At 38.0% G+C, this 274166-nt stretch overlaps 8 protein-coding genes and 1 long non-coding RNA gene across 18 annotated transcripts; 4 read left to right on the forward strand and 5 right to left on the reverse strand.

Annotated features, from left to right (window-relative positions):
* Nucleotides 1-1604: 1604 nt before the first annotated feature.
* LOC113116522 (LIM domain-containing protein 1-like) lies at nt 1605-37873 on the reverse strand. Of its 3 annotated transcripts, none has more exons than XM_026284733.1 (9): nt 37723-37873; nt 35316-36414; nt 27146-27247; nt 13136-13203; nt 12602-12664; nt 7570-7700; nt 5987-6038; nt 3457-3525; nt 1605-3301 (listed from the first exon to the last, which is right to left on the reverse strand). In XM_026284733.1, the coding sequence occupies exons 2-9, from the start codon at nt 36391-36393 to the stop codon at nt 3158-3160; spliced, it is 1707 nt and encodes a 568-aa protein (XP_026140518.1). In that variant the 5' UTR covers nt 36394-36414; nt 37723-37873; the 3' UTR covers nt 1605-3157. The 3 variants fall into 3 exon arrangements, with proteins under 3 accessions (XP_026140518.1, XP_026140517.1, XP_026140516.1); XM_026284732.1 differs by lacking the exon at nt 37723-37873 and adding an exon at nt 36536-37075; XM_026284731.1 differs by lacking the exon at nt 37723-37873 and having other exon boundaries at nt 35316-37074.
* Nucleotides 37874-108271: 70398 nt separating this feature from the next.
* LOC113116855 (transmembrane protein 158-like) lies at nt 108272-110318 on the forward strand. The gene has a single exon (XM_026285178.1). It carries the CDS (start codon nt 108807-108809, stop codon nt 109467-109469), a length of 663 nt encoding a protein of 220 aa, XP_026140963.1. The 5' UTR covers nt 108272-108806; the 3' UTR covers nt 109470-110318.
* Nucleotides 110319-112803: 2485 nt separating this feature from the next.
* LOC113116524 (CUB domain-containing protein 1-like) lies at nt 112804-125346 on the forward strand. 2 transcript variants are annotated; one of them, XM_026284734.1, is made up of 9 exons: nt 112804-112992; nt 113621-113827; nt 119154-119480; nt 119561-119923; nt 121415-121609; nt 122445-122822; nt 122937-123290; nt 123389-123470; nt 124426-125346. In XM_026284734.1, exons 1-9 carry the CDS (start codon nt 112920-112922, stop codon nt 124607-124609), a joined length of 2163 nt encoding a protein of 720 aa, XP_026140519.1. In that variant the 5' UTR covers nt 112804-112919; the 3' UTR covers nt 124610-125346. The 2 variants fall into 2 exon arrangements, with proteins under 2 accessions (XP_026140519.1, XP_026140520.1); XM_026284735.1 differs by lacking the exon at nt 113621-113827.
* A 2652-nt stretch (nt 125347-127998) lies between these two features.
* On the reverse strand, nt 127999-140470 carry fez2a (fasciculation and elongation protein zeta 2a). Of its 4 annotated transcripts, none has more exons than XR_003294032.1 (9): nt 140078-140470; nt 138325-138433; nt 138127-138243; nt 136723-137163; nt 134633-134713; nt 134157-134232; nt 134008-134073; nt 130057-130186; nt 127999-128221 (listed from the first exon to the last, which is right to left on the reverse strand). XR_003294032.1 is itself a non-coding variant. In XM_026284737.1 (9 exons), the coding sequence occupies exons 1-9, from the start codon at nt 140437-140439 to the stop codon at nt 130170-130172; spliced, it is 1194 nt and encodes a 397-aa protein (XP_026140522.1). In that variant the 5' UTR covers nt 140440-140465; the 3' UTR covers nt 127999-130169. The 4 variants fall into 4 exon arrangements, 3 of the variants coding, with proteins under 3 accessions (XP_026140522.1, XP_026140521.1, XP_026140523.1); XM_026284737.1 differs by having other exon boundaries at nt 127999-130186; nt 136723-136973; nt 137049-137163; nt 140078-140465; XM_026284736.1 differs by having other exon boundaries at nt 127999-130186.
* A 1511-nt stretch (nt 140471-141981) lies between these two features.
* On the forward strand, nt 141982-145552 carry LOC113116526 (protein cornichon homolog 4-like). The gene is made up of 5 exons (XM_026284739.1): nt 141982-142117; nt 142311-142379; nt 143155-143267; nt 143341-143481; nt 143613-145552. Exons 1-5 carry the CDS (start codon nt 142049-142051, stop codon nt 143638-143640), a joined length of 420 nt encoding a protein of 139 aa, XP_026140524.1. The 5' UTR covers nt 141982-142048; the 3' UTR covers nt 143641-145552.
* A 2927-nt stretch (nt 145553-148479) lies between these two features.
* LOC113116528 (WD repeat-containing protein 26-like) lies at nt 148480-163862 on the reverse strand. 2 transcript variants are annotated; one of them, XM_026284742.1, is made up of 15 exons: nt 162848-163862; nt 161381-161480; nt 160736-160792; nt 160516-160652; nt 158789-158886; nt 157207-157212; nt 156842-156998; nt 156258-156396; nt 154828-154968; nt 154636-154755; nt 153750-153895; nt 153597-153675; nt 152217-152346; nt 151948-152142; nt 148480-150436 (listed from the first exon to the last, which is right to left on the reverse strand). In XM_026284742.1, the coding sequence occupies exons 1-15, from the start codon at nt 163087-163089 to the stop codon at nt 150414-150416; spliced, it is 1770 nt and encodes a 589-aa protein (XP_026140527.1). In that variant the 5' UTR covers nt 163090-163862; the 3' UTR covers nt 148480-150413. The 2 variants fall into 2 exon arrangements, with proteins under 2 accessions (XP_026140527.1, XP_026140528.1); XM_026284743.1 differs by lacking the exon at nt 157207-157212 and having other exon boundaries at nt 162848-163858.
* Nucleotides 163863-164953: 1091 nt separating this feature from the next.
* LOC113116527 (adenylate cyclase type 3-like) lies at nt 164954-194249 on the reverse strand. 2 transcript variants are annotated; one of them, XM_026284741.1, is made up of 20 exons: nt 189861-194249; nt 186884-187033; nt 180241-180371; nt 180049-180160; nt 176728-176855; nt 176445-176603; nt 175105-175270; nt 174900-175016; nt 173190-173332; nt 172822-172983; nt 171818-171905; nt 171018-171134; nt 169740-170008; nt 169180-169261; nt 168716-168874; nt 168498-168644; nt 168281-168397; nt 167475-167601; nt 167268-167392; nt 164954-166867 (listed from the first exon to the last, which is right to left on the reverse strand). In XM_026284741.1, the coding sequence occupies exons 1-20, from the start codon at nt 190533-190535 to the stop codon at nt 166685-166687; spliced, it is 3357 nt and encodes a 1118-aa protein (XP_026140526.1). In that variant the 5' UTR covers nt 190536-194249; the 3' UTR covers nt 164954-166684. The 2 variants fall into 2 exon arrangements, with proteins under 2 accessions (XP_026140526.1, XP_026140525.1); XM_026284740.1 differs by having other exon boundaries at nt 174900-175019; nt 189861-194246.
* Nucleotides 194250-196537: 2288 nt separating this feature from the next.
* On the forward strand, nt 196538-202791 carry LOC113116529 (prolactin regulatory element-binding protein-like). Its single transcript, XM_026284744.1, has 9 exons — nt 196538-196699; nt 197768-197963; nt 198044-198282; nt 198357-198437; nt 198552-198679; nt 200141-200314; nt 200426-200498; nt 200682-200841; nt 202295-202791. The coding sequence occupies exons 1-9, from the start codon at nt 196565-196567 to the stop codon at nt 202387-202389; spliced, it is 1281 nt and encodes a 426-aa protein (XP_026140529.1). The 5' UTR covers nt 196538-196564; the 3' UTR covers nt 202390-202791.
* On the reverse strand, nt 200784-236175 carry LOC113116531 (uncharacterized). 2 transcript variants are annotated; one of them, XR_003294033.1, is made up of 3 exons: nt 235988-236175; nt 234729-235013; nt 200784-200885 (listed from the first exon to the last, which is right to left on the reverse strand). It is a non-coding gene; the product is annotated as an uncharacterized LOC113116531 (long non-coding RNA). The 2 variants fall into 2 exon arrangements; XR_003294034.1 differs by lacking the exon at nt 200784-200885 and adding an exon at nt 234179-234551.
* Between the last annotated feature and the right edge of the window lie 37991 nt (nt 236176-274166).

Here is a 274166-nt window from a genome sequence, read left to right on the forward strand (position 1 = left end):
AGTATAGGGTCCAATTCACACTAATAACTAGTTGCTTATTAGCATGTCTATTATTAACATATTGGCTGTTTATTAGTGCTTATAAAGTACATATAATGCATAACATGCATAATCCAACCCAAAACCCTAAACTTAACAACTACCTTATAAACTATTAATTAGCAGCAAATAAGGAGTTAATTGAGGCAAAAGTCATAGTTAATGGTTAGCTAATAGCAGTGATGGGAATAACGGCGTTATAAATAACGGCGTTACTAACGGCATTACTTTTTCCAGTAACGAGTAATCTAATTGATTACTCTTCTCATCTTAATAACGCCGTTACCGTTACTGCCAAAAAATGCGGCGCGTTACTATAACTGATGATGAAGCTGTTTTTTTTTTTTTCATCAGACCAACTAGATCTCTGAGCGAGAGGCAAATACTTTTTTTTACTGTTCTTCCTTGGTTAGTGGGCAGAGCACGAGACAAGCGCATAAATGCTGACGATTGGCTGAGGTAGTGTAAAATTTCATTGTAAGCCAATCAGAGGTAGAGTTGGGCGGGTTTTCGAAAGCACGCATAGTAGTGATGGGAATTCGGCTCTTTTGACTCAGCTCACTGAAAAGAGCCGGCTCTTTGGCTCACAAACGGCTCTTTAAATGACTTTGACTATAATATTTCAATTTTTATTACATAATTATTTAATTTCTATAGGCTAAATTTGAAAAAATAGAGTTGGCTCTTCAGATATGCGAGCCAGCTCCCGAAGTTCAACTAAAAAAGCCGGCTCTTAGAGTCGGCTCATTCGCGAATCGCGAACGACTCATCAAAAGCTCATTCGCGAACGAGTCGATCCATCATCACTAACGCTCATTCGCGAACGACCCATCATCGGACAGGACAGGACACACAACGAACAACAAGCCAGTCAGTCAACGAGAGACAGGTATGGCGACGAGCCCAAGTAATCCAAAAGTAGCCTTCTCTAAATAGAAGTATATACATTACTTTTTCCTTCAAGAAATTAAAGAAACAATAAAAGGAAATATCAAAAGTTCCCAAAAATCTATCGTGTTATTTGCATTGATCCACTATATTAACATAATATCTACATACATGCCATTTGATTGGAGGCTAGTCTCACTTTGTCCCACAGCAACTTTTTTTTTTAGATGTGTGTACAATGTTTCATGTTTCTGTTAATAATGTATTGTATTAAGTGTCCATTTCATTATAATATTCAGATTTATCATAAATAATTGAACATGCACATGTATTTTAAGTTCCTTTAAAGAGGGGTAGAGGTGGGGTCACGTTTGAGCATTTAAAATTTAATTTTACTTGAAAGTAACGCAATAGTTACTTTCTTAAGTAACTAGTTACTTTAAAAATTTGTAACTGAGTTACTAATTTAGTTACTTTTTGGAAGAAGTAACTAGTGTCTGTAACTAATTACTTTTTAAAAGTAACTTGCCCAACACTGGTTAATAGTGAGAATTGGACCCTAAAATAAAGTGTGACAGACCTTTTGAGTTCAGTTCCTGGCATTTATAATTTTGTTCAGTGTAAATGAAGAAAAAAAAGTTGTATTTTTTAAATAATCAGCATAACACAAAATCAAATAAGTGCATCACATCATACTTTTTAATAGGAGTAGATGGATAAATAAGTAACACTGAGGGAGATCTGAGAACTTAAGGCACTGTACACAATCAACAGCTTAATCGTGAAAACCAAAGAAACAACAGGCACATAAATGAGTTTCTAATTAAAGGCTTTCCATTCCAGTGGTGACTTTTAAACAATATATAGGTGAGCTAAACTGGAGTTACATTTGTCTGGTCAAATTGCAATCTGGTGTTCTTTGAAACTAAATTGGGAACATATTTAATTTACCTGAATTTCTCAACAATAGCTTTAATGACCAGATACACCAAACATGGCAAACAACTCAACATTGTATAACAAATCTTAACTGAACAAAATGTACAAACAATGAAGGTCATTAACAGAGGTCTCGAAGTCTGAAATAACAGCCTTAAATTGAGAGTAATTGGTGTCAAATCTTCCAATCAGTGAAGACGTGGGTTTGACCTGCCATCTGTAACACAGCTGTAGTGAACTGCTGAATTCTGTCCAAGTGCAATAGTGTTATAAAAGCATTTCAAAGATATACAGAATAACAGTTCATCAACCTCTTCTATGACTTCTAAGCTGGGCCCACAATTAACACCAAGCACCAAATTATATTATATATAAACAATATTCCATTGTTTCAATGCACCTGATTGAATGGCTGAATAATAAAACTCACACATTTATAAAGTGAATAAGCTTCAGTTATAATAAGGCCAGTTTGATTTCAAATGACAGACTGTCACTGTTGTTAAGTCAATTCAACTGATGTGATCACTCAGAAAATATGTGTTCGTACACATTCACAAGTATCCGCATTAGCTTTAGGAATAAACAGTTGATGTTCATGTTTGTCCATTAAATTGAAATGGAATCACAAAATTTTGGACACAAAATTAAAAGCTTACTACCTAATGTTCATGCAACTGGGGGCTTATTATAATAAATATACATTCATAAATAGGCATGTCTATTTCATTGGTCTATTAAAAGGTGCACTTAGTCATTTTTTCCTCATTCCTTCTTATTTAACACTCTCTCTCGTGTAATAAATCGTGGATGATTGTGTATTTAGGCAATGGCATCAGTAACCAAAGCTTTTTGATGATCTCCACTGCTTGGGGTCATTGTAAGTCTACTGACCAGCACAACAGAATCAAAACAGTTACTGAGCACACTTTCAATTAAAGAAAGGTGTAGGTGCCATTCGAGAAATTCAGATGAAGTTTTGTAATAATATTCGTAATGGTTGCCTTATCTGTAGCAACATTTTGCTTACGCCAATGGTTTATTGTTTACAGCATTTATATTATACAAGAAAAGTTAAACTATGTTCTGTTTAAATCCAATCTAATAACATATTAATAAATGCAAAGAAAAGAAAACAGTACGGTAAATAATTCAGACATAATACATATTTAATAATGTGTCTCACACAGTTTGTGATCTCAAGCTAAGCTGTGACTTTTGGTGAGGGGATATCTGAGCATCTTTGGCAAACGTTGAAGTCTCTGAACACCCACTAGGGGGAGGCAGATGTTTAAAACTGACTGTGGTAGCTGTTAGCTGTAGACAGCGGGGCGGCAGGGTCCATGTGTTTGAGGTGACACCCGTGACACAGCAGGTGTCCGTCCAGAGGATAGCAGCGGTGACCCTCCTCGTCATTCAGCTCCATATGACAGTCCTGCGGGAAGAGATTCACACTCACATCACACTCAATTCATTCTCCACTGTTAGATGTGTGCAGATCTTTGTTAATAACACATGTTGAGGAAAGCAGGGTTTCTTTACTTGCACTAACCATTGAGAATGACATTAAATCAGCACAGGTGAACTCACCTCACAGTGATAACATTGCACGTGGTAGTCCTTGTCCATGGAAACCACTCGAATGGTTTCATCTGACCCCTAAGAGAGTAAACAACCAGAGAGATGACGACACATCTCATCACAACACACTCAATGATGCAGCATGAGCGCTTCGAAAGCGATCTCTACTCCAATAATTAAACAGAAACATGACTATTATTAACTAATTCATTAACAACTAATAAAAATTTTCTCAATTGTGTTAATGTCAGACTGGAGTTAAGAAGTTAAACATACAGTATATATATTGAAAATATTTACATATAGATTTATTATTTATTATTTAGATTTATATTCTTATATTTTATTTTATATATAAATACATATTTAAACAACATAACATCTTAAATATATAAATGCATGCGTTTGTATTTATACACACACACACACACACACACACACACAATAAACAGGTGTGCACGTATGTTTTCCAGCCTGGTTCTCATAAGAGAACCTGCAGATTTGGTCTGGTCCTCACACTAAACATATTGTAACCCATTAAATACAACTATAATTTTTTTTATTAATCGTAGTAATACTATTGTTGCACTTTTTAAATAAAATAATAAACAAAATAAAGTGTGATACTATTATATTTTAAAATAAAAAGGAAGTATTCAATTTAACTTTTTTTTTTTTTTAAGATGAATTTCATCATTTTCAAATTCAAAATCAGCTGGCTGTTATTTTGGCGGGTTCTTGGCAAGTAAGCATATGCTCTTCTGGGTTTAGGGCTACCGACGGAAGCGCATCCAGTGATTGAAATGTCACAGTTTTGCATTGTGTTTTAAAATTGGCAGCAGCTAGCCTATATTTATGAATTCAGTTTGAATAGAAATCTTACAGTATTACAGTTTATGATCTAAAATGTTAATTGTGCATTAACAGCTGTCAACCATGTCGGTATGCAAATGCACTGTCAGAACTTATTTACACAGTGCATTTTTTTATTTTGGTCGTGCATGCGGACCTGCGGACCACTTATGTGCAACCCTTATAATAAATATATACAGTATACACATATATATTTAAAGAAAACCTTTCATTTTGGATCTGATTGATCGTGATTAAAAGTTTGATAGCACTAATATAAATACACATGCTAAATGTCCCTAAATCCGTTCAGATGAAGAACCTAATTCACGCTCAAACTAAAGTATCCAGCTACTGGTACTGAATACCGTGTTCAGTTTTCTCCAAAACAGGTAAATGTGTTAAATGTCACCATGGCAATGTATTATTACAAAGGTGAGTACATATTATGATATATCATGCGCTGTGGTAAAAGTGTTCTGAGATCATCATATAGTACCGTACAGTATTGTGAACCATGCAAAGGGAAGTCTTCCTCAATCAGTAACCTGCTCCTGTAATCATCATTTGTGTGAATAGAAAAAAGGCTGTTGGTGTTTTACTGCCTCAAGTGCTCATTTTAGCTGGAATCTGCAATGATTTTAATCTGTATGTACATTTTATTTTATTAATGCTTTTAAAGGAATAGCTGAACCAGAAATCTTTGTCACTGTAAACTGTGATTTTATGAACTGTTGTATTACTATTAACTGTTGTTTTAGCATTGGAAAGTCATGTCATTTGAACTATGAACTATGTTTTTTTTCTTTTCTGGGAATCACGATGTTTCGGCTGTGAACGGTGTTAATGTCTCACTCGGCCCTGTAGAGTTTCTCATAAGAGGCTCTGTGCAGGTGCATGATAACTGAGCTCTGGCTGTTGCTGGTGTTGGAGAGACGCATGCCTCGCGGGTCATCTCTAATTATAGATGGGGGGGGGGTGTGCTTTAACAAATGACACATGCCCAAATTTAGCAGTAATCAGTGCTAACTGAATTACTCACAGTATCGGGCCTAAAGAAGGTTTAAATGTTCTGGAATGACGTAGATGTTCTGCATAGTTTAAGTATGGAGGGCTCCAAACAAAACAATCTAAGGAGCCATTGGCTCCTATTAGAAAAAATCGTCTTCATTTTTTTACGTGCCACAAAATAAATGTGTTTTATTTTATTATTAATTGTACATTTTAACATATCAATCACACTGTCATGTGTCATCTCAGCATACAATATTCTTATCCCAGGTAAAGCTGTCAGCTGTGTGGATATTGGCAATATTGTTAACAAGTCTGATTTATAATAATTAATAATATGTAGTTTGTTCAAACTGTGCACAAAATAACTGCTGCTTTTTCTCACTTTCACTTCACACATCTCCATCATTTCTCTCTCTTGCTGCTCATCTGAGCTGTGTTTATCAGTCAGGTGTGTGTCAGCACCGCTGCGTGGCAGAGATGAGGACAGTTTGAAACTATTTTGATTTGACTATTTTTGACACGTGGATCTAATACAGAGGAAGCTGATTCTATGACGGACTGAGAATACAGCGGCAGGGTTTCACTGGTTACCTTTAACAGTCAAATGAGATTTGTTTGTGTGTGAAGAGAGTTTACGGAGTACAGGCTGAATCGGTCCTGATATGCATCTTACCTCAGACGGCAGGATCGCCTGATTACATGCGGCACATTTAGGAGCAAGAACTCTGAAGAAGAGAAGACAACAAATAAATCATATCAGCATGACTCTTTATCCAGAGTACAAGACTGTGACATAGTTGCATACATATAAAATGTCTTCAGGCATCTTTTCTAAGAACTAACAATTTTTGCAATTAATTTTAACCAACAAGTGACTTGGTTGGTTGTTTTTTGTTTTTACATAAAATAGAGAATCCTCTTAAAGTTATTTTAAAGAATACAATGTTGTTGGTTAAGTGAATAATTCAATGACTCTCTCATAAATAATTTCTTTTTTTCATAACTTATTTAAGTGCTATTTTTCCATTTGATTTGATATTTTGTTATGACAATCAGACATGTATAAGTACGCCCAAATATTGTTTTGGTTTTGGGCCACTGCATGACTTGGAGGTGAAAGGCAGATTGAGAAGAGTGAGATAGAGGTACTGGACTAGACTGCAGATCTGCTGGCTCTTCGATTAGACCGTGAACAGCTCGATCCCAGAAGGACTGAGTGGAAAAGCACCGTTTGATTTCATCTCCATATGGTCACCACCTGACTGAATGTCTGAGGTTTTGGAACAACAGCAATCATCTCTCAGTTCACTGCTCACGGCAAAGGATGCATGAGAAGAATGTGCAGTTCAGCAAAGCACACACACATTCACCCTCAAGACCAATAAAACTCACAATAAAATGTCATTACATCAAGCTACTGCTAGGAAAACGCCTGTGGAAGAAATTATGGAGAATAGTGCACATCAAAAAGCACAGATCTACCATCAACTGAAGGAAATATATAGCTCACTTTATGCATCTGGAGTATGCTTTGCCAGCCAAAATTCACCATAAAATAAAAACTGACATTTTTTTAAATGGAATGCAGTATTTATCACACCTGACTGGTCATCCTTTTTACAATTTTGATCAATTTAAAGTTCAAAAGCAGTGTTAAAAAAGGAAATCCCATCATGACACAAACTTAACTAAACAGGGGAGTACCTGGACTAGTTGCAACACTTTATACTCAAATCAGTATTTCCCAGGGTAGAGTAATCAGGAAAGACAGCTTCAGTAGACACAGATCTAAAAGTCTTGGCTTCTTGATATAAAGTAACAACAGATATGAACTATTTGCTCTTGTCCTCAGTGCAGAGTTCAATCATTCAGTAAATGTTTTCCACCTTGAGTACATAGCTGGCACTTGCCTGCCTGTGTAGTTTATGGTGTTCACTTTTAAAGTTATTACAAAAATATGATATCTGAAAGTGATAATCAAGTTAATGCCATTTAGATTATTGAAAACACACAAGGCAACTGGAAAATCTCAAGTGACACTGCAAAATAAACCATACGGCATGTCAATGTGAGTTTGCAAAGAGACAATGTACTGCAAAAAAAAACAATGCTTGTGGTCTGCACATAAAAACAAACACACAGCACAACCAGTGCAGTTTTATGTACTTAAGTCTTCTGGACACAAAAAGAAGTCTTAACAAACCACCAATGAAGAACTGTGATTGGCTGTGGGCCTGCAGCTCCTCACAAACTCACCTGTGATAGTCCTTCACGCAGTAGATCTTGTTGTCGGTGTCAACAGTGAAAGGCACTCCATCCAGACTCTCGTTACAGATGGCGCAGCGGAAGCAGCCTGGGTGGTAAGACTTTCCCAGCGCCTGCAGGATCTGAGAATGAACACCATGTTCACATGCTGCCAAACAACAGCGACACATTTGTGTGTGTGTGTGTTCCTCCTCTCTTGACAGTACGACTCTATGAGAGGAGATGGGCTTCCATGTGCGAGAAAACATCCTTCTATTTCGTTATTATAAGTAATATTTATTTACAGTAAATTAATGATTTGGTACAATTCACTTGCTGTGTACCAGTGTTATCTATCTTATTATGACTGATATAGTTCCCTTTCAAGGGAACTTCGAACTGCATCCAGAACCAGGGGTCGCTATGGGGAAGACCTCGTTGTGACCCGTGTCTGACGAATAAATTGAAAAAACAACAACTTGTTGGCCGGCTACAGCCTCTGACGTCACTACCGGCGCGACAACAAACAGGCACCGAGAGAACACGTCATTCTCTTCTTGTCTCCACTCACTGTTCTGTTTGAAGCACGCATCTAAAGTGAAAAAAGTGAAGTGAAGTGACATTCAGCCAAGTATGGTGACCCATACTCAGAATTTGTGCTCTGCATTTAACCCATCCGAAATGCACACACACAGAGCAGTGAACACACAAACACACACTGTGAACACACACACCCGGAGCAGTGGGCAGCCATTTATGCTGCGGCGCCCGGGGAGCAGTTGGGGGTTCGATGCCTTGCTCAAGGGCACCTAAGTCGTGGTATTGAAGGTGGAGAGAGAACTGTACATGCACTCCCCCCACCCACAATTCCGTCCGGCCCGAGACTAGAACTCACAACCCTTCGATTGGGAGTCCAACCCTCTAACCATTAGGCCACCACTTCCCCTAAAGAACTGGTAAGGGCGATCTTTCTCTGTATATCATGGCGACTGCTAGCAAGCGTTTAGACAATGTGTGCATCCGTGTCAGTGTTATTTGACACCCGATGACACACGCAATATTTGCGTCATTTGTTTAGATGAAAAGCACGCACGTGATGTTTTTGAGGAGGCAATCTGCATGCATTGTGAGCGTTTTTTCAAGGATAAAAAGCTCTGCTCTCGTTCGTCTCTTTTCCATCGTCTCTCTTACATCTCTCTTTCATCGGGAGATACTCAGGTTTAGCCTTCTGAACTTATTGGTATTTCTATTGAAATGGTGGTCGAGAAGTTCAGGGAAACGAATGCGCGCTCTGCTGCTTTCAGATCCTTCGTTCCACGAAGGTCCAGGTCCGAGCCCGAACAACATAGGGGTCCTGGCCTGTCTTGATCTGAGGATCAAAGACGGGCACAGAAGGCTAATGTCGCGACTCGCACTCCTCCCCCACCTGCGGGCAGGGGTAAGAGGAATCGTGGGTCATGAGGAAATAAGCAGAACATAAGGGATGTTATCCAGACAAGGCAGCGTTCTTGTCCAAATCAGAGTGATACCAAGGAATTTTTAACTTCTGCTTTTAATCTTCGCTTCCAAATTCCCCTGTAACCACCAGCTCTCCACCTGATCGAGGTTAGGTGGAAACCTCTCGTATAAGAGTCTCCTATGCTGGACCTATAATGATTTTGGCTGGTTTTATGTTCATAGCAACCACCTGACTGATGGTCTGGACTGAAAGGAGACGCCCCTTGAGCGGGGCTCCAGCGCAGGAGGGTGGGTGAGTATGTAACCCTCTCTGTATATACTTGTGTATTAAATTGCTGGTGGTTATGTGTCTACTAATAAACTCTGTGAGTTTCCAGTGCTCAATTACAGTGTTTACTAAACACTCGCCAGCACCAGCCATCCAGCTTCATGTTCCGGTATTAGGCGGCTGAGATCACAGGCTTCTGCGGGAGACTCTTTGATCATCAGGCCTGGCACAGCACTGCAGGGAATTTTTATGGATGTCCGGCCAGATCACCCTGAGGGGTCTCCTGGCCGCTTAGTGCTGCTGTCGCATCTAGCGGGAAGTGAAGGTGACAGTTACAGAAGTCTTCCTGTATATGCTGCCTCTGGTGATGCTCCCCTCGCCTGAGGTTTGTAAAATTTAGCTTGCCTCTCCCATGCGATTCAGTGCCTCTGCGATGCTTAGGAACCTTTAGGTACACACGCTTAACTTTATGTACTTTCTCAAAACCACATGGTGTTCACTGGCACGTGAACACTTTGTGCACTTTCTAAAATCCACGTAAGTGGTAAGTGTGCACGCAAGACTCTGTGCACTTTCTGAAATCATGTACGGTAAGGGTTACCCCACTCCGCCTCGTCCCGTTCTTGAGATGATTAGACCTTGGTTCCTTGGGCTCCATTCAGCCAGTGTGTTTGTGTTTATACACTTCAAGCATCGCTTCCCTCAACATGACGGGCTATATGGGTGATTCTCGTTTTAGTTTAGTTTTTTTTTAAAAGGGTCGCCTATGAGCATGCTACTCTGAGCTCAGAGATCTCCTCTCATCTGAAACTGAGTTCTCTGTTTTTCCCAGAGAAGAGTGCTCCAGTATTGTTTCCATAGATCAAGTTGATGACTCTCAATCATACTGTTTTTCATCTATGGGCTGCTCTATCAGAGTGCCCCGAGAGCCCCTCAGAACAGTATTTGAAAATCCATGCTATGGTAAGTGGTAAGTTCATGCCCTTTCTTGAGTTGGTAAAAGCCCCATTCATCTTGGGTGCCACTCCACCTATGTATCCTCGGATATCCATCTAAACAGGGTGTGCTACTAGAGAACTGTTGAGACAGCTCCTTCAGCAAGCTTATGCGTAAGCTAGCGGTAGCCCCTGTGTGACAGGCAAGACTTGGTAGAAAATGCTAGATTCTTAGCCGCATCCCTTTAAAGGAATGTTTCCTAATTCCAAGCCTTCAGCTCTACCCTGGGCCAAGGCCCTAACAATTAAGTTGGGTATGTAGCTTAGGCCTTTGGCTGTAAGGGGTACTGTCAAAGACAGCCGTCTAAAAGTCCCGGGGGCAACTCCCACAGAAATGGTAGAGTTGGTATTTAGTGCTCGCCGTGATTCTGGCCTGCAATCTCCTCAGCATGGCGGCGTGGGTATACTGTTCCCCACAGCGACCCTTAGAGGACGCAGTTCGAAGTTCCCTTGAAAGGGAACGTCTCGGGTTACAAATGTAACCATGGTTACCAACGAGAGACTGCGTCCTCTAGCTCCCTGCCATGCTTCGGACGCAAGCTTGAGACGAAGAAGTGAATGACGTGTTCTCCCGGTGCCTGTTTATAGTCACGCCGGTAGTGACATCAGAGGCTGTAGCCGGCCAACAAGTTGGTGTTTTTTCAATGTATGCTTCAGACACTGGTCACGACGAGGTGTTCCCCATAGCGACCCCTAGAGGACGCAGTGTCTCGTTCCCTACTTATATATAAAATATATTTTCACTTTAATTTTAGTTCAAGTTTTAGTATTGTTGTGTTTTTTATATATATATATATATATATATATATATATATATATATATATATATATATATATATATATATAAGTGTATTTGTATGTATTTATTAGTTTTAGTTATTTTAGTACTCCCAAACAAAAATTATAAGTGTTGCCCTGGCCACTAGCTGAAATTAAATACATATTGATTGATCGATTGAAAATATGCCTATACAGTTTTTATTAATTTTATTTAAATTTAAGTTTTATCCGCTGCTTTTTGCGGATGATGTTGTCGTGTTGGCATCCTCAGACCAGGACCTTCAGTGTGCATTGGGACGGTTTGCAGCCGAGTGTGAATCGGCTGGGATGAGAATCAGCACCTCCAAGTCCGAGGCCATGGTTCTCAGTCGGAAAAGGGTGGATTGCCCACTTCAGGTTGGTGGAGAGTTCCTGCCTCAAGTGGAGGAGTTCAGGTATCTTGGAGTCTTGTTCACGAGTGAGGGAAGGATGGAACGTGAGATTGACAGACGGATCGGTGCAGCTTCTGCAGTAATGCGGTCGCTGTACCGGTCTGTCGTGGTGAAGAAGGAGCTGAGCTGTAAGGCAAAGCTCTCGATTTACCGGTCAATCTACGTTCCTACTCTCACCTATGGTCATGAGCTGTGGGTCATGACCGAAAGGACAAGATCCCGGATACAGGCGGCCGAAATGAGCTTTCTCCGTCGGGTGGCTGGGCGCTCCCTTAGAGATAGGGTGAGAAGCTCGGTCACTCGGGAGGAGCTCAGAGTAGAGCCGTTGCTCCTCCACATCGAGAGGAGCCAGCTGAGGTGGCTCGGGCATCTATTTCGGATGCCTCCTGGACGCCTTCCCAGGGAGGTGTTCCAGGCACGTCTCACCGGGAGGAGGCCCCGGGGAAGACCTAGGACACGCTGGAGGGACTATGTCTCCCGGCTGGCCTGGGAACGCCTCGGGGTCCCCCCGGAAGAGCTGGAGGAAGTGGCTAGGGAGAGGGAAGTCTGGGCGTCTCTGCTTAGACTGTTGCCCCCGCGACCCGGCCCCGGATAAGCGGAAGATGATGGATGGATGGATGGATTAAGTTTTAGTTATTTTTACTTCAACAACTTTAAGTTCAAGCTGAAATACACTGTTTTTTAAATATTTAATTTAATTTAAAATTGATTTTAAGCCTTTTTTATGGTTTTAGTTTCAGTTAACGACAATAAACCTTTTGCATGTAAACATGTTTTAAATTGTATGTGTTTAAAAAAATACCTGCATGCAATTACATCTTAAAACTTACCATACCACAAAATCAGTCCCTAATCTTAACCTCCATAGCAGTAAATGTGTTTTGCAATACAGCATAAACACAGTAAGTACATCGTACCTTACAACTAATTTTTTTACACAAACTTTAAATCACCTAAAACATAGTTAGTCTACCACATTTTGCCAAATCTATGTTAAGATCACTGTATATTTGTAAATGAAACCCAACAAGTTGATTCAAGCTCTGTGGTGTGATATTCTCAGTCATGTGATATTGTGACTAATGCAGGGTGTGGAGGTCCATCAGACTCACCATGTCCATGATTAAATGTCCACATACATTGCATTTATCGGCAGACTGCTGGAACCCAGAGTACTATTAAAGACAAGAGTGAAGAAGAGGTGAGCTCTTCAACATTTATTGAAGAGGAAGTACTTACAGTACACTACGGCTCCATTTGCAGATTAATAAACAAATTAACTAAGCAAATCCATGACATTATGTAGAAACTCAGATTTTCTTGCTTCCACTCATGAGTCAAGTGAGTTTTACTCAAATCACTATGGTAATTATCAATTTCCTTTTGCATAAAAATGAAAAAAGAAGCCAAAATAAAAACATCTGGACCCCACAGGTCTTCTTTTAAACAATTAAGCCAAGTTGAGCTAAGGTGAGCTCAAAGTGAACTCATAACCAGGTTCATGTTTTGAAACCTGAAACTTCATGATGTCTTTAAAGACATGCTTTAGATAAGATGACACATTTTTCTGACATAACTCTGAGCTATGACTGTAAGACATGTTGAGACATGAAAACCAGATCAAAGAAGAGGGGAAGTCAGCGTACCAGGAAGTCCTCTTCACAAAAGACTTTCCCACAGACGTAGTAAAAGGCTTTCCCTCTCAGCTTTCGACCTGCACAAAACACACAACAAAGACACTTACCATCAATTCAGCAACATTATGGGACATTGATAATTAAAAAAGCAAAACGTTGTTGTTTTTTTTAGTTCGTTTCAGTAATTGTATTGTTTAATTTAATTGTTTTGTCTATATGGAGAGTTCATTTGCAAAAACGGATAACTCCAAAATAAATTTTCAAAAATCACAGTAATCTCAATTAAACAGCAGTTGGGTTATTTTGATTAGGTAAAAATACAGCTAACTAGCATCAATAAAACAATAAAAACATACTATAATGTTTATATTATAACATAATATTAAAACAATAAAAAAACATGCTTTTTGAAAATGTAAAAAAAAAAAAAACAGATTTATACTTTTTGAAAGTAAAATCAATACATTTTATACTTTTATTTTAGTTTCTTTATTTTAGTATATCAAGTTAAACCACATTCAAAAAAATATATACTTTTTATTTATTTTATTTTAGTTAATGTTAATTTTATGGTTTAAAGTGAACAAATTTTAGTTAACTCCTATATTCCTGGGTAGTGAGATTTTCTTTAATCTTTTTAGTACCTTTTTCCAATAAAAGGACACGAGGCTATCCCATGACCTTCCACCTTCCTCCAAGAAATACCTAATGATAAAATTTAATCTTATACATGTTTAAAAGTTTGAAAATAAATCAGAGACTAAACTCAAAGCACATGAGGGAAAGGTTTATTTAATCCAATGAACACACAGTAAACACATTAAGAACGTGTCAGCACTTTACAAAATGTGCAGTTCAGACAATTTCCAGCCCATGGTGAGGACTTCCTGTCCCAATCCGGACTGTTTTTGGCTTTTTACCTCGACAGACAGACAGACAAACCCTCCCCATTCAGACAGACCCCGTCCCACAGGAAAGGGGAACATTCCACACATTTTCTGCAGAGGGGGGTTCAGGCCGATGTAGTTAACCCTTACAAGCCAAAGCTCAATGAAAGCCTTCATGCTGTTGTCGTCCAGACTCAGTGGAGCACAGTCAACCTAAACACACTTCCCAGGGCCAGTGAGTCTGCTGGCAACAGGAGTGTTTACTTTAATGCTCAAACCATCACTGCACAGCTGGATTAGTCAAATGATGCTTGGTGGAAACGGTTTGTGTGCTGAGACACACGAGTGCACAACTGTTACAAGTCTCTTCTGCTCAGCAAGGATGCATTTATATAATAAAAAAAAATCATTCACAGTCGTATTGTGAAATATTAATTTAAAATATATGTTTTCTGTTTGAAAACAAGTCACTAATTTTATCCGTTAAAACTCATCCTTCATCATCAAAATAACATTTTTAAACATTTTTGGAAATGGAAATTATTTCTTTAGGTCCTCAAATGGCTTGAATGTAACTTTACAAACTTCACCTCATTAAGTACACGCCATTAATTAATATGCTAATTTGTCCCTGCCTCTATCCGTTCACACCACCAGTTAACTGAAGTAGTGAACATTACACAGGATTAATTCATCTAGGGATGTAACAATTAATGGCGAGCTGGTTGAAAATCGATTCAAATATCTGACGATTCAAATCCAATTCCAACTGAGATTCCAAACAAATTGCGATACAACTGCAGTAGGAGTTTATATAAATGTATCTCTGAGGTGATCTGATTGTCTTTAGAAAAGTTTAAATGGTGTTTTCATTTCATCTTTACGAGACAGAGATAGAAACAACGTTTAAAATAAAAGTGACATATCATGAAAACCTGACTTTTTATATTGTGTTTTCACAAGCGACAACGGTGCACTAGTTCAGACAAAAGTTGAAGCAAAGCATGCTAACAGTTCTGTCTTTGGCTGCACAGACGACCACAGAACACTGTTTAGAGTCCCAGCCTCAGAGACTAGAGAGCAGTAGATTTATTGATTTATTTACTGTGTATTACATTGCTGCTACACAGATCTAATCTAAACATGCAATTTCTTTCCCAGCTGTTTACGTTCACAGACATAACCGCCTGTTTTTGTAACTCATGTGTTTTTAACAGCAGCTCATATGCATTTAAAGAGACATGCATGAAAACATCAGTGGTTCTGCTTCTACTCAAAATAGGTATTTTCAAAATGATACAATAAATGATCAGTATTTTGAGCCGAGACTTTACAGACACATCCTGGAGACACCTGAGGCTTATATTAAATCTTGTAAAAAGGCATAATAGGGAATAATGTGTGTCATTTAAATGTTAAAACAGAGGTCTTTAAAATCTAATGTATTTATATGAAGGCCATTACTCCAGCTTTCAATGTCACATGATGCTTCAGAAATCATCCTAATATGCTGATTTGATGCTCAAGAAACATATCTGATTATTAGCAATGTTGAAAACTATGTTTTTAGGATTTTTTCTTATACCCAACACCAACAATTACATTATTAAGACTGGTTAGCGTGGAAGTCTGCAATAGACAATCGGCAGTATGTGAGAAAATGACAAGAAATTCTTCTGGGTTAAAAGCTCACAGACAAAAATCAGTCTGTTGCCAGGAAACAGATGTTAGTCCCAGGGAATGCTGAGAGATGTGGACCAAAGGACTGAGTTCATCTTTCTCCAGAGAGATGAGAGTAAATACAGAGACTTTTCACACGCTCACTACAGATGAGAGGATGTCTGAGGCTTACGGAGGAGTCAAAAACCAGCAAGCACACAACACCCCCCCCCCCCCCCCCCAAAAAAAAGCTACAATAAAAACTAGTGCAGTCAAACGATTAATAGCGATTAATTGCACATTTATTTTAATTTTGATGTTTATAACTGCCAACTAAGGATAATCTCAAATACTCAAATTTGAATATTGTGAAAAGGTTCAATATTGAAGACACCTGGTGCCACACTCTAATCAGTTAATTAACTTAAAACACGTGCAAAGGCCTTCAAATAGTCTCTCAGTCTAGTTCTGTAGGCTACACAATCATGGGGAAGACTGCTGACTTGACAGTTGTCCAAAAGACAATCATTGACACCTTGCACAAGGAGGGCAAGAAACAAAAGGTCATTGCAAAAGAGGCTGGCTGTTCACAGAGCTCTGTGTCCAAGCACATTATTAGAGAGGCGAAGGGAAGGAAAAGATGTGGTAGAAAGTGTACAAACAATAGGGATAACCGCAACCTTGAGAGGATTGTGAAACAAAACCCATTCAAAAATGTGGGGGAGATTCACAAAGAGTGGACTGCAGCTGGAGTCAGTGCTTCAAGAACCACTACACACAGACGTATGCAAGACATGGGTTTCAGCTTCACATTCCTTGTGTCAAGCCACTCTTGAACAACAGACGGCGTCAGAAGCGTCTCGCTTCAAAAAGGACTGGACTGCTGCTGAGTGGTCCACAGTTATGTTTTCTGATGAAAGTAAATTTTTCATTTCCTTTGGAAATCAGGGTCCCAGAGTCCAGAGGAAGAGAGGAAAGGCACACAGTCCACGTTGCTTGAGGTCCAGTGTAAAGTATCCACAGTTAGTTATAGTTTGCTGTGCCATGTCATCTGCTGGTCTTGGTCTACTGTGTTTTCTGAGGTCCAAGGTCAACACAGCCGTATACCAGGAAGTTATAGAGCACTTCATGCTTCCTGCTGCTGACCAACTTTATGGAGATGCAGATTTCATTTTCCAACAGGACTTGGCACCTCCACATAGTGCCAAGGCTACCAGTCCCTGGTTTAAGGACCATGGTATCCCTGTTCTTAATTGGCCAGCAAACTCGCCTGACCTTAACCCCATAGAAAATCTATTGGGTATTGTGAAGAGGAAGATGCGATATGCCAGACCCAACAATGCAGAAGAGCTGAAGGCCACTATCAGAGCAACCTGGGCTCTCATAACACCTGAGCAGTGCCACAGACTGATCGACTCCATGCCACGCCGCATTGCTGCAGTAATTCAGGCAAGAGGAGCCCCAACTAAGTATTGAGTGATGTACATACTCATACTTTTTTTTTTAGATTTCTAAAAATCTTTTCTTTGTATTGGTCTTAATCAGGGACGTGCACAGGGGGGTTGCTCAGGTTGCCCGGGCAACTGCCCATATGCCCTTCTCGACTCACGTTGCCCTTCCGAGGTGGAAAAAAATAAATAAAAAAAATCGTACAATGGATGCAGAATTTCACGTAGGCCTAGATAAAATAAATAAATAAAAATCGCAAAGCCTCTTTCACTTCCATATTCGGGCACCCTTCCGAAAGTGAAAGTCGGTAGGGGAAGGGCAAACTCTCTTTACGTGGCTGCAGCGCTGCACGCGACCGGCACCTGAGCTGAGCCTGCATGAGCGGCCCTAGAAGGAGATTGTCGCGGTTGTCGGGTGAGACGACTCAACGTTGTCGGAAAAGTAATAGTAAGGTTATAATCGTAAACGAAAACGAACGAAAAAACGAAAACTAGTTGGGAAAAAACATTGTGTTAACTGAAATAAAAACGGCATTACAAAAAAAAAAAAAAACGATAACTAACCAAAACTGTAATGTGTGTTTGGCAAAACTAACTAAAATAAAATAAAATTATAGATTAAATGTCCTTAGTTTTCGTCTTTGTCAATGTCTTTCATAGAGCAAACGTTCAGCTGCATTTCATTTCCCTGCGTCTCTCACTCACGCGTCTCTCTCACATAACGTTACTCGCGTGCGCACAGCCCTCCCCTCCGTGCACACCGCGTCTCCATGAGAACGAGTGTTGGAAGCAAGTTCGCGAAAGGTTGGTATCTCGTGAAAACCATTACACAATCACACATTAAAAAGTGGTATAAAAATATTTTTAATTCTGAATATAATTTTGTCAGTGTGTTAATGTCGACCCGAGAAGCGATTGCTACTTTAGAAAGTTAACTAGACGCAAGTTTGAGGTAAAATGCACTTGGGTTGTCGATGTCAAAACACTATTTAAGCTGTGATTCAAGTAAGGAATAATTGACGACGGGCCGTTTAATTATTAGAAAAATAATGCACACCTGAGGTGGTGATTCGGTCACGACTCGAAGCAGAGTCAATTATTCCGCTTATACCACGGTTACCACACCTCAAGACATCGATCAGATGATATATTTAAAGGGATTCGTTCGGTTTTTGTACTTAATCGCTATTGTTGGGTAGGACTATTTCTTCCGCATCTCATCCAACGCTTCTTTTGCTGGTTTCACAATGTCATTTTAAAGCTGGTAATGGAGGCTTGAGCCGTTGATAGTATTATAATGCAGTTATTAATGAAGTTATTAGAAAGAGAGCGAGAGAGACAGACACACACACACACACACACACAGAGAGAAAGAGAGAGAGAGAGAGAGAGCTTGTGTGAATTAGACTGCAGCAGCGTCTCTAAACAGCGCTGTAGTACCTCGCTAGTGAGAAATGTGTACTTTTGGAAAATCGTCTGTCATGTTTTTGTTTTTGTTAGTCCTGTAATTTCCGTTATTACAGTTTTACTATGCGAAGTGATATGGAACTGTAATGCGGTCAAGATAGCTGCCTGGAACTACGTTCGCCATGCTTTTCCCAGAAAATAATGTCACGCCTCAGAACGTTCGTCAGCCAATCAGATTCAAGCATTCAACGGCCCTGTAGTATAAATATTAAATAATGTTATGCCATTTTTTTACTCTTACACTGAATGTTTGCTCCTTCATTCCAGATGAGTAGGCTATTGTATAGGGTAAATTTAGTATAGGGTGTGAAAATTGTACAGCTGTGGAATTTGTATAGGGTGTGAATTCTGTATAGAAAATTATTGCTTGACTAAAGTAAAGCCGTCTCTCTCTTTGTCACCCATGCACACTCACTCATGCACACACCCACGGCACACACACACACTAAAAAAATTATGCTGTATTTAAAGTTTTCTTTTTATTTGTTATTTGTCATGTTCTTTTCTCAGATTAAGCTCCCTGACAATCTCCCTGACAATCTTGTCTTGTTGTAGGGATTTTCATGACTCAAGTCATGTTTTTCTATGTTATTATTAGTAGTAGTTAAGGTGATTGAGTGCTGTATTTCAGTGTTTTACTTTGTGTATATATATTTTAATAAAGACCTTGTTATTCTCAGTCCTTCATATAGCCTGTGAGGTTTTTTTTGGGGGGGGGGGGGGGGGGGGTGCCCTTTTTTTAGGTCAGAGCAACTGCCCCTCAAAATTCCTGTGCACGTCCCTGGTCTTAATTTATATTCTAATTTTCTGAGATACAGAATTTGTCAATTATAATCATCAAAATTAACAGAAATAAACATTTGAAATATATCGCTCTGTATGTAATGAAGGAACATAATATACAAGTTTCACTTTTTGAATGGAATTAGTGAAATAAATAAACTTTTAGATGATATCCTAATTTTATATATATATATATATATATATATATATATATATATATATATATATATATATATATATATATATATATGTTTGCATATAAATGCAAAAAATATTAGCATTTATTTACAGGTGTATAATATATATATATATATATATATATATATATATATATATATATATATATATATACACACATACATACATACATACATACATACATACACACACCTGTAAATAAATGCAAATATTTTCAAAATATATACTGTATGTGTGTGTATTTTTATATAAATAATAAATGTACACCGTACACAGATATATAATGTAAATAAAAACTTTTATTTTTGATGCAATTATTTGTTTGACAGCACTAATTAAAAACATCTAATAAATCTGATGTCTTTAAACAGTAGTTTACATGGTAGTTAATGTGTTCAAACTATGTTATACTTACAGATTCACTGAACTAGATTTTTAAACGATGGCAGCTAATGAATAAGTGCTTTTGGGAATTGAGAGGAATGTGATGACAGATTTATGACTGTACAGAGAAACTGCTGTAAACTTTATTCTCCAGTTTAACTTCAGCTTTATTCTGCAGAGACAAAAACAGGATTTCTAAGAAATGATCCATTCTTAATCCAAAGTCCCCTCAGAAAGAAAATAAAAGCCCTCCCACGTGTCTTCCTCATGGGAGGACACCAGACTAATAAATTGCCATATTTTACTGAAAGTGAAGCATATGGATCATTTTGGACTTCAAGAGCTTTAGCTAAATGCTTCTCAATTATATTCACCAAATGTAGACTGGAATTCAGCCGTCTGATTTATAATGTAATTCAGCCAACCACTTCTGTTTAATTTGGTACATACCACATTATGTTTGCTTTAAGCAAATTATCTCTTTAAGAACATTACGTGAGAAATAGTGTAATTACATTCTTTAAAACATTTCCCTTCAAATTCAATTTAAATGAAAAATGACTTTATAAATTCTTTATAAATTCTTTATGAGTTCTTTATGAGAAATGGCTGATCTTAAATGTTCTCAAGGATGTTTAAACTAGAAAAAAACTTGTAAATGATCTCCGTGATCTGTTCTTTCAAAAGACATTTTGAAAAAAATGAAATGTTTTTGTGTTTGTGTCTATACAATGAAAATCTATGGAGTCCAATATTGTCTGGACCTCAACATTCTATTAATAAATCTTCTTTAATGTTTTGGCAATGACACGAGAATGAACAATAGATGACAGAATAGATGGCAGCTAACTCTTAAAGACAAACTAATTCAATTAATTGTTCAGTAGGGTTTGTGACTAGTCTACTTCAACGCTCTGCCGTGACACTTTTTAGCCTCACGATGACTAGTCGCTGGTCCTATAGAAGACTCATTTATACTCCGTTTCCAAACAGTTAAAATGACAAATAAATGCATACTCTGAAAGCGCTCGACTAGACGTGTGATTATATTACTGGATGCTCAAAATTGAATGGGAGGATGCACGTTTTAAACAGTAAGTTAATCACTATTCTGATAAAAACGAACGGTTATAGGAGAAATAGCTATGTGGGTAGTACGGTGTCATATGCCATAGCTGTACACAAGGTGTTTTTTGAGTCTCAACTCCAGGTTCAGGCTTACTTGTTAATTAATGATCTCATCACCGACTATATTTAGTCATTTAGCAGAGTAGTCGATGTTGACACAACTTTCATCACATAAAAGTTGACTTTAAAAAAATCTGAAGTTGTTCAGGACCTTTTGTTCACAGATGAACAAAGATGCCATTGCTTTGTTATTTTGTTATCTAACGCATTGCCGTTTTTAAGGCCACTCTACCTATAAATACATTGGAGGATACAGGATTACCAAGCTGCCATACCATCCAATTTCATCTGAAAAACCTCAGTACAGCACTTAAATGTCAGGCAATCCCTGGTGGGTCTGATACGGAGCGCATTTGGACTGGGTCACGAACAAAGCTGCCCTCCTAACAGCTCCAGAACAATGATCTACTGTCCCTTCACACAAACCACTGTTGGCGTCTCCGCCTTCACAGAGAAGCCACAAAACCAAATTGAGTTCAAGGCGGCAAATCATGAGTTTGGGAGTGGTAGTCAGTGACTTTTGGGTTACTCTCTATGAGCTTGTGTTCAGTAAAGTCATACAAAGACTCATCTGATGTTCAAAGCAGAGAGTTTGAAATGTAAAATACTTCAGGAGCATGTCTTACCTTGCACTAGTTAGTGCAGCAGACTATGCCATTTCCTGCACAACCTTCTGAAGTCCATGAAGTGGGTTTAGAAAGAAGCCATAAATCAAAGCATTTCTACTCGGCCTGTTGAGGTTTTAAGTATTATGGGAGCTTTGCAATGTTTTCCTTCACACTTTGCCTTATATGGGCCGTTTGTGTGGTCTATGATGCTATTTCTAAGTCTCTCTGCTTGACGAAGCCCTCTGATCTAAACACAGCAAGAATTCTTCTGTAGGATACAACTGAGAGATCAGTTTGAGCAGAGAGGATTGATCCAGCTCAATCTGTTTATTTTTTTTTAATTTGGAATAAATTATATTAAGCAACTGGAGTGACATGCCAAAACTAGGACACTGTAGTTGAGCTCACTGACAGTTTGAGTTGTGGACTTACATCACTGAAGACATCTATACTAGGGATGTACATCTCCATAACTGAGGGCAATGTGATACGCATATCGACGCATTGTCAAAGATACATATGAAGGAGCTACTGACGCAATGCAATATGATTCACCGCTATTATAATGCTATGTGACTCAATGCAATAGAGAGAAAAAATATGATGCTGTGCAATTCAATGTGGTACAGATAGTTGGCTTTTATTTCTTTGGTTTAGGCTATATAATCTATATGTGACTCTCAGGACAGCACAGATGATGAGATAATGTGCTGTAGAATCAAACATTTACAGTCTTCAGTATCTGATGGCTAAAACTATTCTGAAACATGCATAAAGTATACATATTTGAATTTTTCCAAAATGAAGTAGGAACATTAGCCCAAGTTTATTTTTCACTAGCTAGGACCACACCACAAACAAGCTATGAAACTGTTAGTTGAACAGAGTGTTGGGGAAGAGTAGAAAGAGGATTAATGGGTCAAGGAAATGGGATGATGGTCAGGTTGATCAGGGCATCTAGAATTGATGGCTCAGAGAGACTCAGGGTCGGGGTACCATCTCTATCATATTTTTAGGCCAGACAATTAGGACCCCCGATACAACTTGAAAGAAAGAGAATGTGGGATAAGGTTGGCTGAATGGATGAGAAAAAATAGTGAAGGGTGGGTTCCAGAGAAAGAACCAAACAGTACAGTGGTGGCCCGATATATGGAGGTTTCGGGAAGGTGATCGTTTGGGGCGTGCCCCTGCTCCTGAACATCTGTTAACTCCCATGTATTGCATATTTTTTGCTTCAAATAAATTTGTTTAGGATTGGCATTTATATTAAATTAATTTATGTTTGTTTTACACCTACAGTTTTGGAGAATTGAGGAGAAACAGAATGTTATTGAAAATTGAAGTAGTTGGAATGACAGCTTTAAAGGGACAGATTAGTTTCACTGTATAAGTTTCATGATTCAAATTAATTAGACATGCTTTTTGACTCCTAAAATTTCATTTGAACAGAATGTAATGAAACCCAGCATAATAATTATAATATTTAAAACTGAAAAAAAAAAAAAACAGAATTTGGAATTTGGTAAAAAAATTAAACAGATTTATTAAACAGTCTGTGTCCTTTATATTTTCAGATGTGCTCGTATCAAACTACTGTATGTCCATATAAAAGGTATTGCCTCATGTCGAATCGCTTATAAAGAAAATTATCAATATATATTGTACAAACTTGATATACCACCCAGCCCTAAGATCTGCTGGACATAGATGCCAACACAGTAATGAAAAAGGATTGAGGCCAATTACTTTATTTATGCTGAAAACATGGTGAATCCACACATCGGTCACATGAGCAATGGGGGGGTTCAAACAAAAGGTGCCATCTTCTAAGCTGTGTTTATTAGATCTAGATTGAAATACTTGGCAATAAAAGCTGAAATGTTGATCACGTCTCATAGTCAAACCTAAATATTTTCAGTCTACCTCAAAATAAAGGAACTGGCCTCACTGTTCCAACAATTTTTGAGGGGAGTGTAGTTTTTAGTTTTGTTTCACATATTTGTTTAAGCGTCTCAGCCCATCATGCTCTGACAGACTCTAGGCTACTCACGTGGTTTAATGTGTCTGAGATTCTTCCTGAATGCACAACTTATATTTCACAGGTATATTCTCCATCTGTAAATGTTAGCAAGCCATGGAAATGTTTCAATTTTTTCTCTAAGAAGTGCATGAGCTTTCTATTTTGAGATTCTACTCTCAACTTCACAGACTTCAGTGAACGAGCACCAAACTGACAGAGCTCAATTAAATACAAGCTCAACAATTCTGACTAAAATAACATTTTGCTGAATTATTTGTAGTTAGACAATAAATGTGACGTAGAGTTTTAAATCTACAAGTATATCTATTTTTGACTGTAATGGGGTAATCAAAATACCCTAACACATCTCTGTGCTTTTGTTCTCATTTATTTTCATTTTTAGTTTAGTGAATTTAACTTCCGCTTTATAAACCTTACTTTTGTTTTTAGATTGCAATTAGGGATGCACGATATTGGATTTTGGCCGATATTCGATATGCCGATATTTTCAAAATAATTTTGCCCGATGCCGATACTGATATATATACAAATTTTTCGCCTGATATATTTAAACTTAAATTTTACTGAAGAGAAATCCATGTACCTCTTCTGTACTGATTCTACCATAAACTTATTATTTTACAAATGTAGACAGACATTCACACCTGAAAAACAGGTCTTGGTGCTGCTCAGGATGACGGCTCTTAAGATGTGTAATCATATTTGTAGTGTTGAAAGACTGTTGTTTTACGCCTTCTCGCATCACTTGTGCTTTACAAAGATTGCAAATAGCAACTTTGTTATCTGTTTGACAGATCTCGAAATGCCTCCACACAGCTGACATGTTGTAAGTTTAAGTTTTTGGCGCTCAAGCTACGTTCATGGTCGTCGCGCGTGCACACGCCCCCCTATTTGTTTGGATCATCGGCAGAAATATTCATGTCAGCCGATGCCGATGATGGTCATTTTAAGCTTTTATCGGCCGATACCGATGTTGTGCCGATATTATCGTGCATCCCTTATTGAAATGTTCGAATGAAATGTGATTTTAACCTTTTTTGCACATAATATAAAGGCTTACATGGTTACATTCACTTTATTTGTTTTCATAAGTCTTTAATATGTATTTTGTTGGACAACATTGGGTGGTAAGTGAAATATTAAATAAGTTTTTTTTTTTTTTTTTTTTACAGGAATTTTTGCCCATATCGCCCAGCCCTAGAGGGACTGTGCACTTGCAATGCATTGGCCAAGCATTCATGTTTTCATTTACGTACTGCACTCTGACCCTGGAGATCAAACACCTGTTTGTCTCGTTCTCTCTCTGGCTCCAGCTGACCAAACACATCAGACATTCCTCCATCTGCTCATCACTCCCATCTCTCCCCGCACTCCTCTCCAGCGGGCAACCACGCTCTCCTGCACAACTACACACTGTGCATTCTCACTATCTTTAGTCTTGTAATCTGTGTAAACAGGTGGAGGTACACGCAGACATGTTTACTGCGCTCATAACAAGTCTCTGGACACAGATCGACAACTAAAGAGCCGTTGCGGAAAGCGACGCTGTGGGTCAGAACCAGTCATGCAGAGGAGAAACTCAGGAATGCTCATTTTCCTTCAAATAGCTGCCAGTCCCAGGGGCCGGAGCGGAGCTAAATAAAGTGTGAGGAAACAAGACTGGATGAAAGCATGGAATAAAGGTTTATCTGAACTTCACCACAGTGCATGAGCTCGGTTTAGTTTAGTTCAGTCAGACTCGGTGCTGTTTCCTGTTAGCCTATATGCTCCAAACATACACATATATGCCCGAACCATAAGCTAAATCATTAACAAAACACAGACAAACTGAGATGAATCCTGACATCCAACACAGACCAGACCTACAGCTTCAAATATGACCGTCAAATATAAATCTGGGAACATACAAATCAGCAAACAAAACAGGGACAAAAGATTCCATCAGAACAGCTGCAACATGTATATGAAATTATAAATCAGTTATTTTGAATTGTAATAATATTTCACAATATTACTGGTTAATGTATTTTTGATCAAATAAATGAAATATATTTTTTTCCCTGACACTGTGAACAGCACAAACCACATGGACTCTTATCTTTAGGATTCTGTTTTGGGCCACTTCCTAAATCCTAAACTCAGGTCAGATGATTTGCAGTGCGACCGCAGTATGAACGGTCATATCAGCGTTCATGCGATATTTACATCACACTAGATGGACATTCATCATAATTGAGTGCTGACAGGAGTCACTCTAAAGATTTTATATACTGGTATTAGTGTTGTCAAAATACCCGGTACTTTGGTACCAAGGCTGTACTAAAAAAATTTAAATGTGACGGTACCAGGTTTCTTTAAGTACCGATGGTACCGAGTACACGGTCAACCCTGTTCTTGACGCATACAGCGCTATGATTTATGCTCAGCAAAAAACGCAAAATCCAGTCATGAAAATGAAATGTACATTTTAATATGGACAGCCACGGAATTTGTCAAAGTTAGCATTAATTAATCAAATCTCCATATGGACCAGTATCTGTAAATGTTAAGCCACAAAAGATGGTTGAAATCTGAATCCTGCATGTTCTGTGCGTTTCTGTGTAAATGAATGGATGGTTTGTTTACTACACAGACAGAAGCGCATAAGGCTCGCAGTAATTTCATGTTCATTTTTACATAAAGGCATTGTGCTAGAAATATTACTATTATTTAGTAGAATGTATGTGATACTCCTACTGTTGAAATTTTTAAAGAAATTAATCACACAATATTTATTCCATGTTTAAATTTTAATAGCAAATCCCCTTTATCAAAAAAAAAAAGGGTAAAATTTCATAAATTAAAAGACAAATTAAATTTGGGTGAAACTTTTTTACTGTTTTTCATAATTATATTACTTGTAGAAAAAAATAATTGTAAATAAGTATAAAGAATGGCTTTGGTTTTATTTTTAGTGATAAAAAGTATTTTTTGTTTTTAAAATTAGAATATTTTTGTGTTTTGCTTTGGTACTGAAATTGGTACCGAGAACCGTGGATTTTCACTGGTATCGTACCAAATACTGAAATTTTGGTACCGTGACAACACTAACTGGTATGATCGCTCAGTGAATATGACAGACAGCTGTGGATGTAGTCAGTGGAGAGATAAAGAGGTGTTGAACTTATGAGTATTGCAGTGACAGCTCTATATAATATTTAAATATTTAAAAACTTTGCTCTGTGTCTTCTTATCTTTGCTCATGAATCCACTGAAGCTTCTAAATGAATGGATAAATGATTACTGCAGCAGGCCCTGTGTTTACTTCCGTGTGACAGCACGCTTATATCTTGAGTGAGTTTATATGACACACTTACTGCAAGCGCTGCAGGTGAAGCAGCTGTCGTGGTACAGGCTGCCCATGGCCTGACACGCCTGACTCGCTCCATACACTGCCTTGCTGCACTTCACACAGCTGCCTGCAAAAGAGCAAGAAAACAAACCACGTCACACTTTCAATTCCATTCTATATACTGCAGGTAAGAAGAACTTAATGGAAGAGTGTGTTAGAGGAAAGGCACCGCTGGCGAGGAGTCTGAGCGTCAGTGCAGAGGTCAGCTGAGTTATGAGACTAACCACAATAATGTTTGTTCTGACGGGAGACTCAGTGTGAAGCACTGGATCTTGATATTGGAGATATGTAATTACAAATAGAGGTATTAGAATTACGTTCAACTGAAATGTTGTATTACTTATCTAGACCACAGCTCTGCACATTTGATTCACTCTCAAACAAGCTTCATGAGGTGCATCCCGGGATCAGGGTTACCAAGTCTGCAAAACAAAACTAGCCCAATGGCCAATCAAAATGCGTGGATGAGTCTTAACTTTTAGAAAGAATATCTCTTTGGGTTTGAGACTTTAATCTTTGTGACTTTACAGATCTCACGAATGCACACCACATATACACATATATATATATATATTAGTAACACTCCAAAGTTAAAGGAAAACTTGAAATTGCATCATTTGACTCCTTTATAATAAAATACAATAATTGAAATGCAATGCATGAAAACATCAATTTTAAATGCCATACTAGAACAGAAAATATAGCTTGTTTCTCTTATTCCGTTGCTGCCCCCCAAGAGTGTAATACTATACTTCTGATAGTTCACACACACACACAAACCTGCCCCCTCCTCCTCAGACTTGATGCAAGTGCAGGTTGCCAGACTGTGACACCAACAGGAACGAGTGCACTTGACAATGAATGAAATAAAATGTGTTTTCGAACAACTGGATACCCAGCGTGCTGAAATAAAACTGAGTGAACTGGCTGTGGACGGGTTTCACAAACCAAAACAACAACAACAGACATTCCGGCCACAAACACACATTTTCAAAAGAGAATATCTGCAAACATAATATGGTATTTTTATGCTTTAGTACAGAGGCCCCCAACCATCGGGTTGCGACCAACTACCAGGCCGTGGAAGAACTGCTACCGGGTCGCAAGAACGCTTTGGGAAAAAATGTGTACAGATACGACACTCTGTTATTTATTGCGTGTTAGTGATTGTTCTTATTATTCAGTAATTTTGTTGTATGCAAATGATATGGAGTAGCAATTTGATGATTTCATGTTAAAAAAGTAGATGAAAGATCTTTTCTGCTCTGATCTGTCACATATTAGGGGTTAAACAAATCACAGTATGTAGGGACGAGACCCTGTACTGTTCGGCATGCACATGATTCACAGATTACTTTACACGTTCAAGCTATTTTAAACCACAAAATGAAGAAACGAAAGAGCGCTCAATTTGATACTCGCGCGCTGTTCTCACACACAATCAAAGTCTGCCCAACAGAACATACGGAGACGTGTTTCAGACAGCGCGGAAATACAGAGATGCATATATTTACAGCTTATGTCATAAACGCTCCACAGCCATGTCATTGTGCTTCACATATTTTTTTCCATGCTCATCCCAAACAAATGTCAGATGGGACTCAAAAAAATTAAAATAAAACAACTATAACCACTATATGAACCACTATAAAACTATATAATAGCCTTATTATATAATAGCCATATATATTAGGATATATCCACCCAATCCACCCAAAATTTTCCAAAAGTAACCGGTCCGTGATGTAAAAAAAGTTGGAGACCCCTGCTTTAGTAGTCAAAAACTTTCATTCCGCTCCTTTAAGAGAACATTACATTAAGATTAGCTTAAGATAACTACAGCTCAAGTGAAATCACAAGACTGTCTGTGAGGAAGGTGAGCTGGGAGCACAAGAGACTCTCTGTCCATCTCTGTTGGTTCAGGCTGGTCTACGTGGCATACGCAAGGAGAACACTTCAGTAATCATGAGCTGAGATAACAGCGTTAAACAGACAGGGGTCTGCTCTTAGCCAGCGCTGGCCTCACACAAAAGAGCCTCTGTTTCATCTGGTATTCAGCAAACATCATGCTAACAAGTTCTGCCCACTCAGCAAAGCCTGGTCCAAACGTGCCAAGCTCAGTCAGACTTTCAGCACAAACACAATCAGATCCACATCTGCTTTACAAAAAGCCTTTTCATTGAAACAGGATTCAATTAAACACCATGTTGTAGCACTTTTAAACTAAATCTGGATTCAAAACAAAAATATTTTTTATGTGAGAAATTATTTGGGTCAGAACGACATGTGGACATTATGATTTCCGTCAATGCATCACATGCTGGGAATCCGTGAGTCATCACAAACATATCGCACCCAACAATCAAAATTGTAAGAAATCTTTAACTGGGAGCCAATGAGTTGTGGTTTCCTTCTTATGTCATGTTTCAGACTCCATAGAGCAGATACTAATGGCTAGCATTGCAGTGCCACTTTCCAGCACACATGCACGCTGTTGTAAGCTGTTTGTTTATGAAACTAAACAATGTAGATTTATGTTGTGGTTATGCTCCAAGATGGCATAAACAACATTTTCAAATATCTAAAGTTCATTTCCGATTACATTCGGCACTAGGCACAGAAATGCATGTTCAGCAGCACTATTCACAGCAGAAAATAGGCTGTTTACTCTGCATTAGAATACAGATGTCAGTCTCACAGTTGCGTTTATACAACATTTGGTTTTTACAAGCATGAAAACTGCATAACAGAACCGATATCTTAAAATTTTCTGGAGTGAGGACTCCTTTTTCCAAAAGCAACTAAGTTTGCAAATTCTGTCATTACCAAGTTCAATGGAACTTACCACCATAGTTAACTAATGTTGCTTTTGGGAAACACACCCCAGGGTTATTATAGAAACTAAACTAAACATCATTAACTCGATGTACTGACAAAAATAAATATAAGTATTTAAAGAAACATAAGTAATAAAAATATCAAACACAACAAAATTACTAAAACTTTAAAATTAAAACAGAAAAAAAGAAAATACAAAAAAAAAAAAAAAATTAATAAAAAAAAACACTGTAATAATATCATTCATTACACATTTAACCCAAATTTACACTATTTGAATAAAACATAAAAAGGTAAATGGCAGAAGTTATGGTTATTTACAAGTTTGCCAAAGGATTATTCAGAGCAAATCAGAAAATAATCAATAGATCTATAAGGAGAGAAATGTTAGATTAATGGACAAACTAGAGAAAAGGAATCAATAGATTTATCAATTAAAATAGGTTAGTTGCAGCCTTAGAATCAATACAAGCTTACTTGACCAAATATGAGCTGCAGATTTCCCAAACTGTTAGATCAAAATGATTTTCTGTGGTAATCGAGCACGTTCCAGATGCTGTCAATATAGCGGTGAAGATGCACTGAACCTGAACAAATCATGGACAAATCATGTGGAGTGAATTTCTAACAAGCATCGCTGTCTGCTAAATTAACACATTATCACACATGACACATGCAGGAAAGTGTGCTTATATTCACACTGGACTCTTTTCAACTTCTCTCAGAGAACATACATCTTGCACATAGATCTACATCGACTCAAAATAACCATTACCAGTAAATGTAGCCCCTTGAGAGCTGAAGAGACCACTCAGTAGATTCCCATCAGCACCAGTGCTATTTATTTACAGCATCGACAATAAAAGAATCTGTTTTTGCTATTTATCAGCCCACGTGTGCTTATTAATACATTCATGTGAGTACAGCCAGGGCCCTAAATTTATACCTACCAAATGCCACACAAGTAGAAACTAGCTTTGGCAAATAGGTAAAGCCATTTCTTCCCAGCTGTCTACTTTATCAGGAACAGACACATAATGCATAGTCTAACTGAACTGGTTGTGGCACACCAACAGTCACAACTATGCAAGGAGAAAACAGAAATAATAATCCTGCGATAGAGGGAAAAAACATAAATTATGCAAAATACAATTATATTAAATTAATAAATAACTCCATATTTAGTTTAATAATAGGAAAAATTATATCCTGCCCATTTAATTATTGCACAATGATTATCTTGCATTTCAGCTCTCTAAATGATTGATGTCATTTCTAAAATGGGTAAACTAGCCAAACTGTTATGGTGAACATTTGGACACTTGTTTGACTAGTAAAATTATTGTGCAAGCCCACATTTATTTAACTGTATAGTAATATTTAACAGTTGATTGCATACTCTAATAACAGCCCATTTTAAAATAACTAAAACGTGATTCATTTAGTTATTAATTACTGTTGTGTAATGTTATTTGTGTAAACAATTTCCAGCATTTCACTTATAAAAGTGTGAGTATTTAACATGCATTCACATTAACGCACGTGCAGCAGGGAAAGGGACTGATCCCTTCGTCAGCTCAGAGATGTGGATTCATACAGCAATTCATTTGTCACATGGATTTGGCCTCTGTCAAAAATGTCCAAATAGTGCTCAAGAAATTACAGCAGGTATATTTTCCCAGTTCATCCGCCATTGGGATGTAGGCCAAACAGTTAATTCAGAGTACAGCCATTCACAAGAGCAGGACATGAACTCAAAAGCTAAGGGACAGGAAGCCAAGAATCCTAGACGACAATTAAGATAAAGCCATCTAGTCGACAGGCAGATTAAGGAATCCTTCATCAAAAGAGCGCAGGGCACAAAGCATGAAAGTCTGCTGTTGGTATGTCTGTGTGCACAAGGCGGGATCCCTCTCTCCCTCCCTCCAGCCAGACTCACATCTCACCCACTGTCTCTTGCAAAACAAAACACAGCAGCAGGGAGAGGCCAAGCATAACCCACTCCAGAGTCCAGACGGGGGGGACGCCAACCATTTGGATGTCAGCAGAGGCAAGCTCACCATTGGGCTTCACTAAAGAGTCTGGTCATTTATTACCTTCTCTTTGTCCTCGTGTAGCTACTTTGTAAAAATGTCGACATTCCTTGACATCTCGGCGGTGCAGCAGCTGTCAGACGGAGACTATAAACACCAGCATGGCTTTACTGAGCCATTCACTGCCAGCTCAGCATCCAGAACGCATCAAGAGGACACAGGTGGATGTCAAAACATCCGTCAGTACCTAAACTGGGTCTTCCCTAATGAATGTAAACACAATCGTTTGGTCATCAATGTGTTTTTCAATAGCACATAAATTAGGGGTAATCCTCAGATAGATTCCTTAATAATATGGATTTGAGTAATAATTTTAGTATTTTCACATTTCTGTGTCTTTCAGCTTATGTTATCATAGTTGGGTAAATTCTTAGTGAATGGCATCTACAACAAGCAGCATTTATAGTGTTCCCATTTAATCTAATAGCAAAAGAACGAAAGAAAAAAAAAAAACATTTCTATGACTTTTCCCAAAAATTATCTACAGTGGTTAGATGATGTCAAATTTGCCATTCACTCTCAGCTGTTGTTCTAGAAACAAAAAAAAAAAAAAAAAAATATATATATATATATATATATATATATATATATATATATATATATATATATACACATGCTAGATTTACAATGTTGTAGGTTACACAACTCCCATTAATACATAGCCAGAATATGTTTACTTACCATGTTTGTGTATGCTGTATATTTATTATCTATATATAAATACATATGTACTGTATATATTTTTAACAAATATTTTCATGTTTTTGTATACAAACACTTAATATAATTATATAAACACTATATAATTTATAATTTATTTTTCCATATATACATATACGCACACACACACATATAAACATACACAGAACACAAACATATAGTATGTAAACAAACTTATTTTGAATCGATTTATCATGTTTAAACGTTTTGCAGCCCTATTATTGTCCAAAAGTGACTTGTTGTGGCCTGAATGATATTTGACGTTTTCAAGGCTTAAAAAAGAATACTGCGTGGGGCTGACGATGAAAGCAATGTACTTTATTCACCCACTCCTCAGTATATGAAAAATCCTTGATTTGTTCAGTTCATGCAAGGCCAAAGAAAGCATTTGTCACTCAATCAATGTTGATAATCAGAGAGTATGAATCAGAGAGAGAGAGAGAGAGAGAGAGAGAGAGAGAGAGAGAGTATGAATCAGAGAGAGAGAGAGTGAGAGTGACTGTCAAGTACAGTACAAAGTACAGCACAATGGTCACGAGGATATGAGCTGCGCGGCAAACACTCCATGTGCTTCGCGGCTTCGTTTAGTTAAATTTAAAACCAGCTATTTCCTAGTGACCACAACATACAGTCCATGTAAACAACAAATGTCCAGAGACATGCTTAGAGGAAACTATGCGTCTGTGTAGGCTCGGGCACAAGCATGCTAATGTTTGTGTCTATATTGCATGTCTGTATCTCTTCTGCAATCACAGTAACATATACTAAAGATTCTTGACACACACTACAAGCTCTATGCTTTTCCAGCAGGAAATTCCTTTAGCAAGACTGAATGATTTACAAAAGCTCAATGGAAACAGCAAGTGCAGCTAGGGACTGCTAGACCATCACGCTTTATATCTGAGAACTATTCTCAGTGCACTTTTTCCAAATGGCAGTAAAAACTATAATCCATTCAGTTATGGGTCAACTGATTACCGGTACCTTAGATATTTTTTTCCACCCTTCTACTATATACAAGTGTGAATATTAAGACAAGGAAAACCATAAAACTTTGTTCAGTGCATCATCAGAGACTACACTTTCAAAAACACTGAGGAAACTGAAGACAAGCACATAAGATGCACTTGTCAGCTTCCTCTGTTAGCCATTAAAGCTAAAGCTAGGAACATAGGCTCATTAATAGGTTCCAAATTATATTCAGCTCCTTCTTAAGTGACTTTTTGTAATGTGTTGTCTCTCACACAGAGACCACCCACGATTTCTTTACGTATTTTAGAAGTCCACTTAGTAGTCACAGTGTTACACTTGTTTATGGACCTCACTCAGGATAGATGGCATATTTAATTTAAAGCTGTGAATAATCACAGTACAGACCATTGGATGGGTTGTGCTTGTGTACCTTGGTGTTGATCGTTCAGACAAAATATGAAAATATGGCTTTCCAACAAAAAAAATTATAACTGTGAAAACGGACCAACTTAAAACTGTAAAGACACTGGCTGAAATGTACTCTTTTTGCATCATGGTAAAGGAATGGTTCACACACAAATGAAAATTCTTCCGTCATTCCAAACCTCTAAGACATACTTTCTTCTGCGAAACGCAAAAGAAAATATTTTGAAGAATGTTGGAAACCAAACAACTTTTGATCCCATTGACTTCCAAAAGATCTCTCTAAATATTCTCTTTTATGTTCCACAGAAGAAAGACACTCGTACAGTAAAGACATGAGGTTGAGTAAATGACAGCATATTCATTTTTGGGTGAACCTCCCCTTTAAATATGCCATCTTCCCTGAGCTTCAGAAGTATATACCTGCACTTCAACCATAAATCCTTTTAGTCTTAAGTAAACTGAAACTAAATTTAACACTGAGCATGAACGATGTTAAAATACCTTGAGCGTTTGGTTTGTAATATCGTCTGCCAGAGACAATTGTTCGGTCTTGTGTAGAGACAAAAGTGAATGAATTAGTTTTGCAGGCCCACTGCCCACAGAGCGAATAATAATGGGGATGGTGATGTTGGTTTAGGCTTGTTTCATACACAGCAGGCACCATGCAACAGGAGGAAACTTTCCTTAGTGTAAGAAATATCCATTAGCTTGAATAGACTCCCACAGATCAGAGTCTAGCTCAATGAAAAGAGGTAACAGCAAAGTCTGCCGTTGGCAACTAAAATGTAATAAAATTAATTATCAACAGATTAGAAAAAGGCAGGTCGAGGAATAGCTTCTGGAGAGGAAAAAGCACCAGTAACAGGGATCTAGGCTACATCATTAATTCACACACTTGCATACAACTGAATGTACGGCTCATTGTGGCAAGATCCACACACACACAAACACACACACACATATAGAGTGAAGGTCAAGTAGAAACAGGCAGAGGGTTTTTCAATCAGCAAGCTGCTAAACAAAATTGCAGATGTGAAAAAGATAAATATAAAAACAGCAAACTGGCAGTGACCACGTTGTGCTTACCAAAGTACTCAGCCTTTGGCTGGGCGTCCATCTCCTTTTCCAGGCGTTCAGTTAGAGCTTCTAATTTTATTTCAGCCGCAGATGGCCCCTGATCCGTCTGTACATGGAGGGTCTGGCATGGCAGCTTGAGCGCCCGAGAAGGGCTGGAAGACTCATCATGGGGCGACTCAACAGGGGTAGAAGCGGGCACTGTCAGGTTACCGGGTGCAGGGCTCTTGGGTTGGGATGGCTCACCTTGCTTCCCTCCATGAGACAATGGAAATTGTGTCACCTGGGTAGGGGAGGGGGTGCCAATATTATGAGCTCCCCCATTTTGATATGTCGGTCCACTGGCAGGCCTCTGGGCAGAGCTTAGTTGGTGCTGTACAGGGCTAACCTGTTGCGGCTGGTGATATGCATCCCTGTATGTTCCTGTGGGCGACTGAGAGGGAGACTTCCCTGTTTGAGGGAATCCCTGAGACACTGGAGAATAATTCTGACCTGCTCCAGGTGAGCTGGAAGAGGAGGAACTGTTGGAGAAAGGAGATGATGGTGTCTGAGACGGGTAAACACTTCTTGATGCCCATGTGCCAGGGGGGCTGGTAGAGGGTGCCGATCGGGCTGGAACTGGTATTGGGTTAACAGCATTCCCAGTCTCATTAATGTCATATACCCTGTTGCTGGATCCATCAGGTAAGCTGGCAAAATTATGCTTTTGTCCTTCATAAGATATGTATGGACTCACACTGGCAGTGCCAACCATTGGTCCAGACATGATGGGTGGTTTGGCTGCTGCTTCACCACCCTGTCTATAACTATTGATGGGTGGTCTGTCTTTGGTGTAAAATGTGTTATCTGACACTTTCGAGTGACTTCCATTGATTCTTGCCGCCAGACTGTTTCTTGCCATCTCCTCTTGCTGCTTCTGCATGTGTATTTTGGTCATCTTTGAAGCGAAGACTTTTCTGGTTTCTTCAAAATCCGGGTTGTTTCCCGCATCTCTCTTCACGCGAAATAAGCCGTCCTTCGATGCTTCATACATGTTCAAGTCCTCGATGAATTTACTCGCCTCAAGTCCCAAATCGTCGTATTTATCCATGTTTGCAACTAGAAGCAAGAACTGAAACACCCAGAAAGAAATTTTTTAACGACTTCTGTCAAAGGAGGATCTCCAGCGGTAAATTTAGACAAACCATTGAAGACGGAAAACTGATGGGGAACAGCTGTCCAAACTCATTCACCTGTGAAAAGCCACCAGTAAGATCAGTCAAAACTGCTGAAGCCAAGTGAAGGGTTTAGGTTTCCACAGCAAACATCACACGACACAGATTAAATCCACTAAAATAGCCGACCCGCCAAAATAAATAAGTGACCAAGCGTCACGGGAAAGCTATTTCGACGAAAAACCTCTCGGCATTTTCTTAACCTGTAGATAAAACTAACTGTAGACAACGACAAAAAGAAGGAAAATCCTCAATGAAACGAACTAACAGCTGACTGAAAAGAAACGTACACGCGCAGAACTGCTCTTGTAACTTTCGGAGGCAGCTCTCGGTTTAAATCGACTGAAACTCGACCTAAACTCTAACATCTAACGAATTCTACAACACAATGGACGAGAGCAAGTTTAAACGGCTGCTTTAGTGAACTCTTCTCCTCACTGAGAGAAACTGAGCGACTCCCGCCGAGTCCCGCGGTGAATGAAGGAGCGCGCGACCAGCGCTGCAGTTCACGAGCGCGCCCACAGGAGAACAGAGTCCGCGTGCAGGTTATTAACACGGATCCACTCTAAATAATCAAGATCAGTGTTTTGGGGTTTGTTTGGAGAAGTTTTGAGCTGTTTAGAGAGCTTGTAGCCTACTTGAAAGAGACATGTAAAGACTCTGCTGTCGTGCGGTTGCGTTGTAACTTTACATGATTAAAGTAGTCTACACTGAAGAGAATTTTCTCACCACAAGACATGTGGAAATAATAAAACATTGCATTTTAATTATAGTGAATTTGACATCTAACGTTTAATTTGATACGGTTAGCCTACTTGAGGAGTCAACTTGGTCTGTTGGACTGGAGCAAAACCCCAGTGTTATAATAAAAGAATGAAACTGAGCCTTTAGGCTATGAATTAATAGATTAGATTAAAAAAATGCATAGGCTAGATGAAAGGTTTTCATTTAATTAGGGAATTTACTGGTTCAAGTTCAGTCCCTAAAATTCATGTTTCAGAATTTTCCAATATGCTTCAAAAATGGCAAAAAAGCACATTCACTATTATATAATACTTTAAGTCATTCATCTCTATGTGCTGAACAAACCAAAATGTATGTTATTCACAGACAATATTTCCTCTGAAGTCTTTCAAAGCATAACACAATGCATAATATTAAATGTGCCACACAACTATTAGCCTATAAACACAACATATAGGTACATGTTTGATGGTTACTGTGGAGATCACTGCGGCATGCTGATCATCCTCACTCAGGTCCCATCTGAAGACATTTCAGAGAGTTCCAGTAGCCAAACCAAACCATGATGTTGTGTAGAGGAAAGTGAAGTGAGGGATAACACAACTCATGTGATCAACTCCACAAGCCAAACATTCCTACACGGCAACATTATCTGCAGCATGAAGAGGGACAGAAATGCTTTCCTCTACAAGCACACACCTCACATGTCCAGTAACATTAGTCCCATAAAGTATGTGGACACTTAAAAAATGTTTTTCATTAGCGACAAATAAAAGCAAGTGTATTATTTCCCTTGTGCACTTCTCATTTGGGAGTCACACTAATGATCTTCATGGCCAAAAGTGACCGGACACCTGACATGTAACTTTTTTCTTCTTCAGTTAAATTAATCTAATATATTTTTGTTCTTTTATTTTTTATTTTATATTCTGAAATAATTTTATGGTACTAATTAATATGTATGCATAATTCTGAAAAAAAAAATTCATTGAAAAATAAATGAAAATATATATATATATTATAGCACTTCCTGGTGAGAGTAAAAAAACAAAACCTGTAATTTCATGGTGTGACCACTATTCAGATTGTATACATAGGCTTGTGAATGCCCTAGTTGTTTTTATACATAATTGCTGACTTTTATTAGGTTGTGGATTTAAATGTATATTAAAGCATTCTCAAAGACTACTTTTTGTCAAGGTTTATATTTTTTGTTGTTGTAAATGGTGATTTGAAGCGTAGGTTTCTGTATTATTATTACTTAATTCAAACATGAACACAGAAAGCATTTTGTTAAACAAAGTATTAAAATTCTCTCTCTCTCTCTCTCTCTCTCTCTCTCTCTATGCAGTATATACACACATGTATATGTTTATAGCCATACCAATTCATTTGAGGATGCATAATTATGTTTAAGTGTGTGTGAGTGGATGTATCTCTTTTACACTCTTGATGTTTTAGAGCAGTGGTCGATAACAGGCGGCCCGTGGACCAAAACTGGACTGCCAGCACTAATATCTGGCCCACGCCTGCAGTCAGATTATTTTGATAGCGGCTGGTTCTGAAATAGATCTGTCATGACAGTAACAGTTACTCACAATCAAAGTATGTGAGCGGAGCGCGGAGTGGAGGGGTTGTGATTTTGACTGGAGCGTATAGCAGATTTCTCATAGCAGACTCTTTCGGACACCGCCACAGAAATTTTGCTTTTTGTTAATGACTGTCCTCCTACAGGATTTAACAGCCCTCTACCAGTTATAAAAAACACTGTAACACTCTGTCACAGGCAATTCTAGTTGCATTTGTCATCAATTAATTTCTTAAATTATACTTTGACTATATTCTGGTCTGTCATCTAGTGGCAATTGTTTGTTTTTTTGGGCCAAATGCCAAACTTCCTTGCTGTCCACTTTTAACTGCATTGTACTATTGATTTTATTTTACATAGTTGCAGTTCTACAGTCATACCAGTTCATAGGTGTGTGTGTGTGATAGGGAGAAAGATATTTGGTGTGTTGATTTTGCACTCTAGATGTTTTAGATTTTTTTTTTCTGCGCTGTGGAGGATTTGTAGATTGTACACACAAACATTTTTTGTATTTTCATTTTCCCATTCATTTCCTATGGTCGGACATTTTTGACCGAAGACTATGAGTGTGCCTTATTTTTTTTATTTTAATTTTTTTTGTACATCCACTCAGCTTTTTCGAATCATGCCCTCAATTCTTTTTTTTCTTTTTTTTCTACCAATCTGTTGAAGCTACGATTTTTTAAAATTCAAAATGTAAAATTCTCCAGTCTGAAGTGACCGATGACTGCACAAGGTTAAAACCTCTTCTTCGTTTTATGACTTTTCATTAACTGCTGTGGCACTGATTTTTAGTCAGTTACCTGCATGTTTTCAGGTGTTGTTCGTCATGTATGAACATGTGCAAATGTTTCACACCTTACTTCACTTTGAGACTTGTTTTATCAACCCAGATTTTTGAGAAAGGTTTTTTAAATGCTCTTTTGCTATCTTTCTTGAAACAAAATTCCACTTCGTTAGATGCAACAACATTCAGACATTCATAAACGTCACCAAATGTGTCCAAATAATTTTTGGGGCCACTAGAGCTGCTGAAGAGTTGTGCCAAATACTAAGGGATAAGGATTTGACTGAATTTTAATTTCTGGGTGAAATGGTCTAGAGCATCTCTTTAACCTTAAAGGGGGGGTGAAATGCTCGTTTCCACTCAATATCCTGTTAATCTTGAGTACCTATAGAGTAGTACTGCATCCTTCATAACTCCAAAAAGTCTTTAGTTTTATTATATTCATAAGAGAAAGATAGTCTGTACCGATTTTTCCCGGAAAAACACGAGCGCCTAGAGGCGAGACGAGTGGGCGGAGCTAAAGAATCACGAGCGCCAGTAGGCTTTTGCGTTGAGAGCATGTGGAAACTGTGACATTACCGTGAGGGAAAAACCATCATCCAAAACAAACCATGGCTAACTGTCAGATTCAGCCGTATATTTATGATCCAGAATCAGATCCCGAGGCTGAAACTGAACGAGAGCAGCAGCAGCAACGACTCGCTCCGAGCGGGGCTCGAACCCGGGTCTCCGGCATGGGAGGGGACGCACTAACAAGGAGGCAGAGATATTTGAAACAGTTTTACTCACCGCCTGCGGTTCCAACACACGATCGTGACCCTTTTTCATTGGGATTGCATTATCCTTAAGAAATAAACGATGTGCAAATCCGGCGTCAAACTGGGCCTTGTTTGTAAAACAAGCATCTTCGAAATGCAGGGAACAAACAAAAACACTTGCACATCTCCGTTGATGCTCTGTAAAAATAAACTCCATCCACTGGTCCCTTAATGCTGTTTTTTTTTTTTTTTTGGTAATCTGTGCAGGGTTGTCTTGCCCTGGCAACCAAAAACACACTCCGTTTGTGACTTTTCGCGACGCTCTCTCTCTGATCAGTGAATCGCTCTGATCAGTGAAATGTCTGTGCTGCTCAGCCTCGCCACACGGGAGCGCGCGCTCTTCCGGCAAAAATTCCCTTAGGACCCATATAAGGAAATTCCGCTCCATCTAACGTCACAGAGCCATACTCGAAAAAAACTTTCCGAAACTTGTGACAAACCGGAAGGAGTATTTTGGGAACAAAAATACTCCTACAAACGTACAACTTAATTTTTGAAACTGTCCATGTTTAGCATGGAAATCAACTCTTTAACAGTGTAAAAAACTCAGTATGCATGAAATAGCATTTCACCCCCCCTTTAAGTATTCAAAATAGTTAAAGTGCTGCTTGCTTTAGCAAACGCAACTAATAAATGAATATAAAAGAATATAACAGACCACTAATGTGAATGCAGTAGCACAATACGAAAAGACACAATGCACAGGAAATGAATACTCTAAAAATATCAAGTCACATGTCATCTGGGACAAGAAAAAAAATCCCTTCCTCCCTTTAAAGCCAGCACATTTGAGGAATGTGGGACTTCTGGGAAATTATTCTACAGTGTTTTATTAGTGAGTCACTTCTATAAGGCCATAAGGGACAGCAGAGGGGATCGATTTCAGACTGAATTATGTGTGGTTACTGAGTAACAGGGCAAAAAAAGTTTCCAAACAACAGAGGTACTGTCAGCGACTGTCCCAGGACATCAATACCCTAAAGGCATGACACTTCATTGACATGAAAAGCTTCCTTTATGCCCGTTCCCAACTTGTTGTCCACTCAAGTACTGAAAAACATACTCGCTGATGTATTTGGAGAAGGTCAGACACCCAGCACATGAAGCAACACAGTCCAAACCCATTTTGTCAGCGTGTGTTGTGTCATGGGGTTGGGCTGCCGAGCCAAATTACTCTGGTGTTGAAATGTGATGACTCAAGTCTCTCCGTTCTCACTTCCAAAGGGAATGATGATGGGCTTTCCTGAAGCTGTCATAAACTCTTATAAAAGAGAGATCTATTCATTACCTTTCAGATAATTCTTCTATGGTTTCACATGATGTGACCTGAAAATTCACTAAAATGTTATCTTCCACAGAACAAAGAAAGAAATTCAGATCTGCCTTCATCCATTCAACAACTGCTACACAGAATCAAGTCCATGTCCGTTTTATAAACTACTTGTCATATGCAAGTCAAAGTTTGGGGAAATAAACTAATCTGATGTGACTTCAGTTAGCAACTTTAATGTGCATGTGCATTATATGAAATGGCTTGAAAAACACTTTATGATGCCATATTATGCTTTTATCCGAAGATCCAGTACAAACTAGCATGTTTATTACTGCAGCGTAAACTGGTAAAAGCGCTTGCACACAATCAAACACATTGATGCACAGAAATGTGTATATATGTAAATAAGTACGTTGGAAGTCATTCTTATTGGTTAATATGTAGATGCACAGAGTTGCATCAACAATTTCTCAAATGTAAATTGTTACATTGTTTTCTACCTCAACCTAAAAAATGTGAAAGTTGTACTGTATTTATGATTTATCTGTGACATTAACTAGCAATTTCCGAGTGAAAATTATTCCAAAGTAAATCCTATGCCATTTTTTTTTCTCGTGTAAAAAGCAGCATCCCCATTGAATCATTTGGTTGACAGTGTTTGACGCTGTGTGATCTTCAGTGTGTACGTGCTCTCACACCACAGCCAGGATGTTAAAAACTAAAGACTCCGTACAGGACCGTGAGTCAGCTGCAGTAATTGAGTGTTTGACGAGACGCTGGTTATGAGACCCAGCAGGAATCCCACTGTTGTCTGAAAGCACAGCATGACCTCCACATCTCCATTTCAGGCAGAGCAGAGGTGTTGTAATGTCAGGCTAAAACTGGGCATTCAGAAATAGCTCTCAACTTTGGCCTGGAGTCTGAGGTGAAGAGGGCCGAGTACAACAAATGTACCTCATCCACTGAAAATCACCTAAAATCCTCTTAGCAACTAAGAGCAAAGCCGTTTTCATTTTCAACTCAAAAAGAACATCTTGTAAAACTGTACACAATGTCCTTCTTTGCTTCCTTTTCAAAAATCCTCAACCTTTTTTCCTTTCTGATATGAGAACTCATGTCAGTCGTCCAGCAGGAAGCTGATGAGGGTCGTTCTGGGCGAGAGGATGACATGCTCAGAGAGCAGACGGGTGTCCAGAGGTCTCCTGAACCTTCTGTGTGTCCTGAGCCCCTTCACGAGGTACTGATACACTCCCACACGCCTCATCACTGATCTGAGGACAAGACAGAGGGAACACTGAGGACATCTGAAAGATTAGAAACTGAAGACAATCAATTAAACAAGTGGTTTTACATTTTGTTATTTTGACTGTCCATCAGATAAAACTCATATTGTGGGAAGTTGAGAGTTGTTTTCTTACTGGTTTTCCTCTTGATCAGCAGCAGTTTTAGTTTTCAAAACTGGCATACTGTGTGTTAAAGTGCTTATGCCGTATCCTGGCATGACTAAACAAAACCTTTGTGGGTGGCTACCTTGCTTCTGCATCTGCTGTTAGCTTTGTGTGAAACTAAAGCTGCTGCATCTGCTTCTCAGTGTGTCTGTGGTGAAATGAAACGCACCCAGACAGCTGGACTGCATCATGGGAGAAAATCGTCCCTGTTATTATGACTCCCAGAGTAGATCAGCCACCCGCACAAAGCAGGGGATTCCCTAAAATACTAGCAGGCTGATGCCAGCCTGAGGCCCGGCAGGGAGCGGGTGCAGCAAAGCCTTCTGGGTAGTACTATTTCAACTGTGTATGCAGTAACATCTCCATTTAGAGATTAATTTCCTGATTTTATTAATCTTTGTAACTGTTATGGTAGCTATGTCTTTATCTCATGTTGCTAGTTGTCAGTTCTGGTAACCAATATCTGGCAACAGTAGATTGTTGCACGTTGTTCTGCTTGGTTGAGATTTCAGAAAATGCTAAAAGAACATTCATAAAATTGTCTGAATGCAGAACCAGCCAATGAGAACATATTTCAATAATGTCAAGCTATAGCAATAGAGCAAATACATGAAAGCTCTTATGGATCTGCTTGACATTCTATCCCACTAAACTCTCTCTCTTTTATTTTTATTTTAGTTAAATCTTGCAATTATGAAATTTTTCTCAAAATTGCTGGTTTATCTCATAATTCAGACATTTGTTTTCTTGAAACTCTCAACTTATGTCTTACAATTCCGACTTTATTGGACGGAAAGCACACATTCATGGTTAATATTCCCCCAAAATTATTATATTATATTATATTATATTATATTATATTATATTATATTATATTATATTATATTATATTAAATTATATTATATTATATTATATTATATTATATATTCACAGAATTGTGAGATGTTTCCTCAAAATTGTATGAGAATTAAACACTTAGAAAAGTATGTGAGATGCAATCTCAGAATTCATGACATAAACGGCTTCAATAGCTAGCAACATAATACTTTTATGTGCTTCATACAATATAAGCTCAATAATTTTTTTAGTATACAGACATATAAAAACAATTAACTCATTTTATCTATACTTCACAATCCATTTCCCATCTGTCATACCTGTATATATATCTTTAATGAATTCTGGGATTGTCTTCTCCATGAAGAATGCAATTTTGTACGTGATGCTGTTTTGGTTTTCGGACAAAACGAGACTTTAGAAGGTAGCATAAGTGTACTAATTTACACCAATGACAGATGCATGAGGGCAAGTAGAGACACACATTTGCCCAAGTCCTCAAAAGACAGTCATGCAAAGAAGATTTCAGCCCCAGATGGTTCAAGTCTGTAATAATCGTTCACTCGTCAAGCCAAATTCAGAGGCCAATCCCTTCACACACATGCACAAATTACAGACCGACTGCACTGAAATACAGGCTTTTAAGTTGGAGGTAAACACTTTCCCTTTGCCACTTTCCCAGAGAGCATCCTGTGCTGAATATTCTGCATACAAACATCCTGATGACAAGAAAATATCACAAAAATACTGAGATACCGATTCGTTTTGAGAGCAGATTTTAGCTGAAACCCTGTTCTTTGGTGATTCATACAATGCAAGTCAATGCCTGCTGTCACTTTGAGAGTCAAAAAGCATATCAGGCAACACAAAATGAATACCCATCGCACCTGATGATTTATTGAGGTCTAATGAAGCGGAACAATCAGTCTGTGCAAGAAAATGAACATTCATTATGAGGATGTTTTACATGAGACATGTACAACATCCACATTTCATGTCATTATTGGCTGTTTTATTTAATTGTGTATACATGATGTTACTGTATGATATCATAACTGGTGAATCTGTTATTTGAATCAGTTCATTGAAACTACATCAAAACTGTCCAAAAGAACCAGTTTCTGGAAAATAATCCCATTGCTCTGTTTATCTGAGGCTCTGGATTACAGGTAATATTGTTGTAAATTATGCTCAGTTTCTTGCACAGACTGATTGTTTCACTTCATAAGACCTCGATATATCAACAGGAGAGATGGGAATTACGTAATTTGTGTTGCCTGTGATGCTTTTTTTAACTCTTAAAGTGATGGTAGCCATTGCATTTTATGAATCATCCAGAATCACCCCTTACGAAAGGAAAATATATTTACCAATTTATTTCTTTAAATATATTGTGATATATTGTAATATATTATTTTCCCTTTTTATTTTCTAATATATTATATATTCGATTACATTGAATAACATATTGATGATACATATATAATATATTGCAAAATATACAAATGATTGCCGCTTTCAATATATTGCAATATATTGGAAAAAAATAAATATTAAATCCCATATATAAGAATATATGCCTAATATATTACATGATACAGTATTTTCCAATATACTGCAATATATTTTTGTTTCATAAGGGACAGCTTCAGCTAAAAAAAGGAAAAAAGTAGCCTATATCTTGAAGGGCTTGAGGCTTTAACCAAAAAAAAAACAAAAAAAAAACAGACATAAAACAAATTCTGATGGCTTGTATAGTAAATCAATGCAATCTTTAAAATAGTGTAGCAGACACTTATAGTATATAATGATATAAATACCAGTTATGACTCTACATCTTCCAATAATGTCTTAGTGATATGATGATATTTAAATGTTTAGTTTTATTGATCAAAATATATAATATAATGAAATACAATGATGATTGAGAGATGAACAAATACACATTCCTCAAAAGCCTGATGATCATATTTGGGACTCACATTTGAACATGATCTTTCCTAAAAACCTATGCATGGATAATCAAGTAAAGCTAAAAGTTGCTTCATCCCAGTAAGAGTTCATCTTAAAATATTACTAACAATATAAAAGTTATTATGTTTAATTCGATACAATTCAGTAAAGATTTCACAGCAAAAAAACACACGGGAACCACATTCTAAAGGTGGATATTTGCACAGTTTTGCTAAAAGGCCTCAATCAAATAACAGAAGATGTAGCAGATTGTGTGCAACAGGTTTTACAGCAAAGTTATGATCATATACAGGCTTTAAAAGTATGATAAAGTATGCTTTATAGAGTTAAAGATCCACAAGTGTCACCAAACTGAATAGCAAAAGCAAGACAGAGAAGGATCCAGCACATAGACTGGCGTGCGATGGTCAATACCACAAATACAGAAACCTGTGTCTGACCTCAACATGGCCTTCAGGAAGGATGTACACTTCCGCTTGTCCTTAGCGTGTGTTTGTGTGTGTGCATAAGTACAGAAGGAAGGAATAGTTCACCTAAAAAATGAGATGAGTTCTGACATGATTTACTATTATGTGTGTTATTAAAGTACTAAATATTGTAGAAACGTAATTTTCTGTAAAGGAGATATACAAATAAACTTGAATTGAATTGAATTGATGTTTATGTTGTTCCATACTGATATATATATATAAAATGTCTGTGGAACATTAAGGTCCTCTTTATCCATGAGAACACACACACACACAAACAAAGTTCAGCATGGTCAGCATCAGTCAATGTTTTCAGAGCATGTGGGCATGTTCATTTTCCTAACAGGACAAACACATTGTGTGTGTGTGTGTGTGTGTGTGTGTGTGTGTGTGTGTGTGTGTGTGTGACAATAGCGGGATGTGATGGAATGGACAACAATGGAGTTTCCTTTTTTCCCCCTCACCACTACTATTTCCACGACTTTTCACCCAGCTCACAATTATTCACTTTTTTTTTCTACTAGCATCATACTATTAATTTTGAATTTTCATCAGAATGCATTAATCCACACTATTCAGAGCTGGGAATCTCCAATTAATTATTATTCTTAAACTGAATTTGATGATGCAAAACGAATCCTGAATTAACAAATCACCCATAAATGTTAAAATACATGTAAAGACATATGTCTAATCTTCTGTGAAAATGCATTCTATAAATCGTTCTATAAATATGTAAGCTTTTGATATTTTTTATTAAAAAACAATAAGTAAGCCCGGCCCAGGTCACAAAAAGTAATGCGAAAGTATCGCAATGCATTACATTCAATAAAAGTAACAGTAAAAGTAATGTAATTAGTTACTTTTTTATAGAGTAATGCAATACTGTATAATGCATTAATTTCAAAAGTAACATTCCCCAAAACTGAAATTCAAGATTAAATACTTTTAAAATATTACAATGTTTTTGTTGTCTGTGTTGAATTTCAGTTCGTTACATACAATTCATCTTCCTGTGAAGCAGGACCATCAAACTATACAAATTAAACTGAAAGGAAACCACTTTTTAAATGGCATGACCATCGAAATCAATAAATGTTAAGGTACGTGAATATGTTGAATATGTAAAAAACACCATCAGTGTTGGGGAAAGTAAAGATAGTGATATTATCTTACTGCATAAAGTAAATAATTGTGCGACTTAATTATTTTTTATGGAAAGTAATGCATTAATTTATTTTGCATCACCTGGGCTGGGCTTGCTTATTTGTTTTTTAATAACAAAAAAAAACCCAAAAGTTATATTTTTGGCAGCTGGTTAATTTCAAACTGAAGGAAGTTTCTCAGCCTCTCAACCTCATTCTCGATTTCTCTCAACACAATACAGAAGAGATGTCAACGTAACCTGCATTAATTAAAAAACTAACTCAGATTTTGTGTTGCATGTATTGCATTACTTTACTATTTACTTGGAAAAAGTCATCTGATTATGTAACTCGCGTTACTTGCAAAGATTTACCCCCAACACTGATCATGGACCCTTCACAGGGTGAAATATAAATGACAGCACAGATCTTCACCAGGAACACAAACAATAGCTGCAGTGTGGAGTAAAGGACAGTACAGGGAACAGTGAGGGGGGTTTGTGTGCAGTGTGTGTGATACGTGCAGCACTTCATGCTTCTATATCTGAGGGTGTAACACACTTTTTCGGGATTAGATAAACTGTTAAATGTACTTGTTTCCCTGAAGGTTAGTATCCACCCATCAGACCTGCTTCATTTAATGATCCAGAAACACCATGCAACTGCTCCAGTATGTAAGTCTTTATTAAAGTGCCCCTACTATGGATAATGAAAGGATCATATTTAGGTTTTGGGAGTCCACAACAGGTTGACATGCATGCAAGGTCAAAAAACACTTTATTTTTATTATAATATGCATTTATTTTTACCTTACTTGCTCAAGACTGCCAAAGATTAGTTTAACAGTTCATTTTTCCAAACTCCTCCTTTGCATGACCCTAATCTGTTGTGATTGGTCCGTCTGGTCTCATTTTCATTACATCATGTCTGTAACTCCTGATAAAGCAGTGTTTGTGAGCACAGTGCTGCTTTGTTTACAGCCGTTACCGGGGAAACAGCTATTACTACTGCTCAAAAAAGTGCCACCTTGTGGCAAAGAATAAATTAGCATTTTAATTCAGACCAAAGCAAAAAGACCAACAAGTGGGCGAGTAATATGCTAATGTTTCATGTTGATGTCAACAGGAAATGGCTTTGGATTCGTTTAAAAAATGACTCATTTAAATGATTCGGAGTCGACTCTTTCTTTATATTATTAATAAAAGCAATTCAGAACAACTTCAATTTCAGCTTAAAAATGATGGTGCTTCGCGATACCACAGAAGAACCTTTTTTTTTATCTAAATGGTTTCATAAAGAACCTTTAACATCTTTCTGTTTCACAAAAGGTTCTTTGTGTAGAAAGAAGGTTCTTCAGATTATAAAAAGTTTAAAGAACCTTTGGTTCTTCTATGGCATTGCTGGGAAGAAACTTTTAAAGGGTTACTCCACCCAAAAAGAACATTTTGTCAATAATCAATAATCACTCGTTCCGAACCCGTAAAAGCTTTGTTCGTCTTCAGAACACAATTTAAGATATTTTGGATGAAAACAGGGAGGCTCGTGTCTGTCCCATAGATTACCAAGAAAATTACTCTGTCAAGGTCCAGGAAAGTATGAAAGACATCGTCAGAATAGTCCATCTGCCATCAGTGGTTCAACCGTACCGCTATGAAGTGACGAGAATACTGTTTGTACACAAATAAAACAAAGATAATGACTTTATTAAACAAAGACGAACAAAGCTTGTACAGGTTTAGAACGACATGGAGGTAAGAGATTAATGACAACATTTTCATTTTGGGATGGTGTGTCCCTTTAAGCACCTTTATTTTTAAGAGTTTACTGAATGAATACAAAAGTAAAGTTTTACCAAGCAAGTCTTTTTATGCCACTTTCCTTTTTCTAGCTTTATAGTGTCCACCCACAGTTAACAGCTTTGGGAAAATGAGGTGTAAATTATGACAGCATTTTCATATTTTGACACACTAAGGTGTGGAACCTGATATGGTAAGAGAGCAGAAAACACAATAAAACATTCAGAAAGTTCAATCAATCATTTGGATTTACAAGCGCATTCTTCTTGATGGTTGTTGATGACTTACTGAGAGTGTGTTGGTCAGGCCCATGAGCCGAGAGATGGCCACATTAAACAGGAAGTTCTTTGTGAAGTGACCTTTGACCTGTCAACAGAATACCATGGCTTAACTTCTATCAGCACAATATCAGATATCAGTTTCCTTCAAATATACACTTAAGCTAAAAGAAAATATACTTTAATTAATCAAGGATGCATTAACTTGATCAAAAGTGACAATAAAAGACATTTATAATGTTACAAAAGATTTCCATTTCAAATAAATGCTCTTCTTTTGAGCTCTCTGTTCATCCAAAAAATCCTACAGTATGAAAAATCATGACCCCAAACATAAAAAAAACCACTTTATGTGCTATTTTCCTGCTTTGTAAGCATGTTAGCACACCAAACTAAATTCTGAGCATCAAGCCTCTGTCATGTTGTGACGTGTTGCTGTCTGTGTAGAGCATTTCAGTTCACTCACTTCAGATGTTGCCTATGAAGGGAGCATACAGCAGGGCAACTCACTAGGTTTCAGAGCTTGAATGTCCCAAGGTTCCTCATCACTCCCTGACATGAATAAAGGCATGAGGGTGGAGGTTTATTTACTGATGCTGTGAACACATGATCTCTGCTGCTGGAGGCTAGATCACCGTTTCCCCGGGAAAGCTAAGATCAGGCAGACTCCACATCAGAACAACAGCTATCCTCCCGAGGCCCTGACCGAAGGAAGGACACAGCTGATGACAGAGCTAGGCTTTTCCCGGCAGGAGATCAAAGATTGTGAGGCTCAGCGGCTCTGGATTGGATCAAGTACAGCCCAGGCTCTTTTAAACCAGTGCAAAATCAATCCAAGCCCTAGAGAGCCTATTTATACAGGCTAAATATACACATTCCACATGTAAGACCATTTTCCCATTGCATGCAGCCATTTGTGCAAGAAATAAAGCAGTAAAAACTGTAATATTGTGAAATCGTATTACTGTTTTCTATGTCAAAATAAAATATCGGTGCTTTTAAAATTAATTACAAGCCAAACACATAAAAAAAAACTAAGAACCTCTACCAGAAAGGAACATGTATGCATGTGTGCTGCAGTGACCCCCACTGGTCAAGGAGTGAAACACATGACCATTTCCTGAATACTGGTTAAAGAGATCATATTAAACATAGTTTAATATTTCTGTCATTATATGTGACCCTGGACTACAAAGCCAGTCATAAGGGTCATTTTCATTTTAGATTTATACATCAGAAAATTCAAGCAGAATAAGCGTGCTTTCCATTGATGTATGGTTTATTAGAAGGACAATATTTGGTCGACATACAACTATTTGAAAATCTGGAATCTGAGGGTGCAAAAAAATCTAAATACTGAGAAAATCACCTTTATAGTTGTCCAAATGAAGTTCTTAGCAATGCAAATTACATAATAAAAAATAAAATAAAAAATCATGGTTGGAGGCTTTAGTAAATCTTAGTTGATATGTGTTGCCAGCTACATTTACTGGTACAACACTGGTATATTTAACAGTACTCAAATGTTTAGTTTGTACCCCAGTGCTCATTTATGCTACAAATGTGCATTTTGAGCACAGCAGCCCCATAGAAGCGATGAGAATGCACTTCTAAAACACATATAATGATCACTGTCATCTCTGGCTTCACCTGTGATGCTGTTGTTCTTGTTCTCTTATCTTCCTGGCCTCCGGTCGAAGGATGGATACGAGCCTGCCATCTCATACGTTGTTGTTCATTAGTTGAAGAATAAGATGCACACAACAAAATCTGGATTTTAGGTCCATTTTTTATGAACATATACTTAAAGTCAATGCAGGTCCTTTAACTGCTCTTATATAGTATATAGACTCAATATAGTATTAGTAAATATATTAAAATGGTTTAAAATATGAGAAAACAACCATAAACAGCTAAAAATCAAGAATTATTTTTTTATTATCATATTTTTTTCTCAAGAACAAGGGTTCCTACAATCTTGGAAAACCTAGATATATACACATACATTTTTTAAAGTGTGATTTATAGAACTGAAAAATCATGGAAATAAGTACAATTTAAAAAATAATAATACAAATTTAAAAGTAAACAAATATTTCATGTCACCCATTGAATGCACTGAATGCACTTATGTCAATGATGTAAATATATCACATGGATTTCATCCCTCTAGGATTTATCTGACTACTTTAAAATGGTCCACACCTGCTAGTGACATAATTTTATCATTATTATTATTATTATTATTTAATACTTTTATTCAGCAATGATGCAATAAATTGACATTTATAAGACATTTATAATGTCACCAAAGATTTATAAATGCTGTTATTTCGAACTTGAATCCTTAAAAACAAAATGTATCACAGCTGTTTTCAACATTGATTGCAAATCAAGGCTTTCTGTAGGATCATGTGACTCTGAAAACAGGAGAAATGATTCAGCTTTGGTCACAGAAATGATCAAATCATTGTTTTAATTGTAATAATATTTCACATTTTTACTATATTTTTGATTAAATAAATTGAGCCTTGGAAGAGACTTCTTGTTGTATGTAATGTTGTATGTTAGGGAGCAGCTGTGAAAGACCAGGTTTACACCGGTATTAAGTGCTGACCAGCAGTGTTTGGGTCACTCAAGATGTTAAGAGGGTCTTTGGGGCGAGGATCTTGTGTGTTTGAATCCTCAGGAAGAGACAGAAGCAGCTGTGTTTACTGTAATAAGCATCTCTCCTCTACACTGTGTACACACAGAAGCATTATGAACCCATCATTGCTAAGATCACAGAAATTACAGACGATTTTGGAGCCAATTCAGATGCTCATGTGAGTCTGTTTACCTTGTTGCCTGGCAACAACAACAAAAAAGACTATTTTGGCTCCAGTATCCACAGAAAGTGACTCGGGAAGTGAGTGAGGAATGTGAGAAGGGCTGCTTCACACACAAACATGGCACAAACTGTTTTGATTTTATTCTCAAGACTGGCCAAATGCAATTTACAGGAGTCAGATTGCACATATTTTCTATCAGTTTATATATAATAAGTTTATATATTTATATATATAATGCACCTAGTGCACATTATTGAGTAAAAATAGATTGTAGATTCCAATAATATTTTTCCTTTTGACCAAAGGAAGGGCTTCCATTTTTAACTATATATTTAACTTTTTATCTGAATGTAATGTGCAATTTAAGATATACGTACTCACTCCTTAACTTTCTCAGTTTAGAAAAACAGACTTTCTCATGTTGTTCCAACCTGTAATATATACACGTGTGTGTGTGTGTGTGTGTGTGTGTGTGTGTGTGTGTGTGTGGAAGAATATAGGAGAAATTTTGTCAAGCACCAAAAAGCACTCTTCCCATGGCTCTGATGGAGGTGTTTGATTATTAGTATTATGATATATGTCACACCTGTGTGAAACCATGCCCTGGTCTCTGCAGAAGTGGCTGAGGAAGCGTGAGTAGTACAGGTGCATGACGGCCTGCTCCTTCTCTCCGGTATAACATCCACAGACATCCAGAGAGGACACCAACACTCATACTGTATCTGTATTAAACGAGAGCGGCCACTAGGAGGCGCCCATGGATATACATTACCACTGAAACATGACTAGTGTGTGTGTGTGCGCGCGCTCGTTATTTTTTAAACACTCACAGACACAGAACACTTTAATGCTGGCGCTGCTTTATACCGAAACCACAGACACGACACTCGAATAACACGTTCACACGCTCTCTGAAGGGAGAATGTGAACCGCTCCGTAAATTTAAACAAAACAATAAGCACACTTCAACAAACTGTGATAAACAAACGCCTCATATCACACTCTACATCCACCTGCCAGCACCAAACTAACTCTTCATTCAATAGCTCTAGAAGCAATTCCAACTATTGTTCCTAACAATTTTCTTCATGGAAACTGAGTTAAAGGAACAATGCATTTACATAATATTTATATTCACTAACAGAACCCAGTTAAATAAGTGTATCCTTAGTTAATTCGTGTTTTGATTTAATATTGAAATTGTAAAAAAAAAAAAAAAAAAAAAAAAAAAAAAAAAAACAGAATTCAGCTCAAATGTCCATTTTTCGTTTAGGGATAGAGATTAAGATGTAATATTTCTAATTTTAAAACAGACACACACACACACACACACAAATGGAAATTAAATTATTTGAAAAATAAAGAGAACAACATAATGCATGCCTTGGTTTTAAAAGGCTTCATTAAGCTCTGTTGCCCTTCTTGTTAAGGCATTCACATTTAAGCATGATCCTGACCATGAATCCACTCCAGAACCTCCAGAAGAGGAGGTGTCCACTGTGGGTGGTGGCATCCACATTTGAACCCTTTGCATGCCCTGCCACGGCCACAGAGTATGTTCATGAACTCATGGTTCCCTGCTCTGCCATGGTTCTCTGCTAGGCCCTGAACCATGGCCCTGAAAACTGCAGCTGTTAAGCCCCTCCTGAAAAAGAGAAATCTTGATAACACCATTTTGAGCAATTTTAGACTTTTTATTTACTTTTTACGTTTTAAATTCATTTTGAATAAGTACATTTTTAAATCATTTCCAAAGTTTTAAAAATTGCTTGTTTTTATTTTTGTTTTATTATTTCTTCATGACTATTTTACTTTCTTTTATGTCAAGCACTTTGAATTATTTTGTAAATGTGCGATATAAATAAACTTGCCTTGCCTTGCCTAGACCTGCTCCCCCATGGTTCCCCACTCTGACGTCTCCACGCTGCTCTGGATCTTCTCTTCGGTCCAGGCCCACCTTAGCTCCATGCCCTAGTTCTGCCATTGCCCCATGTTCTGTCATGCTTCCCTTGCCCTCTTGTATTCATGCTACTGGTTCTTCTGTTCATTGCATCATGTTCTGTTTGGTTGTCCAGGCCATGTGTCTTGTTTCCCATTGGTTTGGTTTGTGGATGTCTATGAGCCTCTTTGTTTGCTGTAAGTAGCCATGTCTTTGCCTTTGTTCTTGCTTGTGTATTAATGTTGTAACCCCTCTATCAGTTAGTCTAGTCTGTTTTAGTCAAGTCTGTTCAAATCAAGACTTTGTTTGGATTATTTTTGGATCACTCTGTAAATAAACTGCACTTGGTTTCTCACTACACTCACCTTTAATGGGCTAAATCATTACAGCAGGTAGTGTAAGATGTACTTATAGATATACATGTACATATATTATACATTTACTATATCACACGGTGATAATATCATTTACATTTTTTATAATATAACAATTAATTTTCTGTGTGTAATTTGTGTAGAGGCCATTCATAGTTTTTGTTTTCCAGCAAAAATAAATAAATAAATAAACTTTTTAAATTTAAATTGTACATTTCTAAACACAATCCAACGTGTACAGTCACAGTGCTCTGGTGTTTAGTAATATTTCTATGAATTATGTTTTTTCACTCTTGATGATGGCATTTCACTTGTTGAGCTTCGATCATGATTCATTTCCAGCATTCAATGCAAATGACTTTACTTTTGTTTGTCATTTCAAGTCAGCTCCAAAGGTTCAGATCAGATGTTACATCACACAGTTATTTCAGACAAAAAATTAATAAAAACAAATTAATATATTAATATCTGTTCAAAAACCTTCATAGGCATCATTAATGCATAGACGAAGCAAACTGATCATATATTTCTATTAATGCTTCCTGTGAAGCTTCTGGAACAATGTGTTGATATTCTTGTGCTATTTTATTGTGTTTATGAAGATGTATGTGATGCATTACAGGGACAAAAGAAGTGATATCTTAAAAAGTACACACAGATAGATGGTCTTCCATACTGAGTCTCGCTCTCTCAGCATTTCTTGAAGCACCACAGACTAGAACAGTCTCCACAAACACCTGGTGGGACAGACAGAGCCGCTTTTCTTTCCTTACATCAGCAGGTTCTGAGGATCAGTGTATCTGAAAAAGTACCAGGAGAAATCCACAAAGGTGTCCATGGTGTCTGTTTCTCTCTCCGCTGGCCCTTTACACCTGACATCAACAGGAGGAAGAGTGTAAGTGCTGGACTAATAGACATGCTTCATTTCAAGAAACACTCCATGAATCTAAATGCCAGAATTCTGAACGTGTTCATACTATTTGACATATTTTAAAGTTGTTTGAATTAAAGTTCTTTAAAGTTCTTTTTTCCAACTTAATATACAAAGTAAAGCAAGTCATTCAGTCTTTTTTGACACCATTAGGGGAAGTTCACACAGAGCATGTTTTTGCATTTAAAGACAAAGGGAAGAGGATGTGCATCACATTTTTAGAACTTTATGTCATGCACAAGATACTACAAAGCCCTTGATGCAGCCACACATCAATCTAACCTGTATACTTAGAAAACAATAAAAAAATAAAATAAAAAAAAAAGATGAAAAAAGCTGTAACACTACCAAACGTTCGTTGTCACAGGAAGAAGGAGGCGGGAACCGGCAGAAATTTAAATAAAACTTTAATGATAAAATAAACACAAATAGACAGCCCCTCACGGACGACTGCTGCGCACAAAATAAAATCAAAGCCTGGTCCTCTCTCATCCTTGACTTTCATCACTCCTCCTTTTTATCCTTCTGGAGCTCCTCCGTGGGACTCGAGACCGGTGAGTGGCGCAGGTGTCGCTCATCTCCAATTACTCCACTGGCCTCGACCCATTCCCACGGCTCTCAGACCCACCCCACTCACCACAAAAGGGTTTTAAAAATGCCCTGATCTTTCTGACATCACATTTCAGGGAGTAACATCATCAATAGATGCTTGCACCAATACAAATGGTGTCAGACAAAATTATGTTTAATGAAATTTGATTTATAACAATACAGAACGAGATTGAGTGATACTACCATTCATTTAAATTATATAACCAGTGTTAATTTTCATTCTTATTATATACTTACTAGTTTTATTATTATTTTGAATAAGTTTCTGTTTTTACCCTTTTTTTTGTTAAAGCGATAGTTCACCCACAAATTAACATTCTTTCATCAATTAATAACCCTCATGCTGTTCCAAACCCTCAAGTCCTCTGTTCATCTTCTAAAAACACATTGAGATTTTAATTTAGTAGTATTTGTCATTTTAAATGTTTTCTTATCATCGTTAATTATGTGTATTTTTATTAATGTTTATTTCAGTTTTATTTTCATTTTAGTAAACAAAATACAACTAAATTAAAATGAGAAGTTCTGCTTTTGAACTTTCTATTCATCAAAGAATCCTGAAAAAAAAAAGAAAAACATATATAATATTAAAGCTGCAAGCAGCGATGAACGGGCCCTCGCACCCGGGCTCACCGCCATCGTGTGGCTTTAGTAAAAAGGTGAACGTTGAGAAATATGCATTTAATGTCCTAAATATAAGTTGAATATATCAAAGTATATCCCATATATGTGCCAATCTTCCTGTTGCCAGCAGGTGGCGCTATCATTATAATGGAATATTGGCCTTCAGATGTGTTCAGGCCAGGACTTTTATCAAACATGTGAAGTTTGGGGAAGATTGAACATTTTATGCTTGAGTTACAACAACTTCTCTTGCTGTGGCAAGACATCAAATTTTGTCATGGCGCCATGGAAACACCCTTTAACAAAAACTCAAGATCTCCAAAAGTTAACATTGCACAGGCGTTTAGATTAGACTGACCACAACATATATGTTAATCTAAAAAAAATTATAGGAGTAGTTTGTCGCAGCCTAAAACATGTCACTTCCTGTTGCCAGCAGGTGGCGCTATTACTATAACTGAATATGTGCATGTAGATCTGTTAAGGGCAGAAGTCTTAACTAACATGTGAAGTTTGGCGCAGATTGGACATTGTATGTCTGAGTTACAGCAACTTCCTTTTCATCGCAATATATCAAAATTTGTCAGGCCGCCATGGACACGTCCTTTAACGAAACCTCAAGATCATTGCAATTTAACAATGCAAAGGCCTTTAGATTACACTGACCAAGTTTGGTGAAGATCTGAATAAATCTCTAGGAGGAGTTAGTTAAAGTACAACCCCTGAAAATGGCAAAAACAACACCAATTTTGCAGAGAAAATTCTAAATAACTGACTTCCTGTTGGGATTCGGATTTCGTACCAAGAGACTTTTTTGTAGGTATTGGTGTGTTACATGTGTGTACCGATTTTTGTACATGTACGTGAAACATAGCTCGAGGCACACTCCGTTGAAAGTGCATATGCACTCCGTTGAAAGTGTATAGGTGGCGCTATCGAGCCATTTTGCCACACCCAATGGAATATTTGCCTTCATATGTGTTCAGGCCAGGACCCTTATCACACACGTGAAGTTTGGGGAAGATCGGACATTTTATGCCTGAGTTATAACATCTTTTATTCCCATGGCGAGACATCGAACTTCGTCACGGCGCCATGGACACGCCTTTTAACAAAAACTCAAGATCTTCACAACTAAACATCACACAGGTCTTTAGATTAGACTGACCACAAAAAAGACATTGATGTCATAAAATTTCTAGGGGTAGTTTGTCGCAGTGTAAAATATGTAACTTCCTGTTGCCAATAGGTGGCGCTATGACTATAACTGAATATTGGCATGTAGATCTGTTCAGGTCAAGAGTCTTATCCAACATGTGAAGTTTGGGGCAGATTGGACATTGTATGTCTGAGTTACAGCAACTTCCTTTTTCATGGCGAAACATCAAAATTTGTCAGGCCGCCATGGACCCGCCCTTTAACGAAACCTCAAGTCCTTCGCAATTTATTATCGCAAAGGGCTTTAGATTACACTGACCAAGTTTGGTGTTGATCTGAATAAATCTCTAGCAGAAGTTCGTTAAAGTACAACCCCTGAAAATGGCAAAAACAACACCAATTTTGAAGGGAAAATTCAAAATAACCGACTTCCTGTTGGGATCCGGATTTCGTACCAAGAGACTTTTTTGTAGGTATTGGAGTGTTACATGTGTGTACCAATTTTTGTACATGTATGTGAAACATAGCTCGAGGCGCACTCCGTTGAAAGTGTATAGGTGGCGCTATAGAGCCATTCTGCCACACCTGGTGGAATATTGGCCTGAAGATCTGTTCAGGCCAGGACTCTTATAACACATGTGAAGTTTGGGGAAGATCGGACATCTTATGCCTGAGTTATAACATCTTTTATTCGCATGGCGAGACATCGAACTTCGTCGCGGCGCCATGAACAAGCCTTTTAACGAAAACTCAAGATCTTCACAACTGGACATCGTACAGGCCTTTAGATTAGACTGACCACAAAAAAGACATTGATGTCATAAAATTTCTAGGAGTAGTTCGTTGCAGCGTAAAATATGTCACTTCCTGTTGCCAATAGGTGGCGCTATGACTATAACTGAATATGGGCATGTCAGTCTGTTCAGGTTCGGAGTCTCCTCAAACATGTGAAGTTTGGGGCAGATTGGTCATTGTATGTGTGAGTTATAGCAACTTCATTTTTCATGGCGAATCATCGAAATTCGCCAGGCCGCCACGGACACGCCCTTCAACGAAAAGTCAGGATCTTCGCAATTTAACATCGCAAAGGCCTTTAGATTAGGCATACCAAATTTGGTGTTGATTTGAAGAACTCTCTAGGAGGAGTTCGTTAAAATACAACACATGGAAATGACCAAAATTACACAAAATATGCTCATAATATTAAAAATAACCGACTTCCTGTTGGGTTTAGAATTTCGCTCCAAGAGTCTTTTTTGTAGGTATTGGTGTGTTACATATGTGTGCCAATTTTCGTGCATGTACGTGAAACATAGCTGGAAGGCTGTTGATTTTCTTGGTATAGGTGGCGCTGTCGAGCCATTTTGCCACACCCTCTTCTGAATCCTATATCAGACGAAAATTTTCACCAGGTTTGACGAGTGTGCAAAGTTTCATGACTTTTTGAGCATGTTAAAGCCCTCAAAAATGCGATTCATTCGGGAGAAGAAGAAGAAGAAGAATAATAATAATAAAAAACAAAGCAGATACAAGAGGGTCCTCGCACCTCGGTGCTCGGGCCCTAATAAGAATCAGAAACCAGAGTTGGGTATAACGTGTTACACAGTAAGCGTTACTGTATTCTAATTACTTTTTGACGGACTGATGACAGCTCACTCAGGGCGGGTCTAAGGTAAGATGGCCCTGTCAATCAACTATCGTGGGAGGGGCCTGTGCAGAACTACATCAATCTGACAGGAATCTCAGAACAGCCTGATTTGAAAAAGATGATTTTATAATAGAGATTAAATAAAACACCGGGTGGATTTTTATCATTATATATGTGTACACACACTTCCAACACAAATACTGTATGTTCAGACAACTTGTAAAGTGAATTTTGCATCCAATGACCGCTTTAATAAATCACAGGAGAATGTGAGCTAAAATGCAGACGAGTCCTACAACATATAGATGCAATTAAAGGTTGTCTATCAGATTTCAAAATGTACATATTTTACATTTTTTAGTCTAGCATTATAGTTTGGGAAAAGTTCAACAAGTGAATGTGTAAGTTTATGTAACAGTTGTAACACTATTAACATAAGTAAAAAAATAAATGAGATGAGATCGTCTGCTGGATTGAGCCGTGACTCGCATCGCATTCTTCTTCTTTTGAGGTAAATACAAGGCTTATTCATCACAGCAGTACTTTTTAAATGAAAAGTACCCAAGATTAACTTAATAAATCTTTCTTTATTTACAGAGCTGATGTGGACATTTACATATCTGCGCGTCTCAAGCCTGGTTTTGCGTGGATACATATCTTATAGCGCACGATGTGATGAACATGATCATATTATAGATGAGCTCAGACGGGGAAAGACTGTACCTTGCTCTGGTTTCATACTGATTATTATTATCAGAGAATATTTGTTTTTGATATGACTTCGCTTCATTTAATAATAGACACTTCAAAATTCTTTAGATACATTCCTCATGTGATTTCTCATTCATTTTAGTGACTTGTTTCAGGAAGATATTCGCAGAGACTGAGAATGCAGTTGGTTTTACTATACTTTTGATCAAATAAATGCAGTCCTAGTGAGCAGAGGAGTCTTTTTTTAAAAAACACTGAAACTTAGAATTTTGTACTTTGAATGGCATTGTATATAATTTACAAACCCACTATGAAAGAGTTGAAATACTGTAGCACTTAAGGCTTAGTCTCAGATTTGTACCGCTATTGTAATATATATAAACTAGACAAGACAAAACTAAAACTAGTCCATTTCTAAAGACTTTTTATGATGAATTAGAGCTACCAAAAACTACAACTGAAAATCGAGGTACAAAATAAAATGAATTTTGAACGATTTTTTCACAGTAATAACCCTGCTGTGTGTTTTCTCAGCTGGCACCAGTGAAATCCCGAACACGGTCATGTGTGTTTGTCTCTAAGTGCCAGTCTCACACCCAAAGCAAACAGCGCTTTGCATTCTGGGCCATCTGTCAGTTTACAATACAGTCACACTTACTCTAACGAGTCTCGACAGACTTCATGAGGCTAATCAACCGCATCAAAATAAACGAATTAATGGCTGAACCCCAACCTGCATGCAGCAGGAGCGGATTCCAGCCCTGCTAAAGTCAGTCTTAAAGTGTGTGTCCGGACGGCCCTCCCTCCACTCCAGTCTGAGAGAGTCCAGCCCGTCTTTAATATTCACACAATCCTGTCTATTACACCCCCGGCGGTGAGAGCCAAGCGCCCCTCGGTCGCCTAGCAACAGGGCGAAGGTGTAGCAGGTTAATTCTTTGAAAGTCAGGTGCCATCTCAGAGACGAACATCCCACATATGAGCCGTAATGAGGTGCTCAGAGAGTGTGTTTTTAATAGATATACTCTGGGAAATAAGGGCATTATTTATGCTTTTGAAAAAAAACAAACCATTTTGACTCATTATTGACGAAATGGTGGAAGTATTTGTGGCTGCACTGATAAAAGACTAAACACAGAATCTCATGAGGAAGTCGTTAGATGCACACTGACAAGAGAAAGCAGCACAGCACTGACAGATGAAGATACCATGAGGGAGAGCAGCTGTGTCCGGAAACCACAGTAAGTTCAAGTTCAAGTTCAAGTCTGCTTTATTGTCAGTTTCCACATGTACAGTACATACATACAGAGAATCGAAATTGCGTTATTCTCAGACCCCGGTTCATACAGATAACATTAACATTAAAGCCTAAAAAATAAATAGATCAAAAATAAAATGTAGATACAACTATACAATAAGGGGATGATAAAAAAAGACATATAATAAAATTAAAAATAAAGTTAAATAAAGCAGCGCAAGGCAAATGACAGATATAGTGCAAATCAATGAAGTGAACAACAGTGCAGTTAAAAGATTTTTTAGTGCAAAAAATCACTTATTAAAAATATCTTATTAAGTCTGATTAAAGTGACAAGTGACAAACAGCAGTTATTTAACTGACTGATGAGGTAGTGGAATGATGTCAGTTCCATGCCGAAGGAGGTAGTGAGCAGAACAATGCTGCACAAGTGACTAGTGCATGCCATCATATAATTAGTGGTGCCTGGGGAAGAAGAGGGGAGGGGGGGCAGGTTCGGGAGGGAGTTCAGCTTCCTGACAGCCTGGTGGATGAAGCTGTCCTTCAGTCTGCTTGTCCTGGCCTGGAGACTCTGCAGTCTCCTCCCTGATGGTAGCAGGCTGAAGAAGCTGTGTGACGGGTGAGTGGGATCCCCTGCGATGCAGAGGGCTTTGCGGGTGAGACGTGTTCCATATATGTGCTGGAGGGAGGGGAGAGAGACACCAATGATCTTCTCAGCTGCTCTCATTATGCGTTGCAGAGTCTTTCGGCAGGATGCGTTGCAGGCGCCATACCACACAGTGATGCAGCTCGACCGGAGGCTCTCGATGGTGCCTCTGTAGAAGGTGTACATGATGGGGGGTGGGGCTCTGGCTCTCCTCAGTTTGCGGAGGAAGTAGAGATGCTGTTGTGATTTCTTGGCCAGTGCTGCAGTGTTTTCAGTCCAGGAGAGGTCCTCTGTGATGTGCACACGCAGGAACTTGGTGCTGCTCGCTCTCTCCACAGTCGCACCGTTGATGGTCTCCTGAAGTCTACAACAATCTCCTTTGTCTTCTCCACGTTCAGAGACAGAAAGTTGTCACTGCACCACTTGGTCAGGCGGCTCACCTCAATCCTGTAGTTAGTCTCATCTTTGTTGCTAATGAGAACCACCACAGTCGTGTCATCTGCAAACTTAATAAAGAGGTTGGAGCTGTGTGATGGTGTGCAGTCATGGGTCAGCAGAGTGAAGCAGCGGTCTGTCATTATAGTTCACCCAGAGATGAACCTTCACTGAACATTTACTCTCAGCTCATCCAAGACATGCGTCTTCCTCAGATTTAGAGAAATGCAGCACTGCATCTCTTGCTTACCAATGGATCCTCTGCAGTGAATGGATGCCATCAGAATGAGTTTCCAAACAGCTGATAAATACATGACAATAATCCACACCACTTCAGTCCATCAGATAGCATCTTGAGAAGACAAAAGCTGCGTCCATCATTAAGACATCATTAAGGTGTTTTAACATCAAACATGTTGCTTTAAGCCAAAATCTGCAGTGAAAATCTCATCTGGTCTGAATCAGGAGAGAAATCTGCACAGATCAAGAACCATTTACAATTGAAAACAGTCCAATTCATTTCAAAACATGTGAGAGGAAACTGGAGATGGACTTTTTCACTGGAAGAAGCAATATTAAAGTGAAGTAATGTTTTGGCCAAAAGAGAAGTTTAAATGATAAAACACATTAATGGTGGATTTGTTTCTTCCAAACCGGATCATCTAATAATATTTATCAGCTGCTACTGTGGCATATAGAATTGCATTTTTCTGTTAAGAGGGAACATAGATTTTAAACCTAAAAATTTGACTTCCTGGGGTACTAACTGAACTAATTATCTTGACCTTGAACTGGGCAAACCACTCTTGTCATTTGCAATACATGCCAACATAGTGTTGCACCAGTCAGTCATTGGTTCTTAAATTATAATGTAAAGTGTATACAAAAGGCTTTGCAACTAGTTTGTAACTAATTCTTTATTTGTTTGCACCATTTGTTCTTAAGGCTCTCTGTAAAGTAATTTGTAGTTGCATAATATTACATTTTGCAACTACAATAACCAATAGCAGCCTTTGAATTCATAAGTAGTGAAGCAGCATTTATTCACATAATGTTATATCTCTTAACATGTAAATGAGTGTAAATGTCAAGATCATGATTTACATCTAAACGACTGAAGTCTGAGCTTATTAATGCATTCCAGTCAATCTGCTGTTTTGTTCAAACTGTTACTCCTGGTCAGAGGCTTCTGCTAATATTTAGCTTAGAAGTGCTTCTCAATAAATTAAAATGTCAAGGAAAAGTTCATTTATTTCAGAAATTCAACTCAGATGTGTACAAAATAAATTCATTGCACACAGACTGAAGTAGTTTAAGTCTTTGGTTCTTTTAATAGTGATGATTTTGGCTCACGTTTAACAAAAACCCACCAATTCACGATCTCAACAAATTAGAATGCGATGACATGCCTATCAGCTAATCAACTCAAAACACCTGCAAAGGTTTCCTGAGCCTTCAAAATGGTCTCTGACAATCATTGACACCCTTCACAAGGAGTGTAAGTCACAAAAATGAATTACCAATAAGCTGGCTGTTCACAGAGTGCTGTATCCAAGCATGTTAACAGAAAGTTGACGGGAACGAAAAAGTCTGGAAGAAAAAGATGCACAACCAACCGAGAGAACCGCAGCCTTATGAGGATTGTCAAGCAAAATCGATTCAAGAATTTGAGTGAACTTCACAAGGAATGGACTGAGGCTGGGGTCAAGGCATCAAGAGCCACAGATGTGTTGAGTAATTTGCTGAACCACATACAACGTCAGATGCGTCTTACCTGGGCTAAAGAGAAGAAAAACTGGACTGTTGCTTGAAGTCCAGTGTTACGTTTCCACAGTCTGTGATGATTTAGGGTGCAATGTCATCTGCTGGTGTTGGTCCATTGTGTTTTTTGAAAAACAGTCACTGCACCCGTTTACCAAGAAATTTTGGAGCACTTCATGCTTCCTTCTGCTGACCAGCTTTCTGAAGATGCTGATTTCATTTTCCAGCAGGAGTTGGCACCTGCCCACACTGCCAAAAGCACCAAAAGCTGGTTAAATGACCATGGTGTTGGTGTGCTTGACTGGCCAGCAAACTCACCAGACCTGAACCCCAGAGAGAAACTATGACGTATTGTTAAGAGGAAAATTAGAAACAAGAGACCAAACAATGCAGATGAGCTGAAGGCCACTGTCAAAGAAACCTGGGCTTCCAGACCACCTCAGCAGTGCCTCAAACGGATCACCTCCATGCCACACTGAATTGAGGCATTAAAGCAAAAGGAGCCCCTACCAAGTAATGAGTACATGTACAGTAAATGAACATAAAAATGTTTTTGTTTATTGATCTTATGAAGTATACTAATTTGTTAAGATGTTTTGTTAAATGTGAGCCAGAGTCATCACAATTAAAAGTACCAAAGACTTAAACTACTTCAGTCTGTGTGCACTGAATTTAATACATGAGTTTCACAATTTGTGTTGAATTACCATGGGTGGTAAAAGTACTCAAAAGTTATACTCAAGTAAAAGTAGATGTATCTAAATAAAAAATGACTCCAGTAAAAGTAGAAAGTCCTCCATTCAAACATCACTTGAGTAAAAGTACAGAAGTATCTGATTTAAAATATACTTAAGTACCGGAAATAAAAAGTAAATATTCAAATTAACTGTAAATATCAATAATTAAGTAGATCAGTTGTTTTGGGAGTGAAATGCAGTGTTTTAATTGAACAAATGATGAGATTAGATACTTAAGAATTTGTTAGATTTACAATCAAAAGAGACAATGAAGAACCTTATCGCAGTATAGGGATTGAACTTTCAATAGACATGTTCCATAACTTCATAGCTATATCAAACAGAAGATGTGCAAGATACAAGGTAAGACTGTTTCAGAGTATCAATGAGGAAGAACCACCTCTTTAAAGAGTTAGTTCTCCCAAAAATGAAAATTCTGTCATTCACATTTTAGGGGCTAAATATTGGTATTGTCGCTGCTGACATGAAAAACAACCACAGACTTAGCCAGACTGGTTGGCATGTACTACACAGAGCCATAATTCACTGACAATCTACACAAAAACTATTTTTTTTTCTCAATTTTGAAAGCGATTTTGTGTAGTTGTCGGTGGACTACGGCTCTGTGTAGTAACTGCCGCTCCACCTGATCCAGTTTTGCCAAGTCCGTGGTTGTTTTTCATGTCCGCTGATCGAAGAAAACCCAATCCCAATAACTTGATATTTAGCGCCTAAAATGTGAATTTTACCAAGGCAACCCTCCCAATAAACGTATATTTTAACCCCGGGAAGCAATTTTTTATCCTGGAAACGCGTTTGTGCTAGTTTTGGACTAGTTTTGTGAAGCACTGGCCAGGATTTGTTGTGAAAACCTGCCAACCCTGATCTGAACGCACGTGCTGGAGATATACTTCTAATTACAGGAGCATCTTTACCGATGAGATGAGCATGAAAATCGCATTCGATTTTTTGCACAGCCCTACTGAAATGTAATTCACCTGTGGCAGGCAAAGAAGACATTTCAGCCAATAAGAATCTCCCTTGACTTCAGTGAATTCAAACATATCCTTAAGATAAGGCCATGGGTAATCCCTTTCGGGAATCTCGGGATCATTGCGGGCAGAAAGAGCTGCACTATCACCTATTTTAGCGGTCATCTTCCACCTCGAACTACTGCTGCGTGAGCGTATGTTGGCAAAGAAGTCGCGCGTTATTTTTTTCAAAAGAAAACCAAATTTTTCATTGGTTTGTAAAATCATTGTAATAAATACTTGAAGCGGGCATGGGGAAATGTATCGGAGTAAAAAGTAAACTTCGTCTTTAATAAAGTAGTGGAGTAAGAGTGAAAGTAGATACAAATAAAACATACTCAAGTAAAGTACAGATCCCCGAAAAAAATAATTAAGTAGTAAAGTATTTTTACTTCGTTACTTACCACCACTGTGAATTACTGAAATAAATTAACCTTTTCTCGACAATCGAATTTATTGAGAAGCACCTGTATACTGTATATAGAGTTATGTAACTGAGTTGAATGGTGCAAAATTATTTAGTAATGTTTAAGTTTATTTGGCAACTTACTGGCCCTTTATACCATAACTAGGCTAAGTTGTAACTTAGGTGCAGCCAACCACAGAAAACCAAATAACATTTTGCAGAAATGTTTCCACAGGCTAATTTTTTTCAATGAGGCGAGATTGTTGTGCATTTATACAGAATTTATGTGTTAGTGTCCCACAACAAACACACAAACATATAATCAGCACCAAAATCCGTCTGTGAGATCTTTCTCTGTTTTTTATCCTCAGATTTCAATTAATCTTCTAACAGCGAAGCCTGAGACAATGTCACAGCTCAGGAAATGACTTCCTCTTTTCCTCAAGGACGAGGCAGATAAGCACCATCTCTGTCTTTATCTGGTTTCCGTGTCTTTCTCTCTCCACAGCCACTTCACTTAAAGCAGGCGATCGTTTAAAGAACTGAGGTGATTTTCTTCTTCAGTTAGAGATGATCCATCTCCTCATCAACACAGGCACAAGCAGTGTTCACCAACAAAAACTGAATGAAATACTGTCATTTTACTAGTGACTACAAAAATGACAGATTTCACAGCGATTTACTTTCAAGGATGAATTAATGGCAGTGACCAGATTGTAGTGTGCTTTAAAAAATCTGGAATAAAAAAGGGGGTTTTCTTTTGGCAAAATGTATAAATTATTGTTCACTAATAGTTCATGATACCTAATGCATAGTAATATTAATGTAAAGATTATTACAGTTAAGCGTTTTTGGGTCACAATTTATTTTAAGGTTTTTTAATTCTCTCTGTTAACAAACCATTAACTACAACTTTTGCCTCAAACTCCTAATTTGCTGTTTATTAATAGTTGTTAAGTTTAGGTATAGGGTAGGATTTTGAATAATTATGGTCATGCAGAATATTTGCTTTATAAGTAGGTCTACTAAATATTCAATATGTTAATAATAAGCAACAAGTTAATAGTGAGAACTGGTCCCTCTCTATACTAAAGTGTTACTGTGATTTTATGTGTTTTGGGTGGCATTCTCCATTACAAGAACATACATGCCTTGAAATGTAAATAGATTAAATACTTGCAGAGAAAGTTCTTTAAATCTCAAAACATCACTAAAGCTTTATTAAGTGCATCCAGATTCAAGTCCAAAACTAGATTACTACAATACTTCTGATGCAACACAGTGAAGCACCTGCTCTCATTTCTACAGCTGTTGCAGTATTTCATCAGTGGCTGAACAGACCTGTGACTCATTAACACATCATTTTAAAACACTTCTTCAAATTTATGAAGGCAGCCAAGGCCATAAAGCAGAACAAAACATATACGAGTGTGGTGCATAATACATAAAGGTTCAGAAACATAAAATCTTGATTCTGTTCTGTGCTTGTCTGTAGAAATTTAGTCATTTTGTAATTTTTTTTGCACAGTATTCATAGATTCACTGTACCATTTGTAAAACCATTAGTTTTTTTAATTAGTTAACATTAGGTTCAGCCACACATGACAGCTCGTAACGTCCGCAGTTAACAAATTAAATAAACTTCTGAATTAATGTAGTGTAATACATGCATATTAGATTTAATTGAAAATAACATGTATGTCATAAAACCAGTTGCTAGTTTTGTAACTTAAAATTGTTTACTTAAATTGTTTGTCTTGTCTTGCTTTAAAAAAAAGGAAACAATTAATATTAGCTCTTATTTTCACTTTAATCCAAATGCACATTTTGGCCTTTTTATTGCCTCTCTTTTTTGTCATTATTAACATCAGCATCAAATCATCCATCTGCCACCCTGCTTTACAGATATTGGCATCAGCCACTAAAAACCCATAATGTTTGACCTCTACTGATCCACATTTCTGTGTCTGTGTATGGAAAGTGTATATTTAACAAATGCATGAAATCAGGCAGATAAGACACATTTGTCTCTCTATTCATGTGTCTATCTGTCTATCAGCCTTCAGTGGCTCTGCCAACATTAGTTCGCTTCATGGTCAGAGAGGAGTCTATTAATACCCTTCACAGTGAGGAGGTGCTATCTGAGCGCACATCTTCACCACCTCCATGACACAGTGGTAATGATCCCTGTAGCCTCCAGGGGACAAGAGCTTCCAGAAACAAGCCACTTTAGTCTGGCTGGGTCTGAACTAGGCTCTGATGAGATGAGATCTGAGACAATGAGTTCTGGTGGAGTCAGTTGATATTTTCGCATTATTTCACATGACAGGGTGGGAGGACAAAGACTCAGATAATGGAAGAAAATGATTCCACTTATATTACAATGCCACTAGATGAAACTTTTATCAAACACTTTTGATTTTCTCAGAGTTACATTTTTTCTCAGACTTGCGTCAAAAAAACCAAACGGTCTGTCCTTTAAATCTGAGAACAAATTTCCTTTGAGGAAAAGCCTAGTGATCCATGCACATGCTCCAGACATCTCCTTGGTGCTCAGATGAGGGAAGCAGGTTCAAATTCACTGTGTTCTATGTACTGTATGTACTGTCCTTGTTCAATTCAAAACAAAACAAAAAATATAAAACCAAACAAAAAATACAAAGCAAAAAACTAAAAGAAAGGTAAATAGCTAAAAAAAAAAAAAGAAAAAAAAGAGCAAAAACTAAAAGTAGAGTAAAAACATAACAAATCAAGTCCTATATAATAGGTAAATAAAGTAATTTTCCTTTATAATCTAATTCACCCTTTGCAGGGAGTTTGCTTGAAAGGCGATCTGACCAATCATAACCAGATAGGAGAGAATAGATTAACTTGAAAAATAATGTGTATTGATGTTTTTCTGCGCTTGAAAAGATAACTTTCAGATGTACATTCATGTTTATTTGGTGCTATAACTAGTAAAGAGAAAGAGATGATCAGTTCACGTGCCGCTTGAACTGACCCTTTTTCTGTTAGTAAACATTGTGATGTTTTTTCTGTGGTCGGAGCTTAAGTGGAGGCAGAAAGATTCCCGCTTTACTACCAGGGGGGCAGGGTTTCATATTTTACTGAAGCTTCCCCAGGCGCCGCCATTGGCTAGCGGACCCCCACCTGCTGTTAGCATTCCATTGACTCCCATTCATTTTGGCGTAAACAAATGCACATGTACAGTATTTATGTGGAGCATTTTTATAGTTTGTATTTTTTTGTTTATGTATAGGTAAACATATATATATATATATATATATATATATATATATATATATATATATATATATATATATATATATATAGTATATTTATGGTCAAAATCTGTCAGTAGGTTAGTTTGTGTATAAGATTTATACTGTTTTACTTCATTGTTGTATGCCTGTATTTATGTAGCATCGTGGTCCTGTGAGGCACAACATTTCGCTCATGGCCGAGCTGGTAGCAAGGGAGGTTATCCTCCGGCTTGGTCATGGGTATTTGGAACAAACAGAAACCAGCACGTGACACATTCATTCTTTACGGTCATCTTTATAAAATATAAGCTAGTGATGCATCAAAGTTTCAGCAGTCAAAGGAACTCAATAGGGCCTTTCGCACCGCAGGAACCTTGTCATAGTACCAGATCTAATTGTGGAACTACCCACTTTTTGATATTTTCGCACCGCAGGAACTGGGTGCAATTTTAGTAGCCTACTGGACTGCCTTTTCTGAGAACCAAATTAGCTCCTACTCCGGAGCAGGGTCTAACCAGCAGGTACGGGACTAATCGTGATGTAAGTAGACATGGATTGGCCAGACGCATTAGAAAACGCCCTCACCATGATTTGAAACATGATTGTAAACATTGTGTCAACTTATTTTGCAAGTATGATGAACAGCGATAAATATACGGATGCTGAAGTGCAGGAACAGTGCAAATGTAGCACTGCCAGCTGTCATTAGAGAGTCTTATTCCTCCTTTCCACTCCTTTCCGTGACACACAACAAAAACACAGCTCCGATCACAGCGTCCTTCATCCTCCTGTTCTTTTTTGTTAACGTTGTTGAATGTCACACTCAAATGACATTGGTGTCGACCCGGCTTACGTCACGTCCTAGTACACACTGTCAGTGCGAATGCAACCCTTTAAATGGTACTGGGGAATAGTTCGCTCGAAATGTTCCCAGTACTGTAGTACTGTACATTTAGTTTTGGAAATAAAGTGGTGCGAAAGGCCCTAAACAAAATTGGATGGCTGAAACCTAACTGGTGATGTTTAATTAATGCTTCTCCTGTGGTGTTTTTTGTTTGTTTGTTCACAAGTAATATTGTTAAATGTTATTGCAATTTAAAAAAAAACTGTTTTGAATATATTTTAAAATTTAATTTATTCCTGCAAGCATAAGCCTCCCAATCTTTTGACCTATAGTGGATGCACTATTTTATATCTTCATTATATTTTTTTACGTCATTATTTAATATATGTTTGAATGAATCTGTCATGAAACAGCCACTATTTAAATGCACATATTTCAACAATAAATTGGGTGAAAACATAATTGGGAACACGACCATCCACCTGACAAACAGAGATGCAATAGATACACTGATTCTTGTAAATGGACACTCTCTGTGCTGGAAATCAAATTATGATTTTAATAAGCACAGATATCCTCCCACAACAGGAAACACAACAGACTCGAAGAAACAAAGCTGTACACAGAACACAGCCTGCAGCCACACTCTGAGTCCAACCTGATGAAATGCACATGCTCACATGCCAGCACGGAAATTCATCATTTCATAGAAAGCTCTGTGTGAGCGGTTAGCAATAAATACAACACTGAAAGAGCTGCGAAGCTTAAAAAAAAAAAAAAATCCTGTCTGCGTGTACGAGAGTATTTCACAGATGAAGCATTCAGTACCTTCGATATGTGGTTGAAAAAGCAGCCTGAGCAGTCACCAGACCAGTCGGTTTGGATACTTTTGACTCCATAGCATTCAGGGAGATCTGCCAAAGCATCCAGAAGAGGCTGCAAGACAAAATAATGAATTAATGACTACATGCATACATACAGAAATAAATCAATCAATTTAATTTATCTAAGCATCCAAAAGAGACTGCAGTATTAATAACCATTAATTAAGAAAATAAAACTTAAATACATAAATAACATTTTATGTGAATATATTTAATTTATCTAAATTAAAATTAAGTATATTAAAAATACAATAATAATAAAATAAAATAAAATCTTAGGGTTTGAATGTTTTTAAAATAAGTCATTTGTGTTCATCAAGGCTGCATTTATTGGATACATTAAAAACAGCACAACTGCGATATATTATTACAATTTAAAACGGTTCTTCTCTATTTTAATATATTTCAAATTGTAATTTATTCCTGAGATGAAAAGCTGAATTTTCAGCATCATTATCGTCAAATCTTTCGTGTGACATGATCCTTCAGAAATCATTCTGACATGCTGAATTCGTGAAACATTTCTGATTATTACCAATTTGCAAGGGTAATAAATTTGCAAATTTGCAAATTTTTCAGGACTCTTTGATCTTCATAAGAACCACATTTGAAACAAATCTTTTGTAACCCCTCAGACTATTTGTATATGTAAACATATTACTTATCTCTGGCTTACCAACTAAAATACTTCCAAACAATGCCAAAACAGGAATAGTCTCAGTAGTGGCGTTACTTAACAAATGATTAAATGGTTTTAATAAATTGGTTGAGTGAATAATTCAATGACTCAGTGACTTTCTTTACAATCCAGGAGTCTTCAGCAGTGCCCCGTCTGTGTCACTATTTGCAATAATCTCTCCCAAGCGCTCATAGTTAAGCATGAATAGGTTATTCCCTGCTGGTAGATGCTGCAATTACATTATTAAGTAGATTTTTTTTTTTTGCAAAGCTGTGTATAGCTTGCATACTTATGTCCTGAGCAACCACCTTTGAGATGAATAGAAATGCTAATGGACAACTTCAAGTATTATAGAATTTCTTGATCTCTCAATGCATATGTCATGCAACTGTTTTAGCAGAAAATGGCCATTTTACTGGCATAAAACGAGCAACTGCCTTCACATTAAAAGTGATGAGCAAAGCTTAAAGAAAACCTCGTGAACTGCTCAAAGTCTCAACACACACACACACACACACACTGAAAAAAGAAACTGTTTGGGGTGGAGGAAGAAAAGATGAGGCAGACGATGGAAAAGAGGAAGCTATGCATAATAACGAAGGTTCAGGCCAAAAGGCTCAGCTGGGCTGTCGAGCACTGAAAGGATGGGATATGAAAAGCTAACGGTTGGGGTTTGACATCTCGCTCTTCTCTGTCACTAGCCATTAGCAGTCTCACTCACAAAAGGCTCCGTTCCCTGAGCACCAAACAAATAGAAAATAATTTCAGGGCCCCAAATGTTGTCCGTTTCCTCAGCTCTGCAGTCATTAGCGACTCGGATGCACTCGCAGGAAGGAAACTTCACACAAAGAGGTGGAAGGGGGTAGAGACGCGGCCGTCTCATTTGAGAGAGCTCCAATCACAGTATTCAAATCTTCAACTCGTTTGAGCAGAGCGCTCTACAAAATGAGTTCTGAACAAGACAATGCCAGCAGTTTTTGAAATGCGTAAAGGTCATGAGTGTCATTCTTTCAGCTGAAACACTTTCTTTAAGTCTGATGTCTCGGGAGAACTATACGTGAGCCAGTAGATTGACTTCTTAGACACTTTTCAGTCTGGAGAACCTCATGTGTTTAGTAACGTGTTAGTTCACTTCTATCATTAATTGCTTTCAGACTTTCAACTGAAGTAGACAAGACTTCTTCAAAAACACTCTATAGCTGTGACCAGGGCAATAAATTAACTTTCCCATTAAAGGGGTAATATTTGCCCCCTAGAAATGATTTCTGGGAGCATTTTATCTTTTTACGGAAAGATACATTTATTATAATTAACTTAATAAATGCATTTATGGTATATTTTATGTCAAACACTTAAATTAAACAAACTCATAATATTAATACTATAGACTGTTACCAACCACATTTTATCAACAAAAGCCATCATGGTGGAACAGAGCCTGCATCTGGCATGGCATTTCTGTTTATTATAGGGCTGTCAGTTTAGCATGTGATTAATAATGTGTTAAAATGATTATGTTTACAGCACCCGGCTCCACCCAGATCTCCACCCACCTAAGTAGTCTTGTGGCTTTGTAAAATTACAGTTGAACCCCGATGTCACATGGATTATTTTAACGATGTCCATGTTTTGTATCTGAGCCTTGATCGTGGTATGACCCTTGAGGGTCAGAGAGCTCTTGAAATATCTTAATCTGTGTTCCAAAGAAGAACAAAGGTCTCACAGATTTGGAATGACATGAGGGTGAGTCTTTAATGAGGCGTTTGAGAACCACTGCATTAATCTCCCAGCATTACTCATGTAATGCTAACTGTATTGCAGTGTAAATGCATTCATACTCCTATGAACAGTAAATAAACTTAAATGCAACATATGTATCTCCTGAGAGCAGCGTTATGGCCACATTGTAGAATTAAAAGTATGTGTGCAATAAAATCTATTGAATAAAAATATTATTCACAAGTAATGTCTATATTCAATACTTTTCAAATCTAATACAATAATGACTTCATCAAACCATTTAAGAATTAGGATGAAGCTTTTTTTGCATTAGAAAATCAAGATTTCACACTGGTTATTTTAGTAGCATTAAAAACAAATGGTTATTCAAACTGAGAATAAATCACACACAGACCGAGAGTATGCCATCATTCGTCTCCGACCATGGTTGTGGCAACCCTACCAAAAGTTGGCTCATGGGAAATAAAACCTGAAAAATACTCGTCTCAAGGAACATCATAAACCAAGTTCAAACTGAAATTCAAAACCACAGATATATGGACCCAAAAAATGTTCACTGAAGATGTCCATGCAGTTTGTGCCTTGGTTTCTCACAGCCTGTGATACAGGAGAGGATCTTATCAGCCAAACAGGCCTGCCAGCATTCAGTCTGCAAACACGCTGGATCTGACTCGGACACACTGCGAGGTGTGAGAGGCAAACAGAACGCTCAAAGAGCCAAGAACAGCACAAGAGCCAAACCAAAGGCTACATTTCTCTTTTCAAACCTGCTCATGTTTAAAAAAAAAAACATGGTTCAACAAGGCTATAGAGAACATTTCTGAAACCATATAAAGAGTCTCCATGGCAACACATGGAAAAAGTGATGCAAGGTAGCAAGTGTTTGGTGATCTGTTAGGAGGCAAAACTATTTACTTAATTTTGCATGATGGGTTTCACGAAGGTTTTTTTTTATTAGCCTTCATTATATACAGAAGCAAATCTCTATGAAGCTCTCTCCTTCCACGTACTCTGTTGAAGGTACTAAGATTTTGTTTTGTAAAGAAATGAATAGATTTGTTCAACAAGGATGCATTGAATAATGTGACTGTAAAAGACATTTGAAGTGATCATTTTAAAATGCTTGGAATCAATTATATCTCTATATATTGCAATACAAAACAGCTATTTTAAACTGATACAATATTTCACAATATATTGCTGCATTTTTGTACAGAACTATTCATTTATTCAAAAATATATGTACAAATACTGTTGAAAATTATTTTCGAAGGAAAAACTAACTTTGGCTGTTTTTTTTATGTTTTTATTATTATTATTTGAAAAAACTTTTGACAACTAGATCTAAGTCATATGGTGCAACCAACATGCAGAATAACAGGAAGTGATGTCAACCCTCCTGACTCCATATCAAAGTCTCTTAAAATAGCAGATCATTTGACAAAGCAATGCTAGCTCAGGCTGTCAGATGTCATGTGGTGCAACTCCAACAGAATATAAATTATATTTATGGATTTATCATTTATGTTACTATTAGCTATATATTTAAAACAGATTTTGGAATAATGATAAAAATGTGTGCACTTGACATGACTTTTAATGGACAAGACAGTTATTCAGATATGCACGAATAAACACACACACACACACTACTGAGAAAATGAGAGTCTCTGTGATTCGCAGGAACATTTCAACACATCCGACAGCAACAGAGAGTGAATCAGCCCTGAACTGATCTAAAGCACCATCCTACACAAAACTGAACTGATCTGGAACTCGAAATAGGAAGCAACTAGACACAGATACAATAATAGTTTCTACTGACCTCTATAACGTTTGCTGTTAGCATGAAGCTAAAGACACATTGCTTGTTGGCTTGACAAAGCCTGGCCTGAAAGTATATCATTCTAAAAACTTGAAGTTAAATGGTCAAGGGTGAGCAAGTCATATACAAACAAACAATCAATCAATGAATCTCAGTCACACCACATCAGTCCCCTTTTGACCTCATTAGGAGATCCCCAAATAATCCTTTCAATCCAGTTCAGCCCATAACAAACCTTTCAGATCTGACTAAACCTCATAAGATCACTAATCAACCTCATCAGACCGCATCTTTCTAAGCATTGCTAGCATGTTTCTAACAGTTAGCATCGCTTAATTGAGGTAAGGTATTGTTAGCTTGTGGCTAGCATGATTTAGCATGTTTTAACTTATTGCTAGCATGTTTTTAGCATTCTAACATATTCCTTGTGTGTTTGTGCACACTTAGCTCATTCTTATTCTGATTCACGATGTTGTAGCATGCTGTCAGCATGTTCCTAACATTTTAGCATGTTTTAGCACATTGCTAGCATTTCTTACATGCTGCAGAAATACTTCAGCACACCCATCCATCTGTATCAAAATGATTTTATTCAAAAACGTCTCTTTATTAGTCTTAGGTAATGTTAATTTCAAAGTTTTTTATTAAAATCCACAGAATATAACATATAATTCAATGTAAAAAATTATATTAATAAATATATATATGGCAATATAATATATTATAAATTATGGTAATTTGCCGCCAGATTCTGTAAAAATTACAAAAACAATTTACAATGAGGATTTGTATTATTACTTTTATTATGAGGGGTGTTTGCATGTGAAAAGTGTTGTACAAATAAACTTGAATTGAACTGAATTATTTAACACTGCCACAAAGAAAGAACAGATTCACAGCACAGGTCTGTTTTATGAAATATCTAAATGAGTTTCTGACGAGCTTTATTGCTATTCTTCATTAGCAGAACACAACACGAAACTCCACACTCAACATTCACATTTGAACTTTAATTAAGACCACTACCTCTTTGCTTCCAACATGACTCTTTAACCGACGCCTCCGCTGATAATCAGCACACGCTCATGTACGCTCATCTTGTGAATATGATCATTTGGAAATGACTCGAGGCTATCATAAGCCTCCGAATCTTCAGCACAGACAGGCCTCCTCCGTGAGATCTTAAACTGATTTCAACTCTCAGGACTTTTAACCAGTTATTGTGTGGGTGGAAGTATAATTAAGATGGAGAGCACTCTAACCAGCAGCTCTTATTGTGAAGTAATAAATTGCAAGCATGTTAGTGTGGATTCATAATGAAGCACTGTGCTGTAACTGAGAGCATTTGATTGTCAAATCTGAATATTTCATAAGAACATGCTGTTCTGGAGTATAATGATGGCACACTGTAAACAACAACAACAACAACAACAAAACTGCAGATGTTAGAATAAAATAATAATAATAAATGGCAATAAATGGCTAGTACCCTTCCATAGACTTTTGTTTTTAATTATCATTGGATATGGCTTTAAATGAATACATAAACAAACAAATAAATACATGGAATATGCACACACATTCATTCAAATTAACTCAATGTAATTAATGAATCCAAGTAATTCTGACTAATATATGAAGTGATTTGACTGATTCGAACTCAAAACTGGATTGTGATCTCAGATTTACAAATCATTCTTCTAAATAACATAAGAGCAATATCTAGGCAAATAAATATTTTAGAACAAAGCATTCACTTTTACTTTCATCACAGATTAAAAACATTATTTTTATTTCCATGTAAATTATCCAAGAGATTATTGTATGTTTTTTCAAGAAAAACGGTTTCAGTTTTGCTGTAAATTGTCATTTTTATTTCAATGCTACTTGACGTTTATAATTATTTGTGAAATTTACTAGCCATTTCTGAGTGAAGTATGTTTCAAAATAAGTCCTACATGATGTATATTTGTACAGGAATCTTAGGAACAATACTTTTTTTCACGATAATAGGGTACTTTTAAAAATACAATACTTTTTTTCAGGTTTCTTTGATGAAAAAGAAGAGCATTTATTAAAATATAAATCTTTTCTAACATTTTTGAGAAAAAATTACAGTATTTTTTTTCTTTCTTTTTTTTTAAGAAATTGAAACTTTTATTCAGAAAGGTGTGTTAAATTAAGAGGTGATAGCAAATATTTATATTGTTAGAAAATATTTATATTTTGAATAAATGCTGTTCTTTTAAACATCACAGAAATTAATTACATTTTAAAGTATATTAAAATAGAAACCATTATCTTATATTGTAATAACATTTTGCAAGATTACAGTTTTTTACTGTATTTTTGATCAAATATATGCAGTCCTGATGAGCAGAAGAGACTTCTTTTAAAAACATTACAATTCTCACTGATCCTGGCAGTGTATGTTTTATGTTTTGAAATGTCTTTTAGTATAGAAACATTCACTTTCAGCTCATGCTTCATATGCTTTATAACTGTGAAGCCAGTTCTTCAAGAATTCTTATTTTATTTATTTATTATTATTATTATTATTATTATTATTATTTTGTGGTTCAGCAACCCTCTCCACATTGCATGGAAGAAAAAACTATTTTAGAAATCTCTGTGACTTTTCATATTTTCCATGACCTCAGGAAACTGATTTAAAATAATGGTTTGAGACATGTGTGACCTTATTGTCCTTATTCTGTTGTAACTACTATAAGAAAGTAGAGCCACAGCTGTGCTGCACTGTCTGCTGCAGTGGCCTTTGATGCTGAAACTCTTAAACTCTGTCAGTGTGTGTCTGAGTCTGAGATAAGAAAGTATCCTGATGCAGTGATGCAATTCAGCAAGGCACAGGTCAGGTCCCACATCTGCACTGCCCTACAAAGGCAAAGTGCAGTAACTATGCAAACACTGAAACTGAGAAAAATGCCTTTAAAGTTTTTACATCAGCCAGTCAAACGTGTTGTGAGCAAATTAGCAGCAATGCATTCATTTAAAGCCTTTTAGGATTAAATTTTTTATAGATAAAAACCATGACCATTGATGTGACCTTTGACCACTAAAATGCAGATACTGCACTCTGACTTTGTATGACCTTATACAACTAAAACACTATTGCAAAAGCAAAGTGCAGTATCTACAAACTAAATCAGGTAAAAAAAAAAAAAAACGAGTTAATCCAGCTTTCTTTTTGTGTTTCTTATACATGTTGATTGTTTTTAATAACTTTAATATTTTTATTGGTGTTTGCATGTTGTGAATGTAAAAATTATACCTGATAAAATTTTACCTGATTTAGTTTGTAGATACTGCACTTTGCTTTTGCAATAGTGTTTTAGTTGTATGAGCCTCAAGATCATCTTATTGCAATGCTCCTTTCACGTATCACAATGTATCTCTCACTCACCTGATCGCAGTTAAAGCAGAGCCAGATGTTCAGGAGCTCGTGTAGTTGTAAGTGTTTGGATAAGCATCGAGTGTCCCTCAGCTTCGCACCTTTTGGTGCAGTCCTCCGAGCTGCTAACATCAAACCCCGCAGGTCTACTCTCCGAATCTGCCACAACCAACAATGTGAATCCAACTTAAAGGAATAGTTCACCCTAAATCAAAACCCTCAGGCCATCCAAGATGTAAATGAATTTGTTTCTTCAAGAGATCAGATTTGGAGAAATGTAGCATTGCATCAGTGTCTCACCAATGGATGCTCTGCAGCGAATGGGTGCCGTCAGAACGAGAGTCCAAACAGCTGATAAAAACATCACAATAATCAACAATGTAGCAATGTGCATGATAGTCTCCTTTAAGGGATTATTTTCGAGTTTGTTTGTATCACCTAGTAGCACCCTAACAACCATTAAGAAAATCTTAACCTCCTAGAAACACCCTAGCAACCACCCACGACCCTTTAGTGACCAGCATGCGACCACTTAACACCAGCTAATGACTGCTCTCTCTGCAGTCAGTCCCAGCACTCACAGTTTATACATGTACCGCCTAAATAACCTCAGACTTGGAGATTTTTCGCCTTTCAGCCAAGTTTGATGAACTTCCCTCTTCCAGCTGATCACAGCCTCTAAACCAGGAAGAGTTACAGCATCCGTGACATACTGTAACTCAGAGAGATGTGACTCATGACACGCATCCAGTCGCTCATAAAGACAGACCGCGTGTGCTGAAGTGTTTAATGGAGAATGCAAATGGAGAGCGTGAACTCTCTGAAAGCATGGTCTATATTTCAGACTAATGTGAGTGGTGTCACTGTGGCCTCATCAGCGCAGATGATCACACTGATATAATAACAGCTCTGTCTGAATCACTGCTCCCTCAGCTTCTTCTTCTTCTCTCTCTCTCTCTCTTTCTTCCTTTCTTTCTTTCTCTTTTATTGAACGCCTGTTTTGCAAAGGCAGAGAGAAGAAACAGCAGATCAGAGATAAATAACAGATTAGGATTAAATGGACACTTCAGTCGAAAACACAAATATGACGTTCATGTACTGAACTATATTCCAAGCCTTCTGAAGTCACAGGAAAGCGTTCTGTGGGAAATCAAAGGAAAAGTTGCAACCATGTAATCAGCTGAAGACCACAAAGAGGGAACCCCCCCCCCCCCCCCCCCCCCCCCCACACACACACACACACACACACATTTAGTATTTTTCGGAGAAATTATAATAACAATAATATTTTAAAATAATACAATAATATTTTATTTTATTATCATTTAAATGACAATAATTAAATCAACAAAGGAATATATTACTATTTTAGCGTAAAATAAAAACAACAACCCCTATATAATACTTATAACAACCGCTATAATTATATAATAATAATAATAATAATAATAGACATATAATTTTATTTTATTATCAGTTACTTTATAACATTTAAACAAATCAAAATAAATGTATTACTATTGTTCTTAGAATAATAATAATTATTTTTTTATTATTATATTGTTATTATTACCATTATTATTGCTCTTTTCTTCCTATTATTTTTAATTGTTATACAATTTTAACAGTTTAAAATTTTTTTTACATATTATTATTGTAGTGGTAAATGAATAATAATTAATAATATTGATAATTATTATTTGTATTTTGTTATCATTAGAATTAGTAAATAAAATATATTACTATTTTACTGTAAAATAAAAAAGAAGTAATCTAGACTTCAGACCACGTTGACACTTTCATAGTGTTTTTGGTCCTTTCTGGAACTTCTTCTGCAATATTTCAAACTCCTTCTAAAACTCTGCATGTGTTTGAGTTCACACGAGTGAGTGAAGGATGACCTGTGGATGTGTGTGTGTCTTTAAGAGAGCAGCAGAGATGTGTGCAGGAGGAGATGCTGTATCCTTGGTAACCGGCTGCATCTCATTGGTTAAGTCAAGTGCTGAACATGAATAAACCAGAACAACAAGCAGCTCAGTGTCACACGACCACAAACCGTTTTATACCACATTCACTAAAATAAACAATCCTTCATTTTTAGGTGAACTATTCCTGTTATCATGAGAACAAGGTTGCTAGAAACATAACAACAGTATAAACTACTTCAAGGAACAAACAGTCTTGGTGGGAATGAGTGGCTGTTTTTAGTGAATCATAAATATTTATGAATCAGTTGGAGCAGTTATTGAAGTTCAAAAAACTTTTGAACAAAATGTAAAAAAAAAAATAATTTGCCTAAAGATCTCTTTTTCTTCTTCTTCTTTTTTGTCATTTAGTACGGCCCTTCAGAGGCTACAGAAGATATTTATATGTTTTGCCAGAAGACAATCATCATCAGAATCATCAAAAATCATAATTTTTCTTCTGGAGCATCAGTGAGGGTTTATTTAGCTTTATTAATGGTAATAACCCTATTATGTAGTCTACATAATGTAATAAAAGTGTACAATACTGAGGTATTTAATCAAATGTAGATGTGTAGATGGTTATAGCAGTAAAAAGCAGTAGAATAAAGCAACAATAGTGCAATATGTGCAATAGCTGTATAACATTTCCTCATCTGCAGCATGACTGTCCCACCCAAGAAACAGAAACAGATGACACTCATGCTGAACCAATGCCAACGTCTCCATGTTTCAACAGGTGTGTGTGTGTGTGTGTGTTTGCATGTGCGTGTGTGTGTGTGTGCGAGTGTGAGTGCGTGTGCCTGTGCGTGTGTGTGCGTGTGTGTGTGTGTGCGTGCGTGTGTGTGTGTGTGCATGTGTGTTAGTGTGCGTGTGTCGGAGCACATGCATGAGTGAACACTGTAAAAAAAAAAAATATTTGAGAGAGAGAATCACAGAGAAAAGAAGGCATTTACAGAGTTATCAGACATTAGAGTCACTCACAGCTGAAAATGCATCGTCTGTACAGTTTTTTGTTTTAACACTCAGCTCCAGACAGCTGAAAACATCTGCTAAAACAGCACAGCATTACCACATACTGCAAAAACCAGCCAGCTAAAGCTACACACACAACATTTCTTCAAACAATGCAACAATCATAAAATTAAAAACAGAAATTCAACACAACAAATTATAATAAAACTACTCCAATTTGCTTCAGCTTTAAAGTTTATCACGGAGATCACAGCGTGTCTGACATGAGACTAACTGCATGTCAGAGTTCACCAAACTCAAACTGTAGAATGCAGTGAAATCTGAAGCTTCTTTATATAAAAAATACTGACCAATACAGAATCTAAACATCACAAAATGAGACTTGGCTAAAAGTAACAATTTTTAATAAGTAGGAAACCATTTTGGTGGTTTAGCATGAATGCAATGTTAAAACATGAAGATATGCATGGTCTACGTGGCAGTTGTAAATTATGAATTATTACTAATTAATATGTTTTACAGTTAATATAATATTTGAACTGTTATCTCTCATAATATTGTTGTTGTTGTTGTTTAACTACAGTGATTTTACCATGGTACAGAGAGAGACACCACCTCTTGCTTTATTTAAACATTTTCAGTTTAGTTTCAATGTATTACATTAAATTGAACCTCAATACTGTAAAAAAGAATGTTATGGATTTAAATGGCCATGAAAGTCAACCTCAAGCAAGATTAAATTAAATTAAGTTAAATTAAATTGTCCCGTTTCCCTGTTTTTGTGTTGCATTATATAAAATAAATTATTATTGAAATTATTGAAATTAATTATATATATATATATATATATATATATATATATATATATATATATATATATATATATATATATATATAGTAATAATAATAACGTTGATATTATCAATAATATTATAATAATTATATGTAATATAAATGAATAAATAAATATATAAATTGAATACAATTTAAATAAATTAGAAGTTAAATTAGTTCAGCAAGACGATTACCCATGTAGATACCCAAACATGTACTCTAAAAGTGTATAATGACTGTACTGTACATATAACACCAGGAATATTACATAAATGTAATCCCAACATTCGTGATCAATGTATAACAACATATAATTTAGATAAAGCAGCTTGAGGGAACCTACAGTACTGTTTATGGGATCGTTCCCAATCCAACTCAAGATTCTCAGATGTCCTAAACTATGCAAACGTAATTTTCTTGAAAATGTCTATTAAACTGGGAATCCATTTTTGCAATGCACTAGAACAAAATGGCGTATGATGGAGAGGCTGAAAGAAATACAGTACATTTATAAAATGTCAAAGTTTTCATCATCTTCAACTTCTGACCACACTTTTAAAGACATCGTCACTGAAGTCCCTAAAGATTAAGTCATCCACTGACCAGAGTGAAGCAGCCAGCCCTTTTCTTTTACTAGTTCTCTAAACATGTAAGAACAAACATGTAGTTGAAGTAAATGACAACAGTGCGAGATTGATAGTCGCTCACTAAATAGGTTTGTTTTGGCCAAGCCTTCGAAACTGAACATTGTCAATTCCAATTCAATCAACAGCAGCACTTCGTCAAGCTCCATTAAATCATCACACAGTTAGTGCTGTGCTTACAACACACACCAGATGCTGCCTGTGCCTTTGAGCAGAGAGAGATTCGTCACGCAGAAGACAGAGATGGATGAGGGGATGGTTTACAGGACACGAGGGAGAGACACAGAAACAGAGAAAGACGAACAGCCAACAACAGTGAAGAGTAAACATCTACTGACTCAGGGGTGGGTGACATGTATCATCTATTATATATAATGATTGAAAGACAACACAAATGCACATTTTCATTGTCTGGTTTAATGCCCCGAAATCAACATATAAAGGGCCAATTTTATCCCTTACAAAGGTAAAAATTACCTTGAAATGAGTTTACGGGGGTAAATATAGTGGAAAGTCTATTTCTGTCATCGCTGTGAACTGACCACCAAACAGAATATGAAAAAATTAAAAGGACTATTTTGCTTTGTTACAGCATGTAACAATGCGGCCTTGCACCAAAACCAACATCAGGCCCTGGTTCCACGCCATCCTACAAGCCCAGCAGGAGGACCGTGAAAGGTTCCGGAGCTGGATCGACTGGGAGGTTCACGCCGAGGACACATGACCGCCCACGGTTCCCATTCATCTACCCCTCCACATAATGGGACCGCAGGACGACCCGGAAGTGTTCCTGGAACTTTTTGAGAAGTCAGCAGAAGCGTGCAGCTGGCCCCGTGACCACTGGCCAGTACGCCTGATCCCCCGGCTCTCGGGCGAGTCCCAGGTGGCCGCCCAACAGCTACCGGTGGCGAACCTTCTGGTCTTCGACGACCTGAAGAGCGCCATCATTCAGCGGGTTGGCCAGTCCCCAGAGCAACATCACCAGCGGTTCCGTTCACTGGACCCTGGGGAATCCGGTCGGCCCTTCGGGATGGCCCAGCAGCTCCGGGACTCCTGCCGCAAGTGGCTACTTGCTGAGGGAAGTGACGTGGAACACAAAACCGACCTCGTGGTACTGGAGCAGTTCATAGCTCGGCTTCCAAAGAAAACAGCCGAGTGGGTCCAGTGCCACCGTCCCACGTCACTGGACTCGGCCATCCATCTAGCGGAGGACCACATGGTGGCATGCCCAGGGGTCGGCGAACCCACACACTCAGTCTCTCTCTCCCCCCCGCCCCCTCTCTCTCTCTCTCGACCTGTCCCTCTCCCTAGGTCCCGTCCACCCGGCCCTCCTCGTGTCCCGCTCTCTCCACGCTAATTCTCCAATCCACTCCCCGCCATTGGGCGGTGGGAAGGTCTGGGCTGGCCTGTTGGCGTTGCGGGGACCCGGAGCATTTTGTGGACAGGTGTCCAATGATGGAGGTGGGGATGATGATCCGGGTCTCGGATGTCCCACAGGCCACCCCCGGTCAGGCAGGAGAGTACCAAATACCTGTGAGTATCAAGGGGGGTACATATCCGGCTGGTTTCGGGATGTAACCAAACCTCAATCCATCAAAGCCTGATTCAACCGGGGGTATTGGATACAAGCTGGGTGGTTAAGGTGCGGTGCGTACATGGGGATTATCCCGATGTTAGTCCCGATTATTATTCATTTCAGGGGTCAAAAGCATAATCCGATAATTCTGGGAACGAATTGGCCGGCGTTTTCTGTTTTATTGGGATCGTTATGTTCGGATGCCTCTTGGGGAAATAAGGCACGGAAGGGGACTGCGTGAGTGCAGGTAGGAGAATCTGAGCCAGGACCACTGGGTTCTGCTTCAGGGGAACCGAGCGAAGTCGGGAGACTTATTCTCTCTGAGCGTGATGACTTCCCCCTGGAGCAGTCTCAGGACGAGACATTAGAACATGCTTTTCAACAGGTCCGCTCCATCAATGGCCAGCCTTTCCAACCTGCCCACCCGCTCACCTATCCGTATTTTTCCATTTTAAGAGATCGGTTGTATCGAGTGACCCAAGACACTCGGACAAAAGCACATACAACCCAGTTGTTGATTTTGAAGAGCCGCAAGCGGCTCATTCTAATCCTATGGCAGGTCATTTGGGACAGGCAGCAACACTGAATCGCCTCATGACCCGTTTCTTTTGGCCGAGCATTCATGACAACGTGAGCAGGTGGTGCGCGTCTTCTTCAGAATGTCAGTTGGTGAATCCACTGGCCGCCCCAAAAGTGCCTTTGAGCCCCCTTCCCTCAATGCAGGTCCCCTTCGAGAGAATTGGTATGGACCTCATTGGGCCATTAGAGCGATCTGCACGGGGACATCGATTTGCATTAGTCATAGTTGACTATGCAACATGATATCCTGAAGCAGTGGCCCTCCACAACATTTTGTCCGTTTTGCGGACGCCCTGTCTCGTCTAATCTCCCGGGTGTGGGTTCCGAAAGAGATCCTCACCAATCAGGGCACGATGTTTATGTCACGTACGCTACACGAACTGTACGGATTATTGGGCATTAAATCAATTCAAACTAGCGTCTATCACCCACAGACCGAAGGCCTGGTCGAACGATTTAATCGCACACTTAAATCCGTGATCCGGAAATTCGTTAAAGAAGATGCAAAAAATTGGGATAAGTGGCTAGAGCCCTTGTTATTCGCTGTGCGAGAGGTTCCACAAGCCTCCACGGGGTTTTCCCCCTTTGAGTTTCTCTACGGACGCCAGCCTCGAGGGGTGCTGGATGTTCTGAAAGAAACTTGGGAGGAGGGGCCATCTCAGGGCCAAAAAAGAAATTCAGTATGTGCTGGACTTGAGAAGAAAACTCCACACTTTGGGGAGGCTATCAATGGAGAATTTGTTTCAAGCCCAGGACTGCCAGAGCCAGCTGTATAACAGGGGAACTAGATTGGGCAAATTTGCACCAGGAGAGAAAGTACTTGTATTACTCCCAACATCGAGCTCTAAGTTAATGGCTAAGTGGCAGGGACCGTTTGAGGTTGCACGACAAGTCGGAGATCTCGATTATGAGGTAATACGGTCTGATAGGAACGTGGCACGTCAGATCTACCACCTCAAACTCCTCAAAAAATGGAACGAGGCGGAATCAGTGATGTTGGCAATCGTGATTGGCGGAGAGGATGACCTCGGGCCAGAGGCAAATGTCAAACCACAATCCCTCGCCCTGGCCCCAGGAGGAGATCACCTCTCGCCGTCCCAACTCACTGATCTAACGAAATTACAGGTGGATTTTGCCGATGTGTTCTCGCCCCTACCGGGCCGTACCAACCTCATTCAGCACCATATCGAGACAGAGCCGGACGTGGTAGTTCGCAGCTGGCCATATCGCTTACCTGAGCACAAGAAAAAGGTAGTTCAGGCTGAATTAGGCGCAATAATCGATATGGGGGTAATAGAAGAATTCAATAGTAACTGGGCGAGCCCGATAGTTTTAGTTCTCAAAACAGATGGCTCAGTCCGGTTCTGTGTGGATTACCGCAAGGTGAATGCTGTGTCGAAGTTCGACGCGTATCCAATGCCACGTGTTGACGAGTTGCTTGATCGGCTAGGCTCAGCTTGTTTTTATTCGACATTGGACTTAACGAAGGGTTATTGGCAGATCCCCTTGTCTTTATTATCCAAAGAAAAGACAGCTTTCATGACACCGTTTGTATTACACCAATTTGTTACACTTCCATTTGGGTTGTTCGGAGCACCGGCCACCTTTCAGCGCCTCATGGATAAGGTTCTGCGCCCCCATGCTGCATATGCAGCTGTTAACCTAGATGATATCATTATTTTTAGTAATGATTGGCAGCGGCATATGCAGCATTTGAGGGCTGTCCTGAGGTCGCTGAGGGGAGAAGTGTGCGATTGTGCATGTGGAAGTAAGCTATCTGGATTTCCACTTGGGGCATGGACAGGTGCGTCCCCAAATTGAAAAGACAGCCGCGATTGCGACCTGCCCATGTCCCGAGACCAAATAGGTGGTAGGGCAGTTCTTGGGACTGGCGGGATATTATAGACGGTTTATTCCTAATTATTCGGACCTCACCAGTCCTTTGACTGACCTTACTTAAAAGGAGGTGCCAGATACGGTCCAGTGGACGGAGCCGTGTCAGCAGGCCTTTACCCGGGTAAAGGCTGCCCTGTGTGGTGGGCCGTTATTACACTCTCCTGATTTTCCTCTCCCTTTTCTGTTGCAGACGGACGCATCGGACAGGGGGCTGGGTGCAGTCCTGTCACAGGAGATAGAGGGGGAGGAACGGCCGGTGCTGTACATTAGCCGGAAGCTCTCGAAGAGAGAGGCTAAGTACAGCACCATAGAAAAAAAAAAGCCTTGTCATCAGATGGGCCATCCTCACCCTCCGCTATTATCTCCTGGGATGGGAATTCACCCTCTGTTCCGACCACGCTCCACTGCAGTGGCTCCACCGCATGAAGGATACCAACGCGCGGATCACTCATTGGTATCTGGCTCTACAGCCTTTTTCAAGGTTCAAGGTGATCCACAGGCTGGGTGTTCAGATGGCTGTGGCTGACTTCCTCTCCAGAAGTGGGGGAGGGGGGGGGGGCTGCAGGCCTGATGGCTTCCCGGCCTGAGTAGGATGGTGGGGGTATGTGGCAGGGGGTGGGGGGTGGTTTAGCGAAGTCTGCAGCGGGAGAGAGAATCAGGAGACGAACGGTAAGTGAGTGGTTTGGGCGGAAATGATCAACACCTGTCTCTTGTTTCAGTAATTGGCATGGAGAGAGTATAAAACGGCAGGAGAGACAGAAGCAGTCGAGAGAGAGACGGACTGTTGACCATCGGAAGGAGTTAACCGGAAGTGTTTGCCGTTAAAACTCTGCGAGTGTCAAAATAAAAGTCACCATTGGTGTTTGTAACAATTACTTTATTTATTTTATTAAAAACATTGTCAGCAGTCCATCTGACCCCTTGTCCTCTTCCTTTCCTCCTACGAACTCACTACATATTCAAAATGCAGCACCAAGCACTATGGTAAAATGTTTTGTGATCATAACAGTTCTCTGTGTGATATTAAGTCTTTATTAAGCAACAATTTCATAATTTGCGTGAAAAGGAACAAATGTTTTTGGTATTTTATTACCACTAGTGTTCAATTCAGCTGGACATAGGAGTGTATTGTACAGTCAAACCAAAATTATTCAGTCACCAGATATCAATTATTTTGTTTTTTTTTACTAGTGTGTGTAGGAATGGATAGTTCATTTATGTAAGTGAGGACAGCAAAATAAAACACACTCCATCAGTTTACCATCAGGATAATGATGTCCACGATGACCTTCTGTCTCCTTGTTATAAACTGACAGCTTTTCCAGAAGCATTCTCACAAATCATAACATCATTTCTTTGGTGCGGTGAGCCGCAGGCTTTAGAAAGTGCCATTTTCAAAAGGTGGGAACGCATTCTGAACATGACAAACTTAATTTGAGCTCAAATCAAGAGCATATTCACACCGTTTCCATTATTCAGATGCCTCATAATTAAAACACACATCATTCCAGCAGACCTTGACTGCCGCTTTTCCATTATGAGACGTGTTTTGGTGTGTCTGTGTGTGGGTGGCTGAATATAAAAACGAGGCAGGAGAGAGGATAAATCATCAGACTATGTGTGTGTGCTGACAGAGAGCAGTGTATTCTGATATGAGTGTTTAAAGAGGAAAATGACCCAATGGCCCTCGTCCTCTGCAAGTGGCTGATGGTGTCACTAACAGTGTGAAAGCCCTTACGTGGCCCATATGCAGCTGACCCGATGGGTGTGGGAACATGGAGAGGATGCAGAACTTCTTCCGGGGAGAAGTTTGGGTCACAGGCAAAATGGGCAAAAATAAATGGAGGTCAATGAGACCTCAAACTCTTTGGTTTCCAACATTCTTCAAAACATCTTCTCTTGTGTTCAGTTGTCCAAGGTGCTTTACAATTCAATAATAAAACTAAATACCAGTAATAAGAAAACAATATAACCCTATCTCACAATGATATCCCCTATATCCTCAAACTGTGTCCATAATATTAAGAAATTACTTGATTTTTTAGATTTGAAGAAGATAGAAAAAGCAAGACCTAACAATTGAATTAACTTGCTGTTTGGGTTTGGAACAACATGAGGGTGAGCCAATGTTCATTTATGAGTGAACCAATTTTTTTATTTTTGGTGTGGCATTGATTATCAAGAAACATAATTCTTATGGTTTTATAAACCACTTACATCAATTATTCTGATTAAACTTGTGTATAATTTGAGCAATATTGTAAAGTTGAATGTATTTCTCAAAGTATAATAAAAATAATAATAATAATATTGATAAAACTTTATTTTTAAGGAACTTTAAAGAAGTGAAATTTTTCAAGAATTGTTCCATTTTCATTTGATTACGTACAGTATTTAAGGTTTTATGCCTTTATTTGTTTACCAGCAACTTGGATAAATTTGTATGAAATCATAAATCCTGAAAAGTTCATTAAAACAGTCAACACAGCATTTCTTAGAAAATACTTTTTTTTATAGAGTACTATTATGTTAAAAATAATAATAAACTATTCAGCTGATTAGACATGATTTTTGATTATTATATTTCAATAAAACCATTTAAAAAAAAGAAAACAATATGAGAAAACAAGCATTTGAAGATGCCTGATGAAGATCGTACGATCGAAACATTGCTATTAAAGTGTTTTTTATTGTTTTACAAGTTGATAGTGTGCATGAATTTATTTTTTTCTCATATTTTGTATATATCAGTCTTTTTTACTACGCACCTATCTATGACCTACAGGTGTGCAACGCTAATTGATAAAAAAAAAAGAAAAGAAAAGAGAAACAGAACAAGGAAAAAATTATTTATTTATTTATTATTATTTAAATAAATTGCTGCTAACTTAATTAAACAATTTCAGAACACAAAAATTTATTTTAAGCAGATTTTTTTTTTTTTTTATGAAAATTTGGGGGGGGGGGGTTATCTTTAGGAGAAACAATAACTTGGTGGTAGCATGCAACGATGGAATCACTGAAATTTTTCATATCTGCTGTTCATTATAATTCTATTGATTTAACATGGTGACATGCAGTGGTACTTTTTGGTATGTTGGATGCTGAAATAATATTCAGCTCAGACTGTCCTGGTCAAATACAAGGGATCACGTCTCAATATCAGCAGGTATATCTCACCGCAGATCCCTGATATGAAGCATGCACATGAATCCTGACCTGTGAGACTCACTTAGGCTCATACATTCAGTCACGCTCTCCGTGGCAGTTTTAATGATTCATGACGGCTTTGAAGAAGCACGCCGCACTGGGCAAGCATTAATCATTGCAGGTCAAAAAGACCTGAATTATTCAGCATCTGAAAGAGACAGAGACACATTATCTCCACCAGAAGCTTTTCCCTTACTCCAGTGAATCAGTATAAACAATCGAGCTCAGTTTTCAGAGAGTCCACCTCACTAAAATCTGTTCAGAGTGCAAGAGAAGCATACTTCTTTTTTTATGATAAGCCCTTAGTGAGAACGTGTGGAAACTAACAGTGTGAGAAAACAATAGAAAGAACTGCTGAAGGAGAACAAGGCAGAAGGAGCAGGACTGCAGCACATGTCTGGGGAATGAAAGCAAAAGGTGTTAAATGTTCTCGGCTCAGGGTCAGACTATTTTTAGAAGCCATGCCATGAACACCTTCAAACGACCACAGAAATACCACAGCAGAAACCCATCTGATTTTGAGGGTGTTTGTGAAAAAAATAAAAAAATAAAATAACATTTTAAAGTACTAGTTCATTCACAAATGAAAATTTGTTGGAGGTTTATTCACGCTCTGGCCAACAAAGATGTGTGTTAGTTTGTTTCTTCATCAGATTTGGAGAAATATAGCATTATATCACCTACTCAATAATGGATGCTCTGCAGTGAATGGGTGCCGTCAGAATGAGAGCCAAACAGCACATGACAATAATCCACAGCACTCTTAAATAGTACATTTAAATATGATTCTGTTTGTTTTCATTTTTGAATAATGATTAAAATGCTTAAGATTAGTGTAAGGAACATACTTTTTATTTTTTTAATAAATTGAAACTCTTTCTTGAAAGTTGTATAAATGTTTTTTCAAAACCATATGAAATTAACATTGATAGAAGAATAGATTTCTAATAAATTAGCAAGTATTTTAAACTTTTCCTTTATCGCAGTCATCCTTTATTATTAGTTCATTAGTGACATATGAGTTGTATCTATTTTGCAACACACATAACATTACTTGAGGGGTAAAAATTAAGAAATATAGGGGAAAAAATTATTATTATTATTATTTTTCATAATATTGCAACCCTAGTACCCTGAAACGAGTCTCTGTTTTTTTTTTCATTTGAATTATATGCATTATATGCAACTGTTATATGTAAATACATGTAGCATTAAACTATCTGTTTACTGTAGCTTCTGTTCCAACTTCCCAAATAAAGATGATGAAAGTATTTTATTGGTAACAGTCTGATTGATTGGAGTCACTGGTTAAAGACAAAAACTGCCACCAACCCCACTTTACAGAAAATTATGTTTCTACAATACTACTAAATATTGTAGAAACATAATTTTCTGTAAAGTTGCTTTTTAACGATATGTATTGTAAAAAGCGCTATACAAATAAACTTAAATTGAATTGAATTGAATTTACATTAAATGAAAAGTCAACGGTTTCATACTGTTTTGCCATCTCTGATTCAATCGCCTCCTTCACCGTGTTTCACAGCATGAGCAGTTCATTCCCTCGTAAAAAGAATTTAAACACAACCTTGTACTTTTGTCTTTTCTTTTCAAATACTCAAATCAAAATTTCTAATGTTACTGATACTGAATTAAACTGTCATTTGATTCATCTCTGTGCCGGTTGTTTGGATGGATGAAATCTGATCCCCGTACATCTAGAACCGAGCTTTGAATGACTCCATTAATAAATGCAGCTACAACAACAAGCTTAAAAGCCAACAGAGACCAACCTAAAAACCTGAACAAAAAGCAGCTTCTCTGTAAGATTACCGCTTCAGAAGCCAGGCGTCTCTTTTCTCACACATACAAAGGTTTTTCTTTCAGATTCTTTGAATGAAAATCCCCTCCTCTCGGCTTTAAAAAGAGAATTTCTAATGCATTTTCACTTGCTCTTGTCCATATAAAGACACTGATAACTTCAAGAAATGTGTCGTAAAAGCGGTCCGTATGTCACCTACATTAGTGGAAGAAAATGATTTTTGTTGCTTGTTCAATTTATTTAACTAAATTAAATTGCAAAGTATTTATCATAACTTAATTGTGTTCAGTCCAGTCCTCATATGGAAAATTTGCTTTAAGAAATGTTTGTGTTAGGACTTAATGAATCATTTTAATTGCATTAACTGAAACTACATAAGCTGAAGTTTAGTTCCCAGCATGATTTGCATTTGATCTTAAAACTGGATGAGGTCAGGTTCAACATTCTTGTTTTATTTTGATATATTCATGGTTATGTTACAAAGAGGATTTTGGATCTCTTTTTATTACTCCATGAATCAGAAAATGATGTCAACAAAAAGTTTACAATGACAGCGTGGCCTGATGATGAATACCAATACATATCATTTCATGTACATCATTTTCCTTCCACTGATCTGATTGGGTTTATTGTGTTACAGAAACAGACTCAGATATATTTGTGCAGTAACTATGGCAACATGAGATGATAGTGGAAAGTGGAAATAAACCTGTCCCCTTGGAAACAAATGTTTTAACACCTACAAAATGTCTAAATTGGTCACATTAAACAAAAATAATTAATTCAATTAAATTCAAGTTTATTTGTATAGCGCTTTCTACAATACAAATCGTTGCAAAGCAACTTTACAGAAAATTACGTTTCTATAATATTTAGTAGTAGCTTATCAGTGGTGACTGCCAGTTTATGTACATATGGAAATGTATGGAAAAATCAATAAAAGATGTTATCAAACAGACGATTAACACTATTAACAGCAATTATTATATGATACACACTTGTAGCTATATTTGTTCTATATGTTGTTTCAGGGTTAGCATCATCTCTTCTCAGATGTTCTGGATCCAGACTAAAAATTGTGTAAATACTATACAAATAAGAGACATCATTAGCATATTTGATCAGATTCAACTGCAGTATAAGATTATGAGATGCATTATTTGAATGCTTGGCTGAAGAGATGAGTCTTTAATCTAGATTTAAACTGAGAGTGTGTCTGAACCCCGAACATTATGAGGAAGGGTATTCCAGAGATTGGGAGCCAAATGTGAAAAAATGATTTATATAAGATACTTAACTATCTTATATTATCATAATTAAAATAATTTAATATACTGCCGTGTTATAGTCCTACAAAAGAAAACTGAAGGTGCATGTTTTTTTTCTTTTTTCAACAAGTCAAAAAGAAGACAAGTTGTGGATGTAAATTAGGCCAAAAATCTAAAACTTTTAGCAGTGCCAGAGAAAAAAAAACCCTAGTGTCTTGCCTTAAAAAATATCAAATGGAATTCATTACTAGGGCTTTTTTTTTTTTTTTGCCATATCTGGTCTTCTTTATATTTTCTGAGTCATTTGTAGCCCAACGCCTGTTTAAAAGTTAACCTTCTTCCCAAACTAAATTTAAATCAATGTATTAATCTAGCATCAAGCAATACAACCTCTTACCACTTTAGCATGTTTGGATTTCTTTTCACAATGACCCAGTTATTAAACAGCTGCTAATCTGACGCACATGAGGCTACTGAGAAACATGCTGTATGTGTGGCTCCTTCAAAGGACAAAAGTGTTTCCGTCAGCCGCCCACCAGCTCTCACACACTCTCTCTCACACACACACACACGCTCTCCTGTTTGTGTAAGTGAAGTGAGGAGAATAAGCAGTGTCCCGTCGCTATGGTTACTCATCTTCCAGTGAGGAAGATCCACAGCGACTCATATTCAAGTAAAGTCTTACGCATTTGGATGTGTAATGCAGCCTCGCAAAGTTATTAACAACATTATCCATCAGTTTCAGTAAAAAAAAACAGTATTTCTAGCAGGAGAGGATGTCAAATATAAAGATATCACAAATGTCAAATGGTTCAGAGCTGAAGAACAGAGAACATGGATCACATTCTCCTTACACTACAAACAACGGGACCTATACAGATGTATTGCGATCCGTTCAGTGTCTTCGATATTATTTATTCATTCAGAGCTTCACTCTGGTGCCGCATTAAGACACTCATCTGACAGAGTCACGCCGCTACACGGGCGCCGCCATGTTGTTCAAATAACTCCAACTTTATTTAAACTTAAACACTTGCGCTTGATGAACGATAGAGTAGATTTCAACAGCATTTTAAAGTTCAATTATTCTATCAAAAGCACTTTGAAGACAGGTGGAAGCATTCTTCACTGGTATTTTATTCTAAACATGTCTGCTTTGTTTTTTTATTAATTAATTATTTAGCAAACGAAACAGCGTACAGACTTATTCACGCTCTTAAAGGGATAGTTCACCCAAAAATTTGTCATCTTCAATTAAAATTAAATGCATCGCAAAACGAGTGGGTATAGAAAACCTGAATTTGAACTTACTTTGTGAGTATTTAAAAAAAAGTACATTCTAGAATATGAGCAGTGTTAATGAAATTAGGACATCAGCCATTTTGTTACTGTCACGTGACCTACCAGAATTCATAAATCTTCTCAGACATGGAGTGCATTGTACACTATAGTACACAGATCTGTAGAACAATAGGTTACAGAATGAACTGAGATATGCAAAGACTATGAAAAAGTCTATGCTGTTTCATTTAGAATAGAAGATAAATGCTAAAAGCATTCATAAGAGCACTAGACAAAGTTACCATCTACAGGTGCTTGTCAATAAATTAGAATTTCGAGGAAAAGTTAATTTATTTCAGTTCTTTTAATTGGGATGATTTTGGCTGACATTTAACAAAAACCCACCAATTCTAGTGAACACATGCTGGTTCATGATACTTCATATCCTGGTTTTGATAAAGGCAGTTGCTAGCAAGTGGCTAAAAGGGACCACAGAGGTTTTCAGGATATTAGACATCCTCACAGAACAGGTAATAATCTCATCTACTATTATCACTGTAATATAGCCGTGTTATCATGCTCTTGGAAACCATTCAGACTCAAACTTTCAGGGGAAATATTTTTCAGGAAAAAAAAAGACAGAAAGATTTGTTAAAGTGATATTGAAGTCATGTAACTGTGGTGTAGTTTGTTTATGGCCTACATTTAGCTTTTAACTTCTGGCAATTGTGTATTAGGCATCATATGTCATGCAATTCAGCTATGGTTTTATCAGTGTATTTTTATTATAGTTCTTCATCTTTGGATCTGACTCTGAAGCATCAAGAGTGGCACAGTATTCTGTCGTACAGTCGCTGCCAGGCATCAACATTCAGTGCTGGATGTTTTTCCCTGTTACCTTAGCAACTCTTTCATCTCTCAATAGCACAAATTGTTTTCAGATTTGTGAAATCGGCAGCGAAGCACTGGCTCCATTTCACACCAAATGAAACAAGCAGAGCATTGACTCCTTTACTGTAAGGTCAGTGAATTTCAGGCTTCATCCCCAAAGCTTCTGTCATATGTTTTTCAAATCCGTCTTTGGTGAAACTGCACTTTAGATTTAGATTAGATTTATTTTGTTTATGTCAAATTGAAGCTTCCTGTTTCTTTCAGATCATACTACTGTAACGGCGCTAATGGAGGACAGGAGACAAATGCAAGTACGAGTAAGTTTATTAGAAGTATGATGATGATGAAAGGTCGGAGAGTAACGCAGGAACCACGGTGGCAGCACAGACTGGTGAGTTGAGACGTGGGGTGCGTTGAACGACGATGACAGCGGTGATAATCCAATAGTGGTGAGTGTATTCCAAGCGTGACGACAGGATCCGAACAGAACGGCGACAAGGCAAGGCAGGAATAACACAAACACGACATCAAACACCAGGATCTACAAACAACGATCAGACAAACAGGAAACGAAAGACAGGGTGTTACATAGTCTGTGGGAACTAGCCGCACCTGCCGCTGATCAGTGATCAGCGACCACACCCACATGAAACAATCAACATGACGTAACATGACTACAGCTGGAGACGGTGCATTCACGAACCGTGACAGTACCCCTCCTCCTAAGAACGCCTCCTGGCGTCCCCAGAATCTCTTACCTGTCGATTGTAATCATCGATAAGGGAATGATCCAGGATGTCCCTAGCAGGTACCCAACTTCTCTCCTCCGGACCGTAACCCTCCCAGTCCACCAAGTACTGAAATCCGCGTCCCCTCCTTCTAGAGTCCAGAATACGATTAACCAAATAAGTGGTCTCCCCATCTACGAGACGCGGCGGGGGAGGGACCGGGGTAGGCGGATTAATGGGAGAATAAAATACAGGCTTTATTTTGGATACATGAAAGGCGGGGTGAATTCTCCTGTACGTCGGAGGGAGTTTGAGGCGGACTGTCACCGGACTAATGATCTTGGTGACAGTAAACGGGCCGATAAATTTGGGAGCCAGTTTATTAGAAACGGAACGGAGAGGAATGTTCTTAGTAGAAAGCCACACCTTTTGACCCACGACGTATACGGGAGGCCTAGACCGGTGGCGATCGGCTTTGGCCTTGGTGCGCGCCCCCACTTGGAGTAGAGTCTCGCGGGCTCTGGTCCAAGTGCGGTGGCACCTCTGGACGAAGGCGTGAACGGAGGGGACCGCAACCTCGGATTCCATACTGGGAAAAATTGGTGGCTGGTACCCTACACTACACTCAAAAGGAGATAGGCCCGTAGCCGATACTGGTAAGGTATTGTGGGCGTACTCCACCATAGACAATTGTTGGCTCCAGGAGGAAGGATTCTTGGTGACCAAACATCGCAACACCCTTTCCAAATCTTGGTTGGCTCTCTCGGTCTGGCCATTGCTCTGGGGGTGAAACCCTGAGGACAGACTTACAGTCGCTCCTAGTAATTTACAGAATTCTCGCCAAAACTTAGACACAAATTGGGGTCCTCTGTCAGAAACCACGTCTATCGGGAGGCCATGTAAACGAAAGACGTGGTCTATGACGGTCAACGCTGTCTCCTTGGCTGAGGGCAACTTGGCCAAAGGAATAAAATGGGCGGCCTTCGAGAACCGGTCCACCACGGTTAAAACAACCGTGTTGCCCTGGGAGGGCGGGAGGGCGGTAATAAAATCTAGTGCGATATGGGACCAGGGTCTCGAAGGTACCGGCAGCGGTTGGAGTAACCCATCCGGGGACCGATTGGAAGCCTTACCAGTGGCACATACCGAGCAAGCCAAAACAAAATTGTGAATGTCGCGAGCCATAAGTGGCCACCAGAATCGTTGCTTGACTAAAAATCTAGTACGGTTAACCCCTGGATGGCAAGCCACATTAGAGCAATGTCCCCACTGGATAACGTTGGACCTTAATCCCTCCGGCACAAATAAGTTTCGGTGGGCACCCGGGCGGAGGCGTTACCCCTTCTAAGGCCGTTCTGACCTTCGATTCGATCTCCCATGTGAGAGTGGAGACCACTAATGTCTCAGGAAAAATACACTCGGGAGTGGACGGGCGTTCGGAATGGTCAAAAATACGAGACAAGGAATCGGGTTTGATATTTTTGGAACCCGGGCAGTACGAAATAGTAAAATCAAAACGTCCGAAAAAAAGTGCCTATCCAGCCTGCCTGGAGTTCAACCTTTTGGCGGTGCTAATGTACTCTAAGTTCTTGTGGTCAGTCCATACTATAAAAGGAACCCCCGATCCTTCTAACCAGTGTCGCCATTCCTCCAATGCCATCTTGACTGCCAACAATTCTCTGTTACCAATATCGTAATTACTCTCTGCAGGAGATAAACGATAAGAAAAATACGCGCAAGGGTGGACCTTGTCGTCTAAGGGAGAACGTTGGGATAACACCGCTCCTACCCCCACCTCTGACGCATCGACCTCCACCACGAACTGCCGTGTGGCGTCAGGGGTAATGAGAATTGGAGCTGAAATGAAACGGCTCTTCAGTTTCGCAAACGCAGCTTCCGCTGTGTTTGACCACCTGAAAGCAGTCCTGGCGGAGGTCAAGGCGGTCAGAGGCGCGGCTAGTTGGCTGAAATTGCGAATGAAACGCCGGTAGAAGTTAGCGAACCCCAGAAACCTCTGTAGGGCCTTACGGGAATCTGGACTTGGCCATTCTACCACAGCCCTAACCTTCTCGGGATCCATGCGTATTCCCTCAGTCGACACGATAAACCCCAAAAATGGAATAGACTGTGCATGAAACTCGCATTTCTCCGCCTTGACAAAAAGCCCATTCTCTAGCAACCTCTGAAGCACTCGCCGGACGTGCTGCACATGTTCCTGGAGAGAAGAAGAAAAAATCAATATGTCGTCCAGGTAGACATAAATGAACTGATCAATCATATCTCGCAGCACGTCGTTGACGAGTGCCTGGAAGACCCCTGGGGAGTTGGAGAGCCCGAAGGGCATGACCAAATATTCAAAGTGCCCTCTGGGGGTGTTAAACGCGGTCTTCCATTCATCCCCCTCCCTGATCCGAACCAAATGATACGCATTGCGTAAGTCCAGTTTTGTGAAAATAGACGCTCCCTGCAACCTCTCGAAGGCTGAAGACATCAACGGCAAAGGATAAGTATTCTTTACCGTGATGTTGTTCAGCTCTCGGTAATCAATACAAGGTCGCATTGATCCGTCCTTCTTTCCCACAAAAAAGAACCCCGCCCCCGCAGGAGAAGAGGAAGGGCGGATGAATTTGGAAGCTAGAGAATCAGAAATATATTTCTCCATAGCCTCCCTCTCTGGCACAGAAAGTGAATAAAGTTTGCCTTTAGGCGGAGACTTACCTGACAATAACTCTATGGCACAGTCGTAAGGACGATGCGGAGGAAGAGAAGCAGCTTGAGACTTACTGAACACTTCCTTCAGGTGGAGGTACTCAGCGGGCACGTTAGATAAATCCACCGCCTCCTCCTGTAACACAGACACAGACACAGACGGACAAGCAGACACTAAACAAGACTCATGACACCTTCGAGACCAAGAAAAGATGGAATTAGAGGACCAGTCTACTTTGGGGTTATGGAGAAGGAGCCAAGGGTGCCCGAGGACAATGGGTGCCAGGGGAGTGTCAAGGATGTGAAATGAGATAGTTTCGGAGTGGTTGCCAGAGGTGATGAGTGTGATCTCCTCAGTGCTGTGAGAGATAGTGGGGAGTTGCTGTCCAGTGAGGGCATGGACCGTGATGTGGTGCGGCAGGGCTTTGAGGGGAATGTGGAGCTTGTGTGCAAGGTGACGATCCATAAAGTTACCTTCTGCCCCAGAGTCCAGTAGTGCCTGACAGTGGTGTGTCTGTGCTGACCACCGCAGTCTTACCGGAAGGAGCGTAGATGATGGTGGTGATGAGGTCTTCTCGGCAGAGATCCCACCCGATAGTAGCCTCATGCGTACTACCGGGCTTGGCCTTTTACTGGACAGGTATGGGCTTGATGTCCGGCTCCCCCGCAGTACATGCAAAGACCCAGGGATCTCCGCCTCTCCTTCTCCTCCCGGGAAAGCCGAGCTCGCCCTACCTGCATGGGCTCGTGATCGTAGGTGGGGCTGACCACGTCTCCGCCGCTGAATCGCCCGTCCGCCGGGCCCCTGGATGGGGTGTTGAACAGCCCCCTCCTCTCCATCCGAGTGAGGCGGGCATCCACCCGTAACGCTAGATCAATGAGTCCATTAAGAGAGGGGGGCAGATCCAGGGCGTAGATCTCCCTCTGGACGCGGTCAGCCAGCCCATGCAGGAACATGTCCCACTGCGCCTCCTCGTTCCAATGGCACTCCGCCGCCAGGGTTCTGAATTCGATAGAGAAGTCTGAGACGGACCTCTCCCTCTGGCGTAACTCCGCCAGCCTCCTGGCCGCCTCCCGTCCTGCGACGGCCCGATCGAAGACCCGCCTCATCTCCTCGGAGAGCGCCAGGAACGAGTCGCAGCATGGGTCCTGGTTCTCCCACACCGCCGTCCCCCATAGTGCCGCCCTCCCAGAGAGTAAGGTGAGCACAAAGGCCACTTTCGCCTTCTCGTTGGCGAATGTCCTGGGTTGCAGGGCAAAATGCATATCACAGCGGGTTAGAAATGCTCTACAAAAGCTGGGCTCACCCGAGTATGCTTCCGGGATAGGAAGACGCGGTTCCGGCTGGGAGGTGGTCACTGGTGGTACCGGGAGAGCGGGCGGTGTGGGTGGCGCAGTGGGCGCTCGAAGAAGATGGAACTGCTGGGTGAGCTCGGACACCTGCGTCACCAAGGCTTGGACCGCGCGACCAGTGTCGTTAAGAGTCCTCTCCTGGGAGTCCATCCTCCGAACACTGGCGCTGAGAAATTCCTCCAGAGATGAAGCTTGAGTACTCGCTGCCTCCATGATGGTCTGATCGTTCTGTAACGGCGCTAATGGAGGACAGGAGACAAATGCAAGTACGAGTAAGTTTATTAGAAGTATGATGATGATGAAAGGTCGGAGAGTAACGCAGGAACCACGGTGGCAGCACAGACTGGTGAGTTGAGACGTGGGGTGCGTTGAACGACGATGACAGCGGTGATAATCCAATAGTGGTGAGTGTATTCCAAGCGTGACGACAGGATCCGAACAGAATGGCGACAAGGCAAGGCAGGAACAACACGAACACGACATCAAACACCAGGATCTACAAACAACGATCAGAAAGACAGGGTGTTACATAGTCTGTGGGAACTAGCCGCACCTGCCGCTGATCAGTGATCAGCGACCACACCCACATGAAACAATCAACATGACGTAACATGACTACAGCTGGAGACGGTGCATTCACGAACCGTGACAACTACAGACTTACACTCAAACCTTTGAGTTGTTATTTTTCACTAAAGCTACAAATACATTTTAAAAATGGCTGAAATAGGTTAAAATACAGAAAAAAAACTTTGTTATTTTCATTAGAGTAGGATCCTGATAAAATTATAATTAAAGAAAATAGTTAAATAAAAAACTAATAAAAATGACAAAATTTCACCAAAATTACAAAATACTTTTAACTGATATTAACATAAAAACTGAAAATATAGAAATAAAAACTAAATCAAAAGAAAATTACTAAAACGGAACAAAATGACAAATACTTTTAACTACAATCAACTGCAAATTAAAAGAAAAGAAACAAAAATTCACAACTAATATAAATGACAAACATATACTTTAAAAAAAAAAAAAACTGAAAAAGGATGGTAATTTTCCATGTACAATAAAATATATACATAAAAAAAACATTAAACTTTAAAATTACTAAAACTAAAATAAACAAACTGCATTGAACAAATGCATAAACTATCTGCATGAATCAGTTTTTTTTTTCTCCATGAACTCTTGTCTTATGATGGTCATAATAATTTCCTCTGCTTGTCAAAGTTTATGTCATGATCTCGAATCATAAACATGAACGTAAAGAAGGAAACAATACAAAAGCACTATAAGCTAAAACTATAGATTTATTAGTGATGTTTACTAATTAAGCCTGTATGATTAAATGATTAAAATACATCCTCTCTACTTGTTAAACCCCATATACAGCATATTGAACAATAGGTTTAATCAAAGAAGCAACACGCACACATTCTACAAATGTGGTTGGATCTGACCGTTCTGCCTCAATGTGATGAAGATCTCTTTATAATTTCCCTGATCCTATTTCCTCGTTGCTGTCTGGCATCTGTGTGATTCTCTCTCTGATGAATGATGCTCAGCGCCTCGGGCTTTGTACAGTGGAGTCAGGATCTGAGATGAAATCTTCCTCGCTTCACTTTCCTCTCCTATCTGTCCTGTTTAGTGACGGATCACCATCATCATCCTCTGCAGGATGGGTTTTACCAGTATAAAAATAGGCAAGGATGAAGGTCTACCCCTAAATTTAAATTGTAAATGAGCACTTTCCTAGATCTTCTTATCTGTCTACTCTGGTTTAACAAGTAAATCAAGTACCTGAGTGTACAGATACCAGAATAAAATATTTCTTTCATTTACTTGAGTATTTAAAGGTTAAATGAACAATGTTTTTATTTTTTATTCTAGTGAGTATTAGTCAGACTAGTCATTAGTCAACTCTAATAAGAAAGATTAGCGCAGAAATCTAATATATTCAGGTAAATTGGGACATTTTTTGGCATGGAAATGACTGGGGAAATAAGCAAACCTTCAAAATTATCATCAAAACGTACAATATCCTATGAAAACATTAATCGTGAATATATTAAAATACTGTATAAGCAGATTTAGTTCACAAGTAACTTACAGTCATGTCCTTTAAGTGGTACTTAAAGGGATAGTTACCCAAAAATGAGTTATTTCAAACCTGTATGAGTTTCTTTCTTATGTTGAACACAAAAATATATATATTTTGGAGAATGTTGGTAACCAAACAGCTGCTGGTAGCCATTTTAGTATGTTTAGTATGTTTAGTATAATCTGAAACAAAATATGAAAGAATGATGAACATGGCCCTCCTCGGTGCAGCAGGCCGGTGATGTGTGATCAGTACTCAGTGTTTCTGATGTTTTCCATCACAGTTCCTGTGGATTATCATGATGACAGCTCCTTCAGTCCCTTGTGTGCACATCAGTCTCATCTCTCTGCCCTTTCCCCTTCCTGCTTCTCATTAATTAATATTACTAATTAGCGTGATCATTTGGCTGCCTCCCAGATGTGTGAAAGAGTGGATGCACACCAGGGGATGATCACGTGTCCTGTGCGGTGTATTGTCTGCCTCAGCTTCCAGAGTCTAGCCTTTTGATTCAGCCAACACTATCATTAAAGGTCAGGCGTGTCATTTTTTCAGTGTTAAGACAATTTCTCATGTCTCATTTTGAAGTCAACATGAAATTGTGTTGGCAGCCAATTTCCATAATCGGACTTCTTTTCCAAATGAATATTCAACATGAAAAGATCTAGAGTGGGACTTGAGTCATCAGATTTAATTAGTACTGTCAATCGATTAATCGTGTTTAATCGCTTCCAAAATAAAAGTTTTTGTTTGCATAATATTTGTGTTTGTTCTGTGTATATTTATGATGCATATAAAAACACACACATGCATGTATATATTTAGCAATTATTTATATGCATTCACGTCTGTATACTTGATATTATAAATAAATATATTTAATATATAAAAATAACATTTTTCTAAAATATATACAAGCATGTGTGTGCATTTTTATATGCATAATAAACATACACAGTACACATACATATATTATGTAAAAAAAGTTTTTAGTTTTAAGTGTGCATCAGATGACAGATAGGCTAAGCGGGATTACACACATTTCCAGTTCTAAGTATGAAATCATTTGCTTTTTCTGTTAAAATAATTTATTTATATGAAATTTGCATGGTACGATGATGTACAGAAACACACACATAGTCATGCATTGCTGATGTGTTTTGAAAACAAAGTATAACAAAAATAATTTTCATGGTTTGAAGTGATACGAGCTAACCGATATTGCTAGTTTTATTATATTGTGCTTTTTTCCTCAGTTGGTCAGAACAAAAGTGGCAGACTTGTTACTTGTTCATATGAAAATTCTTATTTGGGTCATATTTCCAAAGCTAGCATGATTCCAAAGTGCGGTGTTTTTATACAGTCTATGGTCCAAACCAGTGCGGTGCCTGACGGCCACACATACTCCCTTAAAAACATTCGATTCATCTGCGCTGGAACCGTGCCGGTGCACAACACACATGATGAAAATAGTTCTGCAAATAACTGCAGTTGCAGGTTTCAAACATAGATGGCGACAAAGAGGCAAAACCTAAAGACTGCAGCTTTAATGAAACATTACAAAGGCAACACACACACACACACACACCAATAATTCAAGCACAATAAGGCCACATGTAAACGCAATTGTGACAATGGTGCTTTCACAACAACACACTAAGCATGTGGCATGTGTTTATGTCAGGGTTCATCTGTGTTGGTTTTGGATGGTTGGCACATGACCTAGTTTTCAGTTAGTTTCCTTGGCTACTCATTGTTTAATTTGCACACCTGCTCTTCATTTCATTGATTGGTGTAGTCAGCCTATTTTAAAGGAACATTTCACCCCCCAAAAAATTTATTCTAGCATTAATTACTCGCCCTCACGTCTTTCCAAACCCATAAGATCGCTGTTCATCTTCAGAATACAAATTTAAGATATGCGTGTGTATTCTTCTGCTTGTAAACAAGGCACAGCACATACGTTTTTCAGCACCTCAGCCATGCGTCGTGATACTCTCTATAATGGCACCAGCGTGACGCACAGGAGAAGAATTGTTGAATAGTATCATTAAGTTTTCTTTGCACACAAAAAAGTATTCTGGTAGCACTATAAAACTACAGCTGAACCACAGATGTCACATGGACCATTTTAAAGATGTCCTCAGTACGGTTCTGTGCCTTGATCGTGGACCTTGCTGTCAGTGCATGGTCAGAAAGTTCTGGGACTTCATCAAAAATATCACAAGTTGTGTAGATGATGAACAAAGGCCTGAATGAAGGCCTTAGGTGTTTGGACCAACATCAGGGTGAGCAATTAATTACAAAATTTTCATTTTTGGATGAGCTATCCCTTAAAGTACTGTATGAAATCTTAAACCAGTATGATAAAGTTAGTTATCTCATTTGTTTTCTTCAAGACTGGTCATAACTTTTCAGAAGTCAGACACATAAAGGTAGACTGGCCTAATTTGAATGACAAAAGTAAGACTGATAACTTCTTGGCTAACTGCTAGAAGGTTAAACTAGTTATTAACACAGTCTTAACACAGTGGATATGTGACTAGCCCCTGAAACATTTAGAGCCTAATCTATACAGGAACTTGACCTGGAAGTTCCTGTATTGACCGCAAATACTTAATAACAGTGTGTGTGTGTGTTTAAAAAAAACACAGGTTCTTCAAAATGCAGTGTTAGCCAACCCAAATATGTCTCACTCTTTTTCCTGAGAAAAGAAAAGAAATATTTAATTCTTTCATACGTTCTGCTTTGACAAAGGAGGCTTTTATCTTGTTCCCATTAGCAATTTACATTTTTATAGCATAATTAATGAACAGGAAAGTCATTTACATTTTTCCTCTGTTCACTGTCACGCTGTGTGGAGAATATATTTTATTTCAGGGGCCAGTATTTGGGAATTGGACGGCGTGTGAAGGAAAGGGAAAGGCAAGGTGAGAGGATGAATAACCCGTTCTGCTTTCAGACCCAGAGCAGGACAGACACATCAGCTGGATCTCTTTCTTCATCTGGGGCCGGTTGCATAAACCGTTTAGACTAGTCTTAATTTAGTCACCATTTATTTATTTTTTTCTGCAAGAATGGTCATATCTTTAAAACTTAGTTGTGAATGTTGTTCTTATTTGTATTGGAAAAGTAAGACTGATTAACCCTCGGTAACTGTTAGTTGGTCAAACTGGTTCTTAAGACACAGTCTTAACATGGAGGCTATGTTTATGCAACTGGCCCCAGCCGATTTGGAGAAATGTAGCATTTCATCACCTGCTTTACACTGAAATGGGTGCCGTCAGAATGAGAGTCCAAACAGCTGATAAAAACATCACAATAATCCAAATGAGTCTTGTCTATTAATTATGACTCATAAACGGTGCTGATCTGTGTATATCCCTCTCATGATTCAGACGAGACAACCTTTTCATGACAGGAATCACTATTATGCAGTATTAAAATATTAAATATGAAATTTAGCTTGATGGATTTGTTTCTTACAAGCACACAGCTTTTGTCTTCTCCAGATGTTCACTGATGGACTGGAGTGCTGTGATTATTGTGATGTTTTTATCAGCTGTTTAGACTCTCATTCTGACGGCACCCATTCACTGCAGAGCATCCATTGATGAGCAAGTGATGTAATGATACATTTCTCGAAGAGACTAATTCATCTAAATCTTAAATTGTCTAAGGGTGAGTGCATTTTTAGCAAAATTTCATTTTTGGGTGAACTATTCCTTTAAAATGAATCACATCTCGTGAACTTCACAGGGCTCATGACAGGTCCATCAATATATTAATATTTGGTTAGATGTTACCTCAGGACATAGGTGAGCCTGCCTAAAGGAAGTGCCACATTTTGTTAACTTGTTTTATTCTCAAAAAGGAGAACTAACAGCACTTTGTGTTAATTTTATGATACGATATGTTGTAACGAACATGGCATTTTGTTTTCATGTAAATGTAAACAGTAAATGGTATCAGAGAAAGAATCCCCCCAAACATATACACCACTGGGTGTTTGTTTGCGGCACGATGTATGTTATAATAGTTATAATAGCTTTTTAGTGGTTTTTAGCACTTTTTGCAAGCCTATAGCCTATAATCCGTTTTAAATGTAATACTTTGTTTTTCGGCCACACACACGTTGCAAAGTTTCGGGAATGACGTCTGCATATTTCTGCAGGATTCACTCTGGAATAGCAGTGATTTAGTGATGACCATAACAATAGATGATGTGCATTAAGACTAGAGCACCCTCACTAATTTCAGAAGCACCCTCTGTGATTATTTCATGAACCTGGATTATACGCTTTTATTGCAAAACTATATACAAAAACAAAATATAAATGCACTAAATGAAATAACTGAATAAATAAATATTTACAATTTAAGCAATTAACTAAAAAAAGTCGGTTATTATTATAAATAACTAGAGAAGGCTGACTATAATCAGCTTGCTTCCATTTAGTGAGATAAGCCGACTTCTACCTGAATTACCAGAAAAGCTAGTCTTCAGTGATGTCATATGTAAGACAATATCTGAGCGAGAACCAAGACAATTCACAAAAGAATAATGTATATTTAAAAGCACACATCAACTTTGTGAGTGAAGAAAATCTGCTTGCAAAGTGGAAAGATTCGACCTTGCGCATTACATGGATCATGTAACATTATGCGTCATATATCACGCTATAGAATCCACCTAAAGATAAGTATACATGGGGGGTTTGGGAGGGCAGTACCACCCCTGGCCACCACACATGCCCCTGCAGGAAGAATATTAATAGAAATAGTTCATTTATCTCATATTGACCTTTTGTGACCCCTCCAATAAGGGAATGTTGTCACACTATTTACATTTTCAGATACTTTCAAATAAAACGGTAAAACAATTATAAAACAAAACAACTCATGAACAGACACAAATGTAGAATATAACAAAAAATATTTCTCAAAAATATGTAATAAATATTATTATATTTAGACATTTGTAGAAGCTTGTCATTTTCATTCTTAGTTTTAATATTGTGTTCACTTATGACAAAATACAATTATGTTAGCATCGTTTTAAATTAAAATAATTTAAAAACAAATTATAATATTATAAAGTGCAAACCACTGCTACATTTTTGGACTGCAGGCGTGTGTGACAACTTGCCCCAGTATCTCCAATAAATAAAACACATCATCATCTGTGTGTGACATGATCTTCATATGCCCACATTATCACACTGTCGTATGAAGCCTCCTACCCCTTTCGACGAGGACATCATCTCATCACGCTAACAGCTGAAGCGGAGAGGTGAAGGAGCAGAAGTCTGCTTCACACACACACACACACACAGTCAGTCAGTCTGTGACACGCGGTGGCGCGCAGCCGTGCGCTCGGTCACTCGCTTCGCTCTCCGCGCGCGCAGAGGCAGCATCAGCAGCAGCATCAGCAGCACGGCACGGCACACACGCGTAACTGATGGAGCAGATAGACGACGGACTGCTCGGCAGCTGCAGCGGAATCCCGAGCGAGAGCGAGAGCAGCATGAGTCTGGAGGACCCGCGCGCTCTGCCATGCTGAGCATCTCCCTCGCGCTCCTGCTGGCTCTGACCGCTCTCGCCCGCTGCGCCCACAGCTGGAGCGACGAGGACCTGCTGCTGCCGCCCATCAACTCCTCCGGGAGACTCCTGGCCAGCCTGGAGGTGGATGTGGGCTACTCCAAGAGATCCGTGGAGGAGCCCGAAGCCTCCTCGCAGTGCAACGTGAGCGTGGAGAGGCTCCCCACCAAACTCGTGGCGCGCTGGGACAGCAACTTCGGCTTCCAGTGCGACGTGCTCATGTACACCACCAACAGCCACGGCAAGGCGTTCTTCTCCGCCGCCTTCAACCGGGCGATCTCGCCGGTCTACATCGAGCACCTGGGCGTCACGGGCGGCCAGCAGGAGTTCAGGCTGTGCGTGGGATGCGGTCTGTCCCGGTACCGGAGATTCAGACGGGGCAGGTCAGAGGGTCAGCAGACGGGCGACTCGGTGCACTTCTGCTGCGTGGACTTCGCCCTGGACGAGCTGAAGGGGGACCGGAGCTGGAGGCTCAACCGCAAGCCCATCGAGTCCACTCTGGTGGCGTGCTTCATGACTCTAGTCATCATCATATGGAGCGTCGCTGCCCTCATATGGCCAGTTCCCATTATCGCGGGATTTCTGCCCAATGGGATGGAGCAGAGACGGCAGAGGTAATGGAACAGTGCAGGATAGAGTTCACATGAGCATCTGTGCGCTAATATAGGATCCTAAACTAGGTGACTCGCCAAACATCCGTATGCTTAGTGGCACACGTGTCATGCATTTGCTTAAACCGTGTTTGAAACTGCTGTTCGAGCTGCTGAAGGATGGAGGTATTCTGTTAGATTTCATTTGTTTTTATAAATTTAATGTAATAGAAATGCATTTTTATCATGTGATATTCAGATATCATTTCAAATGTTTGTAATGTTTTTTTTTATCCTATACGATTTCTAGTGTTTATTTAAAAATAGCTACGGAGTATGTCTCAGGACGCATGCGCGCATAAACACAAGCTGGCTCCTTCAGAAACATCCCAATGGTTTTCAAATGTTTGAGGACAGATTTCTTGTGTTTGTATTTGTTTGTAATAATAATAATGATGATGATGAAACGCGATTAGACGTTTATTTGATGTGGAAAACTTGATTATAGCTTGAAAAACAACTTGACTGGCAATTTATTTGTAAAAAGTGAATACATTTGTATAAAGTTTATACTTTATAGATCTGTCATAACTGTTATTAGTATCAATAAATGCATAAAATATTCCTTTGTGAAGGTTTTGCAGCAGAAGAGTCAGACTCACTCTCTATGTTAGTATTCAACATACAAAACTCACAATAACAGTAATATAGAAGAAGGCAGCAAACATCAGGGGGCAAATGGAAGATTGCCATGGGTTTTATTAAACGCTTGAAAAGTCGTAATTTTGATGAAAAGGCATGAAACAACATTGGAATAAACAGAAACCTTGTGCATTATTTGCTGTTAGCTCCACAGATTAAATTAGAAATGTATGGAATAGAGTTTCGTGGAGTTTGCATGTTGCATTTAGGGTAATTAATCTTTTGACGAGTATGAAGTATCTTGAGATGGTGAATACCCAACTGTGCAGAAAAAATAAAAAAAAACGACCTAAAGATGAGTTTGAAAAAACAAGAAGAATACAAAAAAAAAGAGTAAGGTTGTGGAAATTAATGCACAAATACAGATGTAATTTGGTGGCACTGATTCAGATGAAAAATGACTTATTTTCTAGCAATCACCATTCCAGAGTTATTAGATAAGATGTGAAATAGCTTATTAGTAAAAAGCCTCATGTACGCTACCTTGAGTCATGAATGCAGCTTGATTGAAATGAAATGATCAGAAAAAATTAGTTTCCAATCAACCTGAATCCATGCCAAACGTCTTGAATTTAGGTATTTATGTTGATTTGTACAACTGATTTTCATAATTTTGGTTAGCAGCCCCTATTAACAGATTGTGACCTAATTTGGTGTATGGAAAGCCATCTTGACATTTGTCTATGGGTGTTATGTTTCATCAAGTTTTGGATTGCATTGAGAGAATGTGTAAAAAAGTCAAAATGGACGATGCCAGACTTCTTGATAATATTCCTTTGACAACATTCTAAATAAGACATGATCACAATGCAATAATGCCAATGGAGAGAGCATAGTTTACATACATTACATGACATAACAAATGCCCTTGGGATCGCTGCCACATCTTTAATCATAATTCAACTCTGAACTGTAAGGGTTATTGTCTTGTTGCATGCTGAATATACTCACATGAATTAAGGAAAGCTGTGCTGGAACTGACTTCTATAATGACCTTTATTTCGTGCATGACTCTCTCATAGTCCAGCTCTGCCTGAATAAATATCATCTCCACTGATCCTTCTAGAAGAGCGACATTAAGGTTTTAGACATATGTGTGCAAACAGATAAACTGATAATGTCCCACAGGACAACTGTTTAGTTTAAAGTGATGTGTTTCCAGAGCCTTTAGTTCATCTCAGTCCAGACTTAACTAAGTATGAACTAATAAGAATGAATGTTAAAAGGCATTCATTTGAGTGAATGTATGTTTTCTATCTTTCAAATGCATTTGATGTGTTCTGGTGACTTCATTCACTACCACATAGTGCCTTTTTTCTAGAAAATAGTAACAATTTTTATTATTATTATTTTTGTGGAAATCAACATTACCAAGTGTGGCCAGGGGAGTTTGTACTGGACCTAGATCATTAATGTGCACACATTTTTTCGTTTTTGTTTCCTCTTGCATGTCACAAATATTCTAAAAAAATGAGTAATTAAACACTGATTGAAACACACATATGGTCTTGATAAATGGTTACACTTGTTATACAGGACGAGCGTGCTGCAGTGTGTTTCTGGTTGGCATGCACAGACAGACTAACAGGTTTTGGCCTGTGCCCATTTGCATCTAACTAAGTGGCGGGGAAAAAGGGTCCTAAAAGGGTTTTGATGCAGCTGATGCTTTCCCGTCTGGCTTTTATTGCTAATTTCATTGCATTTAGCTGAAAATATTACAAGTGCCAACTTCTTGAATAAAAAGACACACACTAAACAGGCTGATGACTTTACCTGCTCCTAGATCCTAGATCTAAATACTGTGAGAGAGTCGATGTTTAGGTGAGAATTATAGCTCTTTGTTTATTGGTTTAATGTCAAGAAGACTAGCAAAGATGTTTCCATGTTAAGTTAACACAGTAGGGGTAGTGTTTTCATGCGTTTGTACATGCATGTTATTTTAAATGAAAAATGTACATTGTTCTGGTCTTTTCAGGATCTTTCAGTACCAGCACTTACCTGTATTAATGAATGAGGTTATAGACTAACGCACTTTGTTTAAAACACATTTTAACATTTAATTGTAACTTAGTAGGTTAGTTTTTTTTGTATACACATGATTTGGATCTACAAATACTACAGTTGAAATATGGTCACTTCAGTAATGGTTCATTTTCATAAGGGACTCTGCCAGTGACAGGCTATTGCACGCATAAAATGCAATTTTTTGTTTTTTTTTACATTGATCATGATCAATATTATCTTCCAACGTTCCATTTAAATAAATGTAATTGCACAAACCTATGTAGGCTAATTTCAATTTGCCAAACTCAGACATATGTTTTTTTTTTTGTCCTCTGATGAGCATTGTTCAGGTCTGAAGTTCCCAAAAGCGTTGCTTTCTTATGATACTTTTGGGAAACGCAGTCCTGTTAGACTGCACTTGAGTGAACGCTTTCTGTCATGAACTGGTTCTGTCTTGCAACATTTGGGTGTGTTCTGAGCAGGAAAATAGTTCTATCCTACACATGTATAACGGAGGTTATCTGTCCAATTCAATGCATTTTTTAAATAAACAAAGTCACTGGTAAATAAAACACACCTTAGTATCGATATTAATTGATTGAGTATCGATATACCGATAGCTCGGATCGATGCGCCCATCCCTGCGGCGTGGATGATTAACGTCTGTCGCAAACCGGAAGCCGCTTCTCCTGAAGAACACAGACTGATATCTGGTCGATGGCGCACTCTTACATCTTTAGCCCACTGTAAGGAGTTTTAATGTTAGAAAGTCATGCGAGTTAGGAGGATCACGTGCTTTTCACTCTTTTTCGGATGGTTCCTGTCGTCAGTCCCGGAGCTCACAGGTAACAGCCAAACCCACACATACAACACTCACCTGCACAGGTATGAGTAGATACAGATACAGCGATTCCATGTCCGGGAAACTGGGATTCATCTTCACCTCTTCTCAAACTTAAACGTAATCGAAATCGACTGGTTTTATAAATTCGAGCTGACTGTAAAGTTAGCCTACACCGTTTTTAAGGAAATGGTTCCAGTTTACTCTGATGTTTGGTCAGTGTTTTAGTCATTTCTAAATGTCTTTTCACTTTAGAAATGAATTATGTGTCCGCTAAAATACAAAAAATACAGATTCATCGCCTGAGATTAAAAAAAAAAAAAGAAAAGAAAAGAAAAAGTGACAGCAGGGTGTTGGATTTATTGATTTGTTGGATTTATGCTAGCTAATGACACATCTCACTGGATGTTTTTAAGCTAACGTTATTTTCCATACACACACAAACACAAAAACAAATTTTGGGGGGGGGGGGGGGGGGGGGGGTGCTCAAACTGCATAAATTTGTGTGCTTTTATAAACAATTGCAGGCTATAATTTTATCGAAAAGAGCTAAAGGTTACAGTGGTTAAAGTGTCTAATATATATATTCTTTATCTAGTCATTCAGTTTAACCTTACTGTGCATCGTTTCAGGTAGTGCAGAGCTCAGTATTGCTGTTGAAGTGGACACAACCATACTCATTAATAGTGCTCACACAAACACACACTGCAGAGTTTGCATCAGACAGGACACACAACAGCTGTGCCAGTCCTCTGTGCTCCTCAGAACTGACACGCTTCTGGATTTCAACTGCTCACAGCCAGAGAATGTGTTCACCGTACAGATAATCAGAGACAATGGTGAGAGGCTTTTATTCTGTATGTTTTCATTTAAACACACACACACACACACACACCCACACCCACACATACATACATATATATATATATATATATATTAGGGGTGGAACGATACATGTATTCGTACCGAACCGTCTCAAGTACAGAATCCAGAAAGGATTGCACTGTTTGATATCCGGCCGCCAGCAGAAGAACAGTGAATAGTTACACACTTGAAAACAAAGCCCACTAGACAGTGACCATGTGCTGACTCTGAATGCGTATCTCACAAACTGATGATGGAGTATACTTTAAATCCTTGTGCACTTAACTGTTTGTGAAATGAAGCTTTGTGCTCGTGTATCCTACCTCTGTTATTCAGCACAAATCCAAATATTTCATAATATTTCCATATTTGCGATGTAGCGTATCTGAATGCTAAACGATTATTTATATTGCAAATTACGGCAGCGTGTTGTGGCCAAGACATAATTACTAGTGGGAACATCATATTATGTAGTGACCACGAGATTAATTTGTTAAATCTGTGTGACCATAGCAGTCCAGAATTATCAGAGATTTATTCATTAATATTTTATTTTGAATTAAGAAATCTTTATATTATTTATAATAAAAAATATTGAATTATTAAATAATTATATAACCATATGCCTTGGCTACCGGACTGTATTATGTGCGATAGTCAGCTTTCAAATGAAGTTTATAATGAATAAATGTTACATAAAGTGCATAATATAAAATAGGCCTACAAGAAAACATTATCCATCCTACAGTACAGTCTTGGAAGTCCATTAACTGAACTTTTCCCCATAATATTTGTATATTATTATTCTTATTAGACTATTATTATAATTATTGGTTATATTTGATATTCTTTTATATTCATTTTTTGCTTTATTACGATCTCTTAATGTTCTGAATACTTTTGTAAATAATAGCCTACTGTAAATGCTGGACATGGCAATAAAGCTTGGATTTTGTTGACTGGAATTGTAGCTGGAATGCAGTTTAAATTTAACATGTATTTAATTTCATTTCGGCTTACTAATAGACAATAATTATAAATGCTATAGTGTTTTGTTGAAGAATTAATAATTCATATAGTTTTATATGTAAATGGAAACACAACATGCTCATTTATCATTTATCTGACAATTATGCCACTAAAGTTTTGACTTTTTCATGATTGTATTTATGCCCATGTGTGATGATAAATAAGTGCGTTTTAATTTAAACTGCATTCCAGCTAAATTTCCAGTCAGCATAATCAATGCTTTATTGGAATGTCCAGCATTTAGTGTTATATAATATAATAATCATTATGTAAGTATTTTCACATCTATGTGGAAATGTTTTATTAGATTTTTACTTTGGTCTGTTCAAAATAAATGAAAAGAAACCGAGCATAGTAGATTTGTTTTGTTTCCCTGTTGTGTTGAAATGGTGAACTGTGATCCCCTAAACCGATGTAAGTACCGAACCGTGACATCTGTGTACCGTTCCACACTTAATATATATATAATTGTACACAATGTGTGTAAACCCTCAGTACGCATCTGCATTAAGACAACCTATTAACACTTTGGGAGTGGGCAAAATTGACAAAATATTTTTATTTCAATCCAAATTATTGTACTGAATTGTTGATGTATTATTTTTTTTATTATATTTACATTTTATCATTTTTATTTCATGTTACTAAATTTCATGCTGCAGTCCATTTATCGACTGTTAACCACTTTTTGAGCATAGACCCGGACATTTTATATCCAACTAAAATACCCATAAATCTTTAATGCTTTGGAACACAAATGGTGTCTTTTTCAAGAAAAAAATATGCTTGGAATATTATTGCTGAAGTGAAAAATAACAAATTTATATTTTTTTAATTGTTACAAAACAATACACAAAATAGTATATTCAAATTTGATATTAAATGTATATCTTCCAAAACACATCTGTAATTAACTAGTTCTTTGGGGTCTAGTTGTGGTTCTTTGATGAGAGGCTTAATAACAGCCAATTACTTATTGACTTACAATTGACTTAGTGCAGCTTGTTACAAGACCTACACACATAAAGGGCACACTCTTGATCTTATTCTGTCCCATGGGATACTGCTGGATGATATTGAGATATGTGACCATAGTTTCTCTGATCATAGTCCTATAATCTTTAATATGCCGCTAGCACTAAATACTATTAATATTCGTATAACTGCCCTTAAGACGCAGAGTATCACTGCTGCTACCTCTGTCAATTTTTATGCAGCGTTTAAGGAATTTTCTCATTATCCTGAACTTGTCTCACCAGAATTAAGCCCGGACGAACTACTTGATAATTTTAATTCTATATGCGGTACAATTTTAAATGATGTCACTCCAATGAGAACAAAACATCAAAAGTCAATCCCTGAGCCATGGGTGAATAATACTCCTCGGACTCTGAGAAAGGCATGTAGAAGGGCCGAGAGGAAATGGAAAAAGGATAAATTACAGATGTTGTGTGAGATGCTTAAATACTCCCTTCTTAAGTATCAGAATGAGTTGGCAGTGGCCAAATCAGACTATTTTTCCTCCCTTATAGACAAGGATTACAATAATCCTAGAGTCCTTTTTAATGTTATTAATACTGTACTGAACCCTGCTGTTTCTATTTACCCGACTGAGTCAGTGGCTGTATGTGAGCGGTTTTGCCAGTTTTTCACAGGCAAGATAGCTGGAATTAGAAACAATATTCAATTGACCACTGGTGATCCTGCAGGTCAGTTAAATTACAACGGCTTGCTCAGTAAGTTTACACCTATCTCAATAACTTTTTTAAATGACACTGTGAAGCAGCTAAAACATACAGGTTCACCATTAGATACAATCCCGGCACGATTATTTAAAAGTGGGTCCGACACTTTTAAATTTTATAAACAAATGCCTTGAGTTAGGAGTTGTTCCTGAGTGTTTGAAACACGCATCAGTGCAACCCAGACTTAAGAGGCCTAACTTGGATTCCTCCGATTTATCAAATTTTCGACCTATTTCAAATCCCCCATTTGTGACCAATATATCAGATAAAGTAGTACTGTGTCAGCTTCAAACATTTTTGGTCGACAATAAAAGTGTTGATATATTTCAATCCGGTTTAGAAAATTTCATTCTACTGAAACGGCTCTGGTAAAAGTGCTCAATGACATTTTCTTAGCCACTGACTCTGGAGACTCGGTAGTGTTGGTACTTCTGGACTTAAGTGCTGCATTGACACGGTGGACCATAATGTCTTGCTGTCTCATTTAGAACACATAGTGGGCATCAGAGGTTCAGTCTTACATTGGTTTCAGTCTTATCTGACAACTGTTAACATTGGTAACTATCGATCTTCCTCTGTAAAGCTAACGTGTGGAATTCCTCAAGGCTCCACACTAGGCCCTATGTTGTTTTCTTTATACATGCTTCCTTTAGGTACTATTTTTAAGAAATATGACTTGAGTTATCATTGTTATGCAGACGACACACAAATATATTTTCCCCTTAAACATAAAAATAGTTTAGAACAGATGGCTGCTTGCCTTGAGGATGTTAAAGCATGGATGTCACTGAATTTTTTAAGTTTGAATGAGAATAAGACTGAGGTTATGGTGTTTACATCTTCCAGTGTACATGACACAACAAATGTGAATCTTGGTGCCTTGGAACCTTATGTTAAGCCATACATTAAAAACCTGGGAGTGGTACTGGACAGTGCCCTAAAAATTGATAGACAGGTTAATCAAGTTGTGAAACAAGCTTCTACCAGCTTCGAACCCTAATACAAATTAAGTCTTTCCTTTCATTCTCCAATTTTGAAAAAGTTATACATGGTTTTATTACTACAAGGCTAGATTATTGTAATTCGCTTTATTTGGGGATCATTCAGTGATCCATAAATCGCCTGCAGATAGTCCAAAATGCTGCTGCTAGAGTTTTGACAGGAGTTCATAAACGGGAATATATAACTCCTGTCCTTCAGTCACTTCACTGGCTGCCGGTGTGTCACAGAATTAATTTTAAAGTCCTGCTATTAGTTTTTAAATCATTAAATGGGTTAGCGCCTGCTTACCTTTCTGATCTACTGACACTTCACCAACCTACAAGTGCACTTTGGTCTGCGAACTTAGACCTCTTAGTGGTTCCTAGATCAAAACTTAAAAATAGAGCAGAAAGAGCATTTTCTATTGCTGCTCCAAGACTGTGGAACAATCTCCCACCTGAAATTAGAACTGCTCCCACGGTGTCCATTTTTATAGTGAGGTTAATAGGGGTGTCACGATTTCGATTTTAAATCGAAATCGATCGAAATTAAGTCACAGTCTCAAACTTCGAATAAAAAAATGGAATCGTTGATGCTGCCGCGCCCCCATGTTTTGTCTGGTTACTTGCCAAGTGGAAAAAAACACGTGTGTTGAAGTGCTGCGAGGCAACCTCCTCTAACAGCCACTCAAAAGATATCATGGCAACTGCAGATGCAGGAGACCCATCGACAGAACTCGAATCCCCTCCTCTTTCACTGAAGTCGCTGGTGTGGAAGTATTTTGGATTTATGTTGACAACGTTCGGGCTGTCAACAAAAAAACAGCAGTTTGCAAGCTGTGCTTTGTGCGTGTACCATATTCTCTGACTTGCAGCAAGACTAACATGGCAGGGCATCTCCGCAGGCACCACAAAAACATAGATTTATCTGTTAAACCAACAACTACACAAACTACTCTTCCGTCTACATTTGGAATTAAACTTCCAAGCAACTCAACTCGTGCAAATGCAATTACCCTCCATGTACAATAATTTAAAAGAGAAAGTTATTGAAGGTCTGAGCAGCGCACATTTAGTTGCCTTGACTACAGACTGCTGGACATCCAGAGCAACACAGAGCTTCATGACTGTCTCAATGTAAAAATCGAGAATCTAATCGAACCGTGACCTTAGAATCGAAAATGCAATCGAATCGAGGATTTGGAGAATCGTGACACCCCTAGAGGTTAAAGACTTTTCTATTTGATCCGTCTCATACAAATTGAATGTTGATGCAGTTGGCCTGTTTGTTATTGTCTTTTATTGTGTTACGGTGCTTATTTTAAATTTTTGCATTCTGTATAGCACATTGGTCAACGGAAGTTGTGTTTAATTGTGCTTTATAAATAAAGTGATTGATTGATTGAATTAATTTTACAACCAATGCATACTTTTACATTATTCTCCATCTAAAGTTACAAAAAAAATGATAGCTTGCAGATGTGTACTTTTTGCCATCTTAATATATCTACTGTATTCTTTCTCTGATGTGCATGTTTGCTCCACAGTGATGTATAACATTGAACCCAAAGAACACGACGCCTTTCAAAAGTTCAATCGCACCTTCATCTGGAATCTGAAGCCGCCAGATAAAAAGACCTTACACTTGAATTTCAGTAGTACTGGTTTACAGCAGATTCAGCCCACAGACAGCTGCCCAGACAAACACGTTTACATGCTCGCAGTGCAGAATGTCAGCGTTGGACGGTTTTGTTCGAATGGAACTATTAGACAAGTCGATGTGTGTAACATTGGCATATTCTCTTTGGAAGTGTCTGGAGGTCGAGCTCTGGACAAGAAGGTTATCGGTGTGTCAATGGGACCTCTCATTAACTGTAAGCAAACTTATATATTTAAGCACTAAGTGTTTAAACAAGGTCGGCATGTATGTGAAATGTTGTACTTTATTTTACAGCACTGGCTAATTTCCATGTTGTTCTCCCAGAGAGGAGTTCAACCCAGGACTTCTTTACCCCAATCGCTTTTCCTGAAGATGCAGAGACGACGTGGTGTTTTACCGTTCCCCACACATACTACACTGATGTGCACATTCTGAGCTACACTGTCCCAACATGCCTCCAACCTGAAAACATCCCTACAATGAAGTACACTTGGCAGGGGGAAGAGCCTCTGGTGAAACTGATGAATGTAAGCCAGCCGTTGGTAGAGCCTGGCAACTTTAACCTTTCTATAAAGAACTGCAAATTATCCGGGCCACAGCCTCCATCGCAAGACCTAATGGTGCACTTCCAGATCTCTGCAATCAGAAGAAGCAAGGGTATGTAACACAAGTGATTTGTTTGTATAGTCATCATATTGGGTCATTCTGTGTCAACTCAACAACAGGTCCCTGCCTGAGATTGTTTATTAATTTTGGTTGGTGGAGAAAAAAAAAAAATACTGTACATAAATGCATACGAGAAGCCAAAATACTAAATGCCATGGATGCATATTTGGGAATAATCCTCTATTTTTAAAGAGGTCAAAGTGAAGTTTTCTTATTAGACCTTGAGCTATGGGGGAGGAGGGAATTATGAAAAAATTATGAAAAAAAAATGTTAGCATTATGATTTCATTTTTACACTGATTGGTAGGTCTAATATTAAAAATCATTGTTGCATTATGTGCCCTTTGATTCCAAAGTTTGCATGCCTGTAACTCAAGAAATATGAAATGCATCTAAATATCTTTTCCTAACAAACATTTCTTTTGGTATCTTCATTTCTAAGGCCCTGTATGATTCAGTTCCAGAGATATAAGCTCTCAATGTGGCCCCATACTGATCTGAGTGCCAAAAATATTATTTTTTGCAAAGTTTGTCTGCCTGTAATTCCAGAAGTATTAAATATATCTCTGTATCCTTTTGGATTCTTGTCATAACAGACTGTATTTTTGATTTTGTACCGTTTTAAGGAACCGTATGGTTCAGACTCAGAAGTTAGGGCTCTCAGTATGGTTCCATGTGCAATTTTTATTTTATTTTACTCATTTTCAGTGGTCAAACCTTTTTTTAATTCATGTAGTTTATAGTGTAGCCAACAACAGTGTGTTCTTGAACACTGGGTCTAGAAGACTATCTCAAAGATTTTTTAGATTTGTTGCATTTGTATGCAATTGTTTTCTTGACCATTTTTTATTATTATTGATTGATTGATAACTTTATCATTTTTTATTTTCTTTGGGTACACAAGGCCTAACTTTGATTGATCCATCTGTTGTGTCATATGGGAAACCCAAGCAGGCCATGACTCATGAAGACAGGATATGAGAAGAGAGCTTGCTTTCTTTTCAGTGGATTTTGAAGAGCCTCTGGTCTCACAGGAGTTGCTTCTTAAGCTGCTTTAGTCAACCTTGCTTTTTCAGGTTTTATTTAGGGTGGGGAAGGATGAAATCTAGAGCAGCAGTCATTGAATCACCACTGATTTCAGACAGTGTTTCAACATTGAGCAGACAGTCATGACAAACATTAAATTATTGGTTATATTGTAAATGCATTTGGGGATTTTTGCTTTTAATTTCATCCCATGTTTAAATATTTTTATCATGTTGGAATAACATATTAAAGTTACAATTATAGTAAGTTTCACATTAAATTGATGCTGATTTTTATTTATGTTTATATATATATATATATATATATATATATATATATATATATATATATATATATATATATATATATATATATATATATATATATTATATTATATTATATTATATTATATTATATTTTTGTAATCTTTGTGTCTTACTCTTTCCACTGTTGCAGGGCAATGTGAAGTGGATCTGCCTGAGAAGCAAGTACTACAGATACGTGTAAAAAAAAAGGAAAAAACAACCTGTGTGTTGAAACTGGATTCGGTAATGATGGACACAATCACCATAGCTTCAGGGAACCATTTTGTCCTGAACTCATTTGACTGTCACAAGGATGATATAGAGTTGACTGTCAACCAGACCATAGGTACTCAACTCTATTATACGATGCACCACGACTTTTTGAGCTTTGAGTTTTCACTCTGTAAAATACTCTTGTTTCTCCCAGTCACCATTAGAACAGAATATTCACCAGCTAAACCTATATTTAACATAACATAACTTAAATTATTATTATTTGTGATTATACAAGCCATTTTTGGTGACAAATAAATTTAGTTTTTTGGTAGAAGTCCAATATGGCAACACACATAATGAATATTAAACAAACCCAAAGGTCTAAGAATATTGAATTTTAAGCAGGGGGTGGGGCTAAAGAGTTAAACATACAGGAACTAAAAATGGTACAGGTACTTTTTAGAGCATCCCCAATCAGTGTGTCAAATTTCACAACTTTCCTTTTAACAACAGTGGCAGAAGAAGAAGAAAATTAATGAATATAACAGGGTTAAGGCCTGTTCAAACCTACTGTAAGTAATGATTTATTAATCATTCTAATTCTATGAGAATTGGGAAAACTAATGATAATGACACAGGGGAATAATATTGTTGGAATATCTTTTGATATGAATTTTCTAGCTGCTAAAACCATAACAAATATTGACAGCCAATCAGAACCCACCCAACTTTTTAAAATGCAGAATCCAACATTTGACCAACATTTTTGAAAATAGTAGCTCAATCTTAGAATAAACCAAAACTCATTGTCTCATTGTGTGAACCCGTTATGTAGTTGTTGTTTTTTGAACGCTTTATATAGTTGTCCTAGTTATTGCTCTTGGTGTCAACAGTCCTGTACACTCCTTCTTGCCCTAATACTGAAATATTCCTCTTCAGCAAACGTCTTTGTTTTTTATCAACAGAATGTAAAGAATGGAGAGACTGTGCCTCCACTCCATTCCCTCTAACTTTCAGCTACGATCAGCAGTGTATCCCGGGAGTTTTGAAGAAGATCATCTGGCTCCTTCAAGGCCCTCAGAACAGTGCAGTGGAGCTGCAGACTCCTGCAGGAGATCTGCGTTACTGTCCGCCCAAAGACAAATGCAACAGCATCCTCCTCCTAAATGTGTCCCATGTTACCTCTGGCATCACTCTTGGGCAGTTTTGTCCAAAGGGAACCATTCAGAAAATCCAAATCCGTGAATCCATGATTGCAATATCTGCCTCCGTTATGAGTTCCAATTACTGGAATTTGGCAACTAAACCCTTCTTAACCTATTCATTTACACAGGACATATCAGGTAAATGCTTTCATTATAAATCAATAAACCGTTAGTGTACCTGCTCAGATATATTCAGTGCAAGTGACTTGATGTCAAAAATCAGTTTTTGAGTCTTTACTGTTCCTCATACAGAGCACTATATATTCACTGTTGCACCAAAAATGGATAACCCTACGGTGTTGGGGACCCCAGCCTGGCCGTCTGGCATGAAATCGTCTAGCACCGTGTCCTGGATTGTTAACCTGGAGCCTCAGTTCAAGAGCAATGTAAAGTTCAGAAATGTCAGCCAGCCCAAGTGTAAGGAGGTGCACACAAACATCGCAGTGCAGACCATTCGATCTCAAAAGACGCTGTACAGCACCAAAAAAGATGAGAAGATTAATGATCTCCTGGTTCCAGAAAGTTTTTACCTTAACATGACTAACTGCAAATCACCGACAGGAGCCTTCAGGGCGATGATGGAGATCACGCTGCAAAACAACTCAAGTGAGACCGCCTTCCCTGGCAACTTCCAATGTCCACAAAATATCCATGTAATATAGAAAAAAACTTGAATGATGATATGAAATGTATCATGTTTTCAGATGTGCTTTTGGGCATCATCCTGAGTATTGTGGGAGTTGTGTTGGTGATCATAACAGCTGTGGGGATCTGTATTTTTCTCAGGTGAGAGTTTTGCATAAACATATTTTAAATAGAACTGCAAGCAACAATTACTGAACAGGAGTTCAAGCACTTTGTAAGGCTTTTCAGTGCATGCATAAATATTGTATGTTATTTAATAAGCCTCTAATCCAAGTACTTTTCCATAAAAAATACACAATTTTACAGCTGAACAACTGCTATAGCACCAACTATTGCCTGATTCTAATAAGCATGTTTATGATCTGGTGAAATTATTAAGGTCTGAGGTTTATTCCTCTTGCTTTAATTTGAGTGAAACACTCAAGACAAGTTTGTGAAATTAGGTTTTTAAAATCTCAAATATTTAAGAGTTTGATTGGCAGCGGTGGATTTTGAGGCAAAATTGTTCAGAATGATAGTATATTTTACAAAGTATTTGTAAAATATTGCATAAACTATCATTTACACACATGTAAAATGTGTTAGTGGCCCCTGATTTCTTTTAATTTTTCACTCTTTTGGGGCCATGGTTCATTCAGGCCCATCATTCAGTTTCATTCCAACTGTCCTCTGTTAATACATCTCTAGTAGCTGTTGATTGGCTGATGTCAGGAATGGTTTTTAATTTTATCTCAATGTCCTCATAAGCAATGATAGCACCTTGGACGAAGACACTCTATGCCAACTTACAAGACAATCGGACCAACAGTTGCATAGTTGGAGCCAATTTCATAATTTATACTTTTTTTCGTTATAGTGTCACCAAATGCCTAAGCGCTTTTCGCGTAAACTCGTATTGAGATCATGCACATGTGTACCAAACTTGATGGAAATATCCATTTAAGAGTTATAGCCATTTTAGTGAAAGTGACTATACCCACTACAAACATTTTGGCATGAGGTTACAGTAAAAGTAAAAAAAAAAAAAAAAAAGTGTTTACCCTTTCGAGTATTGTATCTAAATTGATTTTTAACAAAACATCTCAATATTACACAGGAAAAAGAAGAGGAATAAGGCTCCCCCAGTATCTGTCTACAATCCCAGTGAGCATACTTTCCTTCCAGGCCTGCATGGCATCCCCAAAGCACAGGACGAGGAGGATCCTCACACTTACATTTACATAGATGAATCTCTAATATATAGCCATCTGCTTAAAGATGATAATGAAAAAGAAGAATAAGAAGAAGCCACTGCAGATGAGAGTGATTTGAAGCTGGATTATCCACCTCTGAATAACCCAGCTTTAGCTGAGAGACCAATCAGAAAAGATGAAAACCTCGTCACTGAAAGCAATGCATTGATTGACAATGAGCTCTATGTTTTAGTTCAGGGACAATCAACTACATCTGACTCCACGAAGACTTCTGAAGAGGAGGGGAAGTGAAGCCAGACCCTGTGTGTGAGGGGGAAAGTACTGTTAACTAAAGTGTATTTTTTTGTTTTTATATTTAGTATTTTACATGTAAACAGGCTGCTTGTTTTAAAGACTGTATGTCATTTTTGACATTAAAACATCTTTTTATTTATTTACACCTTAAAAAGTTATGAAATGTATTCTATCAAAAAAAGTGAAAAAATTCTCTAGGTTTGTGAATTGGCTGTGACCCAGGGGTCTTGTTGCAGACCTTAGAAAATTGTTTGGGATAGCAAAGTCTTCTAATATGCCATTGGCTTCTACCACATAAATGTAAATGGTTTCCACTACAAATACCATCACAAACATTACAAACCATCAACTTTTAACCATTAAAACCAGAAAACAAATGATTTCCTGTAAACATATTCCATTAGAATTTAGTGGTTAACAAGCTGCCAATAGAAGGTAACCAATAACCAGTAGAGCTCAACAGGGACCAGTACACTTTCCATTAAAATCAGTATAATTCCCAACATAACTATTAAAACCATTACAAAATCTGTGATGGTTTCTATATTGTGTTTTTTTTTTTTTTTTCAGCAGCGCCAAACATCTCTTTGGGGAGTTTGGTGAGCAGGTGTGAAAAACGCACCCAAACTCCCGTAACGATTGGGTGCTAAATTTCAATTTGAACTTACTTTTTGTGACCGTTAACAAATATGTTCTATATATGGGTAGCAGAGATGTGTGGTGATACCTTATTAGCAGCAGTTATGGGCTGCCCACATTGTCCACCATTTTGGAACGGTCAAAGGCAGACCAGGAACACTCGACATCAAGTTGACTGTTTCTACAGCTGTAAATGTATACAGCTATTAATATTTAGCTCTGCAATAAACTAGATGCTTACTAGTTTACCAGAGGCTTGCAGTATTGTGGCATCTTGAAAAATTATTTTTAGAAAAAAAAATAAACTCCTAACACCTGTGAGTGACCTATCCAAGATGGCGGATGTGGTATCTACTATATATGTGGTATATACTATATATATAGCTATATATGTATAGTATATATATGGTATATATATGGTATATACTATATATATAGCTATATATATAGCTATATATGATTTAAAGAAATGTAGATGTACTTCATCCACGTTGTTACTATTATGTTGCTTATTAGCGTCAGTTGCGTCGCTTCACTGCCATTCACAAATCCTCTCCCGTGGCCTTATGGGATGATAAAATGACCATTGAATGCACTCTCAAGAATATAGTATGAAGTAGTATGTCATCCAGATACTTACACCTAATGTTTTTTGAATACTACTATGAATTTGGACTTACTGTTTTTTTGCATACTTTATAGATGTGAAGTCTTCCTTTTTTTGGGATGCAACAAATATGTAAGTTTTGCCACTAGACCATGCTTATTCAAAATAACATCTAAGCCAAAGCTTGAAGACGCTGTGAAAGAGCGTTGAATCATGGGAGATGTTGTGTTCACCAACATCAATGAAGGTTGCATGGATTTGTGCAGTGCACCACTGACATGCGACACAAAGACACGGATCATTACACCGGTTTAAACTGTGTATTTCTCTTGATTTAGATGTTGGAAATATTTGTGATAATGTAAGTACACAATTCAACAAAATATTTAACATTGTTCTAGTGGTTTTGAGATATTTTAAAGCAAAAATCTTCCATATTGTACCTTTAACTGAAATTTTTGCTACACATTCTACTGAAAATGTCCAATGTCGTTCTGTAGCAGGAAGCTTAGATGATGTTGAACTGACAGACAGACGCCTTTTTCTCCCCGGCAGTCCTCGTCGTATACTTTGCAATATAAAACAATTATTTCACTTTAACCATTTTTGTAATAATTATATTTATTGTTGTCGTTTTATTCTTTGCACTGCTGTAATAATAATAATATTTGAAAATTTTACTGTTTTTATTGTGTTTGTAGTCAAACAGCTATGCTGAGCAGAAGGACTTAAAAAAATGTGTATAGAACTTAAATTTTTTCCATCCTAAAAACAAAATTCGATTGTGTTTTATAATCGTTTTAACTCTTTAAATTTAGCTGAAAAGCATATAAGTTGTTTTAATGACAGACTCCCACTGTGACAACGTCTATGGACGGTTTTTATTATTATTATTATTATTATTATTATTAAAGCAAAAAAGAATGAGAAACAGATCAACATTTTTTAAATATATATTTTAATTTTTGCTTTGAAAAAAGAAACAATGAAAGTAAGAAAACATAAACTGCCATAATTTATACATATACAAAACTTAGACACATTATTAGTCACCGTTCATTGTTAACAAAGAACAAACTAAACCTCTGAAATGACTGACAACTGATTACTCTCTGGCTAGGAGACCAATCTAAAGAATAACTCACCCAAAAAATGTCAATTTGCTGAGAATTTACTCTTACCCTCGGAATATCCAAGATGGAAACAGATCATCAATGGATCCTCTGCAGTGAATGGGTGCCTTCAGAATAGATTTGTTCACTGGAGAAAAACATATTTTGGCCAGAAGCAACAGTTTGAAGCTGAAAAACTTAACGATAGTTTTGTTTCTTAAAAACATGCAGCTTTTGTCTTCTCAAGACATTAATTATGCAAGCTTCAATCTTAAATCTTAAATCTAACCCTTCAAAGATCTGAGAAGAGATAATGCCACACAGAACCACCAAATCTTGCTACAAGTTTGATTGCGAAATATAATCATTGCTGTTAATAGTGTTCATCATTACGTCTTTAACTGAATTGTATCGTACATTTTTGCCATATGTACATCAACTTGACATGGTCACCACTGATAAACTACTACTAAATATATTGCAGAAACTTAAATTTCCTGGAAAGCTGCTTTGCAACGATTTGCATCGTGAAAAGTGCTATACAAATAAACTTGAATTATATTGAATTGAATAAACTGATGGACTGGAGTGGTGCAGATTACTTGTGGATTATTGTGATGTTTTTATCAGCTGTTTAGACTCTCATTCTGACGGCACCCATTCACTGCAGAGCATCCATTGATGAGCAAGTGATGGTCCAGATCTGTTCTGATGAAGAAACAGACTCATCTACATCTTGGATGACCTGAGTCCTGGGTGAACGATTCATTAAACAGACACACAAGCAGATTGTACATTCAAACACTGGCACGGTGACACAATCTCGCCAGCATGTACAGTAGATTTATTCATTTGTTTAAGGCTCAATGTGTCTCAAGTCATGAAGAGATGCTCCGATCCGTCGGTTTCACTCAAGTCCATGCATAGATTCAAACACACAACTGTAACAGTAAAGTCACTGGAGTAAAGCTCAGCTGGATGCGAGTGAATAGATGTTTAGTTATGTAAGGCATCATCAGCTAATTCACTCGCTGGAGGTCAATCAATCTGAGCAAAACAACACATGTTTAAAAGAACAGTAAGTGCACACATTACAGGACAACTAATCAATCCTTAGGATTGGAACAGTTATACAGCATGCTTTACATCAGCGGTTCTCAGCTGGGTTTGCTACCAGGACTGTAACCACCAAAGACAGAAATGGACAAATTGTCCCCCTATTATTGTAAATTCTTGTTTGCTGTTAGGATCAGGGATGCATCGGTTGACCGGCCATAAATCGGAACCGGACGGTTTTTGCTTAAAATGCGCAATCTGCAATCAGCTTGTTTTTGATATTTGAATAAGTTGACGCAATGTTTACACGGCATTTTAAATGATGGCGGGTGAGGGTGTTTTTGACTGGGTTTGGCCAATCAATGTCTACTTCTGTCACGGTTAGTAAAAGCTGAGCTGGTTAGACCCTGCTCCGGAGTAGGAGCTAATTTAGTTCTAGAAAAGGCAGTGCGAAAATGCCCAAAAGTGGGGAGTTCCACAATTAGTTCTGCTACTATGACAAGGTTCCTGCGGTGTGAAAAGCCCTTATGTTTCTATTGAATGCAGGCTACTTACTACGCTTTTACTACCGTTAATATCAATAGCTACAGTGAGTTATTGTTTTCAATAGCCAAAAGCCAGTTTGGCCTAATAAATACCAAATAAACATCTTATGTATACTTTCCTTCTTTCTTGTTTGTTGCCTAAAGAACAAAAAAAATCAGGTATCGGCATCGGCCAGTTTGCTTGTAAAAAGAAATCGGTGTCAGAATCAACCATTACAAATCATGATCAGTGCATCACTAGTTAGGATGACAAAAAAGTTTTAAAATGACCGTGTTGGCCAATCAAATCAAAGTTCACAGAAGCAGAGAGGTACCAAGCATTTAATATTTTAACTCTTTTACGATAGAAATGTTAAACAACAATATCCAGGGATACGAACTACTCAACTTTGTTTTTGTAAATATGGCCATTTTAAATTGAAAATATGGTTTCATTTACATGAATAATGTACTGAATGTGACGAGACGAGTACGTTGTGTTTTCAACAAATTATAGTGCATGTTAAAGCTGATAGTTAAAGCTGATTCTTTCCCAAATAGAATTCACATATTCTATTTTTTCATGCTTTATTATAAAAAATACAATTGTTCCCTCTTATTGTTCAAGGCATGGATAGAAGATCTGACACACAATATGTCAAATTATTAATATGATATGAGCAAAAGTTTCACATATAGTGTGTCTAAGTAACATTATTTGTATGCTATTTTAATTACTTTTTATTAATTTGTACTATATGAAATTATGAGAACAGGCCTGCAGATAAATATTGGGGTTGTGACCCACCAGTTGAGAACCACTGATTTAGATCATACATTAACTTTACTAAGCCACATCTCTCTCTGACGTGACTCGCGCGGCATTAGTACATTAATACGGTTCAGTCCACCTTATTTTTACTGTAGGAACAGATGCACCTGTTGAGGCTTCGGCTGTCATTCATGTCCTGCTCCTTTAGCCCTTACAGCAGTCTAGTATGCTGCTTGATATTTCAAACTGGTATTTGTTCTCATTTGATTTTATCACGCTCTGAAATACACTGTAGTGAAAGTAGTTTTACTGTTTCCTGCATGTTGTTATTCTTGTATATACTGCATGTACCTATAGCTGCTAATGAATCAGAAGTCTCACATTCACAGAAATGAGCTTTCTGAGCTGCAAAATAAGGTGGACACTTACACTGAGACAAGTCCTACAGTCCAGATCTGGATTTTTCCCCCAGTCACACAAACACTGAAAACTGCAAACTACAAAACTGCCATGAGCGGGAAAATACAGACCATCACATCAGTACAGAAGAACTGAGTCCCGCAGCTGAAGTCGAACACACATCATGCAGTGAGAAGAAGGACAAATAACTCCCTCCAGGGACGCTGCAGAGACGAGCCTCTCTCTATGTGGGGCAGAGCACTGTAAACGAGAAACCATGATCAGAATCATCAGATGAGGGTCTGCTTGTGTGTTATAGTAGAGGGAGAAACTAAAGGAGATTTTCTGAACACTGCGTTTGCCCCAATGCAACAGTTTACAGTCACCATATTAGTCAAGATCCTATAAAAAAAAAAAATCCAAAAACACTATAAAAGGTAGAGATGCTACAAGTCAAGCACACTTCTGAAAAACACACTTCACAATTCTACATTACTGGTCGAAAGTTTGGAATTATTATTGAAATAAAACGTTTTTGAAAGAAGTCTCAGCAAGGCTGCATTTATTTGATTTAAAAAAATCCAGTAAAAACCGTGAAATATTTTTGCAATTTAAAACAGATAATCCTATGTGAATATATGTTAAAATGTATAATTGATATAAATAACATTTACAATATAGTAACACAAAATATACAGTTATTTTAAATAGTAATAATACTTCACAATATTGTATTTTGATTAAAACCATAACCTTGATTAAAACCGTAACCTTGGTGAGAAGAAGAGACTTCTTATGAACAGTAGTGTATATAAAAGTCATATACATTCATATACATAATTATTTTCCTTGGACATGTGTTGGGCATCTAAAGAGAGACTAAACTGACTCACAAAGGGGTTCACTGATAACAGCGACTGTATGGGCCCGTCCACACGGATCCAGTGTTTTGGGAGAGTGAAACCGATATTTTTTTAAACCCAGAATGGTCCCAGATTGGATACATCTGAAAATGCGCCCTTGTGTTTTTGTCTGGACATCCGTATATTTTCTGAAACGATGATGTCATCAGCCCACGTCTAGCCCCTAGTCAGACACCGTTACGTCACGTAACAGCAACAAAAACATGAACAAACACTGAACGATTGTCTTTTTTTAACTAACATTAACTAACTGTTTTTATTGTATATCTGTGGCAGAATTACAGTAATGGTGGGTGATACTGCATAATTTGGTATCGATATGATACCAAATACATATAGGGTCAGTATTTCCGATACTGATACCAAAACAATACTTTTTACTTAAAAAAAAAAAAAAAACTTTGTGTAGGGTAGAGCAGTAGGTCTATGTCATTATTTCTGAGGTGAATGAATGATCAATTAGGCAATATTTTTTTATTAATGTATTGAAGTCCACAAAATTATTAGTTATTAGGCACTGTAGAATGAATTCTTTACAGCCTTTTAAAAAAATAAATAAATAAAGAATAACAAAAATCTCTCCCTTTTTCTGATTTTAAAAGCAAATAAAACTAGAAAAAAAAGTTTATTGAGACAAACTTTAAGTTGGCTTGAGAAAGCCTTACCACAAAGTTTGAAGAAGTTTAAAGAAGTAAGAAGTTTAAAGTAGTTTGAAGTTTAAAGTAGTTTAAAGTTAGATCGATAGATTAGTTGAAAGAAAGAAAGAAAGATATATTAGTAAGAAAGAATGATAGATAGATTAGTTCAAAAGAAAGAATGATAGATTAGTTTGAAAGAAAGAATGATAGATTAGTTAGAAAGAAAGATAGATTACTTAGAAAGAGATAGATAAAAGTTAAAAGAATGTTGTTAGCATGATTAGCATGTGACTAGCATGTTACTATCATGTTTCTAGCATGATTAACATGCTGTTAGCATGTTGCTAGCATGATTACCATGTTGTTAGCATGTTTCTAGCATGATTAACATGCTACTAGCATGTTGATTACATGTAGCTACCATGATTAACATGTGACTAGTATGTTGCTAGCATATTTCTAGCATGATTAGCATGTTTCTAGCATGATTAACATGTTTCTAGCATAATTTGCATGTTGTTAACATAATTAACATGTTGCTAACATGTCGCTAACATGATTAGCATGTGACAAGCATGTTGTTAACATGTTTCTAACATTATTAGCATTTTGTTAACATGTTGGTAGCATGATTAGCATGTTACTAGCATGTTTCTAGCATGATTAGCATGATTAGCATGCGACTAACATGTTGCTAGCATGATTAGCATTTGCTAGCATTTTTCTAGCATAATTAGCATTTGACTAGCATGTTTCTAGCATGATTAGCATTTTGCTAGCATGTTTCTAGCATGACAAACATGCTACTATCATGTTGTAAGCATGTCTCTAGCAATATTAGCATTCGACTAGCATGTTGCTAGCATGTTTCTAGCATGATTAGCAAGTTGCTAACATGTTTCAGCCAGGCATGACTAACATGCGACTAGCATGTTTATAACATTATTAGCATGTTGCTAGGATTATTAGATAGATAGATTTCTAGCATGAATAGCAAGTTGTTAATATGTTTCAGGCATGACTAACATGCGACTAGCATGTTGCTAGCATGTTTCTAGCATGACCATCATGTCGTTAACATGTATCTAGCATAATTAGCATTCGACTAGCATGTTTATAACATTATTAGCATGTTGCTAGGATAGATAGATAGATAGATAGATAGATAGATAGATAGATAGATAGATAGATAGATAGATAGATAGATAGATACAATGGTAGTTTAATTGAGTCTGGGGTTTCAGGGAGTTTAGATTTGAATTTTTGGCTTGTGCACTAATGGGCCACCGTAGTCTTGGCTCAATTTAAGCACTCTGCAATGTAAGTCTATGGGTTATTTTTTTATGATTTTTAATATTAATTTTTAAGAAAACTGAAAGTCAAATCAGTCTGAAAAGATATAGCACACCAAGTCAGAACAGTCTGAAAGTGACCCAAGTTTGGAGTTTGGAAAATTTTGGGTCAGAAGAATAAGAAGAAGAAGAAAAAGAAGAAGAAGAAGAAGAAGAAGAAGTTTAAATAGGATTTCAGTAAGTTGGCTTTCTCGAGCCAACTTAATAAAGTGCACACAATTATTACTGAAGAACAAACAAGATCAAATATACCTGTATAATTACATTCGCTGAGCCCCCCTTCTGTGCTATCAGCTTCGCTCACTCTGTTCGCTGCTCCACGTCATGTGTCAGTGAGTCACGTGTTGACACAACAACGAATCACAGCAGAGCAGCAGAAGGGGGAGGAGTAGCTAAGTGGGCCAGGATGTGAAACCACGTTTGCTCATGATTGTGTAGAGGTAGAAGACACGAGGAAAGTATAATGAACGTAGATGTTTAGACGTAGAGATATTTAAATTAAAATATCGATTCAAGTACAATTGTATCGATCTGATACCAATACCAGTGTTGGCATCGATACTATCGATATTTAGATTGATCCGCCCACCCCTAAATTACAGCACCACCTGCTGGTCTGGTTTGTATAAAACATCGTTTTGTGTCAGTTTTGTGGTTTCGTGTGGACACTGATATTTCTTTAAATGAGGGGGAATAAAGATTGGATAGGGAAAGCTCTGGTTCGTGTGGACGTAGTCTCAGTCACTCAGCGGTGAAGGCTATCTGTTGCTATTGTCACGGCAGGTCGACACATTATACAGCAAACACAGACACAGTGTGATCTAAATACTCATCATTACTCAGTAACGACATCTCTTACAAACCTCACAGAAACAGAAGAGAAGACGCCATGCAGACAGTGAACAGCTTAAATGTGAGCAGAGCAAAATAACTATTCTACATTAAGGGCACTTTTCATGATGATTACTTAGGGCGTCAATTAAGTGTGCAAACAATACACACGATCACTATTCATTACCAGAAATAAACAGAGCAAACAGGAGGCAGCAGAACTGTAATCTGTCAAATCTCTACATTTGAATCAAAATGTGCAAAGAAAGCACCATAAATAAGCTTAAAAACACACAGATTTCATCTCGCAATTCTGACTGTTTTGTTCCTGTTGCTACCTTTGAGGATGTAGTCTGTGAGGAGGCTTGGGACTTTCTCGTTGTCATCTCTCATGGCTTCTAAAACTGCAGGAAAGGAAATGTTAACAATGACCATGGTATAAAGTATTAACATGGTGTTCATGTTAAATAAAAGCACCGAGTCTCACTTTTGGTGAAGATCTGAAGGTCTTGGAGTGACGGCGGTCCGTCTTTTCTCTCGTAAGGGATGACTGTTGTTACGTACTGAATAAAAGCACAGATGAGAAGGGTTGAACATGACAGACAGACATGGGATCTGTCTCAAAACATCTGCACAGTCTTGGAAAAACTACTTAAAATGTACAATCTCTTTAGATAGATTTGTGCAATCACGGTAGTATTTTGTGATGCAACAACAGTGAAGATATATATCTATGTATATAATGTAAGATCTCTATTATGGCGGCCACATTACACTTGAACAGATAAATTTACATGAAATACATCTAAGTAACCAGATTGACAGAACGCCTATAATGGCCAAAAAGATCAAAAGTATCCAGCTGGCAAGGTTTCTGCAGATACTGTAATAGATGTGTCTTTTAGGAGCAGATCTGACACTCCCAGAAGAACAGAAAAGAGAAAGCGAGAGATATATAGCCACCTGTTTCTCCCCACCCACATTGCCAAAAGTGTGGCGAAAGCCATTCTGAATGACAGAAGAGATTCCCTCCACGCTGAAGCGCTACAGGCACAGAACAGAAGAGAGAGAGAAAGAACAGAGAGAAAGAGGAATGAAAGTGGATTTGGGTTGTGATGGGCATCGATCGACGTATAAACACACACACAGAGCTCATCAAATAACTAAAGCTCAAGTACGCTCAAGCGCAGTTTACCGTTTTTGATGAGCTCTGTGTATGTGTGTTGATGATAGGTTTAAATATGCAAATCAGGCACTACATATTTAAAATACACACTAATTTACATACATTTCCTGAACAGAAATCTGAACACTGGATAAAGCCAGGTTTAAAAAAATCCTCTCCCATTTTGCTGACATATTAGAGTTATGTTTTTACAGAGGGGAATTTGTAAAAGATTTGACAATTAGTTCTAAAAAGAGCTTTTCTCATTTTATTACTCTACAAATCTGAAAATACATCCAGAAAATCAACTTATTTTTTAGAAATAAAATCATGTAAATTATATATGAACAAACCCCTCTATAAAAAAACCTTCATAATCTAGATAGGAATAAAACTGTAAAATGCTAATTGATAATTTGTACAATAAGATAAACACGCCCAAGAATAGTTCACCCAAAAAATGAAAATTCTGTCATAATTTTCTCACCAAACAGATGATGGTCCCCATTCACTTCCATAATTTGAAAAAAAAAAAAAAAAAAAAAAAAAAAAAATATATATATATATATATATATATATATATATATATATATATATATATTATGGAAGTCATTGGGGACCAGAAACTGTTTCATTCTTCAAAATATCTTTAATGTTCGGAAACAAAAGAAGGAAACTCGTACAGGTTTGAAACAACTTTAGGGAGAGTAAATGATGACCAAATTTTCATTTTTTAGTGAATTATCCCTTTAAAGTGTATTTTGGATGTTTTCTACCCACTTCACTGAAAGCCGAAAATCTCAAAAGTGACCAGTGTGTGAGAAAGCAACAGGTTTGCCTTAAGAAAACAAATAAGGTAAATTTTGACCGGACTCAAGACAAAAAATAAAAATAAAAAATAAAAAAACTAGTGCGGTCAAACAATTACTTGCATCCAAAATAAAAGTTTTTGTTTTCATAATAAATGTGTGTGTGGTGTGTATATTTATTATGTATATATAAATACAGACACATACAGCATATATTTTGAAAATATTTACCTGTATATTCATATTCATATAATTTATATCATATATATAAATATATTTAATATATAAACTACATATTTTTCTTAAATATATTTACATTTATTCATTTAGCAAACGCTTTTATCCAATGCGACTTACAGATTAAAATATATACATATATAACTATTTAAATATTAGGGGTGTAACGGTACGCAAAAATCACGGTTCGGTACGTACATCAGTTTTAAAGTCACGGTTCGGTTCATTTTCGGTACAGTAAGGGAAAGAAATGCAAACATTAAACTGCAGGTTATTTATTACTTTACATTTTTTTAACAATTTGTTTACACTTTTTTAAAATACTTTTTAATAAAATAAATAATAAAATATAATGTAAATAAATAACTATGATTACAGTGCAGCATTACCAAACCCAGCTTGTAGGCCTGCTCATATTTAAAAAAGATATATATAACTTTTCCATAGTGTAAAGTGCAGCATCAACAGTTTCAGTTTTTAGACCTGCTCAGATTTCGTTATTGCGTTGGACCGATCGGAATTAAGAGCATAGGTCTGTTTAAATGCCGACGGGAGCTGCATTTGAATCACAATTGTTTTTGTCCTAGTTGTAGTGATGTTCCAAAAATATTGCATTCGGTACACACGTGCACCGTAACCGAAAGCCCTGTACCGAAACGGTCCGGTACGAATACACGTACCGTTACAACCCTAATAAATACACAGAAATGCTCAATATATTTATATGTACATAATAAACACAGTACACACACATGTATTATGTAAACAAAACCTTTTATTTTGGATGCGATGAATCGTTTGATGGCACTAGAAATAACACACTCGCGACTCGTGCTACTCACAGAAGACGGCAGTCTCTCTGATCCAGACGCGTTCTTCACTTTCCTCTTCTTTCTCAGCATCTCTCGGTGGAGCTTCTGCCGGTTCTGTACGTCTATGAGTACCGAGATGAAGCTGTTCTTCACCTCCTTCTCAAACTCCAGCTCATCTCTGACGGCCAGCTGCTGGATGAGCTCTTCTGAATACCTGCGTATGGCCGTCTCCACGTCCTCCAGCTGGACGTTCAGCTCCAGCGCAGACATCAGCCTCACTCCTGCACAGAGAGCACACCTCAGAGTCAGACACGCCCCCACGGCCCCACAGCTGACCCCCAGAGGGACGTACTCACGCTCCTCGTCCGTCCGGCTGCTGTGAGAGACGAGCGAGAGCTCTGAGTGAGGAGCCATCCGCTCTGATTCCAGCTCTGGGGAGTCCTGCATCAGCTCCTCTAGCTCCTCGATCACCTAAAGATGCATTCAGATTTGATCAAAAACACAAGGTGCGAAAATATGAGGGAAATATTATTGCAATTTAAAATAACTGTATATCACTATCATTTAAAATGTGATTTACACCTGGGACAGCAAGGCAGAATTTTCAGTATCCGTTACTCAAGTCTTTTAAATTAGTTTAATAATTGAATTTTAATTCATTTTATTTTATTTCAGGTTTTTCATATTTTTTCTGAAAACCGTTATTCTTACAGAATTATTATTATTATTTTTTTATTATGGAATAAAAACTGTAATTGTGATTTTTTTCTCTCACTATTCAGACTTTGTTTGTAGTTTACATCTCAAGACTTTAAATCCCACAATTCTGAGTTCACATCTCACCACTAAACAGACACGATTACTTTTTATTTTTATTTTTTATTCTGGCATAAAAATACAAATTGCTGAATTTTTTTAATATCTTTTTTTCTGTTTAAATTTTTCTGGATTCTATTTTAAAAATGAATTTAATTTCAGTCATCAAAAACTATCTAATTCACAAAAAGTGCACAATTTACAAGCTATTTATTAAAAATGTAACACCCTTCCAGAATTCTTTGAGGAATAGAAAATTCTAAAGAACAATTATTTGAAATCTTGTGACACATCATTAATGTTATTTAACTGTCACTTTGCATCCTTGGTAAATCAAAGTATTATTTCTAAGCATTAAAAAAGTATTCATGTTTATGTATTTTTCTTGTATTGATTGTTTGTAATATTCAACTGATGTTCATTTACCTGTTGGTTCTCAAAAGTAAATTGTCCATGAGCTATGGAAAGGCACTCTATGAATTATACTAGTTATTATTACTGTATTCTTTTAAAAAAATATCAACATTTTTAATTACAGTTCAAAAGCATTTGCTTGGCCGAAGCGGTCCCTTGTTCTGTGGTTCCTGGCTGATTGTAGAGCTCAGGTTGGGTCCTCACCTGTTCAGCAGTGAGCAGCGGTTCCTCGCTGATGCAGGACACGATGATGGAGTGTGTGTCCATCTGCTCCCTCAGCTCCTCATCATCAGACAGGTCCAGGTTCACACTCTCCATCCGCTGACGGAGCGAGACAGAGGAAGGGTTACTGCGGGCTGAGTGCTGTCTCTGGCAGGACACAGGTTTGAGACGGACACTCACCGGTCTGTCCTCAATGCTCAGCGCTGAGAGGTGAAGCGAGCGAGCTTTAGACTGACTCCAGTCCACCGGCATGACACTGCCGTAGTTATCTGTGAGAGCATTCCAGATCCTGCATGGAGGAGAGCGAGTCTATGACACAAAGAGCCAATAACCCTTCAACTGCATGCAGATATAAAATGTTTTCAGACTTATTCACTTGACTAATGTTTTACATTTGGCGAAAAAACATTTAGTGACACTTAAAGGGATACTCCATCCTAAAACGAAATATCTTCAATTGTGTTCTGAAGACGAACTGAGCTTTTACAGGTTTGGAAAGACATGGGGGTAAGCGATTAATGACAACAGTTTCATTTTAGGGTGGAGTATCCCTTTTTTTTAATGAAGTGCACAGTTCCGGTCCTTGATTCTGATTGGCCGAGGCACGTTTGAATCGGTTGTAAATTACTCTACAAGCACAAACCTTTGTTTACGTTTGCGTGTTGCTTGGCAACCACTTTGTTGCAACCTCTACTGATTCTGAGGAACTACATTGTTTGGTGGAAGAATACTGTTTTTATTAATATCATTACACTTTACTATATCTCCAATTCGTGTCTTGCCTAACAACGCCCCTAAACCATGGCTTCTTGGGGCTAGTTGTTTTAATAGGACTCAGCTGGAAGCCTGTACACTGGGGATGGTACAAATCTAAATAAAATAAAACAACTCATTTAATGCCATTCAGAAGATCTGGGCCGGCAAGGGGATAACCAATTAAAAAGAAGTCTCTCTCTCAAAATGGTTATATTGTGAAATATTATTACAGTTTAAAATAACTGTCTTTATGTGAATGTTTGTTAAAATGTGTTGGGGGTTCAATTCCCCGGGAACACATGAAAGGTAAAAATTGAGAGCCTGAATGCACTGCAAGTCGCTTAAAGCATTTGCTTAATGCATAAATTTAATTTAAAATGTAATTTATTCCTGTGAACAAAGCTGAATTTTGAGCATCATTACTCCAGTCTCCAGTGTCACGTGATCGTTTTGTGACTGACTAATATTGTGCCAGAAAAATACCATTAAAAAAATAAAAATTGAGTTTGGGTGTCACCCAGTAACCATATTTTTTTTGTATAATGCCTAAATAAAATCGCACTTCAACCTCAATTTTTGTGATATCAACTTAAAATTTGGAACTTAACTAGACCTATGGCTTTGATTTCATAACAGTTTTTTTTTATAGCAGTTCCCGAATAGTGGATACTAAAATATTTCGTAAAATATATATTGTATATAAAAATAAATAATTTTAAAACAGTACCTTTATTTTACTATAACCTTTTATACCTTTTCACACTTTGGTAATTTGAAGTAGGCCCACTTCCACGTCAGCAATAACCTGCTCATCATGTAACTTGTATAAACTTGTATAAACTGTACAGCTGTTTCAGTTCTGCTACATGGTGAATCATGCTTGTAAACACGAGACACAGTAAACAACATCCAGAGTCACGTGACCTCCGCTGATGCAGGGATCCTTCAGGGCACGCGCTGAAATAATAATGAAACTAGTCTATCCTCTGGGAACATTTTACAAGATGAACCATAATACACTATATTTGATTCCACTCCAGCGTCCTGTCCTGACTCGTGCACTCATTGCGCTGACAGAATGTCTTCAGTGGTCCACTGATGAAAATAACAACCATGATGATGATGCACATTAATGCATTGTGCGGCATTACACTGATGCATGCTGTTCTTTACTTACTCATCGCATCTCAGGCTCGTATCCTCATTTATCGGCAAAACTGGATTTATTGTGTCCGGTTTAGGGTTTACATTTTGGAAGCATAATTGTAACTTCTCGTCGAAGTGTGTGATGAGGTCCTGTGTGTAAGGGCTCGTCTCAAACGCGTGCTCGGTGACAGAAACCCCATCCAGCAGCAGCGACATCTCTTCAGCGTTCACACGAGCCCGCTCCAGATGAATCTTCCGTCCCGTTCCGCTCTTGAATTCGTTGAAATCATCCCAATCATCATCATCTCGCCGCGATGAAGGCTCCGCCATAACTGCAACTGGAGAGCTGTGCTCGGTTCCGACGAAGCCTACCACGGCGAAAACACAGCTCATTAATATTAATTAGAACATACTCGCGCTGAGTAGAAACCTTCCGAGTCCAGCAGCGCAATCTAATTAATATTCATGAAGTTCAGTCGACATATGCTTTGCAGCCAAAGTTCAACAAAACCCGCTTGAAGGTATAATAATTATAATCATTTCTCAACGGCTCTGGCAGAAACCTTCAGAGTCCATCATTGTAAACTAATTATTGTTCTAAAATTTCATGCAATGTATGTTTTGCAGTTAAACCACACACGTTTGAAGGTATAATAATAATAATAATAATAATAATAATAATAATAATAATAATATCTGGTTAAACCCGTTGAATGAACATCGCCTTGCGTAATTAATATTCATGAGCGAAGCCTTCACCATAGTAAGATTGTAGGAACCGTTGTCAAGTATTTGATTAATTGGAATATATAAATAACTGGAATATGAGTGTATGGATTGTATAATGCAATGAGACATTTTACTATATATATATATAAAAACGTGTCAAAGAAATGGCTATATTTAAAAGATAGTACTTGAACCTCAATGAAAATTAAAATATGAATGCCTAAAATTATGAAATGGTGTTTATTATACATGTTTGAATTTATCATATTTATGTGATCAAATAAATAAAGTTAAATCTTGCATTTTCTGTTTGAAAATACTAGTTTTATGTTTTAGACAGAAGTTTCCAGGGTTGAGGTTTGAAGGAATAGCGATGTCCGATTCAAGAACGAATTCTTATTTTGAGTCGAATCTTTTCAGTTCATTGGTTCACAAAAACTGACCTAAATGACTCTCGAGTCGCTTCGAATCAGACTGCGTTTTTCTCGAAGAGTTCTCTTTTTTTTCTTACCTGTTTCTTAATGAGTCGTGAACCGTTCAGGGAGAACATCTGCAGTGAAGTGAAAATAAGATATTTAAGATTAATTAACTAAAAAGATTAATAAATAAATAAAAAGCAGAAATAATAATAATAATAAAAAAACATACTGGATATATTTTGACTTGATGACATTTGTGTTTAAACACATCCAAAACAATTTAAGGCAAATTATTCCTTTGTTTGTTTATTTATTTGTTCGTCTTAATTAAATGGGCCATATGACGTTGCTAAAAATAATATTATTTGGTGTATTTGGTGTAATGCAATGTGTTGCGGTTTAAGCTCATCGTTCTGAAAAGCGAGGTGTGGTCTGATTGGCCAGCCGTCTATCCAGTGTCTTGTGATTGGCCGAATACCTCGAGCATTGTGCGGTGTCCCGAACTCCTGAAACATTGATGTCTCTTTTATTGGAGCGGTTGCTGCAATTTATAAAATAAATTAATTAAATCTTTGTGTGGGTGTGTGTGGAAACAAAAATCAGATGTAACTCCTTTTGTAATCATTAACATTTTCATAATTACGTATTTTTCTCAGTAACTGATTACAATTGCAGTTGTTTTGTAATTAAATTTCGGGATTTAGTCATATGTATATAAAATGCTCGTGAGGCAGCAGCGTGTTGTTGCAGGACTCGGTTCCTCCGGAAGATGGCGATAGTGACTCAACACGGACGTCGCAGCAGCGCGAGAAGAAACAACCGGAAGCGGCAGCGGCGAAAGCGGAAGTGCAAAAATGGAGGCGGCCGTGTTCATTTCATCCCTCGTCGACTGCTGTGCTTTAATATTTCTCTCCGTGTATTTCGTATCCTTGATAAACTATCGAGCGGAGTGAAGATGAGGTTTGTGGTGTTGCGGACAGTTGCTGGTTGTTTATCTGTCTAGCGTGTGTGTTTGACTGAAGCTGAAGTGTCTTTGATTCCTCTGTTCTGTTCTTGTTATGAATGATTAGTGTATTCCTCTGTTCTGTTCTTGTTACTTCCCTAACCCGGTCTCAGATCATCACTCTGTCTGATCTGGAGTGTGATTACATCAATGCTCGCTCCTGCTGCTCCAAACTCAACAAAGTGAGGCTTTCTTTACACTTCATTTACTCGACATCATTAACAGATATGTACACCCGGGTTCATGATCTGAAAGCACACATCTGAGTTGTTGTTGTTTTAGTTAAACATTGAACACGTTAAATGCAGCTGTGAATAAGTGAATTGGTGACTGATCATGACTCTTCACAAACAGTGTGTGTGTTTCTGGAGGACACGAGCGTCAGGTTTAGCTCAGCTCCAGGGTTTCTGTCATTAAATCAAAGGGCAACTGGGCATTCATGTCAAATTATTGCATATATACCACCAGTGTCAAGATTTTTTATATTTAAAACCAGTCTGTCCTGCTCACCAAGCCTACATATATTTGATTCAAAATACAGTAATATTGTGAAATATTTTTAATATTTAAAATAACTGTTTTCTATGTGAATATAGTTTAAATTGTAATTTATTTCTGTGAAGCTGTGCTGTATTTTCAGCATCATTCCTCCAGTCTTCTGTGTCGAATAATCTTCAGAAATCATTCTAATATGATGATTTACTGCTCAAGCAAAATCTTAATGTTTTGACTGGTAGTGTGATTATTTTTTTCAGATTAAATGACATCTAAGTGAGAGAGACAGGGAATCAGCAGGAACGTGTCTGAACATGATTTATAGTTCAGCATTGCTATTATTTGAACATTTTCAGAAACAAATCAAACATACTTTGCAGAACTAGCTTAGGATCTGCTGTCTGTATTTTCCTGTCTGAGTGTAAAAGAGCTGGTGCTTTGACCGTGTGGTCTTGTGTTCAGTGGGTCGTTCCTGAGATGATCGCTCAGGCTCTGGCCACGCTCCTGATGCTGGGCTCCATGCACTGGTTTGTGTTCCTGCTCAACCTCCCCGTGGCGTCCTGGGACGTTTACAGGTGATTCATCCCATCACACTGCGTGCATACACCCGAGGAACGCTCCAGCTAACTGTGATCTGTGTGTGAACAGATACGTGAAGGTTCCTGTGGGGAACATGGGAGTGTACGATCCCACAGAGATTCACAACAGAGGCCAGCTCAAGTCCCACATGAAGGAAGCCATGATCAAACTGGGCTTCCACCTCCTCTGCTTCTTCATCTACCTGTACAGGTAAAACTGATCTCTCAGTCTGAGTCCACACGAGCGTTTCAGTGTTCAGATGACGTGTTCAAGAGCTGCTAACAGTGTTTGTTATCGTCGCGTGTGTAAATGAGGTTTATTTTCTGTGATGTGTTTTGCAGCATGATCCTGGCTCTCATCAACGACTGACCCACAACCGTCTTCACAACACAAACTGCCAAATCATGAACTGGCCTTTACATATTGTGAATAAACTCCATGCATCCCAATCAGAAGATCAGCCCAGCTCATGTGCGGACCCCAAACCCCCAGTGCAGGCGCGTGTGTGCCCCTCACTGGGGTTTCTCAGGGCTGAAGCGTCAGTGAATCACTCCATGTCCGTTTGACCAGCAGCTGTACACTAAACACGCTCCGTTTGATTCTGAACTTAACAAATCAGAATTGCAAAAAAAAAAAAAAAAAAGTCTGATTTCTTAGAATTGTGAGAAACTGATATAATTTTATAATTCTGAATTTATATTTCATAGTTACACTTTCTGCTCAGAATCGCGAGATTGCACCAGACAATTGAGTTCGTATTGTACATTTCGAATATTGTTTTTCACGTACAGCATTGAGATAAAAAGCCTAAAATGCAAATATTCCAATTATGTAATGAAAAAATAAATACTAAACTTGCAATTGCTGAATGGCAAGAAAAAAAAAAAAAGTCTAGTTTACATCTAACAATTGACTTTTTTTTTTCTTTCCCAGAATTGCAAGATACAAAGTCTGAATTATGAGATATAAACTACGTTTGATTTTTTTTTATCCCTTGGCAGAAACAAGCCTCTATACATTCACACACCAAAACCAAAAGAAAAAATGTTTTACGTAAAGATAACGATGCCTATTTAGGACCAAACCTTTTGCTATATATCATTATTTTAATGAAAATTAAGCACATTGTCAATAATGTAAGGTCTTTTTTTTCATAATTCTTATTACACTCCATGCTTGTTTTGTTTTGAAATAGAAGTTAAATGGGTAGAACTATTACTGTGATGCACATATATTACCATTTACTTTTCTTTTTTTTTTTTTTTTTACAGCAATGAGAAACTGTTTTTTGTTGCATTGCAATAATAATGACAAATTTGAATCAAAATGTGCTTAACTGTCATCTAAACATCAATGTAAGAAACATTATTTTTGTTTTAATGAGCTGGACATGTTCTTAATAAGTTTCATGATTTTTTTTTTCCCTCATCCACTTGCATGTTTTTGTAGACTGTCTGTTTTGGAAGCGTTGTCTGTGTATGTGAACTCGTTTACAGATGAATGGCGCGTGACTCAAAGGAGCTCTAGAAGAACCAGAACAATGTGTTCATCACAGCCTCTGAATCACATCTTCCTGCTAATGACATTTCAGTGGCTTGTTTTGAGCAGATATCATTGATTTTTGTGTCTCCTGCTTTATATGTTCAAGAATGAGTCAGAGTTTTATCAGATATTTGATGATGTTAAAGTGTCTCATCCATGTAGGGGTTAATCTCACAAAACCTGGACCCTAAAATCACAAGAAATAAATGATAGTTTGTTTAAAGAAACTGAAGGGAATGTTTAGAACCATTAAGATGTTTTTTAATGAAAATTAAGCAAATTTTCTTGCAGAATTTTCATTAGTGCGTCTCCGTTTTACTCTCGGTTTCTGTTTTAGTTGTCCAGATTCATCAAATTTAAATCATAAAAAATGTATATTTGCTGTGCTGCCTCTTGATTTAAAATCAAAGCTTAATTGTCAACGAGATACTATACAAAAAATCTAAATGGTCCTTAAAAACAGGTGTAATTTTCTTTACACAATAACTTTTCTCTGATATTGAATTGTGGATTCACCAATGCTGAAGTTAATGAATGCTGGGTAAGCAGCGTCACGTGATCTTTGAGGAGTTTTATCAGTCAGTGTTCTGCGTTGAATAGCACTGTTCAACAGGTGTTCATGTCGCTTGATTTGGGAGGGTTTGGTTTGGTTTGTAAGCATGTGAGATCTGTCATCGTTTTTTAGTTCTTTTGAATATTTGGGTTTATGGGGATTATTAAATAAAAGGATTAGCATGAATAGCTTTTTTTCCACAATTCATTCATATTCAGTTCACTGCACATTATGATTCAAAATCCAGCGCTGAATGCCATTACATCATAATCTTTCTCCGTCAGCGTGAAGATAAACTCCTCACAGACTCCCAAGAAGAAGATAAAGAAGCTTCCTTCCTGTTCGCCGCAGAAGGGCCCCAGCAGCGGATTCATGGAGCTGCCAGCTCTTGCAGCTGAAAACTGTGTTTCTCTATGGCTATCCAGCAAAACTAAAAGAGTATATTTCTTGTGATGTTTATTACAAAATGCCTCACCATGAATGTGGCACATGCAGAGCACTCCTGCACTCTTCTGACGTGCATTTCCTGTTGGAGCAGAGGCTGCACGCACTGAGATGAGCTGCTCTCACTGCGAGAGCATGAGTCTCAAACAGATGGGTCTGAGTAAGCTCAGGTTAGCTCAGATCCCATAAGTCTCAATCTCCCCACAGCGAGAGGATTCCCCAGTGCTCTTTTCCCACAAAGAACAGCACCCCTCGCTAGGTCCCTTTAGGGGCACAGAGGAGGACACTGTCATTGGCAGTTTTTCATGTGGAGGATTAGATGAACTCAGAGTAAGCCAGGTGATGCCAGACCCGGTCTGGAGAGCAAACACTTATGCATCCTCACCAAGACCATCAAGGAGCTCGGCTTGGAGTGGTCATCTCTGGATGAGCCCTTCTGCAGCCTACTTGATGAATGATTCCTGCATCTGCAGCAAGCTAGAAGAAAACTGCCCCGTTCCTTCCTTAAGTCACAATGAATGTACTAGGTTGTGCCATGCCCCCTCTACTCTTCAGCATCAGCCCCCCTCACCTCTGTTGGTGGCGCTGAGGATCAGAGAAGCAGTGAGGGGAGTCAAACTCAGTTCCTGGAGGGCTGCAGTCCTGCAGAGTTTAGTCCCTAAATGACGTGATTAGCTGGATCGGATGTGCTTAATTAGGGCTGAAGTGAAATTCTGCAGAGCTGTTGCCCTCTAGGAACTGAGTTTGACACCCCTGCTCTAAGGCAATGGACAACCGGGTGGTTCTTAAGTGGCACCTCTTGCTGATTTTAATGGAGATCAAGAACACGGTCAAGAATGTTTTCCTTGACTCCACGGTCTTGGCTCAGATGTTTTTTCAAGCCTTACACCACTTCCTGCCGAACTTCAATCCGGGGCAGCGTAGCTTGCATTCTCCAATCCAAAGTAGAAAGTTTGCTGGCAAAGAGTGTCATGTAATTGGTTCTGCAAGCTCAGGGTTTTACTGCTGCTACTTCCTAGTAGAGCCCCTTTCACACTGCACGTCGGACCCGCAATATTTCCGGAACATTGCCTGGTCGCCTTCTGTGTGAAAGCAACCACGTCCCGGAATTGATTACCGAATTGAACCCGGGTCGGGGACCTAGTAACATTGCGGGGTTCGACCCGGGACGAGCGCTGTGTGAACAAAAGCCAGATCTAATTCCGTGTCGAAGTGATGACGCGCGTTATCTCGCTACTCTTTTACCGGCTGTTTTGAAGGAAGATCAACGTTCGTGATGAAAACATATGTGCAAACTGTAATGAAGCAAAGATCAGTTAGTTCCTCACTTTCCGCGCTGACGCCGAGATCGTTCGCTTGCTTCAGTGAAAGTATAACGTGCCAAGCATTGTCGACTCGTACATTACACGTCACGCCCTGATGTCACGTGTCGTTACGGGATCTTCAAGGGTTGTGTGTGAAAGCATGCACATATACCGGGTCATCACTGGAAGTGTGAAAGTGCCAAATCTAGCGACCAGGGAACAATTGCAGGAACACTTTACCCCTGTATTTGCCGGAATGGCAGTGTGAAAGGGGCTCAAGTTACATAGAGTTGTGGCCTCAGGCCCATACTTGCTCTTATTAATTAGCAGTTCAGTATGTTGTTAACCTTAAAACAAATCCTCTCACATTTCCACAGGGAATAGTTTTTTTGTCTGTGGATTTGAAAGATGCATACTAGAATATCAAGATCCCCTCATCGCAGACCATTTTTGTTATTTGTGTTAAAATCGGTGGTTCACCAGTATCCAGATTCAGTTTCATGTACACACAGTTTTCAAAGCCTGCTTCACATGCTGAAATCCCAGGTCTTGTCTCACATTCGGGATGCCACAAGTACCCACTGCTATCTCAAGGCCCTGGCCCCTTGGAAAGTCCCTCATCTGTACCCGACAGGAATGGATTTGAAGCTGGTCTCCAGGAGGACAGACAAATCCAACACAGGTTTGTGAGCTCTGTGCAAGGGTAGACCGGCAATCGGCTCGTGGTCAATCCTGGAGCAGCAGTGACGGATCAGTTGCTTGGAGATGTTGGCAGTTCTTCCAGAGCCTTTCTGCCAAACCTGAAAGGGGTACCATGTCTTGGTCTGTTTTGGACAACATGATAGTGGTAGCCTACATAAACCACCAAGGGGTCGCAGCCTCTGAACAGACTGGTGGAACACAAATTTCATTTGCTGAAGAAAGTGCATGTGCCGGGCAGACTGAACCAGGGAGTGGAGAGAGATTCTGATGAAATACATTCAGTGCCAACTTTTAATAGGCAGCTGGCTGCACGGGTTTTGGCGGGCTGCAATGCCATTTGTTCACGCAGCTGCACAAACGTGTTTCAATCAGACTTCATTACAGAGAAATGGTGTTTTCCCAAAGTGTCAGCTAAACGGAGCACTGCTCGTTCATGTTATCTCAGGGAACTGTGGTTATGTTAGTAATCGAAACAATTTCTTAATGGTTTTACTGTTAAAAGAACTAAAAACGTGAATAAAATGTTTATTTCCAGGTCTGCAATTAAGAAAATATAAAAATCTTTAAAAGCCATAAACATTCCAGTTCATCTAACAGGTTCTTATATGATGTCTACAGGATTGATGCCAAGTTTGAACAAAAACCACAAAAGTAACGGCTTACTCCGGATAGTTTAAAACCCTGAATGCTTTATTGAAAGTATGTATACTTAACACCTCTCCTACAGAACATTACATAATAGTACAATCACTTAGAATAATAACACACTGAAATGCAAAACAGATCCTCAAAACCTGCAATAAACTTAGTCATAGCCCAGAACTCCACCAGGGGCGCTACCGTTACCATCACCCCGTCTCAAGAGCACAAGAAAGTCAAACTAAGACTGAAATGAAACACAAATATTCAGAAGGAAAGTTCAATTGCATAAACCAGAACGTACAACACCACAATTCGGTGAGATCTCACATATATGTGAGGGTGTTTCTGCATGCACCTGTTTTGTCTTTTTGTTTGTGCGCGTCACTCCTCGCTAAAGGAACAGGTTTGGCTGGTCAGGGAGCAAATAACCTGTACAAGGAGTTTACCTGATGCAGGTGAGAAACGGTTAACATTTGTAAGGGAGGGTACATGGCAAGAAATACACACACATATTTATATATCTATAGATTCTTCATATTTATGTTTATGAAGAGCACATAATTACAGAATGAATCATAGTAGGCGAGTGATGACTCTCTAAATACCTAAATCCTTAGGGGTACACCTGCGTGTACTAATGTGTCATATGGTACGAAAGTACAAGAAATTCACCAATAGAAAAAAGCATTTAAGAGGCCACTTGCCAAGACATCCGTTATATGATAATACAAGGGAAAAGGTAATAAAATAAAAAAATAACCCAAAATAAAAGCCAATAAAACTAAAAAAAGCTGATGAGTAATCATATATGTCCGAAAAGCATTGAAATAAAGAACAACGTAAATAATATGTGATAATACTAGAGGAAACAAGACCAAAGAGGAGATCAAAAAAGGGCCGAACATCATGGAAACTGAACTCCGAAACATTTATGTGTCCGTTCTGACGAACTTACCGTAACAAAATCACTCGCCTCACACCGAGAGCCTGAACATTCACTGCAAAAATGACCTCATGCACGTTACGAACACCTAACGAAGGCAAAGTACGCACGCTGCAGGCCCGTATTTACACGTGGAACGTGACGTCGGCTCATTTGTGTCTCATTAGCATCTTAGCGAGCGTAGCTTAGTTAGTCTTCAACCCCGTGACCATAAAACAACCTGTTTTGTCCTGTCCTGTTATGCGTCTGTTTTCGTAAATCTTACATCTCAAGACTAAAGAATAGCAATCCATCACTTCCCGCTCTCAGAATAAAGTCTCATAAACTATGAAAAATATTGGGGTCATGATTGGACTTTTCAAAATCGAAACGAATTATCAATCAGTTAAAAAAATGCCTGTAAATTCAGTCATTTAAAATAGTCGTGAGGGAAACGAAAACAATCTCTTATATCTCTGCTGGTGAAGACACGTACGTTCAAGCATACGAGGTGGCTAAAAGAAGTTCATGCTGAAAAATAAAGATATGCTTTGTTCTCTCTCCGACACGTGCGAGAGTTTGCATTTTTTTTGTCTCCTCGCTAAGTCAATATTGTACAGAACACAAAGCAAGCCTGAGGCCTTGATTCATTCACAATAATAAATTAAAGCCGTAATAAATAACGATCTGAGCGATGTTTGTCCATTGGTGTGTGTGTGGGTGTGGCTTCAGGAGGCAGTCGTCCACTCAGGATGCAGTGTAGGGGAGGGGGAGGAGCTTGAGCCGAGGGGGCGTGTCCTCGGTGAGGCGTGTAGCGTGTGCGTTTGGTGCCGCCACACGGATGTGAAGTCAGATGATGAAGGACAGCCGCCGGCTTCATGTGTCCGCTGCGCTGCGGGTGGGGATGTGAAACCGCCAGGAGAAAACATCTGTCTGTTGTTAGATTTACTTCATTTCTCGTTCTTCATTCACAAAGTCTATAGTGTGTCTCACTGTACATTTTCCAAAGTGGACATCTGCTCCAGAGTCAACATCAACTGTCCATGCTATAGTTCTCTACAGGAGAAGACAAGCACAGATGGAGACCAAAACCACAGCAACAGTTTCATTCCTCAATCTGAAAGCCACTTGATTAACAGAAGCATGTTTAAAAGATACAGATAGGAGTTGTATATATATAAAACAAAGTCCAGATTCGACACATTTTTTACTTCGCAAATTAGCTAGTAAAAAAAAAAAAATTATATATTTTATTTATATATAAAATTGTATTCCTTATTGATATTCCATATTGGCTTTAGTTTTATGTAGTTATGAAAATTTCGAAAGTGTACAAGACATGATTTTACAAATTAAATTTATTGTTCATGTATCATTTCCTACTGAAACAGGAAGTTTAAGCAGGTGTATACGTCACAGTCACAATAATTTGCTACTTGCGAATTCCCATAAAAAAAAATATGCATACAGTTTGAGAATGCAGAGAGATCGCAGTGCCCTTAGTTTTTAGTGTGAATTTCTTGCCTAATTCTCAGATTAGAGAAGCTTTCTTTGCAGAATCATGGGTAATGTAGTTTTATCAGGTGTTCTTGCTGCTGAGTATGAATACGGTTGAAATAAGATGATATATGAAAATGCGAACAAATTTCTTCAATAAGCATCAAAGCATATTTACCATCAACTAAGAACTTGGTAGCTCAGTTGGTCTGTCTTTCTCAATTAAAAAAAGTAATTAAAAATCTGGAAAATTCAGAACTGTAATTTTACAGTTTTTTTATCAGATATCGTTGAGTTATGAATACACTAGCACATAGATGTTCAGCTCAAATCTAATTTTAATTCCACTGCACTTCAGATTGTGATGAAAACAGCCAGGTACACACTAAAAATTTATTTAACTGTATATTTTCATTTTAGTATCATGACAATCCTATTTAATATTTAATACCAGCCACATTCTTAATTTTACTAAACATTTGTGCATTTTTTTTTTATATCTATACAGTTTATAGTTTAATTAATTTAGTTTTGTTATTTTTATTTCAGTAACACTAAACAAAAATGAGAAGGGGAAATGAGAAACGTTACTGACCAGGCAACTAGCTGAAATGAAGTTAACTTTTTTTTTTTAATTAAATTTGATTTTATTTCAAGTAACAATTTATTAATTTATTTTTAAGGTTATAGTTTCAGTTAACTGTAATTACCTCATCTGTGTAGTGGACGTGTTATTTGTCCATGTGTTTATTTTGTTTTCAGGTTTACTGTTTTTAATTTTTCAATTTATTTGAATGTGTAATGTTGGAATGTGCATATTTAAGTTCAACTCGTTAAATACTATTTTATTCCATTTAGGTTTTTTTTTTGCTTTTGCTAGCTAATTTTAAATGTCCCAGTGGTACAGTAGTGCAAATATAAATCTCTTACTCATATGAGCTCATAAAAAATCATGCATAATAATAACAAAATGCTGTTTAAACTTGTTTCATAGTTTACCAGCCAAATATTTTTCAGATGGAGTTTAACAATTTGTCGTTACAACAAACGAGCAGCATGTTGACTCTTACCGGTGAGCCCCTCGGTCTCCTGCGAGTCCAGAAAGGGTGCGGGACCCCAGACCCTCAGGGTGCCGTCGTCCGAGGCGCTGGCCATCAGGCCCGGCAGCACAGGGTTCCAGCTCACACAGTTGACCGTGCGCGTGTGACCCGTCAGCTCCGCGATGGGCAGCTCGCTGCGCTTGTGCCAGATGTACACTTTGTGATCTAGAGATGAACACACAGATCAGATCTCTGCTGGATGCCTTCAGTCCGTTACACTGAGACGCAGACGTCCTTACCTTCACTGCCACTGGCGATAAAGTCTTCGTTGTAGCCGCCAAAGCAGGAGTGTATGGTGTAGAAGCCCTGAGTCACACCCTGGTACTTCCTGACTAACACCCGGTCCTGCAGGTCCCACAGATGAACTCCCTGCAGACACCAACACTCAGCGCTGAGACTAAGGCCCAATCCCAATTCTATTTTATACCCCTTCCCCTTCCTCTACCCCTCTGCCTATCCCTTCTCCTTGTCCTTTGAAACAGAGTATCAAGGGGTAAGGGAGAAAAAATATTCCCCTAAGGATTGGGACACCACTACTATGCCGTCACACGTCATCATTTGTCATCTAGCTCTTCAATACACACATATACTGGTGTGCTGGTGTGCATTAGAGCCTTTAATTATCGTTCTGTATTAATGAGCTGCTTACTGACACACACACACACACACACACACACATATCGGAAATCGCGCAGCTCACACATCCAGGAGAAAATAAACTTGTCAACGCTGCCCCACGACTTTTATTAAATACAGTTTAAATACGGAATCACTACATTATATTTTCCAGCGACGAGAGGACACAATCACGGTTTAAGTAAACTCACTCTAAAAAGAGAAATACACGCAACCTCCATTTCTCTCTCTCTCTTTCTCTCTGTCTCTCAATATTTGAGAAAATGGTTTAGCGATTTCTAATTATTGGGGGGATTAGTCAACGGCAGTTATCGCCCTGATCAGACATATGCTTAATATGAACTCACAATTGAATGTAACATAAAACAAATGATTACTTTTCGTTAAAATCTTTATTTATGCCAAAAAAAGCTTACATTTTAAATTTTTTGTTCGCTGTAGCAGCCATGTTGCCGAGATAATTCATACCCCTTCATTTGAAGTGTGGTCCCGAAATATCTTCGTTTGAAGGGCTGTCTGACCCTTCCCCTTCCCCTACCCCTCCAACCAAAAGAGAATCGTCACGTGACGTGACGTGAACGCAACGTAACGGACGGTTATGGGAAAGGGGAAGGGCTAAGGTGTAGAATTTGGATTGGGCTTATTGGATATGAGCGGCATCACCAAAAACGAATGTAATGTGGTAAAGGTTTACAATAAAGTTATTTGACTTAATAGCAGTTAAATCATTAACAATGAACAATGTTCCACACCAAGACTCATAACTATATCAACATTCCGAAAATTGCAATGAAGAGTTCTATAAGAACGTCAGAATTCTCAAGTCAGAATCATGATTAGGTGATTCCCTGAAAGCACTTTTATTCGTAGATCTTTAGAATCACACCACGATCTCAGACAGTTCATAACAAATTCATAATAATAAGTGAGGCTTCAGTGCAAAAAAGCTCCAAATTATGAAACACTCGTGTTCACACACTCACCTGAGTTGCGACATTTAACAGAGCTAATCTCCCGCTCTTTGACACGGTGAAGGACATGATCGGATGGTCCTCCTGAACTCTGTGAGAGACCACAATCAAACTCACACCAAAAGCTGTAACGAGATCTAGGAGTGAGAAACGCAGTCAACATACATGTTCCTGTCGGTCAGATCTTCAAAGTTATATCCACGGATGCGCTGGTGTGTGTCAGAGGCCAGCACTGTCCTGCCGTCACTCACACACCACAGACACTGAACACGGACGCCCTCCCAGGAGTCCAGCAGGTTTCCGTCCAGATCCTGACCGATAACATCAACACGTCACCATTTACCATCACTTAGCAATGTGTGCCTTAAACTGCACCAGAACTCTCACTGGGTCAATCTCATATTTCACTGCAAAATATACACACGCACAAGTTTGTTAAAGGTTTGGTTTGAGTAAGTTGAATAAATGGATGCATTTTGACATTTCAATTCACCAAAGAAACCTGAAAAATAAGTTATACCATGGTTTCCAGAACACTGATAATAATATTAATGTTTCTTGAGCAGCAAATCAGCATATTGGACTGGAGTAATGATGCTGAAAATTCAGCTTTGATCAGAGGAATAAATTACATTTTACATTTTACTTTTTTGTATCTTATGACCTCAAATATATGAACAGCAGTGCTTTTTTTTTGATCTATATTTAATATTTATTTTTAAATACATTTTTACATTATTTTAGTGAAAACTGAGCAACAAATTCTCTTTACTTTACTTCAATGTAAGCTGGTTTTTATAATAAAAAAAATATCAGTGTTTGTTTGATCAATAAATTAAAAAGAGATTATTTGATCTTGAAAAAAGGTAAATTGTGTAGAATTGTGCATAAAAAAAGTATATCCAGTTACTACCAAACACCAATATTCTGCCTAATGCAAAATAAAATGACTATTTTCATTCACTATGATTTCTTACTTTTTCCTTTTGATGTCAAGCTGAAATATGACCTTAATTCTACGCGAGAACTGTTGATGTACAGTAGTACTTACACACTGGTAGAACTGGCCTCTCTGACCTCCGGTAACGAAACGCTTGCCGTCTGGATTCCAGGCCACGCTGGTCAGGCTATCCTCATGGGACTGGCTCATTTTAGTTCTCAGTTCCCCTGTCTGGAGGAGCAGAGCGGCGGATTAAACACCAGACGAGCAGGTGGAAGGAACCTGAGCGGGCGAGACCCTCACCTGCACGTTCCACAGCCAGAGCTCGGAGCAGTCGTCCGGGCCGCACGCTATCAGATACGTGTCGTCGGGGCTCCAGGCCAGATAGGAAACCCCATAGGCATGACCCTCCAACGTCTTCAGCTGCTTGAGCTGGTGAGAGTCCTGCCAAAACACCTCAGACCATCAGACTCCAGTGCTGGGTGGAAACTGATTACATGTGATCTGGATTACGTAATCAGATTCCAAAATTAAGTACTTGTAATTAGATTATTAAAGCAATAAGCCCCAAGAAGCCATGGTTTACAGTAGGGATGCACGATATTGGATTTTTGCCGATATCCGATATGCCGATAACTCCTTTTTTTGGCCGATAACCGATACCAGTATATAACTATTTTTAATTATGGTTAGTTTTTAAAAATAACTTATTTGTTAGAATTAAATAAACAAAAATAAAGTTATCTTATAATGACAGTACATTGAAGATTTGAAAATAACTATAAATAAACTATATTAATCACAGTGTTATTTTTTCCCGTTTTTCAGAAATATGCAGTTAAAATTTTGTTTTATGATTTAACATTTATAGCTCATAATTTGTTTAAAAAAATTAATCTAACTGCTAGCATGTGTGAGTTAATGTATTACTCTTATCTGCATTATTTTTCATATCAGGCCGTATTTACATTTAAAGCCGTTATCGGCCGATTCTGATATTGGTCTGATAATATCGAGCATCCCTAGTTTACAGTGAATTTATGACAGCTAAGGGTGAAGCAACTTAGAACAGCTTTGAATGCGGCTCAACCAATTGAAATCAAGGACCAGAACAATCCGTTTTATAAATTACATTTTAAAGTATTCATAATCAGATTAGTTACTTTTTTACTGATTACATTATTCACACGATAGCAATAAATTAATCATAATTGATTCATTCTCCCTTATTCTTCTTTTTAAATTTTTCCTTAATATTATAAGGTAATACGTTTATATTAAGAAACACATTTGCATGTTCAGGGTTCACGTTAATCAATGGTCACATAAAATAGTTCATATTTTTAGTAAGTTTTTTATTTTGATTGTTATTCTAAAACCATTTATTTTACATTTTTATGATTTCATTAAATTAATTATCTCCCTACAGCTCCTTCACCTTGATATATTGTGATTTTTAATTGACGCGTGTTAAACAACAGTTCATGTTGTTAATAACAGCAAAAGTAACATTTTCTTTTTCTGTATAATTTTATATCAATATGGTACAATATCTTCTTTTTTAAATCAATTTGATAAATGAAAAGTAAATTTCAAAAAGTAGTCTGCTTATATTAATTCAAATGTGTAATGTAATGGATTATGTTACAGACTACAACTTTTCTCATGTACTTTGGAATCAGTACAAGTAATCTATCCAGCACTGGTTATTTCATCAGGGAAAGGTCACTCACAGGGTCCACCTGCCAAATGATGACTGTTGTGTCTTTGGACCCCGAGGCCAGTTTGGTGCCATCATTGGAGAATTTACAGAACCAGACTTCATTGCAGTGCTCTGTCAAGATCTGCTGGGTGTAGCAGGGGAACTGTTTCCTGGAGATCACAGTCAATGCTTTTTAGAGAGCCTACATCAGACTACACTGACAAATGCAATGCCACAATCTCATATATATATATATATATATATATATATATATATAGAGAGAGAGAGAGAGAGAGAGAGAGAGACTACTTCTCTGTTCCAACACAAAGTGAGCCGAGCCGTTTCAGGACTGAAATCTGAAATCTCACACTAATTTTGGTATCAGAAGACAAACAAATTTGATGTTGCTAAGTTAATTATAATAATAGCATGTTGCCTACTCAAAGAAGTAAACACAACTACCTTACTTACTATCAAAAAGCAGCAAATCAGGAGTTTATTGAGGAAAACTCTTAACCCTAATCTAAAGTGCTACCAGATATTAAAACAATACAAGCAGACTCACTAGAGCACGGAACAGAGCTGATGTCTGACCTCGTTCATATCAAGCTGTACCTGCTGCACACGTGGTCTATGAGCAGAGACACATTGTCCAGTCCGCTGTCCAGTTTGGTGTTGTGGTAGAGACAGCGGTCTCTCTGCAGCTCCACGGCCTGCCGCAGGAGCGTCTGCAGACGACGGGGCGGCAGCATCACAGACGGGGGCAGAAACGCTGTAAGAGAGACACGAGAGAGAGATGGAGCAGAGGCCACGCAGGGTTAGACTCAGTTTCATCTCAATTCAGCCAACACAGGACATCAAGTCAAAGTCACATCTCTGATTGAGACTACTCAGGTTCCTCCACCCTGATTAATTTCATCTCCTGGATTGGCTGAACTGAAACAGAACTGACCCGAACCCTAGCTGAAGAAAAGAATTACATGAAACTGTAAAAAGAGGGAAAAAAGAAGGGATGAAGAGAGGAGGGAGTGAACAGAATGAATGAAATAGTGAATCATGTTAATAATGTTTAAACAAATAATAATATTTAAATTAATTCTCAGATAGAAAAATAATTTTCCCAAAAGGCTTTGATTTCGTTGAATAAACATGAGCACTGCGCGTTTCAAAGTAAAAACGCGGCTCGGCTGTTTTTATATAAATGTATCTTTTTTTGATGTCATTTTCATTTCATCTTTTCTGTAATGAGTGATAAAGTTTGTTTACAGTCGTTACTGGGGAAACCACTAGTTCTGCCGCTCCTAAAGCGCCTCCTGCTGGCAGAGACTGAATCTGCACTTTCAATAAGCCAGTCTGCTGTTTTATATTTACATTATATACATATATATTTCTCCCAGGTGAAGTGCCACCACACAGAGTGTCATCTGTGGGAAATGCTGTATATTAATGAATTTGCTGAATAAACAAAAAAATGTTTGTCTATCAACTTGTAACTATAGTCACAAAATATAGCACAGCCTCTCATACCTAAATTCATAAATATTAAACTCACTTTTCTGAAAATACAGAAATGTCTTATTTTTTTTATAACAATTAAATGAACATTTGGGGGTGAATGATAAATCATTTCAATTAAATAATTAAGCCAATGTTGACATTTTGTGTAGAGAAGATCTTTAATAAGAACAATTATTAACTGTAAAGTTTTCAGCAAAACACTGTCAAGGACATATTTTAGCTGGTGAATAGTTTAACACTCACGTTGTGTTTCAGTCGTTTTAATTCGAAGAGGATTTTACTGATTTTATGTTTGTAATTTTTTGTATTTTTCACCTTGTTAGACTTGTGGCTTTCCCGTTCAAAAATATCTCTCATTATGATATTTTATTACCAACTACTGGATTTAGACTATTAATCAACTTCTTTTCTTTTATTAGCACAGGTTTTGTATTTCTTTTTCGAATTGATTTATGGACCTGAACATTGCCAAAACTATCCATAAATTATTATTTTTCACTCAAAAATTGCTCAGATAAAAACTAAATCCAAAACCTGTGCCAACTGAAAGAAAATAATTTTACAAAAAGATTTAGAAGCAATTTTTAAAAAGCCCAGTCTCCCTAATATCACACCCATTCATGTTAGTCTTTTATAATATCTCTTTAACTAACAGCAGTTCCTGAACGACATCCTCCTCCAGGAAGTGACATCAGCAGCACTGACCTCAGTAAGGTTCAGCAGTGAGCGTTTGGTCGAATATTTTGTTAAAATATCCAGTTTGTTCAAACTACAAAAGATAGCATCATTGACATAACACTAAAATGAACCTCAACATCCCACTTCAGCTTTTTATTTCAGTCCTGTTAGCAATCGTGTTGATGTTTTTTCCTCTGTGTAATAATCAAGATATAATAATTAATTAATAAAAAAAAGAAACATTATGGTCAAGTGTCCAAATGATCAGAGAATAGATCTAAAAGTCAATTTGCCCACTTATTGATATTTCCCCTAAATGTATTAGTTATAGCTACAGGAGTCAAGGGACAGTTCATGTGAACTCACTCTGCAGCTTGTCGAGGAGTTTGGATCGCGAGGCCGTCCCTTTGCCTTCCCACTCGGCTTTAGCTCGCAGGTCATCGGGAAGACTGCACATCAGGTACCTGCAGCAGACAGCGTGATGAACAACAGCACACACTGATCACATCAGGCTGGAGCCACACAGCTGTCAGACTCTCTTACAAGCTCTATGCTTCATGTGTGAGTCGCTTTTAACTGTGAGGGATGCACCATATTGGGTTTTTGCTGATATCCGATATGCCGATAATTTTCAACTCTTTTTGGCCGATAACCGATATATAATTATTTTACATTTTGGTTCGTTTTTAACAACAACTTATTTAGAATTAAATAAACAATAATAAAATTATTTTATAATGACAGTACATTGAAGAATTGAAAATAACAATAAACCTAAAAATCACTGCGTTTTTTCACCTTTTTTTCAGAAAGATGCAGTTGTAACCTTTACATTTTATTTTTTGATTTAACATTTGTATACGGTCTATAGCAAAAGAGTTGTACAAATACTTAAAATCTTTTAGAGCTCATAATTTCTTAAAAAAATATAAAACTAGATCAATAACTGACCTAACTGCTAGCATGTGTGAGTTAATGTATTGCTCTTATCGGCATAATTTTTCATGTCAGGCCGATGCCGATATTTATATTTAAAGCCGTTATCGGCCGATTCGGTTTATTTTTTTAATTCGTTTTTTTTTTTTTTTTTTTTTAAGGAAGCTTGTTTCCATCACTGAATAAAAAAGTGACTATCTCACTTCGCACGTCTCGCAATAGTGACTTTTCGCAATAGTGACAAGAAAACTGTCCCCTCAGAAATGAAAAATGCAACTGCGTGTTCATATCTCACAATTCTGAGAAAGGAAGTCAGAAATGCGGGATATAAAATCACAATTGGATTTTGCTTTAAGATTGGAGTGATTTTGTTGTGTCTGCATGTTTTTAAAAATGTTTATGCAAGTTTTAGTTTATTTAGTTTGATTTATTTTAGTAAATTAAATAAAAAAATGAGAAGGTTTGCTTTGACAACTAGCTGAAATAAAATCACTTTTAAAAGGTCTTTAATTTAGTCATTTGGTTTTAGTTTTTTGTTAGCAATAATTACCCTGCACTGAGGTCTAAAATCAGACCAATTTAACTTTTTCATGACCTACTCGACTCTTAAAAATTAAATCAGCATATCAGAATGATTTCTGAAGATCATGTGACACTGAAGAATGGATATGAAGCTGAAAATAAAGCCCTGCGTCACAGAAATAAAAAAATACATTCAAACTGAAAACAGTTATTTTAAATAGTAAAATTATTTCACAATTTTACAGCTTTGGCTGTATTTCAGATCACATAAATGCAGGCTTGGTGAGCAGAAGAGACTTACTGTTCAAAACTTTTGACTGGCAGTGTAGTTGTTACATGAACAGAAAATGCATAATTACCAAAACCAAACCCTACAGAAAGCACATGAGTTCATTTATATTACTCTGTACTAATTACACTGTAACAATAAGTTTTTTAGTAGAGTACACAATTCTTTGGAGGGTTCTTAAAAGCATAAAATGTATATATTTTGAACATCTGGAGCTGGCAGCTCACAGGCAGAATTTCTTTCAGCTGCTTTCTTATGACAGGATGCCTTTGAATAAGACATTCAGACAAATGAGGAAATGACTTCAATGTTCTAATGCCCCCAAAATAGTAGTGGTGTGTGATACCCGCTGAGGACGTGGATGCGTTCAGTGTTGTACTTCAGGGGCGTGAGTTCGGCTCGGAGCACCTGCAGCGCTTCCAGAATCTTCCCGTCCTCCAGATACTCCAGATACTTCTGCTGCAGGAGCAGGAACTTCATCCGCTGGACACACAGGAGAACAGCAGTCAGGACGCTCATACAGCGATGTGCAGAGGTGTGTGTGATCAGAGGTGTGTGACTCTTACCACCACAGCGCTGGGGGAGTGCATCAGTGCTTTCAGCTCGTTCAGGTCGCTCTCAGCCTGACAGAACACACACACACACATTAACTGAGCTTTCACATGTTCACAAACCCTTATCTGATGCTTGTTTGGCTCGTTGTGACCCACATGACCATTACAAACACAAAAAGAGCAAAGTTTAGAAACACACAAAGGAGTAATCCTACTAGCTATTTATGGGAATCATAAGCAGTTTAATGATTCTGGTTCCAGCTCTGATTCCTCCGAACTGTTTTAATGAGCTATTATTCACTAAATCATCCTCTAAAGCCCGTAGTTAAATTATAAAACTGTTGCCGATTAAAAAATAAAAAAAAATGTGCATCATGTATGAGAGCCAGCATGTATACTATAAAAAGATGTAATTGTTAAATAACAAGAAACAACTTGCTTAAATGCAGTGATTAAAAAGATGGATGATGAATAAAGGTTGTCATCATGACAATCAGGCGTGTTACTCAGAGATTTGTATCCGAGTAGTACATGCCCTTCTTTAAACTACTTTAGTGCTCTGGAAGTGCTATTGTAAACACATGTCAATCACTCCCTAGCATGGCCATTCATGTCAGAACATGTCGAGAGTAACAGACTGGCCACGTGAAGACTCACCTTCTCCCATTCTCCCTCCATCACATGATTCCTGAACTTGGTAGCAGCAGGATGCTCAAGTCTACAGCCCGATTCCTGCATCAACAGGTCCACCGTTTGACTGAAACATGGAAGATGTTAATAAATATTGTGACGTGAATTCATGGTCTCTTCACAGCCTCAGGATTACAGAACTGATTCAGAATGTTATACTTCTGCACACACACACACACACACACACACACACACAGTTTCAATCTCCTAGCAACAAGGCGGCAGTGTTTGATTCATGAACATAATAAATAACATATAAACTCCTGAATGTGTCATTTCCTAGAAAGGAGCACCTCTCCTCCTCAACTCACTATAAACTGTGCGGAGCATTAATTCACCTGCTTCTCTACACCTAAAGAGAACAGGACTGTTTACTAGGCAAAACATACTGCAGTAAAGCTATTTACCTTGGTTCTACCTTGTCAACAATAACAACTTAACTAGTAAACTAATAAACTAGACATGTATAAATACACATGTGCTTTTTTTTTTTTTTAAGTTATTGTTTATTGTTATTTTTGTTATTTTGAAGGTCTTGTGTACTCTGTCCGGTCCTGGCTCTTTAATTATACAGTATCTTAAATTATACTGTATGGTCTAAAACAATATTATATTATAGTGTCTGGCAATTTAGAGAAACATTAGCATGAACATACAAAAAATACCACAGCAACATCTTAACAGTCAGTATTATTACACTATTATTAAAGCAGAAAACACTGCTGACACTGTCATGAGAACACAAAAACACCACTGACATGTCAAAAACACTGCTGACACCATCGTGAAAAGACTAAAACACCACTGAAACTTATTAAAAAACACAAAAACCACTGACATGGTACAAAATCATTACTCAGTATTCTTTAAAAAAAAAAAAAATCCACTGACATGTTACAAAATATAAAAATTACGCTCACTGCTGACACTGTTATTAAAAAACCTTAAAAGCACTGATCTTGTACAAAACACTACTGACACAGCTGTGAAAACAACAACGGCAGTGACATCACAAGAACACTACTGACACCATTGTGAAAAGATGAAAACACCACTAATCTAAAATAATAATATTAATAATAATAATAATAATAATAATAATAATAATAATAATAATAATAATTCACTGACATGTTACTTAAAAAATACAAATATTACGATCACTGCTGACACTGTTATTAAAAAATAAAAAAAATAAAACCACTGACTTGGTAGAAAAACACTACTGACACCATCATAACAACACAAACACTGACACTGTTATGAAAACAGTAACAGCAGCACTGACACGTTACAAAAACCATCGTCAAAACACTAATAAATCAGAAAAACCACTGACAGCATGATGAAACACACTGACACGGTCAGAGCCGCACTGACAGCACCGTGACCGATCCGGTAATAACCCGCTGATCGCGGCGGAGCTTCACTTACTCGAGTCCCAGCCCGTGGAGATGTTGTCCGATGAGCCGGATCACGTCCTCGTCGCTCTGGGACAGTCGTTTCTTCTTCTTCGTGCTGCTGTCAGACGCAGGGCTCTCGGTGGACGGCAGTCCGTTATTCGCGGAGGACAGCAGCCCGTTGGAGTGCACCGCTCCCGCGGCGGAGGTCGAGGACTCCCCGTTCCTGCAGGACTCCTGCTCCGGCTCCTGTGCTCCGGTCCCGTTGGCCTGCATCTTATAAAGCGCGTTTACAGCGGCGGATCTGCGCGAACGCAGACTGTGATTGAGACGGATGTCCGAGCGCTGGTGGGGGGTTGGGAGAGAAGCCGCAGAGAGGCCCGTGATCCCGGCAGCAGACGCCCCGCTCTCTCCTGCTCCCTCCGCCGCCGAGCCTCGGCTTTTCTTCCGCGGGGGCGGCGAAGCTCCGCCGGTTTCCGAGTCGGAGGAGGAGGCAGCGGAGGCCAGAGTTTCCTTGCCGGCGATGTCAGAGTCGAGACGCCTCACAGGCTCGATATCAGCGCGGTTACAGACACGGAAGCCGCCGCCGCTCGCTCTTGTTATTGTTTGTCAGAGAACAGCTGCAGGTCCATTATGGACGTCGGTCGGTGCGCGATGACGTCACCGGAAGCGCCGCAACAACCTTGAACTCTCTAGAATCATAAAGCCACACTCGAGAAAACTTCTTTTCTGCAGGGATAATGTACTTCTCCAGTTGACTTACAGAAACGCTTTGTAGCCAATAATACTGTTACAGATAATGCTGGTATGACTGTTTTTACATTGAAAATAGGCCTAACAATATTTATATATAGCCTAGCACATCATCAAAAATATAAAATAATTAGGCAGTGTCTACAAAGCTATAGTAATATCATGGTAATTTTGATATGTTTTCGTGTGTTTAATAAACAGTCAATATGCTAATAATATGCATGCTAGTTAATAGTGAGAACCTGTCCTTAAAATGAAATGTTACCCTAATATTTTAATAGATTTCTTTTGTGTGTGCTTTTGAACCAGGACTTTAAAAGCTTCTTCATTTAAGATTCTGCTGAAAAAGTTGGTTTGCTGGTCTGGTTTTGGAGGAGTTTTAGGCACTTGTTCTGGGAGACCAGCAAACCAACTTTTTCTGCAGAATCTTAAATGAAGAAGCATGAAGTCCTGGTTTTAACAACTATATCAGGGGAGTAATGCAAACATTGTTAAAGAACTATTTTGTCCAAACAACTGTCAACTGTTCTCTCAATCAATTATAAATATCAGTTTTCCTCGAAACAGCAGAACTTTATATGTTGCTTTAATTATTTTGTTGATGAAAATGTTGTAATACCACATTACCAAACCTTTAATGGAAAACAGTGAGCCATTACGTTGAATAAATTCAAAAATGCTTTTTAATGAAACATTTCAAATTTAAACATTTAAAATAACCAAACTCAGACAGCATTTGGTAACAGATCATTCAAAGTGCCATTTTATTCCATATCTAAGGATAATTCAAAAATATCAAATTTTAGCAAAATCCTGCATCAAACCACAGCGATTGGCCACAATGTCATGCCCTCATAAACCATTCCAGCATCTGAAAGTCAAAATCAAACGCATTTCTGCTTACCGACAGAGAAGGTTCATGACATTGTTAATAAATGAACTGTTTATAAGACACACCGATCCAGCCTCTAGCGTCCTGTCTCTTTGTACAATACTCTTTAACTACAACTTTACATCATAATATAAAAATATGACTTGCTGGGAGAAGAGGGCTCTTTTGAAAACTGTACCGGAGAGCAGAATGCCGTAAAAGAATAAACTATTGCACATTCATCTAATCCTTGAGGAAAGACACCGTAGGGAATATATTCTGAACTAAGAAACGTTCATCCCTGCAATACTGCCCATGAATGAGACGCACAATGAACCCATTCACAGTGATACTCATACACCTCTGCTATACTTGCATCCTCAGAGTACCACAAACTGACGCACACAGTGGCATGTATTTGGCACGCGAGAAACACTAGGATGTATAAAGAGGTCCAAAAGCCTGAGACCAGCAGTGAAAGTGCTTCGGGTTTTCTTTTTAGATTTTAGTACAGTATTTTTTTTTTATTACTAATTACATTGATAGTATAATAAATGTAGTAAAACTTAATGGGGTCAAAAATTTACATCCCCCTTTAACATTTTGCTAAATGTTAAGTATTTTACCAAGATAAGAGGGATCATACAAGATGCAAGTTATTGTTTATTTAGTACTGACCTGAATAAGATATTTCACATAAAAGATGTTTAAGTAGTCCACAAGAGAAAAAAATGTTGCCTGCTGTTCTTCAGAAAAATCCTTCAAAATCCACAAATTTAGTTTTTCCAGCATTTTTGTGTATTTGAACCCTTTCCAACAATGACTGTATGATTTTGAGATCCATCTTTTCACACTGAGGACAACTGAGGGACTTATATGTTACTATTACAGAAGGCTCACTGGTGCTCCAGAAGGAAAACTCATGCATTACGAGTCGGGGGTGGAAACTTTTTGAATTTGAAGATCAGGGTAAATTTATTTTGTCTTCAGGGAAACATGTTACTATCGTCTGTAGCCTCTGAAGGGCAATACTAAATGAAAAAAAAAAAATATATATATTTTTTATTTTAATTACACTTCTCCATTTTGTTCAAAAGTTTTCAACCCCCCATTTGAATCTTCTGTAGTAAGTTACATATGAGTCCATATGAGTTGGAAAGGATTCAAATACACAAAAATGCTGGAAACCAAAGAATTTGTGGATTTTTAAAGTTTTTTTCTAAAGAACTGCAGACAATTTAACTGTTCAGGACAAACAAGGGACTCGTGAACAGTTATCACTAAACACAGAAACAGTTGTGGATCATTCGATCTAACAACACAGTGTTTAGAATCAACTTAACTTTTGAACAGGACCATTTTTATAAATTCAACTATTATTTTCTCTTTGTGGACTATATGTAAACATCTTTTATGTGAAATATCTTTTTCAGGTCAGTATTAAATAAACAACAACATGCATGTTGTACGATTGCTCTTATTTTGGTAAAATAATGAATATTTTGCAGATTCTGCAACTTTTGACCTCAACTGTTAATATTATTGTTTTTCAATGTATTTTATACATTTTAAAATCCTAGAACTGTACGGTTATTTCCAGGGTTAAAACCCATGATTTAATGTGGTCTCAGACTTTAAATACCTCATGTTTGTCCATTATTAATGGTTGGAAGTAAAAAATAAAGAAATAAAGAAAAGGTGACTATAGACTTTAGAAATGCATAAACACACACACACACACACACACACTTTCATAAGAGGCAAAGGCAGTCAGTATGCTTTCCAACAAAGGAATTTGGAGAAGCTTCTCAATGGTAAACAACATTTCAGGGTAATCTTTAAATAAGGATTAAATAATGAGATGATTTCAAATAAATGAAGAACAAAACTAGGTAATTCATCGTTTCCTTTGAGCAGCGCAGTGAGTAATATACAGTAGAGTTCATTGTATCCGGTGCGGTTTGAGTTTAAAATCAACCCGTTCATCTCTTTAGCAACTTAATAAAACCATTCAGCTTGTTTGATTTCATTCATTCATCTCTGTGCACACTTCCAAATGTATATTATATAGTACTTCTCTCATAAAAACAGAAAGTCTCTCTCAACATTTCTTCCCTCAGCCTAATAAATAGAGAAAACACATTTGAAAGTACTAATTACTGGAGCACTGTACTCGGCAGAAGAGGAACGAGGTGAGGTGTGCGCGAGCAAGAGTTTTGTGTAGGACAGTGTGTGTGCGCGTGTCGGTCAAGAGCTGTCCACCACTTGGTGCGGCAGGGTCACAAACGAGCCGTTAATGAAGGAGCCTTGTTTTTCACGTCCCTTTAGGAAGTAGGTGAGCAGCTCTCCTTTCCCCTTGACGAATATGGGTCCTCTCCTGACGAAGCGGAAGCCGTAGTCCTTCAGGATGCAGTAGCAGTCCTCCACCACCTGGGGAAGCAGAGTTTGTTTAGCTGCCACAGTTTCCTTCTGGCAACTAGTTCATTTCTGAAGATTATCATGATGAACAAAACGTGTAAGAATCATACACTCCTGTCGGTCTCTGAATTTATTTCAGGCAATAATCCAAAAGCCAATTGAAAAATCTGTCTTTTTGACGGATAAATCACAGTGAGGCTAACTTTCATTCATTACAGCGCTCTATTTCTATTGTTGAGGAAGCTACTTTGAAATAAGCTCACCTAAAGTCAAGCCAACTAGTATTTAAAAAAATAATTAAATGAGATATTACAGCTTGTAGCATTGCTACCTTTAGTAATAGAAAACCTGGTGCTAAACTGAATGTAGGGAAGCTGTTTCCAGAAGGTTTCATTGATGTGAAAGCCATCACCTGGATGTTCCCCATCACCCCTGTGGACTCCATGCGACTGGCCACATTCACAGTGTTTCCCCAGATGTCAAAATGAGGTTTACGGGCCCCGATCACACCAGCCAAAACACCCCCTTTATTCAACCCTATGGAGAAAACACACAGCCAAACATGAAGCGTTGTGAATAACTGTGTCGTTCACACACAGCCAGACGTCAGGCCACTAACCGATGCGGAGCATGAAGTTATTGAAGGACTGGTAGTTGATGTTCATCAGCGTGACTTTCATGGCCAGAGCAAAATCAGCAAGATCTGCCAAGTGCTGCCAGCGTTCCCGCTCCGAAACCTCTTCTTTCTGTTGGGAAAAATATATTTTATTACAAGCCCAATTCCAGAAAAGTTGGGTTGTTTTGTAAAACGCAATAACATCAATAATCTGTGATCTGTGATCTTTAACTTGGATTTAATTGACAAAAGTGCACAGAAAAGATTTCCAAAGTTTTCACTGACCAGCGTAAATGTATTTTGTAAATATGAACAAATTTTGATGGATGCAACACACTCCAGAAAAGTTGGGACCGAGGCAAAATAAAGTGAAAAGATTAGAGAAAATCCACGTTAAACTAATACACACAAAGAATTTAGGTCTTTCACCAAGTACCATATATAATATTGTGAAAAGATTCAGGGAAATCTCAGGAAAAACCACTGTCATTTACCACAGTCTGCTACTACATCAAGAAATGCAACTTGAATCTCTTACTGAAAGCTACACATCAGCTGATCTGACACAGTGTTAAACATGCCTCTGTGTTCCAGCCATCAAAATCAAAACTTGTCTATATTTACAAGATAAAATGAAGTTGGTCAGTGCAAACATTGGAAATTTCTTCTTTGTACTTTAGTCAGTTAAATAAAGAGAACGAACAGATAACACATACTTCTTGATTGTATGGCATTTCACAAAACGTCCCAACTTTTCTGGAATTGGGGTTGTAGATCTAGATGGACTCCTTAACATGTGCCTCCATTACCTTCATACAAGCGTAACCGTTGGTGTTGTTGTCTGGAGTGACTCCGGATGCTGCCATGTAGGTGCTGCCAATAGTCTTGATCTTGGTTATACAGCGAAACTGCGGCTCGTCTAAAAGCTAAAGAGCACAAAATCAAACAGATAACAGTATGAAGTCTTAACTTGTGGCTCCTTTATTGGCAACAGCTTGGAGAAATACTCCTATTACTAGTACTTACGCTATCAAAATCAGAAATGATTTCATTGAGGAACCTCAGACACTCGATCCCGCCGTTGTTGATGCTTTCCTCCGTATAGAAATCAGAGAAGTTTGGGATGGAGGCGAACATGACTCCGATCTCATCGTAGGACTGGCTGTAGAGTTCCTGGGACATGTGCATGGGAAAGTTAATTGAGTTTGACAGCATTTGTGAGGCTGAGCGGCTGGATTTCTCACCTCATCCCTCTTCTTGGAGCCCAGGAAATGTCGGGCGACGTGCTCCGGAAGCATATTAGTGACCAGAGCCTCGTTCCAGCGCCGCATCTCGTACACCTTCTCCTTCTGCTCATGCACTTCAATCTTCCACAGGAACAGCGTGCGTGCCAGCTTCTCCACCTGAGCCAAAAAAGAGTGAAGAATAGGCTAAAATGTAAGTCATTATTATTTAAGCTAGGCTACACAAGCTGTTCGGAAAAGAAAAAGGTGCATTGATGTCATCTGCTGCAACAAACATCACTTCCTGCATCTTCTAATTAAATGTCATTGACGTCAAACATCTAATGAGGCATTTTCAAGGAATGTTAATTGTTTAAAAGTTCTATTCACTAAAGAAAGAAAGTCATAGTGAATAATTACACAATCTCCATTTTTGAGAGAACTAAAAATAATCAGAGAGAGGGAAAGAGAGAAGTAAATCTCACATGTCGGGAGAAGTAGTAGAAGCTGACCATCATGAGGAAGATCATCACACTCATGGCGTATTTGGAGGGCACAAGATGAACTCTGTAAAAATAAAGTAATAATTTCTTGAAAAGTGCCACACAATTTCTCTATGAAAATCTAATACCTAGACATAACAGGAGAGAAGAGATGTATCCCAGTTTTATAATCCACCAGCTGAAAATCACAAGTCTGATCTGATCTTAAAGAGACAGTTCACCCAAAAATGAAAAATCTGTCATTTACTCACCCTGAAGTTTCTTTCCTGTGATGAACACACTGGTAACCCAACTGTTGGCCGTAACCATTGACATACAGGGCAAAAAATACTACGCAAGTCAATGGCTACCTCCAACCAATATTTTTTAAAGTATCTGTTTTGGTGTTCAACAGAAGAAAGAAACTCATACAGGTTTTTGGGTGAATTATCCCTTTAAATAAGTAACAACACACCTCTGCTGAACACACTGCTTGATTTGAGATGTGATTCACATACTAATGGAGTACTGCTAATCCTGGCTGTGATTAGTGCTGTACACACCTGTACTCTTTAAAGCGCGTCAGGTCGTACTGGTCAAAGATGTCCCTCCAGCTGTAGATGTTGACCACAGCTGTAGCTCCGCTGATCAGCAGCATGAGGGTGAGCTTGACCATGTGGCTGACCTGCACCAGCATGGTGGTGGCGATGAGAGCCAGTACTGCGATGTAGCTGTAGTATTTAGGATTCTCTGAGCAGCTGCTGGTGGCCGCAGTGACCGGAGTGACCGCAGTCGTCTCACCCGCGGAGGACTCTGGGGCACGACAGCTCAACTACAGAGGACACCAGAAGAAGTACAGCTCGCAAAAACTCTCTGTTTTAGATGTTCAAATCTATCATTTATTTAATATCACTGCTGTAATAAAATATTGGAGTTGAACGAGCATTCAAAAGTTTGGCTTGTTTTTGAAAGAAGTCTCTTCTGCTCACCAAGGCTGCATTTATTTGAACAAAAAATACAGTAAAATCTGTAATATTATGAAATATTATTACAATTTGATTTTACTATGTTCTAGGTGAATATATGGTAAAAAGTAATTTTTTTCTGTGACCAAAGCTGTATTTTCTGCATCATTCCTCCAGTATCACATGATCTTCAGAAATCAGAATAATAAGCTGATTTGCTGCTCAAGAAACATTTCTGATTATTATCACTGCTGAAAACACTTTTGCCCACAATTTGGTGAACCAAAAGTAAAAAAAAAACGCTTTTATTTGACATAGAAATATTTTTTTTTAATTCTAAACGTCTTTACGGTCACCTTTGATCAATTTAATGCATCCTTGCTAAATAAAATCAGCGAATCTTATTTAGTCTTAAATCCTACTCACAAACTTATGAGCTATTAAATAACTAGTAACTTTGTAAAAGTTGCACATGATGATTTACCTTTATTGTAATGCCATTTTTTGCTAGATATGTAGATATTTTCAATTATACAGAATTAGTATATTCATAAAATACATGTAAAATAAACCATTATTAATCATAAAATAAAGGTATTAATATATTTAAATAATTTAAAGAGAACTGTAAGCCTACCAAATTACTATAAATACATACATAGGCCCCAAATTACAATTAGTCTGAATATGCAACACTGTTACTTGCGTCCACATATCCTTATTTATTTAGCCATTTATTTTAAAGACAAAAATACGTAAAATAAATTGAAAGACTTCCTGAGGTTGATAATGCAATTTTTTTTTTAAGATTAAGCACATACATTTCTTGAATTAGAAAAAACATACTTTTGTTTCCTCAATTGACTTGTCTCTTACCATATCTACTATGTCGGCCGTTGTGACTATAAAGATGGCCGCCATGGCCCAAGTGTTGCGAGCCCAGCGCGTGTGATCAATCCAAGTGGAGAATGACACCAATCTCTTTGGAAATACCTTTGAAAACAAGACAAAAAAGCTCCATAAACATCCAATCCCAGCAAAAGTTGTTAACCTTGTACGCACATGACCTGCTCTGACAATGGAAAGACCACATGTACAGTGATTGTGGAAACAATTGATTTAATTCACAGCAACATGCTTTTTAAAATCAATAAATTCTTCAGTAAAGCCATATGGACTCATACGTCCTTCATCTGTTGTGTGTGTGACCGTCTCCCCTTCCAGAAACACATTATCTCCGTTCTCGCTCAATCTGTGTGTGTGTGTGCTTGAGAGGGAATCAATATCAGGAACTTTATTAGTCAATGGGGAATGTGTTGACCTAACTAATGAGGATGAGTCAAATATACTGCTGCGTGCTCCACCAGTAAATGGAAGAGCCTCGGGAAACACACTTCATTCATGTGACTGCTTCTATTAATATTATGTGAGACGTCAACAAAGATGCATCGGAAATGGAAACATTTTTCATCATGATTCCGGCGACTAATAGAAAGCATAATCGTGCATGTTCAGGAAATCTAAATACTGAGAGCTAAAACCGTCATGTTTAAGTTGACATCACACAGAAGCTGGAACCAACTTTACTACTGTATTTCTGAGTGTAACAAGACATCCGCATCAGGTACGAAAGTGGACACATGTTCTGTGTGATTGGTGTAAGAGCAGGAACTCACCCGAGGGAAGATGGCAGCCAGCGAACAGATAGTGAGAATGAGAAGCAAGACTTCACCTACGGCCAGAGTCACATAGTTTGCAACCAACCTGCACGGAGCAGAAATACACAGACAGGGGAAAGTGAACATCGGCTGTTCCTTCCACAACGCTTTTCGAACACATACTGTTTGCACAAGAAGTGATGTTAATTTGTATTAAATGTGCCTTTAAAGATGCTTTTTAGAACGCAAAAGATAACAAAAAAGACAATAAAATAATAATTTTGTCCCTTTAGGGGCTCCGTAGCTGCATACAAAAACAAACAGCGTGATCAGTGTAGTCCGATTCATGAATAAATTACTCTTTTAAACCATGTTTCAAAGCCATTTAAAGTTTAATTAATTTGGCATCCAAAATTTTATTTTGTTGTGTTGATTATTTAATCAGTTAAATAAATAGCAATAAAAAAAATCATATTAGTTTGGACCTTAGCTTTTATTCATATTTTTGTAATGTGCAAAATTAGAAGACTAGAAGCAATTATAGAATTACATATAATGATGCACTTAAGTCCTACATAAGGGAGTCAAAAAAGTAACTGAATTTAAATAAAACATTTTTTTTTACCTAAAATACATTTTAATTTAATTTTAAAGAACATAACATTCAGTTCACACTCATTTTTAAAAGTAGATTATTTCCATAGGAACTCTTTTTTTAAAGTTTGCTGAAGTGTACTTGTTTTGTCAGGAGGGTCTGCACAGGTGAATCGATATCAAATCTAAATCGGGAAACTCAATTTAATCAGGAAACCTTTACAAATCCCAGCCTTGAATGAAAGTGGATACAGTATTTAAACGCCAGAGACAAAGGGAAACGCCAAATAGCAACAGGACCTTATTTTTACCCAACAAAGAGATGCTATGCTAACAGTAAACAGATGATGAGTGGCCTCCGTTGACCGGTGGCAGCTGAAACAGGGGCTGATGGTGTTTGTGTGCTGATGTGTTAATAGTTAACTGACCTGGGGTCAATGAGAGCCTCCATGACGGCGGTGAAGAGCAGCACCACACACGAGCAGCTGAACGCCGCTCCGCTCTGCTTCTCCTTCTCCACCGAGAAGCGCGTCTCCAGCTCCGGATCAGTAAAGCGCAGGGACAGACGATTAGTGTGCTTCCCTTTCAGCCTGAAACACACACACACACACACACACACACACACACACACACAAACATTGGGAAAAAGAAGTGTGCAGCAGTACGAGCAGGTATATATTTGTATATATTTGAAATCATTATGTTTTAGTAATCACACTTGATGTGCCTATTAAGTGTCTAAAAACGAAACATTCAGTCCGTGCTTCTTTTGAAGGATATAAAGTAGAGTACGTACGCCTGTACGGTCTCTCTCTCCAGCAGAGCTTCATTGAGGAGTTTGTTGAGCTCCTGTTCGTTCTCCTGAGCGTCGATGACTCTCTCAGCCAGATCACGCAGACGCAAACGCCGCCGAGGGTTTGGAAAAGAGGGGTTCACCACCTACCACCAAACACATGCACAATCACACGCTGACTGTTCTCTTTTACCTTCTATATCCAAAAACCCCCACATAATAGTTTAAATATCTGTCACAAATTTTCAACAGATTTAACTGTGATACATTAACTATGATAACCGTGAAAAGTTCACACTCTGAAGGATATTTCAGAACAATAATAATGAAACTATTTGGTACCATCATGCTAATACATGAACAGTCAAAATTCTGTAACATAGTTTGGTTAAAATTTCTCAATGGTAGTTTAAAACAACACTTTTTTTACCCTGTCAAAAACAGCTCTTTTCAGAGCAAGCAGTTTTGTAGCATTTTCCTTTAAATGTTAATGAGCTCTGCTGACTCCGCCCCTCTCTTTTGAGCTGCTCTTTGAGGGACTGTTTACTTCAGACACATGTGTACTGTTTTATTAATTACAAATACCCACACATTGGGCACTATTTTAACGATCTATAAATGCAAAGTGTAAAGCGTACGGCGCAGGTGCCCTCAGGGCGGGTCCAAATCCACTTTTGCTATTTTAACAATGGGAACGCGGGTTGAAAAAAAGGAGTTGTCCCTATTGTCTTAAGTAATGGGTGTAACATTCAATACACCAATCTGAGTGTCATCTCCCATTCCCTTTAAGAGCGAGATGCGCTCACACCATGGCAGATCGTTATTTACATGGCAGAATTTGTTGGCAGAAAAGCTGAACGCTTCTCAAGTGAAGAAACCGATCTGCTCGTGCGCGAAGTTAAAGCGCGTAAGGACGGGACAAGCAGGAATACACCACAGCTTCCCGAGGTGAAGAATCATTATTAGTAGTAATAGGCTGAATTGCAAATAGGTAGCCTAATTCTAATACAAGCAATGACTATCCATCATTACATTTTTATATTTATGTAGCCTACACAATAATATTATTTTACACTGTAATCCTTTTGTATTTAATATTTGGCATGTTTGTGTGATGCGCATCCCTGTGTGTAATAAGCAAAGTCAAAGTGCACTGTGGACCCACCCAGAGGAGCATTTTCTACCAACGCACTCTTTAAAGAACACAAAAATATTGCGCCATTGACTTTAGACCAGGTTTGAGTTGGATGAGTTTGATGTTTTGGATGCAATTAATCATGATTAATGGTTTGACAGCAATACGTCCCCTTGGAATTATAAGGTTCTATCTGACATTTTTGTCAAAATTGAGTTATTCACATATTCTTATTCTGTGTCAACGTAGTTACATTATGTGATAGATTTTTTTTTATGTTGTGTACATTATGGGACTTTTTATTTAAAAAACAATAAGGTTCTATCTACACAGTCGAATGGAACACAATAACTTCGAAGGTCAATGTCTCAAAACTACTCAGAATGCAGACAGAACTTTATAATTCCAAAGGGGACGAATAGTGTAAAGAACTTTTGTTAATTTATGCATTTTGTCAGGGACTGAAAACCTTTGCCATTTTAATCTGTAATTAAGTAGGCGAAGTCCTGAAAGTTAACAGATTCCACTGGCTTTAGCACAGTTGCAGATGTCAGTGTGTGAGATCATGGTGTCATTACCCGTGTGTCCAGCTCCTCCGGCTCCTCCGGTGTGGTGCAGGCCGTGTGGACGCTCCCATTGCACTCCGTCGTGTTGATCAGCAACGGAGAATTCCCATTAGACGACGTCACCGACAGCTTCTGGAGGAAACCACCAGCGAGAGCGTGAGAAAGAGAGAGACACAGAGGAACCAAAGAAACCGACAGTAACAGAAATGACACTCACTACCCCGTTGATGCCGTTTTTACCCACGGGTCCCTTGGACACCACCACCAAATACGTCTCAATGCCCCTTTCCTTCAGGTACTCGCAGCGGTCTCCTCCGTTCCCCGGCTCCACATCAAACTCTCCATGCAGACACTCCAGGGTATTCTGGGAGATGTGCACTCGCCTACCAGACACACGTTTGAGTTCAAACACAGCCTGAGTGTGTTACCGCAAACACAACACTTAGACAATCCTGCTGTTTCACCGTTAACAACTACAGAACAAATCCATCAACCTTTTGATTTAGGATCCATCGCTGATCTTTTTTTGACTCACTTAAGTAGGACTTAAGTGCATCTTTATATGTAATCTAATAATTACATCTATCGTCTATTGAAATACGGTTAAAGTGAGTAACCGGAATTTTTGCTATTAGACATTTATAAAGAAGTTGTAATTAAGTGCACCTAAAATATATTAACCTTAAACATAAATAACACACTAATTATAATCAAGTTCTTTGCATGTGCTTCAGAATGATAGTCAACAACAACTACAACAAGAAAAAAAAAAAAAAAAAAAAAAAAAAAAAAAAAACGTTTTCAGTTAGGGAATGCTCTAAGACCCAGAAAATAAACATTATTATTATTATTATTATTTCAGTTTTTTCTATAATTTTTTAAGATGCATCATTTTTAAAAAGGTTGCATATTTTTCTAAATAGTTGCATCAATCGATTTTCTGGTATGCTTTACTTAAAATTAATTAATTAAAAATGTATCCTGGTATCTTGAATTTAAAAAGTCAATGTTGTTTCACAATCACTCATTAATCAGAAGATGTTAAGCACTTACAATATGGTTTTAGTTGAAAAAATATAATGACCCAAATTGTGAAAATAACATACAAATGTTGAATGCATTGTGATGAGGGTTAAGTGTGTTAAGAATTCAAGTCGTGAAAAACACACTTAAGTGGCCTTTTATTTCTTTACAGTAGATCCTAAGTTTCACTACAATTAAACAATTAAGGGTGGGTCTCATTCTAATTGAGTCTTGCTAACGATTGTGATAGATACGAGTCTAATAATTAAACATATCTCCAGAGAGTCTCATCCTTGACTGCAGCGCTCCTGCATTCAGGCGTAGTTCATTTAAGGAGGAGTGAAGTTTATATATGACCTGAACAACCAGACACATTTACACCCGTCTGAGTCACTTCTTGGATTCCTGTCTGTCTTGACTGCATCTCAGAAGGCTTTCACACTTACTATTTTCATAAATGATAGCTAGTGAACTTCCCCCAGCATTCAGAAGCAAACTAAACCCCTTATCACTGGTGAATGTGCAGGATTTTACCCTGGTATTCCTCCTGCCTCCATCTTGTTGGCCACCGTCACGTCAGTCGACCACACGTCATACTGCCAGCGCTTCTGTCCGAGTACACCGCCCAAAACCGTCCCAGAATGCACCCCGACACGCATGTCCACATCTGTCTGCGTCTTCTCTCGAACGTATCTGAAATCCAGATGAATGTGTCAGACCTCATCATACTCGAGCACGCCCAACTCCAGCTATTTAAAAATCACTGTCACTAATTCCCATTTAATTCTAGAAATAATTCCCAGCATGCATCACTCACGAAATGGCCTCAACCATGGCCAAACCCATCATGATGGAGCAGGCCGCATGGTCATCGCGGTAATCTGGAAGGCCACAAATACAGTAATAGCAGTCGCCCAGGATCTTGATCCTCAACTGGTGGTATTTCTGAAAATAGAGCATCTTAGTTAGCTTCAAACTTCACTAGAAAATAATTGAGCATCAGTTGAGAGCAACAATGTGCGTCCACCTTTCAGCCACCTGGTTTTGGATATTCCTCAAAAGGAATTGAAAAATTCTATATGAAAAAAATGATAAAGTAACCAAACCAACTGGATCCAAGAACAGCCAAAACATTACAAAGACTGAATACAAAATACAAAAAAAATTCCCGTAGCTCAATTGGTAGAGCACTGCTTTATCAAGCGCAAGGTTGGGGGTTCGATTCCCCGGGAACACATGATATAAATTAAAAAAAAAAAAAAATCAAAATCATAAAGTCACTGCTGGAAAGGGTTCAAATATGCAAAGATGCTGGAAAACTGAAGAATCTGCAGGACCTTAAAGATTTTTCTGAAGAACGCTGCTCAGTTTAACTGTTCAGAACAAACAAGGGACTCATGCACAACCATCACAAAACAGAAAAACAGTCGAGGATCATCAGGTAACAGAACACAGTATTAAGAACCAAGGGTTCCCAAACTTTTGAGGGGGTTATTTTAATAATTTCAGCATTTTTTTTTTTTGTCTTGTGGAATAAATGTTAATATCTTTTATGTACAATATCTTACTCAGGACAGTACTAAATAAAAAATAACATGCATTTAGTATGATCTCTCTTATTTTTTGAAAATTACTCATATTTTCACAGATTCTGCAAGGGGTGCCCAAACTTTCGAGCCCCACTGTATATATATATATATATATATATATATATATATATATATATATATATATATATATATATATATATATATATAATTGTTTTCTTGATTTTACAAAATCACAATGTTTTGTTGACATTTTGTGTGCATATAAATAAAAGTAGGGCTTTTATAGTTTCAAATGATGTATTAGTCTTATGTGTACGATCAAAAAAGACGAAACATTTGAAGTTCTTTTCGAGCTTCACTTTGTAGTTTATTTTGTAGGTTTGATAACTTGAAATGTAAACTTGTTGTTCCGATTCTGATGCTAGTATCGGAAATATCTCCGATACCAAAACAAATTCTGGCATCGGCGAGTACATAAACCCATATACCGATCAGATACCATTTTCTTAAACAAGACCTAGTTATGACCATAGAGTCAGTAAAAGAATATGACTGCTAGCTTTGCCTAACCGCTGCACGGTTCTTCTTCGCTGCTCAGAATGCATAGCAAACACAGGAAGTTGTGCTGTGTTGCCACAAGTAACCCCTTGTTAGAGCTTCGAAGAAGAAATGAAGACGCGTTAGCAGCACTGATCTATATATGACTGGATCTCTCATCGCGTTCTAAACTGCCAACAGAGAGTGAAACCGCTTCTATATTATAGATTAGTGGTTAGCAGTATGTCTCTGTAGTACCGGTAGTTACCGACTCCCGAGTATATTCGGTACACGCAGCTGCGTTCAGTCGCTTCCGTGTTAGTCAAAGCGCAGGGCTCCAGACAGTAGCCGAATATATACTAGTGTCTGTGAATATTAAACTGCAAAATACTATTTAAATATTACTCCTGCAAATTCTACATCTCTGTGGGTGACGGGCGCAGATGTGCGGGAGCTCGCTGTTTTGTGGTCTCTGCTGTGTGTCAATATATGAGGACACAAACGCATAAACCGTCAATTCATGAGAATTTACCGTTTCATTTGAGAAAACTTTCATATCATAAACACAGACACTCAAAGATCTTCATGACAACCCATTAAAATAAATTTTCGGTTAAACATGAGTAAATTGACAATATATTAAGCTACTGTTGTAGCCTACAGTAGTTTTAGCTATGTATCTATGTAGTAATACTAATACATCTCTGTTAAAAATAATAATTATGCCTTGATGGTTGCTTGTTTTTTACTTGTTTTTTTGTAAAGGGATTATCTGATTAATATATCATTTTGTTATATTCCTAAACTTATTTGTTGCAGTTTTTTATACAGTTATATTGTAAAACTAAAATACCTTTTTTAGTTTGTGGTGTTAGATTTTTGGCTGCATTTGAAGTTCTCTTTCGCTTAAGAAAATAAATAATATTACTGTCAAATTTATGTCAGATAATAAAAATACTGTAATGAATATAGTAGTTCACCATGTATTTATTCATGTTTTATTAAGGGATAGGTCTGAAGCTCACCATAAAATAATTCTAGCAATTTACACAGGGCTATATACGGCTGTATATACAGATACACACCCAGGTATCGGATCAGTACTCGGTGTCGGCCGATAACCTGAGCCCAGGTATCGGAATCGGTATCGGGAAGAGAAAAAGTGTATCAGAACATCTCTACTTGAAAGTAAACTAATTAGTAATCTGATTACTTTTTAAATGCAGTCATCACTAATATAATCAAATGACAATTTTAAAGAAATAATTAGTACTTTGTAGTGGATTACTTTTTTTGAGTAACTTACCCAACACTATACATGACGTAAGTATAAAAGTTACTCATCCCATTAAGCATTGTGAATTATGTAATTAAATATATATACTACTATACAATTTTATGAAAATAAAATTTACTCTATACAATTATAGATATAGATTCTAAAGTTAGGGTTGGTAAGATATTGAACTGTTTTTGAAATATGTCTCTTCTACTCGCCAAGGCTGTATTTATTTAATTAAATACAGTGATATTGCGTACATTATTACAATTTAAAGTACTTTATTTCTATTGTAGTACATGTTAAAAATAAATTATTCAAAGTTGTATTTCCATCATCATTCCTCCAGTCTTCAGTGTCACACAATCTTCAGAAATCATTCTGATATGATGGTTTACTGCTCAAGAAACATCTCTGATTATTATCAATGTTGTAAATAGTTGTGCTGATGAATATTTTTGTGGAAACCGTGATTCATTATCATATTTTTCAGGCTTCTTTGATCAATAGAAAGTTCAAGTAGAAATCTTTTGTGACATCATAAATGTCTTTCCTGTCACTTTTAATCAATTGAATGCTTCCTCTATGAATTGATTATGATCCATACACTGTAGTAAAAAATCTGATATTCTATGGTGATTTTTACTTTAAATTCCACTGTTGCACTCTACATGAATAGCTTAAGATCATTAGTCACCAAAAACCATTCCACCTTGTAAAAATGACTAAATGTGTGTTAAATAAAGCTTGCATACAGATAGCAGTAACTCACAGCTGCTAGCTTGTCGAAGCGGGCGAACAATTCGTTGAGCAGCTTCACCAGCTCATGCGCGCTACAGGACGAGGACAGCTGAGTGAAGCCCACGATGTCTGCGAACAGAATACTGCAACACAAACACAGTCAGAGTCAAACAATCGGCAAACGACGACATCAAGCTTCGCACTAGTTTACTGAAACACTGACCTGACGTTCTCGTGCCGATACATGTACATGGTGTTAAACTGCTGCATCTCTTTCTGGCTGGCTTCTTTCTTCATGTCCTGAAGCATCTCGTCTGCGATGTGCTTGGGTAAGATGGACAGCAGGAGACGCTCCTGTACGCAGAAGAACAAACCTTGATTGCACACCAATATACTATCTGCATCTGCTGAATTTATGGATATATTCACACAATTCTGCACATAAAAAAACATCTTGCATGATTGCTTTCAAAACAATCTGTTTCTGTTTACATAATGTATGAGTGTGTACTGTGTCTATATCTTATGTATAAAAACTAGGGCTGGTAAGTGATTAACATTTTTAATCTAATTAATTACATGATGTGGTGATTAATTAATTAAATTAATCGCACATCAAATCTGGAGAAATAACTCATCATTTAAAAGATCATTTAAAGTCAATGTTGTGTAAAGCATTAAACAGAGATTACAAAAAGTAGATTCAGCAAGAAATATTTTGTTTGATAGAAATGATTACATGTACTCTTTTGGACCGTGTGAGTAAACGGTGACAGAATTGTCATTTTTAGTTGGTTGAACTATAACTTTGATAATTAATTTTCTTAATTTTATTTTTATTACTATGAAAATATCAAATTATTTCTTTAATGTAAATATAATCTAAATAAAAAACTAAAACTGCCAGTAGGTGGTGGGAATGTCTTAATGATTAAGTCATCGAGTCATTTATTCGTTTCATTCGTTCAAATGGTTGATTCATTCAGGAGTGAAGTAAATGGTTCTTCATAAATAGTTGATTGAATCATTAGGCTTACTCGACTTTCACGGATCACCACCATCAGACCGATCGGTGTGTGACATCATCATCACCATCGGACCGATCAGTGTGACATCATCATCACAATCAGACCGATCAGTGTGACATCATCATCACAATCAGACCGATCAGTGTGACATCATCATCATAATCAGACCGATCAGTGTGACATCATCATCACCATCAGACCGATCAGTGTGACATCATCATCACCATCGGACCGATCAGTGTGACATCATCATCACCATCGGACCGATCAGTGTGACATCATCATCACCATCAGACCGATCAGTGTGACATCATCATCACCATCAGACCGATCAGTGTGACATCATCATCACCATCGGACCGATCAGTGTGACATCATCATCACCATCAGACCGATCAGTGTGACATCATCATCACCATCGGACCGATCAGTGTGACATCATCATCACCATCAGACCGATCAGTGTGACATCATCATCATAATCAGACCGATCAGTGTGACATCATCATCACAATCAGACCGATCAGTGTGACATCATCATCACCATCAGACCGATCAGTGTGACATCATCATCACAATCAGACCGATCAGTGTGACATCATCATCACCATCAGACCGATCAATGTGACATCATCATCACCATCAGGCCGATCGGTGTGTGACATCATCATCACCATCAGACCGATCAGTGTGACATCATCATCACAATCAGACCGATCACTGTGTGACATCATCATCACAATCAGACCGATCAGTGTGACATCATCATCACCATCAGACTGATCGGTGTGTGACATCATCATCACCATCAGACCGATCGGTGTGTGACATCATCATCACCATCAGACCGATCGGTGTGTGACATCATCATCACCATCAGACTGATCGGTGTGTGACATCAAAGAACCTCAAAAGCAGACGACTCCTTGTGCTTTTGAATCCCTTTTGCGATACTTTGATGTCAAACACCGATCGGTCTGTGTGCCACTACAAAGCCAACGGCGACTATGGCCGATGGTTAATGCGCTAAATGGTTCACCCAATTCATTCAAAACGTGGATTAATAAATGAAATGCTGCTGTGGGTTGCTCAGGGATGAACAGTTGGTTTTGGTTGGCAAAATTGAGCAAAACAGATAACACAGTGTCTAAAATAACACAATATTAACTTCTTAATAAACTGTTTTATAACATGAGTATCACATTTGCACTCGTGTGATATTTCTTAACTATGTGATGTAAATATGAGACAAAATGTCAACCGGGGCATTTTGCCCCATATCTTGAATTTTAGGGACATTTTCTAGGCTCCATCACACAGTAACACACACATACAAAATACTTTTTGAAAAGTAAAACAAAAAAACACTGAACAGAAATTAAACATTCAACAAGGACACATTAAATTGATCATAAGTGATAGGAAAGATACTTCCAATGTCACAAAATGTTTTTTTATTTCAAATAAGAGCTGTTCTTTCTCATCTTTCATCAGAGAATCCTGGAAATGATGATACTGCCTTCGTGTCCTGACTTTTCTCTAGTCTTGAGGCAGGATCATGACAGACCCGTGTTTTATGTACAAGCACATGGCCTTGTCTTTGGGCCATGTGCTTGTGTTGTCTCGTCCCCTTGCCCCGCCCCCTTGTTATCCTAGTCTTGTCGTGATTGCCTTATCTGTGCCACCTGTTGTGTCTTAATTAGTTCGCCTATTTAGATCCCCTAGTGTGCTCTGTCTTTTGTCGGTTCATTGTGATTATTCCACATTGTGATATGTGTTACTCCATGTTCCTGTGATATATTGTTACTCGGGTGTTGCCCTTGGAAGAAGACGTTGTGAGACTTGTTATTGTTTGTTTGTAGTTAGTGTTGTTGTGTTTCAAGTCTTTGTTTATCGTGTCTTGTTAAGTTATTTAGTATCTACCCTAGTCATTTTTTGCCCCCTCGTGGGTTTTGTTTTCCCCTTTTGTGTTAATAAATCCTGTGTTTGGTACATCCTGTCTGCATCTGAGTTCATCCCAACCCCTCCACATGACAGATACTGAATCAATTTCTGTTTTACTGTGTTTTTGATAAAATTAATGCAGCCTTGGTGAGAATATGAGAAATCTTCACAAACTTTGATTAGCATCTATGCTGAAAGTTTCAGTCAGCTTTTGGTATGAGCTCTCAGCTAACAGACACTGACTATCATTTACTCGCTCAAATAAATTGATAAGAAAATTAACCTCCTGGGGGAAAACGCACAAATATATGCAAATGTATTGGTCAAATATGTTCCCTGACGCATCGACAGCACTAATCATTAACTGATGCTCCAGATGGCGACCTGTTAACACAGCAGGCCCTTACAGGCCCAGACACATTTCACACATGAACACATCAAGCAGCTCCGCTCTGACCGGTGCGCCATCGACGTGATGCCACTCTGACACACACACACACACACACACACCCACTGACACTAACACACAGACACACACACACACACACCCACTGACACTAACACACACACACACACGCACACAGACACTGACACACACACACACACGCGTGAACATCAGGTCAGTGTATTCAGCCGAGAGTCTGACAGTAAAAGAAGACAAAGGTTGTGAAGGATCAAGAGGAGGGAGTCGCTAGTGTGATTACAGCTGACATCGTCTCAGGAGGTTGGTCGCCATGGTAACCTGCCGTAGCCGGATGCTCCTTGATTGGCTGGCGGACCCCGTCTCCCAGCAGCCCCTGCTCCTCCATTAGTATTCAGAGAGTTTCTCCTCATATGCTTCTTATCGGCCTCTCACACACACATGCGCACACACACACACACCTCACACACCTATTTCTCTTCTCAACTTGCAGCTAATAGTAGCCCCTCGCTCTGTAAGGGTCACACTGACTGCTGAATCTTTCACCCAGACACAAATCGACTCCTAAAGCATTTTCTGTCCTCACAAAACTGTCTCAACCAATCAAAACATCACAGATGTTTGATTGACAGTTCTCTAGGACGGGATTTTAGGCCAATAAGATTTTGAGGTGGGCGTGGCTACAGGGTATGATGTCACAGACAAACAAACCAAGCAAATGTCAAAAGCTGAATTGAATCGAGTTATTTGATTTTCATTAGTGCTGGGCAACGATTAATCACATCCAAAATAAGTTTTTGTTTATATTATATATGTGTGTGTACTGTATGTATGTATATATATATATATATATATATATATATATATATATATATATATATATATTAGGGGTGTAACGGTTCACAAAATTCACGGTTCGGTTCGATACGATTCACTGGTGTCACGGTTCGGTTCGGTACGGTTCGGTACGTTTTAGATACAGCAAAAAGAAAAATTGGCAGATAAATTTCCTTGATTTTTAAAAAATGTTTTATTTATTAAAACTAACAAAGTATGTTTTTTTTTTTTACATTGAACAATGATGGAGCTATTATTTACCCATATTCTATGGTGTTTTCTTAGCAGCATATTGTATAAACAAAAACAGCTCCTTATAAAAAATAAAAAAAATGAAAATGTCATATTGTTGTAGTAGTTATGAACACATAGAAAGATGTAACCTTTTATATGGAACTCTATAACTCTTTATATTGAGTGTGTTTTTACTCAGTTGGTTCTCTATAGGGCTTATGTTTTTTGGAACAAAGCAGGAATTACTCTCTGGCTGAAATAGGCTCGTGAAGGAATATTGTAACGGGGCTCAATTACATTAAGCATGTTCTTAAAACCTGCGTTTTCCACTACAGAGTAATGCGCTCGCTCACTCAGTACGCGCTGAAGGCTCGTTGGAAAATGACTAAAGGGTCTTTCACACAGGACGCGGTATGCGCGGTGCTGGACCCTGGGCTCAGCGTTGCCCTTCAGATACAACGCGATTTGCGCTGCACCATACCAAGAGCAAAGTAGGTGGAGTTTTCAAAACTGCCCTTGCATACGTTCTATTTATAACAGTTCTTCTATCTAATAACGTGCAGGCCTGTTAATTGTATCGTACTGCTCAGGAAATTCCGACACAGTATAGTACTAGTCCATTTTGATTTCCGTGCTTGTTTGGATGCCCCGATCGATTGGTAAAGTGCACCCAAACACGAGACCTGTTGGTTATTGGAGGATTTTCTATTTCTGGTCTTTTAAACGCATTGGCCATTTTTTAAACGAGCCTTCAGCGCGTACTGAGTGAGCAAGCGCCTGACTGAGTAGCATAACATAAACATATAAGTTGGTGCTTTTTTCTTCTTCGGGGGTGTCAGGGGCGTTGCCTGTTACGTCGTTTGGGTTATTGGGCTACCTTGTTGAATGCATATCATTATATTTCACAATTCTTTTTTCCAAATATAATTAATTAGTCCAATGAACCGTTCGGTACATAGTGCGTACCGCGTACCGAACCGAAAGCCTCGTACCGAACGGTTCAATACGAATACGCGTATCGTTACACCCCTAATATATAAGACACACACATACAGTATATATTTTGAAAATATTTACATGCATTTACATGTATGTATTTAAATGCATATAATTTATATTATACATAAAAATGTATGTATATGAGTGTATTTATATATAAACAGTACACAAACATATATTATGTACACATAAAATTTTATATTAAATGCGATTAATCGTTGACCCGCACTAATTTTCATTAAATATTGTGAAGATTCTGCGTGAGGAAATCTTTCTCCCTCACGAGAGACATTCACAGAACAGCGGTAAATGTGACCCTATTTTATACTTCGAAGTTTCACCACCATAAAATATTTTCACATGAGGGAGAAAGATTTACTTCTGCTGATTTTGCATCGGATTCAAGTCACAATTCACCGCGTTGATCAACCGAAAGCTGCTTGATGCTTCATACATACCTGCAAAACTGACAAACAACCTGCAACACTTATTCAAAATTCTTAATTCACTGACTGCATCTTAAGACCAGGAATATGCCTGCATGATTTTAATTCAATAGATATATTCTGTGTGCACTGTGTTCAGCTCAGGACCAGAGCATTATTGGAAACCAAACACGTGCCGACCACTTTCACAAACGCCATGAGAAGTGATTATCAACAAAAGAGAAACTTTAAGCGCTTCCTGGGGTTTTCTGACAAAATCAAAGTTTGCAAGTTAAGAAATTAAATATTAATATTTTACAGTTGCAATAAATTACTATTATTATCATTATTATTATTGGTAGTAGAGGTATTAGTATTTTAAAGCCAGATTTATATATAACCACAAAATTTCGGTAAAATTTTTCAGCCTTACAAACAAGTACAGCAAACATGGATTTCATTAAAAAAAAAAAAAAAATTGCAATAGATTTTTCTCCCCACAAATCGTGAAGTCCTAACCAGAAATATATATTCATAAACATTAACAAGTTTTACTTGCTACTGATAAACAGTAAAACAACAACAAAAAAAACAGTAATTTTTTAACGTAAGTTTTACACTATTGACATTATTCAGTCTTTGTTTAATTGACTGTGTTGTTATTTTCTGGCAGTTCTGATGTTTCTCATGTGTGTGTACGTACGTGTGTATTATTCAAAGGTGAAGTGTGATTTGTGAAGTGTATATGTGATTTCTGCACCACTAGTGGCATCAATCAGAACTACAGCAAAAATAATGACTAGCTTTACTAAAAAAAAAAAAAAAAAACTACCTACAGGAATAAATACCGGACACGATGACACGCTGGAATAAAACAACAGATTGCTATGAATGCTTCCAAAAATGCCACGCTCAAGTTAAAAAGCGTGTCTGGAGACCTTGCGTCTGTAGTGAAGGAGCTGATCTGGTTTCTCTCACCTGCTGCTGGCTTTGCTCCTCCAGGTTGAGCTTCACCTCCAGCGACTGCCGAGCCTCCAGAAAGGCCTTGCGGTGTTTGCGGTCGGCCATGTAATACGACATGACGCCCACAGTGATGGCACAGAAGTAGATCACAATGTTGGCCAGCAACTGCAAAACACAACCGCACCATCATGACATGACACACAAGCCTTCCTCACCTGCATCTGCGTCTTTACCACTACTGTTTATTCATGTGCAGATATAATTCAGAAAAACACTGTCAATTATCACGAATGTATGGTAATAATGGAACAACTAAGTAAATGTTATAGTATAATATTTTATAATTACTTTTTTAAATCAACACAAAAAGGCAATATAGTAAAATAACCATTATGTAAAAATGCTACATTTATTTGTAGATATATTTTAGATAAAATTATAATTATAAAAATGCAATAATAAATTTATTAACTAAATAAACACAAATACTGTAAAGAAAAAAGGCAATACAACAAATACTACCTTTATGTAAAAATGCTATGTTCATTTGCATATGCAATATAGAAAACATGATTAATCATCATGAAGAATGGTAATAAATGAATAACTGATTAATGATTTGTTTTTAAATCACCACAAAAAACAAACAAATACTGCCATCATGTATAAATATTATATGTAGCAGTGGAATACTGTTATAATTGCAAAACTAGTACATTGCTGTAATAGGTTTTTATATTAGTACAAAGAGGCACAACCAAATTACTGCCATCACATATAAATATTATTTAAATAACACAAATATATATATATATATATATATATATATATATATATATATATAGATATATACATGTATATATCTATATATATATATATATATATATATATATATGAAATATTTTGAAAACATGATTAGTTATCATGAAATACTGTAATTATTTTGATGTAATACTGTAATTAGTTATCAAGTAAAATACTGTTGTTGTTTTTGTTATTATTTAAGTTTTCATGACCACAATGCATATAGATTAATGACGAAGCAATTCTGTTTAACTGTTCTATCAACTATTCGGTTAAAAATGTCTTGAAAATCACTCGACATCAACTTGATGGCCTTTTGGTTCAGAGGTTTCGAGTAATTCTGAGTATTTGTGAAGAAGCCCTTCACACGAGCCTAAATCTATGGAATGATATAATGGTCTGCGTCTCTTGACATCTTTTGCAGCAGAAACGTCTGCGCTTTTCTTAAAATGCAATACAGAACAATTTTGTTGTCAAGTAACTAACATGCAACGTTTTCCACTCGCACAGCCATCATCTGAAAAGATCTTTCTCTTCTTTAGAAATGTGATCGATTGTACACTTTCATCAGCTGAAGATGGTTTTAAGTCATGTCTTCTTCATTGGAGCATCAGTGCACACACCGAACCTTTATTTAGATCGGAGCATCTGAGATCAGATTAAACTGTATCCAGAAAATAATTCTATTACTAATTCTGAAGTTCAGTCTGGAAAGAGTTAACAGTTAAACTTTCTGATAAGAATTTGTACAATATAAATATAACCTATTCTAATGAGCTAATTGGTTTTATTCGTTATTATGCATTAAATTTGATCAAACATGTTGTAATATAGTGACCGTTTACAATAATTTTTCATTTTTAGCGTTAACTGCATTTTAACATGAACTAACAATGAAAAAACACATTAAAGATAAATATAACAACAAATGTATTGCTCATTGTTAGTTAATGCATAAACTAATGGGAGCTTATTATAACGTGTTATCTTAATATCAATATTTTAATAGTATCAACATTAGCAGGGAGATTAATATTTTGGTTAGTTATTATATTTATATAGATGTGATTTGTGTGTGTGTGTGTGTGTGTGTGTGTGTGTGTAAAATTGGCTCAAGTCTACAAGGCTTTTTGAGATGTATTCCCATCAAAATGACTAAGACACGTACAAAATTGAATGACAAGTATCTTAACAATTTAAGATTTAAATGCCTGAGTTATATCTTAAAGAGAGTCAGATCTTCATGCAGCCTTTAAACTACAAAGCATCTGCTTGTTTGATGCTGAAAATGGTTGTCGTTGAGTCTTTCACGATCTCAGGTTTTAACACCAGTCAGACTTTGATCGGAAACCTCAGGAGGAACTGTGAGAAGATGCACCATTACAAAATGAAGCTTTTTTCAGTGACGCTAGAGGAATCGTTTTTGGTTCCTCAAGTGGTTAGTTCTTAAAAGAACCATGCTTTTCTAAATGGTTCTAAATGTTCTAAATGGTGGTAGATAGTTCTAAAAATAAAGGCTCTTTATTGGCATCGATGGTTCCATGAAGAACCTTTAACATCTGTGGAACTGTTTCATTGCATAAAGGTTGTTTTTAGTTGAAAAATGTTCTTCACACTTAGAAAATCATGTTTTTTTTTTTGTTTTGTTTTTTTTAAACAGCACTCTTAAAAATAAAGGTTCTTTATTGGCATCAATGGTTCCACAACCATCCATGGAAATCTTTCATTCCACAAAAGGTTCTTTAGATTAAATGGAAAAAAAAATATTTTATGAGCTGTTCACTAAAAAGGTTCGAAACTGTTTTTTCTATGGCATCGCTGTGAAATTCCCCTTTTGGATTGTTTATTTTTAAAAGTGTGACTACTGAAAGGTTCTTTGGGGAACCAAAAATGTTTTTGTTTTTTTTGACCTTTTGTGGATTGGAAAGGTTCTTCATGGAACCGTAGATACCAATAAAGTACATTATGAACCATCTTCACTCTTCCAAACTGCTCAAGTCAAATTTTCTTCACACAAGAACTGACTAAAAGGTTCTTTGGGGAACCAAAAGTTATTATTTTGGACCTTTTGTGAATTGGAGAGGTTCCATAGAGTTTTAAACCTGGAACATGGACCATGGAACATAATGGTTCAAATCTCTCGAGACCCATCTTTACTCCTCCAAACTGCTGGCATCATATTCCTCACCTGTCTTCCCAGAGCCGCCCCCTGGATGTCCTCCTGCTGCTGCTGGGCGATGGTGACGCCCAGGACGAGGGTGTGCACGCCGCAGGACACGGCCGTGATCAGCACTATAGGGGTCAGCCGCAGCGGCAGCGTCAGAAAGGAGGAAAAGCTAAAAAACGCCTGCCAGCCCACTGTGTCACTGGGCTGATTGAAGCGGGCGAAGTTCAGTCCTAGGTAACAGAAGTTCTGAGCCGCTATGAGCACCCACAAGGCGTAGGGCACCAGGCGGCGGGTCACACGGTCCGGGAGCAGACCGAACCGGCACAGCAGGTACAGCAGGACGTCCACCGCCAATCCCACAGACGCCACGGCCACAGACGCCAGCTTATCACCGGTGTACAGCACAGCACACATCACGATGATGTAGCAGTCGAAGAGGGCCGCGAACACCACCAGCACCAGCAGGGTCTCGTGCCGCTGCCGCCGGAAGTAGGTCTGGTACAGGTTCTCCAGAGAGTCCGGCGCGAAGGTCAGACGCATGAACCGCGGCAGACACAGACAGCAGCCGGAGCTGCGCACGGTCACCTCATGGGTGCGTCCCACCGCCTGCCCGGGGTCCGAGGGCAGGGTGACCGAACAGTCCGCCGAATACTCCGCCGAATACTCGGGCTCCGAAAAGGCCCGGTTCCGGTGCATTCTGGAGAGCTGGATTGTAAAAGATGCTATAAAAACTATGGTTGTATTCACACCGGTCTTGTTTGGTTGGACTGAATCAAACTCCAGTCTTATTAAAGGGAGATGAGAGGGTCTGTATTACTTGCTATTGGAGAAAGCGTAATGGCTAACTTGTATCACATTACAGCCTTGACGTCACTGAATGTCAGTCAAGAGTTTACAGATCCCATAGGAATGAATGAGAAGAGCTGTGAATCCCACCTGTCGCAAAAACTCAGTGACTTCTCTTAGAAAACTGCATTTTTTTCAGGGTGAAACCTAAGAATAGTTCAATCCAAAATAATTGTTGAGTGTAAAACATGTTGAAGATCAGCAGAGAGGCTGTGGGTTCATTAAATGATAAGTCGTTTGCTCTAAAAACCTGGTCGTTCAGCGTAGTGAAGCCTCTTCTACATTGACATGCATCAAAAAAAGAAACCGGCCTCTGGTTTCCTTCCCTACGTACTGCCTTAGCATCAGCCCTTATGCTTATTTGGCTAAAGGTTGCAGGCTTGCCTTCTAGAGGCTTTGCTCAAGTTCGTTTCCCCCCTTGGTGCAGCTCTTTTGGGTAAATGTGAACACAGCAATAGCACTCTGGTTCGATTCTGGATGAACCAATGAATGGATGAGCTTAGCACACGTGTGGTTTTGTGTACAGCTTCTGGTTCACTTGTAAAAAAGGTGGTGTCAAAGCGAACTGCACCAAACAAACAAAAAAATAAAAACAACAACAACAATGTTGTATTTGGTCGAGACCAACGCAAGTGAACTAGCACATTTTCCAGGTGTGAATACACCCTAACACTCCGAGCAGGTTTTAATGCATTGGAGACTGGAAAAACATTGCCTGGAAACGTGTTCACCAATGTCCAATCTTGAGATCAGATCTGAAGCGGTCAGCTGATTGTCATGCCTGGCATGTTTGGACACCGAATCAGATCTTACACGCATGTTTGTGGCATCGGCCCCCGCCAGCGCCTGCAGCACTTGGGTTGTGCTTCCGAACAAATGCCCCCAGCTAAACGCCTTTGTTTTTCTGAGATCTGCAAAGACAAGTCTCAGCAAGTCGACATGAAGGAGACAAGAAGAGCTGTTTACACATCCATCAGCCTCTCTGTTTCCAGTCTCGGGTCCAGTCTCGGTGTCCAGCAGCGCTCACGGTGGGTTTCCATGATGAACCCTCGCATGGATGAAGAACATCAGGACACAGGAAGGAAGCGAGATGTTTCGCCCCGGATCAGCATGACATCTCGTGACAAGCGAAATAAAACCCGAACGGCAGCTTAAATCGAGAAAACGGAGGCGATCGTGATCGGAGAGCGCATCTTGGCCTGAGACAGTGTGTTCACGTGCATCCTGTGCGGGATTCACGCAGGAAATACATGTTGCGCCCCGGTGCTGTTGGAAATATGGAAATGCATCTCACAATACAGCGCTAGTCTTCTGTTATGCTCATCAATTGTGCATATCCTCACACATTCGCTACTGGAAATACCAAAAGACGTGCAAATTAAGATTTCCGCAGAGGTTCAGTGATGAAAACGTGAATCTCTCTTCAGACTGTCCGTATTTCATGAAAATGCATCTGCGTTTATCCGTGTCGTATCCATAGCACGCTCCGATCTGAGGCTCCTTCGAGGATGTAAAGTGAGCCAAAGATCAAATCTCAAAATCAATCACATGAAAATCCACCGTATGCTCGATCCGAAGGCTTTTTTTCACCAAATGTCATCAATAATCACGCGACTTCCCGTTTCATGGATGAAGGGAGGTGATACTGACACAGCTTCAGTCCCGCTGTCCCGATCAACCAGACCTGACAAACCTGACTGCTCAGGGAGGCTGTGTGTATAAAGCCCACGGAGAGATCACTTTCTAAACGCAAACGAACGTGATGTCCGATTCGCGGAGGAATTTGTGTTTTGAGTCGGTTCTTACTAATGATTCGTACGAACCGATTCTTAAAGCTGTCGTGAATCATTCTGTTTGAATGGAGAAAGTTGTCTGAGTGAACCTAACATAAAGGTTACAAATGATCGCGTAAGTAACGCCAAAAGCCATTTATAATTAATAATCGAACAACATTAATAGCAGTATGTAGGAAAATGTCATATTCCCTTCATCTATTCGACTTTAGGGGAGACGCTGCTGTCGTGTTAAAAGCTAAATCTAAAGGCAAAGTAAGCTATTTATGTTTCTATAAAAACAAAAACAAAAAACAGCACGTTAAGTGCCGCGCGCGACTTTTTTTTTTTTTTAGACATATTTTCATCGTTGACTCGTTTGAATCGACTCACTAATTCGAGTGGACCGATTCGCTTAAATGAATCAGACTTCTCCACGCTATAACCGAAAATTACCAATCGTACTATGGCGAAGGATCGCCGCATGAATATTCATTCGATTGTGCTGACGTATCTTTGGAAGCGTCCAATCACGCGACCTGTTTAATATTCATGAGCTCGACCTTCTCTATAGTAGGATCATAAATCCGCGTTGATGTCACCCCCCTCACTTTCACACCCGCTTCCGTGGGCACGGATTCTGGAGCAAGGACAGGGCCAGTCTGTGTCAACAGCTAAAAATATGCAGCCCATCATATTATGAAAACATATTGGGATTCAAACTGGGTTTTCCAATGTGTTCTCAACAAAACTGTCAACACTCTCAGTGTGAACAAAACGTATTACGAATTCACTTTCAAAATAATTCAAATTTAAAGCATAAATGCACATGTTTTAGGTTCTAGAACAAGGAATGAGAAGTTAGAAAAATCACACAATCAAGTCTGTAAATGTATAATACCCAACATACACAAAAGATCAATGTATGCCTGTTTGGATAGCAGTGGACCAGCTCCAGGCATGTTTAAAAATGATTTGTTTCATTTTTATGCATAATAACATTACATAAAATAGCATGTTTTCACTACTGTTAAAACGGACACGACTGACAGCGGAGGCCTCGGCTGACATCTCCTCAGGGTCATATTGATTATTCCACTGTAACCCTTTATTGAACAAGTAATCAATAGTCAGACAGCTGACCTTTATAAAGCATAGATAGAGCACATCAACATCACATCATGCCTGACAAACACATCACATCAGCTCACACTACTCAACCATGAATGTGACATCACATTATCACCGAGCAGGCGTTTCACAGGCCTCACGTCCTGACCGTGCCGCTCACGGTAATTAATATATATTCCCAGGCTCCTGTTGCTAAGTACACAAAGAGAACCTGAGGGAGAGCAGGAGCAAGGTAATTATTAAATTCGCTCTGCCTCAGAGGTTCACAGGGGAATGATTATCTAGTACTTCATTATACATGTGCAAGTTTGGGACTTTAAAGCTTCAGGGAGAAGCAGAGTGAAGAAACTGACCTTTTAGCTCCTCGTTTAGTCATTTTCTCTTCTGCTCCTCTTCTAGTACAAGCTCTGCCCAATTCTATGCTGATATTCACTTGATACGCTGTTTTATTGAAATAGTGCAGTATTAAACTGCACAAAGGGTCCTTGGGGGGCGAACAGTGTTAATATATTAGTTTCTATCACTGTGTGCTTCTGGGTTGTTGTAAACAATGTTTCTTAAATGTTGATGTTACTCCACAATTTCCCAGAAAACACAGTTTTGTTTTTCTCTCTGAAAAGGAAAATGTCAATAAAACTCACTTTGACAAAAATGTTTTTGTGCTTTTAATGTAATAAAGGAGGTAATTTCTAAAATACTTTTAAATAGTAAATTAAAAGTATAGTGCAAAATGCATTACACCTGGTTAGATTTCATTATGTACTTTACATCTACATATTTTGCTACAAACATGTATTTTATGCATATAATTTGAATACAGATATTTTCCTCAAGTTGCTTTTCAGTTTGATAACAGCTTCGACAAGTAAGAGTCTCACCTAGAGTAAATTCTAAAGCAATAATAAATAAATTAATTAATTAATGAAATTCAATTTTATACAATTCTTATAATTTCATTCACGTTTAAGTTTTTTTTTTAAATTTTGATATTGTATTTGAATTATATTTATTATCTACTTAAAGTATTACATTTAAATAGAAATAATTTATTTTACAGGTCTGTTTATATAACCATTTCAAAATTGCACCATCTTTTAAAAAATGGCTTGGGTTGCCATCGACTGTAGAGTAGTAACAAATTTGTGCTGAATATTTTAGCCTAAATTCATATTTTGAATTAATATTAATATTCATTGTTTTATTGTTATTTAATTAAACTTATCAAATTAAAAAAAAAATATTTTGCTATTTGCATTATGCAGTCATATTGGCTTATTTTTTATAACTTTATATCATAGTTATGTTATAGTTAAGTATAAAATGCAATTGAATTAAAGTAAGTGATTACATTATGTTTCACTTTTGTGAAATATTTATGAATTTCCTTATTTAAGCATTTCAAAACTGCACCACACATTGAGCGCTTGATTAAAGTGTGTTTATGTTACATTTAATGCACAAATCCTCAAGTTTGCTCCATTCAAACTTCCAGAAAAGCGTTATTATTACGTTCATTACGGTCGCGCGTCAGACGTCGTGCACGCATGCGCGTAGGATGTGACGCTCTGCTGACGTGTATCTAGGAAACAGAGGAAGTAGATGGTGTTTCTTTGACAAATCCAGTGGAAAAACACAGTGGCATGTCCACTAAACACTGGGATAACTGGAGCAAGAGCCTGGAGCGCGTCCACAGACACAGGTGCAGTTCCTCACACATCTCGCGCCTGAGAGAGAGTTCCGGAAGCGGATGTATCAGTGCAGTGATGCTTGTATCCCTCTGTGTGAAGGAGTCTCTCTAGAGCAGGATGTAACGTTACACTGTTATAATGTGTCTGGAAAACTGAAGGGATGAAGGTGCAGTGAATGGAAACGGAAACAGAATGGATTGAGATGTGTTGTAACTGAAGTCTGTCTGTCTGTGAGATGCTATGCTGTCAGAAAGAAGTTTTTAATACAGTCTTAAAACATGGTGGCCCCAGGTTTCACAGACAGGGCTTAGATCAAGCCAGGGTTAAGCCACAGTTCAATTAGAACATTTAAGTGGCTTTTATAAACGTGCCTTCATTGGTGTGCATCTTGAGACAAATCGTTGACGCTTACATGTTCTTAAGATATGTCAGTGGAAATTTCTTTCATTTATATTACTGTTTAATCAATCATGAATGAGTTCTCACCCTCAGAACACCCCAGATGTTTTTGTGTTTGTTTCTTCATCAGGTTTCATCACTTGCTTATCAATGGATGCTCTGCAGTGAATGGGTGCCGTCAGAATGAGAGTCCAAACAGCTGATAAACACATCACAATAATCCACACCACTCCAGTCCATCAGTGAACATCTTGTAAAGTGAAAAACCGTGTTTGTAAGAAACAAATCCCTCATTTGCAAGACATTTTATATGTCTCACTTAATTCAGATGAGACAGCTTTTTACTGGAGAATGCAATATTATGGATCGACTTGCATTTCATCCGGAAGCAAAGGTTTGAAGTTCAAAATGCATTATGTATGATGGATTTGTTTATTGCAAATATTCAGCTTGTGGATTATTGTGATGTGTTTATCAGCTGTTTGGACTCTCATTCTGACGGCACCCATTCACTGCAGAGCATGATGAAACGCCCTGTACTTATTAAAATATATAAAAGAGTCATTAATAAAGGAAAAAAAAGTTATTTTTTATTTAAAAAAAGTAAAAATTTAATAAATTAAATTAAACGGGACACATTCCAGGTATGGAAATAAAATGTAAAGCGGCATTAAACTTTTATTGTTTTTAACTCTTGGAAACCACTTTTCTTCTTTGACCCAAATGCATTCATACAGAAAATTTGTACAAATTTGTGCACATTATATATACTACTACAGAAATACTAAGAGTTGTATGGAGAATAATATTGCATTTTTTTTGTTTGTTTTTTTGTCTGTAACAAGCAGTAACTTCCTTTCAGACCAGAGTCCAGAGATCACAGAGCATCATGGGTAAACGAAGAGCGCCTGAGCTGTACAGAGCCCCCTTCCCTCTCTACACTGTGAGAGTCGAGCCCCAGAGCGGCCTGATCCTCACCGCTGGAGGAGGAGGAGCGTCCAAGACCGGGATCAAGAACGGACTGGTACTGTCTCCAACAAAGATTCACAAATCACTCACATGGCCATCCACGTGAGCGACGCAGCCTGATTATATATTCACAGTTAATCAGTCAATCTAATTGCTTATTTGTAATTTATGTTCTTTAAATACTGTAGGATATATAAGGTATTATTATAAGAGCACGACATAGAAGCAGGTGCTTTATATTCCCGACTTCTCTGAATTATGTATAGCCTTCACATAATCCAATAAAAAAATTCAGTCGTTAATGATTGTCTGTTGTTTTATAGAAAAATTATATTTGTTAAGAATAATAATAAAATATTTGATTTATTTAGTCATTGTTAGATTCCATCTAATTTAACAATTAAAATGCAATTTGGAAAATATTAAACAGAAGGACCAAAATTTGGGAAAAGCTGCGCCCTCTACTGAACAGAAACGGATTTATATTTCCTTCAGCCTCAGGCGTATTCATTTAACTTTTGGTGTGAAAGTTTTTTTTTTTTTTTTTTTTTTTTTTAAGCAAACAGGCAAGCCCCGCCCATATATAAAAAATAACTCAATGCATTACTTTCCATAAAAAGTAACTAAGTCCTACAGTAATTACCGTATTTTTCGGACTATAAGTCGCACCTGAGTATAAGTCGCATCAGTCCAAAAATACGTCATGATGAGGAAAAAACATATATAAGTCGCACTGGACTATAATTCACATTTATTTAGAACCAAGAGAAAACATTACCGTTTCCAGCCGCAAGAGGGCGCTCTATGCTGCTCAGTGCTCCTGTAGTCTACACTGAAAACATAGAGCGCCCTCTGGTGGCTGTAGACGGTAATGTTTTTTCTTGGTTCTTGTCTCTTAGTTCATTTCTCTCGGTTCATGTCAAATTAATTTTGATAAATAAGTCGCACCTGACTATAAGTCGCAGGACCAGCCAAACTATGAAAAAAAGTGCGACTTATAGTCCGGAAAATACGGTAGTTACTTTTTTTTAGGGAGTAACGCAATATTGTAATGCAATTACTTTAAAAAGTGACTGTTCCCAACACTGATGACGGGATGTTTAGTGTTACCTTTTCGTTGCAGCATTTCCTGAGTCTGGATCTGGTCGGCGGTGTGCACAGCGCCACCTTGCTGCACACTCATGAAACAGACACGCGAGCCACCATGTGCATGTGTCTGGCTGGGGACATGATCGCCGCGGGACAGGACGCCAACTGCAGCCTGATGAGGTTCAGTCAGCACGCGGCCAAACAGGCGAAGAAACCCGCAGCCAAAGATGGTCAGTAGAGGATAACTGATGAATTAACGCTCCTGCAGAACCACTTTCATGCCATCTTGTCCTGTGACACCTGTCATCAGGGGCTGGAGATAAAGGTGCAGCCAGGAAGAGAGGCAGGAAAGGCCAGAACGGAGATGGAGGAGGAGGAGGAGATGTGGCGCAGATGAAGGAGGATTCTCCTCAGGTGCTGGTGGAGGATGTTGGAGCGGTGCAGGCCGACCTGAGCCCGCAGGACCCCTGTGTGAAGTGTGTGCGCTTCAGCTCTGACCTCACGCTCCTGCTGAGCGGCGGAGCCGACGGTTTCGTCCGAGTGTGGGAGGTGAGCGTCTCCCATGAGTCTGTGTAGCTTTCATCAGCACTGTCCTGGTCTCAACTCGTCTCTTCTCTCTCCAGTTCCCCTCTTTGAAAGAGAAGTTCAGCTTCAGAGCTCACAAGGACGAGCTGGAGGATATAGACATCAGTCCTGATAACAAGGTGAGTCCCGAGAAGATTTGTTCTCGTTATTAAGAACTGAGGAAAGCAAGTACACAATTAAGAACCGCCTCTCTGTTGTGAATTTTATGCTGGTTGTGTTTTTTCTTGATGTAGCACATTGTAACAGTTGGCCGTGATTTCGAGTGCAGCGTGTGGAGCGGCGATCAGCTGGCCGTGGGTTTGTGTTGGCATGAAAACATGCCTCAGATCACAGAGAAGATGTACCGCTACAAGTCATGCAGGCGAGTCGTGCACTTCCTGACAGCTGCCGCTTTTCAGAAATAGGCTAAACGTCAATTTTTTGTCCATTTTTGTCAACAGGGGTTCAGGGAGTCTGGGATCCGTAAGATTTTTGAATGTTTATTAAAGAAGTCTCTTCTGCTCTTAATCAAAAATACAGTAAAAACTGTAATATTGTGAAATATTATTACAATTTGAAATAATAATTTTCTATGTGAATACATAGTAAACTGTAATTTATTTCTGTGATGCACAGCTGTATTTTCAGCATCATTCCTCCGGTCTTCAGTGTCACATGATCTTCAGAAATCAGAATAATATGATGATCTGCAGCTCAAAAAACATTTCATACTATCAGCAATGTTGAAAACAGTTTGCTGCTTCATATTTTTGTGGAAACCATTATATATTTTGTTTTTCATTATTCTTTGATGAATAGAAAGTACAAAAGAAAAACATTTATTAAAAGTGGTAATATTTTAATTTAGAAATATATATATATATATATATATATATATATATATATATATATATATAATTAATTAAAATATACATAGTTTTAAATTAAACACCTTGTAAGAGAAAAGCTGTGTAGCATTCTTCCTCCAGTGAAAGAGTCGTCTTGTCTGTGTCTGGAGAGAAATTTGCAGAGATCAAACACTGTTTACAAGCCAAAACAGTAAAAAAACAAGACATGGCTCTATATAAATAATAATCGATTTTAGGGATGTAAAGATTCACTCGACTCATGATTCGATTCACGATTTTGATTTTTCTATTCGATACACAATATATTTAAGACAAATTATAAATTAAGTGTGTCCTTTTATTATTGTTTGGATAAAATGGTGCATGTTTCTTTGTGAAATTTAAATATACCAATATAATAATATACTAATATAGCACTTGCATATTATTGCTCTTTTGTTGGTTCTCCTCATTTAGATAAAAGCGTTTGCTAAATGACAAAATTCAAATATAATGTAAATGTAAATAAATGTAAAACAATGTGATGTAAAGATATGGGGGAGTGGCAGAGTCTTCACTTTGATAAAGAATAACTCTTTGGATTTGAGACTTAAGTCTTTGCAACTTTACAGATCTTCTTCATGCACCAAAAGCTTGTACACTCCAAAGAGAAAGGAAAAATTGAAATCGCTTCATATGAACCCTTTAATGCTGGATTTGTTTCTTGCAAACACGCAGATGTTCTCCAGATGTGAACTGATGGACTGGAGTGGTGTGGATTATTGTGATGTTTTTATCAGCTGTTTGGACTCTCATTCTGACGGCACCCATTCACTGCAGAGCATTATTATCTAACACATCTAATAGTAAAAAAAAAACATGATTGGCGTCACTATATCTGTACATAAATAATGAGACACCAAAATCAGCTGGTAATGGACCAGGAGCTGTCAGATTTGCTAATGTTGTGTCATTATGTTCTTGCTCAAAACCAGGTTTGCAAAGGTAGAGGACCAGAAAGATGCTTTAAGACTCTATACAGTCCAAATCCCCCACAAACGGGACCGCAAACCCCCTCCGTGCTACATCACCAAATGGGACGGTCGGGCTTTCCTGCCGCTGCTCACGAAGCCTTGTGGGAATGAAGTTATATCTTGTCTTGCAGTGAGGTAGATGGGGATACGTCTGCATCTCTCATGAGTTATTCATTGTTGTGGTGAATCATCCTGTGTTTGATGGTTGTGTGTGTGTGTGTGTGTGTGTGTGTTATTATTCCTCAGTGACTCTGGAACATTTCTTGGTCTTGGAACGGTGACGGGGTCCGTGGCCATCTTTATAGCGTTTTCCCTGCAGGTACAAACAGCAGAATCACTGATCAGTGACATACAGCCAAAACCTGTTCAGCTGCTTTCATAGGCTTAGCATTTTAAGGCTGAAAAATTTCAAAGTGACAAATTCTAAGGCAGCATTGATTGATTGATCACAGTAATATTGTGAAATATTGTAACTGACCGTCTCTTCTGATCGACCCTCCAGAAATTGTACTACATCCAGGAATCTCACGGCATTGTTGTCACGGACCTGACGTTCCTTCCTGACGCTCCTAAAAGTGCAGCCGTGAAGGGGAATAATGAAGTGGTCATGTTGAGTGTAGCGGTCGACAGCCGCTGTCAGGTGCATGCCGTGTCCAACCGGAGTGAGTATGATGCCTTCAGATATATGCATTCAAACCAACTTCATCTGCATACATGAAGACAACAAACTGCATGAAATGAGCCCTAATGTGGATAAAATTCATAACTTTATTTTCACTAATCACTGGGATCAATACTTGATGCCAAAAAGGACATTTCAAACTCACACACAGAAAACCAACAAACCACGTAGAGCAACATGCACTTAGTGTATATATACATATATATATATATATATATATATATATATATATAATGTATATGTAAATTTGGATATACGTCCCACTTATCCTCATAAATGAAGTCAACTCCCATAGACCAGTATATTTAAAATCACCAAAGCAATATGACAACAACTGTGTCGTAAATGTTGTTACTTTTGCTCAAATAGCGTTATAAAAAGCTTATTTCTCTGGCTAGATCAGGCAGTGTGCACAGTTCTAAGAGCACGTCTCCGAGCGTTGACTGTTTCTATAGCAACCGGGACACTTCTAACGGCAGCTGCAGGCGGCAAGGAAGTCGCCTGGAAGTTGAAGTCGGCCGCGTGCCGCCATCTTGTAGCAGAACTTCACTTGCGTTAGCATCCCATTGACTCCCATTCATTTTGGCGTCACTTTGACAGCGAATAACTTTACATCTGAGGCGTTTAAAGACTCTGTTTGTCCATTATTTATTTCTAAAGATACACGACAATGTATAAAGGGCTCCATTACCTTCTATGTTACATTATGGCCCCGTAGAAACAGTTTTTGTAAAAATAGGCTAACGATTGCGTCATAACCACTCGTCTCTCTGTCGCATTACCGTACAGACAGGAGGAGAAGCTCGCAGGCAATTAACTTAATATGGCGTACTGGCGTTACATTTTAAAATACTATACAAAATAATTAATCACAATACTTACTCCTGCTCACTCACGACAAAGAACTCCCCGCTCAAGCTCGCCGTCTCTGCAAGATTAACGATGGCAGTTTGCACGCACAGCTACTAGAAGATTTACATCTGTCAGACAGGTTGCTGACGTCGTCAAGCTTCGTTTGAGTCTGCGCGTCAGAAACGGAAGTGCTAAAAAACGCTAAAAATGGGCTTCACTTGTCTCAATTGAGTTCCAATGGGGTCGCTGTGTCCATTTCTTTTACTGTCTATGCATTTTCCCCGTTCAAATCACGTCTCGGGGATTCTGTAGTCTTTGCTATTAAGGCATAAAGATAGTAAGGTATTATGAACATTAATGTCTGCTTTGAATCAATGTTTATCGTGAAAAGACCTATGTAACTACTTTGATCTCAACTTTTAAATTCAGCTCTCAGAAATACTGGATTCTGATTGGTCAGTCAAGCCCTTGATGTTTTATATGGCATTAAATTGTGTTTTCGGACAGTTTTTTTTCATTGTAACTTGTATCTCTTGTGCGCTGTATATTGCGTCAGTAATGCGGTTCTATTTCTATCTCAGGGTCATTCCCGCTGTGGCTGGTGCTGTTCTTCTGCGGTCTGATGATGGTTGGACTGATTCTGCTCCTGCAGTCTCTCTTCCCAGGATTCATTTAGCGTATAGCCTATCCATTCTCACCATCACCTAAACATGACATTTTATATCTTAATGAGTTGGATTGATGAAATTGTTCAAATCAATTGGAAATAATAATGGAAATGGGAATGACGGTGTTTAGCATCATGTTTTTAACTGAAGTATCATCTCTGCAGTGTGATTTTGAGCTCTGAATTCTTAGGGCATGACGATGAAGATCCTGAAGCGCTCTTTCTCCTCATCACTGAGAGAAATGTTTCAGGATCGTTGGAAACACGACTGGATTTCCTCATATGGACGGCGACTGCTCCACCAGCATGAAATGCCTTTTAATGGAGAAATATATATGCAGGGAATTTCAACAGTGGATTGTTTTAAATATTTAAAACCATGTAAAAATATAAATCTAGATCTGAGCAGCATATGCTGTTGTCCAGTTATTTATGTTATGATCAGCATGTACTGTAGTTTTCTACAAACTAACTGACAGTCCTCATATGTAAGTCGCATCCCATTGTACTTGCATAATCCAAGATATTTCGGAGTAAAATCTGATGTTTAGGGAGAAAGCAGTAGGATGGGATTGAATTTAATCCATTGGAAATTGATTGGATTGTGAAGCATGGGTGTTATGTCATGCTTGGTGGATTTGTGACGTCATGCAAATGGGAAAGTGCTTCAGTAAACAGATTACAGAGGCAAACATTTCTCTGTTTTGGAAGAACAAACGATGAATCACCCGAATAGTCCAGTTTGAAGTGACTGGTGTTTTCATGCGCTCCACTAGTGGACGCCATTGCATTGTGTTTATTAAATATACAGCACTGTTCAAAGTGTGTCATTCCAGACAGACTGGATATAATAAGTTCGGAATTACGAAAGTGTATAATTAATAATTATGATATATTTAAATGCATGACATACAAGTTTCAATATAAATGACATTAAAATATATTTGAGCTTATCGTAAATGTTTACCAGTACATTCGGCAGTAACACATTAACCGTATTTAAAAGAAAATGGAAATAATTATGAAATCACATATGAAAATGTACTGAAGTCCTATTTAAATGAGTCAGTAAACACTCTGATGTTCAGCTAACTGCATTTAATGTCAATTTAAACTAGAATACACTTGAACTAAATTGCAGATAACATTCATATGAGTGTCAGAAGATATTACATTACTATATTAAAGTGTATAATTAACAAATATGATATATTTAAATGCATGACATAAATGTCATTTATATTGAAACTTGTAAGTATATTTGAGCTTATCGTAAATGTTTACCAGTACATTCGGCAGTAACACATTAACCGTGTTTAAAAGAAAATGGAAATAATTATGAAATCACACATGAAAATGTACTAAGAGTCCGTAAACACACTGACGTTCAGCTAACTGCATTTAATGTCAATTTAAACTAGAATACACTTGAACTTAATTGCAGATAACATTCAGAAGATGTTACATTAGTATATTATTTTTTGTTATTATATATTACAGATAAGTTAACAGTATGCTAAAGTGTAGATTTTCATATAGCTTTAGGACTTGAGTTCACTTAGAACAACAATTTCTGAACTTCTCATTTCTGGAGTAGTTTATGTGGAATAGAGTCGGGTTTTGTAAGTAAGACGTGATCCTGGATCTGCATCCGTGTTGATCCAGAACAACATTCCAGTCAAAGACCAGCATTTAACATTGGAAAACAAATTTAACTGAAAAAAAAGAAAACGGATGCATCTTTAATGGAGTTCTGGAGTTGGGAAGAGATGATCTTTCGATGTGATGTTGAGGGACAGGACTCCAGGGAGAGTTTGAGGAACAGAGAAACATGCGCTGGAGGAAACAGCGGGAAATTTAAATCAGCTTTTGTCCAATAACTCTTCCGTTCAGGTAAAACAACCATCCCACCACTTTTTCTCTTACAGATCATTGAGACTGTCACAGAGTTTGTCATCCTCAGTCCTTTAGGGATCTGTGAGGACTCAAACACTTGTCCGCGTTTAGTGCCGGGAACAAAGGGAGAGGGAGATTTCAATAGCTGGTTGACTTCAGAAGAAAGCTGGATATGGAGCGGAGTTAATCCAGATTCCTTTAGAACTGAATGCACCACCATTTACAGCTGGACACCATGACACTGAGAGCCTCGGACCCTTTGAACGCTGATGATATGTTTTACAGCAGTGCCTTAAATATCTCAGGGTGATTATTTTCATCTAATTACGCTCTTTTGTCTAAGTTTATATTTGTAGCTTAATGGCCTTTAAGTGAACGGCTTCCATTAGTTTGCCCTTTTAAAACTTGACAGTGGTCCACAGCAGTATTTCTCCGTCTGACACTGACTGTGTTCAAACCCTAGTGACCCGCGAGGAAGCATTTCAGCTGCTGCAGGGATTCACTAAGGGTTTTTTGGTCAGTTATTGCCCTGAATGATTTACTTTGACTTTTTTTCAATAATATTTAGCAGAGTGTTTATTTGTCATTTTTATAATGTAATTAATTATATTATTTTACAACCCACCTCCATGTATACAGGACATATGACTCTGCCACCCTGTGTTATTTTAGTGTCATTGTGATTAATATATATCTTTTAAATATATATTTTCCATTTTCATTTAAATTTTATCTAAAGCTTTAGTAATTTTTTATTTATTTATTATTTTTTAAACTATACTTTTTTATTTCAGTTTTTTTTTTGTTATTTTAGAACAAAGTTCAACTAAATTAAAATGAGAAATGTTACTTTGGCAAGCTGAGAAAGTTTCTATACATAATAATACATATAAAAATTTGTTCTAAGTAAATATATTTTATGATTTACTATAATAACTCCTCTATTTTTATTGCCTTTTATTATTAGCTTAAATTTTATTAGTAGTACTTTAGTGTTATCTAAGAATTAGGTAGCTTTTATTTTCAGTTTTCATTTCTAGTTTTTAATTTAATTTTTGTTTTAGTAATTTTATGTGCTTTTGTAATTTTATGTAAAGAAATATGTTTTTATTTCTGCTTAATTTTTAATTAACAATAACATCTTTTAATAGTTAGAGTTAGAGTAAAAACCTGCAGGTGGCGCTGTTCACCAGCGCTGTATTTTTGACCTAATCTAGATTTCTTGAGCACAGCACAACAATCTTCCCACACACTAGTGTCTCAGCTCACACTGCTGACCGATTCCACAGAAAACCAACGGCTGGCGCACAGAAAAGAGCGAAACCAGAAGCAGGGTGTGCAGAAGTGCTGAGGCATCCGTCAAACAGACAACACAATGTGGTAAACGTTTGGAGGCTTGTGTTTGTTTAGACCTTTTATAAATATCATCCTGCAAGGCCACATTGAGGGATCGAGACGCCCTCAGCAGTGGACAGGAAACACAACACCCGCCTCGCACCCACGCCCGAGCCGGCAGGAAATGAACGGCCAGACAGAGCAACGTCTCGGACGCTGCAGGAACAGACAGCATTCCTCTGTCCCTCGCTCAGCCTGTTCAGGGAGTCTGGGTTCACTTCCAACATCCCAGTCACAAAGATTTGAGTCACTAATTCATCCTCTATTTTTATCTCTTAGCTTAATGTCAGTTGATGCCACGAGATGAACAGCCTGCTGACATCCACCTGTTAAATAATAATCTCTCTAACACACTGAGGGAGTGACATCACTGACCACATGCTTCAAATAGAGATTGGTTACACTTTATTTCAAGTGTAATTATACATTTAGGTACTGTGTAATATTAATTGACTACATAGGGTTTTGCTTAGTGTTACTTGCATGAAATTACGCATAAATAATTATTATCATAGGAAGTACTTGTAGCACATGTAAAAAGGCACCTTAAAATAGTTTTAAAAGTGTTAGCTTTGATTCTCTTACATCTTTTATCAGTATTTCATGAAGCTCTATATTTACAGAGTTTTTTTTTTACAATACAAAATGTGTTAATAGTTTGTTTTACAGTATGTGCACTTATAGTGTACTTACCCCAAAGTGTACTAACATAAGGGTTTAGGTTATTACACAGTTATTATGTGCATGAAGAACAGGACTACATTTTAAAAATAATCTTCAACTCTGTAACTTTCAGATGTACAATTAAAAAAAAACCAGTTCAGTATTTTTTTTTCAGCACTGAAATACTGTGGGTCTTTAGTGTTCAACCATTGAATTATTTAACTCATGTGAATCCTGGACTTGATGTGTGGTGGTCATTTGGCCTGAAGTGGGAAAATATGCTTTAATGTTAAGCAGTAACTTTTTCAAATGAATATTTTTGGGTTCAAATGGCAATGACCCGTATATATAATGAGTTACATGTACCATCTTGCTTTTTTTTAAAGAAGGACTGGTTCGTGGCTGGTCCTCAGTACTGTAAAATCATAAATCAGAGTTGGAGAGAGTTATGGGTTAAGTGTGGGCTCTTATGATGGGATTTCAAAGGTGTGATTTAAAATATGGGAAACATGCACGTTTGCCCCATAAATACTGGGCCTCTCTGATGCCGCCCATAACATGCACAGGAAGATCAAGCATTTCAAATTAAGGAGAGAAGAATGCATTCTGCCAGATGAAAAAGGTTTCCTGGGGTCAATTTCACATAAAAATCCTCTTAAATGTAGAACAGCCAAGTAACCATGAAAGCTAATGTAAAACAGACTTAACCTGCTTCTGCTGGTGTCAGCAACACAAACAACACACACACACACGTTTGTATATTCTATCGCCCTTCACCAACCCTACACCTAACCCTAACCCTCACAGGAAACTTTGTGCATTTCTCAAAAAAAATCATTCTGTATGATTTATAAGCGTTTTGAAAAATGGGGACATGGGTTATGTCCTCATAAGTCACCCTCTCCTTATAATACCTGTGTCATACCCATGTCATTAAACACACACACACACACACACACACACACACACACACACACACACACACACACACACACACACACACACACACACACACACACACACACACACACAATATCTGACAATTCTGCTCCAAATGCCAAGTGCTTAGATGTGTATATTTTTGCACTTTATTATTTCTTTTTCTTTCTTTTTCTTTCTTTCTTCTTATGTTTGTGATTTATTAACACAGCTTATATATATATAAAAAATATATAATTTGAATTTATTTTATTTTATTTTTAGTATACTTTTATTCAATAAGAATGAAATATACATTTATAATGTCAATATAAATGTTTATATATTTTATTTTTAATATCATCATTCAATTTATTGCATTATATATGGGCGAATGTTTTAATTTAATCAAATTATAAAATGTAGTTTTGATGGCCGTTACTTGTTATGACAATACTGAACCATTGTTATTATACATAACTAAAATGAAAATCATAATAAAACCCACATAGCAGAAATAATCAAATCAAATTAATGCTAATTATAAAATACTAACTACTGTAAATAAAAAAATTCAAATGAAAACAGTAAATGTTAATTCAAAAACATTAATACAAATAAACCGCACTGAACTCAATTAAGAGAAATATGTCTAATCAGCTGAAAAAATGTTTATATAGGGAAGTCAAAAAAGTTAAAAGGTTTGCACAAAAGTATTGAGCAGCACAACTGTTTTCAGCATTATTAATAATCAGAAATGTTTCTTGAGCAGTAAATCATCATATTTTCATGATTTCTGAAGATCATGTGACACTGAAGACTTAAGTAATGATGCTGAAAATACAGCTTTGTTACCAACAAAAAATTACATTTTAAAGGGGTCATATGACATTGCTAAAAAATAACATTGTTTGGTTTTATTTGGTCTTTTCTGGAGAGGCCTAGCCGAGTCCTTCAAACCCCTTATGCCATACTGGCAGCGGTGAAGGTGTTGGAGGAGTTATGTGGAGGCGGCGGTGTCACAGAGGCTCTACTTCTACTTGTGTGCACTCACAATATCAACAAAACATTATAAACTTCAAATAAAGAAAACAAACATGATGCGCTTTCGCCGTCTCGTCTTTAACAGGAGTTCAAGAATGAACCAAAAGTCAGTGAATACATGTCTCACAGACATTATTTATATATATATCGAAAACAAATACTCTTTGATTATAATCATTATCCATAAAGATGCACTTCTCTCTAGAGGCGCATCTAATGAGGAGATGACGAGTCAGGCTCAGCAACTGCATCCTTGCGGCACTGACTCAGAAAACACTAGTTTATTAGTTAAACATTCTAATATCTCCTCACTATTTACCCCTCGTGTTGTTTCCACCAGTGTGGCAATTATTTTCATTTCTAATTGATGGATGTCTAAAATATAAAAACAATGCAAAGCCTGAAACAGGCCCGAGGCCCAGCCCAAGGGGCGTAAAAACGTTGGGATCCGTCAGGCCCAGGCTGTAATGCAGGGCTGTACCCATTGTCTGTCTGTTTTTACTGATGCTGCCTTCACACACTGCCAGAATGATCGTGAACAAGAAAGAGGGAGTTAAAATTGCATAGGAAAGCAATGTGAAGTAGTCAAGCTCATAATCACAAGTGGGACTTATAAAGTTTGTAATAACATGCGCTAGCACCATGAGTTATTTTTTAAGTGTAATTCATAAAGTGCATTTTTTCATGCACAGTACAATCAGTTTTAAAGTGTGTTCTCTGTAAAGATAACAGGCTTGTACTAATAGGGAAGTGTTTATTCGCAAAGACTCGGACCGGTTCCGCCCTCTTCCCCGGAGCAGCAGCTCATTAACATTTAAAGGGGAAGAGACGAAAATGGTGTGTTTTGGCACATACGTAAAAGTGGCAATTTTAACAAGCTATAAACATTATCCGTAAAATATTTTGAGTTAAAACTTCACATACACACACTCTGGGTACATCAGAGACTTATTATTTAACATCTTGTGAAAAGGGACATAATAGGTCCCCTTTAAAGAATAAACACTTATTTTCTACAAAAATACAATAATAAACACTATTTTCTTAAAGAATAAGATAAGGAATCACAATTGTTCCTTATTTTCCATTTCTGAAGTTAATTGACAATAATGACCTGGGCCTAATTATCTTTTAGTCATCGTTGGAGATATGAGAGCAAAAAACAGGCTCTGGCTCAGTCCCCAGGTCCCCCTCCAGGACACAGACCCACAATTGTGTCCTCTTTTGTTGGGCAAAACAAAGTATTTTTGCTCTCATGACAAAATTTCATTTAATTTCCCTCATTTATGAAAACATCCATATGTGAACTGTGGGAGAAACCTTACTGTATAAGACCTTAACAGTAGATCACAGCTGGACAGTTTTAGGAATATATGTCTGTAGGTGCGCTGTGAAGCGTGTGTGTGTGTGTGTGTGTGTGCTGGTATGAGATGGAGGCGTATATAGTCAGAGTGGCACCAGGTACAGCGCTTTATGAGAGATGGAACACATTAGAGCATTATTGCTTCAGCATGTTTGAAGCCACACATTATTTCTGTCTCACTGACTCCTATCATAAGCAGCATACACCGGATGGGTTAGAGGCTAGCGTTACATTTTGCAGATAAAACTGTAGGTTTATTTTCGTTGAATCTGTTGCGAGTGTGCCCTGCTGTGCGCATGGAAACAAGATAAACAGAGAACGACCGCTAACGAGGTTGTTGGTGGTCGTGTGTACAGTAAAATGCGATCGGCACGCTTTCATTTTGTGGTGGGCAAAACCCTGAAGAGCTTCCAAAACCAGTTTGTTTTTGACTGAGGGCTGCAGGGCATGGCATGGAAGAAAATAGCAAAAATGTGTGTCAAGAACTTTAATTGTGGGGCCCCTAATCTGGAGTGATTCAGCCGCGTCTGGGTGGCAGACAGTGACTCAGTCTTTACATGTGAACGAGAGACTCATCTCTGTCTCACCGTAAACCCTGCTTCTTCTGGACTGGCCAAGCATTTCTGGGGGACTTTATTACTATTATTTGATTATTATTTTTTGTTTGTGTCCTACTGTATATTTTAGATTGATTAGACGTATATTACTGTCACTGAAAGTTATTTATTTATTACTATTTTGATTTAACTTCTATTTTCTATTTTTTTTTAAAATCAGTTTATTTTATTTAGTTTTGCATTTTATGATTTTTTTTTATTTTTTTGTTTTGTCATTCTAGAACATCACGTTAAACTAAATGCAAATGGTAACTGTTTATTTGGCAACTGGCTATATATTGTATATTTTATTATAATATTATTTCTATAAACAAATTTCTTTAAAGGTTTTAGTTTTGGTCAACTACAATAATGCTGGTTCGATGCTGTCAAAACAATTAACACAGCCTTTAATATATATTCTATACAGCATCACTAAATGGACACAGAAAAATACACTTATGTCATGGCATTAAAGGGTTAGTTCACCCAACAATGTAAACTAGCTCATAAATTACTAACCTGCAAGTCATCCTACAGTAGGTGTATATGACTTTCTTCTTTAAAACGAATCCAGTTGGAGTTATATTAAAAATATTTTTTGATCTTTCAAGCTGTTTAATGAAACTCAGCGGGTGTTGCATTGGTTCAATCCAAAAGAAGTGAAATAAAAAGCGTCCATCCATTAAATAAAAAACAAACAAAGTGTCTCACACAGCTCCGGGGGGTGAACAAAGGCCTCCTGTAGGGAATTGATGCTTTTTTGTAAGAAACATATCCCTATTCAAAATGTAAGAATCACTTTAATTGTTCAATTACTTAAATTATTTAATTAATCAAATGCAAACCAGAAGGAAAGACTTTAAAATAGGGATGTAACGATCGATTTGATTCAGTATTTTTGAATACAGTATTCTGAAAGTGGGATCTACAGAGAACGGTCAAAGCGATGCAAATACCTGTACATATTAGTGTTGGACTCGAAGCAGCACTGAGCAGACTCATCGGTGTATGACATCACAGTATGACATCATTCAACAACTGGCCTGTGCAGCCCAAACAAAGCCAAAACTTGGATATTTTAGGCAATATAGAAATCCTGGCCAGGACGTGTCCTGGGAAAATGGCACATTTGTTCACCCTATCCTATAGGATACGGTCCCTGTTATTGGATTGCAATTGGATAAGGGGCATTCGCGTAATCTCAGTATGGCAGCTGCAGTGGATATATAGGGAGTAGGGATAAGGTGACGAGACCGGGGGTCACAATTTTGTTGTCGATTAACTTCCACTAGGTGGAATCTGCTGACAGAAGTGCTCTCTCTCACGCATGCTCCTCTTCTTCAGGTCTTATACAGTGCGGGATCAGCTCTCTGTCCTCACACAGATCAGTCCAAATGTCTATCGCTTTCATATTTGTCTCATTTTCTTATTCTGTTTCTTTTTTTTAAATATATAAATTATATATATATTGAATATTAAATATGAACAACTATAATTTTTATAAGTTGCTCCCTTTTAATTACTGTTCAAGGGATAGTTCACCCAAAAATGAAAAGTGTCATAATTTTTTCCAAATTCAATCCTTTATTCAAATTTCTCATGAGCTTAACTGATTTGGTCTAAAGAGAAAACAATTTATGACTATTTTTGTTTGAAGACTACGTATAACATTGCTACAAAAATAAATGTTGGTAACTGCAGCTTGACTAAAAATAATGACTAAAAGTTGACAAAAATGCAATGACTTTTTGTCCAACTAAAACTAAGAAAGACTCATATGACTTAAATGTGACTATTAAGCATTTTCGTCTCAAGATTAAGACTAAATAAAATGAACAAAGTCACTGGTAACCATAGATGAAACATAACCATTTAGCAAGCAGAACAGAGGGAACAGGAATTAAACACAGGAAACAAACACAAACATAGGAGTCCACAAACAACACTGTTACAGTAGCTTTACATAAGGTTTTCTTGTGGCTCCACACACAGACGAGGAAGGGAGGCAGTGAGTAAGCTGGGTGTTGCAGGGAGAAAACCCAATCCTATTTCCAGTGTAGTGCAAGGGTTTGTGGAGCTCTGACGTCAATCCAGCAGTCACCACACAGCCTACATGAAAAAGCTGCAGCATGAAGCTAAAAGTAGACAGTGTGTAAACATGATTAATGCAAGACTACCAAAAATATACAGATCCATTTGACCCCTCACTGAACTTTAGCGTTTACAACTCCACATATTAGAATATTTCAGTCATAGTTTACAGTGATCCATACTCAGTAGAAAACCGCTAATCATATTTAGCATGAGTCTGAGCCATTTTGTAAAACACAAGGGTTAAGAAATCTAAATATTGTCAATTTCCTGTCACTATATTGAAAGCTTTGAGCAGACAGAAGTTTGAGATGAAGACAAAATCCAATGGCAATCAAAACACCAAATCAGCTCCAATCAATCAATCGATCAATCAATCAATCAATCAATCAATCAATCAATCAATCAAAAATGCTTACACAATCTCAAGATGATTTGCTTATGTCTCATTGCCGGTTATGTTGAGGGGGATCTTCCTGTTTACATTTTCATATCAACGTACAAATTCATACAAAATTGCCACCTCGCCATGAGTTGTTTTCCCATGAGATCAGGTTGATTAACTTCCATCAAGTTCACATATATTAATACCTGATAAATTGCTAGACATTTTACTTTTTTTTGGTTAATACAAGTCTTTATGCTCAAGCAGTGATAAAAGTATCTTTCATGTCTGTAAATGGGTCATGGAGTCCCATGGAGGTTTTTGGAAGTGAAAACAAAAATGCGACATTTTTTCACCAAATACTTTTTATTTCAAGGGTTATATGTGTGTGTGACCACTTCTTGATTGGACAGTTATAATTATTTAATTTAAGCATAAAATGTGTTAGTGATTAAATCATTATCTGATGACTTTCTAGCAGCTCTGTTTAAATTATTTAGAGGTAAAGGTGATATGATCAGAATGTATTTTTTACCAAAATCTTTACAACAGTATAAGTAATTTTCAAATACACTAAAGAATGTAATTCTGCCTGAACTCAGTGACGATACTAACTGAGATTAAAGCCATACCCTATATTTCTCAACATTGACTGTTAATTAAATTAGTAAAAACTCACATCTTGACAACTTAAGACAACCATATATCTTTATTAATGGTTTTTGAGAAATGTTCAAAATCTTCTGTTTTAATACCTTTTTTTGCTCGCCATGTGCCTGAGCATCAGACTAATTACAGAATTTTCACTTGTGATATCCTGTCATAATTTCATGAATACTTTTGAGAATTGCTTACTTTCTATTGAACAGAAAAAAAAATTATATTGAAAAAAAAGATTAATTAAAATCTTCTAATGGGACAAAATATTATGTGGTAGACAATGCTATAAATATGACATAGCTAGATGTAAAATCCAGAGGATGGCTTGTGTCATCATTTGATATTGTCAAATTGCCCAACCCTAAAACATATGGGGCATTACAAACAGTATGACTTTCTATAAAGCCGCGTTGAAATGATGTGTATTGTGAAATAATCATACAAATACATTTGAATTGACTCGAATCTGGCTATAATATTTATAAACTTGATTTAAAATTACTAAGTTAATCACATTTGTGCAATATGTCAAGCCCTCCACCAGCAGGGGAAACAATTAACCTCAACAGTGATGTAAAAGTAGCTCAATTTCAACACTTGTTTGACATTACAAAAGTTTCATTGCCAGGCTTTTCACAAAATAATCTTTTCTCTCATTCATCCAGCAAAACAGCTTGGCTTAACCGTTTGTCTGTGCCGTGTGTGGAGAGACAGATGTGGCGTTTTCATGGGAGAACTGAAATACATGCTGTTTAATTTCATCTGATATGATACTGTTTCCGTTTTTGGCGATTACAGCATGCGAGGTCTGACCACAATAAAGCAGTGAGCAGCGTTTAGTGGTTCTGACCGAGACTCTGGTTTCCCCCTGTGTTTTGCTGTTGTCTGACCACTCAGCCATGACCCACCCCTCTGTCTCCCCGCTGGCCGTCCTGCCCAGAGCAAGGGGGCACAAACCTCGCAATTTGTCTTCCACTGGCTCGCAGTTGCACTAATGAGTCAGACTTGCGAAACCCCAAACCGTTGAGAAGGACGTCACCGCATTTGGCTCTGTTTAAGTGAGCGTGGGAGAGAGAATTTTTAGATGATGAGCTTAGTTTGGGTGCACACACACGACCAGAGGGCAGAGTGCCTGTTAAACGTGACTTCCAGGGAAAAAACAACACATTTGTAGTGCGAGCCAGAGCTCAGGTTTCTGGATGAAAACGACAGGGTGAGCGGAACAATCGTGTCCCTGCGTCTGACTCGTTTACATCCCCGTCCACCCTCTCCCGTTGCTCCCAGAAAAGTCTGGAAAGTGGGAAATATTGCCAGACAGTTGGAAAACTGATTTTGTGGGGTAACGGGATCACCATGCCACATCACAATTCAGACATGTCAAAGGATAGACACACTTCTCTTAAAGTCTTATAGAGCTGACATCACAAGCTTAGAAAGCTTGAAATATAGGATGCTGACAGGGAGAAGAGAATGAGTGATTACGCTAATGATAAAAATAAAGGGTGTGCGTTAGGAGACGCAGGCTGAGATGCCCCATTTGTAGAGACACCCAGAGACATACAGTCTGGCCCCTAATGCTCCCAATGATGAGGGAGATGTGCGGCTTGGAGCCAAAGCCATGTGTAACAGTACATTTTAGGCTGCCGGCTCCTTTCGCGCTCATGACATCACTTTCCCTGCCGCCTGCGCGCACGCTTTCGCAAATATAATAAAATTATACGTCTGGTTTATAAGGCAAACACGTTGTGATTCAGTGTGGCATGGTATTTCGAGAGACGTATGACCAGACGTTTGCTTTCGTGGGAGTTGGCACCGAAAGGTCGTCTGAGAAAATGAGGGCAGGGGTCATTTCGAGTGAAATAAATGGCTCTCTTCCCCGTCCCAGATGGTGGCTGCCGCTCACATGTGGGCAGCCTCATTATCATGAGGTGAATTACAGAAAGACATTACCAATCTCTGGCCTGTAATGAGCTTTACAGATGTGGCTCAAACTTGTGGTCCTGTTTCCCTACTGAGCACTCATTTCGAAAGCTCATTTTACCTGGTTAACATGCCCCTCGGGCTCAGGGTGGGACGGGACAGCAAGAGAAGCCCTCAACAGTGGTATGCATTGCTTTAGAGAAATATGGACTCTGGGTAATGCAGCTAGGCCATGTTGCTTTCAATATCTTATGTTCACTGACAATTTTCAGAAACAGATGATATCCATTAAATCACTTTTAAAGAATTCAAATGCAAAACTATAACAGCATCAGGCCCAAAGTATACTTCAGGTTTTATATAAACATGAGGGTCTGCTGGCCATTGGCTTACAGTAGAAAATAAAAAACGAATAGAAGGAACATCAACATAATAGCAGAGACTGCAACAACAACAGACGCCACATTGACAAGCTCCTGTGAGAGGGTTATTAGATAACAGTAACTTAAGTTTAAATCTGTACAAAGACATTTTTAGAGGTCATAACTTCTGGAGAGAAATAGAGCAGACACTGGACAAAGATTAAGCTTTCTAGAGCACATGTGTATGAGCATATGAAAGGCTACATATTCGACTGCATGAATATCCACGCACACTTAAGTCATTTAATCTCATTAGTCCTCCTGGAAAATGGGTCCAAGACAATTGGATAAATGCTAAAATCTTTAAAAAATAAATGATTATAAATATAAAACTGTTATAGGTTTCAATATTTTGGCTGCTACAGTCAACTACTTGCACTGTTCAGATCCACATCCATTAACATAAACCCTACCAAACTATTTACTGACACTGGTAGCAGTCCAGTTGGATGGTACATAGATGGACTCGCATCATCTGGGTCATAATATGTCATATTTGGTGTACTGAGAATGATAACCAAGATAATAGAATTCAACTGAGGGCAACCTGGACCCTGGATTGCAAGATCCATCTGCTTCTAGATCCAAGAGCTGCTCTTAGAGAGGGGGGCTCTGCCACATCCACACCAATCTCTCAAATGTACTGACAAAGAATGTGTCCAAATACGCATTACTGAGCATTTTAAGAACTGGCTATGGTAGATACAAAGGGTCATGGTTTGGCTGGTTATAATGGTCCAGTTGAAGGTAGATGGGATGTGGGACTGCATCAGCCAAGCAGCTGCCATTGAGATAAATGGGAATATTAGAGGAAAGCTTTCTCCAGGAATTATAAACCTCCTTGGTGGCAGCATTGGCTAGAGATCCTCATCTGAATTACTTGGTTCTGAATTAAATAATTGATCCTTTTCCCTTGTGTTTTGATTAACAATCATTGTCTAAGAACATTGCATTTTGCTACATTTGGAGTGTTTTTATATATAGATGTTTTGTAGGGTTCATAGAGATGTTAAATCTTTATAACAGTTATCTCAATTCCTGTGTAGTTTCCACTCTTTAAAAAGCTTGTATGGACATTGTTATACGTTTATAGGCACATATGGTTGGTCACACCCTTGCTATATTACATTAGTAAAGATGTCAGTAATCATCTCTCGACATATGAAATGCATTAAATGGCTTTTCACCATTTTAGAGTTAAAATGGCTAAAACAAACTGCTCCGTGTTAAGAATGTATTACATAACAGTTCAAGTTTTTATGACACTTCTATAAATAAAACAAAAACAAAAAAGAAAATTCTCTGGTAAACCCATTAGTGGTCTCATAAACAACACACCCCTGAACGCCCTGTGAATCTGGCTCGGAACGTCACAGCCCATAGAACCTGGCAAAAACGGCCTATCAAAAATCCATGACAAATACAAGAACAGTCTGTCTGTAATGCAATGCCGTGTGTCAACCATTGGATGGATTCAGACTGCTGGAATGCGATCTAGAATGTCTACAACTATTGGCCAAATCACCCGCGCTATTAGTCAGGCATTATGTGATTGGCTAAAATTGTTATACCACCAGCACTTGTGTTTTTTAACTCACTCGGAGTGACATTTCATAAATCTCCCTGCGGTGTATCCTACAGCCTAATCATTCACTGTTATTTTTTTATTATTATTATTCAAATCAAATCACATGCATTTATACAACACTATACAATATAGACGGTTTCAAAGCAGCTTCATATTAATAAGCAGAAAAATAACAGTTGAAGGGCCAGATTTACTAACAGCTTGCATCAGCACAAATCCTTTGGCGCTAAAAAACTTCTGACAGGATTTACTAAAGCCATGCAGTAAAAAATGTGATTAAACTTCGTTATTTTTTCGACTACCTTATTGCATGTGCATTTGTAGGAGTTTCCCTTTCAGTTGCAAAATTTATGGGAGAAGAGTATAATATGAATCATGCAACATGATTTATTAAAGTTTGCAGTTAATCAGTTTACTGGTATTTCCCTCATACTTAACCACCCAAGAAAAGCACATTTTGTGCTTGACATGGCTGTGATAGTTGCTAATTTGTGCTGCTCTTGGTAGACTATGTCTTTATGGAAATTAGTCTTTATATATACGCATTGTCAGCACATCAACTTTCCACTCTGAGTCATGCACAAAAATGCTCAAGTTGCATTGGGCCCCTGAACCACCAGGGGGCCCCCATTGCTCTCAAAGATGATTTAAAGACTGTTTGATTATTTGAATTTTAGTTTTGTTTTTGATTTTGGCTTCCAATGATTATAACAACACAATGTTCCATTCGGTTTCTTTCCTTTAAAGTGGAGTGCTGATACGTAACATCCGAATCAGTCAAATCTTTAGATGTGACTGTCATAATATACACCTACAGCATGAGCCATTACGTTATGACCACCTAGTCTCAGGCTCAGACGTCATGTCCATGGACCGCTGGCTGAACTTCTGATGCATGTGGCACACAAAAGTAGAAGCACTTCAGGACTTTCAAAGTCATCACTGGATTGGATAGATTATACAGGATTTCCAGGAGACTTGTATGTTGGGTTCTTTTACGTTCCACCTGGAAACAAAGATGCCGTGACGCCAAACCCTCTCACAAAAGATGTCCCTCGCAACTGTGACAACGAGCGCTTATCAGGATCAGTGAAACGCTGCATTCGCAAAAGTATGTGAAGTATTTAAAGTTTGTTGGCATAGAATCTTAAATATACATCCGAGAGTTTTTACACACTGGTCTGTTATTGTGGCGACATTTCCAGGCCCCGAAACATGATGCTGAATGAAACGAACTGTGATTGGTTGTTTGACATGTCAGTCAAATGGCCTCATGGGCAGCCTTGGACAATAAAAGCTGCAATGGATTCAACGTGAGACTAATGACGACCTAGCTAATAACTTCTAGGACCTCTTTTATCCCACGAAACAGTGGCAACGTAGTGTGGCGTTGATTTGACGAGGTTTGATGATAGGTTCCCATACATTGTGGGGCAGTGCTGATAGAGCGAACCTACTTTTCGACTGGGTGTCAGGTGAATTTTGTTGTAGCTGCTGATGATCTGTCGCATTGTGGCCCTGCAGTCACTGTGAACAATGCGCATCAGTCTCTGCTCCCTTCTGACATCAGTGAGCTGCAGGTGACACATGGCTGGATGATGATTCGTCGTTTGGCCATCCGTGCATCACTTTTGATAGGTACTCACTACAGTGACATGTGAACAACCTACAATGTTTGCCATTTCTGAGACTGAAGTTCAGAAGTAACATGCCATCACGATTGGTCATTCGTTAAACTCCGATAAATCGACCGCTATTCCAATTCTGACAACGAACACTCTCCTGACCAAAAGCCAGTCCTCAGGTTGTATATATACTGCTCTGTGAACTGCACCTGCAGCAGCTTTTGGTTGCCAAACACACATTGCTCTAGGCTGAAGGTAGTCATAATGTAATGGCTCATAAGTGTATTTTTCAGGAATTCGTGGCCTAATGTTTGGGAAGTCATGACCTAGTGGTTAAAGAGTTTGACTCCTAACCCTAAGGTTGTGGGTTCGAGTCTCGGGCCAGCATTACCATGACTGAGGTGCCCTTGAGCAAGGCACCGAAGCCCAAACTGCTCCCTGGGCGGCGCAGCATAAATGGCTGCCCACTGCTCCAGGTGCGTGTTCACAATTGTGTGTGTGTGTGTGTGTGTGTGTGTGCACTTTGGATGGGTTAAATGCCGAGCAAGAATTCTGAGTATGGGTGACCATACTTGGCTGTATGTTGTGTCACCTTCAATGTCACTTTTATATTGATACTATAAATAAAAAGGGTTAAAAGGATATTGAGCTGTGAAAGTGATGCTGTTCCCCAGGTGGCTTTTTGTGCATAAGATGCAAGATGGAGCAAAATGTGGACATGCATATGCACTAGGGTCAAATACACTCGCACAAAAAAGAACCAAAAAAAAATATAAAAACAAATACTCAAGATGTCCATATTAGTGAGTTTTCATTTAAATGGAGTTAGTTATGCCTTAATTGAACACAAACAGTTGAGAAAGTAATTGAATGCTTTTCAGAATATGAGATTTGTTCATTCAGTCTTAAAGTGACAGCAGCCAGTAAACCAAACATCTGAATAAAACGAAATAATCAGACACTGATCTTCATTGTACAACTTTAGTAACTTTAATAAGAACCAGTATATACGCTCACCTAAAGGATTATTAGGAACACCATACTAATACTGTGTTTGACCCCCCTTCGCCTTCAGAACTGCCTTAATTCTACATGGCATTGATTCAACAAGGTGCTGAAAGCATGCTTCAGAAATGTTGGCCCATATTGATAGGACAGCATCTTGCAGTTGATGGAGATTTGTGGGATGCACATCCAGGGCACGAAGCGCTCGTTCCACCACATCTCAAGGATGCTCTATTGGGTTGAGATCTGGTGACTGTGGGGGCTATTTTAGTACAGTGAACTCATTGTCATGTTCAAGAAACCAATTTGAACTGATTCAAGCTTTATCACATGGTGCATTATCCTGCTGGAGGTAGCCATCAGAGAATCGGTACATGGTGGTCATAAAAGGATGGACATGGTCAGAAACAATGCTCAGGTAGACTGTGGCATTTAAACGATGCCCAGTTGGCACTAAGGGGCCTAAAGTGTGCCAAGAAAACATCCCCCACACTTTTACACCACCACCAGCAGCCTGCACAGTAGTAACAAGGCATGATGGATCCATGTTTTCATTCTGTTTATGCCAAATTCTGACTCTACCATCTGAATGTCTCGACAGAAATCGTCAGAGACCAGGCAACATTTTCCAGTCTTCAACTGTCCAATTTTGGTGAGCTCATGCAAATTGTAGCCTCTTTTTCCTATTTGTAGTGGAGATGAGTGGTACCCGGTGGGGTCTTCTGCTGTTGTAGTGTCTGCTTGAATCAGTTGGCCCATTCTCATCTGACCTCTAGCATCAACAAGGTATTTCGCCCACAGGACTTCTACATACTGGATGTTTTTCTCTTTTCACACCATTCTTTGTAAACCCTAGAAATGGTTGTGCGTGAAAATCCCAGTAACTGACCAGGTTGTGAAATACTCAGACCGGCCCGTCTGGCACCAACAACCATGCCACGCTCAAAATTGCTTAAATCACCTTTCTTTCCCATTCTGACATTCAGTTTGGAGTTCAGGAGATTGACTTGACCAGGACCACACCCCTAAATGCACTGAAGCAACTGCCATGTGATTGGCTGATTAGATAATTGCATTAATTAAAACAGGTGTTCCTAATAATCCTTTAGGTGAGTGTATTTAATTCCTATGGAGAAGACAATGCTGTGATTTATTTTTATATTTGATCACACAGTTTCTGTATGGTAGGCTATTATTTTATTATTTTTAGTAATAATAATAATAATAATAATTCCTTACATTTACATATCGCTTTTCTAAGCACTCAAAGCGCTTTACATTGTCAGTAGGTATCGCCATATTGCGCCAGAACGCCCAACACACACCAGCTTACTGGTGAAGAGGAGATATGGGGATTGTTAGGAGACCGTGATGGTCAGAGGCCAATAGGTGAATTTGGCCAGGATGCCGAGGTTACAGCTATACTCCTTTCGAAAGACATCCTGGGATTTTCAATGACCACAGAGAGTCAGGATCTCGGTTTAACATCTCATCCGAAAGACAGTCGGATGCTTGTCGACAGTATAGTTTTTTTTTTGTTATCAGCAACTTCATAGTAGTGTCATTATTCAGTCCAGTTTAGTTCAATGTTGATTTAATTCAGTTCAATAACAGTGTAGATATTGCAAAGTTCAAATTTTGTTCTCGTCCAATAGTGTCAGTGCAGTATTACTGAACAAGACAAAGGTGCAGTTGACAAGGAGCCAAAACTCCATCAGCTGACAGTAATCAATGGAAACACAATGTGGTGAAAGTCAAGGTAGAATTACAGAGCGCACCGTTCCCATTGTGTAAATTGAGGCTATAAAAAAGCTCACCACATGACTCCACCTTACATTGGCAGCAAGATCAGACGCATATTTGTGTGGAGGTGCAAGGGGTGTGATCTTACACTGCAGTATGTTTAGCTTAAAAATGCATGATGGAAAGGGAAAATAGTGCATGTGAGCTACAGATAAACAAAAAAGGAGTGTAAAAGAAAACAAGGGGAGTTAAATTGATGGCTGTTTAGTTGAATTTGTGCACCACATCAAAGCATCACTGAATTTGCTTGTGCAGGGCTGGCATTGTACTATACCACAGACCTTAAATGGGGAAGGCCATCTATAGCATCTCTGAACACAGTGCAGGCACCGACTCATGATAGCACAGACTGTAGAAAAATATGTGTTTTGGAGGAGTGCCCACAGCTAAAGTACCTCCTTCAGTCACTAATGTAAATGTTTGGGGACTTCTACCATCTCATTGTGCCCGAAACAGACACACAGAGACACTGTCTTCCATGAATTCCATGTACTAACACCAGTGGCGTGTATTTTTTAGGTTGGTCCAGTCGATGTGCATGCTCTTAACCTTTGTTGTACACTGCACAACTTTCACAATGACAAGATGGTGACTTTGCCAATTGCTGATTAGCTGTTGTGTTTGGAAGACAGTATTTAAATGACTAGACCTGCCATTTTAAGAGTTCCACTTTTGTCTCATTCTTTGTAATTGGTCCTTTGGCCCATCTCATATATACAGTCTCTGGTGAAACTACCATAGTTTACCATTAAATTACAATTTGTCCCAAAAAATGTATATTTCGGATTGCACTGTTGCACCATTTTGTAAAGCCATCAATGACAATTGAAAAATAAAAGGAAACACTTTATTTAGTTCCTTTAGATGTAATGCATTATAGTTCTAATCCATTAATTAAGCCCTGTAATGCAACTTATAATGCATTGTATGATCAAATGAATAATTGTAACCACACTTACAATGCATTATAATACTTATCTATACATTATTACACCTTTAGAATGTATAGTGCATTAAAACACATGACAAACAAACCTTCAAATATTATAATGCACTTTAACTTTGATTACAAACCCGATTCCAAAAAAGTTGGGACACCGTACAAATTGTGAGTAAAAAAGGAATGGAATAATTTACAAATCTCATCAACTTATATTTCATTCACAATAGAATATACATAACATATCAAATGTTGAAAGTGAGACATTTTGAAATATCATGCCAAATATTGGCTCATTTTGGATTTCATGAGAGCAACACATTCCAAAAAAGTTGGGACAGGTAGCAATAAGAGGCTGGAAAAGTTAAATGTACATATAAGGAACAGCTGGAGGACCAATTTGCAACTTATTAGGTCAATTGGCAACATGATGGGTATAAAAAGAGCCTCTCAGAGTGGCAGTGTCTCTCAGAAGTCAAGATGGGCAGAGGATCACCAATTCTCCCAATACTGCCGTGAAAAATAGTGGATCAATATTAGAAAGGAGTTTCTCCGAGAAAAATTGAAAAGAGTTTGAAGTTATCATCATCTACAATGCATAATATCATCCAAAGATTCAGAGAATCTGGAACAGTCTCTGTGCGTAAGGGTCAAGGCCCGAAAACCATACTGGTGGTCCGTGATCTTCGGACCCTTAGACGACACTGCATCACATACAGGAATGCCACTGTAATGGAAATCACAACAAGGGCTCAGGGATACTTCCAGAAAACATTGTTGGTGAACACAATCCATCGTGCCATTCGCCGTTGCCGGCTAAAACTATATAGGTCAAAAAAGAAGTCATATCTAAACATGATCTAGAAGCGCAGGCGTTTTCTCTGGGCCAAGGCTTATTTAAAATGGACTGTGGCAAAGTGGAAAACTGTTCTGTGGTCAGACAAATCAAAATTTGAAGTTCTTTTTGGAAAACTGGGACTCCATGTCATCCGGACTAAAGAGGACAAGGACAACCCAAGTTGTTATCAGCGCTCCGTTCAGAAGCCTGCATCTCTGATGGTATGGGGTTGCATGAGTGTGTGTGGCATGGGCAGCTTACACATCTGGAAAGGCACCATCAATGCTGAAAGGTATATCCAAGTTCTAGAACAACATATGCTCCCATACAGATGTCGTCTCTTTCAGGGAAGACCTTGCTTTTTCCAACATGACAATGCCAGACCACATACTGCATCAATTACAACATCACGGCTGTGTAGAAGAAGGACCAGGGTACTGAAATGACCAGCCTGCAGTCCAGATCTTTCACCCATAGAAAACAATATGCGCATCATGAAGAGGAAGATGCGACAAAGAAGACCTAAGACAGTTGAGTTACTAGAAGCCTGTATTAGACAAGAATGGGACAACATTCCTATTCCTAAACTTGAGCAACTTGTCTCTTCAGTCCCCAGACGTTTGCAGACTGTTATAAAAAGAAGAGGGGATGCCACACAGTGGTAAACATGGGGTTGTCCCAACTTTTTTGAGATGTGTTGATGCCATGAAATTTAAAATCAATTTATTATTCCCTTAAAATTATACATTTTTTCAGTTTAAACATTTGATATGTCATCTATGTTGTATTCTGAATACAATATTGAAATTTGAAACTTCCACATCATTGCATTCTGTTTTTATTCACAATTTATACAGTGTCCCAACTTTTTTGGAATATATTTATAATGTATTATAATTTGTTACCAAACAAACTTCCATATAAAACTTTTTTCTTTTTCTCTGCATTCTCTTCCCTAGTGGGGGGAATTCATTTAAAGTACAGCGCTGCATAATGAAAAATGCAGTGGGGGGAGAACACTGAAACATATGCCACAGTTTTGGAACGATATCAGAATATAATACCTCACTATTAACAGTAAATCAATACTTTAGGTGACAAATAAGCAGCCTCAAAGTAAAAAGAGTTTTATTAAGAAGATCATAAGATTAATACGAGTATGAACTAATGAGTATAACATATAATATGCAGAAATTAATAGGTCATGGGAACTATTTGAATATTTCTACTACATATCATGTGTGGGGCTTCATTCTCTATTCAGATTCAACACTAAGTTCAAATGCTTCAGTCCATGACAAAAACTCAGACCTCTCATCGGATATGTGACCCCTTTAGTCAACAAATCCACTGAAAACACCACAGACACTCAAATGGATCTTAAACATCATTGAAGCATCTCAAAAAGCACCATTATTGAAACCATAATTTCAAGAGATTTGGTGATGCCTGAGTAGTTGGACAATGTTACTTTAAAAAATGAGTGTTTTACTTAATTAGTAATATTTGTTTTGTTGTATTTTAGAACTGATCGCCTCAAAATCTTTGTAAGGAGTCACTGCCGGGCACTACATTAAAAGTAATGTGTTCAGCTATTTGATCATGCTTTGAAATGTTAATAGTGTGAAATCTGAATGTGATCCATCTTTAAAATAAGCAGCAATGGGCAGTACGTGTTGTGATTGGAGAGAGGAGTGTTTACCCTGGTGCCGGACCACAGTCTCTGCAAGCAAGAGGTTTTCTCTGGCAGGAATGGCCCCACGCAGCCCAAATAAAGTGGCGGATGATTTTAAAAAAAAAAAAAAAAGAGGTTGAGTAAGTTTCTGTCACCCTGAGCGCTGCAGCTGCCTGGCCCCAAACACCGAATGAAAACATGAGCGCCCTCACAGGGTTCTGAGTCAATACTGCCTCCTTCCGCTGGCAGACGCTTGCAGCTGCTTTTGTAATCACAGGAAAACCTATCAGCAGAGATCTAGATGAACCAATAGTCACAAACGCATACAGTCACGCCTGTAAATGCACAATACTTCAGTTTTGGAGACTAAATAACTAAAGGTAGAGACTCTATTAACTGAGTCAGCAGTGTGACAGTAGCACAGCCGTTTAGCTCATCCAAGAGAACTGTTTTTCCAAGTGAGTGTAGAGAGGCATCATCAAGCATTGGGGCAATAATCAAACACACTTCAGACTGCTTTGTCTAGACTGTTGTGTTCTCAAATAGGGTTGGGAAGTCTGATTACTTTTTAGTAAGGAGTTCATTCATTCAATTCATTCAGATCATCACCAGATTTGTTTCTGGAAAACCTTGCACCATATTTTATGACTAATATGAACTATTACATATAAATATTTCATGTAGAATGTAAGTTTTTTGATTCAGCTATACATATATTTGTTGAATACAGTTTGGTGTAAGATTTCTAGTAAATTTTACAAGTGATTTCAAAGAAATGGCAACAAATTGAATTCAATTGAAATTTTGAGCTCTGTCTATCTATTGTTTCACTAAAAAATAAACTAATGTCTATGTTTTTGTGTGTGTGTATATATAGAGTCAAACCAAAATTATTCAGACACCAGAAATAATTTTTGATATCTGTTTACTAATGGGTGCAGGACACTATAGTTCATTTATATGAGTGAGGACTGTGACATATTAAACCCCCCAAAAATTGGGGACCAAAAATGATTCAGACACTTTGACCAGACCATGTCTTGTTTAAGTATTTTCTTTAGTTGCTAATGCAAACTCTTTACACACCAGACTTAACAAAATGAAGTTTTGCTTGGTAATTGGTTTATCTAAGTTGGTATTATCTAATTGTGTACTTAAATTTAACAGCTGACAGCTTTTCCACTGAACTCATTACAAACCTTTTAATCAAAGTTATCTGTCAATACAGTTTAAGAGGTCTTACTGAGTACTTGTCTTATTTTATCACCATTTTCTCAACTATAGCAAATAAACTGTGATAATGTGAGAAATGTTGAAGGTGTCTGTATAAATTGTATTTTTTGAAAAAAATATTAATGAGTCTTGGCCGGTGCGGATATAATTTTGATATTATCACGGGTGCAAGACTCTGCTGTAACGGGGGAAAATCTTTTTATAACTCATCCATTTAAATTATATTAAGCCTTAAAGTTCTGCATAATTAAGGGTGTGGCCACTTGACTGACAGATGGATTGCCACTGATGACACTGCTGTTGACCTAGGAGGGTGTGGTTTCAGCAACCAGCTCCTGCTTTTTTGTCCATTTTCGATTATCCGGGAGTGATGCTTGGTGATGCTGTGCCAAGATGGTGATGACTGGCTCTGCCCACTTTGAGCTTCAAAAATGCTCTTCAGAAAATGTATCATGTTACCAATGTATGCATGGTTCCCTGAATAGGAATCCAGACAATGCGTCCTCTAGGGGGCGCTATGGGGAATACCTAGTCGTGACCCATGTCTGAAGCATACATTGAAAAAACACCAACGAGTTGGCTGGCGACAGCCTCTGACATCTCTACCGGCGTGACTATAAATAAGCACCAGGAGAACACATCATTCACTTCTTCGTCTGAAGCTTGCATCCGAAGCATGGCAGGGAGCTAGAGGATGCAGTGTCTCGTTCCCTACTCAGGGAACCATGGTTACATTCATAACCTGAGATATTCCCTTTCAAGGGAAGTTCGAACTGTGTCCTCTAGGGGGTGCTATGGGGAACAGTCTACCCACGCTGCCATGCTGAGGGGAGAGCAGGCCAGAATCATGGAGAACACTAAGTACCAACTCTACCATTTCCATAGGAGTTGCCCCTGGGACGTTTAGTCGGCTGTCCATGACATTATCCCTTATGGCCAAAGGCCTAAGCTACATACCTACTTATCTGTTAGGGCCTCAGCTCGGGGTAGAACTGAAGCCTTGGAATCAGGAAGGATTCCTTTAAAGGGATACAGCTAAGAACCCAGTATTTATACTAGGTCTTGTCTGTCACACAGGGGCTACCGCTTGCTCTCGCATAAGCTTGCTGAAGGAGCTATCTCAACAGATCCCTAGTAGCAAGACCCTGTTTAGATAGGTCAAGTCAAGTCACCTTTATTTATATAGTGCTTTAAACAAAATACATTGCGTCAACGCAACTGAACAACATTAATTAGGAAAACAGTGTGTCAATAATGCAAAATTACAGTTAAAGACAGTTCATCATTGAATTCAGTGACGTCATCTCTGTTCAGTTTAAATAGTGTCTGTGCATTATTTGCAATCAAGTCAACGATATCGCTGTAGATGAAGTGACCCCAACTAAGCAAGCCAGAGGCAACTCTTTCTGAAATCCTGTAATGTAAGGTTACGTGCTCAGCTTCGTTCCCTTTTTGAGATGGTAAGACCTTGGTTCCTTGGGCTCCATTCAGCCAGTGTGCATTTGTTTATACACTTCAAGCATCTCTTGGCTATTCTTGGCTATCTGGGCTATTCTCGTGGTGGTTTAGCAGCACTCCTCTTTTACAGGAAGGGTTGCCTATGAGAGGGCTACTCTAAATTTCAGAGTTCTCCTCTCATATGAGACTGAGTTCTCTGTTTTTTTCCCAGAGCCTTCCAGCAGTATTTCCACAGATCAAGTTGATGACTCTCAAACATATTGTTTGAGATGCACCATTCGATCTATGAGCTGCTCGATCAGAGTGCCACGAGAGCCCCTCCTTAGAACAATATTTGAAAATCCATGTCATGGTAAGTGTGCTGGTTTCGTTTGGTCAGAGGAGAACTGGTCCCCAAACTGAGCCTGGTTTCTCCCAAGGTTTTTCCTCCATTCTGTCACCGATGGAGTTTCGGTTCCTTGCCGCTGTCGCCTCTGGCTTGCTCAGTTGGGGTCACTTCATCTACAGCGATATCGTTGACTTGATTGCAAATAAATGCACAGACACTATTTAAAATGAACAGAGATGACATCACTGAATTCAATGATGAACTATCATTTTGCATCATTGACACACTGTTTTCCTAATTAATGTTGTTCAGTTGCTTTGACGCAATTTATTTTGTATAAAGCGCTATATAAATAAAGGTGACTTGACTTGACTTGACTACGCTTTCTACATAAAATATAAATGCAAGTAAATAAATTTAGACCACTTAACTTAGTGATGGCTATCTGGATGTGAAGAGACTTTCAACCAGGATAACAATTTTTTTTTTGAATCATTAACTATTTAAACAATTTGAAATAGTAATATGACAGGTTCCAGTTACAAAGCAGTTTCCTCAAAACAAATTATTCCACATGTCTTACTGGCAATGTAAAAAAATAATCAGACTGCTGGACAACTATGTCCACGTAGACTAATGTGAGTCATCTGGTTACGTGTGCTCACAAATTCCCCAAACTCTCAGGATGACACGCGCACTGCTGTTTATGCTTTCATTATTTAAAGCAGAATATTCCCCATCTCCCAGTAAAATTCAGAAGCCCTGACACGGTGAGTTATTCACAAAACTGTAATGATATCATTGAGTCTGAAAAAGGCAGTATGACTAATCTGCACAGACACCGGTGCCATTGTGTGTGACATCATCACTGTAAGAGCAGGCTGATCTGTTGCAAGGTATTCACATCTTAATTCCAAAATTGTATACCATGTGTTGGCCGTCTCAAAGAAGGATGAGTGTTCTCTTGGCAAGTGCGGATGTTTTCCAGATAAAAACTCACATAAACACAAAAAGGAGTGAGGGAAGAAAAACAGACAGACAGACAGAACATGAGTCATTTAGTCGTGACATTACCACATATGAAATATATGTGCTATGACTAGCGAAATAGAGCGGTCTCAAGGTAGATGCGGGTAAATTTAAGTGTGACATCATCATGTAAAGAACGTCTGCTGCTTTATCTCTGACAAAGTTCCTGAGCTGTTTGCTCACACAGCATCTTTAATCACGGCTGGAAATCGACCGCACTGCTGTACTTTCACAACTACCTGCTGAATTTCAACAACTTTTTATTACTTTTATTAGTATGACCTTCTTTAGAGGAATACTTGGGGTTCTATTGTGCTATTCTTGCATAATGTGGATTATCACACACGCACACACACACACACACACACAAATTATAATAATAAAAAATTAAGAAATAAAAAGACTTTATGTATTTATTTATTTAAATGTATACAGTCTGATTTATAGTGAGGCACTTACAATGGAACTGAAGCAAATTTTTTAATGTTTATTTACTTACTGTTTCAATTAAGCATTTAGTATAACTTAGTCACCATGACAATTTAATGACATGAACCCTAAAACAACTGCAAAAAAGGTCTAAACAGCTTTACAGCTCAAATAATAGACAAGAATAAATCACAAAATTAATATAAAGAATTAAAGAATTAATGTAAATGCTTTTATACAATTAAAAACATTTGAGTTCTAATTATAATTGATTACAGAATTTATCATTATTTAATTACCTTTTATTTTATTTCTTAATTTTTTTTTAATTATGTATGTGTCAAATTGACCACACATACAGCTGTTTGAGTTGAACACGAAATGTCTTTAAAGAGTTAGTTGACCCAGAAAAACAAATTACACAAGGCTATGAAATAACTTCAGAAAACTTGTCACAGTAGACATGAAGACTATATTGTTATGATCCTTTGGAGCTTGATGACTTCTGCCCTCATTCATTTTCATAGTGCACAGTCTGTCATTGTCTCCACAGAAAAAAAGCAAGTCATACCAGTCGGAGAAAGCGGATGATGATGGTAAGCAAATAATGACACAACATTTTCGGGTTAACTATCCCTTTAAGATTTTTTCCCTTCATTTTGATTTGTTTTCATTGTTGTTCTCCACAGTAAAACAGTCATATTAGCTTGTTTATGTGGTGACCGCTAAATGCATAATGGAACCAGCTATTTTTTAGGGCTTTTTAATGTCGTCCTCAGAGTTATAAAGCCTATTCGTAAGAAACAGGAAAAGGCCAATTGGATTAGAACAATTATGATGAGCTCAGCTAAAGCTGCTTCCTAATGGCCTCATGCAGTCGAACTGCTCCTCGAGGAGAGGCCTGGTGCTCGTATAGCGAGATAAGTCAGCATGGAGCTCCGCTTACGCTAGCTTTTAAATGCCCATGAGAAAGCAGGAGGTAATACGTTTTCATCATGCTCATATACACTATGACACAGCCTGCGGGAAGTCTCACTACTTTCTGAGAGGCCCTGTGAGACCACTGACAAACAGAGGATGACAATTAAAAAAACACTGATGTCTTTGAGCTCAGGGGTGGCCTTCTTGTGCCAGCTACGACTTCATTCAGCTGCCTTGAATAAGGGAAGTCCCACACTCCCAGAAACACACCGTACAGCTCTGCTACGTCGGCACTCGACACCGTAATAGCGTGAAAATGGAAAAGCCATAATAGGAGGGCAAAGTCAGCACTGGGGGTTTGGAGTGCATGGGATCATGGGAAGAATAATTTGGGGTATGGGAACAGAATGTCTGGAATAATTAAGAGTGTGGTAGTTCAACTGTGGGTCTTTTGCACCCCCATAATTTAACATAGATATGAATGCATGAATTATGACGTGAGAAGACGCTGGTGATGTCATGTGTTTGTTAGGGTTGTGCGTGTGTCTGTATTGGGACAGAATCACAGTTGGGCAGGGCTTAAACAAGAAGCATGTCAAACTTTTGCCTCTCAGAGATGATGCACAGTGCTCCTGTAGTCTACACTGAAAGGGTTAGTTCACCCAAAAATGAAAATTATGTCATTAATAACTCACCCTTATGCTGTTCCAAACATGTAAGACCTCCTTTTATCTTTGGAACACAGTTTAAGATATTTTAAATTTAGTCCGAGAGCTCTCAGTCCCTCCATTGAAGCTGTGTATACGGTATACTGTCCATGTCCAGAAAGGTAAGAAAAACATCATCAAAGTAGTCCATGTGACATCAGAGGGTCCGTTGGAATTTTTTGAAACATCGATAATACATTTTGGTCCAAAAATAGCAAAAACGCAGACTTTATTCAGCATTGTCTTCTCTTTCATGTCTGTTGTGAGAGAGAGTTGAAATCAAAGCAGTCTGGATATCCAGTTCGCGAACAAATCATTCAGTTCACCAAATCGAACTGAATCGTTTTAAACGGTTCGCATCTCTAATACGCATTAATCCACAAATGACTTAAGCTGTTAACTTTTTTAATGTGGCTGACACTCCCTCTGAGTTCAAACAAACTAATATCGCAGAGTAATGCATGCACTCAAACAGTACACTGACTGAACTGCTGTGGAGATGAACACCGAGCCGAGCCAGATAACGAACAATAGACTGACTCATTGACGAGTGAAGAAGCGGTTGCATCGGTGTTCGGATCACCAGTAGTTCTTTCGGACAGTTCGATTCAATAAACCGGTTGAAGAAAGCGGTTCACCGGTTCTTTTGTGCTCGACGTAATGGTGTCATTTGCGATGATTGCCCTTGATTCAAGCCTTCGGTTTACCCTCACCCATAACACTAGCACAGAATCAGTTCAGAATCAATCACCAAAAGAATCAGTTCAGTTCAGTGTGTCGGTCTGCTTCACGCTGAATCACACATGCGCAGTATCATCAGCTCCTCGGTTCACGAATCGGACGCGTCTGACAGAAACGGTTCTTGACTCATGAACGAGTCAATGTTTTGTTCGTTATCTGGCTCGGCTCGGTGTTCATCTTCAGTTCTCTCCTCACAGCAGTTCAGTCAGTGTACTGTTTGAGTAAATGAATTACTCCGGGATATTGGTTTGTTTGAACTTAGAGGGAGTGTCAGCCACATTAAAAAAGTTATCAGCTTAACAGACATCTGTCATGTCTGGCAAAAAAATCAAGCCATACTCCACATTCCATACCAGATGGAGGCAGTATGCCTCAATAAAGTGAATTGGTTTACTCTAGAGTAACAAACGAGAAACGGCATAGTCTCTATGCTCCACCCCTACCTTCACAACAACCCTATAGCCATAGCCGACAAGTAATCGAAGCCTAAGAGGACGTTTTGCCTCCAGAGGAACGTTGGGTGATGTCAAGTGATTTTGAAACATCTTCAAGCTACTCCCATTCACCTTTACCAGTCAATATGTTCCTATTCGTTTTGTTCATATTACATTTTGAGTTGTATATACACATTATTTCAATTAAATTAATTTGACAGACATCATTCTGTCAACATCATTGTTCAACATCAGACAGCTGATGTTGACCAAGCTAGCGCCAACCAACGTAACCAGAGCTGCCAACTCTCAAGCCAACTCTCCTGAGACACACGCAATTGACTCTTTTCACATGCTTTCACTCCACACATCAATTTTTTTCACGCACAGAAAAACCACGAAGCAAAGAGGACACGGAGACCAACAGACTAGATAGAGCAGGTTAGTTATGATATTAAAAAATGGGTAAGTTATAGCTAACGTTAGCTAATTATCAAACGCAGCTACGGTTAGCCATCGCTAACATTAGCACGTTTATCGAACAGCCTTCGATACATTTCTATGTTATAACTTCCCGAAAACAAATACACAAACATATAAAACAAACTTCTAGCGAAATACTAACAGCATCTAACTTACCAATCCAAAAGAAATGTTGCAAGTTCGGAGTCGAACCTCATTTCTTTCAGGTCCATCAGTTGTCTCCAGCGATTAAAAGCAGTGCCGATGTTTACTCTGGTTGGCTCCTTTTCTTATCGGATTTGATTTGTGATTCCGAGCGCGGTTGTTTCCCTGTAGCGGGTGGTGGTCTCTTGCTAAGGGCTTGAGCCATCCTTCTTCTCTCTTCCCTGAACTGAAATGAAGTAGTGGGCTGGACTTTCCACATGATTGACATCAGGTTCAGGTACGCCCACAAGCTGTGCGAGTTATTCATGTATTGCAGGTTGGCTGGTGGTTATGTTGCCCGCATACCGTCTAACAAGGCCGAAACTGGTATTACAACACCTGTCGGGCCGGGGCTACTAATGCTAATGCTAATTAAGGTTGATATCTCTACAGCAGTATAACTTGACATTTTTTTTATGACATCATCTCCCTTATTTCTTCTCATTCTTTTGATGCGTGTAGGTCATGTTTTGGATATTTTTACCTCAATTTTTGCATATGGCACCTTTAAGTCATTTGTGGATTAATGCGTATTAGAGATGCGAACCGTTTAAAACGATTCAGTTTGATTTGGTGAACTGAATCATTCGTTCGCGAACCGAATATCCAGACTGCTTTGATTCGAACTCTCTCTCACACAGACACGGAAGAGAAGACAATGCTGAATAAAGTCGTCGTTTTTGCTATTTTTAGACCAAAATGTATTTTCGATGCTTCAAAATATTCTAACGGACCCTCTGATGTCACATGGAATACTTTGATGATGTTTTTCTTACCTTTCTGGACATGGACAGTATACCGTACACAGCTTCAATGGAGGGACTGAGAGCTCTCAGAATAAATCTAAAATATCTTAAACTGTGCTCCGAAGATAAAAGGAGGTCTTACATGTTTGGAACAGCATAAGGGTGAGTTATTAATGACATAATTTTCATTTTTGGGTGAACTAACCCTTGAAGACATAGAGCGCCCTCTCGCGGCTGTAGACGGTAATGTCTTCTCTTGGTTCTTGGGTCTAAATAAATGCGACTTATATATGTTTTTTTCCCCATCATGACGTATTTTTGGACTGATGCGACTTATACTCAGGTGCGACTAGTAGTCCGAAAAATACGGTAAACTTATGTACACTACAGTCTTAAATCATATATCAATCACTGCTGAACAATATTTTGTATCACATTAAAATAAAGACAAATTTAATCAGCCTATTCTACTTGTATGTGAAGTCGAAATCAACCCCAATTTTGTAGAGTTGGTGAAGGGTGAACTATAAAAACCATTATGCCTATGGAGAGTCCCCGTAAACCATGTGAGTTGACAGGTGAAGATCAGCAAACCTAGGTCTCACACATTTAACATCTTCATTGAGGAATCACAATCATTCATTCCAGACTAAGAAGAGAGAGAGAGAGAGAGAGAGAGAGAGAGAGAGAGCAAGAGAGAGAGAGAGAGAAAGAGAGAGAGCGAGAGAAAGGACTTGATTAATCACCGTCTGACTGATGAATTGAATAAAATACAGTTTGGGTTTCAAAGCCCAGGGTTAGAGCAAACACAGTGTGATTGTATTACCCTTAATATGAACTACAGATTTGGAAGTGGTACTGGAACAGAAGTTCAGGTCAGTTGTCCTTCAGAGCCGTGACCCTCAGATGGGGGGCGTGGCCAATGGGGCGATCTGGGATCCGTCAACACCTCCGTTCCCCAAACAGGCTTCTCAAGCCGGAGCCTCTGGAGCGGCACCACATGGAAAGTAAGTGCAGAGTGGAAACTGGCTGCCAAAAAGTCCAAGCTCTGCACCTCTTCCAGATTAGCATTCCTTCCATCTGACACATGTGCTGTGAAGCAGATTATCATCTAAGTGGACAAAGCACAATTTAGAGAAAGGTGGAAACCTCAAAGGCAGGGAGAGGAGGTACCTTATAACAACACCATTCTTGGAGGGTAATTGCACCATGGGAAAATGAGGCAGTTATGTGATTTGGGAAATGGTCACCGAGAGTTTGCGGAATGTAAATATTACACATCACCCTAGTTGAGACTCATTATTTCAGAAATACTTTGATTCCACAATCAGTTCTTGAACGTCTGCATTCTTCCACTGATTGGAATTCCTCTTTAAAGTCTGTTGTAATAACGATTAATGTGCGTGTTATTTTGCACTTTTTCTTATCTTTGCACAAGAATGTTTTGAGTGCATGATATGATATTGATATTACATGCGTATTATTTTGCTGATTACCAAACACTTCTGAGCACCTACTGGTAGGTTTTGTAACTGCAAGCAAAACGCATCTATGTTTATTGACAGCTATTCCAAAGTAGCTATGGAAGCACGTTTCGGTCACGGAATAAAAAATAAAAAGGTAACTGCAACTATATCTAACAATTCAGAATTTAGATCTTAATTGGGAAACTAAGAATACACACACAAAAAACGGAATTGTAAGATTCAGCTAACTTTTTTAATAATCAAACATCCATGAGTAGCTGTGTATACAGACTGAATCTTCTGCAAATGAATTATTCAATCATCCTTTTGAACCACGTCCATTCAATGAATCTGTTGGTCCAGAATGATTGGTCTACAAATTTGACTTGATGGCTTCAGTAGACTTTGAAAATGGTGCACAGATTTTCTGGAGAAAAAAAAATTCTTATGCCTTAATGGTGTTTTTTCGGCCTTGTGCTTTGCTCGTTTGCCAAAAAATAAAAAAATAAAACACATTCATATCGCTTGAGTAAACGATGACAGCATTTTCATTCAGTGAAAACTACTCCCTTTAACGACATCGAGTTTAAAAGACACTGATGTGTGTTCATTTCCTCACCTGATGTTACCCCATGAGGAGCAGACGGTGAGGAGCCGTCTTCATTACCGTCATCTATCCCTGCAGTTAAATGATATAAAGCCTGAGCAGCAGTCTGGCTCCAGCGCTGGATGAGGAGGAGCGGCGCGAGTGTGGGAGAGCTGCCACTGGACACCCTGCTCTACCACTCTCTGTACAAACAGCTGGAAGTGAGAGAGAGAGAGAGACGTGACAAAAACAGAAAAAGAAAAGGACAGAAAGTCCAGGACCAAAGTATTGGGCAGAGAACAAATATCATGTTTCATAACAAGTTTAACACTTTATGACCTCCTTTACTCCAGTGCTATTTTAGTATCACTGATGTACATTTACAGTTTTTTGTTAACAGGTTTTATGAAGCTAAGTCTTACATTTTTAAGACCTTTTAGAGACGAAGTAAAGAAAATTCAAGGAATAAACTAGAAACAACTGGTCAAAATGTCTGGGAAGCACACAAGTTGCATTACCAACACTCAAAAAATGTGAGGACACAACTTTCAAGAGATCTTGTCTTACTTTGCAGTGAAAATGTCTAAAGAGTCTTAAATCAAGATAGATTTACTTCAGAACAATAATTACTCAAAGGGACAGTTCACCCAAAAATGAAAATGTGATGTTTATCTGATGTGACTTTGTTTCTTCAGTAGAACATCAAAAACATCAGATTTTCATTTTGGGGTGTACTATACCTTTAAGGTAAGCCTTGTTTTCCGATAAAGTGTTTATGATTAAAAAAAACTCTGCTCATGGCTCTGCTCATGGGCCCAGAAAACATGAACTCAATTCAAACAGAAAAAAAAAAGTTTTCATTACCCCTTTGACATTTGTTCTTGTTTTAAGCATTATCTCATTTAATTTTGTTCAGATTCAATTTTCAGGCTCAGATTTAAGGCCTTTAACTCGTGGGACAGGTGCGTTGAAGCAGGGTTGGAGCTGAAGTCTGCAGGAAGGTAGTTCTTCAGAAGCAGAGCTGGAGAACCCTGGGCCCGTATTCATGAAAAATAAGAGTTGCTCCATGTAACAAAATTCTAAGAAAATTCTTAGAAATATGGGTGTTTCCTCTTAAAATTAATGACAGCTCCTTAGCTTCTCATTTTACCTGTGTTGTGCTTGGCTTGTTAATTACAGCTTGCAGCTATATTTATTACCGTTATTATTTTTAAAATACGTCTATAGTTTCACCGAAGGAAATATTTTTTTCCTTCACACTCCTTACTCCGTGACAAACATTTTAAGCACTTGTTGTGGGCCAGTATGCACCAGAAACTACTGTTCCTTGCTATTCTATTAACAGCAATTATTCTTGCATAATGGTAGGTCTTTTAACACGCTGGTTCTCTCTCATCAGAAGAACTCCCAAACAACTAACCTGACACCCCTCATAAACGCCATGAATGAGTGAGCCACTGTGAACAACATCAAGACCCAATTTAGCATTTCTGTATGATTCACAAAAATTGTCTTGTGTGCAAGATGTTTTCAGAGCAACTGATGCAGCACTTAATACGCTACTGAATAGAACAGGATGTTACATAAGTTTAGGAATGCAGCTGAATTTAACAAGCCTCACTGGCCGAGTCAATGGCTTCCCTTTGCCAAAACATTCTGGATATATGTTTTTTATGGTGGAATGACAGTGAGCATATATAAGTAATGCAAATAAAGCTTTGTTTAGAAACTCTTTGCCTTTGACTCTCCAACTCTTTCTCCTGTGTTGAAGCTGAGTGTGTTTAAATGTTGCTTTACTGAAGCAAAATATGGAAATCAGACACACTGGGATGTTTTTAAATGAACTGAGTGTGCAGAATCCAGCTGACTGGGCAAACTGAGAACTGCACGCACATTAATACTGTCATGTGTAGAGGATTTTTATTCTCATGATCTGCTCACTAAGGCGGCATTTATTTGACAAGAAGTGCAGTAAAAGCAGTAATATTTAAAAACATCATTACAATTTAAAATAACTGTTTTCTATTTAAGCATTCTGTAAAGTGTAATTCATTCCTGTGATGCGCAGCTGTATTTTCAGCATCATTCCTCCAGTCTTTGAGTCACATGATCTTCAGAAATCATGAAAATATACTGATTTATCGCTCAAGAAACATTTCTGATTATTATCAATGATGAAAACAGTAGTGCAGCTTCGTATTTTTGTTGAAACTGATTTTCTTTTGGGGGGGGGGGGGGGATTTTGTAACAAAAAATTCCAATACTTCCATTTTTGCCATTTCATACTTATGATGACTACTATTATTCCAGCATGTGGAAAACAGGAGTCTTTGCCCCCCTGACTGGAAGTGTGTATTCTCACCGTGCCCATTACTAATGACATTTGCAGTATCTTTGATGAATTAAGGTCTTTTAGCACTGTCGGTAAGTCATTCTCAGTGTCCAGATGGTGCATGTGGGTACTGGACTGTAGCCTCACTACATCCACAGGACTTTCAAACCTGCTAACCACTTCCTCCCAATAACCATTAATGAAGCTACTGTTCGAGCGAACCTCCAAACACATGCACAGCAGATTTCACGCCGAGCAATAATGGTGTGCAGGGAAAAAAAAAAACAGGTAGAACAGGAGTGAGAGATACCTCGCACTGCAGGAAACAAGACGGTGCCAAACAGACCGGATTCCAGCTCCAAACCACAGAGTGGAGTGGCATTCCTCCCCTCCGGTGTGATGGCTCTACCTGCCGCTTCAGCCTGACCACAGGATCTACAGCCAAACCAGACTCCATGGAACAGTCATCACAGCCTGCAGAATGTGCTCCACTGAACACTTTAAAGTGGTTAGCGCTACAGGCTCTGAAATGTGCACAATAAGTAGAGTCTTTGTGAGGTGGAGCACATGCTGGTGAATCAAGGTTTATACAGCTACATTAACTCTGATTAAGCATGTGGATGGAGATTTTTCACACTGAACGCATTAGTTCCAGCAGGTGAAGTGCACAATGTTGGAAAAGAAGAAACATAACAGTTTATTCTGAGTCAAATAAGCAGATCATTTAAAAGTAATAGTTCCGTCATTTACTCTTACCCTTAATATTATGTTCTTATGCTTTTACTTGTTTTGGAGCTTCACTAACAGTATAGGGCTGGTAAGCGATTACAATTTTTAATCTAATTAATTGCACATCAAATTTGGAGTAATTACTCTGAAAAGATAATTTAAAGCCATTGTTGGTGAAAGCATCAAACAGAGATTACAAAAAGTAGGCTCAGCAAGAAATATTTTGAATGACATCAAAGAACCTCAAGAGCAGACGACTCCTTGTGCTTTTGAATCCCTCTTGCGTTACAGTACATCGATGGCATCTTGTGACAACATGAGGGAGAGTACATGGTGATTATTGCAGGATTTTGGGAAGCAGCGGTCATTGTCCAGCATTGTGGATGTACTAAAGGGAAAGTTTCTTCAGGATCCAGGAGCGCAGTAACTCCAGTTCTTGTCGACACAACTGATGGTTGAGGTCTGGGAAGGAATGGAAAGACACGTTGAGGCCAGCTTTCTTCAACAGTGAGTTGGTCTCCTCACCCCAGCTATGGAAAACCAGCTCATCTGCTGTGTCGCGACACTAAAGCAGCTCAGGTAGAGGCCATTAGTGAGAATTTTCAGATGCAAAACAACAACAAAAAACAGAATTTCAGCTAACTGCATTTAATATAATTTTAAACCATAATACATGGTTTGCACTTACTGTAGGTGTACTCTTTCAATGCATATGATTTCTTTAATAAGTGCTCTTTTTGTTAAAGTATACTGCACTTCTTTCTGTGTCACATAACAGAGCCATGTCTGAAAAATTAATACTATAGAAATATGAAACCCTGACATTTTATGATTAAGGCTGAACTGAACTTCTTAGATGTGAAAGGCATCAACTTTATGTGCTATCAATTGTTTTGCACTCCTACAGGACAGTGACTGCTCATAGTCAGTGCATTTCTAAATGCATTTTACAGATGTGATTATTGTTAATAATGTTATACATGCAAACAGTCTGTGAAAGAATTTTTATGTCTGAAGGTTATGAAAACCTTATGGAGCAATTAAGTCAGGAGCACATTAATAAATGCACGCAATTCAAAGTGGTCTACAGTAGCCAATCTGCCCAAACTGAAATTTAAAACAAAAAAGGAAAGAGAAAAGAAAGCTGGCCTTTAGTTCCACTTCATCAACCCCGAGTCCTCTTTCATGCCTGTGCTTAATCTTACACATCTGGGCAAATCTGGGCATTACATCTGGGAAAGTGAACAAGTGCTGATCAGTCTGTCAGAGGAGCCATGTTGAGTCGGAGGATGGATGGGGTTCACATGTTCTTCAAACCTCTTATAGGGATGTTGTGACCAGGACTAATTAACAGGTCTGCTGCCTTTCCCTTCACGCACTTCTCAGAGACAAAACCAGCTCCATCCTGATATTGAACCTTACTGAGAAATCCACATGCTGTCTGGCTAAAAGATTCTGTGCATGCATGTTTGACTTTGGCTTTTCCCATTAACTACGACACCTAAAAGATTGAAAAATGCAATATATATATATGACAGCGTTTTCCATGGAAAGTTCTGGCGCTTGTCAGTCCGTCAACCTGGGAAGTGGACTCCGCGTACAGACCACTTCATTTCTCCAGCGTGCAGAGTGACTCCAATGAGTATTTATAGTTAATGACAAAATGTTATGATTTAGGAAGATAATATTTCAGCAGTCTCACAGGAACATGTGTTTTTTGAATCAGTTTCTTTGGAATCGAGTTCAGGGGCTTTTCTGTCTTCCACACAGAGCCTTTTCACACAGAGACTTTTTTTTTTGCACTCTTCACGTTTTACTTGTAACTATTTCAGGGTATTAATGTGTTATTGGCTTGTCGGTTAACCCTTCCTCGATTGTTGCCATTGGGTTTAACTCTCTGAGCAAACTGTAACCTCGTTTTAACGTCTGTCCGGTCTTCATCACACACCCTGAGGGAATTTACCTGGGTCCTGCTAAGATCTCTTTTCACTGAATGGTTTTCTGTCACTTTGGGATATATATGTGAAGCCGATAGCCTGAATATTCTGAGATAAAGCTTAGCAGCAACTCGAGAATCATCCAGAAATTCTTCTTGACCCATTCTGGCAACGAATGAAAGGAATACGAAACTTGATAAGTCTCATTCTTCATTTTACACAACGAGGGAGAGACTTATGAGCAGTGGTCTGAGACTCCGCTTAATTTGGAACAAGTGGAGTGTGAGAGTGTGTAAGATGGAGGAAAGCAATAAGGGGAGAGATAGCTGAACGGGAGGAGAGAGATAAGCCAGCAGCCATGCCAATAACCATCCTGTGTTTCGGGATTCCTGCTTGGATCTCCTCCTGGACAATGGCACTTAAATTATCACACATGGACTCTATAGACTACAAATATGGCCAATCTTGGGAAATCTTATACCTATCGAATCACACATTAGACTTAGCACCTCGTATTGGGTGTGTACGGCCTAAGGACAAAAATTATAGCAGTGAAGTGATAATCTACTCAAAACAGAGCTAAAGAAACTGCTAAATTAATTACTGCATTTAGGGAGCTGTTGAGAAATGTTTGGGAAATGTTTGGAATTACATGAATTTCTGCTTGGATTGCACCTTCACTTAAGTTATGAAGTTGTTGCAATTAAAGGGGGGGGGGGTGAAATGCTACTTCATGCATACTGAGTTTTTTACACTGTTAAAGAGTTGGATTCCCATGCTAAACATGGACAAAGTTTCAAAAATTAAGTTGTACGTTCCGGTTTGTCACAAGTTTCGGAAAGTTTTTTTGAGTATGGCTCTGTGTGACGTTAGATGGAGCGGAATTTCCTTATATGGGTCCTGAGGCACTTCTGCCGGTAGAGGGCACGCTCCCGTAGAGCAGAGCACTGAGAGCACAACAGACTTCACTGATCAGAGCGAGAGCGTTGCGAAATGTCACAAAAGAAGTGTGTTTTTGGTTGCCAGGGCAAGACAACCCTGCACAGATTACCAAAAGAGAAACAGCATTAAGGGACCAGTGGATGGAGTTTATTTTTACAGAGCATCAACGGAGTTGTGCAAGTGTTTGTGTTTGTTCCCTGCATTTCGAAGATGCTTGTTTTACAAACAAGGCCCAGTTTGACGCCGGATTTGCGTATCGTTTATTTCTTAAGGATAATGCAGTCCCAACGAAAAAGGGTCACGATCGTGTGTTGGAACCGCAGGCGGTGAGTAAAACTGCTTCAAATATCTCTGTGTTGTTAACTTAGCTATCGGCGCGTAAGCACATCAAGTAAACAACATGCAATGTTGTCATCAAACTGCACTTTCCACATGTACACCTTAAAGTAAACACATAAAGTGGAACTTAGTCATTTTCCAAAACCGCTAAGCAAATATATACAGTTTCAGTACATACCACATAGAGACGTCGTTGCTGCTGCTGCTCTCATTCAGTTTCAGCCTCGGGATCTGATTCTGGATCATAAATATACGCTGAATCTGACTGTTAGCCATGGTTTGTTTTGTATGATGATTTTTTTCCTCACGGTAATGTCACAGCTTCCAAACGCTCTCAACGCAAAAGCCTACTGGCGCTCGTGATTCTTTAGCTCCGCCCACACGTCACGCCTCCAGCCACTCGTGTTTTTCTGGGAAAAAACGGTACAGACTATCTTTCTCTTATGAATATAATAAAACTAAAGACTTTTTGGAGTTATGAAGGATGCAGTACTACTCTTTAGGTACTCAAGATTAACAGGATATTGAGTGAAAACGAGCATTTCACCCCCCCCCTTTAAGTTTTAATAAATTAAATAAAATACAAACTAGGGCTGCTCAATACTGATGATTATTTTGGTCAATATTGGAATCACGATTATTGGAAACTATCACTTTACACGACGGTCTATACTCGGGACTCATTGATGGAGAGGAAGCGTCCAGAAGAAGCAGTGAAATGTAGCGTAAATGCCTGTTCAGGTCTTCAGGTTGCAGGTCAGTTTCATCTGTACATATATGCTCAAGAGTTTAATCTTTATTAACCTAGTTGAGTATTAAACTGCAAGCACCTGTTAGACCAGGGCCAGAATGGGATGTGATCTCAGGCCACAAAATCTCACGATCATCCAGGCCACAGTGACAAGCTGTTGTACCCCAAAACATACCATTTGGCCTCGTTTTTTCAGTGTGACCTGAATGAGCGTTAAATTCCCCGGCCTGAAATGACTTCTCAGTCCGGCCCAGCATCAGATGTTAATATGTGCCAATGTTTATTTTATCACATTACTGTGCTCAATGTACGTCAATAAACAATTTACTGAAAACTTTGCTTGTTTTTGTTTGTAATGGGTTCATCTATTTTCAAAAGATCATGTCTATCCACTTTATCCACGGCATTATTTAACCAGCTTTGTGGATATCCTTTAGAACGAAAACGTTGAAATGTTGAAGAACATGTTTTACAGCATTTAAAAATGAAGTGAATGAAACCTCTCAAATGAATGATGTCTTGTTTTTTTGTACACAATTGCCTTTCGTCTCATGTTTTCTGATGATACAGATTGGGGTGAGTGTCGCAGTACAGCTGATTTCTTTTTATTTATTTATTTATGTGTAGTAATGTCAAGGGAAATTATTCAGCACAGTAGTTGATTTGCCCACTAGTCCAGTTTTGGTAGTTATTCTAAACCCTACATATTGTTAAGTCAAATAATTATGCAAGTAATACAAAACCTCATGCACAAGTTAAGCCAATTAAGCAAAAAGAAGAAAAAACCACAGAAAAGCAAAAGAACAGAAATTGAGTTGAACACAGTGCTTGAAATGTATCATGACTTATATGCCAAAAACTCTCTAATTTAATAAAACCCTTATTTCTAACTACAGGGTTATCATCAATAAGAAGTTGGCTGTAGAAAGCAGGCTATAAATGTCTACTTAAGGATATTTACAGTAGTTTTAAGCGATGTGAAACCAGGACATTTGAACAAGCTAGATCTTTTGTTATCTTTTACTTCTATTCAGGACCAGCATCCAGAACTAGTTCTCACCAAATGCCAAGTGCTGGTAAATATGACTTTAGCCAGTAAATCCAACCATTATTAGCGGCTAGCTGGCCGGTTACCATGATGCATGCTTTAAATCCTCTGCCCCTCTCCCTGTTTCTGCTACAAGAACATCAGAATATTGCATATGCTGAGATAATATATAGTATATAGTTTCATGGCTGTTTAGAAATGTTTATAGCCAGTCACTTTTCTCAGTTCACACCTATTAAAAAATTTCATTCAGGACCTACATCAAGCACTACGTTCTTGCAGAAAAATCCCTGTCTAATAAAAAGTTCCACAGCTCTGTTACACTGAACATCATTGTTTGCTCACAGAGATTTAGGAGATGTCTACAATTTACTTTAAACACATACTGGGGCCTTATCTTTCATAAACGAAGTGCCATTGCACTTGATTCTGGTGAATTTCAGCTGCTTTGAACGCTCAGACCACACATTCTGTGTCCTACATCTCACCTCCTTCCACCTTTTCTCTCACTGTGTGGGAGGGATGGACTACATTTGTGTGTAATGTGTCTCTTTCTCCCATGCTGACAATAGCTGGAGGAGATGTCTCTTTATGTCTGCCCTTTGATAGTGGATCTGACACTTTGAGACCTATCTTATATGTCAAATCCTGTAAATTGTTCACATGGGATTGATTGAGATAATGTAATAAATCTCAGCTGCTAGCGAAGAAACACATTCAAGGTCTATGACTGTTTATAGAGGATTCGATTAATGGGTTTTGATCAAATCCAGTATTGTGAGCTCAAAGATGTCAAACTATCAAAGGAAATCAGATTCCTCATGTCATGACCGCTTTTAGATTCATAAAAAAGGTCACACCTTTATCTATATTTAATTAAAGCAGATTATTATTCATATCAAGTGGCTGTTTATATTATATTAAAGGGATAGTTCACACAAAAATGAAGATGCTACAATAATTTACTCACACTCAAGTCTTTGAACACATATCAGCATGTCAACAAGAATATTGACTTTGTATGGAAAGAAAAAAAAATAAAGCAAACAAATAAACAACAACAACGAAAAAAAATGTGAATTAGTAACCATGTTGTTAATAAAAACCTACAAAACAAATACTTTCATATGGTTTCTCTCATAAAATAGACTCTTGGGTTCAATCTCCATGAATGTGTTGTTGTTGGCTGTGTTTGAAAGAGAGGCTGTGGCTGTCGCGTGTTTGACGCTTGAGGTTGTGGCATTGGTCCTTGCTCTGAGGGCTGTCATGGTTTGTTTCATTGCTCCAGGGACAGTTTGTTTGAAAAGCTTTAATTGCAATGGCTGAACTGTGTTGAACTGATCTCCAAATGGTGGCCCCTTTAGTGTTCCATCTTTTCTTTTAGCTGCTAATCCTAAACTCCAAGTCTCCATCTTCAGCTTGGCTTGGCCTACCTGGGAAATCTTGTGATTTGTTCAAAGTACTTGAAAAGCATCTTCTTGGTTTCCAGAAGGTGCTGAGTAGGCTCAAATAAATGCACTGCGTGTCCTCAACACAGCCTGCACTCGAGGCGTCTTCTTCTTCTTCTTGCATTATAGCGGGTCACAAACTTATAGGTGCATTACCGCCACCTATCTCTCTAGTGGACCATTGACACTCTATCTACAATCTCAATTAGAAGTGTCAATGGTCCACTTGAGAGATAGGTGGCGGTAATGCACCTATTAGTTTGTGACCCGCCGTGATTTGTGATTATTTTTATTGTATGTTTTAGCAGTGATTCCCATCCACTTACATTATATGACTAATAGACTGCTTGTCAGTTTGAGTTAAATATCTCAGTTTGTGTTTTACTGAAGAAACAAAGTCACCTACATCTTTAATGTCCTGGGGGTAAGCAGATAAACATCTAATTTTCATTTTTGGGTGAACTATCCCTTTAACGCAGAGGAGATTGGTAAAGCTCCAGGAGAAGGTGAAGCCTCTGATCTGTCCTTTCCAAAGGGTTTGTAGACTACTATTTTTGTTTTCTCCCAATTCATTTTTTTTTCCTGTTTGGCCTGCCCCTTCACAGACCTGACATGGAAAAGACAGCTGGAAAATGTGACATGGACACATGTGGCTGAAGAAGTCTTCATTATGGGGCATTTATCTCAGAATAAGTTGCACTAGACTTCTCTAACCTTCAACTTTCAAGAGTAAAAGCTTTACCCAGTAACATCTAGCCCCCTGTAGAGTCAGAGTATTCAGCTATCGGGAGGGAAGGCCTGGCAATAACCACTTAATCCTGGATCTATTACATATTCAGACATAGTTTATACTGGAAATGCATCTTCTGCTTTCAGTGAAGAGATAATTACACAAACCCAAGAATGAGGCTATGGTCTCTCGTGCTTTAAGACTTTTTTAATTTCTCACTAGAGACTGGATGTAGACGATAACAATAAAAGACTAAAGGCTCATGGTTGGACGGAAACATATAAACAGGTAAGCAGCTGTTTATTTGTCTTTGTGTTGTGATTGGTGGGATATTACATGAGCGTGTTTTACCTGAACTTTCATTTGAGCCTTAAGCACACTGCAGCATTGCCACAAAGAAACAGCGATATTAATGTACCGATGGCCAAAAAAGTGATAAAGAAACAGTTAAAAGCCACAAATCACCTCCAGATGTCTTTTAGATGCTGTTGTTCTTTTTGGTTGAGCAAAGACTATTTTACCACACCACATTAAAAGTAACATATTGTCACACTGCGTTATCCTTTTTCTGAAGTATTGGGTGAATGACAAGTAAGAGCGCCCAAGGAAAGAAAAATCTAGCTCAAAAAAACTACTATAAGTTACATTTTTAGAAATGTAAGGTCACACTGTAGATTAGGGACCAATTCTGACAATCAACTAATTATTAATGATGACTTTTGCCTCAATAAAGTCCTAATTTAATTAGTAATGTTGATGTGAAGTTTAGGTATGGGGTTTAAATATTGAGGGATCTAAAATATACATGCAGAATACAGCATTGATTTTTTTTAATGTTAAATAATAATCATGGATAATTTTATTAATTAAACATATCCTATAATATACTGTGTGTATTTTATATATTCATACATTCTACAGAAGACTTTTATGATATCTTGGACGTATAAGAAAGCATGTCACATCAACTAGCTTAATGCCTTTCTCTGCTTTTATCATACTGGACAGTTTAAGAGGGGAGGTACTGCTCTCTGATGGCTGTGATTTTTCATCACATTGTTTTTCTTTGAGTTTTCTTTTCATGTTGTTCTTTTTTTTGAAGCATGATCTCACTGGTTCATCCCCCGTGAGGCTCTCATGGCGCACCACTTAGTGCTCATCAGTCAGTGTTGATGAAAGACTTGCCACATTCATACTAAGCATAGCAATGACTAAAACAACTGACCATTCTGAGTCAGCCCATTCTGAGGTGATTTAAGTTTTCAGAGCGAAGAGAGGATGATGGCCTCCAGATGAGTGTTCAAGGCTCCCACTCCACAGAGATGAAGCTCGCAGGTCATCCGCTGGTCATTAGAAGTCTCTTTTCAGTTGAAGTACATTATATTATGATTTTGTATTGTGATTGTGGATATGGTGTTTTACTTGCTTGTGCTATTTGCATGGTTTCAGCACATGATTCACTGAAAGAGTTATGGAAATCAGGTAATGGAGCAAACATTGCTAAACAATATTCCACTTCATTTGATGCATGACTGCCATAATGGCTGCTGGAAAATGTATGCTTGTTTTCTGTTTATCTACTGATAATAGTGCATTTGTGTAATTATGTAAATCAGTTTTCCCGTCCGTTGTGAAAAAGAAGTGCACTCCACTGTACTCAATGTGCAATAACAACATTACATAATAACGCACATGTAAAGTACTTGATTATAACTTTAAATAGTGTGTTATTCAGTATGACATAAGGTCGATATATTTTAAATAAGTTAATGCATTTTAAATGTACTAAACTTAATGTAAATTACAAATGTGTAATATTTAAATACATCTTCTACATGTTTCAGTAGAAATTACATTAAGGTATATTTTAGTTTACCATAAATGCTTGTCAGTATACATTCAGCAGTAACACTTGAACTATATTTCGAAGTCAACAGAAGTAACTATGAAATTACATAGAAAGTTCTACTTAAATAGGTTAAACATTGTTCTAAACTATAAACAATTTAAATTTAATGGCAATTTACATGCAATAAATTGTCCAAAAACATATAAAATAAAATAAGTACTCTTTTTAATATGCTCAAGTGTACTTCTTTTTCACAAGGGGTGGCAGCTTTATTTAAACCTATTATGCACTTAACATAATTATAACTTAAAATACCAGCTAATATGAGTGCATCGCGGTCACATAAGTGCATGTTTCAAACTGAACCCAGTGTAATAATCATATTCTAGCACCTGTCTTTCATTTTGACATTTGTGATGCAGATCAAATGTTTGCATGAAACTGTGTGAGCTACACTCTTTGACCGGCGTTCTGGCGTGGCTAAAAAGCACGGTGCACTTTCATCTCTCATGTGGTCTGCAAAAGCTTGGAGCAGAGCTGGTGATATCAGGGCGGCTTTAACACTCATCTCCCCCCTGCTGACTGCTCGAACCTGTGTCCTGCTTCCACCTCAACAGCAGCATGCAATGTTGGCCGCGTATGCACAGCATTCATGGCTGCACTTCAAAGCTCCTACTGTAGCCCTGCCAGAGAGCACCACATAACTCAGCCAACATGAAAGTAAAGCCTGTCGTAAATTTTGCGAAAAATTGAAACAAACATACCGAAGCCAAACACGTTTAATAAGTAGGAGCACAATGCCATTCCTCTCTGGGTTTGTTTATTTGCTGTGCTCTGTCAGCTGTTGCAGGTTTCACTCGCTGTGTTTAACAGAATTTTCCTTATATATGCCCTGGTCATAATTCCGTAAACTTACAGCTATGACGAGATATTGGGTTTTGAGGAATGCGCAATGAGGAGCCAAGACATTTTTTTTGCCAATGTGATTTTATTTTCTAGTTTGACTTTGATGTCGGTCAGCGTTTTCTCTGTTCAATCTTTTATAGAGGAAAATTGGACGAGAGCCTGTCAGCACTAAGGTCAAATAAGAAAGAGAACTAACTGTTCTAACTAAATAACTAGTATCTAAAGATGTGTGTAATAAGAAGTCTTTACCTGTAGAGACTTCTGCCTTTCTAACTTGCATGCTGCACAACTTCTTGTCCAGGCCCTTGTCATTTCTAGGCTGGACTACTGCAGTGCTCCTCTGGCTGGACTTCCATCAAGCACAATCAAACCTCTACAAATGATTCATAATGCAGCAGCACGACTGGTCTTCAACAAACCCAAGAGAGCCCATGTTACACCTCTCTTTATCTCCTTGCACTGGCTACTGGTTGCGGCTAGCATCAAGTTCAAGACATTGATTACTATTACGAATCTACATCTGCTAGTGAGTGACACCTCATGGTACCATCACAGAGAGGCTCAAAATCACTTTCCAGAACATTCTCGTTCGCCATTCCCGGCTGGTGGATTGATCATCCCACCCCTATCCAGAATGATACATCCCTGACAATTTTCAAGCGACAGCTGACAACTCATCTCTTTTGAAACTACTTCATCATAAAAAAATAAATAAAAAAATGTTCTCTTTATTTATTCCTTCTTTTTCTACCTTGTACTCATTTGAACAATGTCTTAACCTTGGTATTACAAGCACTTCCTGTGTCTCTTTGCCTTTTTAAGAAGAATCGATTTATGTATCGCCCAGTTGTAAGTCACTTTGGATAAAAGCATCTGCAAAATGACTAAATGTAAATGTAGAAAATATCGAAATGACTTAATTTCCACATATTACATCTTATTTAAAAATTAAGAGAAAAAAGTCAAAATCGCAAAATATAAACAAAACTGTTAGAGATATAGATAAGCAGTTCTGAGTTGCGAGACAAACTCTACTTTTAAATTTTTAATTGCTAATTGCTATTTTTTTCTCTCTAAATCTGTACTTGTTTAACGCAATTCTGAGGAAAATTTTGGAACTTCAAATGAACAGAACGGGGCTAGGAATGGGGTTCAATAGCTTGTATTCTAGTCTAGCTTTCCAGTGATTCTGGCATTGTATTGCTTAGCACTGTGACAAATTGCTTATATTCCTCTATTGTTGTTCAGTTAAAAGCATGTGCTGAATGCATAAATGAAAATGAAACATCTAAAAAATTAGCATTGTCAAACTTGCATTTATGTCAGAGAGGAAATTCACACACTGCTGCTTGGAGAAATCAACTTAACAAAAACATATTAAACTATAATTCACTAAAAAAATAAATTTCTGTCATTGTTTGCTAACCTTCATGTTGTTCCACACCCATTTGTCATTATTGTTTCAGTGGAATGCACTTTGAAGAAAGCAGTTGCAATGGGAGGTGGGAAACTATGTATTCATCCACACTTCATCTCTCTCACGTTTGCTAATGTAACTCTATTTTTGGAAGATGAGGGTTAAAAAAAAGCATTACAGGAATATTTGCACGAGAGAGTCATGGACTTTAGAGTTGACTTTGGAGTGCCATGGCACTCTGGATTCGATCTTCACACTTTGTTTTCATAGACCTGCAATTAGGAATGAACAAAGTAAGAAAAACAGCAGAAATCTGATGGCTCGGTCAAGGAGAGAAGACATAAAAATGATAGAGAATAAAAAGGAAACATTTCAAAGCTTAAAATTCACAGAAAAAATCTTTGTCACTTTGTTGGGGTATATGTTAATAATAATGTGATAATTACTGTAAATATTATATTTCCCTTAAATGGCATTATGACTTCACATTCATAAGCTATTATTCAAGCTTACTGCTATTTTTACAACTCCTTGCTCCAGGTTCATGAACTGTGAGGTATGTTTTGAGATTAGCTGAAATGTAGGCAGAGCCACTTATTTTCAATGAAACTGGGTTGACTATACTGAATCATAATTGTACTGAATGTCTGAAAATATTACTTACATATTTTCTTCAATGAGTACTAAATACATAGGAAAAGTATGTTAAAGCGTACTTCTTTCTCACCAGTTTTGACTGCTCGGTGCATTAGTCAGAGCAATTTTCTGAAAGCACCACTGGGTCACAGTGTTCTTCAGGAAGTTGACCCACAAATGGTTTATTTATAGTCAACTGCTGAGATAGAGTGTTGTAGCATCAAAAATGGCATGCTTTTCTTTTAAACATCAGAATTTTTTTTCTTTGAATGGAAAATATTTTGTGTTTCACATTCAAAAATTAAGATGATTCACCCCACTCCTTGCATGAGTTCACACGCAGTCTGCGCTGCCGGTAGAGCCGCGGATGCAAGAGTCTTTGTCCTCAGCTGAAACGCTATAGTCTCCAGGAGAGGAAAGGCTGGGTGGCTCCAGATCTAATTTGCAAGGCCTATTTCTCCCCACCCTCGCGTTTGGGTCCCAGTTCATTAGATGGCTCTTCCCAGGAGTCCACCTCTACTTCCTTCATCATATCCCGACCCTGCCTTTCACCTCGCTTTGAAATTAGACACTGGAATGGTGAAGTTATTTATTATTCTCCATCCTCCCCACTCATTCTCCTCTGGAGGAAAAGGAGAGGGGGAGCGAAGAGTGAGAAGAAAAGAGGCTTTTGGTGGAAAAGGGAGTTATAGAAATCTCCTCCCCTCTCTCTCTGTCAACATGATATTCGTTCTTCCCCTCGATAAGTATCCAAGTCCAGCTACCGAACACACAGTGGCCAAATCTCGACTTGGCGGCTATGCAAAGTAAAGGCATGAAGAAAGCATAGAGACCTACTTGTTCCCACAGAAGCAGACCTTGAAGTCAGGCCTGTTTTATTTTACACAGCTGTACTCTCAACAGAGATGTCGCATATTCAGACCTCCTTGAGATCATCCAGTTTCTGGTACCACATGACTCTGAAACGCTGAGAGTTTCGAGTGTACATCAAGCCACATTTGTTTAAATCCATCTCAAGTTTCAGGGATTTCTGTGACTGACCTCCCTGAGATCTGTTATGTTTCTCCTTGCGAAAGTCTCCTGCTTCTCAAATGATTCTCCTGAGAAAAAACTCAGGGTCTTCTATAGAGTTTCCGAAGAGATTTCCAAGATAACAAAGTCTGCTATCAAAAGTCAGGGTTATGTGAATCCCATTGCTTTTATAGCTCTATAGACTTACTGGATGCCAAGAATTTTCTCCTATGTATCTATTTTTATTTCTTCTGAGGATGTTTAGGAGAATTTAATGAACTTTGAAAGGGCAATCTCTGAAGACAACAGTTTTCATCTGGATCCTAAGTCACTAAGATTGTGTGGTCTGTATTTTGTAATTGAATATGAGTTGTATGTTTTTTCAGTTGTTGATCCATCTTCTATGGTGGTAAAGCAATTATTGTGGCTTGGCACAAACTAACTCGATGACTTTGGCCGTGGTTTTCAGTAGTGACAGAGCAGCGTCTGCTGCCAACAAATGCCATACTAAAGCACATGGATCTGCTGGTAACCCAAAGCTTTGTTTCCCCTTCCTCCTGACTGGAATGAATGCTGGAGAATGAGTCTGGGAATCTGGAAGAGCATTTCAAGGATTTGCGCCCACCGAAGTGCCACAGAATCTTACACACTGAAGTTTGTCAAACCAGGCCCACTGGAAAAGTGTGATGTTTCTGCAAAATGAGATTATGTTGCTTCTTTCATGTTTTGAGACACTTTAAAAAGTGAAATGTCCACTAGTTGGCACCTTTAAAGCATTTAATTTTATTTAGAACCGATGGACATGAAACTGGCAATGTTTTATTACTTTGATTTTTGATCACATTGCAGCAATTCAGAAATGAAATGCTGAAAGGGTTAATGGTTTGTCATGCTTGAAAATAACATACTACATACTAGGGCTTGCATAGACTAGTCGAGTAGTCGAGTGATCGACTACTTCAACCACTAGTCGGTGCTGTTGACTACAATCGACTACAACTACAAGTACGACTTGAATTTTAAGATTACAATATTGCATGTAGCTGTTACTTTCTATGGCTTTATCTATATTGCATGTAAAATTAAATATGTAATGTACTAATTAGGGGTGTGCCCGAAGCCGAATACGTTATCTGGAATGACACGGATAATGGCTTCAAAACTAATAATGGACAAGAAATAATTCTGCCTGAATATTCGGCTGAGGCTGGCACAATCTGGTGTTTGCTAGATAACAGTTGAGCCAGGGGATCAGGGCAATATTATACACAGACCTCAAAAGTCGTGCAATAGAGTGTGAAGTGAATGAATGTAAACTTTATTAATGAAAAGAGTGCAAAACAAACACTGCATTGGTGTTGCCTCTCTGTGAAATCAGAGCTTTGCAAGAGTAATATCACCTATAATAATACATCATACATGTTCTATTATTTGTATATATTAAAAGGCAATGATTTAAACCTTTAGCTATTATATGATGTGAATGAATGGAATAAGAACATCGCACTCACCAATCAAACAGCTACGTTGCTCGTCTCTGTCTTTCAAAAACCAAACCAGTTCTCTCTCAAGAGCAGGCTTATAATCAACTTAGATACAGATACATTTTCTACTTGGCCTACATGTTTGCATCTTTATCTTTTGCTGGTTTGCGTTCAAAAAAAGACTCGCTTAAAGAGTTCTGTGTAATGAAAATGTGTGCATTGAATTAGTTTAGTCATGTTCAAATGATCACTAACGTTTGTCATGACATCTCTCTGCTTGCATGATAAATATATTTTTAGAAATTCGTAATTATTGTAGTTTACCACGGCATACGTTCAGTGATAACTATGAAAAAAGATAGTCATAACGGTCTTATCAAGTAACTGTATGATGTTCCAACTGGTTTTATCCGAATGAAGATACAAATAATTTTGTATTTAAAGGTGGTTACATGAAAATTTTTAATATGTAATGTCATAATTATAAAGTTTTGACAATTTACATATGTAATTGTTGCATTAGGCTAGGAATTAATTAGCATTTATTTATAAGAAGTATTTCATGTCTTTTCATCTACAGTAGCATGAACCACAAGTAGTCGAGTAACTCGAGTATTTTTTTAAATAAGAATGTTTTGATGATGCAGCCGTTCTATTTCAACTTCTTTATACACGGGTTTGAGCTGTTTCGACGAACCATGGTTTGATGGGATTTATACCAGAGTGCTTCACATCACATGCACAACCCTGCATTGCATGAGCTCTTGAGCAAACCCAATGCATAAGATTAGAAAACCCCATATAAATGAAGCTGTATAAGTGATGCGAACATTCAAAAGTATCAGTTTTCAGAAGTAGTTTCAGTGAGCCTGGGTAGGTTAATGCTCTGTTCCATTTGAAAATGACACATTAAATCTAACCAATGTTTTTAACAAATGCAAACGTGAGATTAAAATGCATTTTTTAGAGGAGCCATGCCATTTTAGCTTAGCTCCTTTTTTGTGACCTGTTTTTGACTGGACCTATATCCACGCACCCTGCATTGCAAGTGCAATGCTGTACTGCTTGTGCTACAGAGCAAGCTTACCTATATAGTGTTTTGACGTCATAATATTAGATTCTGCAAGGAACTGTGAGAAAACAAGTCTTTGTTAATCAATAATCTGCCCTGAGTTCATAATTTGTGTGAAAAGAAGTGAAAGTTGTTGGTGTTTTTTTACAGCCACATGTGGTCATTTAAGATGCAAACTAAAGCGTATTGTATTTAGAAAAAATGGCACAGGCATGTTATTCCAAAGAGGCTGGGTTGAATTTAATTATTCAACAAAGTACAGATTTGGAGAAGGATAAAGATTTGACTGTTCCAACCTCTCTGTTCAAGTCAACAAACTCATTATCCACTGAGATATCATCTAGATGTGGTAATCGATATGATAAAAGAGATTCGAGAGACCGGTTTGGGCAAAGCAGTGCAATTTGAAATCGCATGCTCATTGAAGAAAGAATGTTGTATCTGTAGTGACACTCTGAGTGGGGTAACCTACATTAAACAGCTCTCATCAAGATCGGTCTGTGGGTTTGTGCTCTCGGGTTACAGACTCACGTGTGATGTGGAGTGCTTTAACTTAAGACAGGATATTTAAGTTAAATGCCAGAATCCTTCTTCATTGGATGGGGCAAAGTGTCTTTGTGTTTTCAGGTGTTTAAGACATAGTTCATAAATAAAATGAAAAATCTGTCATCACTCACACTCATTCTGACCCTGTATTATTTTCTTTCTTCCATGAGGCTCAAAGAGAGATGTTTGGCAGAATTTCCATTTAGCTTCAGCTTTCCATACAACAAAAGTGGAAGGGGATTAAAAATGGCAAGAGGAAAAGGGCAAAAAACAGGGACTTAAAAATGTTCATCTGCCATCATATGCCAAGCTATCATATGACTTCGGTAGTCTTGGAATATAGCACATATGTCATACGGACTTTTTGCCATTCACTTTTGTTGCATGGAAATGAGCAACTTACACATGTCCCATAAGATCTCCTTTAGAGTAAAGAAAATGATACTGGTCTGGAACATCACAGAGTGAGTAAATGTTAACAAAATATACATTTTTAACCAAGAACAGTTGTGCACTGAAGATTGCTCAGAAGAGATGATGCTGTCTGGTTTTTGCCCAGTGAAATGGTAAAGCTCTTTGTGCCAGGCTTATAAACGTCTTCACTGTTTCAAGGGCGACTGGAGAGCGAAGGGGGCTTCAGGGCGAAGGGTCATAAATCTCTGTTACTGATGCGTCACTGACATATGAGATCCCTGGGGAAGTCCACTCTCATATATTCAAGCTCAAGTTCAGCACATTTCTTCATGGGGCGTAAAGTTGGGGTCAAGTGTCAAAGTGTCTGTCAAGAAGGAGGGGTCAGGGGTGTTTAACCAAGCTGGGGCAATGTCGGTTGGGCTTGAAAGTTTGTTAAAACATTCGCTCGGGATTATAGATGATGAGTGTTTTTCTTTGTTGAAATACTTTTTCCTTTCCCAGTTTAATGTACAGAAATAACTATAAGTAAACCAATGTTTTGAATGTGCCACATTGCTCTGTTTGTTTAAGCAGTGTGACACATCCGTTCGGCTTGCGTTTGTGGTGGAATTATCTGTTGATCAACCAATATAGAAGTTGGGCTGGATGTTTGGAAACATCATTATTGTTGCTGTTGAGTTTGGTGCTGCTACTGGTGCAGAAATTATGCACATCAGCTTTCACGTATGCTCTCTTAATTTAATGAAATGCATTAAAAAAGGACATTTAAAGAAGAGAAGGTACTGTGCAATTACAGGGAGAAAAACTGCAAAACGTTCACTAACAAAATTGTTTAAGAAGAGCATATGTTATCTGGAAAACACTTTGGAGAAAACTTTTGGGAACTTCTGCAACACAAAAGGATTTTGTGCTATGCATAAAAGGAAAAATGATGCTGATTTATACTGCCAAGCTTCAAAGAGTATTGTAAATGTGTCATAACATAGTCCTTATGGCTATTTATATGCACTTATATTACTTTTTTATGAAAAAGAGCAGCTTTGATACTTTGCTTAAGATCTTCTAATTTATTTCACATAAGAATTACATATGATCAGATTTTTTTTTAATCATTGACATGCTGTTGTAGTTTTTTGTTAATATTTTGAATTACATTTAATTGCTTATATTTTCATTTAAAGGTCCCGTTTTACGCGCTTTTTTGAAGCTTTGATTGTGTTTACAATGTGCAATATAACATGTGTTCATGTTTCGCGTCTAAAAAAACACAGTATTTTTCACACAGTTCACCTATCTGTATACGGCTGTTTTCACTGTCACAAAAATGGGCTGATGACTTCCTTGGCCTCTCCTTCAGAAATACGTGACGAGTTCTGATTGGGCCAGCGGTTCCTTTGTAGTGATTTGACAGCAGCTGAGCACGCGCTGCCCTCCTGGAAACGTGATTGGGCTAGAACGCACGTGCTGGAGATGTATTTATAGTCACATGAGTGTTTTTACTGAAGAGATACGCACGAAAACCGCATTTGTTTTTTTTGCACAGCCCTAACATCTAGTTAACAAAGCTAAACAGTGTTGCCCTTTGTGTAATAAGTTACAGAAACTGTTAAACGCACCAACTTAAATAATAAAATACACTTACCGGTTGTGGTCCATAAACAACGCCTTCTCCAGACAAAGAGGGAACTGCTCCATCTTTCAAGAATAATCTTTGTGCAAATCCAGCATAAACTGATTGAGATTGAGAAAGTTGTCCTCAGCAAGCTGTCCTCAGCAAAATGAGCTGCAGTTTTACATGTGCATTATAATTTTCGGGAACCGAGTTAAACATAAATTGTAACCATTAATCTCAAAGTACAGCGTTCCTGGGAAGCCCAAACAACCGAATTCACCCCCTGTTTGTGAATTCATGTGGGCGGAGGTTAGTCAAAAAAACTGTTTTAGTGATGTTAATACTGCAGGAACTAGAGGGCTGTAGTCCAAACGGGTCATTTTTTGTAGGCAAATTCTGTTAAATCAAATATCTCGCTTGGCATTGAACTTTGAGCTTTAGAATTTTACAGATATTATTTATACTCTAACAACAACATTACACACTAACTAAAGTTTAAAACATGGAATCACTAAGAAGGGGACCTTTAAATCTCTCTCTGTCTCTCTCTCTCTCTCTCTCTCTCTCTCTCTCTCTCTCTCTCTCTCTCTCTCTATATATATATATATATATATATATATATATATATATATATATTCACGTTATATATATTCAAGTTTTAGTAATATAGTTTTATTTTATGTTTTTGAAAAATAATATAATATTAAAAATAATATTAATATATAATATATGTTTTTTATGTGCTTATTGGTTTTATTTATTTATTAATTAAATAAATACTAAATAATTAAATAGTTATTTAATACTTCAACTTAAATCACATGTACAAGTTGTTTATATGTTTAAAATAGGACAGCGATGGTGCAGAGATTTGTTGTTTGTGCAGGAATATAAATATAGAATGTATTAAAAATATGTTATTGAAGTTATTGCTCATGGCGGTTAAATTAGTGGCATAGATAAAAAAGTGAGTTGTACATATTGCACTCAGCAGAAATGTCGTGCCACTACAGTCTTTATGGGAGAGGGAAATAAGGAAAGAAAGTTTACTTATCGTAAACTTACTGTGTGCAGTGAAGAAAAAAGAAAAAAGAAAAAATGAGAGACACTGATTTAATAATGGCTTAATAAAAAAATCCCACGCTACAGTAGTTCTTAAGATTACTGTACCTTCAAAAAAAAAGACACACATCAGCTACCACGATTGTCATGATGTGGATTTAGGATGAGATCAGACACAAAGAGCAAACAAATCTTGATCAGATTATTCCAGGCCTGGACCTGGACGAGGAAAAGTGATAGGTATTATAGTGTGATGAATGGTGATACTGTACTTCCCGCCTAACAAACAACATATGCTTTCACTTTACATTGGAGAGAAACAGGATTTGGCAAAGATGGGAAAAGGTTTTTGGTGGTAATGAATATTCCTGTGTGAACAAGGCACTGACTGACTTTAATTTCAGCTCCGTTATTTTCCAGCTTTTAGGAATCAGTGAATGTGTAAAAGCCATTTAGACTGTGTGGAAAAAGTGTGTGCTAAGTGAAGAAACAGGCGCTGGTGCCGTTCCAAAGTCATATAGAACATGATCCTAAATAAAGGATATGAGGGGCTCCTTCGCTCTGTGTTCTCGTGTGCTGGAGTCGGTGCACGTGCATGAGGAGGAGGATGATGATGATGTTCATGCAGGTGTGCCTCACATGTCCTGAAAAGTGAAGCTGCGGGCTCTTTGATCGCCCCCTGGTGGTTGGCTGCAGTACAGGTCATAAACCCTGCCATATTCATGTAAACTTACAATTTTCTGAAACATGGTTTATGTCATTTAAAGTATTGTTATCACGCTGATATATGTTCAGTTGTTAGTTTTTTGATAAGTTTGATTTTAGCTAGTAATTTGATGCTATAAAATGGGGCATGTCATTGGGTCTGTGGGAGTTTGATACTGCGGCTCCACCTCACGACACTACTGTTCAGACTCTGGCTCCAAACGAATCTCTACTGTTCAGACTCTGGCTCCAAACGAATCTCTACTGCGCAGACGCTGGTTCACAGACTCTGGCTCCAAACAAATCTCTACTGCGCAGACTCTGGCTCCAAACGAATCTCTACTGCACAGACTCTGGCTCCAAACTAATCTTTACTGTGCAGACTCTGGCTCCAAACTAATCTCTACTGCGCCGACTCTGGCTCCAACCGAATCTCTACTGCGCAGACTCTGGCTCCAAGCTAATCTCTACTGCGCAGACTCTGGCTCCAAACGAATCTCTACTGCGCAGACTCTGGCTCCAAGCTAATCTCTACTGCGCAGACTCTGGCTCCAAACGAATCTCTACTGCGCAGACTCTGGCTTCAAGCTAATCTCTACTGCGCAGACTCTGGCTCCAAGCTAATCTCTACTGCGCAGAGTCTGGATCCAGGCTAATCTCTACTGCGCAGACTCTGGATCCAAGCTAATCTCTACTGCGCAGACTCTGGCTCCAAGCTAATCTCTACTGCGCAGACTCTGGCTTCAAGCTAATCTCTACTGCGCAGACTCTGGCTTCAAGCTAATCTCTACTGCGCAGACTCTGGATCCAAGCTAATCTCTACTGCGCAGACTCTGGATCCAAGCTAATCTCTACTGCGCAGAGTCTGGATCCAAGCTAATCTCTACTGCGCAGACTCTGGATCCAAGCTAATCTCTACTGCGCCGACTCTGGCTCCAAACTAATCTCTACTGCACAGACTCTGGCTCCAAGCTAATCTCTACTGCGCAGACTCTGGATCCAAGCTAATCTCTACTGCGCAGACTCTGGATCCAAGCTAATCTCTACTGCGCAGAGTCTGGATCCAAGCTAATCTCTACTGCGCCGACTCTGGCTCCAAACTAATCTCTACTGCGCAGACTCTGGCTCCAAGCTAATCTCTACTGCGCAGACTCTGGATCCAAGCTAATCTCTACTGCGCAGAGTCTGGTTCACAGACTCTGGCTCCAAACGAATCTCTACTGCGCAGATGCTGGTTCACAGACTCTGGCTGCAAACTAATCACTAGACTCACCATCCACAGTATTTGTGTCTCTCTTAAGACCTTGTCTACTAACAACAATCTGATCAGCTATCAGTAACAAATCTTGTTTCGTGCACAAATTAATCTGTTCTAATGATGGACTACTAACAAAATTCTGCAAACTAAACATTTCCATAATGCATAATAAGCAGATGAACACTACAATACCTCTCCGCATGAATACACTGCCAGAAATAAAACAGTAAACTGCGACCAGCACACAGATGCAAAAGAATTCACAATTATAAAGTTATTCAAGATTTATCCCGGACGAGCCCCCGACTTTCTAATTTTAATCTAGGGTTAGAAGAGGCAAGATTGAGACCATGTGATCATTTGCCAAAAAAAAAAAAAAAAAAAAAATCTATCTAACTCAAGTCTAAAATAACTAATCCCAGAAGAATTATAGACTAATAGTGAACTTATTTATGTTTATTAAACTTACTTAGTAGACTATAGTATTTTTTTCTTTCTGTGTCTTGTATTTATGTTAAAAACTGGCCCATTTTTGTTACTTTAGATAAAATAAAATAAATAAATAACATATAATACTTATTAATATTAACTTATTTTATTATAAATAAATACATTCATGAACATTAAGTAATATAATATAGAATACTTTGAACTATGTACAAAAACACAACAAAATGACAAAAATCGAAATTAAAACAGGAAATAAAAAATAAAATGTAATAAACAAATGTATAAATAATACTAAAATAACACATCATAACAAATATCAAAGACATCAGTTAACGTGACTAAGTAAATAAAAATGTTGATATATAAACTGTGTACACATATTCTTTATAATACTATATAATACATTAGGTTAATTACAATTAATAAAGATATAGTCTTTATCCAATATAGATACAGTTGTAAAAAAAAAAAAAGTCCACCCAACTGACTACAAAAAAAGAGCGGAACACAAATGACATGTTTTGTGAAAAGATTATTCTTTTACATATAATTGGATTTTATTTGATCACAGACATTCATAGGGAAAAGTGTCCTTTTGTTCTTGCTTTCTGGGCACTTTTATTTTATTTTTTATCTATTTCTACCTGCCAATCCATTCATGAAGTCCCAATGTTCCTCAGGACGCCTGTATGCAGTGTAAACGTAGACTCGAACCGATGACCTTTTGCACAGGAAACAGTTCGAGTTGCAGTGGATTTAAAAGCAGTTCAGGAGGTCAGTATAATCAGCGTGGGACGATCAGTCCTGGAACGTCTAACTTCTACTCCAAACCCTTTGTTTTCTGCTCCTATTTTATCCTGCCCATTCTCCATTCACTGTGATAGTAATTTTCTATGCAGATAAAATGGATGTAAGAAGTGTACATATTATATTTCAGTACACTCTTTGTGTGTGTGCTTGTGCATGATATAAATTTGAACGAAAGGAATTTTGTTGCGGAAGACTGCATTTACACAGTCATGCTATTCCATAATGTGGATATGATGTGTTTTCACAGCCGCTGTGAGACACAGTAGGATATCCTGCTATATATGCATGAAGCTCAGAAATCCTTCAAACGCCTGGTTCTGCTTAACTCTTCTTCCACACTGATTTTGATTAGGTCTAGAGTCATTTCCACCAGCTCTTCTCTCTGGACTTACAGCATTGAGTCCAGGATCGTACTTTCTGTGCTGCTTTTCACATTCTGGTTTTTATTTTGATTTGCTTTTAAGGTATGTGTCAGTTACTGGATTTTACTTTTTGTATATTTATAATGCACTCTATATGAGACACAGAGCACACAGTGTGGAATTAACACAGCGCATCGTGACATTCATGAGGGAGATTCTGCATTTTAGAAACATGCTAAAATGTGTTATATGGAGATGAAAATGATGAAATCATAATCATATTAACAAAAGTATTTTTTTTTAGTGAAAGTCATGACAATGGTGACCCATACTCAGAATTGGTGCTTTGCATTTAACCCATCCAAGTGCACAAACTGCAATGTGAAGTGAATACACCCAGAGCAGTGGGCAGCTATAGATCCAGCATCCAGCGAACAACTTGGGGTTTGGTGCCTTGCTCAAGGGCACTTTAGCCATGGGTACTAAGGGTGGAAGAGAGCGCTTTTCATTAACTCCCTCCCCAACCTACAGTAATATATGATATGAGAACAATAAAATTTGTACATAGGGAGTACATTCATGTTATACTATATATAATTATATTCTTTATAAAACATAGATGTCATTCTGAAAATATAATTTTATATATATATTAGATGTGGGCTTAGATAATTTTTTTAAATCTAGATGAATCTCACTGTGATATTGAAATTAATCTAGATTAAAATGGCTCATTCGAATTCTGCCGAAGGCATTCAGAATATGTGTTACCCAAAAAAAATGGACAAACAGTAAGTCTTTGAGAAGGGGTTTATCAAGCTAGGTGGTGCATTAGAAATGTACATCTCCTGTTTCCAAAATGCATCACAAAGTGCTTGAAAAGCTGTAAACTCATTCCACATTGCACAAGGTGCAAACAACCTTACGCCTGTTGCACACCAATGTTTACGTTTTTTTTTATTAAGTTTGTAGTTGTCAAGGTACAGAAACCAAATAATAGCACTGGAAAGTCTTCAATGTAAAAATGAAATATACAATCAAACCTACATTTATTCTTACACCTTCAACATTTCTCACATTATTACAGTTTTGCGATATATATAAAAAATTATATCTGGTTTCTGAATAATTTTTGGTTTGACTGTTAAAACTACAAAGTAATGCAGTCAAGAGCAGTGAGTGATTTTCATTTTCATTTTCTTGTATTAATATTACAGCAGCCAGTAGCTAAATTAGGCGCGGTCACTTTATGAGACGATGAGCGCATCCAATATAATACACATCCCATTTTTTCCCTCAACTGTTTACTTTCACTTAAGAAATAACTGACAGTTTTTTCGAGCATAATTTCCAAGGTGGATATTTTGACATATTTTGTATGTATTTGTCCGCACAAGAGCAAAAATTAGCAAATTCGATGTTCAAGTGTTTTGAGATGCCTTTCTCTGCGTGAGCCCTGAACACCAGACCACCGTGGTGTTGAATTGGGCTCTTTCATATCTTTTTGTTTGTTCAAACTGCGATTTGTATTGGTGCGTTCTGGTTCGAGGAGAACTTTGCAGAAGAGAGCTCGGTTCAGTGTCGCTGTCCGTGATACGCTTGTTTTTGGATGCTTTAATGTTTAAATCGACAAGCGGTACGGCTTAACAACACGTAAAGAAAGATAAGCTTTCGTGACGATGCGCAGCAGTGGCCCGTCAACTGTCCTGAGCATATTTTTAGGCTGTCTTCAGCGAGTCAGTTATATAAAATATCAAGGTGAAAATCATCATAGCTTGCTTAGTATAGACCCGGCTCCCAAACCCAACTTTGAGAATAGATTAACGGCGATATTTTTTTTAATCGCCGATAAGAGTCTCGCGTCAACGCAGCACGTTAACACCGATAACGGCCTACCACTAATATATATATATATATATATATATATATATATATATATATATATATATATATACACAATTATATTTTCAGAATGACATTTATGTTTTATAAAGAATATAATAAGAATAGAGAGTGCTAGAGTAAGAGGGTTAAATAAAGATGGGAGATAAGTGTTTTAAACGATTATTGAAGATGGCTAAGGACTTTGAGTTGGCATTGAGTTTGGGAGGTCATTCCACCGGGAGGGAACATTTAATTTAGAAGTCTGTTAAAGTGATTTTGTGCCACTGGGATGGCATAATAAAGTGATGTTCACTTTCAGAATGCAAGCTTCTAGAGGCACATAAGTCTGAAGTAATAAATTTAGGTAAATGGGTGCAGAGCCAGTGGTGGTTTTGTGGGCAAATATCAATGCCTTGAATTTTATGCGAGAAGCTATTGGTAGCCAGTGCAAACTGATAGACAATGGTGTGACGTGCATTATTTTCAGCTTGTTAAAATTTTTAACTTGCTGCCACATTCTGGATTAATTGTAAAGGTTTGAAAGAACTGGCTGGAAGACCTGCCAAGAGAGCGTCCAGCATGGACAGAACAAGACCTAGAGCAAGGAGTTGTGAAGAATGTTCAGAAAGAAAGGGCCTGATCTTCTTGATGTTGAATAAAGCAAATTTGCAGGACGGGGTGATTTTTAGCAATGTTGTCTGAGGAAGTTCGCTAAACAGCAATCATAACGCCAAAGTTTTTGGCTATTTTTAAAGGAGTTATGAATGACGTGCCTAAGTGGATGGTGAAATTGTGATGAAACGATAGGTTTGATGGAACCAATAGCAGTTCTGTGGCAAGGCTGAGTTAAAGTTGATGGTCCTTTTTTCGGCAAGAAATGTCTGTTAGACAAGCTGAGATGTGTGCAACTATCGTCAGATCATCAGTATGGAATGAAAGGTAGATTGAGTGTCATCAGCATAAAAGAGATTTTGTGTTTTTGAATTTTTTGAGAATGACAGAACTTAGTTATGCCATGTAGACAGAGAAGAGATGTGGTCCAAGGACAAAGCCCTGAGGCATCCCAGTAGTTAGATGCTGCGACTTGGACACCACACCTCTCCAAGATACCTTGAAGGACCTATCTGAAAGGGTAAGACTCAAGCCACTGGAGTGCGGTTCCTGAGTTACTCTTTGCCACTAGGGTTGACAGGAGGATATGGTGGTTAACCCTGACAGATCCAGCAAGATAAGCATTGAAGATTTGGAATCCGCTCTTGCCAGTCTTTAGCTTCAACAACTTAGCAGTCTTGGGTTTAATGTCCACTTCTGAAATCAAACTGGTTGCTGGAGGTTGTTCTGTGTGGGAAAGGCAGAGACTTGGTTGAACACAGCTCATTCAAGTGTTTTAGCATTCAGTATGAGTACTTAAGTACTGTTAAAATCAGGTACTGTATTGGAATTGGTGACTTGTAACTTGTTATGGAGTCATTTTTGCTGTAAGGCATGTAAACTCAAGTATGGTTTTGAGGTCCTCTAATCAATCCCAGCAGCTCAGGTGCTTCTTCAGCTGTGCTTCTCCTTAGAACGATCAAGATGAGATCACTTCACAAACGTGTGACAGAACTTCAGATGTATTGTGTGTTGGTATGCTCCACCCAGTTTGTCCATGTGGGCCCGGCCAAGCCACACGTGCTTGCCCAATTTTATTAGATCATCGCCTGTGCCATGGTCCAAAGCTTCTGTGTAGAGAAGGCCCTTCATCCAAGTTATCACAGGAATGTTGGAATTGTGTAACAAAGCAATGAAAACCATCACTGAGTCCAGATGTCAAAGCCAGAGATCAAACAATGGTTCATTGTGGAGTTCTGAAATTGCAGTAATAAACATACAGAAGCTTAATGTTTTGTAAGATAATAGTGCATATGCTTTTTGAGCTGACTGTCCACTTCTGAAGAGCTGAGTGTCATCACCAATTAACAAATTACTGGAAACTGTGATTTTCATCATGTGTCATGGTAAAATTTCAAGAAACAATTCAGTAACACTTTACAATTAGGTTAATTAGTTAATAGTAAATAACCACTTTTGTTAACATGAACTAAAAATACCTAAACTCATTAGTTTAAACTTATGCACCCTCCAGAAGCTTGCGTTCTGCTAGTGAACTGCGCCCCAAAGAGGTTCAAACTCACTCCTTTTCCTGGACTGTGTCCAACAGGTGGAATGACCTCCCAATCTCTGATGAGTCTTTACTCATTTTCAAAAAACTTCTAAAGACACATCTTTTTTTTTTGCCAGCACTTGACCAACTATTACTAGCACTTACATTTTCTTTTTTATTGTATTCCTTGAAAATATCAAGAAAGAACAATATTTATACAGCATTTGTTAATCTTAGTTAATTCAACATTCACTAATGCAATATTAAAATCCAAAGTTGTGCTTGTTAATATAGGTTAATACACAAATTTATAAACACAAACTAACCATGAACGACTGACTTTTTGTTAATTTCATTTAATTATTTATTAACAAATATTAATAAATGCTATAAAAATGTATTGTTTATTGTTTGTTCATGTTGCTTAATACATTAACTGATGGAACCTTATGGTAAGGTGATAACATTTTATGTAAAACATTTTATTAATAATAACACATACAATGTAAACGACCAATGTACATATCTAAAACACTGTATTGACAGGAATAAATACAATGTTTAATAATATTCAAACAGAAAGCAGTTATTTTAAATTGTAATAATATTTCACAATTGTCCTGTTTTTACAGTATTTTTTTATACAATAAATGCCTTGGTGTGACTCCAGTTGTAACTGTTCCAAACTTTTGATTGGTAGTGTGTGTGTGTATAATTTATTCACAAAAAGTCAAAATATTTTTACAAGTGCAAGTGAAATATGTTTTATTAAACAGCTTCCCTCTGTCAAACTGATCTGGTCCATGAACAGGGAAATCATTTATCACAGATAAAGACGTCACTCTTATTTAAAAACAGTTGCTGCTCTAAAAAAGGAGGCATATAGGCGCCCATCTCCAGTATACCTCTTCCCATCACCCCAGCTGAATAAATGTCTTTTTCCCTACTTTTGTTAGTGTTATGCTCAGGTGAATGTGACTCATGTAATCATTTCATTCTCAAAACACAGAATATTCTCTACAGATGAATAAAAGGAGAGGCAAATCTCTTGATTTGAGATGATCATGACTTGAAGACAACAGGCCATGATGAGATGCTGGTCAATGCAACATGAGAAGATCAAATCTGGAGAGAGCTGTACACAGCTTTGGCAAACGCTTCCATCCAGCCTCATCCCCTATTGCTCGTGTTGCATTTATCTGCAATCAAGATCTCCATCAGGGAGCCCATTGTGAAAGTTCTGGCACAGATCCACAGAGAAACCAGCCACAGAGGCGCTTTCCCCCCATCGCAATTTCTCCCAAAGCCCACTGGCCGGTTCGGTCCAGCCTTCGCACACAACAGACAAATAACTACCATCAACCTCTGAGTGTGTGCGTGCTCAGCGAGGGGGAAGGAAAACTGTAAAACCCAGTCCCCAGCAGAGAAGTTTCACTAGCACTGAGGGCATTGCACTGATGAGAGCCATTTGGAACAGGAAGTCCTTTCGAAATCTATGCAACAAAGATTAGATTGTGACATCCTTAGGAAATGCAAGGAACAATTGGTGATGATGATGATCTTTTAATTGTGTTGTTTGTATTTTCAGAAGATCGCCTTTGAGCCAGTTCATTACGCCTGATGATATTTTGTGCTTTATGTTGCACAAAAAGCTAATTTCATGAATATTAGAACTAATGGAACTACTTGCATTGCCATAATACAATGAATAAATGGGATTTTTAAGTAAACATGAAATGCAACCAATTTTACTTTAGCAATTTCATGAGTGAAATGGGATATCCAATGATTTACAAAACAATGTAGGGCAAGACTTGTTTGTAGACATCAAGAATGGTTTGGTTCATGAAAAGTGGATGTTACATATTAGAATGGAGCCAAGTGGTTGGAAGAGAGGGGCTGAAAATTACATTATTATAATTATTCACTTTTAAACAAAACCAAAACACAACCAATTTCAACTATGGCGACACAATCCTCAACCATAAACCAACATTATAACTCATTGGTTCTCACATTTCACCAAACCATTTTCTTTTTGGGTCCCAATTAGACCAATGCTGCATTTCATCACACCTTATAATGACTGATAATATGCATATGTTTTTATGCTTTACAAATGATCAGTAGCAGTCTATAAATGTATAGTTGTCACAGAATTACATTACAACTATATCATTTCCAACAATTAAAAAAAAAAGGCTGTACAGTACAGTAGGTCCAAAAACAGCCAGTATAAATCATTTACCAAAGATATTTCAAACCTAAAACAAAAGCAACAACCACACAATATCAGGTTTTATATTAATAGCCAAAGAGAATAATGTGTTTTGAGCTTTACTTTAAAATTGCATAATGTGTGATGCAGCCCCTGGTTGCATGACCCTAGAGACCTTACTGAAACAATATTCCAAGTCCAAGGTTGCCAGGTCTGTGTAACAAAACCTGCCAACCCGATCTCATGAAAGTATGCCAAATAAAAATGAAAACTCATGGTACTGATATGCAAAAATGGACTATAGCGTGTATATACTACACGATGGGTAGAATTAGGGTTGTGGGGTAGATGCGTATCATACTGTATGTATGAGAAAACTGCACACCAACAAATTTTGTATCATATGCATGCGAAAACTGTGTATTATATGCATGCCAAACACGTTTGTATCATATGTACAACAAAGTAAATTTTTGCATATCAATACCACTAGTTTTCATTTTTATTTGGAGTATAATTTACACGCATTTTCATGAGACCGGGCTGGGTATGCAGATGCTAGTCCATTCCATGGTTTAAAAACAATAACCAACACTTTCAAATTAATTCTGTGATGAAATGGAAGCCAGTCCAAAGAAATTAAAACTGCAGTAAAGTGCTCTTGTTTCAGTACACCAGTTAGGAGTACATCTGCATCCTGTACCAGACAAACAAGAGATGCATGGTTAATATCCATAATTAGGAAGTAATCAAACTTTCTCAAAATAAAAGCATGAATCACCCTCCCAAATTCCTTTTAAGACAGAAAAGATTTTACCATTGCTAAAACACGAAGGTGATAAAAAATAGTTTTAACCAAAGAGCTGAGCTGTTTGTCAAACTTCAGAGCACTATCAAACACACTTAAATTCTTCAATAGCATTTTAACAAAAAGTTAAAAAAGTAAGGACATCCAGGCCTTTATCTCAGAAAGACAGGTTAAACGTCTGTTCAAATCCATCTTCGGCATGATATTTAGAGAAAGTTGTGATTCTAAACATAATATTTCCATGTACTTTTTGCTCTGTCACAGCATAACACATCATTGAGAAACACACAGTAGTGTTTCCATGCTTTTGTACACATTGGTTGAGTGAATAATTCAATGACTCTCTCATTAAGACACTCGCTTGTCGTCACCTACTGGTGTAACAATAAAACCCCCTCCCATGAATACACAGACTGACAGTCTTTCTGAAACAAACACACTAAGAATTGATTCAAACATTGAACATTTCCAGTGCTGTTTGACTCCTAAAGAGTTGCTCAACCAAATTGTTGTTTAAAATGAAAGATGTTATTGACCAATTGCCTGGCAGAAAAGTAATACTTATGGCTGCAATGTCTTATTTGGAAATTATAGTATAACAACTTTTCATGCATTTTATTCAACAGTACTTAACTTAACTAATGCCATTCTTTTCTTTGATCAAAGCAGAAATCACAAAATCTCTACAACCTTGCTGAAATATCCACCTACTGACCAACAATAACAAACATGTTACGTTCAAAGATCTAATTAGCAGCTATTAAAATGTTCCTTTCACACTAATGTTTGTTTTAATTATTTATGACTAACAGGAGCGGGCTTCAAACACATTGTCGGGGCTTAGCAACATTTTTTTTCTTCCTCCATTTTTTTCCATTGATTGCCTCAGCCTCATCTGATCTGATGTACGCCGTGAGGAATGAGGACAACATGGAGCTCTGTGATATCTTTACATCATCCCCTTGTGTTTTTCTTCCCTCCCTCACTCAGGATTTGGAAGAAAGGAGAACCTTTGTGATGCAATGTTTCTCTGAGTGTGTTTTTGCCAAAAAGATTCAGCCGTGGAGAAGGGAAAAGGGCACCTCTGCTAATAAATCATCAGAATAAGATCAGATTGTCAGGCTTTTTAACATGGGACAGTATCTGCTAAACAGCTTTATACTCAATGCTGTGCCCCGCCAGGGTCTGCAAAATACAGCCCCCACAGCAAAGATAGGTTTTGTCTGCTGGCGGTTTTCTGGCAGATGTCCCGAATGCAGGGTGAATGCAGTCCTGATCTCTGTGTCACTGGTCAGTGATGTCGTTTCTCTGTGTACGTTTGAGAGATATAGAGCTGCGATGCACAGGATGAGCAGTGTCTTCTGTGAATGGTGCAGAACGTCCTGGAAAGGCCTTTGGGAAGCTGCTCCAAACAAAGGAAAAGGACACAGAAACATGCTTGTCAAGATGAGTCTTTGTCACAAATCAACTTCGTTTTGATTAAGAGGAAGAAAAGTAACAGATAATAAGAAAAACACATGAAGCGACTGTAAAATATTACATTGCTTCTAGCTCGTTTGTTTAAAGTTTTGGCCAAAACAGATGAACGGGAATCTGGGAAAGATTTATTTCATTAGTTGTTCTATGTGTCGCAAAATTAAATGTCAGTGAGTGGCTATAAAAGACTAATGCATTTGAAAATAATATACCTCTACACTAAATCTTTAGGAAGTCTGTTTCTACCATGGAATCAAATAATAAAAAAGGTAATTGCAACAGTTATGTTTGTTTCCTCACAATTCTGAGGAAAACAGTTCAAAGTGCGAGATAAAGAGTGGCAAATTGTTTACAAATGTTTGTCGTCTGGAAATAAATAAAAATAAACTGCAAGATGAAATGTCACAATTCTCAGATAAATGAGTTGCAATTTCTTTTAAGTTTTTATTCTGTGGCAAAAAATAAATAAATAAATGAAATAGATAAGAGAGATATAAACTCGGATTTACAAGAAAGTCCGAATACAGAGTAATATCTAAAAACTAAAAATATAAAATCTCAGAAATGCAAGAAAAAAAGTCTCAATTTGTTTTTTATTTTTATTGGTTGGCAAAAAGATATGTGTAAACTTTGAATTGCAAGTAAAAAAGTTTTTAAAAAGTCAGTTTATCTTGAAACTGAATTGCGAGAATTGTGTGAAACAAAGTCTGAACTGTGAGATTTAAACTCTGAATTGCAAGAAAAAGTCAGAATTATGAGATGAAAAGTCACAATTACTTTAGATTTTTTTTATCATTCTGTGGCAATATAATTATTATTATTATTATTATTGACGGTTTATAATTTAGGCCAAACAGACAATAAAATGGATAGATTAGAAGTGTTAAGGAAATCACTATTAAAAAAAAGAAAGTTTCAAGCTCTTATCAAGAGATTCAAAAACTGGAGAAACGATACTCAATGAGCTACAAACTAGCAAACTCTTTTTTTTTTGCCACCAGACTTTTCATGTTCAGTTAGATTTCATCATTTCCGACATGTTATATTCATTATAGCTGAAATGAGAATTTAGACAGAGAGAAAGAAGCAATCAGTTTTTCCATTCTCTCACTTATGCTGAAATGAGCCCGGGCAAATGAGGGGCATGGTATGTTGAGGAAATGAGGGAAAGAGGAAAGCTAGCAAGAAAATATGAAGAGAGAACCACAGTAGCTTTAAGGCTTTTTCTTGTGTCACAGATGATCTGATGTTTTCAAAGGAGTCTTCAATCCAACAGTGCTTCACAGTAATTGAAAACTATGCTAATTCCTGTTTTTTTTTTTATGCTATTAATAATTTAAACATAGTTAAATTTACAAAATAATTGGACTTGTCAACTTTTAAATGAGAGGAGAGGTCCTTTCCCATATCTTTTATTGACATCAAAGGCCGTTGAGCAATTAAATGCTGTGGTATTTTATTATAATATAACTGGTATAATAATATAATTACATAATTGGTAAAAGCTCATCAAATAAGCATCAAATATCAGGTTGCCTGAGATGCCCTCATCCTGAAAAACCATCAACAAATTGCATTAAATATAGTTTCACTTCCAGCAAGAATAAACATGCTTTGTTTTTTGTGAGGTAAATTATTGGCTGCCAAGAGCATGAAACCATCAAACTTTAGAAGATGTTAGAAGATGTTAAAAAAACAAAAATGGTCAATTTTCCTATTCATCCTCTGTCATGTTAATCACTTCGCATATTGTTGAACCTATGCAGTTCATGGTAATATCTTATAATATTTTATAGACTGATACTTGTCTGCCTTTCGTGGTTGTCTGCAGCTTTAAACTAACAACTTTCAAACTGACTTGAAACCTTGGTGAACACTGTGCAGACCAGTGATGAGAAACAGTCAAAATGTTGCAAAAGTCAGGGTGTAAAAGTGTTAAAAGTGGAGGCAAAAGTAACAAACTTCTTCCCACGTTTCTCCAACCATTGTTTCATCCTCATTTCTGGTCTGGTCAAAGCAAAAACCGCAGTCCCTTCCTCCAGGTTGATGTTAATCATCTCTAGCATTGCTGCGTGTATGAGCTGGTGTGAAAACGGAAGTGGAATGAGCTTAGAATTGACTCTAGGGCTTGCATGTCTACTTATTTTCGCTAGTTGTTCAGAAAAGTTGCCAACTAGTTGACGGTTCAGTGATTACCTTATACAAATGACTCAACATGGCGCATCGGTGGCCTTTGCTGTTTCAGGCAAACCAAGCAGTGTTTATCAGAGAGAGTTTCCCACACCGCTGAGATGATACGACTGAGAAAGAAAGCCTGACTGTCTCCGGTGTCTGATCATGCCCTGTCACACTGGGTTAAAGTTTCTGTCGATTAGTTTCAGGGTGCTTCACAAGAATGTTGGCTTATATCTTAATGCTTTAAAACACATGCCACTTTTGCATAATTCCTCATTTTGCACTTGTTTTCTTCCTGTTTCTGAAATGTGTAGAACGTGTCTAAGTTAAGTCACATGATCCACATAATTAATTTCTGTAATTACATGAATAATTACACTGTTGACCCATCCCTTACCAGGGTGCAACCCACTTTTAAACCTACGTACCCAACACAACCAACCCTGTCCCTAACCTCACCCACTTCAGTAGCAGCAAATGTGTAATACTACAACGGGAACACAATAAATACATTGTAGTTATTTTTGATGCAAGTACATAGTAGTTAAAGCCACCTAATATTGTATAAAGAGGGACCGAACACTCTCAGAAATAAAGGTACAAAAGCTGTCACTGGGGTGGTACCTTTTCAAAAGGTACATATTTGTATAAGTTTTGGAACATTTTGGTTCCTTTGAGGTACGTATTAGTACTTAAAGTGTACATATTAGAACCCAATAGGTATAAAACTGTACCTTTTGAAAAGGTACTGCCCCAGTGACGGCTTTTGTACCTTTATTTCTGAGAGTGAAGATATTTAGAAGAATGCTGGTACTCCAGTATGGACAAAAATACAATGAAAATCAAAATATCTTCTTTCATGTTCAACTAAAGAAAGAAACTAGTACAGGTTTCGAACAACTTGATGGTGAATAAATGAAGACAGAAATGTCATTTTTCAGTGAGCCATCCTGTTAAACAAGAAGCTATCGTTGAACGTGCACATGCATGTGCTTCAGTCTTTGTAGTTTTGTATTTTCAGATTTTGCGTTCCCTCTCCCTCGCCATCTTTCTTGCATTTAGAGTCCTACTAACTTCTTCCTCATCCCAATCTGCAGCCGTTCTCCTCCCACTGACCTCTCTTTTACCTCTCTCTCCATCCTGGTCCCACACTCTCTGGCTTCAGTTCCCCGCTGCATGCCTCTAATACTTGCTCCATGTGCTTTTATATGGCCTTATTAGAATTTATATCTAACAACTGTTTCCCGATGTTATGATTCATCTCTTGCCGCATACTGGATCCGCTGCCTGATTCTGAAAATGTCCACAGTAACACCGTCCCTCCAATGCAAGCGTGCAGCACGTCGCTAAAAAACGAGATCTCAGATAATAAAACTAGATTCCGTTATAATCAACAAAGCTGTTTAGTGGTGCTCAGTGTAGCGCTGGGTCCCAACCAGGTGTAAAGCAGTGTTTTTTGGTCCACACTGAGTGCAAAAATGCTGCGTGACGAAAACAAAATAACAGATAATCAGAACAGTGTGTGAACACAAGTTCACTGAGTAAAAGCAAAAACACATAGAGGCTGCTTTGTGTTTTCATGGCTTCTGTCATACTGCTCCAGACAGGAGCGTTTCTATGGAGTTAGGTTTTTCATACAATATTTTAAGCTTCTTAAT

Source organism: Carassius auratus, chromosome 16 (genome assembly GCF_003368295.1).
Source record: "Carassius auratus strain Wakin chromosome 16, ASM336829v1, whole genome shotgun sequence".
Lineage (NCBI taxonomy): Eukaryota > Metazoa > Chordata > Actinopteri > Cypriniformes > Cyprinidae > Carassius > Carassius auratus.

Bases quoted from the DNA above. Each gene is read 5' to 3' on its own strand.
- LOC113116522 (XM_026284733.1), bottom strand. From the start codon at position 36,393: ATGGATAAATACGACGATTTGGGACTTGAGGCGAGTAAATTCATCGAG. The intron at 13,204-27,145 runs GTAAGTGTGTCA...TGTTTTGTGCAG, and splicing joins CTTCACCTGCAGCGCTTGCA to GTCGAAAGCTGAGAGGGAAA. The intron at 12,665-13,135 runs GTACGCTGACTT...TGTCTTTAATAG, and splicing joins TTTGTGAAGAGGACTTCCTG to TACTCTGGGTTCCAGCAGTC.
- LOC113116855 (XM_026285178.1), top strand. From the start codon at position 108,807: ATGCTGAGCATCTCCCTCGCGCTCCTGCTGGCTCTGACCGCTCTCGCC.
- LOC113116524 (XM_026284734.1), top strand. From the start codon at position 112,920: ATGCGAGTTAGGAGGATCACGTGCTTTTCACTCTTTTTCGGATGGTTC. The intron at 112,993-113,620 runs GTAACAGCCAAA...GCATCGTTTCAG, and splicing joins GTCAGTCCCGGAGCTCACAG to GTAGTGCAGAGCTCAGTATT. The intron at 122,823-122,936 runs GTAAATGCTTTC...TTCCTCATACAG, and splicing joins ATTTACACAGGACATATCAG to AGCACTATATATTCACTGTT.
- fez2a (XM_026284736.1), bottom strand. From the start codon at position 140,439: ATGAGCTGTGTTTTCGCCGTGGTAGGCTTCGTCGGAACCGAGCACAGC. The intron at 134,714-136,722 runs GTGAGTAGCACG...CTGTGCCTGTAG, and splicing joins CAGAGAGACTGCCGTCTTCT to CGCTTCAGCGTGGAGGGAAT. The intron at 134,074-134,156 runs GTGAGACTCGGT...CCTTTCCTGCAG, and splicing joins CCTTCAGATCTTCACCAAAA to TTTTAGAAGCCATGAGAGAT.
- LOC113116526 (XM_026284739.1), top strand. From the start codon at position 142,049: ATGGAGGCGGCCGTGTTCATTTCATCCCTCGTCGACTGCTGTGCTTTA. The intron at 143,268-143,340 runs GTGATTCATCCC...GTGTGTGAACAG, and splicing joins GCGTCCTGGGACGTTTACAG to ATACGTGAAGGTTCCTGTGG. The intron at 143,482-143,612 runs GTAAAACTGATC...TGTGTTTTGCAG, and splicing joins TTCTTCATCTACCTGTACAG to CATGATCCTGGCTCTCATCA.
- LOC113116528 (XM_026284742.1), bottom strand. From the start codon at position 163,089: ATGCAGGCCAACGGGACCGGAGCACAGGAGCCGGAGCAGGAGTCCTGC. The intron at 160,653-160,735 runs GTAAGAGTCACA...CTGTGTGTCCAG, and splicing joins ACTCCCCCAGCGCTGTGGTG to CGGATGAAGTTCCTGCTCCT. The intron at 153,676-153,749 runs GTATGTTGACTG...GGTCTCTCACAG, and splicing joins GATCTGACCGACAGGAACAT to AGTTCAGGAGGACCATCCGA.
- LOC113116527 (XM_026284740.1), bottom strand. From the start codon at position 190,535: ATGCACCGGAACCGGGCCTTTTCGGAGCCCGAGTATTCGGCGGAGTAT. The intron at 180,372-186,883 runs GTGAGAGAAACC...TTCTGCGTACAG, and splicing joins AGGAGCAAAGCCAGCAGCAG to GAGCGTCTCCTGCTGTCCAT. The intron at 167,393-167,474 runs GTTAGTGGCCTG...TTTTCTCCATAG, and splicing joins TAACTTCATGCTCCGCATCG to GGTTGAATAAAGGGGGTGTT.
- LOC113116529 (XM_026284744.1), top strand. From the start codon at position 196,565: ATGGGTAAACGAAGAGCGCCTGAGCTGTACAGAGCCCCCTTCCCTCTC. The intron at 196,700-197,767 runs GTACTGTCTCCA...TTTTCGTTGCAG, and splicing joins CCGGGATCAAGAACGGACTG to CATTTCCTGAGTCTGGATCT. The intron at 200,315-200,425 runs GTAGATGGGGAT...ATTATTCCTCAG, and splicing joins ATATCTTGTCTTGCAGTGAG to TGACTCTGGAACATTTCTTG.